Here is a 288,358-nt window from a genome sequence, read left to right as displayed (position 1 = left end):
TATAAAACTCCAGAAGAAAATATAGGGAAATATCTTCAGGATCTTTTGTCAGGCAATGAGTTTTTACATTTTACACCAAAGTTTATATACTATTATATAATAGTATAATCATAAAAGTAAAAGAGATTAATGAAATTTCATCAAAATTAAAAACTTGTGCATCAAAGGAGTTTATTAACAAAGTAAAAAGACAACCTACAGAATGGGAGAAAATATTTGAGAACCATGTATTTCACAAGGAATTACTATCCAGAATATATAAAGAACACCTACAACTCAACAGTAAAAAGGAAAAATGATTAAAATATGGGGATAATACTTGAAGAGACATTTCTCCAAAGAAGATAAGAAAATGAACAGAGAATACATGAAAAGATGTCAACATCATTAGCCATCAGAGAAATTCAAATCAAAACCACAATGAATAAATCTATCATTGTAGGTATCCATTGTTTTTTCCATCTTTTCTAGTTTGTCCTTCACTTCCATAAGTTCTGTGATTTGTTTTTTCAGATTTTCTATTGCTTCTTTTTGTTCAGCCCATGTCTTCTTCATGTCCTCCCTCAATTTATCGATTTCGTTTTTGAAGAGGTTTTCCATTTCTGTTCGTATATTCAGCATTAGTTGTCTCAGCTCCTGTATCTCATTTGAACTATTGGTTTGTTCCTTTGACTGGGCCATATTTTCAATTTTCTGAGCGTGATCCGTTATCTTCTGCTGGCGTCTGGGCATTTAATCAGATTTCCCTGGGTGTTGGACCCAACAGGTTGAAAGATTTTTCTGTGAAATCTCTGGGTTCTGTTTTTCTTATCCTGCCCAGTATGTGGCGGTCGTGGCACTCGTCTGTCTGTGGGTCCCACCAGTAAAAGGATATGCAAAAGAATGAAAGAAGACCTGTATCTCATACCCTATACAAAAGTTAACTCAAAATGGATCAAAGATCTAAACATTAGGTCTAAGACCATAAAACAGTTAGAGGAAAATGTAGGGAGATATCTTATGAAACTTACAATTGGAGGCGGTTTTATGGACCTTAAACCTAAAGCAAGAGCACTGAAGAAGGAAATAAATAAATGGGAGCTCCTCAAAATTAAACACTTTTGTGCGTCAAAGAACTTCATCAAGAAAGTAGAAAGACAGCCTACACAATGGGAGACAATATTTGGAAACGACATATCAGATAAAGGTCTAGTATCCAGAATTTATAAAGAGATTGTCCAACTCAACAACAAAAAGACAGCCAACCCAATTACAAAATGGGAAAAAGACTTGAACAGACACCTCTCAGAAGAGGAAATACAAATGGCCAAAAGGCACATGAAGAAATGCTCAATGTCCCTGGCCATTAGAGAAATGCAAATCAAAACCACAATGAGATATCATCTCACACCCACCAGAATGGCCATTATCAACAAAACAGAAAATGACAAGTGCTGGAGAGGATGTGGAGAAAGAGGCACACTTATCCACTGTTGGTGGGAATGTCAAATGGTGCAACCACTGTGGAAGGCAGTTTGGCGGTTCCTCAAAAAGCTGAATATAGAATTACCATATGACCCAGCAATACCATTGCTGGGTATCTACTCAAAGGACTTAAGGGCAAAGACACAAACGGACATTTGCACACCAATGTTTATAGCAGCGTTATTTACAATTGCAAAGAGATGGAAACAGCCAAAATGTCCATCAACAGACGAGTGGCTAAACAAACTGTGGTATATACATATGATGGAATATTATGCAGCTTTAAGACAGAATAAACTTATGAAGCATGTAATAACATGGATGGATCTAGAGAACATTATGCTGAGTGAGTCTAGCCAAAAACTAAAGGACAAATACTGTATGGTCCCACTGATGTGAACGGACATTCGAGAATAAACTTGGAATGTGTCATTTGGTAACAGAGTCCAGCAGGAGTTAGAAACAGGGTAAGATAATCGGTAGTTGGAGCTGAAGGGATACAGACTGTGCAACAGGACTAGATACAAAAACTCAAAAATGGGCAGCACAATAATACCTAATTGTAAAGTAATCATGTTAAAACACTGAATGAAGCTGCATCTGAGCTATAGGTTTTTTGTTGTTTTTTTTTGTCTGTCTGTTTGTTTGTCTTTTTTTCTTTTTCCTTTTCTTTTTTTTTACTATTATTATTATTTTTATTTTTTCTCTACATTAACATTCTATATCTTTTTCTGTTTTTTGCTAATTCTTTTCCTAAATCGATGCAAATGTACTAAGAAATGATGATCATGCATCTATGTGATGATGTTAAGAATTACTGATTGCATATGTAGAATGGAATGATTTCTAAATGTTGTGTTAATTTCTTTTTTCTTTAATTAATAAAAAAAAACCCACATGAGATCCCATTTAGCACCCAGTAGAATGTCTACTATTTTCAAAAAAAAAAAAAAAAAAAAGGAAAATAACAAGGTTGGAGAAGATGTGGAGAAACAGCAAACTTAGTACATTGTTAGTGGGCATGCACTAACAGCCACTGTGGAAAATAATTTGGTGATTTCTTAGAAGATTAAGTATAGAATTACCATCTGACCCTGCAATCCCACTTCTAGGTATCAGCCCGAAAGAATGGTAAAAATAAACTCAAATAGATCTTTGCACACCAGTATTCTAGCAGTATTATTCACAACTAGAAAAAAAAAAAAGGTGGGAATAATGCAAGAGTCCATCAACAGATGAAGGATAAACAAAATATGATCTACACATACAATGAAAAATTATTTGGCCATAAAAAAGAATGAAGTTGTTCTGATGCATGCTACAACATGGACGAACCCTGAGAACATCATGAGTGAAATAAGTCAGAAGCAAAAAGATAAATATTGTGTGAGCTCACTGGAGAGGTGGGAATGGGGAGTTAATGTTTCATTGGTATGAAGTACTTGTGTGGGGTGGTGGAAAAATGTTGGTAATGGATGATGTGATGAAGGCACAACTTCGTGATTATAATTAACACCTCTGAAATGTATATGTGAAAGTGGATAAAGTGAGAAATTTTAGGTTGTATATGAGTTACCAGGAAAATAAAACTCATAGAACTGTACCATGCAAAGAGCGAACCCTAATGTAAACTATGGGCTATAGTTATTAGTGTAATCATAATAATAATGTTTCATCAAGTGCATCAAAGGTACCACACTAATACAAAACGTCATTAGTAATAGGTAAAATTATATGTATGATGGAGGGTACATGGGAACTCTATACTTTGTGTATGATTTTTCTATAAATCTACAACTGCTGTAGTTTAACAAAAAAAAAAAAAAAAGCTTTGCAAAAACAATGACATTTTCACTCTATGGCTTATCCAGGCCCAGGTATAGCTCTTTTAAAATGTAACCCTGGTTAAATTGACATACAACTCAATGTTTCAGGCATCAGAAAAAACAAACATGGATGTGATAGAATGTTCTTCATGGAACTCATTATTTGAAATATATCTTTTAGTCTATTTTCCAAAAGAACAATGGAATCATATTTGAGTATTTTCAAGAAAAGAAAAACGCATTAATGTTGTATGAGGTTAACTAGATGTCAACTAAGTCTTATTAACAATCTAAAGTGTTAAAACTATCTAAAGTGTTAAAACTTTTTTATGAAAATTAAAAATAAAATTTATTTACACATTTTTAAAAAAGCAAAAAAAAAAAATGTAACCCTGGTTAAATTCTGCCAACTAAGCTCCATTCCTCAGCTGAGCTGGCACAACCCACAGTCAGAGCATTTGTGGAAGCTGGTGGTGGGCAGTGGAGTAAAGGTAAGCAGAGGATGGAGAGACTGGGAAGGCTGGGCTGGAAAAGACAAGGATGGGGTTAAGAGAGGGTGAAAGAGAAGCTATGGTTAAGGCCAGCACCATGAGTACAGAATGTAACATTTTAAGGCTTGGTTATTCTATGCAGAAACAATGAAACAGATTTGGAGACCGTAATGATATTAGTCAGTGTTTTTAATGGGAAAATAATAATTTAAGATACACTGGACTTTATTTCTAGGATGGGGGCCAGGGCCGAGTCCATTTGGACACACTGAAAATTGCTTGCCTGTCACATCTCCTGCCTGGGCACACGTGGCCTGCGGTGGCTGCAACAGGCAGTGGACAGAGAAGTGGTGAACCCACACCTAGGGACGTTGGCCACAGAATGGGGTCTAGATGGGCAACATGCCAGGCAGCACAACAACCTGGAGTCACTCTAGATTGATATGCTTGAACTTCAGTATTTATTCAGTGGAGGTAGTGGAGGAGTGTTTTATTTTTTTAAGCTCCATTTGGGGTACCGTCTACTTCTCTGGTTACTTGTAATAACCTTATTTAACTAGCAAGAGATTTCCATGTTTTCCTGTGATGTTTTAACACCTCTGAGCAATTGCCCAGCAGGCCAGCCCCTTAATTGGGCTCCTCTGAGTGATATTCCCTTTTGAGGTAGTGCCAGAGAGCAAATTGGCAAACCAGATAAGACACACCCCCTAATTTTTTTTTTTCATGGGTAGATGCCAGGAGTCAAACCCAGGTCTCTGGCATGGCAGGCAAGAATTCTGCTTCTGAGCCACTGTTGCACTGCCCCACACACCCTAATTTTAATCCATCCCTCCTCTTCTCCACTTGGACGTTCATCAGGACTTTGATGCCCATTCATGACTGACACTTCTAACAATACCAAGTGTTGGATTCACACCCTATATTTCAAATGATTTATTTTGGGAAAGGACTGATGAGCAGTGAAGAAAACTTCATAATTGGAGAGAAATCTTTCCAACAGACATGTCTATTAAATTAGACAATTCTCATGAGAACACTGGAGACATTCATTATTCAACTAAGGATGCGATAAGAAAGAATTTTCCTGATGAAGCATTCCACCTCTGGGACCTTTTTTTAGCATATCCATTGTTTTTATTCTGCTCTTCAGCCTTTCTGCTGGACCTTTACTCTCTCAGATATTCTGTGTATGTTCATATGTATGCATATGTGTGTGCATGAGTGCACACATGCATAGATGTGTGTATGTGCATGTATGGATGCACAGGTCTTGTGTGTTTGTGCATGTGTGTATGTGTTTTTTAATTGAAGTTTGCAGAACTAATGCTTTTCTAGAGCACTTCATTATTACATTTTCTGAGATTGTACAAAAGTTAATTCATATGACAGAGTTTCCATTTCAAGGCTAAATAAGCTTTAGAGAATGAAAAAGAAATTACACACACACATCCAGGTGTTTACATCTGGTCAAAACTACTGAATTTGTATAAAACTATTGCCAAGAAAAGCATTTTTGGGAATAGGAAAAGATGGAAGCATAGTGAGGTGTGGAACTTAGTTCATTCTCCAGAGCAGCTGGTATATAGCCAGGAATTACACAGAACAACTGCTAGAGGAACATCATTTACCAGACTTACAAGGTACACCAGGCTGGACCAGGTGAAATGGCTGAGATCCCACAGAGAACTGTAAGTCCCCCAAGCCATGGCAGCTAGAACCTCTTCCCCCATGGATATAGCAGGCTGGTTCCCCAAGGAGAAAGGAAATGAACTTTACTAGTGGCAAGAGCTTAGCTGAACCAAACTCCAACTGTGGAATTAATTAACAAATTCTAACTACTGAAAACAAGCCTCCAGCACAGATAAACTTGAAATAAGCACTAAAGGAACCAAGAGTTTTTGCCCTGACAGAGAGAGGCAGGGCTGGTGGGGGGAGAAAAAGAGGCTTTTTGAGTTGGACAGCACAAAATACTGGAAAAGGGCTGGACTCCAAGTAAAGGGGCATATAGAGCCTCAAGATACAAACAGCCACATAGCAACTCAAGCTTTTAATTAACAAACCCAAGGGGCAGGGGTCAGGCACTCAAAAGGAGGTGTTTTTTTTTTTTGCTTTTTTTTCCTGCTTCTTAGCAGCTCATCAGATACAACTACAAGCACTCTCAGGCTCCAACACTGTCCCAGGAAAGGGCAGAATTAAGACTTGTCAGAGAGAAAAAGTAACTAGACGGATGAAAGGGGTAATTCCCTAAGGGGCATATCTTCCACCAAGAAAAAGGAGGTGGAGCCCAGCTCAAGTGGAATCCTTCCCTCAAAGAATTCAGGCCCCAGAAGCTAGAAAACAAAATCAATCAAACCCATCCTACTCCTTCACCTCTGTCTCAACCACATCCCTAGCAGGGAGACTCTGCTGAAATTAATGACACCACATCACTTTACTGGTGGGAAGCCATGGGCAGACAAGTGCCACATGCTGGGCAAGATAGGAAAAGCACAAAAGCTTCATAGGAAAGTCTGACAATCTGCAAGGTCTCACCCTCAGGGAAAATTGATGCTGTCTACTCTCTTCTCCAGAGATGTGGGCCTGTCTGGTCTGGGAAAATCTGACTGGGGTCTATAATATCTGAGGAAACACTCTTCCCAAAAAATAGGTCCATATATGCAGGGCAAGAAACAGAAAAGCAAGAACTGAAAAATTCTGATCAGTTAAATAGAATCTTTACTAGAGTCTAGAATAAAATGAACAGAATGTAAAAGACTAGATAGAGAACGAAGCCATCCAGCAAGAAAACCATAAGTAAAAGAGTGAAAACAACCTCCAGAATAAAATAATTAAGTAAATCAAGTGCCCAGATGTGAGAGAAAATGAGTAACGCTAGGAAAACCAAAGATACCAGCCCAGTTTAAGGAACAAACCAACACTTCAAATGAGATACAGGAGTTGAAATAACTAATTCAAGATATTCAAACAGACATGTGAAATCTCATTAAAAATCATATCAATGAGTGAAGGGAGAGCATAAAGAATACATTGGGTGAATATAAAGAAGAATTTGAAGGTTTGGTAAAATAAATTACAGAACTTATGGTAATGAAAGTCCTAATAGAAGAGATGAAAAAACAATGGAAACCTACAATTGATTTGAAAAGGCACAAGAAATAATTAGTGAACTAGAGGACTGGGCATGTGAAATCCAATATACTAAAGAAAATATAGGGAAAAGAGTGGAGAAAGATGAGCAGGATCTCAAAGAATTGAATGACAACATGAAGCACACAAATATACATGTTGTGGGTGTCCCAGAAAGAGAAAAGAGGGGGGATAGAGGAAAAAGAATAATGGAGGAAATAATCACTGGAACTTTCCCTTCTCTTATGAAAGACATAAAGTTACAAATCCAAGAAGTGCAGCACTTCTTGGTGAGTAAATGATCTCAAGGCAAATGAGTAAAGTGAGTAAATGATCTCAAGTCAAATGATCTCAAGCCAAGTTACTCAAGTGAGTAAATGATCTCAAGGCAAATGAAAATGAAAACACAACATATCAAAATAGAATAGATCCAAATAGACACACTACAAGACATTTAATAATCAGATTGTCAGATGTCAAAGACAAAGAGAGAATTTTGAATGCAGCATGAAAAAAAGCAATCCATCAAAGAGACACTTGATAATACTATGTGTGAATTTCTCTGCAGAAATCATGAAGGTAAGAAGGCAGGGGTGTGATATATTTAAGATTCTGAAAGAGAAAACTTCCAACAAATAACTCTATATGCAACAAAATTGTCCTTCAAAAATAAGGTGGGGATTAAAATATTTTCAGACAAGCAATCACTGAGAGAATTTGTGACTAAGAGACTGGCTCTACAAGAAATACTAAAGGGAGCACCACTGGCAGATAGAAAGAGAGAGAGAGGTCTGGAGAAGAATGTAGAAATGAGAAATAGACTAATGGTTAAAAAAAAAAAAAGAATTAGATACAACATACAAAATCCAAAAGACAAAATGATAGGAGAAACTACTGCCTTTACAGTAATAATATTAAATAGTAATGGATTAAACTCCTTAGTCAAAAGACACAGACTGGCAGAATGGATTAAAAACAAGACCCATCTACATGCTGTCTACAGGAGACTCACTTTAGACCCAATGACAAAAATAGGTTGAAAATGAAAGGTTGGGAAAAGATATTTTCATTCAAACAATAACCAGAAAAGATCAGGGGTATCTATACTAATATCTGACAAATTAGACTTCAAATGTAAAACAATTAAAAGAGACAAAGAAAAACAGTATGTATTAATAAAAGGAACAATTCAACAAGAAGATATAATAATAATAAATATTTATGCACCAGGACAGGGTTCTTCAAAATACATGAAGCAAACATTGACAACACTGAAAAGAGAAGTAGACACCTCTACCATAATAATTGGAGACTTCAGCTTCCTGTTTTCATGACTGGTTAGAACTTCTAGACAGAAAATAAATAAGGAAACAGAGATTTTGAATAATATGATAAATGAGCTAATTTAACAGACATTTACAGAACATTACACCCTACAACAGCAGGATACACACTTTTCTCAAGTGCTCATGGATCATTCTCAAGGATAGACCAAACGCTGGGTCACAAAGAAAGTATCAATAAATTTAAGAAGATTGAAATTATACAAAATACTTTCTCAGACCATAATGGAATGAAGTTGGAAATCAGTAGCAGGCAGAGGGCCAGAAAATTCACAAATATATGGAGGCTGAACAAAACACTCTTAAACAACCAGTGGGTCAAGGAAGGAATTACAAGAGAAATCAGTAAATGATCTCAAGGCAAATGAAAATGAAAACACAACATATAAAAATTTATTGCCTGCAGCAAAGGCAGTGCTGAGAAGGAAATTTATTGCCTTAAATATCTATATTAAAAATAAGAAAGGGCAAAAATCAAGGAATTTGCTTTTCATTTGGAAAAACTAGAGAAAGAACAGCAACCTAACCCCAAATAAATCAAAAGAAAAGAAATTACTAAGATCAGAGCAGAAATAAATGAAATTGAGAATATGAAAACTATTGAGAAAATCAACAAAACCAGAAGTTGGTTCTTTGAGAAAATCAACACCATCAATAGACACTTAGACTGACAAAAAGGAGAGAGAGGATGCAAATAGATAAAATCAGAAATCAAAGAGGAGACATAACCACTGACCTCGCAGAAACAAAGAAGGTAATGAGAGGATACTATGAGCAACTATATGCTAATAAACTACACAACATAGATGAAGTAGACAACTTCCTAGAAAGGCATGAAAAACCAACATTGACTTGAGAAGAAATAAATGACCTCAACAAACCAATCACAAGTAAAGAGATTGAGTCAGTTATCAAGAAGCTCCCCCCACCAAAACAAAATTCCAGGACCAGATGGCTTCACATGTGAACTCACCAAGCATTCAAGAAGGAATTACTACCAATCCTGCTCAAACTCTTCAAAAAAAATTGAAGGAGAGGGAAAGCTACCTAACTCATTCCATGAAGCCAACATCACCCTAGTACCAAAGCCAGGCAAAGATACTACAAGCAAAGAAAATCACAGACCAATTTCCTTAATGAATACAGATGCAAAATTCCTCAACAAAATGCTTACCAAAAAATAATAATAAATAATAAATAATAAAAATGCTTTCAAAATGAATCCAGCAGCATAATGGAAGAATTATACACCATGACCAAGTGGGATTTATTTCAAGTATACAAGATGGGTTCAATTCAAGAAAATCAACTAATGTAATACACTATATCAATAAGTCAAAGTGGAAAAACCACATGATCATCTTGATTGATGAAGAAAAGGCATTTGACAAAATTCAACATCCTTTCTTAATAAAAACATTTCAAAAGATAGGAATAGAAGGGAACTTCCTCAACATGATAAAGAGAATATACGAAAAACCCACAGCTAACATTGTCCTCAAAGGGAAAAGACTGAAATTTTTCTGCTATGATCAGGAACAAGACAAGGATGCCCACTGTCAACATTGTGTTAGAATTTCTAGCCAGAGCAATTAGACAAGAAAAAAATAAAATAAAAAGCAGCCAACTTGGAAAGGAAGGAGTGAAACGCTCATTGTTTGCAGATGACATGATACCATATGTCAAAAATCCTGAAAAATCTATGGCAAAGCTACTAGAGCTATTAAATGAGTACAGCAAAGTGTCAGGGTACCAGATCAACACCCAAAAATCAGCAGTGTTTCTATACATCATTGATGAGCAATCTGAAGAGGAAATCAATTTTTAAAATCCCATTTACAATAGCAACCAAAAGAATCAGACATTTAGGAATAAATTTAACTAAGGATATAAAAACTATACATAGAAAGCTACAAGAAATTGTTAAAAGAAATCATGGAATATTTAAGTAAATGGAAGGCATACCATGTTCATGGATTTTAATACTAAATATAGTTAAAGTGTTGTGCTGGTTTGAAAAGGTTTATGTACCCTAGAAAAGCCACGTTTTAATCCTAGCCAGCCTTGTAGGAGCAACAGTTTCTTCTAATTCCTATTTATTACTATATGTTGGAAATTTTAATTAGCTTATCTCCATGGAAATGTGGCTCAATCAGTCATTAAATTTGATAGGTTGAGACATTCTCCACGCATTCTAGGTGGTCCTTGATTGGTTTTACTAGAATCCTTTAAAAGAAGAAGCACTTTGGGAAAAGCTGGAGAATGACAAGAGAGAAAGCCAGGAAATTCACAGAGAGCAGAGAAGAACAATAGCCACAAGAAAGCCACAACAGAGAACACCACAGCACCATGAAGTAGAGAGTCCACCAGTCAGCGACTTTTGGAGATAAAGAAGGAAAATGCCTCCTGAAGAATTGGAGAGGAAGCTAGTAGATGACACTGTGTTGGCCATGTGCCCTTCCAACCAAGAGAGAAACCCTGATCATGTTTACCATGTGCCTTCCCACTTGAGAGAGAAACCCTGAACTTTATTGGCTTTCTTGAATCAAGGTATCTTTCCCTGGATGCCTTAGATTAGACATTTATATAGAGTTGCTTTACTTGGGGCATTTTCTTGGTCATAGAATTGTAAATTGGCAAGTTAATATTAGATTCTCCTTTTAAAACCCATTCCATTTCTGGTATATTGCATTCCAGTAGATAACAAACTAGAACAGATGTCAACTCTACCCAAATTGATTTATGGATTCAATGCAATACTAATTAAAATACCAACAACTTACTTTGCAGAAATAGAAAAAACAAATAATCAGGGAGGGGAGTGCCAAGATGGCAGGTTAGCAAGGTGTGAGATTTAGTTTGTCCTCCAGAACAGCTACTAAATAGCCAGGAACAGTACAGAACAACTCCTGGGGCCACATCAGTGACTGGACACACAGTGTACCCCAGTCTGGACCAGCTGGACCGGCTGCGAGTCCCCCGAGAACCGTGAGTTCCCCAAGCCATGGCACCCAGTGCCCCTCCCCCAGAGGCTGTTCTCCAGAGGGAAAAGGAAAGAGAGTTTACCAGCAGCAGGGGCTGAGCAAAACTAAGCTGCAATTGTGGAATTAATTCACAAATTCTGACTACTAAAAATAGGCCCCCAGCTCAGTTGAACCTGGCCAAAGCAGATGTTGCTGATTTTTGCCCAGGCACCGAAGGGGTAGGGCTGATGGAGACAGAAAAAAAGAAACAGAGTTTTTTGGGATCAGATAGCACATAATGGACTGGGCCCTGAAAGAAAGGAGGGGGCACATAGGATCTGAAGGTACACAAAGCAATATACCAACTTATGTTCTTGATTGGCAAACCTGAGGAATGAGGGTCCTGCTCTGAGAAGGATTTTTCCCTTTCTTTTTTTTTTTTTGTGGCTGTGTTTCTACAAAGGCTAGGCTGCCTTTGGACACAGCGGCAGGGCTTCTCAGGCTGCAACTGCCCAGGCATAGGCAGAAACAAGCTTGTTGGAGAGTTTGTCTGGAGCCTGTGCCTTCCCCAGGAGAGGAGTGGGGCCCAGATTGGGTGGATTTGTTCCTTCATGGAATTCAGACCCCAGGGTTTGGAAATTTGAAGCAATTAAAGCCAGCCTACAACCTCCCTTCTGTCTCCACTACGCCCCCAGCAGGGAGAGTCTGCTGAAGTTAAAGGTATCACATCATCTTATGTTGGTGGGACCCACAGGCAGACAAGTGCCATGTACTGAGCAGGATAGGAAAAACAGAGAGTCGAGAGACTTCACAGGAAAATCTTTCCACCTGCTGAACCTCACCCCCAGGGTAAACGGACACAGGTGACTCTTTCCTCCTGACAGGAGGCCAGTTTGGTCTGGGAAAACTGGCTTGGGTCTATAATACCTAAGTAGACCCTCCTAAGGGTGGGGGAGAAAATGCACCATACAGGCAGGGTAAGAAACAAGAAAACAAGAATTGAAAAATTCTGCTCCATTAAACAAAACTAAGCTAGTGGTCCAGAATACGCTGAACTGAATGTCAAAGAACAGATAGACAACAAAGTAATCCAGCAAGAAAATCCTAGGTAAAAGAATTGAAAACAATCTCCAGAATAAACTAATTAAGGTAATTAAATGCCTAGACGCCAGCAAAAAATAACAAATCACACTAGGAAAATTGAAGGTACGGCCCAGTCAAAGGAACAAACCAACAATTCAAATGAGATACAGGAGTTGAAACAATTAATTCAGAATGTTTGAACAGATACGGAAAACCTCATCAAAAGTCAAATCAGTGAATTGAAGGAGGATATAAAGAAGGCAAGAAATGAACAAAAAAGAAGGAATCAAAAGTCTGAAAAGAATCACAGAACTTATGGGAATGAAAGGCACAGTAGAAGAGATGAAAAAAACAATGGAAACCTACAATGTCAGATTTCAAGAGGCAGAAGATAGGATTAGTGAGCTGGAGGACAGAACATCTGAAATCTGACAAGCAAAAGAAAATATAGGGAAAATATGAGCAGGGACTCAGGGAATTGAATGACAACATGAAGCACATGAATAAACATGCTGTGGGTGTCCCAGGAGGAGAAGAGAAGGGAAAAGGAGGAGAAAAAATAATAGAGGAAATTATTATTGAAAATTTCCCAACTCTTATGAAAGACTTAAAATTACAGATCCAAGAAGTATAGCATACCCCAAAGAGAACAGATGCAAATAGATGGCTTCCATGACACTTACTAATCAGAATGTCAGATGTCAAAGAGAAAGAGAGAATCTTGAAAGCAGCAAGAGAAAAGCAATCCATCACATACAAGGGAAGCCCAATAAGACTATGTGTAGATTTCTCAGCAGAAACTATGGAGGTGAGAAGACAGTGGGATGAAATATTTAAATTACTAAAAGAGAAAAACTGCCAACCAAGAATTCTATATCCAGCAAAATTGTCCCTCAAAAGTGAAGGAGAAATTAAAACGTTTTCAGACAAAAAATCACTGAGAGAATTTGTGACCTAGAGACAAGCTCTGCAAGAAATACTAAAGGGAGCACTAGAAACAGATGTGAAAAGACAGGGGAGAGAGGTGTGGAGAATAGTGTGGAAATGAAGACTATCAATAAAGGTAAAAAAGAAGAAAAATTAGATATGACATATAAAATCCAAAAGGAAAAATGGTAGAAGAAAGTACTACTCACACAGTAATAACACTAAATGTGAATGGATTAAACTTCCCAATCAAAAGACATAAACTGGCAGAATGGATTTAAAAACAGGACCCATACATATGCTGTCTATAGGAAACACATCTTAGACCCAAGGATAAACATAGGATGAAAGTGAAAGGTTGGGAAAAGATATTTCATGCAAGTAACAATCAGAAAAGAACAGGATTAGCTATACTAATATCCAACAAATTAGACTTCAAATTTAAAACAGTTAAAACAGACAAAGAAAGACACTGTGTATTAATAAAAGGAACAATTCAACAAGAAGACATAACAATCATAAATATCTATGCACCAAGCCAGAATGGTCCAAAATACATGAGGCAAACACTGACAAGAGAAATAGACACATTTACCATAATATTTGGAGACTTCAGTTCCCCACTCTCATTAACAGACAGAACATCTAGACACAGGATCAATAAACAAACAGAGAACTTAAACAATACAATAAATGAGTTAGACTTAATAGACATTTATAGGACATTACACCCCACAACAGCAGGATACACCTTTTTCTCAAGTGCTCATGGATCATTCTCAAGGATAGACGATATGCTGGGTCACAAAGCAAGTCTCAATAAATATAAAAAGATTGAAATCATACAAAAAACTTTTTACAAGAGAAATCAGTAAGTATCTCGAGGCAAATGAAAATGAAAACACAATGTATCAAAATGTATGGGATGCAGCAAAGGCAGTGCTAAGAGGGAAATTTATCGCCTTAAATGCCTATATCAAAAAAGAAGAAAGGGCAAAAATCGAGGATTAACTATCCATTTGGAAGAACTAGAGAAAGAACAGCTAACTAACCCCAAAGCAAGCAAAAGGAAAGAAATAATGAAGATTAGAGCAGAAATAAATGAAATATGGGACTCAGTAAACCAATCAAGACCCACCCAAATAGGTTGAGACATGTTGCCACCTAATCCAGTTTAACAACCACGCTTGACTAAATCGCATCATCCAGGGAGATGATCTGATTACAGTTTCAAACATACAGTATTGAATAGGGATTATTCTACCTTTATGAAATGGGATTTTGATTAAAACATGGCTTTTCTAGGGGGCATACTTCCTTTCAAACCAGCAAAAATCCCTTAGCGAGGTGGACAAAAAGAAAAGAGAGGATGCAAATAAATAAAATCAGAAACAGAAGAGGAGACATAACCACTGACCTCACAGAAATAAAGGAAGTAATGAGAGGATACTATGAACAACTTTATGCTAATAAACTCGACAATGTAGATGAAATGGACAACTTCCTAGAAAGGCATGAACAACCAATGTTGACTCAAGAAGACGTAGAAGACCTCAACAAACCAATCACAAGTAAAGAAATTGAATCAGTCATTAAGAAGCTCCCAAAAAGAAAGCCCAGGACCAGACAGCTTCACATATGAATTCTGCCAAACATTCCAGAAAGAATTACTACCAATCCTGCTCAAACTCTTCAAAAAAATTGAAGAGGAGAGAAAGCTACCTAACTCATTCCACAAAGCCAACATCACCCTCATACCAAAGCCAGACTAAGATGTTACAGAAAAGAAAACTATAGACCAATCTCTCTAATGAATATAGATGCAAATATCCTCAACAAAATTCTAACAAATCAAATCCAGCAATGCATTAAAAGAATTATACTAAGTAGGATTCATCCCAGGTATGCAAGGCTGGTTCAACATAAGAAAATCAATTAATGTAATACACCATATCAACAAATCAAAGCAGAAAAACCACAGGATCATCTTGATTGATGCAGAAAAGGCATTTGACAAAATTCAACATCCTTTCCTGTTGAAAACACTTCAAAGGATAGGAATAGAAGGGAGCTTCCTCAAAATGATAAAGGGAATATATGAAAAACCCACAGCTAGCATCATCCTCAATGGAGAAAAACTGAAAACTTTCCCCCTAAGATCAGGAACAAGACAAGAATGACCACTATCACCACTTTTATTCAACATTGTGTTGGAAGTTTCAGCCAGAGCAATTAGACAAGAAAAAGAAATACAAGGCATCAAAATTGGAAAGGAAGAAGTAAAACTATCACTGTTTGCAGATGATATGATACTATATGTCAAAAACCCTGAAAAATCCACAGCAAAACTACTAGAGCTAATAAATAAGTACAGCAAAGTGGCAGGTTATAAGATCAACACTCAAAAATCTGTAGTGTTTCTATAAATTAGTAATGAACAATATAAGGGGGAAATTAAGAAAAAAATCCCATTTACAATTGCAACCAAAAGGATAAAATATTTAGGAATAAATTTAAATAAGGAGACAAAAGACCTATACAAAGAAAACTACAAGAAATTGTTAAAAGAAATCACAGAAGACCTAAATAAATGGAAAGACATACCATGTTCATGGAATGGATGACTAAATGTATTTAAGGTGTCAATTTTGCCTAAATTGATTTACAGATTCAATGCAATACCAATTAAAATCCGAAAAACTTACTTTTCAGAACTAGAAAACCCAATAACCAAATTTATATGGAAAGACAGTGTGCCCCGAATAGCTAACAATATCCTGAGAAAAAAAAATGAAGCCAGAGGTCTCACACTACCTGACTTTAAGGCATATTATGAAGCTACAGTGGTCAAAACAGCATGGTACTGGCATAAAGATAGATATACTGACCAATGGAATAGAATAAAATGTTCAGATATTAACCCTCTTATCTATGGACAATTGCAATGATAAAGCAATCAAGCCAACTCACCTGGGACAGAACAGTCTCTTCAATAAAGGGTGCCTGAAGAACTGGATATCCACATGCAAAAGAATGAAACAGGATCCATATTTCACACCTTACACAAAAATTAACTCAAAATGGATCAAAGACCTAAACATTAGATCTAATACCATAAAACTGTTAGAAGAAAATGTAGGGAGATATCTTATAAATCTTATAATAGGAGGTGGTTTCCTAGACCTTACACCTAAAACATGAGCATTGAAGAAAGAGAGAAAGAAATGGGAACTCCTCAAAATTAAACACTTTTGTACATCAAAGAACTTCATTAAGAAAGTAAAAAGACAGCCTACACAATGGGAGACAATATTTAGAAATGATATATCAGATAAAGGTATAATATGCAGAATATATAAAGAGATTGTTCAACTCAACAAAAAGACAGACAACCCAATTACAAAATGGGCAAGACTTGAACAGACACTTCTCAGAAGAGGAAATACAAGTGGCCAAAAGGCACATGAAAAGATGCTCAACTTCCCTGGCTATTAGGGAAATGTAAATCAAAACCACAATGAGATATTATCTAATACCCAGCAGAATGGCCATTATCAATAAAGCAGAAAATGACAAGTGCTGAAGAGGATCTGTAGAAGGAGGCACACTTATCCACTGTTGGCAGGAATGTTATATGGTATAACAGCTGTGGAAGGCAGTTTGGCGGTTCCTCAAGACACTAAATATAGAATTGCCATATGGCCTGGCAATACCATTGTTAGATATCTACTCAGAGGACATGAGGGCAAGGACACAAACAGACATTTGCTCACCAATGTTTATAGCAGCATTATTTACAATTGCAAAGAGATGGAAACAGTCAAAATGTCCATCAACAGATGAGTGACTAAACAAACTGTAGTATATACATAAGATGGAATATTATGTATCCATAAGACAGAATAAAGTTATGAAGTATGTAACAACATGGATGGAACTTAAGGACATTATGTTGCGTGAGATTAGCCAGAAACAAAAGGACAAACACTGTATGGTCTCACTAATATGAACTGACATTAGTGAATAAACTTGGAGAATTTCATTGGTAACAGAGATCATCAGGAGATAGAAATAGGGTAAGATATTGGGTAATTAGAGCTGAAGGGATACAGATTGTGCTACAGGACTGATTGTAAAAACTCAGAAATGGATAGCATAATACTACCTAACTGTAATACAATTATGTCAAAACACTGAATGAAGCTGAATGTGAGAATTATAGAGGGAGGAGGGCTGCAGGCACAATGAAATCAGAAAGAAAGATAGATGATAAAGATTGAGATGTATAATCTAGGAATGCCTAGAGTGTATGATAGTAACTAAATGTACAAATTAAAAAATGTTTTTGCATGAGGAAGAACATAGGAATGTCAATACTGCAGGGTATTGAAAATAGTAATTAATATTTCAAAATTTTAACTTATGTGTGAAACTAAAGCAAAAATGTTTATTTGGTACAAAATTTGTAGTTTGACTAGTGCATTTTCTAATATAACTTATGTAGACAGCTTAATTGAACACCATAAGTGCATGGAACCTTGAGTAGGGCATGAATTTTGTTTGTTTGTCCTGAGTGATGCCCCGATAAATCCCAGAGTGATTTAAACAGTAAATAAAAAAGTATTTGCAAAGTCCCCTTGGGGGAATGGTGAGAAAGTGGGAAAATTCAACTTCCCCAAGTTGAATTCTTGATATTCTCACAAGCAGTGGGGACAACCAAAGCAACAGGCTGAACCCCCAATCTTGGGTTTGTTCATATGAAACTTAACCCCACAAAGGATACGTCAAGCCTACTTAAAATTAGGCTTAAGAATCACTTCCAAGAGAAACTCTTTTGTTGCTCAGATGTGGCCTCTCTTTCCAGCCAACACAACAAGCAAACTCACTGCATTCCCCCTGTCTACGTGGGACATAACTCCCACGGGTGTGGATATTCCTGGCAACGTGGGACAGAAATCCTAGAATGAGCTGAGATTCAGCATCAAGGGATTGAGAAAACCTTCTCAACTAAAAGGGGGAAGACTGAAATGAAACAAAGTGTCAATGGCTGAGAGATTCCAAACAGAGTCAAGAGGTTATCCTGGAGGTCATTCTTCTGCATTAAATAGATACCACCTTGTTAGTCAAGATGTAATGGAGAGATTGGAAGGAACTGCCTGAAAATGTAGAGCTGTGTTCCAGCAGCCATGTTTCTTGAAGATGATTGTATAATGATATAGCTTTCACAATGTGACTGTGTGATTGTGAAAACCTTGTGTCTGATGCTCCTTTTATCTACCTTATCAACAGACAAGTAAAAGAAATGAATAAAAATAAATAATAGGGGAAAATGTTAAAATAAATTTAGATTGAAATGCTAGTGATCAATGAAAGGGAGGAGTAAGGGGTATGGTATGTATTAATTTTTTTCTATTGTCTTTTTATTTCTTTTTCTGAATTGATGCAAATGTTCTAAGAAATGATCATGAAATGATGATGAATATACAAATATGTGATGATATTATGAATTACTGATTATATATGTGGAACTGAATGATCATAATAAAAAACATTTCAAAAAAATAACCAAATTTATTTGGAAGGGCAGTGTGCCCCAAAGAGCTAAAAATATCTTGAGAAAGAAAAATAATGTGGAAAGTGTGACAATACCTGACTTTAAAGCATGTTACAAAGCTACAGTAGTCAAAAGAGCATGGTACTGGCTTAAAGATAGATATACTGGCCAATGGAATCAAATGGAGTATTCATAAACAGACCCTCTTATCTGGGACAATTGATCTGTGATAAGGCGGTCAAGCCAACCCACCTGGGACAGAGCAGCTTCAATAAATGTTTGGAGAACTGGATATCATATGTAAAAGAATGAAAAAGAATCCATAGCACACACCTTATACAAAAATTAACTCAAAATGAATCAAAGAACTAAACATTACAGTTAAGACCATAAAACTGTTAGAGGAAAATATAGGGAAATATCTTATACATCTCATAATAAGAGGTGGTTTCCTAGCCCTTACACCCGAAGCATGAACATTGAAAAAAGAAACAGATAAATGGAATCTCCTCAAAATTATACACATTTGTGCTCCAAAGAACTTTGTCAAGAAAGTAAAAATACAGCCTATGCAATGGGAGACGATATTTGAAAACCATATATAGTTGAGGGTTTAGTATCCAGAGTATATACAGAAATTCTTCAACTCAACAACAAAAAGACAACCCAATTAAAATATAGGCAAAAGACATGAACAGACATTTTCCAGAAGAAGAAATACAAATGACTAAAAGGCATATGAAAAGAAGCTCAACTTAAATGGCTATCAATGAAATGCAAATCAAAACCACAATGAGATATCATCTCACACCCACTAGAATGGCCATTATGAAAAAAATACAGAAAATGACAAGTGCAGGAAAAGATGTGGAAAAAGAGGCACACTTATCCACTGTTGGTGGGAATGTAAAATAGTACAACCACTCTAGAAGGCAGTTTGGCAGTTTCTGAGGAAGCTAAGTATAGAATTGTCATATGATCCTAGCAATTCCATTACTAGGTATATATTAAGAAGGAATGAAGGCAAAGATACAAATGGACATTTTAACACCAATGTTTATGGCAGCATTACCGACTGCCAAGAGATGAAAAGAGCCCAAATGCCCATCCAAGGACGAGTGGGTAAACAAGCTCTGGCATATACATACAATGGAATACTACACAGCTGTAAGAGAATAAAGTCCTGAAGCATGTAACAACATGGATAAACCTTCAAGACATTATGCTGAGTGAAATTAGACAGAAACAAAGAGACAAATACTCTATGTTCTCATTAACATGAACTAATATTAATGAGTGAACTTTGAGATTTAAAATTAAAAACATAGGTTATCTAGGAGATATAAATAGGGAAAGGAACGGGCATTTAGTTCTAAAGGAAGCAGATTGTGCAACAGGTCTGACTGTAAAAATTCAGAAATGGATAGCACAATACTACCTGATGGTAGTACAATAATGTAAGTACACTGAATAAAGCTGAATGTGAGTATGGTTGTGGGGGAATGGCTGAGGGCATGCATCAAACCAAAAGAAAAAATAGAGCATAAGGACTGAGATGGCATAACTTAGGAAAGCCTAGAGTGGACAAGGATGCTCATTAAATGTACAAATATAGAAATGTTTTTGTTTGAAGGAGAACAAATGAATGAAAACATTGTGAGGGGTTGAAAATGGATGGTATACAGGAAAAGTACAATCAATGCAAGCTAAGGTCTATAGTAATTTGCACAGAGAATAAAATAGTATTTGCAAAGTCCCCTTGGGGGACTGAGGAGAAAAGAGGAAATATTCAACTTCTGCATCTAGGGAATTCTTGGTATTCTCACAAGCAGTGGGGACAGCCAATTCAATAGGCTGAGCCCTCAGTCTTGAGGCTATCCAGTATGAAGCTTATTCCTGAAAAGGAGACGTTAAACCTACTGATAATTATGCCTAAGAGTCACCCCCCAGAAAACCTCCTTTGTTGCTCAGGTGTGGCCTCTCTCTCTAAGCCATCTTGGCAGGTGAACTCACTACCCTCCCCCCTATGTGGGACATGACTCCCAGGGGTGCAAATCTCCCTGGCAATGTGGAACCTGACTCCTGGTAATGAGCCAGGACCTGGAATCATGGGAATGAGAAAGACTTCTTGACCAAAAGGGAGAAGAGAGAAATGAGAAGAAACAAAGTTTCAGTGGCTGAGAGATTTCAGAGTTAAGGGGTCATCCTGGAGGTTATTCTTACACATTGCATAGATATCCCTTTTTAGTTTATGTTGTATTGGAGTGGTTGGGGAGAAGTTCCTGAAACTGTTGAACTGTGTTCAGTGGTCTTGATTCTTAAAGAAGACTGTATAACTATATGGCTTTTACAATGTGACTGTGTGATTGTGAAAGCCTTGGGTCTGATGTCCCTTTTATCCAGGGTATGGACAGATGAGTTAAAAAAAAAAAAAGGATAAATAAATAACAGGGGCAATAAAGGGTAAAAATTGGGTAGATTGAAACACTGTGCATCAATGAGAGGAAGGGGTGAAGGGTATGGGACATATGAGTTCATTTCTTCTTTTTATTTCTTTTTTGGAGTGATGCAAATGTTCTAAAAACGATCATGGTGAAAATGCACTACCATGTGATGATACTGTGAACCACTGATTGTATAATATGGTTGGACTGTATGTGTATGGATAGTTATCAATAAAAATATTAAAACAAATAAAAAGCATTGTTGAAACAGAACATAAAGACCCAGGAGGTAGAGAGAAAAAACTTTAATTTAGAAAATGTTCAATGTCTAGACCTCTTCTGTAATTCATAATAATTTGAGTCATTCTGTGCTTCTCTGCAGAATAGCAAAACTAAATCGGTATTTCATCCTGGGACTGAAATATATATATAATTAATAAACTTTAATTCTTTTCCCTTCCTCTCCCTCAAAAACTAAATTACCCGACTTTCAAAACATGCCTGCATCTAGCTTCGTTAAAGGTTGCCTTTGTATTTTCTTTTGGTGGAAGACTGATGGTTTAGTCCAAGATGCCACTCAAAGTCTAGAGGTTAAAAGGTCTCCATTTATTTATCTTGGGTGCTCATATTAACCGGTTAAATGGTTGAATAGCAGTCAGTGACTGAGAAAAACAGATATTTGAGACTTAAAACATTTGGTCCTTGAAAAATTAAAGAAGTTCCTTGGTGGAGTTTATTTTTCACTAATTACTGGCCAAGCATAAGAAGTTGTATATTTTTCTAACTTTCAAAATAACAAATCACTCAATGGTATAGACATTGTGGCCAAGTAGTTAGTAGAAATTGCTCTGCAGAACTGCCAAAAAACGGTGTTTCAAGGACACTTTATTTCCTAATTACTGACATGATAAGGGCATCAAACTCTGACCCATTACCCCACCCACCCACTTACCCACCTCCTCACTCCACCATGTAATAGAAAAACTAAACCAAAGTATAGTTCAGCGTTGATGGTGGCAAGTTATGGTGGCTCTGTGGATGAGGAAGAGGCTTCTACACTTTAATGAAGGCAGAAACCACCCTTTCAAAGCACATTCACCTCCCAGCATGGGTCACCTTCTCAACTTCCTCACATTTGTCAGTGACACCACCAGTCTCTCAAGGAACAGATCAGTCATCAGTGGCCCCTCTCTGGCCTACAACTCCTATATGGAATCTGTGACTGAGCCCTGTCATCTCTACTCAGCAGATCTCAGCACCTCTCCAATTTCCCCCTTCTTTGCCACAGGCAAGTTTTTTGTTTTGTTTTGTTTAAGTCCAACCAAGTGCAAGATAATATACTTGCTAGGAATATTTTCCCCAGTATCACCTCCTTATCACTAGCATTCAGTACTTCCCACCAAATTTATACTCTGCCCTAGCTTGTGACAAGATCTGTGACAGGCCTGTGGAACTCTTCCTCCAGTCCAATTCACACATCTCTGCCAAGCAAATCTCCCCCACATTCCATCACCACCCCCACCCTGCTCAGAGGCCCTGAGTCAAACCCATAAACCCTCCTGTCAAATCCACTGGCAAACTTGTGCCCATTACATAACCTCTCTGTGCTTCAGTTTCTTCATCTGTAAAGTGGGAATAATTATGTCATCAGCATCATTGGGTAGTTATGGAGATTAAATGAATTAATCCAAGAAATAATTTGAATATCAGACCTAGGAACTTAGATAATAACAATCATAGTCTTATGATAGTTTAAATTTATTGAGCACTTTCTATGGCTCCTGTGTGCTGAGAGCTTTGCATGTATTATCTGGAAACACTATTACTATCCTTGGATATAGATGCAGAATCTGGCCAGTACAATATGAGTGCTAAATTGACAATATATAATATTAGCTTTTCCTGGGGATGAGGAATATTAGTTGGTTGGAAAAGGAGATAACTCTGGTCAACAATCTTGAATGATAAGTAGGAATGTGTCAAAAGGACAAAACAGGTATGTCATTCTAGGAAAAGGAATATTATATTAAAAGGCATAAGGTGGGAAATAGCCCAACGCATTGAAAAAAGCATTATGAAAATAACATAAAGGTAAGAAAATAACACAAGGAGAGAAGAGATTGGAGAAGAATTCAGGGTCTGTGTGGCAGATAATAAGCCAAGCCATATGCAGGGCTGCAGAGGGGCTGTGGGCCCAGCCAGGCAGGCCAGCAGGGATATGACATGCTGAGTTGTCCTGAGTGCTCGGGACATCTTCCAGAAGGAGCTGCAGGCCAAAGCAAGGTTAATACTCCAAATCAAATTGACAGTATAAACAAGAGGGGGATACAGGTAAGGAGCCAAACAAAAGAGGTGAGGACAGAAGAAGTAGGAAGGGGAGGAAGCTTGAAGGAACTGGTGGAGAACAGAACTTAAAAACATTCCAGACCTCCTCCTCCAAACTGCCCTGAGGTCTCAGATGCCCTACCTAACCCTATCACACCTGTCTGGAATACTAGTCAGGTGTCTACCCAGAGGAAATGCCCCCAACACCAAGAGCCCAGAGACAACTGGAGCAGAGCTGGTCAGGGGCATGTTCTAGTATGACCTTAAAAGATTATTCAGATGTTCATTCTCTCTCCTCTCTCTGGAGCTTTGTCAAGCCACTTCACAAGACACGTTCCTCTGCCCCTAGGAGCCAAGGAGAGATTTTTCTCTTTGACCAAAGATCAGTCGAAGATTTTAGAGGGGAAGAGAAAATGTGGTCCTTCTTGCATGCATTATAGCAGAATTTCTCCCCCTCGGCACTACTGACATTTTGAGCTGGATAACTGCAGTTGTGGGGTGCTATCCTATGCCCCATAGGATACTCAGCTGCATCCTAGGCCTCTATTGTACTAGATGCTAGAAGTAAACCGCCAGGAATGACAAAATGTCTCCAGACTTTGCAAAATGTGCCCTTGGGGATAAAATCTGTCCTGGTTAAAAACCACTGTATTACAGCATTATAGGAAACTAGTCATAAACATTCAACATTTATAAAAACTGGTCCGGACTCCTGCCTCTTAAGAAAACAGAATCATACCTTAAAAGTGAGCTAAGGCAGGATTTTCCCATGATATACTTGCCCCATAAACACCCGAGTATATTTTCTTCCCTCATGCAAATAGTATATACAAGCTCTGTTACTGCACTCCTCATAATTTCAAGCTGATCATAACCAAGATTATACTCTTCCAGAAATGTAGCTATTTCCAAATTTCCACAAGCAAAAAAGTCACTGTCACCTTCAAAACTGGAAAAGCCATCACGGGATAGTCACATCCACACTGTGCCCAATGGAAGAAATGTCAGAATCGTGGTCTCTGGTGGCAGAGCAGATGTGCGGATGAGGAGCACAGAAGCCAGGAGATTGCTCTGAAATGTTGCTTCTTCGGAAAAATAACAGAGACAAATGATTGCTCCATCCTTATATTTCAATAGTTTTGTTCCTGGATCTTGAAATAGAAGAGGGGGGAAATACTTCTATCAACACTTTTGCTTTATTCCAAAGATAACCAATTTTAACTAGAAAGCAAATGCCATTAATAGTTATAGCCACACACCAGCATCTGGCTACCAAGCAATCTATCACCACAGGCTGAACAGCTCTGGTTCCTTCCAACCCTGGAGTTTTTTGATTCTGCTTTGCTCACCAGCACAGAAGATTGAAGGGAAAATAATGCCACTTTTTACTACCCTCAATTAAGTCTGAGGAGGAGAATATGCCCTTCCTCCAACTAATGTCCTCTTGGACACATGGACCATAATTTGGAGAAGGATTCCATCTCTTGTCCCAACCTTCTTCTATCTTACAAGAGCAATTAAATCATCTCCACATGTTCTTGGTGAGGTAGAGGGTGGAAGGAATCATCTGCATAATTCAAACATTGCCTAAAATAGGTAAATAAGGCCATAATTAGCTGGAAGGTCTAAATCATCTCAATATTTTCCGTGATTTTCTCCTTTCTTTTGGATATACTTAGTGATATTCTTTGTGCAGTTAATTATTATAAAATAACCATCATTATTTTTATTAGGTGTCAGGCACTGGTTTGTTCGCATGGGTTATCTCATTCTGTTTCCTTCCAGACAGGTCTCATTGGCTCCATCTTTTGAAAATCTTCTCCACAACAAAGACAATCTGAAAATAAATTTTGTTTTTTCCTCTAAATATTTATATAGCCTTTTCCATTGGAGGCATCTAACTTATACAAATTCCACTTTTCTGTCTACTTATTTTTCACACCATTACACTTGAAGCTCCAGTACACCTTATCATTTCAATTCCCTTTCTTTCTTGACCTACAGTTTTCTGTTTTGAGAAAATATGGGCCTCTCTTCCCAAGACAACCCAGCACAGATCATGAGTACTTTGGGGTTTCTGCTCTTCGCAGAGTCTCAATGCTCAGCGCCAGGCAATTACCTTCTTTCCTGGGGCCTTTCTCCATAAAACCAGTAGAGGTGATGTCTGATAAAGAAAGCCTACACCATCCTTATCTCTCCCGGGACATTTCTGGAAATGGCACTGTTACAACAGGAAATGACAAACAGATGCCCCTCAACCTTCGGCGCCCCCAAGGTGATAGATCACAAGGTCAACACGTGGCCTATTCATGTGGGTAGGAGCCAAAGCCCAGGCTTTTTAATTACAGGGGTCTTATTGACAGCTGCCTTTGATTAGTCACAAATTCTTTTCAAATCAAGTTGAACTTTTGTTGTTGTTATTGTTCCTATCACACCTGGAGACTTGCAGGAGAAAAAGCAAATTATTAAAAGTGTCAGGTAAAAACAAAATATCGTTTATTATTAAATGACTATAAGTGGCTGCATTTATATCTAAAAATAATGAGACATCCAGGGACCCTCCGGTCGAAAGCTGAGGTAGAACTCAAGGCTACATTATAAACATTTATTCTGATCTTGAATGCCAGACTTCAAAACTGAGTTTCTCCTCCATTTTTACCTTTCAAATTTTATTATAAGGACAGCAAGGCAAATAGCACCACACTTCTTTTTCTGTTTTTTCTTTTGGTGAGGAAGATACCTTGGTGAGAAACATGAACCCGTAATGGGCAAAAACTGGCTGGTAACAAATATACCAGAACTTGTACCACTAAATGAATGCTGCCTCCTTCTAAAGAGTTATCCTGGGAGACATTTGGGGTTTGAATGATGTCACGTAAAGACACATTCAAGTCTTAATCTGTATTTCTGTGGGTGTGAACCCATTTGTAAATAGGACCTTGGAAGATGTTATCATTTGTTAAGGTGTGGGCTCACTGAACCACCTATCCAAATTGAATCAGGGTGGGCCTTCATCCATATGACTGGAGGCCTTATATGGAAGAGGAAATTCAGACACAGAGAGTCAAAAAAAAGCCAGAAGAGGAGATCAAGGAAATAGATTGCCATGTGTGTCGGTTTGAATTTGTGGACCTTAGAAAAGCCATGTCCTTTAATCCTCATTCAATATTGCTGGGTCAGGAGTTTTTTGATTATCCATGGAGATGTGACCCACCCAATTGTGCATGGTAACTTTTGATTAGATGGGTTCCATGGAGGAGTGTCTCCACCCATTCATGGTGGGGTTGCTTATTGCAGTCGTTTAAGAGGGAAAGATTTTGGAAACAGCTACCATGCCACAAAAGCCAGGAGAGTCCTTGCAGCCTGAGACCTTTGGAAATGAAGAAGGAAAACGCCCCCAGGGGAGCTTCATGAAACAAGAAGCCTGGAGAGAAAGCTAGCAGAAGGCACCATGTTTGCCATGTGCCCTTCCAGTTGAGAGAGAAACCCTGAACATCATGAGCCTTCTTGAACCAAAGTATCTTTCCCTGAATGCTTTAGATTGGACATTCCTATAACTTTGCTTTAATTTGGACATTTTCATGGCCTTAAAACATGTAAACTTGCAACTTAATAAATTCCCCCTTTTAAAAGCCATTCCACTTCTGGTATATCACATTCTGGCAGTTAGCAAACTGAAACACCATGTGATGGAATGATGGAGGCAGAGATGAAGGCCAAGAAACCCCAAAGATAATAGTAAGCCAACACCAGAATGCCACAGATTCTGGGAGAATGCATGGCCTTTTGAGATATTCATTTTGGACTTCTAGCCTCTAAACTGTGAGCCAATACATTCCTGTTGCTTAACCCAAACTATTGTGTGGTATTTGTCATAGCAGCCCTGACAAACGATAGAAGCCAAATGCTTATTTCAGCAATGTTAGAACTTGACTCAAAATATCTTTGCACTTCTCTTTGAAGAATGCCTTTAGAGTCAGTTTCTGAACCAGCCATACATGAAAAGCAGGGACAGCACTCCATATTCATACCTCAGTCTTTGGACCAAAAATACCATTGTCCTATTGGTTGTGTATTATACATTCATTGTAAACCAGTGTTTTTCAATTGGGAGCAATTTTGTCCCCAAAGGGATATTTGGCAATGTCTAGAGTCATTGTAGGTTACCACACTTCGGGAGGGGAGTGCTACTAGCATCTAGTGGATAGAAGCCAGGGATGTTGATGAATATCTTACAATGCCAGGACAGCCCCAAAACAAAGAATTACCCAGCCCAAGGTGTCAATAGTGCTATGGTTGAGAAATCCTGCTCCAGAATAAACTCCAAGTGACTTCAAGATGCTGAATAATTCCTCAGAAAATTGAGATGTTATTAGAAGGAATATCCTGAGGCTTATGAGAATAATTCCAACAGTTAACAACACTTTGAACAAGACGACATAACTAAAATAATTTGGTTCCCCCAAAGGGAAATGTTGAAAAGAAACCACCCATTTGGATCTCTCTGGTTGCTCTACTGGTTACCAAACAAAGTCACATGTGTTCAGGGATACCCTACCTGAGATGCTGTAAATATATCATCTTCCAGACTACTAGTTTTCAGCTTTCTTTCTTTTTAAAGCTGTTAAATATTTTCTCTAAATGAAATTTTAGTTATATGTAACCCAATATGTTTTAAAAGAAAAATTTTGCAGAACTGCTCTGCTTGCAGAAATGGTAGATGGGTGGGTCTGGAACCTTCTTTGTTCAGGGCCACCCTTAGTCATTGCCACTCCACCCTCCCCCTAAGACTGCACAAGCATACCTTAAAAACCACTGCCCCAGTGGCTGAGCTGTGAAAAGAGCAGAACTGTGTGGATCATGTGACCTTGCATGCTTGCAGGCTTGTGAGCCACTTCATGACAACTTATTCCAAAGCATCGATCCCAAAATAAAGTCCTTTGGGATTCTTTCTGTCATGTAGATTTACCTACTAGGTTCTGTAAAACAAAAGCATTGCCTTTCCTTGATGACTTTCTATCTAACTAATTAGAAAACCACTTATGTGAATGCTATATCAGTATAATTTATAAATGGTGGAAGTAACCACCAAGCAGGTGATGATATTTTTGAAGACATCTATCATTTCGGTATGCCTCAGGCATTTCTCTGCCCTCCTGACACCCATCTTCAGTGTGCTGAAAATAATGCCATGCTTATAAAGCAAAAATTAGAAACTGTTATTCTTATTTTCCATTTGGAACCCAGGAAAATACAATGGCTTAAGGCCAAGATTGCATTCTACACTCCTAATTGTATGGGATGCTCATCATTCTTACACATTGCCAAAAGCTGCATCAGCTGAAATGATATATCCAAAATTGTAAAAACTGTTTGGATTAAAATTCTAAAAAACATCAATAAGGAAATGCCTAGAGAGAAACATCCCTGATGGAAGGCCAGCAGAGAACACCTGAACTAGGCACCATTTAGTTGGGAAGTTCTTAAAGATTATTATTTTCCACTTGAAACAAAGGCCCCAACTCTGCCTATGGTAGCCAGCCTCCAAGATCGTACCCAATGACCCCAGCTACTTCTAGTCCCCTCCCACATTGCCCCAGGGCTGGTCTATAAGACCAAGAGCATACAGCACAGGTGATGGTATGTTTTCTCAGAAAGTCAGGTACCATGTTGGGAGCCACCCTGGGGAGAGGCCCACATGGCAAGAGTCTAAGGGAAGCCTTCAGCCAACAACATTAAGTGAGATACTGAGGCCTTCAGTCTAACAGCCTTCAAGGAACTTATATGTGAACTAGAAAAGGAACCTCCTTCAATCGAGCCCTCAGATGAGACTACAGCCCTAGACAACAGCTTGACTGTTCATGAGACACCCGAAGCCAACTAAGACATTTCTGTACTTGTGAACCTCAGAAACTGTGAGAAAGAGTAAGTGTTTGTTACTTTAAACTGCTAAAAGTGGGAGTAATTCATTATTTAGCAATTGATAGCTAATTCATTATTTAACCAAAGCCTCAGGCCAAAGAGGATTGATCATGCAGGAAGAGATTGGCTGACTTGATTTAAAGATGGGGCCAAAGGAAGGGGAGGGTTTGGGGAGTTCCACCCATGATGATAAATAGGAGGGCAAAAATCCAGTTGAGAATTCAATTACCATTTCAGAAAGCAGTTAGGGAAGGGCAGCGGGAGACATCCACTCGAGAACTCTGTAATCTTCTAGAACTAGCTTGTTATTTTTGTAATCTCCTATTTCCATAGAGTGGCCAACACACAAAACAAAAAGGGCTTTGGACTTCTCAGACACAGCAAATAAGGACTGAGCTGAGAAAATAGAGTCTTACTCTATGGTCAGGTTTTGAGTGGTGGAAGAACCCCAAAATAAAGGAGCAGCTTAAGGCTCTGGGACCATGTGCAGGCAATAAAAGGAGAAAATATGAAAGCAATATAAGCCTCAAATGGGGCCTGAAAAACTGAAAGCTTAGCTCACTAATTCATTGCTTCAACAAACTTTAGTTGAGCATCTACAAAATCCTAGACACTTGCTAGTCACTGTAATATCTGCAGACAGCACAATAAATATTCAGATTAAGGTATTCACCAGATGCCATAGAAAGCTAGCAAGGAGACATTAAAATCATAATGGAAGAGGGTCAGAAAAGACTTTTCAGAGTAATTGGAATGTGAGATAAGTTTTGATGAATTAGGTAACTAGAGGAAAAGCAGGAGGAAATCATTCCTGGCAAAATGTAACATGCACAAAGTCTCAGAAGCGTTAAACTGCATGACATATTGGGAGACCAATAGATGATTTAGTATAGTTGGAGGGAAGAATACATCCAGGAGTGTCATGGAAGATGGGGACAAAGTGGTCACTGGAAAAAACTCATGAAAGTATTTATGAATGAAATTATTATTTTAACTTGGAAACTGAAATCTATGGCTAACCAATGAAAAGTCTTAAGCAAGGATGCATTCAATCATTCAACAAATAGTAGCAGACCATCTATCCTGGGCAAAGCATTGTGCTGGGCTGGTACTGGACATATAACAGTGGACAGGACAGAAGGAGTCTCTGCCCTCTTGTTGCACTTATGGTTCCAAAGAAAATAAAGCACTAACTAATGTTTTAGGGAGTTCCATTGAACAAGCATGGAGATTGGGGTGGGCAAGGAAAAGGGATAGGATTTGGGGGTGAAGGTGGTGGGAGATGAAGCCTTTTCTAAATATATTTCCAAAGCAATCCTCATATTCCATTCTCCCCACTGGCACCATCCTGCCTTCGTATCAGTGTTTATATCCAAGCAAGGATCTTCTAAAGCTGTCCCTCTAAGCTCCTTTTCTCTTTTCTACATAGAAAGGACTCACTAACTGTCAGAATTGAGAGTGAGATCTTGGAGACCATCTGCTTTGATCCATGTATGTTATAAACATGGAAACTGAAGCCCAGAGACGTGAAGGGGCCCCTCCAAGGTCACAAGTAGGATTACAGCTGAGCGGCTGGACCTCGCATCTCCTGAGCTCCGTTCCGGTGCTCTTTCCACCACATCACACTAATGCCATCATCCTCTGACTGCTATGGTCCAGTAGCCTGCAAGAGCAGCACATTAAAAAAAGAAGAAGAAGAAGAAAAAAAGAAAAACCCAGATCGTGGCAGAGATTTTTAGCCTCGCTGAAACGACAATGGCTTCAATCGGCAGCCGTCCAGTTCTCTGCTAAGGCTGCTTCCCTCTACTCAATTAGGCAGAGCACTCGAGGAAGATCAGGCTGAGAAATTCTCTGGGGTCTCATTTGTTAATTGGAGCCACTGTCAGATTTTCTACAGTATGATGAATGATCAAAGATTTCTTCTCCCTTTCTTTATCACCCTCTTATTTCAAGATAGCATTAGGGAAAATTACAAGTAGGAAATGGTACAATCTATTTTAAAATGGAAATAAAACAGTCAAAAGGGAACAGATATGCCTAATCACTTAGATATTTGCAAAGTTTGATGCCAAGGAAGGTACATTTTTCAAGGGGGGAAGAAAATCTCACTTTGGACAACTCTGTCCAACCATGCGAGCTCCGTGTTTCCTGGTCTGGTCTAACTGTGATTCAATTCCCTGCTGCTTAATGTACATGCAGCGTCTGAGGTCCTGTGGGCCCTGGCTGCATCAGTGACCAGCAAATTAATAGCCTATGTCTATATTGACATTTGTGTTCTCAACTTAATGGTTAGTTTATTTAATGAATAGCTTCCATCCATATTAAGAGGGTAGGATGTCAAAAGTTTATTGGACTGGGCAATATGATAAACAGATTGGTTTTTCTTTCTTCTTTCATTCCCAGAGTTAATTGCATTGCATTCATTCCATCAGTTCCTATTTTATGATGTCCTGCTATGTGAGTGCCTAGCCTCAGAGGAGGTCGGGGGTCTCTAGCTGAAAGGCACTGCCCCTAACCAAAAAGAGCTCAAGCTCTGTGGGTGAGTAGTTATTCTACTCACAGTTACCTCATAGTAAGAGGAGTACCCTGAAACTCTCTGAGCCAAATGAAGATGGTTAAAGAAAGTAACCATTAAGCCAAGGACAGAAATATCAACCCAAGCACAAATTTACAAATTTGCTGAATGTTGATAGACATTAAGGTATCATATATCCTACAGCACCAGGGCATTATGATAGTGGGACAAAACATCTATCCAACATGGATAGAACAAGAATAGCCCATCCCATATAATAGATGCCACAAAGTTCTATCCAACAACAACCCAAAATTGGGTGAAATTTTCCAATTACTAATGGCAAAGTCTCTCTTCCCTCATTCTCTGTGCTGACAAGCACTGTCTCAGCTTCTTATAGCCCTGGTTGCTTTCTGCCTTTCACCACAGCTATTTGTAGGTATATCTCTCTTCCTCCAATGTAAGTTCTTGAGGGTTCTGAGTGTCTGGTTTGGTTATGTTGACCCCCCCCCCCCAATTAATGTTTGAAATGAAATTCCAAAATGGGAGATGTGTTTCTTGTCCTGGATATCTTCCTCTCCCCTTACTTAAGGCCATAAATGTATAGAGAAGTAGCTAAAAGCACAGATCCTGGGACCCAGCAGCCTGTGTTTGGATCCTTGGTGGCACTTACTAGCTGTATGACGTTGGGACAAGTTATTTATTCACTCCATGCACTAAGTTTCTCACGTAAAAAAAATGGGGATAGAAATAATACTTCTTAGCATTGCTGTGTGTTCTAAACATATTAAAATATAGAAAAGCATTTAGGGGAAAAAACTACACTGAGAGTGTATATATCTCGCCACATTTGTCCTACCCAGAGAAGAGAATGTCCCTGGAAAGCTGCCTCCTATTATAGGCGGATTTGTCATTTCCAGAAAGTTGCCCAATTTGGAGACTGAGCAGCCTTGAAGATGAGCTTCAGTCCCATGCTTTAAAAGATTTTCCCTTAAATTTTTTGTATAAAAGAGAAATATAACAAATATTAAGCATTTGCTACATAGTGCAGTGATTTAAACCTTAAAATAATGGCAATTAAAAGACAACTGGCAGCTTCAACAATATTTTGAGTCTCTTCTTTAGTCTGCTTTTAAGTATGTATTTCATGAGGAAACTCTGAGTCCTGTGGAAGTAGAAACCAAGTCGTTTTATCTTGGACTTCACATCACCTAACACCACACCAGACACATAGTGGGTGTTCAATAAAAGTTTCATAAATGAATGAATAGCCATTTTATGTTTTATTGTGCCTTGACATAAATAAAGCTATGGATTGTATTTAAATATTCTGAATATGTATGTCTAATTGTTCTCCATTATATATGTCTTTATAGGAAAAAAAGTTCTCAAGAAGGACCATAATGGAAGTTGTGAACAGAGCTGGCTGTATTTCTAGGTCTAAACATAACTAGAATAGGAAGCAGCTTTCCCAGAAATTTTTGCCCCTGTGTACGACACAGAGCTGTAAATTTTATTTTCTTATTTCCTGCAATGATCTCAGACCTGAAATTATAAATTGTGTACCTCATATTTGTATTAGCTATTTCTTATCCAATCCAATACTGGAAATTAAAAATAAAATGCATCAGGGGAGGAAGCCTAATCTCATTTATAATGACTTAGCCACAGGATCAAGCAACACAATTTACAGTGGACTTACCCTCCCCTTATATCTAAGACACTCCTTGCTCCCTCACATCTTTACCTGTAGGCTAGAAAATTTCCTTTTCACCCTTTCCTGTAGACCCTGTAGGGGGCTAAAGAGCAAACCTCATGAGGCAATTCATCTCTACACAAGTAACAAAAACTAATCCAAATCTTGCTTACTTTCTGTTTCAATTCTATGTCTTCTTTGCTGTTAGCTTTTGACAATCCAATCTCTAAATGTGACTATCAATTAAATAAAAATCTCTTGTATACAGATTGGGTCAAGTGGGTTCCCAAGATGAATTAATTTATGGGAAGGGAAATTTGGAAAGAATTCTAAGTGGCAAAACGATAATCACAGTTTAAGCATGATACAGGGTTTTAGTAGGTTTAAAGTAGCATGGTTTATAGTTTCTTCCTACTTCCTAAGTTTTTAGAAATAAGAGAAAAATTTAGCAAGAAACAGAAGAAGAAAAGTTAACTTTGGGTCATTTTAGTTGACCTAAAAGGCTATCCTTTTACCTAGAGTGAGAGGGAAAGTTCCTTACTCAAAAGTGTGTTAATAAAAGAGATTTTGTGAGTAGAAGGAAACCGAAAACAAAGTCTTTCTGCAGGTCTAATATCAAGACCATGTTTTGCTAAGAACACTCATACACAAAAATACATGAAAGACTTCTGCTTGTATTTTCTGTGAAGTTAAATTTTTTGAGTTTGTATTGCATTTTTTAAGTAAATAAATTATATGTTTGTCCAATGGTTTTAGCTCAGGAACTCATGCTAACATCATCACGAAACTCCTTTCAATGCTAGACCACTCAGAACATGTGTAACTCGGTCGCCACCTGATGCCAGCATACCGAAATTGTAGGGACAGATCTTCAAACCAAGATGACTTTAAACCAAGATACAACTTGAAATTAGCATTACAAAGAAAACTTAATAATTTCACAGAGAACTCACCTTTGACATTAATGCAAATGAAATAAATAATGACCTAAACAGCTAAAAAAAAAAAAAAAAAAAAGCATAAAGGGGCAAATTTTTCCAGTCTTAATAATATTACCAATATAAAGTTTCTATACAAGTTCACTTCATTGTATGCTGTTACAGTGTAAAACTGTGTGCTTTTTTCTCTCCTTTGGCAGAAGTATTTTTTTGGATTTGAAGAATCCTTTAAACGCTGGTTTAAACTATTATGGTGGTCAGGTTTCTGGTGAAGCTGCTTTAAGAAAGTGAATCAAAATAATAATGAATTAAGACAGAATTTTCGTTTCTCTCATGTTAAAAAAACAGGACATAAATATTTGATAATATTAAGTAATTATTGTTAATTTTCTTAAGTGTGATAATTATATATTAGTGCTTATGTTGTTTGTTTTTTAAGTCCTTAAATTTTAGAGATGAGGGAGATGGGGCTGGTCGGGTAACTAGGCTGCAATGGTCATTTCATAATCAGAGTTATCTCTTTGCTCAGTCTCCTGGTCTAAGATAGCCCACATTCTACCACCATCACCTCCTATCTCAGATTGCAAAAATGAAGCACGGGAGGAAGGGAGGCCACATTCTTTTCCTTTAAGGGCTTGACCTAAAAGCTGTACAGACCACTTCCAACCACTTTCCTTTGCCCAAGGTTTTAGTCGCATGGTCCCATCTAGATGCAAGATAGTCTGGGAAATATAGACTTTAAGCAGGTCATCCATGGAGCCAACAAGCATTTCTATTACCATGCAATTTTAGTGCAAATATAAAAGAAAACGGGTAGCCTCAACATTATTTTGAGTGTCTCCTTTAGTCTATACCACAGTCCTTAAAATATGAACAGCTTTGAGAAAGACTAAACAATTGCTTGAGAGTAAAGGAGGCTAAAGTGACATGAAAACTGAAAGCAACACATGGTCAGTAATTTATTTTGCTGTAAAGAACATTAATATGACAACTGGCAAATTCTGAGTAAGATGTGTTGTATTGTGTTGATGTTAATTTCCTTATTTCGTTCATTGGATTGGAGTTCTGCAAGGAAATACTTTTATTTTCAAGAGAAATACACTGAAAAGTTCATAGGTAAAGAGGCATCAGTTCTGCAGCTTTGCAGTCAAAAAAATAGAAAAAAGAGAAAACCAAAGTAGTAAAATATTAATGTTTGGGGAATCTAGATGGGAGGTATCTGGGAAGACTTTGTACTACTCTTGCAACTTTGCTGTAAGTCTGAAATTGTGTCAGAATTAGAAGTTCGAAACAGTACTCCTTTATTTCCTATTCAAGTTAATTCATTTAATTTTTAATGTGGTTCATTTACAGTTAATCCATTATATCACACTTCGCTTGAACTCACAATTCAGGAAATTTAGTAGACTGAGTTTCTACATTTGATTTAATTCCCCACATATTACAATGAACAGAGTTACAATGGAGAAATCCATTTGCAGCAAGTACAAATGGTGAGAAGAGGCCCCTACCTAAGCTCCTATACAGTTCCATACTAGGTCACCAGGGATACAGGGCTGAAGGCAGCAAGGACACGCAGGAGCAGGTGCAGAGACTCTGCCCCAGCATTTCCCTGGACCTGTTTCCTCTGTGACCCTCTCTGGACAGGCAGCTTCCTGCCAGAGTTGAGAGATAATCCAGATTCTTGCCTATTTACACTCAGGCTTACATCATCATGACACAACCCCTCTTCGAACTTCCATTTAGGGAATCCCTATGAACTTCAGGTCCTTCTACTTCTTAAACTAAATTCAGGGTCAGCAAAACCTTTTCCTTGTCAGAGCAGACAAGGCCATGTTGGTGCCCAGGTGGCCCTGAGCAACACCTTCCACATACGATGTCACAGAAAGTCAATCTCCCCACATACACCCTCTCCAAATAACAACAATACTGACATTCTGCTCCACAAGCCTTGCATAGGGTCTATCGTGAGCAATCTAACCTGCAGATACTTCCCTTAATAGTGACATCTACCATCCGCATTACATGTAGAGAGCTTCACCCAAAAAGAAACATACAACAAACTCTAGGGTCCCAACAGTCAGCACCTGTGGTCCTTGTCCAGAATCAGTTATGTTTCCATTTCGTTTTAAGCACTGAGCTGCCACTTAGACCCTTTATCATCTGGCCTTGGATTCACACTGAGGGCAGGATTCTTACACCTCTCCTCCAAACTCCTCTCTCACCCCCGTGGTTTTAATGGTGTTTCTTAGTCCTTCCCAAAGGGGACAATGAATGCATGGAGACCCTGCCCCACATGTGAGCTGCCTCAGCTCTAAAGGAAGTTTTAAGCTGTGTTATGCCACAGTGACTTGAAAGCACCAGAGTGAATCTCCTCCCCAGCAGCACACTAGGCTTGGGCAGCAAGAATCAGTTCCTTTGCTGAAATTCAATCCTAAACCATACCCTCGGGGGGGGGGGGGGGTAGAGGGGAGCCAGCCCTTAGGGAAGCAGGGGCGGGGGGGCCCTTCTTCCCCTTTGGGCCCATTTGTGCTCATAGGAAAACGTGAACTTATTAACTGTTTTCAATATACACAGCTGATTATAACGCCCTGGGTTTGCCAGGAAATATTTACACCTTTCTCCCTTTGGATTTGAAGATTTGAAAAGCATGGAATTCCAAACATGTACACAGTCTCCCACAAATTGGTATTTTATTGATAGAGATGTTGAGATTCTTTAAACGTTGGTTTATTCAGTTGTTTGCTTGGTTGGTTGGCTATTAATTGGGAAATGCTTCACAGGAGTGAGTAAAAGAGTATTTCTTCCTCAGTTGTCTACTGAAAGTGCCATGCAGTTAGAGAGGTTTAAACAATATTCAACATCATAGCAGACCTGTAATCTATAAAACGGCAACCATCTTGAAAGAACAAGGGAAATTTTGCATGTTCTAACCCTGAAGGCAGACAATTTCTACTGGTTTAAAATCCTATAGCTCTGTTCTAATTGAATTTGTGATTTGTACAATGCCTTATTATAACAGCTACAGCAGAAGCAGTGACTTAGCTTCCACTTGCCTTTCTCTAGCCAGGGGCTCAGAAGCCAACACTCAAAGGCTGGCCACTGTTTTAACTAAATAGACCATTTCAAGCTGTTCTGATCATAAGCTACCACACCACAGGGGCTGTGGCAATTTCCTTGCCCTTAGACTTTGCCTTTGGATCTGTCACTGGCCCCTTTCCTTGTGACCACTGATTAAAGGAAAATAAAATTGCCTAGTGAAAGGCACATGTTCCATTCCCTGCCCTTGGTGCTCTAAGCTCTGTAGGACTCTCTTGGAACCACCACTGAGCAAATTTCTTCCCTCCACCATCAATCTGTGGAAAGGAGAAGGAAAGTTGCAGAAACGCTTGCAAGTAAACAGCCTCTGAAATCAGTGAAGACAGAGAATTAGGAATTCTCACTCCTAATTCCTTTTCTCTCCCTCACAGAAAGCTGCCGATAACCCTGGCATGATTCTAACACCTATTGTCTATGACTCTCTCTCTACTTTTAACAGGGCAAAATGTACACATTCCCAGAACCCCCACAGGGAAGGTGCACTTGGAGATGCCACATTCAGTCTCTTTAACACACTTCTGTTGAGATAGACATCATCTGATTCAAGTGGAGAATTCTCCAGAAGACTGTAGTTTGCACAGCCTTCAGCTAAGTGGTTTTCACAGCTACCCAGGAAACTGACATATTGGGTGTGGAAAGACCAGTCTGCACACAGTCATCTCTATACCACTGAGCTTCCATTTATTCCTCCTATGGTCACACAGTTGACACCTCAAGCAAGGAGGACAGCAGCGCGGCTAGCAACCTAAGATGGCAATGGAGCAGCTGAGGAATCAATCCACACTTGCATGGTTTAATATTGGCTCACTGTTTATCAAGATAGCTTGGCAATTAATCCCAAGAACTCTGGTTGGAATCCAGACTCTGCCACTTATTAGACTGTGAGCTTGGCAAATTGAACATCAATTTGCTCATCTGTAAAAGGAAACTACTTCATATGAAAATTCAGTGAGTTCATTCACACAGAGTATTTAGAACAGTGCCTGGCACTTAGTAAACGCTCAATGAATATCAACTATGGCTAACATATGACATATAAACCAATTTAATAAATTTAACTATTATTATTCATTTTGTCCATGCCCATCAGGACCGGACAGAACCTCAACAAAGTGCAATTACTTTGGATACTACCTGGGCCAAATTTCTAATGCCATCCCAAATGGAACAAAGACATAGATCAATAAAGAGCTAGAAAAGTTATCATTCAAAATGCCAGTCTTGAACCTCTGATGTTCACCCTCTAGGGGCCCTAAAGCAATAGCAGGGGCATTAACACCCATCCCTACCCATCTTATTCTTCTAAATTTTTACCTTTTCCACACTGATTTTTTTTTTAATACCCATATAGGCCTTAGGGCTTAGAGTTTCATTAGTTATACTACGTGGCATTATATACCCAGTTATACACTGGGCTGACATTTCTGATCCCTGAACAGTGTATGATATGATATGATCTTACAGAGCTGTGCTGCTCACAACTCACCTGTTAATTTGGTTCTCTTTATGCTACATAGGTTGAAAAGAGTCCATGCAAAATACACCAAGAGGAAATTCTTCAGATGTGATAAGTTGATTCTGAAAGCATCAATATGTCTTGAAAATATTTTGAAAAAAAAATTTGCAAGGTAAACTTAAAGTTGCTTTTGATTTTTTGAAAAAATAGCTATTATTTCATCTCATGTTTTCCTACATTGTGAAGTAATGATGCCAGAACTGGAAAAACTGGCTTTTTAGTGGCATGTCTAACCTTGACTTATCATGTGACCTTGTACATGTGAATTTCAGGATTCCTATCTATTTAAAATAAGGTAAAAAAAAAAAAAATACCTGAGCCTATCTTATTGGTGTTATGAGGGATACCCCAGAAAGCATTTTGATAATCGTGAAATATTTTACAAACATAAAGTCATAATTGTTATTTATGATGTACCATAGCAGCCCTGCAAAGGGAGAGCAGAGAAAGCTTCTATCTAGCAAGGAATCAAAGCCTGGAATCCTAGCTCCAAATCTGCTGCAAACCAACCCTGTAACCTTAGACAGTAACTTCCGCTTTCTGACCCTCACTTTTCTCATCTGTAAAATGATGGTTTTGGTCTAAATGAGCTCCAGGCTCCCTCCCAGCTCAACATTATATCAGTCCATGTAAAACAAAGAAAAGACAAAGGTTAATCAAAGTAAATGGATATGTGAAAAACAAAAAGGCAAATTAAAAAAAAAAAAAAGTACTAATAAATCAAATGCAAAAAGCCAGTAGTGACTGTAAAGGACTAGCCTTGGCAGACAAGGTTTTATTTATCATTCATGACACTCCTTTTCCCAAACCCAGACATGTCTCCATAGAAGGCTTTGCATTAAAAACAAATAGTTTTAGCAATACTTTGTCCTAAGGAGGAGTTGTTAAGACAAGTCACTTACAGATAGGAAATTCTCATTGCAAATAGAACAATTATAGGATACTGTCTGTGGCCCCATGTTTACACGTATCTATGTGTGCAAGTATCTATGTGTGCACACACTCACACACACATATGCAATTTACTGATAAGCCAACTCTAGTGAAGGTGGATGGACTTGGCTGCCTTCTTGTATGGGAAGCAATGCCTCTACCAATATTCGTTTGCATAAAATTTTAAAGTCTCTTTGAATAGATTGAGATACTGAGAGGATCAAATTAATTGCAGAAAGTGAATGGCTATTTAGTAACCAAGAATGTAGGTCACCTGACCTGGTTATAACTTGTGGTTTATATTGATACTTTCTTGACCTTGACGTTAGAATCTATCGTAAGGACCCAATATCTTATCTATAGGCATCCTTCTAAACTCAGGTGTTTTTCTAGCAGTGTTTGCTTTCCTTAGGTAATTCCTGAGACTGCTCTGCACAAAGTCATTGTGTCAAACTCTTTCTTGTACCAAATCTGCTGATTGAGGTTGACAGATATTAGTTTTTATATATATAAGCACATTCTTTGTCTCATATATACCAGTCATTTGCTCACAATTCTCTGTTTAAATTTCTGTCTTATTGAACCGTAAACATAAATTCAACCTTTAGCTTGTTATTTTAAGAGTAATTGTAACAATTAACCCATAACTGTTTTCATCACCCACATAATTATTAAATAATAACTTGTGTGTTCATTAACATAATAATTTTCATTAATTGCATTTTATCTCACAAAGAGATTAACCTGTGGCAATCAGGCAGAAGGTGCAGGATATAAGCAGAATCTGAGAATCTCTCTGGAGCTTGCCAGGAAATTTTTCAAAAAAATTGTGCTTTAGAAGGTGAGGGTAGCGAGTTGGGGATAGGGGAGCTGCAGTGTCTAGGCAGTGACAGTTATAAATTAGAGCAATAAATGTACAAAAAGAAGTTAATAAGTGTCTGAAAAAAAAGGATTTAAGGAAATAACACATACAAACAAAGGAAGTTAGGAATGATCATAAAATCAAGTTTTCAGTGTTCAGAATGAAAGAAAATTCTCTCCCTCTCAGCCACTAATGTCCTGAGATCCAAGTAAAATTGGTTTGCTAATCACTCCCTGGTACTGGTACCATGTACTCTGAGATTACACTAGCAACCACTTATCATTTGTGAATTCACTCTTAACTATTTTCCCACCCACCTACATCTGCATCCATCTCTTATCTTAACTTCCTATTCACCCTGCCACAATCCCCAGTTGTCTACAAAATTTCTCTCCTGTCTTTACAATCAGATGTCTGTCTCCTGGGCTTCTGGTCTTGCATCAATAACACACATTAGTTTGTTGCTCTATCCCTTTGATGATTGGATTGTACTTTCTACTTGCACCATACTCCCCTGTTTCTCAAGCTGAAACCAAGATGTAATATTTAAGATGCCCGAATCTCTTATGAAGATGCATATTCATGTGCTCTGAAAGATTGGAAGCTTGAGATAAAATAACCCCCCCATGATCACCAGCACCGCCACAACTACTCAAAAGATGTCCATGGTTCCTCGGGGCACACAGAATAACTTCCAAACTTCAAAGCCCATCTTTCAGAGCTCTCTATAGTTTGTTCCAAAGCTATCTCGTCTCCATTTAACCCGGTGGACAATGTTTCTCCTGAAAGGTTTGATGTCAGTGGACTAAACTGACATCATGCTATTTTTATTATAATTTTTTTAATTCTAGAAGTTCTATTTCATTATTTCCCAAATCTTTTGATCATTTTCAATGGTCTATTGCTCCTTACTCCTTACTTGTTTATTTCTTTCAATTTATAAAACATGATTATCTTCTACTCTGTATCCAATAGTCCAATTTTTTGAAGTCTCCATTGCTTGTTCTGACTCAACCCTATGGTATCTTAGTTCCTCATGGGTTTTGTTATCTGCATATTAGCAAACTTGAATTTTTTATGTGAGAATTACATGAAGCTTGGATTGAGGGATTTATTCCTTCAGAGAGAATATGCATGTGCTTCCTCTAGGTACCTGGGGGCACCACCAACTTGAAACTAGCTAAATACTTGTGGTTTTTAGACCTTACACATTGTGTCAATACAGGCTCCAAATCTGCATTAGGGCTACTTTGTGTTATTAGTCATCAGAGGAGAATTTTTCCCTCGTCCTGAACCACAGCCTGAGATGGCATGGTTCTTTATTGCCAAAAAGGTGGGCCTTTCTGTCTAGGTCACCCTCTCACTAAGAATACTGCTCTCCAGGAGGAGTGCCGCTGGTATTGCATGGGTTTTGCAATCCAACTCCCCACCTCATTTTAGCCCAAAACTTTGTCTTCTATTCCCCAGAAAGGTCACCAAGGATGAGAAGATTCCCTTAGGGTAGCTGCCAGCTTCAGTGCATTCTCAGCTAACTGGGTTTGTTCTTCCACCCTGTTGGATGCCTCAGAAAATTCCCCTTACTTTCTTTCCAGCTTAACCATGCATTTAAAGAGCAACTTGTTTCTATTTCATACAGCAATTTTAGATGTTTTGTAGCAAGATTTCAGAATGTCTAATTCCCATTATTGCAATAAATGGAAGACCTGCAATTTATAATTTCTTTTGACACTCTTTCTTGCCCTTAGAACCTTGACATAACTAGTAATACCATAATTTTGCTGCTGAGATAAATAACAATAACAATTCCAGGCATTGCATTTCAGTAATACCTTAGAACAAAGGAAATCTGATTCCCATTTCAGTGCTCTAGACCAGGGTCACAAACTTACTCTGTAAAGAGTCAATTAGTAAATATTTTGGGCTAGTAGGCCAGACTGACTCTGTCAAAACTACTCAATTCCTCTGCTGTAGCCCAAAAGCAGCCACAGACAATATGCAAACCCATGGGCACAGCTGTGTTCCAATAAAACTTTATTTTTGGACATTTTGAAATTTGAATTTCATATAATTCTCAAATGTCATTAAAATATTATTCTTTTTCCAAACCATCTGAAGATGTAAGAAAAAAAGTTCAACACATGGTTTATACAAAAATAAGCAGCAGCAGACAAGATTTGGCACATGGACTTTAGTTTGCCAACCCCTTTGCTCTAGACCAAAAGTTTTCAAAGATTGGGTGGCAGCGCACATCATAATCAACTGTTTAACTTTTTCAAAGCAGCTATGCTCAGGCACACCAGAAACTTGCCGTGTTGGTTTGCTAAAGCTGCCGGAATGCAAAATACCACAAAGGGGTAGGCTTTTTCAAAGGGGATTTATTAGGTTGCAAATTTATAGTTCTAAGGCCATAAAAATGTCCAAACTAAGGCATGAACAAGAGGATACTTCCACTGAAGAAAAGCTGATGAAATCTGGGGTTCCTCTGACACATGGGAAGGCACATGGTGATGTTTGCTGGCCTGTCTCCCCTAGATTGGTTTCAGAATGGCTCTTCAGCGCCTGTGGGTCCTTCTGGCTTCTCCTGGGGTGTTTTCTTTCTCTTTTAGCTTCTCTCAGCTCTGGTATCTCTCCAAAATGTCTCTCCCTTAAAGGACTCCAGCAAGTGGATTAAGACCCACTTTGAATGGGCAGGTTCACATCTCCATGGAAAAACTTAATCAAAAGGTCCCACCCAATAATAGGTCTGCCCCAACCAGATGAACATGGATTTTGGGGGCTACATAACAGATTCAAACTAGCACACCTACTGAATGAAAACATCTAAGCAGAGACCAAGGTAATACATATTTCTTAGGTTCCTTAGGTGATTCTGATAAGGACCCCCAATTCAGATAGGTACACTACATTTGGCTCTTTCTTGACTTTCACAAGGCTCCCCACATAACATGCCCTACTGTCAATGTGTGGGTTTGAATCTGTGGGGTAACCCTGAAAAACCATGTTCTTTAATCCTCACTCAACATTGCTGTGCGAGAGCTTTATGATTATTTCCATGGAGATATGACCCATCCAATTGTGGGTGGTAACTTTTGATTAGATAGTTTCCATGGATATTTTTCTCCACCCATTCAAGGTGGGGTTGCTTACTTGGGTGCTTTAAGAGGGAACCATTCTGGAAAGAGCCACCAGAGCCACCAGAATCCAAATAGCCAGAGACCTTTGGCGATGAAAAAGGAAAACACCCCTGGGGAAGCTTCATGAAATAAGAAGCTGGGAGAGAAAGCTAACAGATTTCACCATGTGAACTTCCAGCTGAGAGAGAAACCCTGAAGTTCATCGGCCTTTCTTGAGTGAAGGTAACCACTTGTTGCTGCATTAATTTGAACATTTTCATAGACTTGTCTTAATTTGGACATTTTCATGGCCTTAGACTTATAAACTTTCAACTTAATAAATTCTCCTTTTTAAAAGCTGTTCTATTTCTGATATACTGCATTCTGGCATCTTGCAAACTAGAACATTCAACAATTATCCCATTCCTTTGACTTTAAAGTCACATAATTGCCTGATCAAAAGAACCTACTATAGGTTATATATAAATACATAAATAAAGGCCACTGATCCCAATAGCTTTTGGCATCCTTCTTACGAAAAAAAAATACCTAAAGCCAGAAATTTTAAAAAAATAATAATGTATAATAAAGAAAGCATCACAAATCAAAAGGAATGGAATTCAGTTAGCACAATAGGTTTGCAGCTTGGGAACAAAAACTATTTATATCCATATCTGATACCATACACCAAAATAAATACCAGATGCACTAAAGAATAAACTGTTAAAAGACTAAATTATAGAAGGAAGCTAAAAAACAATGGAACTGAATATCTGTTAAACCTCTAGAGTGAAGAAGAATTTCAAAACTTAAAAGCTTAGAAGATGCCACAAGGAAAACCTATAGAGATTTAACTGCATAAAAAATGCAAACCTCTGTATATAACAAAATAAAGTAACCAAAAGAAAGAGGTAAACTAAGAAATGTTAAGGAAATAATGAAAGATTTACAAATAGTTAACCAAACATGGAAAATAGTCTGACTAGTAATCGAAGGAAGGTAACCTATGTCAAAATACCATTTGTGATCTATCAAATTAGCAGGAGTTTTTCAAATCTGTATAAAAGAAACATGCTGACTATAGTGCAGTGAAACACACTTTCATACATTGCATATATGCAGTCTGAAATGGCAGGAAAAAACCCACAAATTTTAGATTAAGATTTCAAGTCAAACTTCTCTTACTAGCTCTGTAACCTCTTCAAAAAACTGGAAACAATCTATAGGCCTAAAAAAAGAGGGCTGGTTAAGAAAACTATAATACATTCACCTAACAGATTATGAGGCCATTAAACATTATGTTTATAAATACCATAAAATAACTTGGATAAATGTTATGATACATTAGGTAAAAAAGGCAGGATATAAAATTGTTTCAAAAACGTGGTTGCAATTATGTAAAACTGAAATAAACCTACTCATAAGGGAGAAGTGTTGAAAATAAATACACAAAGAAGTTAGCAATGTTTGTGTGGGTGGTGTATACTGGTGATTTTTCTTTCAGATTCCGTTTAGTAAGACTACATTACATTTACAACAAAAAATACTTTTTTAAAAAGGAAAAATGGTTGCTTGAAAATTGAAATGTAGCAAACCAGTCTGCAGGAAATGGTCAAATTTCAGAACCATATTCTGAGACCTTTTTGTAAAAATCCTGATCAACATGAATGGTTCATGTGAAAAAATTCCAGCACACAAAGCAGAGAATTAAGCCTTAACTCTGCCCTGTGTTTTCTTTACACTGGTTTTATCATCAAGACTATAAAGCAAATAGCTACTCTTCTCACTGATAACTAAGTGAAGCCTAATTGTGTGGTTTTAGTCTCAATTAGAAGAGTTGAAAATATGTGAGCCCTTTTAACGTTATCACAGAAAAATAGGAGTAAATGAACAGCATTCGATCAGGAACTGTTCAAGCTTTCCTTAGCTTTCTGGGAATAGATCTTAAGCACTTCAGATACATTTGTGACACTTAAATTTACCCTTCTGCTTTGTCTGACCTTGATAGAATTTCCCTATTTGTTAAAGGACATTTGAATTTCAAGACAATACGCAATTCTTTCAATGACAATGGCAGGCAATTTAAGCATCCAACCAGCATCTGCTGGGAGCCTTTTGTCTTCAGTCAAGCCCCAAAGAAAGTGTTCTATTTCACAGCAATTTCTATGAGAAATTGCGGAATCATAGACAAGCTCTCCCCCAGATGATCCTTGCACCCTCTTCTCCACCCCCACTTTTCCTTCTGTGCATTCAAACCTGTCTGGTAGAATGTAATGGAATCATCTACTCTAAATGGTGAGCAGCATTTTCAATAGGAACATGCGGTTTGGTTTCCTGGTTCCTGCTGCCATTGCCAGAACACACAGGGCTGGTAATGTCTGCCCTCGAGGAGAATTTTTTTCTCCAGGTGGCCAAGTAAAGATGGAAAGTGCCTTCCAGTGCAGACTGATAAACACCACGTTACAAATCTCATGTGGAGTCACAGCCAACCCTTCCCGGAGACCCATTTTTAGGAGCTTTGCAAAGTGACGGACCATCCGTTACAACTGGGCATTTATGCCTTCAAAACGCTCATTTTTTCTTATGAGACAATAAAATGCTTCCTGCAGCAACAGCAGGTGAGCACAGAAAGCATCTTAAATATCTGACCTGAAGTGCTAAAGATGCTTAATAATCTTTAAAGTTACCAACAATATTGTTTCCTCCCTGTTACCAGGATGTTGTAAAATGTCCTAATTAGTCTTTATGATAATGCTGACACCTCCACAGCACATAAAAAGGACTTTTAATTTTTTAAAGGACAACTCTGGTTGGTTTGATTTTTATCTCTAATTGGCCTATAATGTCTATTCCTCTGGTACTCCAGACAGGCAAACATTAATTTAACAAGAAACACATACAGCATGGTAGACCAGAGAATCGAATGCAGAAAAGAAGGTTCCCAGATTCTGGACACATAATTGGCTCCATTCTCTCTTACTACCTGGAACGTGCTAAACGAGTTTCTCCCCTGCTCAAGGGGGAAGTGAGAGTTTCTGAGACAGCTGACTCCTGAGGACCTTCTAATGCCCCCAGCCAAGTCTCTGTTGTGGCACAACCAGGACTGAGCAAGCCCCAGAAACCTGCCCAGACAAGAGTTCCCAGAAGAAACACCGCAAGAGACTTCAAATGGTGATCCCAGCCAAGAAACTGAGGGCAGGAGATCATAGGTCAGCCCCTGGCTCTGCAGCACGAGCTATGTGGTCTTAGGCAAGTCACACCCTCTCTGGGCCTGCTTCCTCGTCTATTAAATGAAACATTCGGATTAGATCATCTCCAAAATCCTTTCCAGCTTTCACATCCCAAGATTTACTAGTGGTCACATCTCTGTCAGTAGCATGGACGATGATTTTAGGTTTGTTGCCAGCCAGTAATGCTGAGACTGGCTCAGGCCACTGAGAACCATCAGCTCTTCCTGCAATATTCAATCCAACACTAAACACTTGGTCCCAGCCTACTTTCCCACCACATTCAGGACATGCTAAGCCAGCCCAGAGCAGAAGCCAAGGGAGGTTGGGTATGCTACAGGATTAAGGATCAATCCTTTCTGCCTCTGTCTAAAGAAATATATTTTTGATTTAGGGAATTTAAGTTGAATATGATTAATTATCTTGCTTCCAAGGTGGGAGGCTACAAACGTGGTTCCCCCTGAGCCCAGCATGCATCACCTTTGCACTACAGAAGAGGAAAAACTTTTTCTGTGCACTGAAAACTGCTTTTCAAGTCATTCCTCTGGCTGTATCTCTGGGTAGATATGAGTTCAGGGGGGTGTCAAGTATTCATTACTCTGTTGGGCTGCAAAGGAGACGTGGGGGGAACACCACATATTGACCGCAGATGATTCCAGTTGCTGATTAATGAAGTCTCACTGGCTGGCCCATTTCCACCCACCCCTTACAAGTCCCATTCTCCTCACCGAGCTGCTGGCAAGGAATTGAATAACATTGCTGCTGAAAAGCTTTTTCCTTCCAAAACCAAGAAAACCATGACGATCTTTTATTTATGTTTCAAATACTTCAATTTAGAGTAATGCATGTAATGGCACTGCCGCCCCAGGCCACCATCTCTCGTACTGGCGGCATTGCAGGTCATCCAGAGCACCTCAGCAGCAAATCCAAGGGGGGCGGGAACAAGCCCACAGAAGTTGTTGTCTTACCCACTGGCTACTAGAAATGAAACACACTCCTCAAGTTGGATGTTCTGCTATTGAGAGAGTGGTTCTCTGGCCGGTCTCATTGAGACTCTGCTAAATCAATCATGCTGTTAAATGCATTAACACCACCCACATACATATTTTTTAACTCCAGCACTGTGACGTCTGAAACAAAACACAAATAAAATAAAGAAACTTCAAGCCAAATGTTCACACAAACCTCAGCTAGGTCTCCACTCAACTTTTCATCTTTCCTACTCCTTTGATATTCTCCCTCTCATTCTGTTAACCCAAACTCTAATTAATTACAGGGTAGGAGGAAAGAAGGAATCTGCATCAGAGCAGTGGGCAAGGTTAAAATTTTGGTTGGTACAATTTTGGAATTTTGGTAGCTTTTGGACAATCAAGCTTCATCTTTTCCTCCTGAAAGTTGGTATTTTTTTTCTTTTCCAGGCCATCTGGTACCCATCAATCCTAACTGGAAATTCACTTCCTTTTGCTCTGCATAGGGTTGGATCTAATCGTATTTTAAAATGCAATTTAGGATATGGTTGGTTCAACTTGCCCTCAGCCACAAGACTTGGAGAGAAATCATATTTCTTTTGCAGAAATGCTGATGTCTTAAAGAAGTGGTATCATTACATGCGTCCATGAAAATACATCAAATTATGAGCTATTTGTGGGGAACTCTTAAATTGTGAAAGACCAATTTGAATAGCCACCATCTACTATCCTATTCATTCATCATGGAAGGGGGTTGCAAAGAATGAAATGTTCAGTTTACCTAATGGTTCAGGATGGGGGCATGCTTTCTCTTGGTAGATAGGGACTTTAGACACTCAGAGATCTGGAGTTAATTACCAACTTCACTACTTAGTGTTTGATCTTAGCCAAGTCTCTGTGCCTCAATTTCCTCATTCATAAAATGGGAATAATGCCTTATAGGATTATTGTGAGAGTTGGAAAAAAACTAAATAAATTTAGATACATAAAATGGACTTAGTCCCTTCCCACAGGCACTAACGTGTACATTCGTGCCCATAACAACCCCCCACTCCGTGCACACATGCACCCCCACTCCTTGCACCATATACAAACACATATCTGCACCCTGCACCCCTACGACCTGCACACGCATGCCCCACACCCCCAATTCACATCACGCCCCCCATGTCCTGCACACATGCACACCCCCTACCCATGCCCCCTCACCCCAACACCCCCGAGACCTGTGCAGACATGCACCTGTACCCCAACTCCACTCCCCAATTTCCATTACCCCTGTGCTCCACACATGCACCCATGCCCTCTGTCACCACAATTATTCAACATTGTACTACAAGTTTCAGCTAGAGCAATCAGGTAGGAAAAAGAAAAGAAGGCATCCAAATTAGAAATGAAAATGTAAAACTTCCATTATTTGCAGGTGACATGATACTATATTTGGAAAATACTGAGAAATCTATGACAAAACTTCTTGAGCTAATAAACAAATTCAGCAGAGTGGTGGGATATAAGATTAATGTGCAAAAATCAGTAGGGTTTCTATACACAAGCGATGAAATGAGACAAGAAAAAAAATACATTCAAAATAGCAACAAAAAGAATCAAGTATCTAGGAATAAACTTTAGTAGGGATGTAACAGACCTATACACAGAAAACAACACAACATTGCTAAAAGAAATTTTAAAAAAAGATCTAAATAGGTGCACAGACATGCCCTGTTCATGGATAGGAGGATTAAATATAGTTAAAGATGTCAATTCTACCCAAATTGATCTACAGATTCAACGTAATGCCAATCAAAATTCCAACAACCTATTTCGAAGACTTGGAAAAGCTAGTTATCAAATTCATCTGGAAGGGAAATATTCCTCGAATAGCTAAAAATATCCTAAAAAAAAAAAAAAAGAATGAAGTAGGAGGATTAACACTTCCTGATTTTAAAGCTTATTCTAAAGCCACAGAGATCAAAATGGTATGGCACTGGCACAAAGATAGAACTATTGACCAATAGTTCTCAAATCGAGTTCTCAAATCGAGAGTGCAAATAGAAATAAATCTACAGTCAACTATTCTTTGATAAGTTCCCTGAATCCACTGAATTGGGACAAAATAGACTTTTCAGTAAATGAGCATGGGAACACTGGATATTAATAGCCAAAAGAATGAAAGAGGATGCTTACCTTATACCATATACAAAAATTAACTCAAAGTGAATCAAACACCTGAATATAAGAACCAGTACCATAAAACTCCTAGAAGAAAATACAGCAAAACATCTTCAAGACCTAGTAATAGAAGGTAGCTTCCTAAACTTTACACCCAAAGCACAAGCAATGAAAGAAAAAGTAGATAAATGGGAATTCCTAAAATCAAATGCTTTTGTGCCTCAAAAGACTGTCAAAAAGGTAAAGAGGCAACCAAGTCAATGGGAGAAAATATTGGATAAAGGTTTGATATTCGATGTACATAAAAAAAAACCTACAACCCAACAACAAAAATAAACAGCCCAATTACTAAATGGTCTAAAGATATGACTAGACATTTTTGCAAAGAGCAAATTACAGATGGATAAAACGTTTATGAAGAGATGCTCATTTTATCAAGACTACAATAAGATACCACCTCTCACCCATAAAAATGGCTGCTATTAAACAAACAGCAAACTACAAATGTTGGTTTGAAAGTGTTATGTACCCTAGAAAAGCCAGGTTTTAATCCTGATCCAATCTTCTGGGAGCAATCATTTCTTTTAGTCATGATTCAACAATGTAGGTTGAAAACTATTGATTAGATTACCACCACATGGAGATGTGACACACCCAATTGTAGATGTGATCTTTTGATTAAATGGAGATGTGACTCCACCCATTCCAGGTGGGTCTTGATTAGTTTTCTAGAATCCTTTAAAGGAAACATTTTGGAGAGAGGCATAAACAACAGAAGCCTCAGAGCCAACAGAGAGAGCAGATGTAGATGTTTGGAGATCTGTTGTTTCAGGGAGCAGAAAAAGATGTTTGGAGATGCTTGGAACCCAGCAAACATCGCCATGATATGTTAAGCAAGCCAGAGCTATGAGAGAGACAAAGGAAACCAAGAGATGACAGCCAGCCCTGGAAAAGCAAAGTGGGTAGCCATCACAGGATCAGAGACAGAAAGCAACGAGCCGAGGAGCAAGGGACCAGCAGATTTCAGCTATGTGACTTCCCAACTGACAGAGATGTTCCTGATACATCAGCCTTCCTTGAATTAAGGTATCTTTCCTTGGATGCCTTAGTTCGGACAATTTTATAAGCTTAGAACCTCCAGTTCTGGTATATCGCATTCTGGCAGTTTGAAAGCTAACACAGAGGAGATGTTGAGAAACTGGACCCTTAGGCACTGCTGGTGGGAATGTATAATGATACAGCTGCTATGGAAGACAACTTGGCAGTTCCTTAGAAAACTACATAAAGAGTTACCCTATGACCCAGCAATACCACTATTTGGTATATACCCATAAGAGCTGAAAGCAGTGACACAAACAGAAATTTGCACACCAATGTTCATAGCAATACTATTCACAGTTGCCAATTATTTCACTTTTATGACCTTGGTAAAAGTAAACTCCTTTGGTGCCTCTACTCCTTCACATGTGGCATCTTTGGCTGGCAGGACCAGGGTTGGCCATGGATCTCCATACTGGTACCCTGCCTAAGAGTACCCTGGGCTCTAACCCTCTTCTTACCAATCCAGACCCCTTAGTTGGAAACATTGCTAGCGGATTTTATTTTCAGACAACAGGTGGTTATGAACATGACTGTGTCTTCAAATACAAGCACGCATATCTAACAATTTCACTAGGATCTTATTTAGTACTACTAGAGTTTATCTGATAGATGGGTTAGTTCTGCAGTGTTAGAATCTGAAAATCATATGATACCTTTGGAACACAAAGTCCTCTAGGAACTCTCAGAGTTTGCCATGTGAATGACATCCTCTTCTGTCAGCCCATGACTGGACCTGACTGTCACATCTGCCTTCTTGGGAAGTTGCATCATCAGAGCCTGCTGACCCAGTGAATCATGAGAGTGACTCACCATCAGCAGGTTCAGGAAGGAGGCCTGCTGTACAGCTGGAAATGAAGTAGGGTTGGCTGGAAAACAACCTTGCCTATAAAGACAAGGTAGAGGGATCCCAGGGTTTTTCCCAAGAAGCTGATAAACACACAACTGAAATGAAATGACTGTGATTGTAGGTGCCCCCATCCCCAAGAGCAGCCACTGGCCATGTGTGATTATTTCCTCAATTGCCCTGATGGACCCTTTGTCCCCGGGGAAGGAAGAGGCTGATTGAGAAACTCCTTTTTTTTTCAGAAATCCCATGTTTAGTTAAGGTTGAGTGCTGTATATCTTACCTTCCTTCTCCACTCCCTACTTAATAACTCTGATGTCCTTCTAGAAAAAAAAAAAAAAAGAAAGAAAGTTCCACTGGCACTATCTTCAGTGACACAGATCTTGCAATAGGAAGACAGAAGTCAAGGCAGGGGTTTGGGATGCTGGTGAGCAGGTGACTTTTCTTAAGCACAGATCGCCTGTGCTGCAGAGCTATCACAGACCCAAATCAAGTGGCAAAACACTTATAAAAACTGAAAAATTCACAGTGTCATCCCATCCCTATGATGCCTGCTTCCACTTTCTGTTTTAAATTTATATTAAAGAATATACAATATATACATATATTTTAAGGAAGGGGCTTGTGTAATTATGGGAGCTGCCAAGACCAAAATCTATAGGGCAGGCTGGAAATCTCCACAAAAGTTAACCTTGGAGTCTTGAATCTGAAATCTGTACGGGAGGCCAACAAGCTGGAAAACCAAACAAATGTTGACATGCTACTCTTGAGGCAGAATTTTTTCTTCATTGGAAAACCTCAATTTTTGCCTTTAAGGTCTTCAGTTGGTGGGATGAGACCCACCTACATTGTTGAGGGCTATCACCTTTATTTAAAGTCAACTGACTGTAGATGCTAATCACATCTACAAAATACCTTCATGGTGACATCTAGTCTAGCATTTAACCCAAAACTGGCACTATAGCCTAGTCAAGTTGGCATAAGAAATTAACCATAGCCTGCCCATGCTAAAAGAAAAAAAAATTAACCATCACACTTCCCAGCAGCAACACCCAATGATGAATGTTTTCCGTTTTGGATGCTATTATACTTAGAATCCTTCTCCCAAACTGTTTACAAGTGTAAACCATGAAGTCTCCACCTGAACAATAGTAACCAATAAAATCACTGATTTTATGGTGCAAGCTTTCATATAAACCAAATTTAATTGTATATAAAAAGAGTAAAATACATTTATTTTATTGACCACAGCTCTTTTTTTTAAATGTGGCCTTATTTTTTGGATTTGTTTAAAAATTCTTTCCAAATTATCCAGAATTATGATTACTTCAGAGTCAAAACCTCCCTGGGATTGATTTGGACTCCAAGCCAAATAAAAAACTGTAATGCTTTTCCCACCAGCTGGGGATGTATCAACGTAGGAAATTGTAATTTTCCTCTTTTACAGCTTAATTCTGTTATATCTTCTCTCAATTTTCAGTTGTGGTTCCTTATAATCTTACTGTCCTTCTGTATATCTTAAAAGAAAGGGAGAGAGTGTGTTGTGTCAGAAGTCTCTACCAAGTTTTGTGGAGATTTTTCAATCGGAAGGATATTTTTCAGTTTTACTCATCTCTCTTTCATCCCCAAGCCTTGCTCACCCATTTTTATTTCTTTTCTATCTAGGCTCCTTTTAAAAGCGTCTTGCATACAATAGTACTGCTTTTGGCAAAGGGTAAGCAATCTTCAACTTTTAAACATGCACAGTAAGAATTATGCCCTGAAAGAGATCTTGGGTACTTATCCAACCTATTTCTCCCCTTCTTCTATCCTATCAGAACCCAAATTTGTTTAGATATCTACCCCAATCCCATGTGATGCAAGAGAGGGGGACTCTACCCCATTTCAGGAGTAGAGCCTGATTTGTTCTGTCCAGTCATAGTAATCCTATTCTCTTTGCCAAGTATTAGTCTACCAATGGGCATCTGATCCAATTCTGGCCAATGAGACACAAGAGGAAGTCTAGTTGGAGCTTCGTTTCACTTCTAAGAAAAGAACACTGGAAGAGGCAGACTCTCTTTTTCCCTTGGGATATTCCCATAACCTGCTTTTTGTTTTGTTTTGCTTTGTTTTTTTTTTCTTTTTTCCATATCCTGTTTTGATATCTAGATCTGGTACACTCATCTTGCTAAGAACATGGAGATGAAATCAACTTAGAGAGGATGACAGAGCCAGAAAAATTATAGAGAAATGAAACTAAGATGCTGATGAACTAAATCTGGAGCCTACCTCACCTCTAGACTCTTCTTAGCAAAATAGTAAACTGTCTTATTGTTTAGTCCAGATCTAATGGGGATTTTTCTGTTACTTGCAGCCAAAGACATCCTAATAGATGCAAGATTCCAAAAGACAATAGAAAAGCTTAGCAAATGAATAAAGTTTTAAAACACAGTTTTAACTTGGTTACATAACTCTCTTCCTTATGTGTCCTAACACACAGATTGATTGTTGTCAACATTGTCTAAAATATCATAGGAAAATGCATAGGTATAATTGCTTGGTTTGCATTAAACTTTTACCATTGAAATTCTACCAAATGTTTGAAGGTTTAAGTAGAATATTCTATGAAACTGGCCTGTCTATAAATTGTAAAATCCGGGGTGAATTTTTTGCCTAAGAAAACTAGCATAGCTTGAAGTCCCAGAACCTTAAAATGTCTCAAGAGATAAATACAGAGGCTACAGTAATGATTTCCAAGGGAAGTTGACCATGAGGCTGAAATATCTCATGTTCAAGGCCAGGAGGTTAGTGATGAATAACTATATGAAAGTCACAGAATATGAAGGGAAAAGTGTCATTTTGTTGGGGTACAAGGTTCATGGAAAAACACTCGATGGAACGAGGAACTGGATTCAATGACAGCCATGTTTCCTAGAGCTATATATATTTCTGCTTGTGATTCATACCTGACCCTTTGAGAAAACCACCTGAATCCTAGGAAGCACTAGCACCAACCACATATACAATCCCACTAACAATATCTAGCATTTGTGTAGAATTGATGGTTTTCAAAATAATTTCACTTTTATTAGCTCCCTTGGTCCTCCCCATATTGCCATGAGATAAGAATGATTATTCCCATTTTCTTGATAAGTAAACTGAGAAAAAGAGATATTAAATAAATTGCCCCAGGTCATACTACTTAAGAGCTGAGAACCAAGGTCTTCTATCTCCAAGTTCAAAGTTTCCACTTCACTGTGCTCTATAATCAAGCTGGACTTCCTCTCCTTCTCCATTCCTGTAGGCTGTAATAAATTTGAAGTTGTGCTACTTATCAGCAGCAAATGGTATGAAATAAGAATCTTTGAATTCAAATATAAACATGAATATTTGAAAATTGCTAATTTGGGCCAAATGTTGGGCTCAAAATGATTGCCAAGCTTTTTTGTGTGCACAAACTCCTTTAAAACATTTGTTCTCGTATAACATTTAGCTTAAGATGTGATTCACAATACATGTATAGAGTTTCCCATGTACAATGTTTTCCAGCTTCTAATTCACTTTGGACCATCAAAAGAGAACATAAAATAACTCCAGAGCTCTAGACTTTTGCAATTACCTTGTGGAGAGGGAAAGGGAAGAGTGGGAAGAGTTTTTACAACTGAGAAAATCCAGATTTCTTATTAGTCATGGTCTAAAAATGACAACCCCCTGCCTATCCAGCAGGCCTCCCTCTGCTCCGCACCCACCCCACCCCCCACCCTAGCAAGCTGCAGCTGGCAGAAGCCTGCTGCAGACCACATTTTTTTCTGCCTGGCTGTCCATCTACAGGAATTGATCAAGGAACTCATTTTTGCACAAGCTGGACTGGTCCCCATGGCCTCAGGGGCAGAGTGCCACCCAGGAGGACTGGAATGAAGCACACAAGAGAGTTCTCAGCTGAACTTTAGCCTCCAGCCTTGGCACCAGGCCACTCCTGTACCCACCAAGAAGTGGAGCCAGCCCCAAGGCCCCTCCACATAAGAACCCAAGGGTAACCTTATCTAGGTTGCCCTGAATACTCCCCCACACTTCCCACCCACAGCAGCCTTTGCTTTTCCAACTTGACCACAGTTGGGAGAGTTTGGTGAATGAAGTGAGAAAGGTTATTCTCCGATCAGAACTGGCAAGAATGGATCTGCCACAGCTTAGAGCTCATAAGTATGTGGTTTCTGAGACACAGCAAGGGGTCCTTGCTCCCAGATGTATTTCCCCAAAAACTCTTCAACTGCCTGCATATAATAGAGTAAATCCTTATAAAAGATAAAACTCAAAAAAGGCAGCCCAGGATATCTTTGGCTGTGTTATCCCTCTTCCTCTATCTCCCTTTCTTTTTCTCTAAGTTCTTCATAGTGGGGCCCCCATGTTACAAACTGTACTTTCTTCACAAGAAAGTTCAGTCCACATCTTCTCTACATCTCCCAACTCTGCTCCTCTAGTCCCAAAACCATCATATTTTCATTTTCTCTTAGGCATACAATAATGATTGCTCACAAATTTAAACCCCCAACTGAGGTCTAGGCCCCAGATGCAAATATCTCAGAGTAACATGGTTAAAACCTTTTTAGACACTTTTCCCAGGGGGACAGATACATTCCAGCCAATCATAGGTCTAGGCTTTAGCTACATGCATATGTACCCAAGAATTGGTTCGTTTGTTTTGTTTTTCACTTCTGTGGTATCTTAAATTGAGTCCCTTGGAAATAGACTCTGAAATGGAAAGTTGCCCACTGAAGGTTTTTGTTTTTTTTTTAGGTTCTCGAGCTTTTCTTTTTTTTTTTTTTTCCACTGAAGGTTTTTGAGGGGGCACTCACAGTATGTAGTGAAGTGAGGAAGGCAGCATTTGGCAGATGGGGCAGCTGACCCTCAATGCAATTACAACAGAGGTTTCAGACAATCTGATGGGGAACTCTGATGCTTAGGGACCCTTAAGCGTTGTCCCATTTGAGCCAAAGGGTCAGGTCTTTGTACTCCTTTATCAGCCAGTAATTGGTCTTAGGTTGTCCCTGGTAGGAGAATGCGTAAAATTTGGGTGAGATAGTTTTCTGTAGCTGAGAGCTTGTCCCATAAATGATAAATGGAATATCCATGAACCATTAGCAGCCAATATTCCCAGCATAGGAATGAATGCTTTGGTTCCAAAAAAGAAAACTGGTTAGAACACAAAGTATCCATTACAGTCTACCCCTTACACACTCAGATTCTCTTGTGTGATTTTTTGTATAGTAAGTCTGTCCATCCACAAAGTGAATCAGGGACCACTCATTGGCCATAGACATAAGCTGCAGAAGCACTGTTACAGCAATGGTGGACATCAAGAAATCTTGGAACCTATTCATGCTATTGATCCTAGTACCTCCACTTTCCTTTCCTATACACACCTCTTTGTGGCCAGGTGTCCCAGCAGAACCTAAGCCAGGAGACCCAATCTGCTTCTTTCTATACTAGTGGGGGTCATGAGCCAGAAAACCTATTAGTTTAATGTTATTGGGTTCTTGTTTGTACCCACAGGCTAGTTAAGACTGGGCAGGTCTGGAGTACTTTGGCATAAATTTGAACCAATACTGTTCCCAAGGGTATTTTCATTTTTGCTTAATGTCTAATTATTAATGAAAGTTCCTTCCTCACTGAAATGAAACAGGATACCAGGAGGGCCTAGGGAAGGTCATCTTTAGATCTCAGGACATTTTGCAGAGCCTACTGGATCATATCCTTATAAACTTAGATAACAACCAGCAGATTTGATATCAAGAGGCCTACTGGTCATCATTGTCCGTTAATTAGGCATTTGACCCTGTCCTAGTTTGCTAGCTGCCAGACTGAAATATACCAGAAATGGAATGGCTTTTAAAAAGGGGAATTTAATAAGTTGCTAGTTTACAGTGCTAAAGTCAAGAAAATGTCCAATTAAAACAAGTCTATAGAAATGTCCAATCTAAGGCATCCAAGGAAATATACCTTGGTTCAAGAAGGCCGATGAAGTTCAGGGTTTCTCTCTCAAGTGGAAGGGCACATGGAGAGCACAGTCAGAGTTTTTCTCTCATCTGAAAAGGCACATGGTAAACACGATCAGAGTTCCTCTCTCATCTGGAAGGGCATATGGGAAACACAGCGTCATCTGCTAGCTTCTTCTCCTGGCTTCCTGTTTCATGAAGCTCCCCAGGAGGCATTTTCCTTCATCTTCAAAGGTCACTAACTGGTGGACTCTGTTTCTCGTGGCTATGTTATTCTCTGCTCTCAGAAATCTCTCTCATTCTCCAAAATGTTTCCTCTTTTATAGGACTTCAGAAACTAATCAATACCCACACAAATGGGTGGAGACACACCTCCCTTAATCCAGTTTATCAACCACTCTTGATTGGATTACATCTCTAGGGAGATTATCTAATTACATACAGTATTGAATAAGGATTATTCTCCCTTTATGAAATGGGATTTTGATTAAAACATGGCTTTTCAAGGTTACGTACATCCTTTCAAACCAACACAGACCTTCTTAGCAAGTCACTTAATCTTTCTTGGGTTTAGCCTCCATATGTGTAAAATGAGGGTTAACATGAATGTGATAGAAAGAGTCTTAGACTGGGTCTGGGCATAATCCTGGGTCAGTCAATTTCTTGCCTGGTCTTGGGCAGGTACTTCATCATTCTATAAATGATGACATTCACTCATCTATAAAATGATGACACCCTCTCACATTCCTTCCAGTTCAGTCAATATTCTTTGCATTTATGTCCCCAACCTTAAAGCAGGTGGGCTTATTTCTTCCTAAAACTGGAGTTGATTTTTATGCTGTCAACTTTCTTATGGAAAGTTTCAGGTGTAAAGAGAATCAGCTTGTAAAACAGATGACTGAGCATTTCTCAAAATAAACATTTGCCAAAACTAAGTTAGAGAGGAAATTGCCTCGAGTTATGAGCTTGAAATGCAGCATTAAAACTCTTAATGGACTTGGAGATTCATTTAGAGATTTAGTATGTATTAATATTCCCACTGATTCTATTTTCCACTCCAAATTCAATGCAAACACTATTTTTACCAGCATCTATATTACATTCATTGAATGGCATGAAGACATTTTGTAAAATTACATAGAAATGTCCTCAAGTTGCTTTTAGAAATCACTATTTTTATTCTGTAGAGTTAATTAAACCTGCCACTATATATCTAATTTATGTAAAGTGCAAATACAGCAAGTTACTAAACAAAAGTATATTTGGTGCATAATAGTAAAAATGACTCCTTATAATGTTATGAAATATAGGCTACCAAATGATCTTTCTAACCTAAATGTAATAGCCAAATTTTATTTATAGTTGCATATTTATATATATTTAAATCTATGTGGGCCAATAAATCTGGTGGAATGCAGTAATTTTCCCTGCCAGTATTGGCAGATAAAGTTATTTAAGTCAATATTTTGATCATTTAAGTGTTAATAACCAGTTCTTGAATATATTAACAATGATCCATTTCACGACACATTATTATCTGGATCAATTTGTCTATCCTCTCTTCATATAGATCTAACTGGCTCAACTATCATTTTCAAGCATAAAGTACTATTAGTACACATTACTTTTTAGTACTTCTTCCCTTAAATATTGATTTTTAATTTTTTCTCAAACAGAATGTGTGCTCTCATTTAGTGCTACCAGAACACACACACAAGGACACACACACACACACACTCATACATCTGAGTGGGAGACATCACTTTATATGTGATTTCCCTAGTAATATAGAAGGTATTATGTATGAAAATCAACATTTTTAAATTATCTTTTTCTCAAGGAACAGACGCTGACTCAGGCTTGCTCAAAAAAAGAGGGGAAGAAAAGGAAGGATCCTGGGTTATAATCCAAAATCAAAAAGAGAATTGAATAACAGGGAGTCAGAAAGCAAAGAGGCCATGACACTTTCTGTTTCTCAGCAGGAAATAAACAGTTGACATGTATTGAGTTTGGTACACATACTGTTGTATCTGGCACTTCCTATATATAAGTGTTATCTTATTTAGTCCTCAAAACAACATCACAAGGTCATGTTTAGTTTCCCAGCTGCTAAAACAAACATTATGCAATGAATTGGCTTTAACAATGAAAATTTATTGGCTCACAGTTTTGAGGTTCTGAGAAATCCAAAATCAAGGTATCAGCAAGGTGAGGCTTTCTCCCCAAAGACTGTGACATTCTGGGATTGGTTGTTGGCAATCCTTGGTTCTTAGCTTTTCAGTCAAATGACAATACATATGGTGGCATCTTTTTTTCTCCTCCAGTTCCATTGACAGCTTCTGGCTGCTCTCTATGCTTCCTCTCCTTCTGATTTATATTCTGTTTATAAAGGACTCCAATAATCCAGATTAAAGACCTGACTGATTCAGCTGGGCCACACTTAACTGAAGTAACCTCATCAAAATATCTTATTTACAAGGAATTCATATCCGCAGGAATGGGTTTAGATTAAAAACATGTTTCTCTAGAGTATATACCTCCAAGTCACCACAGGTAGGTAGCATTATCTCTGGTTTAAAGGTAAGGAACCTGAGGAAAGAGAAATTAAGTGACTTGCCCAAAAGTCACAGAGCTAATGAGGGGTAAAGCCAAGATTTCAAGCCACTCCTTGCTATCTTCTTTCTAAAGGATGGTCATAAGACAACTCAGCTTCTCAATACCTGCTCTCTATGTGTCACTATTCCAAACTTGGCATTCGTGGGAGGGAGACTTGCTTTCTGCTGGTCAGTGGGGCAGGGCCATGCTGTACAAACATCACCAGTGGGGACATTCCCATATATCCCAGTTCCAAGCCAGAGAAAGAGAAATCCTTGTAGCCCAGAATCCCAACCAAAGAGTATTTATTGTCACTGCCATGAGAAAGCCACTGAGTCTCATCCCAGAAGATTGGGGTCCTAGTCCTTGCAATGGTACTAATTATGTGAACTTGGCAAAGCTTAGTCAATCAAGGCTTTAATTACTTCACTTATAAAACTAAACACTGGGATTAGACTTATCCTCTTTGTTCCACTTCTAAGATTATATTGTTTAATAAAAGCACAGGTTCATCCTCAGCTGTGTTATACTACTTCAGCTGCCAGGCCCTTCAGAAATATAAGTTACAGTTTCTTTTACCCCAGAGCAGTCTTCCAAAGTCTTTGTAAAACCAGTCACAATAGTCTCTCACCTTTGAAGACACTCCCATGCCTTCTTCTTTCATACATCATTGAGGCCAGAAGTGCAGTGCCAGGATTCTATAGCTCTGGGCACTCTTCAAAAGCCCCCATGTGCTCATTTCTAGCATGTCACTGAGCCTCCTTATTCCAAACAGGAGATGTTCTAGCAGGATTCTGGCCTGAACACCATAAAACAAATATTTCATTGCTTTTTCATCTTTAGCTGGTAACCCCCAAATAACTCTTGAAACCAATCTCTCATTGGCCCTTTTTCTAATTGTATCAGCAGGAGAATGGTAGAAGTTCAAAGGAGCAAGCACTTAAAGGAAGTTGGAGGGTTTTAATGACCCTATGTGCTGGTAAAATATTAAAGGTTGTTGATTTTAGACTTGAACACCTGAGTGAAAATATTAGCCCTAATTCACAATCTTTTTTAGCCCAATGAACCAATTAAGTTACCAAATATAAATCCACCCCAAATATGCAGAAATCCTCATTACCCATTAAAGATTTTTTTTTAAGTTTTAGTCAATTCAAATGTAAAAATTTTTACAGATTGTGGTAAATTTGATTATTGTTCAGTAACTATTCACTCCACCCCTTCACTTCAAGAGTTATATGTCCCCACCCACTGATGCAGGGGTTGGCCATGAGAATTTCTGTCACCTCATAGTTTATAGAAAATGTTTCTCCACCTTCTTGACTTTGGGTTCAGCTGCATGACTTGCTTTCCCAATGGCATCTTAGTGGATATTATTCAAGTAGAGGCTTATGATGTGCTTAGATGGCTGGACTTGTCCTCTTAGACTTCCAACACTGCCAGGGAAAACAGACCACTGGTCGTAGAAGAATGAGAGACCCTGGAGCCAAACCCAGAGATCCCAGACTAGCTCAGCTCAATTCCATGGCCCATACACATGGGAGTAATAATTAAATGCTTTATGTCCTAAGTATTTATTACGGCTGCCTATTTTATAGGGATACAGTTGTAATCATAACAGCTAATTCTAGTATTTAATTCATTAAGTTAGCTGTGCATATATATTTTAAGACACATTATACAAAGCAATACATTAACACAGTGCTTCTTCCATTATCACACTTCATGAAACAGTCATATTGAAATTTTCCCAACAATTTGGACATCCATATCTTTCATGTCAGTAAATTCATCTTATACAGTGTTTTCGTTTCCTTGACTGCTCAAGCAAATACCATGCAATGGTTTGGCTTAAACAATGGGAATTTATTTGTTTACAGTTTTGAGGCTAAAAGAAAGTCTAAATTGAGACGTCACCAGGGTAATGTTTTCTTCCCTAAGATTGGCATTCTGGGGCTGGCTGCTGCGGATTCTTGGTCATGGCCTTCTCTGTCACATGACAATGTACATGATGGCCTCCCCTGGCCTCGTTTTTCTCTACCAGTTTCCACTGACTTTCAGCTTCTGGCTGCTTCCTCTGTGTCTTTTTCTCTATCTTGTCTGAATTTCATTCTACTTATAAAGCACTCTGGTAATAAGGTTAAGATCCGAGGAAATAGTAAAGGAAGAGTCTTCTTGTTGGGAGTGAAATGACTGATCACAGCCCTTTTCTTTTATGAGATGTGGTATCTGTTGTAGATTAACATCTATTTCCAATATTTTTGGAAACTTGTAGTTTATGTGAAAAAAAATGGCCATTCTGTTAATTTTAATGCATAAGCTATGAGTGTTATGAGATTCCATTCATCCTGTTGTAACTGTTTTAGTAGTTTTTTTATGATTTAACTATTTAACTATTTATGATTTAATGATTTAACTATTTTTATCTTTAAAAATGTATTATACCAGTAAGGAATGTTACATGTAGAAAAATTACAAAATACACATAAGTGATTTGAAAAGAAAAATGAAAATCAACAAGTACACAGGGACCAGGGGGTGAGGGGACTTGCAAATTATTGCTTGATGGGTGCAGAGTTTCTACTTGAGGTGATGAAAATGTTTGGTAGATGAATGCTGGTGATTGTAGCACGATATTATGAATGTAATTAATACCAATGGATTGTACCCTTGAAAATAATTAAAATGGAAAATTTTGAGTTCTATAAATGTTACTACAATAAAAAGTTATTTAAAAAAAGATTAAGATCCATTCTGATTGAGATGGGTCACCCCTTAACTAAAGCAACCTCATCAAAAGGTCTTACTTATAATGGGTTCACACTCACAGGAATGGATTAAATTTAAGAACATGTTTGTCTTCTGTACATACAGCTCTAAACCACCACACACAGTTTCCCAGAGTGTACCAACTTCAGGTACATCTAAATTGTGTAAAAAATTGAACTGTTACATTTGGTGCTGGGAATTTCATCCCAATCCACAAACACCCATTCTCATAAAAGTCAGACATAAAAGTATTACACAAAAGTATTGTGTAACTTTTTAACTCATTATTCCCATAATTTTTACTGAATTATTACCATAACATTATTGCTTTTTCAAGTGATCTTTAAAGGACTGGCTTATCATTACATTCAATGCTTGTGATTTTGAGGCTGTAACTTCATGATTAATTATAAATTGTGTTAATTTTTTGCCTTATTTATTTTTCTTCTACCCATTGAGTTAGATAACTAGCTATCATTAATCAAAGTCATGGCAAGATAATGTGTCTTCCCTAAACTGTTCCCTACCAATCAGTGACATAATCTTTCTCCAGTTACCAGAAATGACTTTACCATGAGGTAAACAAAGCTCTGTTGAGGGCCCCTCACAATGGTCCATCTGGTCAACCATTTTATAAAATTAGCTACAGTAAAATACTTCAACCACAATGTGTTAAGAACACCATTTCTGTCATCTCTAACTTACTCTGCATCATGCTTTCCCCTTGTGCCAGGCAGCACTGAAGTGGCCACAGGCATTTTTGAGACCTAGTTAAGAAGTGCATTTAATTTTAATTCAGTGGGATACAAGTGGCTCACAGTCACTTATGAATATAGTAAAGTTACTGTTAACCATCATATTGTGGGAATATGTGGTTAGGTTGAATTATGTACCCCAATGAAAAATGGTTTTAATTTTAATCCATTTATAAATAGAACCTTTTTGAAGATATTATTTTTAGTTAAGGTGTGGCCATACTGAATGGGGGTGGGTCTTAATCCTTATTGCTGGAAGGCTTATAAAGAGAGGAAACCAGACGCCAAGAGTCAGAGAAAGCCACACAGGAGGCAGAAGCTAGAAGACAACAGAAAATGAAAGAACAAACACAGGAAGGAGAAAGCGCCATGTGACAGACGGCAGAGATAGAAGCTGAGGACTCCCAAGGATTGTGGTAAGCCAGCACCAGAGCTCCACACCAGGGAGAAAGCATGGTCTTGCCAACACCTTGACTTGGACTTCTGGCCTCTGAAACCATGAGCCGATACATTCTTGCTGACTAAGCCAAATCAGTTGGTGGTGTTTGTGATCACAACACTGGCAAACTAAGACAGGATGGCTTTTAGGAACACTCCTGACTGCCCACTTTGCCAACTTGCCTGACATCACAACCAGGGCCAGAGGTCATAGGAAGATCCACATGTCCCATGGCACCCGGTGTGGCAAGTGTGGTTATTGGAGGGGAAACATAATTTGAAATGTGTGAAGCCAGTCTGTACAAAATCCTTCCAGTCATCAGAGATTTTAAATTGTTTGAGTGGAAGATTTGGTTCTCATTAATGCCTAATAAGAACAGAAGTTCATTCTGATTGAGGAAATATATTCAATAATGCAGCATATACAATTATAAATGCACCATTGATTTTTTTTCCTTTTTGATGGAAAACATGTGAAATAAATTTATCAGAATTCCTGAATCTACTGAGGAAAATCCATAGCAATACCACAAACTGAATACATTATCTGTAACAGCTCAATTACAGATGAAACTCGCCAGTAGTTTTCTCAAATTTGACAGCCAACCTGAATGTAAATGACATTACCAAGAACAAATTATAAAGTTCAAAGGAACTCTTCTAAACTATTTATAGTTTTTTTTGAAATGCCAACAATCTGAATTATCTTTATATTCTCATTATGAAAAATATATTATAAAATCATTGTTATAGGAAGATGTACATTATTTTGTCTGGATTTTGCAGTACTTGTGATATGCATCAAGTTTTAAATAGATTATTTTCTTATTCTAAATAAATACTCACCTTTGAACAAATTTTGTATTCTTTTCTCTTAAAGACGGCCCCTTGAAAATATATTTCTTAAAGGTTTATTAAATTCAGGCTGATAATCATAATGTGGTTTGAGTCTGACAGAACTGAACGTAGCTCTCTGCTCCAGCTATCCACTGGAGCCCTTGAAAAGGCATGCTGTGCTGGGTGTATCCTAGACATGCTCCAGCAGCCCCAGCTCTCCTTTCCTTATTTCTCCTGTGCATCCCAGATGCAGTGGTTTCGCCATGGGAGTGTCTAAAACAGAGAGGCCGAAGAAAAGGGGGAAAGCAGCATTTATTAAGCCAATACTGCCAGGGCTCAAATCCTGGCTCCTGAACTAACTAGCTGCACAGTCTTGGGTAACTACATAATCTCTGGGGAAGATTATAACACCTTGGTCATGAGGCCATCTATTAAATAAATTAATTCATATAGTGTGTTAGATCAATATCTAGCACATGACTGATAACGTCTCAATAAATTCTAGCTCCTATTATTTTGTCACAGTTGTTATTTCCACCCACCAGATCCTGGATTGGGTGCTTTACCTCATTTAGCTGTTGTAACCAGCCTTATCATTCTCATTTTGCAAAAGACAAAATGAGTTTCATAGAGCTTCAAAATGTGCTCAAAATCATATCACATAGCTCATAGAAATTAAATAGAAGGAAAATCTAAACCCATGAACATCTGACTTCACCCCACCTCTTTCCATTATACTAGGGACCTCAAAAATTGATTTTGCCCTCACTTCACATAAATGAAAAGAAATAGATTATACCAGGGATAAAAAAAAATTGTCATAAATTGCCATGTGTAAAATAATAATGGGTGGTTGCCTTGTGGAGGACTGGGTTGGTTTATTTCATTGATTTAAATAAACAGAAAATCAGAAAGACTGAAGAAAATTGAAATATATGCAATACTTGTTATTACATACCCTTTACAAATCTAGAGTCATTGGATTTAGAAACATAAAAGCCCATTATATGTGGATTGATTTGCTCTTGAAATTAGTCTGCTATATTAAATTTAAAATATTTTTATTCAGACAATCCTGACAAATTTTCCAATTGTGCTACTTTTACGCTGTTTTTCATCCTGGCTACAAATGGAGCTACAAGCTGCTGAACTTTAAGGGATCCAGCATCGCTTCAGTTTTATACCAATTTATAAGGAGGAAAACTGTTGAGAACAGAAGAATGCAACCACATTATAATAAAACAAAGAGGTATTGTGCTTTCTGGGTTTGCTTTTCTTTACAATGAGGGGTAGGGACAAAAAGCACTAGTTTTCAGAAAAGAAATTAAAAAGAAAAGCGAAACCCTCATTTCTCCTTCCTGGCTCCCCAGTGGATTGAGCAGAACGTCTGTCACATAGAACACAATAATGTGGTGAGTTTCATTTCCTGATGATTTCTAGAAATTTGTGCTTTTAGTGATTTTTTTAAAAATGTGTTTTTATCATAGTCACAGAATTCTGAAATGCTTACCAGTTCTTCGAGTCCTTACTAATAAATGACACCCTCATAGCAATATGTTACCCCTCCAGTAAGAAGCTTTACAAATCTAAAAACCTGGGCCAGGAAGACACTCCTGGTACCCTACAGGGCAGCGTCCTGTCCCCAAGTGAGTTTCCCTCGGCCCACACAGAGTACTAAAAGCTTCTTGAATTTGTTGCCAAGAATAAAATCGGAAAACTTCACAGTCAAGTATGAAATTCTGTCTTTCTTTTAAAAAACAGAACACCTGGCAATCCTGGACCCACCTTCCCCCATATCAGCAAATCAGCTGGTACCATGGGGCAGGCGCCCCACGTAGCCCACAATCCACACCCACCACTCCTCCAGCATACCCTGACAGCAAATCCAAGCATTAGCTGCCTCGTCATTATCTTTGAAATCTTGTAGTTCTTACAGCAAAGTAGCAGTTCCCAATACTCTGGTTCAAGACCCCTTCATACTCTTAAAAATTATTAAATATCCCAAAGGGCTTCTGTTTATGTGTATCATTTCTTTTTATATCTATAGCTATTTACCATATTATAAATTACCAAGATAAATGTGACAAGCTATGCATTAAACATAACATTACTACATATTATAATATACAAAATATTTACCATATTAAAATTTGAACTTGAAAAACGTTAAAATGTAAACACATTTCATATCAACATTTTAATGAGAAATATGTATTTTCCAGTGCAACAACAACAAAATAATAAGAATAACATTGTTTCGTATTTTTGCAAACCCCTCTAGTGTCTGACAATATAATCAGCTGAATTCTCATAATGGCTTCTATAGTCAATCTGTTTTGAGATGTCATTTTGGTTGAAATGCATGCAGAAAAGCTATCCTTACACAGATACTTAGTTGGAAAAAGAAGTATTTTAATAGCTCTTTCAGATAATTGTGGATTTTCTTTGATACGGCACTAAAACTCAACAAGTGGTAGTTTATTAAAGGTTAGTTGCAATGTGGAATCCGAAGTTATATCATTGAATTCACCATGCCCTTACATTAAAATCCATTTGACTGTCTGGTACTTTAAATGAATTTTTTTATCCATGCATAATTTTACAACATCACACATTGGCCATTTGGAAAATATTGACTCACTGGGTAATATAGATCTTTCAATTGTTAACACATTTCATTGTATAACAGCAAAAACTCCCATCTAGTAATATGCACTGAACTCATGAGAAAAATTTTTAAGTATTAGGGCACTGACAAGCATATGCTAATTGATACAAGTTTTCCTAAATTCTAATTTTTACTTAAAGCTCCAACTTCAAGCTTGCAATGGCAACAAATTCTGACAGTCTTTTTCCTTGAAGTAACAGATGAACTTCATTCATTTTTCAGCTTCAGACAGTCTGAAAATCCTGAGGTTTGTAAGTGGGATTAAATGGCAATGTTTTAAAAAATATACATGTGCATGATTTGTCTCCAGTGATAGCAGTAAATATGAAAGAGAGAAATTGAAGACAGTGGTAAAGGGTGCCAATAATAGAGATTAATATTGTGATTTCTTTGTATGCCGTAATAAAAATAATAATGATGATGGTTGTAACCGTTTATTTATTGATCAATATTTATACAGCAGACACAATTCTAGGTTTCTGGGAATGAAGTGATAAGAAGCACAGAACTCCCAAGTTCCAGTCCCTGTTCTAAACTTTTATTTATACATTATTTCATTTGGTTATTTTAACAACTTTGTGAAGGTAAGCATTATTATCACCACTTTATTACACGAAGAAATGAAGGCTCAGAGGAGTTCATTATTTTTTCCAAGATCACATCACTAATGGGCAGGAGTCAAAACTCAATCTTGGGTCTATCTGTTTCCAAAACTACAGCTATGTCAAGTCAAGCTCAGCACTGAAAGTCTGGGTGGGTACCATTGGACTTTGCAGGCACAAAACAATTCTGACTCCATCTTTTACTACTTGGAAGACTAATTAATTGGGCTGGGAGAGAGCAGAGGTAGTGAGCAAAGGTAGAGGGGGAACTGGCATCCAAACTAGGACATTAAGGGAGAACGCAAAGTGCCCTGGTTCCAGAATCTCCTCCCTGAAGTGCCAGTTAGGCTAGAAAATTCTTGTTTCTAACACAAATTTCCCCTGGGAATGTTAAGTCATTTTTCTCAGTAGTTCTCTTTCCTGTGAAATATTAAATCATATTCATGCCTAGCTCAAGTAGCTGTACCAAAGTAACGCAGGTGCTCTGATCAGGGCAGTAAAAGAATGGAGGAAAGAATTGCAACACTGGCTGTTTGGGAAAGATGATCACGAAGGAAAACTACGGTAATGCTAGACGTTTTTATCTTCTGTCTTACTGAACCTTCTCAATACCATGCAAGGTAGGTTTGCTTAGCTCTCTTTGACATATAAGGACATTGAAGATGAGGGAGAATCAGGGACCTGTTAAGGTTGAGGCACTGAAACCCACCCAGGTCTATGGGTTGCAAAGCCCACACTCTCTCCTCCAGGCCAAGGTGGGTAAATGGTGACTCACAGTCCACATCCAGCCAGCAGGCTGCTTTCATAAATAAAATTTTATTGGAACACAGCCACACCGATTCAGTTACACGTTGTCTACGCCTGCTTTCATACCACAACGGGTCTTACGAAATTGCAGCAGAGACCATATAGCTTGCAAAACAGAAAATATCTGCTACCTAACCCTTTGCAGAAAAGTTTGAGGACCTCTAATCTAGAGTGGTTCTCTCAGCAGTTGCACTGTTTTCTCAAATTAAGTTTGCTCAGGCTCCCCAGCATACAAAGTAGATAAAAAGCCACTGCATTTCTAAGTCCAAAGTTACAGGACATTCACTTATTGGAAATTCTATCAATAAGATTTTTGAAAGATAGTTTTGAGTAAAAAAAAATTTTTAAATCAGAAGTTTTTAGAGTGTAGTTGCAATCTCATACCGGCGCTGGTGTACAATTTATATTCTGGTTTAGCTGTTATTAGGATATCTTAAACCAATGCAGAAGCTAGAAGAGGAAGGAGTGCTACTAGTACTTGCTTTCCAAGTTAAATCCCCAACAGTATCACCATTTCTACTCTTTGCCATAAAATTCAGAAACACAGAAGGTGAACAGGTAGTGAACATATATTAAATGAAAAGATAACAGAGACAGTAACATGACATAGTTACACAGTCACTTACTATTGCACAATACAATTTCAACTCAATAAGTATCATTGCTTGCTCATGGTGTACTTGGCCCTGATTGAGCTCTAACCATACAGTATGAATAAAATTCAGAAACCCCTGCCCCAGGGAACTTACAACCTAGTAACACATGCAAATGTGAAGGAGATTTGCCTGAGACCTAACTGAGCAAGGAGCACACATGCTACAATCATATACTTGCGTCCACAATATTATGCAAACAAAAACCTGCACACCCAAAAGATGGCAGCAGGAAAGTAGGCAATAGAGAAATGGTGGATGGGAAGACACACACCAAAGATGAGAAAAGGAGATGAGAAGGCACAAGACACATGCTTTTAATTTAACATTTTTTTTCCTTGGACCTCTTATGTAGTACACCCTTCTGGATTATTCTTGTTCATTATTTCATTTAATCTTCCTAACAGTCTTCTGAAGTAGGAATTATGTTAGCCATTTAATGAACAGGAAACTGAAACTCAGGTCACTAATAAATTGAGGGGGCAGAACTCACAGCACATGATTTTTACTCTAAAACCTAGATGTTTTCCCCTTATTATATATCACACTGCCACCAGGGTTTTAGGATGCATAGACTTAAGTTTAGATAACAGGAGCAATTTGGAAGGTTATACACCTCAGCGTGAACTAATTTAGGAAAGTTACTCAGAATAAACTAATTCAATACGCCATCCACTTTTTAAAAAATTTTTTACAAGGGAAGGCATCAGGATTCGAACCCAGGTCTCCAGCATGGCAGGCGAAAATTCTGCCACTGAGCCACCATCACACTGCCCACCGCTCAGTTTTGACTCTCCAGTAAACTGAGCTACTCATCCCTCTTTATTTTAGAAATGAATGAAGGAGAGAAAGAGGACAGAAAGAGAGGCTTTGTTCTTTCATTCGCCCAAACGACAAGGGTTTAGCAAAGGACAAGCAGGCTTAACACATAAAAGTTTAACATTTTTAATGGACAATTCTTTTCTAGTTTCTAAGTACCTACTTTTGCTTTGGTTCACCTATGCAAACATCTGCAAGGGGGAGGATTAGAACTTGTCCCTGAAGGGTTGCAAAGAGATACACAAAATAATTTTCAACTTCTGACATTCAAAAGAGATATTATGCAGCAAGCTATCATGTGAGTGATGCCCATCCTTGGATCTGCTTCTAACGTAACAAAGGCTAATTCAGGAAGGCCCAATTCATTGCATTCTCTTGCAGTATAGTCATCATCTTTGGTTGTATATGTTGTGCTCTGCACACAGGTGATGCATGTGATAGGTGACATTCGCATCATGGACCTCATGATCTCATTTTAACTATCTCGTTAGAAATCAAGTGTCTTGTTACAGTGTAATCATTGTATGATAATTTTCTAACAGATAGGAAATAAAGCATCTTAATGGAGGGCCACTTTTTTCTAATTTTCACAAAAGTGTTATATGAGCTAGCAGCATCCCTATGTAGATAAATGTAGAGAAAATTCCTTTTCTGCCTATGCTACTGGGGCTTTGTATTAGTTAGCTCTTGATGCAAAAATGCTGCATAACAAACAGCTCCAAACATTTCAGTAACTAACAACGGCAGGGTCACTGTTGCAGATCACTGAGGGAAAAAAAACACATGTATTTTTCATGGGTCTGCACATTGGCTGTGTTCTACTGGACCCAAATAGATTCAGATCAGTGTACCATCAAAACTACAGGTCAGATTTAGTTCTGCTATATGTGTCATTCATTCTGAGACCCAGCTACTTGAAGTATGTTCTTCTTATGACAGACAGCAGAGGCTTAAGAATTCAAGCCAAACTACACATACGCATTTAAAACTGCTGCTTAGTTAAACCACACAAGTGCATTTAAAATCTCTGCTCAAGTTACATTTAGTCTGGAGTGGTAATTATTATTTCTGGATTGTGAGGGGCTGTTTTATATATGTATAACTTGGTATTTTGAGATAAGAATTAAGTCAATCAGGTTAAGATTAAGGTAATTCAGAATAGAGAGGTGAGAAAAACATCCCCTGTATATTAGCACTTCACCTACACTTTGAGACAAAGGAAGAAAGGTTTATTTTGTCCAGAACCTAAATTTTCTATAGTACTTAATCTAATGCAACCTGTCTGGGTAGATCATTTAAACAATCCAAACACAGGGAGCACAGACTAAGAATGAAGGCCTTTAATTCTTAATAGCATAATGTAATGCCTGGGTGCATCCCAGAGTGCATTAAACGGATCATCAAAAAAGTATCGGCAGGGCAGTGCAGTGGTGGCTCAGTGGCATAATTCTCACCTGCCATGCCAGAGACCTGGGTTTGATTCCTGGAGGCTGCCCATGTGGGAAAAAAAAAAAAGTATTGGCAAAGACCCTTAAGGGATGGGAGAAAAAAATATAGAACTACTGAACTTTACCACAGGGGAAACCCTGGATACTGTGTCAAACATTAGGGACACCCAAATCAATAGGCCAAACCCTTGATCTTGAGGCTTGCTCTTGTGAAGCTTATGTATGTAGTAGAGAAGTTTAGTCTACCTATCGGTATGCCTAAGAGTCATCTTTAGAGGATCTCTTTTGTTGTTCAGATGTGACCTCACTCTCTGTAAGTCAAACTTTGCCTGTGAATTCATTGCCCTTCTTTCTACATGGGACATGACATCCAAGGATGAAAGTCTCCCAAACAGCATGGGAGATGTCTTTCAGGGATGAGCCTGGCCTTGGCACCGTGCGATCAACAATGCCATCCTAACCAAAAGGGGGAAAAGAAGTGTAACAAATAAGGTATCAGTGGCTGAGAGAGTTCAAATAGATTTGAGGGGCTACTCTGGAGGTCACTTTTATGGAAGCTTCAGATAGCTATTGCTACCTTGCATAACTTGCCAAACCCCAACCAAAACCATTTCTGGCAATCCTAAAGAATACCTAGAGCATTATATAAGATTCTACAAAGGTTCCATGCACTAGGGTAACATTTCAGAAAATTACGACCTCCAGATAGGTCTCTGGACCAGATAAGTCCTAAATATAGAGGGGTCAGCCTCTCCAGAACATCAACTAGTTCATTCCCCTATCCCACCTTATCAATAGCCTCTTCCAACATGATAAAGTTAGAATGGATATAGCCTAAATATCCCTAAACAATGAGAGAAAGATCCAAGGTGATTGTGGAGACATACAGAGAAGTTTGGGTTTAACAAATGAGTATGACTGCTTAATCATCATTTGATATTTCTTGTAGTCTCCAGTACCTTAGAGCAGCTAGAAGTAAAAAGCTAAAATTGTGGAATTGTAACCCAAACCAAACTCTGAAATCTGTTCTACAACTAATTGCTGCAATGTACTTTGAAATTTATTGCTTTTTTGTATTTATGTTATCTTTCACAAAAAAGAGAAGTATAACGGAAGATAAGATTTAACAAATGAATGTGACTGCTTAATCATGTACATTAATATTTCTTTTGGTCTCCAGTGTCTTGGAGCAGCAAGGAAAAAAAAAAAAAAAAAGAAGTGTGGAACTGTAACCCATACTAAACTTTAAAATCTGTTCTGTAACTTTAAAAAAATAACTCTGCTCATGTCACATCCTCTCACCTTCCACTGACCGAAGAATCAAATCCAAGTACATCAAAGGGATAGGAAAGTACGATCTTTCCATTGAGGTGGGGAAGCTTACTAGTGATACAAACTTCCATAGACCTTCTCTTTCACACTCTGGTAGTAGAAAGCTATGTTGTAGGGAAAGCCCACCACTATTACTGTTCAGAGAATATTACAAGGAAGGTGGAGTGAGAGTTAAATTTTCCAACCTTATTACAGAGCTAAAACTCCAGTTCTCACATATCTCTTGCCTCAAAGGATTTTTCTTCACCTCATACTACTTTGTTTGCTTTGTAAATCTCTCTCTTTCCCTTTGAAATATCTCCATTAGGTACCACACAAAATTAAGCATAGAAGGTGAAATACCAATCAATACCTAAGCAACTGTAGCTAGGGAGATTATTTTATACAGATCTGGAGGTAAGATCATATTATTTTATACAGATCTGGAGGTAAGATCATATAGTTCATATTTTCATCCAGTGGAACAGCCCTTTTTCAGCTGACAAATGTCTTACTGACCCAAGCTGGACTGGACTATACTTAAGGTCACATGTTAATCTCTAAACCAGGATTTAGCAGGACAACAGTCATAAGCCAAGATTGTCCTGCACAAATCAAACTATATGCCTACCTGCATCAGTGCAGAAACATCTGTTGGCAAGTAACAGAAAACTCAACTAGCAATGGCTTAAATTTTAAATATATCAATTATTTACTTAACAGGAAATCTGGAAGTGGACACCTGCAATGTTTTATCGAGTGATTCAACAATATCAGGGCTCTGAGTTGGTGTCTCTGTGATTCTCTTCTTTTCCACTTCAATGTCACAGATGACTTTCCCTTTGTTGGTAAGAAGAAAGTCTTTCCTAGAAGCCCACTGGCACACTTCCCTTTACATTTCACTGGCCAGAAAAATGGGGAAGTTGAGAAAGCAAATACCTGATGAATAGAAACAAGACTACCCTGTCAGATTTAGATTTTCATAAATTATGCTCAAGAAATGGGTCCACTGTTTCCTTGAACAAAATCTGAATTATGTTAGGAGGGAATAACGGGAAATGGCTATTGAGTAGGTCCTTACACAGTCTACCACACGGAGTCCTGAATATTAGAGCTGTTGGTGGCATTGCTTTCCATAATTAGAGAAGCTTCTAAGGAAAACTGCCCTGTGCTCTGTCTCTGTGAATACAGAGCAACTTTGAGCAACCATGTTCTGAACCCAACAACCCTTTTCCCTGGACAAGCTCATTGGACCGGAGAGGGTGACTTACACAATGGCAAGACATCCATTAACTGGCCAGTGACCTCTAATATGGCCTGACCCAAAATTCTCTGTCTAAATAAGAAAAATTATTATCAGGTAAGACAGTCAGGCTCTGACTTTCAGGAATTCAAACTGAAAAGTATAGAAAGTATCATCCAGGTGTTAGTAGGAAAACTGAAGTGCTCATGAGAAAATAGCTAAATTATGTAATGACACTTTTTCATTTTCTTATTGGGTTCTTTTAAACAACAGAAGTTTATAATTGTGATGAAATCAGTTTACCAATGTTGTCTTTTGTGGCTTATGCTTTTGCTATTCCCATCTAAGAAATCCTTGCCAACCCCAACATGAAAAAGATTTTCTCCCATATTTTCTTCTAATAGTTTTATAGTTTTAGATTTTACATTTGGCTCTATATTTCAGTTTGAGTTAATTTTTTGGATGGCATGTGGAAAGGGTCAAAGTTCACTTGTCTCAGCAAATACCCAATTGTACTAGCACCATTTGTTGAAGACTTTCCTTTCCCTATTGAATTACCTAACATTAAAGTAAAAACTCAATTGCCATGTATATATGGATCGTTTCTGGGCTATCTACTTTTCCCACTGATATGTCTATTTTTATATCAATACCACATTGACTTTATTAATGTACTTTGTAAGTAAGTTTTGAAATCAGGTAATGTAGGTTCTTCATCTTTGCTCTTCTTTTAAAAATCGTTTTGCCTATACTAGATCATTTGCATATCTATATAAATTTTAGAGCCAGTTTGTCAATTTCTACAAAAAAGTCTTCTGGGATTTTTACTGGGCAAATTGAATTTATAGATCAGTTTGGGGAAAATCGACATGTTAATATTGAATCTTCCATAACAATCTCCCTATGTTTCCCCCTATATATTTTTTTCTTTTATAATTTCCAGTATACAGGTGAGACAGATTTACCATATTTCATTACATAGTTCCTATTTTGATGCTACTGTAAATTGAACTGTTCTTTAATTTCAATTTCCTTTTGTTCTTTGTTGACTTAAAGGCAAAAGTTTTTTATATTGGTCACATATCTTGTTACTTTATAGATTCCATAGAATTTTCTGTGTAAATGATTGTCACCTATGAAGAAAGACAGTTTTACTTCTTCCTTTCCAATCTATATACATTTTGTTTTTTTATTTTATTGCCTAGTTATGCGTTAGCTAAGATATCCAGTATAATACTTAATAGAAATGGTGAGAATGGATATTCTTCTATTGTTTTTTTGGAGAGAAAGCATTCAGATTTTTCATGATTAAGTGCCATGTTAGTTATAGGTTGTTTGTAGATGTCTTTTGTCAGGTCAAGGAAATTTTATTCCACTCCTTGTTTGCTGAGAGGTTTTATCATGAATGGATGCAAATTTTGTCAAATATTTTTTTTTTAATTTGTTGAGATGATCATGTGGTTTTTCCTATTTAGTTTAATGTGGTAAATTACATTGCCAGAGTTTCAAAAATTAAATCAACCTTGAATTCCTGGGATAAACCCCACTTGGTCATGAAAATTTGTCCTTTTTATATCTTAATGGGTTTATTTGTTAATTTTTTTCTAAGAATTTTTGTGCCTGTGTTCCTTAGGAATACAATACAAAACTATTAGTCCATAGCTTTCATTTTTTGCATCATTTTGGTATTATGGTACTTCTGGCCTCATGAAATGAGTTGAGAAGTTTTTCCACCCTGTCTTTTTTCAAATGGGTTTGTTTAGGATTGGTATTATTTCTTTCTTAAATATTTAGTAGAATTCACTGATGAAGCTATCTGAGCCTGAATTTTTCCTTATGGGAAGGTTTTTAACTTCAAATTCAATTTCTACGGAAGATATAAGGCTATTCAGAGATTTTATTTCTTAATTATCTTTTATAGTTTGACTCTTTCAAGAAAGTTATCTGTTTCATCTAAGTTGCCATATTTACTTTAATGCCTGTAGGACAAGTATTGACTATTCATTATATTGAAAGTTTATGTCCCTTTTACTTGTTCAGTTTAGTTCATTTTACTGAACTTCTAAGGACCAGCTTTTGCTTTCTTTGATTTTCTCTGTCATTTGTCCATTTTATATTTTGCTGATTTCTACTCTTAAAACTTCATTTTTTCTTTCTTCTACTTACTTTAATTATAATTATCTTTTCTTTTTCTAGCATCTTAAGTTGAAACTTAGATCACCAATTTTTAACTTCTTTTCTAATATTAACCCTTAAAGACATAAATTTCTAAGAACTGCTTTATTTGCATTCTACAAATTTTGATATGTTGTGCTTTTTCCCTTTTCTGTTTTATTTACTAATATGCCCAAGACTTAGCACTGTGTCTAGCCAAAATAGGTACATGTGCAAAAAGTGGTTCGTTACCATAGCATACTTTAGTTAGACTGCTATACTTAGAAAAGCCTTCTTGCAAGTTTGGCCCTTGGTTAATGTCAATTTGGGGAGACTGTACAAACAATGTGGTTTATGCTTGTACTGGTTTGAAATTATTGTGTACCCCAGAAAGCCACGTTCTTTAACCCTGATTCAGTATTGCTGGGTGGGATCTTTTGATTAAGTTGTTTCTGTAGAGATATGACCCACCAAATTGTGGGTGGTACCTTTTGATTGGGTAGTTTCCATGGAGATATGTCTCCACCCATTCAAGGTGAGTCTGCTTAGTGGAGTCCTTTAAGAGGGAACTATTTTTGGAGAAAGCAGCAGAGCCCCCACAGCCAGAGACCTTTGCAGATGGAGAAAGAAAATGTCCCCAGGGAAGCCATTTGAAGAAGCCCAGAGAGAAAACTAGCAGACTTCACCATGTGCCTTCCCAGCTGACAGAGGTGTTCCGGACCCATCAGCCTTTCTTTCCATCCTCCTCCTTTTTTTATTTTATTTATTTTTACTGTGAAAAATAGGATATACACAAAAAAGCAATAAATTTCAAAGCATACACAACAATTAGTTGTAGAATACATTTCAGAGTTTGGTATAGGCTACAATTCCACAATTTTAGGTTTTTCCTTCTAGCTGCTCCAAGACACTGGAGACTTACAGAAATATCAATACAATGATTCAGCAATCATACTAATTTGTTAAACCCTACCTTCTCTGTATAATTCCACCTTCTCCTTTGATCTTTCTCCCAATCTTTAGGGTTATTTGGCCTATGTCCATTGTAATTTTTTCATGTTGGAAGGGCTGCTGATAATATGGGATAGGAGTATGGAGCCAACGCCATCAGCCTTTCTTGAATCAAGGTATCTTTTCCTGGATGCCTTAGTGTTTGGACATTTTTATAGCCTTAGAACTATAAACTTGTAACTTAATAAATTCCCCTTTTAAAAATCATTCCATTTCTGGTATATTGCAATCTGGCAGCTTTAACAAACTAAATCAATGCTGAACGTATTATTCACTTCTGAGACAGTAGAATTTGGTACCTCTTAGTCAGAAGTTATCTACATGACCAGTTCACAATAAAATCCTTGGGTGCTAAGTCTCTAATGAGCTTCCCTGATAGTTAACATGGAACACATATTGTAACAACTTTTTATTGGAATGATTTAGCATGTCCTGTGTTTCCCACTTCCATTGGGAAAGGGCTCTTGGAATTTTGCTCCAGATTTCTTCCAGACTTTGCCTCATGCACCTGTTTCCTTTGCAGATTTTGTTCTCTGCTCTCATTTGTCATCTATGACCCATATCATCTGTGCCCCATGTTATCCTATGCTAGAATGCCCATTTTCTTACTTCTTGCTCTTCAAATGAAATGGAATTATCTTTAATGCTTCACATTCAAACTGCCAAGTAGATTTCTCATCATGCATGATACCATCTAATAACCCTGCTCCAAGGATATCTCTGCCCAGAAAACTGTGCTTCACGCCAGCCACAGATGAAAATAATTAAGGTAATTTAGCATGAGAGACAGATGTTGGTTAGGCCCAATTGTGCCTGACATGGCATGAAGCACTCTGGGCATTCCCTAAATGGACTAATGTGGGTGGGTCTCTACCAAAAGGCACAACTCTATCCAAACATCTTGCTCCATGGGCCAGGGAAGTCAGCTACAGCAGAAAAATGATAGTGGATGGGGATTGAGCAAGAGCAGGAGACTCCCTAAGGCCCAAGCACAATGCTTAATCCAATACAACTCTCACCAATATAATACCCTCTAGGTACAAGTTCCCTCACTCTTGACCCTGTAAATTGAAAATCATCATTTTAGATGTTTATAGTGGACTTGCCACTCTTCTAAGGTCACAGTGTGGTTCTGATGATGGTGGATGCACTCTCCAAAATGACAAACTCCTCCTCCTATAGTTCCCTCCATCTGCTTCTACTCAGTAACTGAGTACCATCCTCCCTGCCTAAAACTCACAGGCCCTTCTTAGACTCACCTAAATTATAGCAGCAAATGACCGTGATGACTTTTGCCCCAAATTACACCATTAACGCACAGTCACCTTATCTTCCACCACTTCCTGCCATTTCCTGTCCACCTACACCTTTGTTTTCTTCACACTTCCTCAGCCCAGCCTCTAACCCAAAACAGGAAGCTGAAGAAGGCACAAGGGTTATCACAGACATCTCTTCCAGCTCCAATACCTAGAGAACATGTAAAGGATATAGCTAAGAAAGGAAGTCAAAGAAATAGGGCTCCGAATATATCTCCATTCTTTCACTGAGTAAAATGCCGCCCCCCTACCCCGTACCAGCCCATAGTGTGTAGACGGTCTGGAGGATGGTGGGTGGGGGACAGACCCTCCAGATCTTGCACATTTAATCCAGCCAGAAATGCCCACATGCTGTGTACCTGTAGGACCATAAATCTGTGCTGTCAACACCCCAACAGAGCTCATGGTAGTCATCCTGGAACTGACTCACCCTCATCCCTTTTCAATCTGTTGTTTGTCTGGTTCCTGAACCTTGGTGCTGTCTCCCATTTTTTGTCCTGTTGTCTTGGCAGATGAATGTACTCTCCTGGTCTCTCAACACACTGTCAAGACACTGGTTTCGTCTGGCTCACCAGCTCTCATGTTTTCTACTTTTGGTTCAAAATCTCCACCCAGCTCCAGTCACATCTTCTAGGGCCTGTATGAGGATAAGGGTGGGGATTCACAGAGGTTGGACCTTTTTATCCTCAGTCCATGGCCCATATGAGGCACTCATACATGATTGTTGAATAACTGAGTAACGAATGCAGGGGACTAAGCCTGTGACCTTGACCCCATAAGCAATTGTCTTACCAAGACATCTGGCCCATAGCAAGCTATTTCTGAATGAGACTGTAAAGTACTAGCGAAAAGTGATACCCAGTGGAAGACCAGCCAGACTGAACTACTTAAGGAAACAAAGCATCTTTGAGAAATGAAATTAATTAACTGCTTCCAAAGGGAGCAGAAAACAGGAGGTTGGGAGGGGGTGGGAAATTTTATATAAATTTCCAAAAGACAAGGGACTTGAAAGTAAACTAAGGGAATTTCAAGCTCTAAATTAAAAATGCCTTCCAACATCATGGCTTAGTTGGAGTGCAATAGACACTCAAAATTGGAATTTGGTTATGTACAAAGGAAAGCTCTGAAAGGGAAAAACAATAAATTAAATGCATAAATCGAGAGTCTTTGGGCTTTTTAGAAGTTACGACACAGTATTCTCTGAGGGTGATTTTAGACTAGAACTTGACAGGGTGATATCGTGAACATAAAAGTGAGCTTTTGTCAATCAGAAGGCACTTCTGCAGAAATAAGTTTCAAGAGACTAACCGAAGGGAATTTCAAATATCTAGTTTACATTCTTTGTGTCTTCAGACTCATTTCTTTGGGGTTTAAGAAACCATAGCATTTTGAGATCTTGAAACAGCCGTATAAAACACTGCTTAGTATGACTCTCACGGTATGTGATGCTTCCAGGTATGGACATTTTATTTCAGTCTTTCCTTCTACCAAATGCCATTGCCCACCAGCCCCCATCCATCAATCCTTGCAATATTTGCCAGCTTCTTAAGGGCTAAGGAATGGTAGCTATAACTTATATGCCCACCACGAGCCCCAGGAATAAATAAGAAGGGACAGAGGCCATGCCAGTGGAGGAAGAGGACCTGAGGCTAGGATGTACCCCAGGAAAGAAAAAGTCTGGCAGATCCCCCAGAGAAGTGGTCCTCCACCCAAGAAAGTGTTTTCTGCTGCCAGTATCTGAGCTGAAAGAGGATTCTCTTAAAATTAATAATTTCTATTTATCAAGCACTGCATGAGGGACTTTAAATACCTGATCATGATGATAGCTCAATCAGATGGCTATCGCCATCTGATCCCAATAGCATTTAGATCCTTCAGTATCCAGAATTTTGGCAGTCAATGCATCAGAACAACATCAGTCTCCTTGGTTTGTGGGCTGTGAGTGTGTGTGTTTTCTCTGTCTCTGTGGTTGTCTAATCATGTGCGTGTGTGTGCATGCCCGTGCATATGTGAATGCTCTTTCTACACTTCTCTCTCTCTCTGTGTGTCTATGTGTGGTGTGTTTCTTTCTATGTTTCTTTGTCTCTCTCTTTGACTGTAAATCCCCCAGTTTTTCTGAGGCTATGTCTTCGTCTATGCATTTTGCTGTGTCTTTGTATATATGTGTTTGTGTATGTATTCTTCTAAGTTTCTCCACTTCCTCTCTCTTTCTCTCTGCCTTCCACTCGCTCTGAATCTCTTTCTCGTTCTTTTTCCGTTTCCTTTCTATTTTGTTTCTTTCTGGATCTGATTCAAATAAAAATAATTTTATTAAAAGAAAAAGAAAAACTAAAAAATTATCTACTGTGCTATTTAGAATATTAATTAGGAAACAAAACTGAATTATGGATTTACTAAAGAAAAATTCATTTGCAACAAAAATAATTAATATTGGCGTGGTTCTATTAAAATGTTTGTATTCACAACGTCCTTGGAGTAAAAATGGCAAGGTCAAAATATTCTGGATCCTAAAAACCATGAGACCATAGGCATATGGTCCTGCCTGGTCCATTTTAACAGGCCCCTGTCCCTCCTCCTGGACTATGACTAGCTCCAAGCACATCCTAACATCAGGAATCAACCCCACCATGCCCTTTTCCGACTGGCCTCAGGACATTCCAAGCCCCAAGGCTGGTAGCTCTACAAAAAGCAAAATCATTTTGATCAGAGCACTAGATGGCACTGCCCAGGCTAGGACAGTAGCTAAGAGGCAGTCGCTCTCTTCTGTTTTCCTTCTTAGGGTTGAAAGTCTACAGAGAAAGAGAATCAGCCCTTAGGCTGTTTGCTCTCCTTAGTACTTTTTGGAACACCCTTCAACCCCCCCCCCCCCCCCCATTTACTATGACCCCTGTTTTTCCAGGCTCTCTTCTCCCAGAAAATAGCAACTTAATTCTATACTCATGGACACACATACACTCATGCACACATACACTGCAGTACGTTCTTCTGGAATTTTTATCTTGCCTGTGGTGGCTAATAATTGTTAACACTTATTGAGCACTTACTATGTGCCTGACACTGTTTTAAACACCTAGCATATTTATTTCAATTACTCTCACAACATCCTATGATGGTACTATTATTATCACTGTACTCTAAATGAGGAAACTGAGGCACCAAGAACTTAACTTACTCAGGTTCATATTAGCAAGGGGAAAAGCTGAGACTCCAACTCCACAATAAAACTGTAAATCAAAACGCCACATGGCCTGTACCTAACTGTTCATAATTAGCAGACATTAGTACCGAAAGCTGTGTCCTCTTTATTCTCTAATGAGCTCCCAGGACCCCATATATCACCAAGTTCTCTTGGGATCAAGCGGTTTTAGTATGCTGAGCAGCAAAGAAAATCTGGGATCATTTTGAGGAGAACTAACTTCACGGTATTAGGACAGGGAAACATTAGATTTCCCCCTTTTCATTTAGAGAATAATCATGAAATTTTCCTCCTTTCTATCCCACTGAATACAAGTTTATTTTTATGAAACCAGAAAAGAACATAGCTCCAGCTGGAAGTTTCTCACAAAGCCGTGTAACATGAAAGGTAGAGTAATAAATACATAAAGCAGTTACTTTTTTTTTTATCTGTGAAGAGCTGGTTTCATATGATTCCTTCATAAAAGTGAAAAATAAGACATTGTGTTTATGTGGAGCATACATTTGTCGGTGTCACAAAAAAAAAGAGGTGCGTGTGTGCCTACAGGATGGCCTCAATCCTTCGCTGTTTGCATTTGGTCTGGCCCAGCTGCTCTGTAATTGTGAAAAACATGCCTTTTAAGCACCTGAAGTATAGACCAAGTGGCCAATTTAGGTTCAAAGCATGTGTTATCTGTCCTAAACAAGAGTCCAAACCCATACTTTTCACTCAGCTAAAGAAAAGGAACACTGGGAATTTACTAAACAGGACAATTGATGGTACCTGGCTTTGTGTCAAGTAAAAGCCAGTCTCTGCATTGAAAAGTCCTGACCTTGAAAAGCTGGTTAAAATGGATGATGCGCAGTCTGCTGGCTGGAGAGCCAGGCGGGAAGTAGGTCAGCGAAGTTATAGGCTGGTTGCTGTCACGCCCAGCCTGCGCCTGTGCAGCTCAGAGGGGGGAGAAACGTTCTCAGACAGAATAAAGATGCTGTGTGTGGTTCCGGGCAGCGTGTCTTATTGACAGACCCATCACCGCCCGAATGAGATTGTCCCGGGGAGGTTGTCAGTCCCTGCCACATCCAAGAGGCTATTTTCTACTCCTTTAATTAATTATGGGGTTACCTTGGTTTGCTTTGTTTTGTTTTTTTCAACCACAGAAACAGACTTTGTCCCCTCTTCCCTGGACCTCGCCACACTGTCACCTCTTACAGGCTACCTGCCAGGCCCTTCATTCACAGCCCTGGCCGGCTGAAAGACAGGAGCGGCTCAGGAAAAGCCAGATCTCAAAGGGACTTTTGATGAAGGGCAGGGAGCTCTCTGTGCTGGAAGACAATCCCTGAACCATTCCCTCCCAGGCACCCACCACACCTGCCTTAAAAGGAGCTAAAATGCTTTGCCCAGCGAATCAGCATCTGAGATTAGACTGCCTGGTTTTCAACCCTCTGGGCTCACTTTTTAACTACCTATGTGACCTTGGGCACATACCCTAACCTTTCTATATCTCAATTTCTGCATCTGCAAGATGGGGATAATGACTGCACTTACCCCACGCATTGATCAGTCCCAGGAAGAATGGACAGTGCACGCAATTTAAGATAAATACAAGGAGAGTTTGATAAAAATAAATATTTATAAAGCGGCAGGTAGATGTAGCAAAACCACAAGGGAGAGTACCCCAAGGCCAGCAACAGTGGGTGCCATCACCACACCTAGGCATAAAGGGGCAACGGGACAAAGTCAGGTAAGTACACCAGAGAAAGTGGGAGCTCTGGGAAATAGGCTCCAGAGAGGAGCTGTGACCTTCCATTGAAGGAAACAGCCAAATGGCAGCAACCTCACAGGAAGGAGCCCCATGAACAAATGCACTCACCTCATCCCTCTCTCTCCCTCACAACCCCCTGCTGATGCTTCCCATTGGCTGAAACAAAGAAGCCAGAGAGCAAGGGAGCCTCTCAATCCAGTCCATGTGGGTCTGCATTTGGGGCCCAGAGCAGGGTGGAAAAGATGTTGAAATCGCAGTGGCAAATGGAAAACATGGAGCACGAAGAATTTGATGACAAATACAGTAAAGTGCTAGAACATACATCTGTAATACAAATTACTAGTCAGTGTTGCTGTAAAGATGAGGTATCCTGGAGAAGGAAAAGCACTGACTGGGATGGACCTCCAAGCCTCACCTTCTCCTGCCTCTGAAGTTTCTGCCCCAGGGAAGACAACAAAATCAGCTCAAGAACCCAATCATCATAACCCCATCATTAACCCTCAGACCAAGTTCCTTCCCCCACTCTGACCTTAGTTTCTTCATCTGTTAAATTAGGGCCTTAGGGGATTAGATGCGTTTAGGCCTTTTCCAATCTAATGTGCTGTGATTCAACGATTATAAGGAATGTAAAGCAATTTAAGTCCGGTCATTACCAACTGCATTTGTTCTTGGACACAAGATGAATTGCATGGCTTGGGCAATGTGGTGGGAATTGGAGGTAGTCTGCCAATAAAATCTGATGCTTCATGCAGCCGTTGTTCCTTCTCATCCTACACCCAGGTCCCCTTGGTCACACAGCTTCACACTCCTTTTGTCCCTCTTTCCTTCCTCAGTCTGTGTGAAAAGAAGCAAAATCCCAAAGCAGGATGAAACTCACTTATGCTCCTCAGGGCTTCAGGACCCACCCCCCTTGGTGCTTCTCACATACTCTCAGCACCCACCCACCCAGTCTCCAAAGCAAAATTTGCCAAAAGATATTTTTAATAACACATTTATATCAAAAACATAGAACAGCCACAATCAGGTGGTTTTAGCTCCAGTAGGGTCTGGCCCACCAGACAGGCCTCTTGGACTCTACTGCAGCGGAAGCCCCTCGGTGGAAGCCAACGGCTCTGAAGAGCATGACTTCAAGACCCCTGACCCTCACCATTCCCCAGATGTTCCTTGCAAAGCTCTGGGTCCCTTTCCTGGTCCCACCTTCCTGTGTACTAAACCAGAGGTTCTAGCAGATTTTGTAGCCTTAGTAATAACAATGGATCTTACCATTGTAAAGCGCTTAACTGATTATGATACCCTTTCAAATACACATTATCTTACTCCATCCCCAGACAAACACACATTATCTTACTCCATCCTCAGAGTAAGCTTATGCTTCCCCATATTCACACAAAAGTGAGCAACTCAGCCAGGCCTGGAACTCCATTTTTTTTGGAATCCCAGTCCACTATCCCCACACCAACAGCTACCGAAAGACCAGAAGCTACAGACCTGCAGATTTGGCTGGGTTGGCATAAATGATATATATTTTTTTTATTTGTTGCCAAGATCTTCTTTTTTTCCTGACACTCCCTAAAATCATCTTCTCAGTTCACTTGTGCATTTTCTGCCCAAAAGCAAAGACTTGCTCCCTTCTTTTGCAAGGCATGCCTAACCCGATGTCTGACACTCAAAATACACCCAGTACTTATTTACTGAAGGACCGAATTCCAACCTCCCATTCTTTTGGTCTAGGTTTCCCCTAACTGGGTTTCAACACTCCCAAATCTAAAAATAACCAACTTTTGACTCAGTAGCTGGCGAATGTCCAGGTTACTTTTAGCTTCTTCTGAGGTTAAGAAGGAAAAGCGGGCCAGACCTAGATATGACAAACTGACAACCTCCTTTCTTCACAAATGCTTAAGCCCCACAGGGAACGAATATTGAAAAAAGGCTGCGTCTACTTGTCATTTTCCGCAAAAATCCCAAGACTTACCAGGCTATGACTTCTAGACGTCTGTGATTTTTTTTCCCAGTAGACAGTGAGCTCTGAAGGAGCAACAGCTTTATCTTACTCATCTTTATTTCCCTAGGAATTAGAAGTGTGCCTGGATCACACAAGACTCCAAATAGCTGCTTGATGAATGTTTGTGATTGGTAAGCAATTTTAGGCTGAGCACCACAGTATGGAATTGCAGAAGTTTAGAACTAGTAGGTGACTTCAGTGATGATCTAAAATTGTCCTGCCCCGTATGTTAGCCATTAGCTGTATGTGGCTATTTACATGTAAATTCACATTACTTAAAATTAAATAAAATCAGGGGGTGGGTAGTTCAGTGGTAGAATTCTCAACTGCCTTGTGGGAGTCCAGGATTCAATTCCCGGCCCATGCATTTCCCAAAACAAACAAACAAAAGAAACCGACAAAAACAAACAAACAAAAGATTCAACAAATGGTGCTGCAATCACGGGATACTCAAATGGAAAAAGAATGAAATGTGACTTCCGCCATATAGTACACAAAGATAAATAAAACTAATAAAATTTGAGTTCCTTAGCCATATTAGCCGTTTTTCAAGTGGCTAGTGGGTGCCATATTGGATGGCAGAGACACAGAACATTTTGCTCATTACAGAAAGTAATAGGCAGCTCTGAGATTCTTGTCTCAGAGAAACAAGCATTTTCCCCAAGGCACACAGAGAATACCAAGAGTCTAAGTTTCTCTATTATTGTTCAGTGTCTTTTAACTATTACACTGAACTCACAAACCATGAAGGACTGACACATATGAGCCACAGAATGTCCTCCATCACTGTGGTAAATCTTACCACACATCCTGGGGACTAAATGCTAAACCCAAGAAGCCCACAAAAAGCTGGAGGCCAAGAGATCTGAAGCATGCCCAAATGCGGGTTGCCTTTTTTTTCCTTAAAGCTTTTCAAAATTTTCATTTCAATGTTGGAGGTTAATGCTCAAGATGGACAGTCTTTTTGAAGCAGTCTTTTTTATTTTAATTTCTTAAAGTCCTCATTTGAACTCTACGTTTTGTTTATATTATACCCAGCCCACAATTTGTCTTTTTTTCCAGGTAACTTGATCCTTGAAAATGTGCTGAATCCATTCATGCATACTGCTTTTAATTAAACAGCAACTTCTTTCAACTTGGTCTTGTAGGATTTGACATTGTCTTTTCTAAATGCATGTGTCTTTTCCAGGAATTACATCAAATCAAGTTCTCAAAATGTATTTCTTTTCTTAATCTTTAAATAGCTCAGAATGAATTTTGGCAAAATCTCAAGAAAATCATTAAAAGGGAAGAAGTCAGCTCTACCTATCCATCTCCAAGCTAAGGGCCAGGCTGTACATTCTACATGTCATGACCTGCACACACAGACTTCGGGGCGTTCAACACCCAGCTAAGACCGATGAACCCTGGGGTGTGGATTTCACACTTAAAAGTCTCTGCATCTTATCATGGAAATAGGTCATTTGCACCTGTGTTTTTATTAAAGCAACTTGTGAGAAGCAGGCTTCAAAGGCAGAAGCATTGGCTGTGGATGGTCAGAGCTTCTAGTGGAATCATTTGCCACCAGTGGCTACCAACACCTTGTGGCAACTCAGGCCCCAGGAACTAGAGTGGTCAACAATGGGCCTGGATGCTGGGGAGGGGTGTGGGGAGAGGAGGGTGGCAGAGACTGAGAGGTTCTTGAGTTCCCAAATGATCCAATTATCATGTGATCCAAATGATCCAGAGAAGACTTCAGGCTGCAGAGGAGACCCTTCAGATGGGCAAATGGAACAGGGAGAGAGTATTTGGGAAAATTCCACTGATGATCACATTTTTCTTTCTGGTATGTCTCTTAGGGTTTCTGAAGACTTCATTATCTTCAAAAGTAAAATTCTTTAAATTACTGAAGGAAGGTGCTTATTGAAACCTGTAGTTCTCCATCCCTTGGCAGGCTTTGATTTGAAACATTCAAAACACCTCCAACAGCCTCTTCTTCCCTGAAGACAGGGGCTTTAATATTAAAAAAAAAGAAGAAGAAGAAGAAGTAGAAAGAAGAAAAACCAGGTCTCCTTACACCAGCCAGCTCCCTCCTCTTAAAGAAAATGTTACATAAAAATTAAGGTATTAGAGCCAAAGTACAGTGGCAACATATAAAATATAAGGCCTGTTCTTTGTTCCTAATGAACAAAGAAACACGATTCCCATAACTTGGAGCCATGTGTGTACACATTTCAGAGGGAGGCCTGGAGTTGCAATCTAGGCCAACTGCTTTACTCTAAAAATGAGGAAACTGAGGCTCAAAGAGGTTAAAGAATTTTAACAGCTAACAGGTGGCTGAGCTGAGGCTAGGGGCCAGGGCTCCAGAGTCCTGATGTCTTTGTACAGTAGGAAAAAATCATTCTGTTATTTACAATAAGGAGAGGACTATGTAAAGGTGGGGGATTAACCCACACTCCTTTCCCTCCCCAGTTCAGCTGTGGGTATTACAGTCAGGGTCAGCTCTAGGCAAAAATAAAAGCAAATTGGAGAAGCATCACAAAGAAATTTACTGGAAAGAGCACCATCTCACGAGCTCTTTATATTATATGATTGATGGAAATCAAAGCCATGCTACCCCCCAATCACTGGGTATGAAAAAAACAGTCCCGCATATACAGACACCCTCAAACGACATGGTACTGTGATGTGGAAGCAATTAGGACTCCAGAGGATCTTGCAGGATTGTTGTCTTTTTTGAATTGCCTTTAGTACTGAAGAGTTTGTTGAATGGTTTCGGGGTGCACCCAGTTTGGGTGTGCTTTGGCTTCCCACACCCACACCTGAGGAGGAGGAAGAGCACCTTCAAGCCACTGGAGCACCTGCTTGCACACACACAGAACCAGGTACACCTGAGAATTCACCTTTCCCCAGAGGCACTTGACCAAAGACAGGGTCAAAGGTAAGCAAGCCCAGCTCTCTTGGGCAAACCTGAGTGCAATTTATACCTCAGAATGCCCATATTGATCAAGGTGAAGCCACCCTTGGGGGACTTCTGCCCGAGAGTGAACCCTCATTTGCCTTCATCCCCTTCCCTGACCTGGGAGCAGTAAGTCTCTTGCAGGCAAATCCTCCTCTCAGCATCTACTTCTAGGGAACCCAACCTAAGGCATAGACTTTCTCTTATCCTTCTAGCAGCTGGCATAGAAAGATATGCCTGGGGTGCTTTTTGTTTGGGAAGAAGTGCTGCTCTAGGTGCCAGCTCTTCTCCAAAGACTTAAGCACACACTTTCCCTCTTCTGCTTCTTTGGAGTGTTTTTCCATCCAGGCTTATTAGAAAAGTACGATAATCGACCAGTATTGTCTGCCATGGGTAGGAAGGAGCCAGAAGAGGATGGATTAATCCAGAGGTAAAGTATTTGCTATCTCTGACTAGAGGAGGAGGTCCAGGGATAAAGGGTCTGTTTTCAGTCTAGGGTTTAAGCCAGCCTCTGGCTTAGCCCAAAGGAGTCCAGATGGCTCTTTGCAGTCCAGCTCAATGAGACTCCCTAAGTTTATTATCCAACTGATAGCATATTTGGAGTGTTCCCTCTGCAGAAGCCCCTTGGAAATGATGAAAATGGTAGGCAGCTGATGGAAGTATGGCATGTGGAGTTCCTAGGCCCAACTCATTATGAATACTAAGTATTGGATTAAGCGATGTAGAGAATGGGGATGGAAGGTCACAGGAAAGCTATGGTGGTGCAGACAAACTCTGATGGCATCAATTCAGTTTAAAATTGGGTGATCCTGAAGGTGTTCTGTGTTGTACAAATGATGAGGCCATTGGCAGCTTAGAGAAGGTTTGAAAATCAAGCCAATAGGTAGTTAGAAAAGCTAAAATCAGGGGATTTTGAAAAGAATAGTCCTTTAGGCAAGCTAGTATTGGGAGTTGGAAATAGAGTCCAAGTCCTGGAAGTCAAAGCCATGGGGCAAGCTATCAGAATGACCCTAGAGGCTTTCTCACACAAGTTTCTTTTTTTCTATATTTTTATTGAAGTATAATAGATACACTGTGAAGTGCACACATCTTTAGTATACAGATTGGTGAATTTTTACAAATGCGACATTCCTATCACCCCAGAAATCTCCTCCCATGACTCTTCCTTGTCCATCCCCCTTCCCCAGAGGTAACCACAATTCTGACTTCTATACCCATAGACTTGCCTGTTTTCAAACTTCGTAGAAATAGAATCCTAAAGCATACATTCTTTTGTATGTTGTTTCTTTTGCTGCTCATCACTTCTATGAAATTCATCCATGTTGGTGTGTATCTATGTTGTTCATTCTTTTTGGGTGCCATATTTCATTCCATTGTATGAGTATATCACAATTTATTCATCCATTTGAGTTGTTTCTATTATTTTGCTGTTATGAATGAAGCTGTTATGAACATTCTGACTCTTGTTCATATGTTTTGTTGGACATCTACAGTCACTTCCCTTGGTTAAAGACCTTGGAGTAGAATGTTTGGGTCATAAGAGAGGCATATGTTTACCTCTAGAAGATCCTGTGAAGTGATTTTCTAAAGTGTTTGTTTCCATGTTACACTCCTACCAACTATGAATGAAAATTCTACTTGACTCACATCCTTGTCAACTCTAAGTATTACCCATCTGTTTAATTTTACCATTCTAGTAAGTGGGTAGTAGTATTTCATTATTGTTTTCATTTGCATCCCTTGCCTGGGACTATTTCAAGTCAAGAACTGACCTAGGTGCCCAAAAATGGCCATTTCTCCATGGCATCTTTATATATACATATTTTCTTTTATTGAGATTTCTCCATGGCATCTTTATATATACATATTTTCTTTTATTGAGATATCTTCACACACCATACAATTCATCCAAAGTACACACACAAGGCTCAATATCGTCAGATAATTGTGTATTCATCACCATGATCATTTTTAGAATATTTGCATCACTCCAGAGAAAGAAATAAAAAGAAAAAATCCATACATCCCATACCCTTTACCCCTCCCTCTCATTGACTACTAGTAATCTGCCCAACTTTGTTTTTACTCATCCCCCTATTAGTTATTTTTTGCCCTTATTTTTTTATTCATCTATCCATTCCCTAGATAAAGGGTGCATCAGACACAAGGTTTTCATAATCACACAGTCACACAGTAAAAGCTATATAGTTATACAATCATCTTCAAAAATCAAGGCTACTGGAACACAATTCAACAGTTTCAGGTACTTCCCTCTAGCCACTCCAATACACCATAAACTAAAAAGGTTTATCTATATAATGGGTAAGGATAACCTCCAGGATAACCTTTCGACTCTGTTTGAAATCTCTCAGCCACTGACACTTTATTTCGCCTCACTTCTCTCTGCCCCATTTTGATCAAGAACGCTTTCTCATTCCTATGGTGCTGGATCCTGGCTCACCCCCGGGAGTCATATCCCATGTTGCCCTGGGAGTCATGTCCCACTTAGGGGGGAGGGCAGTGAATTCACATGCTGAGCTGGCTTAGAGAGAGAGGCCACATCTGAGCAACAAAAGAGGTTCTCTGGGGGTGATTCTTAGGCATAGTTTTAAGCAGGCTTAGCTTCTCCTTTGCAGGAATAGTTTCATAGGGGAGAGCCCCAAGATCAAGGGCTCAGCCTATTGAATTGGTTGTCCCCAATGCTTGTGAAAATAGCAGGAATTCCCCAGATGGGGATGTTGAATATTTCCTCCTTTCTCGCCCATCCCCCAAAGGAACATTGCAAATACTTTTTTACTCTTTGCCCAAATTACTTTTGGAAGTATCAGGGCATCACATTAACCTTTACAAAAAAAAAAGATCTCACTCCCTATTCAAAATTCCATGTAATTATAGTGTTCAAATAAACTGACCATACAAGTTTAATTAGATAATGCACTACCCAAAATATAAATTTTGCACCAAATAAACATCTCTTCCTTGGTCTCACACAGGAATTGAATTTTTAAAATATAGACCATATTATCCTTAACTCTATATTCTGATTTATCTTAGTCCTATCCAGATCAGCTTCATTCATATCTCTACTTGAAGTCTGTTCACTAAAAAGTAATGCTGACTTACATACCTTCAGAGCTCTAACTCTGGGTCTCAGGTGTCATACAAATACCTCAAGTTCCAGAGAATAACCAAGTAATACACAAATAGCTCAGCACCTCAGAATTCAGAAATAACAGTTGCAAGTCCAGAACAGATATGACTGCTGTAAGAGCTTACCAGTCTAAGAACCTTTACAATAGGCCCCAACCTGATAACTCATGCTTTTGACTTCAATTCTCTGAGTTTGTATATTATAGTTAGTCCATATGAGTAAGGCATGATAATATTTGTCTTTTTGTTTCTGACATTTCATTCAACAAACTGTCCTCAAGTTTCATTCACCTAGTTGCATGCCTCACAACTTCATTCCTTCTTGCAGTTGCTCAATAGTCCATTGTGTGTATACACCACAGATCCCTCCTCTAGTCTTTAATTGATGTACCTGTATGAATACACCACAGTTCCTCCTTCTGTTCCTCTGTCCATGTACTCTTAGGTCTCCATGGCATCTCATAGGTGCCACTTTGTCCCTGGCACACAAAGTCTCTCAGGTCACATGGTCTGCTCACACTTACAGTCAGCACTGGACATGAGAGACAGATGAAGTCTGCAATACGCAGATTTTATCGTGGACCTTAAGGGAAATGATGGCCATCGGACTCTAACATGTCACTGACCTCAGCAGGCACTGCCTGCTCCAGTCTCCTCCTCTGAGTTAGAACTTCACATATTGCTTCAGAGCAAACTTTGGCCAACCATGCTTCTCACCCAGAGAAGCAGAGAAAGCCAAAATACCAAGTAAGCTTAGAGAAGGAAGGCCCTGAAGACAGAATGAAACAGAAATCAACACCCAGAGTGTACAGTATGCAGATCTATGTAAAACATATATAAAAGCCAGAATGCACGAATTCAAGCAATAATGGTCTCCAGCTGTTACACATGACTGTCTCCATTCCTGAGAACACTGGAGCGCAGCGGAACCAGCAGGCAGCATGGCTCTGCAAGGAGGGTAGGGGCTTTCTCTTTCTTTTAATCTGAGAGCATGGGTTCACTGAGTCCCTAGGGATCCATAAAATATGAGGTCTGTTGTTTTTTAACTGGTTGTCCATTTTTGTTTGAATTAAATGAGGCATGGCTGCTTCTGGTAGATTCTTAGCTTGGGAGTCCAATGGGAGGAGGATGTTACTGCCCACATCATCTGCCGTGGGTGTGGAAAAGGCAGTGGTGGCTCTCCAAGGAGGGCTTCTGGGATAGTAATGTGAATATTTGACTCTGAATCAGGAGCCTGGTTTATGGCTTTAACAGCCACTTATCTCACAAACTCAGGCAAATAGCTTCCCCTCCGTGAGCCTCAACTTCCCCAGCTGTAGCAGGATGTGGCTGCACTAGGATCACCTCTAAGTTCTCTTCTAGGACTAGATAGAGTTCTTGGGGCCTGAGATTCTAGGTAAGACCCCTTTGACCTAAATGTAAGTCAGTGTGAGTCACTCTTCTAAGATACAAATAAATCCATTCTTATGCAGAGCAATTGGAGCTAAGCCGGTTCCTGCCACTCGTCCAAGATGATAGAAAACCCGTCCCAGATTCTCTACTGTGTAATTGAGCTTTAAGACGCAAGTGCTTCTCTGCAGTATAATAATACATGGCTGGCTGATTTATTAAGCATCTGACTTAGAAGTGCACTGTTCCATGGTGCCCTGTAGTTCAGGCAGCGCTCCATGAAAAACACTTGTGGTGTTCAGATCCTGTTACATCCCACAATTTCCAACTTCCCGGACACTTTGTGGCAGCCTTGGCCTCCCTTTCATTCGGTTCAGAAGCCTGGCTACCCCCGCCGGGATCACACGTCTTTGCTTGGCCAGTTCTCTCCAGTCTGTGGCGCCCCCTATGGGCACTGGGATTTTCTCAGCCTCTCCGGCTCTGCAAATTGGGCTCTAAGGTGAGTTCACCACCATGGCACTGTATGTTAGGAAACTTTAACCGACAGTGCCAGGCAGAAGACAAATACTGAGGGTTACGTGTTGAGGTGAGCACCCCCGACCTGCCCCCTTGCCTAGTCTATTTTTCTCCGTAGCATTTCTCTTCACCTGCCATGTTTATTTTTATTTTTGCTGCTTTTGTTGTCCTCCTTCCTCAACCAGACTAAGTTCAGTGATAGTTCTTCACGGACTTCCAGCACCTAGAGGATTGCTTAAGGAGGCACTCGATGACATTTGCTGAAAGAATCATTCATTCGTTCAATAAACAAATATGTCAGGTGATGACAAGGGCTCTGGTACAAAAGAAAGCAGGTCAGAGAGGATAAAGGATGCCAGGAAAATAAGGAGGATGGCTATTTCAGATAGGATGGAGTTCTAGTTTGCAAGCTGCCAGAATGTGATATGCCAGAGCTAGAACAGCTTTTAAAAGGGGGAATTTAATAAGTCACAAGTTTACAGTTCTAAGGAAGTGAAAGTGTCCAAATTAAAGCACCAACAAGAGGTTACCTTCACTCAAGAAAAGCCGATGGGTCTGGAATACTGACGTCAGCTGGGAAATCACATGGTTGGCATCTGCTGGTCCCGTGTTCCTGGGCTCTGTTGCTTTCAACCTCTTGTCCTGTGGAAGTACCTCACTTTGCTTCTCCAGGGCTGGATTTATCTCTTGGATTCCCTTGGCTCTCTCCAGGTTCTGGCTTGCTTAACATCTCATGGCAATGTTGCCTCAGTTCCACGCATCTCCAAACATCCATGCCTCTGTGTTCTCCAAGTGCTGGCTTCTATGTCAGCTCTGCTCTGAAGTTTCTGTTGGCTCTGTCATTTCTGAATCTCTCCAAAATGTTTCCTCTTTTAAAGGATTCCAGTAAACTAATCAATTGCTCCTGGAATGAGTGGAGTCACACCTCCATCTATCAAAAGTCACACCCACAATCTTGGTGTCACACCTCTGTGGAGATAATCTAATCAAGTTTCCAACCTATAGTACTGAATCAGGATTGAAAGAAGTAGCTGCTCTCACAAGAGTGGATAAGGATCAAAACATGACTTTTGGAGGGTAAATAACACTTCCAAACCAGCGTAGGCGGCCAAGGTGGGCTTTCTGGTAATAATATTTAAGCAGAATCTTGAAGGAAATGAGATGCACAAGACATTGGAGAAGAAAGGTCAGGGCAGACAGCAGCCAGTTTCTATGAGATCATGGCGCTGAAGCAGCAAGAATGAAGGAGAAGAACAGAAGGAGATAAGGGCTGAGAGTTATCTGGAGCAAATCACCAATTCCAGAGGTCTGCAGGCAATGTCACCTGGGCTGAATCCAGCTAGTGACTTGTTTTTGTAAATAAAGATTTATGGGAACACAACCATACCCATTCATTTGCCTATTGTTGGTGGCAACACTACAGCAATACAATGGCAGAGCTGAGTGGTTACCACAGAGACCTATGGCCCACAAAGCCGAAAACATTTACTATCTGGCTCTTTAAAGAGAAAGTATGCAGACCCCTGCCCTAGATCATTAGAGGGCTCTGTAAGGACTTGGGCTTTTCTCTGGGGAATACAAGAAGCCACTAGAGGCTTTGAGCAGTGGAGCAACATGATCCGATGTACCACTTAGGAGAATCAAGGTGGCTGCTGAGAAAGAATAAATTGTGGTGGCGGAAGCAGAGAAATCAATTAGGAGGTGAGATATGAGGATGGTTTGGACCAGAAATGTAATCAGATTAGAAGATACACACAGTCTAGCACTTGTCATAACATAGGCTGAGCCAGATGTGTTTTGCCCTGATAGATTTTGGTCCTGAGCCTCTCTGGGTTTATGTTGGGGGAAGTGGAGAGTAGTCGGAAAAAAAAGCTATTTTTCCCAAAATAGGAGAGAAACCACGGTGATGATGTTAAAGGTTGCAATGAGCTAATACCCTTTTCCAGTGATCACCTTTTGACTACATATTCTGGGCTTGGGCTGGGGTCCAGGCAAGACCTTGGCTCACTTCTTGCTAATGGAAGACACCTGTGCAGGTCGTCTTCTCTTCTAGCTTGGCTGGTTTACCTGGATAAGGCAGACACTCAGATGGTTTTGGGGGAGGGAATATGGAGATCAGAAGGGTGCAGACAGCCAGTCCTTGGGAGGAAAGGTTGTTGGCTAAAAACTCAGGCTGTCTTTTAAATGAGATGTGTTTTCACTTCTGTCCTTAAGGTTATTTTAACCAAGCTCAATGATGGAGTCCGATAGGTCCCAATGAGAATGGAAATAAAAGAGAACCTCATGTTAACTCAACCAGTATGATCTCATGTTAACTAATTGCATCTATAAAGGCCCTATTTCCAGATAAGCTCACTTTTTGGGGTTCTGGGTGGGAATGAATGGGGGTAGAGGAAACAATACCATTCAAGTCACTATGGAAGCCAAAATCTTCAACAAAGAGTGGGAGAAGAACTGACAAAACAACTGGGAGACCACAATCCCATGGCAGTCCAAGGCCAAAGACGACCAAAGGCCGAGAGGCCAGGACTGGCGGATCTGGAAGGGTGCCCTCCCAGCATAAAGTGGCTATACTCTAGCAATGCCAAGTCACCGCAAGACACAATTAACTCCAGTGGACTTCAGTGCTAGATTGATCCTCTCTTCCTCCGCAAAATCCAGGTTTGTGGGGCTGGTGGAGAGCCAAGGAAGTTCTGATGGATGATTAGGACTCATGGAAGTGAAAAGAGAATTTTCTCATTCCTTGCTGGACCCTTCTATCTCAGCACTCCTCATAACACCACTGACAGTGAAGCATTGGCAAGCTCAGGCTACGGCAAAGAACAACACACAACAAGGTTCATGAAATGAAAAAAATTATGGAATCTGAAGACTAGAAGGGATCTGGGAGGTCAGCTGGCATTCTAGGAGAACAGGAGACAAGTCACCTACCCTTTCTAAACCCATTTATTCATCAGTAAAATTCGTAAATAGTCCCTATTGAACTCATAGATTTAAGTTGTAAGATTTAACTAAACTATGAGAAGAAGGAATTGATTATTTAACATCATCCCCAGCCAATGTAGAACAGGTCCCCTCTCAGAGACTGGAGAATGGGAAGGAATTGGGAAGAGGGTAGGGTAGATGGCCTCCACAAGCTCCCAGTTGGCCACAGAATCATTGTGGCAACTGCAGTCATCAGCCTACCTCCTCCATCATCACAGGGTATTCCTTAGGCTAGCAGGCTCTGTGCACCTCCAAGTAGTCCAATGTGTAGTGTCAGGGAGCAGAAAATGTCGGGGATCCTCTTAAGACAGGGAAATGCCCTAGTGCATCCTGAAGGGTTGGTTTAGTTGGATCTCATCTGGGCCCTTGGGAGACATGGGAGGAGATGGCATATGGCTCATGAAAGACACAAGAGGGAAAGAGGATAAAGACTGAGACAATATAACTTAGGAATGCCTAGAGTGGACAATGATGGTGATTAAATGTTTAAATAAAAAAAATTTTTTGCATGAGAGAGAATAAATGAATGTCAACATTGCAAGGTATTGAAAATGGATGGTACACAGGAAAAAGTACAATCAATGCAAGCTAGGATCTATAGTCAATAGTAACATTGTAATATGCTTTCATTCAATGTAATAAAGGCATTATGCCAAAACTTTGTCAACAGGTAGAGGACATGGGGGAGGGGTATGGATTCTTTGTGGAAGAAAAGGAAATGTCTATATAGATGATGGTAGTGAAGGCATGTCTATATATTTAGGTTGGATGCTGTGATGTGTGAATAAAACTATTTAAAAGTGAACATAGAGAAACAAGTGCTAGAGAAGATGCAGAGAAAGAGCCGTACCTATTCACTGTCAGTAGGGAAACTGAGACGTGCAGCCCCTTGGAGGGCTGTGGTTCCACAGGAGGTTAAGGGAGGGATTGCATATGATCCTGAAACCCCACTGCTCAGTATATATCTGGAGGAACTGGGTATGGGGACAATGAACATTGCACTGGTTCACAATGAATGGAAGTGGCCTAAGGGTACAATCACTGAGGAATGGAAGGGGGAATATGGTGTATACCTACAACAGATACTGAGTGGCCGCAAGAAGGAATGAAGTTGTGAGGCTTGTAACTAGGTAAGTGAACCTTAAGGATTGTACGTTGAATGAAATGTCAGAAACAAAAAGGCAAATATTATCATGCCTCACTCACATAGACTAAGTATAATACAAAAACTCAGTGAACTTAAGTTGACAGCATGGGTTATCAGGTTGGAGTCTATTGTAAAGGTTCCTAGATTGTAAGCTCTTACAGCAATCACATATATTCAGGAGTTATAACTGTTATTTCTACATTCTGAAAGACTAAGCTGTTTGTATATAACCTAGACGTTCCCAGAAACTTCGGGTATTTATGTGACTAACACCTGAGACTCGGAATTGGCTCTCTGAAGCTACGAAAGTCAGCAGTACCCAATACAGAAATTGTTTAAATAAAGTTGAAAAAGGGATCAGACTTTGACTAGAGATATGAAGGAAGCTGATCTGGATAGGACTGAGGTAGATCAAAATACAGGGTAAAAGATCATATCATCCATATTTTAAAACTTCAACTTCTGTGTGAGACCAAAGAGAAATATGTTTATTTGGTGCAAAATATGTATTTTGGGTAGTGCATTAGCTAATTTAATTTGTATGGTCAGTTTAGTTTAACACCATAAGTACATGGAATTTTGAATAAAGTGGGAGATTTTGTTGGTTTGTCCAGGATAGTGTGATGCTCCAATATACCAGAGTAATTTGGGCAGTAAATAAAGAAGTATTTGCAAAGCCCTCTTGGGAGACTGGGGTGAAAGGAGGAAATGTCAACTTCCCCATTTGGAGAATTTCTCATAATAAACTGAGCCTATGATCTTGGGGTTCACCCCTATGAAACTTATTCCTGCAAAGGACAGCCTAAGCCCAGAGAGCCCAGAGAACCTCTTTTGTTGTGGCCTCTCTAAGCCAACGAGACAGGTGTACTCACTGCCCTCCCCTCTATGTGGGACCTGACCCCAGGTGTGTAAATCTCCCTGGCAACATGGGACAGAACTCCCAGGATGAGTGGGGATCCGGCATCATGGGATTGAGAAAACCTTCTTGGCTAAAATGGGGAACAGAGAAATGAGACAAAATACAATTTCAGTAGCTGAGAGATTTCAAACAGGGTTGAGAGGTTATCCTGGAGGTTATTCTTATGCATTATATAGATATCCCACTTTAGTTTATGGTATATTGAAGTAGCTGGAAGAAAGTACCTGAAACTGTTGAACTGTGCTACAGTAGCCTTGATTCTTAAAGACGATCCTATAAAGATATAATTTTCACAATGTGACTGTGTGATAGTGAAAACCTTGTGTCTGATACTCCTTTTATCCAGGGCATAAACAGAGGAGTAAAAAAAATATGGATAAAAAATAAATGAATAACAGAGGGGTAAGGGGTAAAATAAATTGGGTAGATTGCAATACTAGTGGTCAATGAGAGGGACAGGTGAGAGATATGGGAAGTATGAGTTTTTTCTTTTTTCTTTTTATTTCTTTTTCTGGAGTGATGAAAATGTTCTTAAAAATGATCATGGTGATGCACACACAACTATGTGACGATATTGTGAGCCATTGATAGTACACCATGTATGGACTGTAGATGTGGGAAGATTTGTCAATAAAAATATTTTTTAAAAAAAGACAGCCTGCAGAGCAACAAGCAAGCTCAGGGTCCCTGACTCCAGCCCTCACACCAACTACTTACCAGTATCTGAGTCCCTGATGGCCCTGGAGTTACCAGTGTCTGCTGAGCTCTCCACTCCTTACAGAATATATTTAAGGCACTCATCACAGTGCTTCTGGAGCATGTGATAAGGGCTCCATAAATGCCTACTCTGTTAAATGAGGGGATGAGGGCCTGAAAGAAATGATCAATGAATGAATGAATAAATAAATGCCAAAGTTCCAAATCTTTTTGGTTGATTTCTACAAACCTAGACTAACGTCTTTGTCATCAAAATGATGCTTTGCCATCAGAGCTCAAGGCGGAAAGGCCTAAGGGACAGGTGGTACCTGGGAGAGAACCAACCTGTTTCCTTCTCCATAATCTGCAACATGGTAGTGGCAATGACTTCTTAATTTACTTCATGGAATATTTGAGAAGGCCAATGAGAATGGGCCTGAACATGCTTTAAATGTAATGGAATTTGCAGAAGTAATTGACCATTGCAATGACCTGAAGTCATTAGAAGCTTCCACTGGCCCATTTGAGGTCAAAGGGGAGAACAATGTGTGCTGAGGTTGAGGCCATGGAGCTTTGCTTCTTTGTGCCAGCAAGGCCTTGAACTGTGCAGTGCCTGTTCACAAGTGTTGCTCTCCAGAGCCTCCATCTCTCCATGCTGAAGATGGGACTAGAGTAGTAACAGATGAAGTAGGAACTCAACAGCAGCAGAGAAAGCAGCTAACATTTAATAAGCGTTTACTATGTGCATGGCTCCATGTTAAATGCTCTCAGTATCTCATTAAGTCTCCAAAGCATCTAAGTGTAGTAATTAGAGCATTGTTGAATAAATACTCACTCCTTCTCTCCATAACAGGAATATCCATCTCACCCTATAGACATGGGGCTTGGCCATGTGACATGCTCTGGCCAGTTGCATGAGGACGGAAGTGATGGTGTGCGAGTTCTAAGCCTAAGGAGCACTGCAGGTTCCCACTCACCAATCTGCAAGCTTCAGAACTCCACCATGAGGAGTACATGCTCTGGGTAGTCCCTGACCTCCAGCCTGGGCCCCAGAATAACACACCTAGAGCAAACTCACAGCCTAGACCCAAGCCTGGCTCCTCTGCTACCTGCAGCAGCATTGCCTCAGTTGACCTGCAACCCTGTGGGCAAGAAATAGATGCTTGTTGTTGTGTGTCCTTGAGATTTTTGTGGGTGTTTATTATGCAGCAATAGTAGGTACTATTAAAAATTAACTATATTGATGAAGGCTCAGAGAAGCCAAGTAACCTACCCAAGGTGAGTCAGCATATAGATGCAGAATTAGGGCAGAACCCAGACCTTCCACAAATTGGGGCCGGGTTCTGAATCATTTAATTATCCATCCTACTTGCTGTCTGAGGAAGTGTGCGTCAAGCTGTGTGAAGAGAATAGCCAGGACAATGAAGGTAAACAAGAAGTTTCTGAGCCTGGTCAGAGAAATGCAGAGTGTGAACGCAGAGAGAAACCCCCTGATCTTTTCATTGCAAGGCTTGAACCACACATTCCATGGGTCCTGCCCCCACCAGCTCTCACTCTCTAAATCTGGTTCCTAAGCTTTCAGGGGGTTCCACACGAGCCTCCTAAAGCCAGAGGGCAAAAACAGAGCTCCCCTGCCACCCCTGAACTCCACCCCCACAGAATATTCTGCCTACATTCTAAAGTAGACAGAACTATTTCAAGAGGCCCCAGTGGACTCCCAATCTTCAGCCTAGAGTGGTAAGTAATTACCTGAACATTCTGAAACACCTCTTTAAAAAGTATATCAGGAAAAGAGATGATCCAATCAAACCACATCTCTGGTTTGGGGGAGTATGTATGTCCTTACTCAGAATGACTTCCTGTTTAAAAAAGATGCTTTAAATTCACAAAAATGTTTCCTGCTCTCCCGCCCCTTAATTTATTTGAAGGTACATAGTTCTTGTCCTAAAGGGCACTAGGCTATCATCATCTCTGTCAAAATTTCCTTTTTTCTCTCAGCAATGGAAAAGTAATGAAGAAATGAACAAAACAGTTGTTCATTAAATGCAATTCCCCAAAAGTGCATGGGAACCCAGGGAATCCATCCGACAAGTCTCCCAGAACACCAATAAAGCCTTAACCCACAGAGTGAACTGAACAGAGGAGAAGAGCTTTAAGAGCTCAGTCTAACATGTGCACAAGGAATACCCAGGCTCTCTACACCGCTGGGCTCTCCCTTCCTGCCCTGGCTCATATTTCCTTCCAGTTCCAGAGAACTGGGCTCCTGAAAACTCCAATGTATCACCCAAGGATTGAGTTTGGCTACATGAAACAGAAAGCCCAATGAACAGTGATGTGGATAAAAGGGGGATTATTTTTCCTCATGAAAGAAGAAGTCCAGAGGTAGAAAATTCCTGGCATTGGTTTTGTGACATACTACAACAGGGTCCAGGTATTAGCAATTTCTCTTGGCCTTTCCTGGTTGGTCGAAAATGGCTACTCCAGCTCCAGGAAGGAAAAGAATGGGTCCAGAGGAGGGAAGAATGATTCCTGTATTTTAAAAGTAAAATTTCCCAGATATCCCCGGCAGACTTCTACTTACAGTTCGTAAGTCGGAGCTGTGTCACATGACTACCTACCTGCAGGGAGGCTGGGAAACATAGCTTCCTAGATGAGCGCATTGCTGGCCCCAACAAATTAGTACTCTGTTGTTAAGGAAGAATGGATGAAAGGCTATGGTGGGACAGCTGGCAGTCACTGACAAACTCACCAACCAGATTGTCAGATTAGTTTGTCCTGTTCAGATCCAGATATGGTTCTGACTTCACTGATCCCACATGTTAATCATCACCTCTTTTTCTTCTTCACTTTAAGTCATTCTTCTCAAATATTAAAGATTTTTGGGTGGATAAAACACAATTAATGCAATGCTTTTGATTTGAACATCCAACTCTGCTGTTGTCTTGGAAATCAGAAGGAAACAACGCCTTGAGATTTTCCTTCTGAGATGACAACAGTTGTTTTTAAATGTAAACGACTTTCATGTCTTGAGTAGGCCATTCTCGAATGAGAGCAACAAAAATAAATGTCTAAGTATATGACCCTCACATCTGTTCGAAAAAGGTGATCAGACAAATTGGGGTCCTCACAGTAAGGGATTTTTCTGGCTTATCTGGAGGAGGTTTTCAAATGCCAAGCAAATCACCTTGGGCCACTGCCCTGAATCCACATTAATACTGTGATATAGCAGGATAAGGATTTAAAAATGCAAATGACTATAAATGGATTATGACTAATGCAACCAAGAAAAGGAGGTGCTGTTCTGTCCATTAAAAGAGCAGAATGTAGTGATTTGCTGAGCGCCTACATCACTTAGTCCAGTGTAGGAAATCCAGCACCAAGATCACAATATAGTTGAATAAGAATGAAGAGAATGTGAACCCTTGAAATATATGTCTTCACTCCTGTAGGATGGTTTCTGACAGAGCAATAGATGTTGGCCACTCCCTGTCTTAGTTTAACCCAGCTGCTAAAGCAAATACCATATAATGGTTTGGGCTAAACAAGAGGAATTTATTAGCTCACCATTTTGAGGCTAGTATTCAAAAATTGAGGCATCAGCAAGGCGATGCTTTCTCCCTGAAGACTGTGGCATTCTGGGGCTGGCTTCCAGCGATCTTGGGTCCTTGGTTTTTCCACCACAGTAATATCATCTCCTTTCTCTTCTGGGTTCCATTGACTTCCAGCTTCTTGTTCCTTCCCATGGCTTTCTCTCTATGGCCTTCTCTGTACGACTTCCAGTAACAGGATGAAGATCCATCTTGGTTCAGTTGGCCGCACCCTAGCTAAAAAAGCATCTTCAAGAGGTCTGATCAACAATAGGTTCTTCAGAGAGAAACTCAGAGTGCACATCTTTGTCAATGGCATAGAAATAGAGTGAGATTAAGAATATATTTACTTTCCAGGCATACATAATTCAACCTACCACATGCCCCAAGTGAAATGAATTTATATGGCATTCTTCGCTGAATGTAAACTGTCCCACAAAGACTGAATTTCTACATTCATTATGAACTCTAGAAAGACTCTACCTGATAGACTGCTTTTCTGCCCATGGTCTGTGATAAAGCCACCCAAAGGTGTTTTGATGGTCTGAGATAGAATTGCCCAAAGGGATTGTGATGATCTGAGATAGACCATGGTTTGTGTTAGGGCCTTCCAAAGGGAATGTGATGAGCCTTCTGCCTCCTTTTTTTGGTAGGGAAAAAAAAAACAAGACCCAGCTGCATTTCCATCATCTATACACACTCAGCTCCCAGTTAGCCATGAAGACCTTATCTGTCTGTAGGAGATTGAAGGGGTTGGTTTTTGTTTTTTGAAACCCTGACCTTCCTATTCTGTCTATGACTTCATCAACTGCTCATATTATTTCGAGTGTAATGTACATGGAACATTATCCAAGAAAACAATGATAAGAAGATAATTTAAAATGTATACATCTAAAGTTCTATAAGAAATTTTTTAATTCATTGGTTATCTTTATCTCTGTTCCCTCTCATGAGCACTTGAAGATAAAGTAAGATGATGATGCACTAACTTCCTAAAATCTTACACATCACTTTTATATGCTTAAATGTACCATTCCTGAAGAAGGCAGCAAGAGGCTCTGGAGAGAAACTCAGACAGCACATCTTTGTCAATAGTATAACTATGGGGCCCTAAAAAATCACTTCGCCTCATTTCTCAAATCTTAATGTTGGGGCTTAGACCAGATTAGTGTTTCCTGAAGTATGAGCTGTGTAGCATTAGTTGTGGACATGGCAGTTGTATTTAAATTCAACTCTAAAGGATTGTATTGAAAACTTTCATGCTATGAATTGCGTGGCACAAAGATTATTGAGTCAATAAAAATTCTTAATTTGGGGGTTGTGTAAGTTAAAACACCTAAAATTGAGAAGCACAAAACAAGAATCACTTTTTAGTGCTCTCAGATCTTTGGGTCTTCTGGGTGGTTCTGCTGACCTTGGCCTGGTTCAGTTGACCAGGACTGAGCACGCTATTGCAAGTGGGGGCTAGCTAGCAGACTGCCTCGTCATAACTGGTCTATGATGGCCTCAATCAACGCACTGTTTGGTCAGCTGTTGACCTGGATGATTGGGTAACTGGGTCATGTGTCTCATCAACCAGAAGGCTCACCTGGACTTGTTTACACAGCAGTAAAAAGCTCAAGAACAGCAAGAGGGGGAAAACCCCAATGTGTAAGCACTTTTCAAGTCATTGCTATGATCACATTTGCTATTGACTCATTGACCAAAGCATGTCACATGGCCAAGTCCAGGCTCAGTGTAGGAAGGGACTATCCAAGGGCAAGTATACAGGGAGGTGTAAACAAATTGAATACATCAATCCATCACAGGCTTAATATGTCTAAGCTTTCTCCAGCACTTGCTAATCTCCTTTTTTAGCAAATGAAAAGCTAACAGGTTCATTTCAGGTTCATAGAGTCAGCATCTAGCTAGAATTCAACAACTTTATTTTGAGCATATTTTGTGGTTATCTTCTATTCATATCATGTGGTAATGGTTTTTTCACTTTTAATAACAATACAAAGTTTCCTTTTAAAACAAATTTACTTACGTTTTTCAAGTGAATCTGCTGCAAGAAAATAAGCGAATAACACAGCACACATTGCAAAATCATGACACAAAATGACGGAAATTTGGGAAACACTGAACCAGTTGATGTCCAAGTTTCCAGTACCTGTCCAACAGCCATGAAAGTGGGAAACTAGCCATGTCACCAGAAACATGGCAGAATTATGAGAGATACAGGTCATCAGTCATGAAAATAGTGCCCCCGGTATTAAAGGACTTGGCTTTTCACAGAGCTGGCAAGAATGACTTGGATAGTAAAAATTAATCTGTTGATAAAAGTTCTAATCAGGCTGTATAGCTGGCCATGGAGCACACACTCTCCTCCAATCCCACATTGACCCACGGCAGTATTGGCATGCTGGTAGGCTCAGTCATGAAGCTCAATGTAATAGCATAAACACATTCTCTGGGCCCTTCATGCTCACCATGCTGGTCAACCATACAGTTAGTCCTGAGAGTACCATCATCTAAAGAATCTCTGGAAATTATCTTGGCAGCAGCCTTTGCAGGTCTGTTTGCAAATTATATAAGAAAATCAATTTTTTTACTTTACATGTCTTAGTCTTTTATCCCATTTGACCACCCACTTTACTCATAGTATTGGTTCTAGGTGATGTTTGTTGATTTTTAAAAAGCAGAAAGTTTTATCACTACTGGACATATTCAAAAGAATAAGCCTCAGATTCTCAATACACCCCCACACATCAAGTTACAGAAAAGTTTGATCCATGATATTTGTGATAATGTAGAAATAACATAGAGACTTTCAAGGTTACGATTTGGAAGGGAAAACATAATTTGGATAATTTCATGCACATATATGCTTAAACAAAACCAGTTCATTTTCATGTCCATTCACAAATATTGGCCTTGGCTCAGACATACAAATGCACCCATCCATATGCCCACACTTTTATTCTACTCAAAGAGGTCTGTCTTTTTGTTTCCCAGATGTTCAGATACTGGAGAAATCTAAGAGCTGAGGCATCTGACCCCAATCAAAGGAGTAAAAGAGAAACTAGAATTCAAATTTTCAGAACTCAAAGCACCATCTATGATGTGGTCTAATTAGATATGTCCTAATACCATATTCTCCATTCACACAGCAGAGGTAATGACACATGTTGCACAGATAACTTTAAAATACACGTCCTATGAAGCCAGTTCATAAATCCCACATACACACTCTTCTAGTTTGCAAGCTGCCAGAATGCAATATACCAGAAACAGAACAGCTTTTAAAAAGAGGAATTTATTAAGTTGCAAGTTTACAGTTCTAAGGCCATGAAAATGTCCAAATTAAGGCACCAATAAGAGATTACCTTCACTCAAGAAAGACCGATGAAGTTGGGGTTTCTCTCTCAGCTGGAAGGACACATGGAAAAGTCTGCTAGCTTTCTCTCTCAGCTTCTTGTTTCGTGACGCTCCCTTGGGGGCGGTTTCCTTCTTCATCTCCAAAGATCTCTGGCTGTATGGTCTCTGTTGATTCTAGTGGCTCTCTAGCTTTTTCCAAAATGGTTCCCTCTAAAAGGGCCCCAGTAAGCAACCCCACTTGAATGGGTGGAGACACATCTCCATGGAAACCATCTAATCAAAAGTTACCCCCACAATTGGGTGGGGGTCACATCTCCATGGAAGCAATAAAAAAGATACCACCCAGCAATATTGAATGAGGATTAAAGAACATGGCTTTTCTGGGGTACACAACAGATTCAAACCAGCAAACACACTCAGTTCCCACTTCCTGCCAATGTGTCTCCCTCAATGTGCAAATTCATGGATAATCATCAGCTCCCCCTCTTCCATGTATACTCAAGAGTTGCTCTTGGAGTGTACACTGTGAATTTAATAGAGCCAGTGATTTTTCCCATTCTATGTAGCAATAAAAATCTAAGCCAAATACTAGCTGCTATTTAGACCTATGACATTAAAATAGTAACTACTATTTACTTTAGCATGCAATCCTAAGCAAAGATGAGAAAATAAAATAGTTGATGTCTTTCATGTCAAGTCAACAAAGTGCCAAGATAACCTAAAATTCACAGATCTAGACCCAATACAATCTAATTGAAATAAATGTTAGGTCTGGGAGGTGATTTTACTCTACATACAAGCTAATAAGTTAGTTACTATTTCATGGCAGAAGACATGAGACTCCTGGGTCAAAGCCTGGAACTTTATTACTCAAGACCCAGCAGGAAGCATGAGTATCATCATGTCTGTTGGTTCCCAGAGTACAGTTGGAGTGATACCATGGGCACTGGTGGATGCTGTGAATACAGGGAGTTTCCATCACACATGAGAAACACTGAGCTTAGAGAACAGGCTGTGTTATACTCAGCAGTAAGGAAGTCTATGACTTGTCCCAGAGAGACTTGACATCAGTCTTCAAGTCTGATCACTATGATCACCATCCTGAAAAATGTCCCAGGTAAAGAACAGGCCATGGCAGATTACTTCTCTCAATAACGAGTAGTCCTTGACTGTTAAAGGAGCTTGCTAATTGCAGAAAGGACAAGCCTGTGGCAGGTATATTCAACCTGAAACATAATTTCCCATTTACCTATCTCTATGAGGAATCTAAACCCAGCAGAGTATGTCCATGTGTGTGTGTGTGTGTGTGTATGAGTGTGTGGTATGATCTTACCTTGCCCAGATGTATTTCTGAAAAGCCGCTGGCAAACCATATCTGTAAACCAATTCAAATTTTAAATATTCTAGAAAAGAACCCCACTAGTGAATCATTTTATAATGGAAATACTCATCCCCTAAATCATCTGTTTGTAAATTTGTGGGCTTATAAATATTAAAGTTTCTCAAAGAAAGCCATAACCAATACTGATCCAGCCCTGCCACTTCTAATGAGTTGTGGTGAATTATAGAAAGCAAACATTTCAAGCGTGTCTGATTTGACCACACCCACATAAACAGTCATTGACCAAGTGGATCCCATCCAAATTTTAAAACTACATCTGTTTTCTTCTTTAAAACATCCCATAAATATTTTTATATGTCTCAAATCCTGGTCAAGCCAGATGCTGCTGCTTTGGATGCATGATCTTTTTTGCCAGATTCAAAATAGGGCTACTAAAGCATATCCCTACAAGCAATCTTCTACTACTTTTCTCAGGCACAAATTAGCAAGACTGTAGTTAAAGACATGCAGAATTTATGTTCTATTTCAAACTCTTTTTCTTATATAGTTTCAATCAAGATTTCTTTTCCCCAACTCCCCAAGTTGTTCCCTCACTGATAGGAATTTGAAAATTCCATATACTGTTGCTCAAAGCAATGCAGCAAATCTATAGAACTTTCAGGAAGAAAAATATCATCTTTCCCTTTGCTAGATTACGTTTCTTAAATATATGAACCAAAGTCAACAGCGGTGAAGCCAGGCCAAAGTGACATAAAATATGATTTCTCTATCATGCAAGAGAAATAACAGTACTAACAATAACAAAGAGAATTTGTAGTACCTGCCAGTGCTTCTTAATAGTCTTCCAGGAATCCATAGCACAGAGCTAAGAACCTGGAAGGAACAAAATAAATTTTGTTGAAATATGAATATACCCTATTTGATATAACCTAATACAGGTCTTATATTGGCATAACACTCTCTGAGCTATAATATATTTTCACATACGCTTTCATTAGATGCTTACCACAACCTTGTAAGGAAGAGTAGATAAAATACTTGGGTTAAAAACAAGTAGAGATATGATTTGAGAGGGGGCCAAGATGGCGGCTTAGCAATGTGTGTGTTTTAGTTCATCCTCCAGAACAACTGCTAAATAACCAGAAACAGTACAGAACAGCTCCCGGAGCCATGTCAGTGACCGGACACACAGCATACCCCAGTCGGGACCAGCCGGACCGGCTGCAAGCTCCCCCAAAACTGTGAGTTCCCCAAGCCGCGGTGGCCAGCGCCTGGTGCCCCTCCCTCTCAGGCAGCTTCCCAGAAGGAAAGAAAAGACACTCTAAACCTGGTCAAGGCAGAGGTCTCTCATTGGGCTCACAGAAAAAGAGGAAAGGGGAGGAAACGGAGGCTTTAGTGGCTGTGTCTCTACGGAGACTTGGCAGCCTCTGGATTCAGCAGCTGGACTTCTCAGGCTGCAACTGCCCCAGGCATAGGCAAAAACTGGCTGCTTTCAGGGCTGTCTCCCACCTGTGCCTTCCCCAGGAGAGGGGTGAAGCCCAACTCAGGTGGAATCCCTCCCTCAAGGAATTCAGACCCCAGAGCTTGGCAATTTGAAGCCATTAAAACCAGCCTACAACCTCTCCTCCATCTCCATCACACCCCCAGCAGGGAGAGTCTTCCAAAGTTAAAAGTGCTGCAACATCTTTTGCTGGTGCAACCCGCAGGCTGACGCGCCACATACTGGGCAGGATAAGAAAAACAGAGCCCAGAGACTTCACAGGAAAGTCTTTTAAACTTCTGGGTCTCACCCTCAGGGAAAACTGATGCAGGTGACTCCTTGCCCTGATAGGAGGCCAGTTTAGTCCGGGAAAACCAGGCTGGAGTTTATAATACCTACGTAGATCCTCCTAACAGTGGGGAGGGAAAAGGCACCATACAAGCAGGGCAAGAAAAAAGAAAACAAGAACTGAAAAATTATCCTCTGTTAAACAAAACCTAAGCTAGAGGTCCAGAAAAAGCTGAACTGAAGGTCAAAGAACAGATTGACAACAAATTCATCTAGCAAGAAAACCCTAGGTAAGAGAAGTGAAAGCAATCACCAGAATAAACTAATTAAGGTAATTAAATGTCTAGATACCAGCAAAAAATAACAAATAACACCAGGAAAATTGAAGATATGGCCCAGTCAAAGGAGCAAACCAATAGTTCAAATGAGATAGACGAGCTGAAACAACTAATTCAGAATATATGAACAGACATAGAAAACCTCATCAAAAACCAAATCAATGAATTGAGGGAGGATATGAAGAAGGCAAGGAATGAACAAAAAGAAGAAATGGAAAGTCTGAAAAAACAAATCACGGAACTTATGGGGATGAAAGATACAGTAGAAGAGATGAAAAAAAAACAATAGAAACCTACAATGATAGATTTCAAGAGACAGAGGTTAGAATTAGTGAACTGGAGGGCAGAACATCTGAACTCCAACAAGATACAAAAACTATAGGGAAAAAAGTGGAAAAATATGAGCAGGGACTCGGGGAATTGAATAATAATATGAAGCGCACAAATATATGTGTTGTGGGAGTCTCGGAAGGAGAAGAGAAGGGAAAAGGAGGAGAAATGCTAATGGAAGATATTATCACTGAAAATTTCCCAACTCTTATGAGAGACCTAAAATTACAGATCCAAGAAGTGCAGCATACCCCAAAGAGAATAGATCCAAATAGACGTTCTCCAAGACACTTACTAGTCAGAATGTCAGAGGTCAAAGAGAAAGAGAGGATCTTGAAAGCAGCAAGAGAAAAGAATCCATCACATACAAGGGAAACCCAATAAGACTATGTAGATTTCCCAACAGAAACCATGGAGGCAAGTAGACAGTGGGATGATATATTTAAATTACTAAAAGAGAAAAACTGCCAACCAAGAATTCTATACCCAGCAAAACTCTCCTTCAAAAATGAGGGAGAAATTAAAACATTTTCAGACAAAAAGTCACTGAGAGAATTTGTGACCAAGAGACCAGCTCTGCAAGAAATACTAAAGGGGGCACTAGAGACAGATAAGAAAAGACAGAAGAGAGAGGTGTGGAAAAGAGTGTAGAAAGAAGGAAAATTAGATATGACATACAAAATACAAAGGCAAAATGGTACAGGAAAGTACTAACCAAACAGTAATAACACTAAATGTTAATGGATTGAACTCCCCAATCAAAAGACATAGACTGGCAGAATGGATTAAAAAACAGGATCCTTCTATATGCTGAGAGTCACAAATTCTCTCAGTGACTTTTTGTCTGAAAATGTTTTAATTTCTCCCTCATTTTTGAAGGAGAGTTTTGCTGGGTATAGAATTCTTGGTTGGCAGTTTTTCTCTTTTAGTAATTTAAATATATCATCCCACTGTCTACAGGAAACACATCTTAGACCCAAAGATAAACATAGGTTGAAAGTGAAAGGTTGGGAAAAGATATTTCGTGCAAATAACAACCATAAAAGAGCAGGGGTAGCAATACTAATATCCAACAAATTAGACTTCAAATGTAAAACAGTTAAAAGAGACAAAGAAGGATACTATCTACTAATAAAAGGAACAATTGAACATGAAGACATAACAATCACAAATATTTATGCACCAAGCCAGAATGCCCCAAAATACATGAGGCAAACACTGCAAACACTGAAAAGGGAAATAGACACATCTACCATAAAGTTGGAGACTTCAATTCCCCACTCTCATAAATGGACAGAACATCTAGACAGAGGATCAATAAAGAAACAGAGAACTTGAATAGCACAATAAATGAGCTAGACTTAACAGACATTTATAGGACATTACATCCCACAACAGCAGGATACACCTTTTTCTCAACTGTTCATGGATCATTCTCAAAGATAGACCATATGCTGGGTCACAAAGCAAGTCTCAACAAATTTAAAAAGATTGAAATCATACAAAACACTTTCTCAGATCATAAGGGAATGAAGTTGGAAATCAATAATAGGCAAAGCACCTGAAAATTCACAAATATGTGGAGGCTCAACAACACACTCTTAAACAACCAGTGGGTCAAGGAAGAAATTACAAGAGAAATCAGTAAATATCTCGAGGCAAATGAAAATGAAAACACAACATATCTAAACTTATGAGATGCAGCAAAGGCAGTGCTAAGAGGGAAATCTATTGCCCTAAATGCCTGTATCAAAAAAGAAGAAAGGGCAAAAATCGAGGAATTAACTGTCCACTTGGAAGAACTGGAGAAAGAACAGCAAACTAACCCCAAAGCAAGCAAAAGGAAAGAAATAACAAAGATTAGAGCAGAAATAAATGAAATTGAAAACATGGAAGGAGATGGAAACAGCCAAAATGTCCATCAACAGATGAGTGGCTAAACAAACTATGGTATATACATATGATGGAATATTATGCAACTTTAAGACAGCATAAGCTTATGAAGTATGTAACAACATGGATGGACCTCGAGAACATTATGCTGAGTGAGACTAGCCAAAAACTAAAAGACAAATACTGTATGGTCTCATTGATATGAACTGACATTAGTGAATAAACTTGGAATATTTTGTTCGTAACAGTGACCATCAGGAGATAGAAATAGGGTAAGATATTTGGTAATTGGAGCTGAAGGGATACAGGCTGTGCAACACGACTGGATACAAAAACTCAGAAACGGACAGCACAATACTACCTAACTGTAATATAATTATGTTAAAACACTGAATGAAGCTGCATGTGAGAATGATAGAGGGAGGAGGGCTGGGGCCATATTGAAATCAGAAAGAAAGACAGATGTTAAAGATTGAGATGGTATAATCTAGGAATGCCTAGAGTGTATAATAATAGTGAAATGTACAAGGTACAATTTTTAAAATGTTTTTGCATGAGGAAGAACAAAGGAATGTCATTATTGCAGGGTACTGAAAATATATGGTAATTAGTATTTTAAAATGTCACCTTCCGTGTGAGACTAAAACAAAAAATGTTTATTTGGTAGAAAATTAATATTTTGACTAGTGCATTTCCTAATATAACTTATGTAGATAGTTTGATTGAACACCATAAGTACTTGGAATCTTAGGTAGGACATGAGATTTTGCTGGTTTGTCCAGAGTGATGCCCCGATGAATCCCAGAGTGATTTGATCAGTGAGTGGAAAAGTATCTACAAAGCCCTCTTCAGGAAGTGGTGAGAACGGGGAGAAATTCAACATCCCCAAGTTGAATTCTTGATATTCTCACAAACAGTGTGGACAACCAAAGCTATAGGCAGAGCCCCCAGTCTTGGGGTTTGTTCATATGAAACTTAACCCCACAAAGGATAGGTCAAGCCTACTTAAAATTAGGCCTAAAAGTCACCCCCAATCAAGATGGCAGCTTAGTAATGTACGCGCGTCTTAGTTCCTCCTCCAGAGCAACTACTAGGTGAACAGAAACAGTGCAGAACAGCTCCCGGGGCCACGGCAGGGAATGGACACACAGCGTACCCCAGTCTGGACTGGCTAGACTGACTGCGAGACTCTGCGACGGTGAGATCCCCGAGCGGTGCGCACTTCCCCGAGCTGCGGCAGCTGGCGGCTGGAGCTCCTCCCTCCCTCCCTCCCGGGCCGGCTGAGAGTCTCGGAGAGGCAAGTTTCCCAAGCCACGGCGGCCGGTGCCCCTCTTTTGTGGGCGGCTTCCTGGACCGGCTACGAGTCTCGGATTAGAGGGCTACCCAAGCCACGGAGGCCGGTGACCGGTGCCCCTCCACCGCGGGCGGCTTCCTGGTCCGGTGGCAAGTTCCCCGGGCTGCAGCGACCGGCGACTGGCACCCCTCCAGGGAAAGGAGGGAATTTCCAACAGTGGCAGGGACTGGGTCCAACCAAACACCAATAGGGGCATTAATAAAGGAGCCACAGGGTCCCCTCAAGCCGCGGCGGCTGGCACCCCCACCACGCGCGGTCCCTGGACCAACTGAGAGAATTGGATCAGAAATCCCCAGGCCGCGGAGAATGGTGACCAGGGGGGATCCCTTCCAAACACGTGAGACAAACGTGTGCCACGAGCGCCACCTACTGGGCAGGATAAGAAAAACAGAACCCAGAGATTTCACAGAAAAATCTTCTAACCTGTTGGGTCCAACACCCAGGGAAATCTGACTAAATGCCCAGACGCCAGCAGAAGATAACGGTTCATGCTCAGAAGATTGAAAATATGGCCCAGTCAAAGGAACAAGCCAATAGTTCAAATGAGATACAGGAGCTGAGACAACTAATGCTGAATATACGAACAGAAATGGAAAACCTCTTCAAAAACGAAATCAATAAACTGAGGGAGGACATGAAGAAGACATGGGCTGAACATAAAGAAGAAATAGAAAAACTGAAAAAACAAATCACAGAACTTATGGAAGTAAAGGATAAAGTAGAAAAGATGGAAAAAACAATGGATACCTACAATGATAGATTTAAAGAGACAGAAGATAGAATTAGTGATTGGGAGGATGGAACATCTGAATTCCAAAAAGAAACAGAAACTATCAGGAAAAGAATGGAAAAATTTGAACAGGGTATCAGGGAACTCAAGGACAATATGAACCGCACAAATATACGTGTTGTGGGTGTCCCAGAAGGAGAAGAGAAGGGAAAAGGAGGAGAAAAACTAATGGAAGAAATTATCACTGAAAATTTCCCAACTCTTATGAAAGACCTAAAATTACAGATCCAAGAAGTGCAGCGCACCCCAAAGAGATTAGACCCAAATAGGCATTCTCCAAGACACTTACTAGTTAGAATGTCAGAGATCAAAGAGAAAGAGAGGATCTTGAAAGCAGCAAGAGAAAAACAATCCATCACATACAAGGGAAACCCAATAAGACTATGTGTAGATTTCTCAGCAGAAACCATGGAAGCTAGAAGACAGTGGGATGATATATTTAAATTACTAAAAGAGAAAAACTGCCAACCAAGACTCCTATATCCAGCAAAATTGTCCTTCAAAAATGAGGGAGAAATTAAAACATTCTCAGACAAAAAGTCACTGAGAGAATTTGTGACCAAGAGACCAGCTCTGCAAGAAATACTAAAGGGAGCACTAGAGTCAGATACAAAAAGACAGAAGAGAGAGGTATGGAGTAAAGTGTAGAAAGAAGGAAAATCAGATATGATATATATAATACAAAAGCCAAAATGGTAGAGGAAAATATTATCCAAACAGTAATAATACTAAAAGTTAATGGACTGAATTCCCCAATCAAAAGATAGATTGGCAGAATGGATTAAAAAACAGGATCCTTCTATATGCTGTCTACAGAAAACACATCTTAGACCCAAAGATAAACATAGGTTGAAAGTGAAAGGTTGGGAAGGATATTTCATGCAAATAACCAGAAAAGAGCAGGAGTGGCTATACTAATATCCAACAAATTAGACTTCAAATGTAAAACAGTTAAAAGAGACAAAGAAGGACACTATATACTAATAAAAGGAACAATTAAACAAGAAGACATAACAATCATAAATATTTACGCACCGAATCAGAATGCCCCAAAATACGTGAGGAATACACTGCAAACACTGAAAAGGGAAATAGACTCATATACCATAATAGTTGGAGACTTCAATTCACCACTCTCATCAATGGACAGAACATCTAGACAGAGGATCAATAAAGAAATAGAGAATCTGAATATTACTATAAATGAGCTAGACTTAACAGACATTTATAGGACATTACATCCCACAACAGCAGGATACACCTTTTTCTCAAGTGCTCATGGATCATTCTCAAAGATAGACCATATGCTGGGTCACAAAGCAAGTCTTAAAAAATTTAAAAAGATTGAAATCATACACAACACTTTCTCGGATCATAAAGGAATGAAGTTGGAAATCAATAATAGGCCAAGTGTCAGAAAATTCACAAATACATGGAGGCTCAACAACACACTCTTAAACAACGAGTGGGTCAAAGAAGAAATTGCAAGAGAAATTAGCAAATACCTCGAGGTGAATGAAAATGAAAACACAACATATCAAAACTTATGGGACGCAGCAAAAGCAGTGCTAAGAGGGAAATTTATTGCCCTAAATGCCTATATCAGAAAAGAAGAAAAGGCAAAAATGCAGGTATTAACTGTCCACTTGGAAGAACTGGAGAAATAACAGCAAACTAACCCCAAAGCAAGCAAAAGGAAAGAAATAACAAAGATTAGAGCAGAAATAAATGAAATTGAAAACATGAAACCAATAGAGAAAATCAATAAGACCAGAAGTTGATTCTATGAGAAAATCAATAAGATTGATGGGCCCTTAGCAAGATTGACAAAAAGAAGAAGAGAGAGGATGCAAATAAGTAAGATCAGAAATGGAAGAGGAGACATAACTACTGACCTCACAGAAATAAAGGAGGTAATAACAGGATACTATGAACAACTTTACACTAATAAATACAACAATTTAGATGAAATGGACGGGTTCCTGGAAAGACATGAACAACCAATTTTGACTCAAGAAGACATAGATGACCTCAACAAACCAATCACAAGTAAAGAAATTGAATTATTCATTCAAAACCTTCCTAAAAAGAAAAGTCCAGGACCAGACGGCTTCACATGTGAATTCTATCAAACATTCCAGAAAGAATTAGTACCAACTCTCCTCAAACTCTTCAAAAAAATCGAAGTGGAGGGAAAACTACCTAATTCATTCTATGAAGCCAACATCACCCTCATACCAAAACCAGGCAAAGATATTACAAAAAAAGAAAACTATACACCAATCTCTCTAATGAATACAGATGCAAAAATCCTCAATAAAATCCTAGCAAATCGTATTCAACAACACATTAAAAGAATTATACATCATGACCAAGTAGGATTCATCCCAGGTATGCAAGGATGGTACAACATAAGAAAATCAATTAATGTAATACACCATATCAACAAATCAAAGCAGAAAAATCACATGATCATCTCAATTGATGCAGAGAAGGCATTTGACAAGATTCAACATCCTTTCCTGTTGAAAACACTTCAAAAGATAGGAATACAAGGGAACTTCCTTAAAATGATACAGGGAATATATGAAAAACCCACAGCTAATATCATCCTCAATGGGGAAAAATTGAAAACTTTCCCCCTAAGATCAGGAACAAGACAAGGATGTCCACTATCACCACTATTATTCAACATTGTGTTGGAGGTTCTAGCCAGAGCAATTAGACAAGAAAAAGAAATACAAGGCATCAAAATTGGAAAGGAAGAAGTAAAACTATCACTGTTTGCAGACGATATGATACTATACGTGGAAAACCTGGAAATATCCACAACAAAACTACTAGAGCTAATAAACGAGTTCAGCAAAGTAGCAGGTTACAAGATCAACATTCAAAAATCTGTAGCATTTCTATACACTAGTAATGAACAAGCTGAGGGGGAAATCAAGAAACAAATCCCATTTACAATTGCAACTGAAAGAATGAAATACCTAGGAATAAATTTAACTAAAGAGACAAAAAACCTATATAAAGAAAACTACAAGAAACTGTTTAAAGAAATCACAGAAGACCTAAATAGATGGAAGGGCATACCGTGTTCATGGATTGGAAGACTAAATATAGTTAAGATGTCAATCCTACCTAAATTGATTTATAGATTCAATGCAATACCAATCAAAATCCCAACAACTTATTTTTCAGAATTAGAAAAACCAATAAGCAAATTTATCTGGAAGGGCAGGGTGCCCCAAATTGCTAAAAACATCTTGAGGAGAAAAAACGAAGCTGGAGGTCTCGCACTGCCTGACTTTAAGGCATATTATGAAGCCACAGTGGTCAAAACAGCATGGTATTGGCATAAAGATAGATATATTGATGAATGGAATCGAATAGAGTGCTCAGATATAGACCCTCTCATCTATGGACATTTGATCTTTGATAAGGCAGTCAAGCCAACTCACCTGGGACAGAGCAGTCTCTTCAATAAATGGTGCCTAGAGAACTGGATATCCATATGCAAAAGAATGAAAGAAGACCCATCTCTCACACCCTATACAAAAGTTAACTCAAAATGGGTCAAAGATCTAAACATTAGGTCTAAGACCATAAAACAGTTAGAGGAAAATGTAGGGAGATATCTTATGAAACTTACAATTGGAGGCGGTTTTATGGACCTTAAACCTAAAGCAAGAGCACTGAAGAAGGAAATAAATAAATGGGAACTCCTCAAAATTAAACCCTTTTGTGCATCAAAGAACTTCATCAAGAAAGTAGAAAGACAGACTACACAATGGGAGACAATATTTGGAAATGACATATCAGATAAAGGTCTAGTATCCAGAATTTATAAAGAGATTGTTCAACTCAACAACAAAAAGACAGACAACCCAATTACAAAATGGGAAAAAGACTTGAACAGACACCTATCAGAAGAGGAAATACAAATGGCCAAAAGGCACATGAAGAGATGCTCAATGTCCCTGGCCATTAGAGAAATGCAAATCAAAACCACAATGAGATATCATCTCACACCCACCACAATGGCCATTATCAACAAAACAGAAAATGACAAGTGCTGGAGAGGATGTGGAGAAAGAGGCACACTTATCCACTGTTGGTGGGAATGTCAAATGGTGCAACCACTGTGGAAGGCAGTTTGGCGGTTCCTCAAAAAGCTGAATATAGAATTGCCATATGACTCAGCAATACCATTGCTGGGAATCTACTCAAAGGAATTAAGGGCAAAAAACTCAAACGGACATTTGCACACCAATGTTTATAGCAGCATTATTTACAATTGCAAAGAGATGGAAATAGCCAAAATGTCCATCAACAGACGAGTGGCTAATCAAACTGTGGTATATGCATACAATGGAATATTATGCAGCTTTAAGACAAGATAAACTTATGAAGCATGTAATAACATGGATGGACCTCGAGAACATTATGCTGAGTGAGTCTAGCCAAAAACTAAAAGACAAATACTGTATGGTCCCACTGATGTGAACCGACATTCGAGAATAAAGTTGGAATATGTCATTGGTAACAGAGTCCAGCAGGAGTTAGAAACAGGGTAAGATAATGGGTAATTGGAGCTGAAGAGATACAGACTGTGCAACAGGACTAGATACAAAAACTCAAAAATGGACAGCACAATAATACCTAATTGTAAATAATCATGTTAAAACACTGAATGAAGCTGCATCTGAGCTATAGGTTTTTGTTTTGTTTTGTTTTGTTTTTTTACTATTATTATTACTTTTATTTTTTTCTCTATATTAACATTCTATATCTTTTTCTGTTGTGTTGCTAGTTCTTCTAAACCAATGCAAGTGTACTAAGAAACGATGATCATGCATCTATGTGATGAGGTTAAGAATTACTGATTGCATATGTAGAATGGTATGATTTCTAAATGTTGGGTTAATTTCTTTTTTTCCGTTAATTAATAAAAAAAAAAAGTCACCCCCAAGAGAGCCTCTTTTGTTTCTCAGATGTGGCCCCTCTCTCCAGCCAACACAACGAGCAGTCTCACCACCCTACTCCTCTCTATGTGGGACATGACTCCCAGGGGTGTGGACCTTCCTGGCAACGTGGGACTGAGATCTTGGAATGAGCGGAGACTCAGCATAAAGGGATTGAGAAAACCTTCTAACCCAAAAGAGGGAAGAGGGAAATGAGACAAAATGTCAATTGCTGAGAGATTCCAAACAGAATCAAGAGGTTATCCTGGAGGTTGTTCTTATGCATCAAGTAGATATCATCTTGTTATTCACAATGTAATGGAGAGGCTGGAGGGAACTGCCTGAAAATGTAGAGGTGTGTTCCAGTAACCATGTTTCTTGAGGACGATTGAATAATGATACAGCTGTAACAATGTTAACTGTGTGATTGTGAAAACCTTGTGTCTGATGCTCCTTTTATTTACCTTGTCAACAGACGAGTAGAACATATAGAATAAAAATAAATAATAGGGAGAAGAAATGTTAAAATAAATTTAGTTTGAAATGCTAGTGATCAATGAAGGCAAGGGGTAAGGGGTATGATAGGTATAATTTTTTTTTTTTTTTACTTTCCTGTGTTCGTTTCATTTCTTTTTCTATTGTCTTGTTTCTTTTTCTGAATTAATGCAAATATTCTAAGAAATGATGAATATGCAACTAGGTGATGATATTGTGAATTACTGATTATGTTTTATTTTGTTTCTTATTTTTTTAATTAATAAATAAATTTAAAAAAAAAAAACAAGTAGAAAAATTGATTTGCTCCCATGTTACCTGCTATGGGTTGATTTATATCCCCCAAAAAGATATGTTCAAGTCCTGCTCCCCAGTCCCATGAATGCCACCTTAATGAGATACAGAGTCTTCGGAGCTATGATTATTTCAAATGAAGCCACGCTGGGTTAAGGTGAGTCCTAATCCAATATGACTGATGTCCCAAGAAGTAGAGTTTGGAAATGTGGACACACAGCAAACCGACACCAGCAAAAGGCTATGTGAAGATGAATAAGGCAGAGATTGGAGTGATGCAGCTACAAACCAAGGATGTCAGGGATTGCCAGCAAACTCCAGAAGATAGAAGAGGCAAAGAAGGATCTCCCCTATAAGTTCCAGATGGAGCACAGCCCTGGTAACATCTAAATCTCCCAAACTGTGAGACAATAATCGTTGTTTTAAGTCACTCCATGTGTGCTACTTGGTTATGGTGGCCCTGGGAAACTAAGCCTCTATCCTTACTCCCTGTTATTAGTTCCCTTTGCTGCTGTAAGAAATTACCATAAACCTAGTGGCTTAAAACAATGTACCTTTATTCTCTTCCAGTTCTGGAAGCGAGAAAAAGTCCAACATGAGCGTTTAGGGGCTAAAATCAAGGTGTCAGTAAGGCTGGCTTTTCTGGAGGCTCCAGGGGAGAATCTGTTCCTTGCCTCTTTGAACTTGTAGAAGCTGCTGATTTCTGTGGCTGCACCAATCCCATCTCTGCTTCCGTCCTCACATCTCTTCTGACTCTGACTCTCCTGCCTCCTCCGTTTACTTATAAAGACCCTTGTGATTCCATCCTCTCCACCAGATAATCTAGGATCATTGCCCCATCTCAAAATCTTACCTTAAACACATCTGCAAAGTCCCTTTCGCCATGTAAGGTACCATCGTCACAGGTTCCTAGTTAGGACATGGACACCTTGGGGGACCATTGTTTAGCCAGCTACACTCCCCTTTAGGTTTTCCCAGCATCAGTGTACACAAGAGAAGATGCTGCCCACTCAGCATGTGAACCTTGTGTTCACACAGACTGTGATATCCCCTCCCTCTCCCAACTCCTTCCTACAGGGGGCCCCACCTCCACAGAATAAAGGACCTCAGGTCAGTATTTTCTCAATTCCACCCCACTAACCTCAGCCAGTAAGAAACAGAAATGAAAATAACTCCTATAGCTTAGGAAACCCTCTCAATGCTGGCCCTGTTTTCCTCTGAGTTATTTTTAAAGTTACACAAATTCTTCTCAAAGGCATATTGGAAACTCACTTTGAGTTTCTTATCTATGCAGAACGCAGACAATTGTATTATACCTAAGAGAATTAATGTGATTTAATTATATTATATTTGGTGGTAGTTTAATATCAAACTTCTTTTGTCCAAGAAATTATTTCTTGGTGAAGTTAAGCTCAGTTATTATGCTCATTCTTTATTCATTAAACTCATTAAGATCAGTAGGAATTGCTTATAAATAACGATACTATTGATTCGAAACATCACAGATAAATGAGGATATTCGAAGAATACGAGAGCATAATGCTTCTTAGTTATATTCTTGGGAATTCATACATTGGGAATGTATGTGTAGCATATTTTTCCAAGAATGGATAGACACAGTATTTAAACAGTCTCTCCCCTTACAAAGAGAAGACAGACAATAAATGGACTACTGTCTTACTTGGGGTTTGCTTAGTTAAAAGGGCTGAAGTCCAGGCTACCAGATGTGGTTGTATAGCGTGTTCACTGCACAATGACACCCATCAAAGAGGGATTTGGGACTGAAATCTGGCCCATGCTCTCCTTCCAAGCCATGCATCTGGAATAGGGATGAAAAAAATAAGAAAATCTTTCTCTAACTCATACAAAGGCACCATATGCCAGCGAGTCACAACCTCACCTAGAGGAGGTGCTTTATACTGCTTTGCAGAGACATCCTATGAACCCACATGGACTAGCTTAAGCATAAAAGGGAAATTTGTTACACGGTTACAGATACACTTCTCGGAACCTACGAGCAATAGGTGAAGTGGATTCATTTGGGACTAGAACAAAAAATAGAACCCTTTCAGGAGAGAGTGTCAATAACTAAATAAATCAACAGTTATTGAGCTCCAAGGGCACATTTGCACATGTAGTCTCCACTACAACCTTAGATCTCCTTTAACAGACACATAGCCCCAGTCTCTGAGAGGTTAAGGAGGTTGCCAATGGTCACCCAACTGGTAAGCTGAAGAAAGAACATTCAAATCTGGGTGTGTCTGTCTCCATTGTCCTTGTGCTGTCCACTGTTCCACAGAACTACTCTCCTCCTCAACATATGGTTGGTGTTCTTAGAGCTTGTCACTGATATTCCTTTCTCTTCCTTCTAGATATGCCCTTGAAGTTAAGCATGCATGTTTGATTTGCTCTAATGAAATATGAGAAATGACATGTCACTTCCAGTTGGAAGGCAGTAAGAGCCAGTGTGTGATTTGCCTTTGTGCTCGCTCCATGGTGACCAGAGACATTCTAGATGATGGTGGCTCTATCAGCTGCATCCCTGCGACAGAACACTGTGGAGCACAGTCCTCAGCCAGCCTACAATGGATCTGTAATTTGCAGCTTATTTGAAAAATATGCTTTGGTGAACTTAAGTCATTGAGATTTGGGGTTGCTTGTTACTGCAGCATAACCTGGTCCAGCCTAACCAGTGCAGCTATCAAGCTCTCTTCTCTATGTGAGCAGCCAGTAAATCTCCTTGCTCTGTGAGCCACATCGATTCTTCTCTTCTCCCACCTGCCCAAATCCTACCCATCTTTCATAAGCCAGCTAAAATCCCAACTGCCCAAGAAGTTTTCCTTATACTTCCCCAGCTGACATTATCTTTACCCTTCATAATCGTGATCATCATACTCACTGCCAACATCATATAAATTAGAATTCAACCACATTGCACAGAACACATTATATCCCAATGTATGCTGTTTTAAATTGCTTCTTTCTTTTGAAGACATGTCTTCACTCACCAGCTAAATTATCAGCCATCAGTGAACATAAATCATGTTATCTATTTCTGCATGCCTCCAGCATTGTGGCCAGAACATTGGCAAATTCAGTGATGAGACCCAATAAATAGTTATGACATCAAAGCAACCCATAAATGGGACATTGAGGAGAGAAGACAGGAGGACAAGATAAGGGAGCAGCAAGTTTAACCCTTCCTTGCCCCATTATATCTGAGCAATTTGAGCAGTAGAACATTACTCCATTTGGAGGAAGGAAAGAGTTAAATTTTAGTGGAATGTATCCCAAGACAGCTAACATCTTTGGAGGTTATATTTTTCATTAATATAAAAGAGTTAATTATACAACTTTGAAATTCTATTCACGCCACATCTTCTTTTAGGGTTAAATCATGCATGATCCATTTATATTCAAGCAGCAGACCTGACAGTATCTTGTTCTGTAAGGCTGTCTCATGCACCTGCCCTAAAGAACCATGGGGCTTGAGGAAGCTGTTCTCATGGTAGAACATTTGGCTGAGGTGACCTACACTGCAAAATCCTTTATATAACCAAAGGCAAAGCATAAATATTTTATAGCATAGAGTTCATGAAAACACATTTTCATTTCTGTAATGTGCTAGCTCAGGACATTCCACTGGAGGAGCAGGCCTTGTCTGAAGGATTCAACAGCTCCAATTTGCCATAGCTCATTAGAATGCCCCAGAGAATGAGCACAACAAATAATTCTAGATCCCTGCTGCTCGTAGGCTAGTTAGTAGGGACTGACCACACAAAAGCAAACCTTCCACCTTATGAAAAAGTCTCCTTGTGTGTGCAAAGCATGTTGAACAAGGAATCTGGCTACATCAGCTGGAAGGGGCCTCAGGGAAGCCTTTTTCTGCAGATGAGAAAGGGAGGCCCAGAGAGATGAGGTGACTTACCCAAAGCAGCACAGCAAGTTGGGAAGTGAGGTTTAAACTTTCTGTTCCCTGTTTCTGTCATAACCACAAAATAGAAGCCTGCAGGTGAAATGAGAACAGCAAGCACATCCATTGATTAGACTAACATTACCTCTTTGAAGTAAAGTATCACGCCACCATTAAGGCTTTTCAGCATTTAGTGCCGTGTGTACATAGCTGCGAATAACTTCAAATTTCTCATTATATATGTTTCCATAAATACCAAGCCTCACTAGAATCTATCTCTTGGCAGCCATATGTTAGCATCTCCTACCATTAGTTTCTCAATGAAAAAATTGTTTCCTAGTAAGTACTCAGTAGTGATGAAATAAAGGCTGCAAATTCAGTTTTCACACCATTTTTTTCTTCTTCACTGATCTCCCACTTGGTTCAAAACTGGTTTATACCCACCTAGATCTCTTGAGTAAAGACGTCGCTAGACTGTGTAATTAAATTCTAAAATAAATAGCAAGTTGTCAATGCAAAATTGACCTTTTTATTCAGAGAGTCTTTCAAAAACTCAACAGAACAAATAGAAAATTCTTAGTTGTGAGCTGCTGGTGGGACCAACAATGGCTTTGTAAATCCCTTCACCAAGCCAAAGTATGCAAGGAAAAAAAGGATTCGCTTTTTCACTTACTATTGGACGTTTTTTTTATACTTCCTCACCAAGGACTATAGATTTCAGAAAATCACTATATAACCCTGTTTTTAAATGCCCCTTTCACATGTAGTTTGAATTATTCAGAGTAGAGAGAAATGGGCAACCCCTTTAGAGGGAAGTCTAGGCAGAGGCACATGGAAAGAAAAGCTGAAATCACCAAGCATCTCAGCAATACTACTGCAGACACTGGGAGGGGTGATCAAGTGAGAAACAACATAGCCGCCTGAGAAACCCTAATTCCAAAAAAAATAAGTCAAGCATCTGGCTGGAGAAATTATCAAGCTAGTAATCACCCGTCCAAGGCAGCTTGAGAGCTGCCCACTAAAAGACTATAAAGGCACTGAAAACACCAAAACTCCCATCAGCAAAAACAAAGCAGAGGGCAAAGTAATTCCAGAATCTAGAAACAGTCTCCACTGTGTGTGAAACTAAACTGATGAGGGGAACACACCCAAATGTCACCTTGCGCCATAAGCAGGATCTACCTCTGTGAAATGAGAGACGTTAGTGATTAGAAGGGAGGGGTTGCCTGGAAAGGTACAGGATTAACACTTCATATCTTCCCCCTATTCATAAATCAAGGGTCTGTATCACTCAGAAAGCTGAGTGAGTGCAGCTCCTTCATGGGGACACAATGTGGCTTTCTTACAATTTTTTATGTGTCCACTGTAAGTTAAATTGTGTCCGCTAAAAAGACAGGTTCTAACCCCTGATACCTCTGAGTGGGACTGTGATAGTCAGGTTCATGTGTCAACTTGGCCAGGTGGTAGTGCCCAGTTGTTTGTTCGGGCAAGCACTGGCCTGTTGCTGTGAAGACATATCATGGACTTAAATCATGACCACCATGTTAGCTGCATCCATAACTGACTGCATTTGCTAAGGGAAGTGTCTTCTGCAATGAGTGACGCTCAATCTAATCACCAGAAGGCTTTTAAGAAGGATTCAGAAGAGACTATCATTCTTCCTGCTTCAACCAGTCAGCCTCTCCTGAGAGTTCGTTGAGGACCTTCATTGGAGCTGCCAGCTGGCAGCCTGCCCTACAGATCTTGGACTCTTATATCCCAGCAGTTGCATGAGACACTTTCATAAATTTTATATTTACAGGTATCTCCTGCTGATTCTGTTTCTCTAGAGAGCCCTAGCTAATACAGAGAACTTATCTGGAAATGGGGCCTTTTCATTAAAATGAGGTCATATTGGATTAAGGTGGCCAGAGAGATCCAAGCGAAGACAGCATGTTAACAGAGGCAGAGATTGGAACCATTCAGCCTGAGTCACCAAAAGCCAAGAAGAAGCAAGGCAGGATCCTCTCCTTGAGCCTTCATAGAAAGCATGGCCCTGCTGACTGATTTTGATTGTCTAGCCTCCAGAACTGAGAGAGGATGGATTTCTGTCCTGGTAAACCCCTTGGTTTGTGGTACTTTGTTATGGCAGCCCTAGGAGGCTAATGAAATCCCCTTCTGATATGGCAACTTTCTGTATCCCCTTCAGATAAGAAAAGAGACAAACCTGTGTTACGTGGTACCCTGGAAGTGCAGTCTTCACGGCGCTTTGGGGGAAGAAAGAGACGAGAGGAGCCCACATGGTGCCTTCTGGGAACTGTCATCTTATTCATGCGCTCTATTGTTGAAAAGCATCAGAGAGCAGGCCCTGACCTCAGAGAACTTACTGGAACTTGAGTTGCCTACTAGCTTCAGGGATTTGCACTCAGAGTTCTTCCCCTCAGCATGCCTCCACTCTGAAGAAATGAGGACCACTCACCCTCTGGCTGATGGACAGAGAAAATAGCAGGAAATCAACTGTCATTTGGCAAATTCTGAGTCTGTATAGCTCTTACCTTACTCAAAAAGGAAGGAAAATAACACAGGATCTATGAGAAAATGCAGCCAGCCAGAAGGAAGGGGATAGCATCGTGAATGCCAACAGTATTCTGAAACTATCTTACACAATACTGAAAATATTTTACTTCAGAATATAGAAGAACAGGAAAGGTGAAATTCAAGAGGTTATAAGACAATGCCTGTGTGTTAGAAGGCATGCAAAATGCTAATAACAGAATGATCTGAAGGAAAGACATGTGAGGTCATGAAAACTTGCAGGGTACAATATTGGCAGTGAAAATACATTCACAATAATAGCGATAAAGAGCAGAAATAGTAAAATCAAAAAAGTCAGATCAGTGAATCTCAGAATTAACTTGAGATGCTTTCTCAGAATACAGTGGACAAAATATGAAAACAATGTGAGAAAAGATAGAAGGAAAAAAATGGAAGCGTGAAAATAAAGAAGGAAAAACAAAGATATGGGTAATTAGTGTTTCTAAAGAAGACACCAGAATAAAACAAAAGTAATGATAAAAGCTAAAGAGAAAATATCTTAAGCTGAAGAAAAATAGTCATACTATATTTAGTTTGAAGAATTTATCATGAACCAGAAATTTTTAAAAATTGATGAAAAGATTTCACCTAGATTAATTTTTGGCAATTTTTTAAAATGTGAATAAAGAAAACAATTTGTCTTTGATCTGTAAATGCAATATAAAGTTATTATCAGAGGCCAAAATTCTATATTGCCCATCTTTCTTTCTTCAAAAAAAAAAGCCACTCGACATAAAGCAACCAATGAAGAAATTAAACAAAATTAAGACTTTAAGAATAAAGTCAGATATAACAGAACTGGTGATTGATACATACTAAAATAAGCAAGCCATATAGAGATAAACCTAAGTAACTAGAGTAAATCTAGCTATAAATTCAAATGAAACTGCCAAAATTTATTCTCAAATGTAAAAATCATAGAATATGGAAAAAAAAGCATTGGATTACAATTGTCAAGACTTAAACCCCAGCTCATATAAACAAAGTTGGGAAATAGAAGCAAGAGAACGCAAAATTTTGCTAAATTTCTAATCTGACTAACAAGTGGTTCAAAGGTGGTGGTTTGAATCAGTTTTTATAATTAGAAAAATACAGGTTAAAGAATGTTTATGGAAACCAAAATTATTCACCAATACAACACAACAGAGTATATATTCCTGAAAAAGATAAAATGATTGAAGTTTAACATTCAGCATGAATAGTAAGAAATCCAAATTTCCATCCATAGGATAATAATTAAGGAGATTATTATTATTATTATTATATTACATTATATAAAACCTAGCCATTAAAAATCACATCTTAGAATATTTTGTCTAAAGAGGAAGTAAGAGGAAAATTTTCAAAAAGTTTTCACCCTGTGATCTCAATTTTGAAAACATAATATTTTATATATTATGTAATTTAGGGCATAGAATAAATACAACCATGGTGGGAGGAAAATCTCAAGGATACATACCAACAGGTTAATAGTGATGGAAAGTTATAGGTGATTTTAATTTCCTTCCATTTCCTTTTCAGTATATAGGTAGATTTTGTGCCAAAAAACACTTAAAACAAATGAGGAGACCATAAATATAAGATAATATCATGTTATATATTAGGGATCAGCTGATTTTTTCTGTAAAAAGCCAGAGAGTAACTTTAGGCTTTGCAAAAATCACACAGTTTCTGTGGCAATTGCTCCACTCTATCATGTATAATACATAAATGAATATGACTGTGACCTAATGAAACTTTATTTACAAAAACAGGGAGAGTGCTAGATTGGAGGCCACAATTTGCCAACCCCTACTATATATCAGTATCTGACACTGAATCTATAAAAATTATTTAACCATATTATTTTTCTGTTTTCTGCAATTGTCAGAGGCATCTGGCATGTGTGTAGGTCAGTGCTGTCCAATGGAGCTTTCTCATTTATCCAACAGTGCTGAATTAGCTCCTGCTACATGCAGGCACTCTGCTGGGTTCTGGGAAAACAGTGATGAACAATCAGACAGGGTCCCCACCCTCATGTTTAACTACAAAAATGGCTATATATGCTAAAATATGCATGCAATAAGATGGAAGAAACATAAGTGAGCTAGCCAAATATATGATGCTTATAGGAGAAATAAGTTAAATATGGGAATAAATTTAAAAAATAAAAGGATGAAGAGGGGTCCAATTATAATAGAGAATGGTGAGATCTGTGTAACTTGAGAGGGTCTAGTGGAATTCAGATGTAAATTTTTAACCCTCCATCGGCCAAGCAAAACCTACCTGCAGACAAGAGTCAGTCACAGGGTGACCACAGGGTAACCTAACTCTCACCTTATTTAGAATCCAGAGGAGAAATTTTCCTCTATCCTGAATGACTGGCCTGTTTTGCCAGATGTTTTAACAGACATACTTGATTTAACGGATGTATATTTTTTATCTTACAGAAACTGTGAATCACTTCTTAAGTATAATTCACCTTATACTTAAAATTAAGTACAACAAAAAAAAGGAAAAATTAAAATTAGGTATAAAATGAATGCAAAGACTAAAAGAGGATAGTACAATGAGTTTTATAAATATATAAATATTTTTTATATATTTATATATTTTATATATTTTATATAAATATATAAATATATAAATATACCCATGCAACCACCACTCCAGTCAAGATTTAGAGCAGGAATCAGAAAACTATGGATTGCAGGCCAAATCTGGCCCACCACCTGTTTTTGTCAGGCCTGCAAGCTAAGAATGGTTTTTATATTTTTTGCATGGTTAAAAAAAATATCAAAAGTAGAACATACTTCATGAAACATGAAATGTATATGAAATTCAAATTTCAATGTGCACAAAGTTTTATTGGAACAGTCATATTCATTCATTTACATGTTGCCTCTGGTTGCTTTAGGACTACAATAGCAGAGGTGAGTGGTTACAGCAGAGATTGTTTGACCCACAAAGCCTAAAGTATTTACTATCTGAAAGCTCTGATTTAGAATATTACCATTATACCAGAAAATTTTCTTTGCAGAAAATTCCATATACCTACCTAGACAACCACTGACCTGATTTCTATCATTGTAGACTGGATTTATCTGTTCAAAAACTTCATATAAGTGAAATCATATCGTGTATATCCTTTACAGTCTGGATTCTTTCATTAAAAAGTCTGTTAAATGCACCCATGCTGCTGCATGCATCAGCAATTTGTTCATTTTTATTGCTGAGTAGTATTCCATCTTATGAATATACCACAATCTGTATATCCTGTGTTGACAGACAGTTAAGCTGTTTCCAGTTTTTAGCTATTAGGAATAAAGTTGCTATTACCATTCATGCACAAGTCTTTCGTGTAGAGGTTTCTCATGATAAATTCCTAGTAGTGGAATTGCTGGGTCATGGTGTAGGTATATGTCTAACTTCATAAGCAACAGCCAAAATTCTTACCAGCAATTCATGAGAGTTCTAGTTGCACCATAATCACATGAGCAGTTGGCATTGTCAGTCTTAAATTCAAACCAATCCAGTTGGTCTGAAATGATATCTCATTGTGATTTTAATTTGCAATGCCCTAATGTCTAATGAGGTTGAGCATCTTTCCATATGCTTATAAGCTCACGTGCATATTTTGTGAAATGGTCTAAAACTGTGACATTTATAACTACTTCTGTTTCCTACTTGCTCTACTTTGAGGTTCCAAGCTAAATTATCTAAATATAATAACAGTATAGGATAAAGTTTGGCGTTTTCATTTCTTCTATCACTTATTTTCCCTTTTCTGCCACTTTTCTTTCATCTATTTGATTTTTATCCTGCATTTGTCTACTTTTTTAGCATTACTCAAATCCTGTTCTGGAATGAGGCAGGTGAGAACTAAGGGGAGTGCCTGTTAAGTGCCAGGAACTATGCTAGACACTGGGAATACAGAAAAGAAGATCCCTATTCTCAGGAACCAAAGAAGCTGGTGATTATTATAGAAGGCAACAAATATAGTGACACAGTTAAGGAGAAGGCCAGCAGGGAACATGGGAGGTAGAGGGACAGTGAACTTCCTAGAGAAAATGCCTCTTGAGAAAATTAGCCTCACTAATGGAGATATATTAAAGTTGATTAAAGAATAAGTCATGGTATTTTCCATCAGGGTCAGGCTTTCTACATCTCAGGAGTGCAATGGAGATGAACAATCATGAAGGATCCTGACTTGGCATGTTTTCCAATCCAGCCTTTCCAGGGGAAGCCCCTAAACAATATAATGCCCCAAACTTCACAGAGGAAATGACAGAACCCTGTAACTGAGGCCAAGTGGAAGCCAGGATTAAGTTCTGCATTCCCTGTGAGAATGACCAGCTGCATATTCCCCAGACCTGTTACTAAAATTACTTCCAATCCTGGAAATGTGGTCAGGTGCAGGTGATGCAAGGAGAACCTGGAGAAGCCACAGCAGCCATTGTAATACTGAAAGTTAAAAAGGCACTGCAAGCTGAAGAATGAGACATTCATGTTGAATGCAGAAACCCAGAAAATGGGCATCCACTGCACAACCATTAAGGAAGAAAACATGGAATGTATTGTTGCATTTATATCTTATGCTGCTATTGGCTTCATCATTAAGGAGAGCTTGCATCTGAGGGAAACCTAATAATGAAGCAAAAGTTGCACAATTTCTACCTGAATTCCAAGATAATAAGTATTACAATGTGATCCAAGAAGACTGGCTCACATTTCATGCCTAATAACTTCACATTTCAGCATGAACAGGTGTGTTAAAACCAGGTAACTTTATTACATATATAGGGATTTCATAATTAAATAGGAATATTTCCATGCAAATAAATTCATAGGTTGAAAGTTTTTAAAAACGAAATAGGTTCCTACTCACCTACAAGAGTTTGGGAGGTGATGGAAAATTCAGAATGAGCCACGATTGTTATATGGCTACCTGGGAAACATATGTCACAGTAAACTCACTTGTCCTCCCAGGCTCTGGACTAGGCTTACCTTACCTGAAGAAGATGTTCATTCTGGGGCCACATATTTTTAAGAGGGAAAAATGGAGAGTTAACATGATGATATGATTAATAGTCATTGACTTTTTTTGAAGTGCTTACTAAATACCACACTAAGCACAATGCAACCGAAAATAATCCTAGGCTTTAGAACTTTGCAAAAATTAGAGATGGGTCCCTTTTCTGCAAGGAGAGGGTATTACTTAACCATTGCAATATAAAAAATCATTACAGAATTTAGCAACTCAGATCAACAAACGTTTATCAACTCATGCTGTTTCTATGGGTCAGGAAGTTGGGAGCGGCTTGCCTGGGTGGTTCTAACTCAAGTTTGTTCATAAGGTTGAGAAAACTTTGTCAACCAGAGCATCTTTAAAGAGCCTCCTTTTAAGATGGTGCACTCACTTCACTCATAGCAAGAGACCTGTTCTTGCTGCTTGAGTCTCCCCAGAAGGTTGCTTGAGCATCCTTACAGCACAGTCAGGAATTTCCTCAAGAGTTAGTGATCTTATCAATGTTCATAGTAGCATTATTCACAATTGCCGAAAGGTGGAAGCAATCCAAGAGTCTATCAACTAAAGAATGAATAAATAAAATGTGGTCCATCCATACAATGGAATATTATTTGGTGAAAAATGGAATGAAGTTCTAATACATGTTGCAACATGGATGAACCTCGAAGACATCATATTGAGTGAAATAAGACAGCCACAAAAGGACAAATATTGTATGATTTCACTGACAGGAAATAATTAAAATAGGCGAATTCATAGAGTCATAATCTAGATTAGCATTTGCCAGGACTGGGTTGGGGGTAAGGAATGGGAAGTCAATCCTTAAACTGTATGAAATTTCTACTGTGGTTGCTTGTAAATTTTTGGTAACTGATAATGGTGAAAGTGGCAAAATACTGCAAATGTCATTAACAGCACTGAATTATATATGTGAATGTAGTTAAAAAGGGGAATTTTCCGTAGTATGTATGTTACTAGAATAAAAATTAGAAGAAAAACGGGATGGTACAACTCAATGACTCTTATTGTAAATTATGGTCTACAGTTAATAGCACAATTATAAAAATGTTCTTTCATGAATTATAACATATTACCTCACTAATGTAAGGTGCTAATAATAAGGTGGCATATGAGAACTGTTTTATATATTTTATGCATGATATTTATGTAAACCTATAACTTCTCTAACAATAAATTTATTACTATTTTTTAGTAAAAAATAAAAATAAGTCATGATGCCCAGAAAAAGAAGGGGCATATGATGGAGTGGGGTGAGGGGGTGAAGCATGGAGGTACAAGGGAGAATGTCCCAGACAGAAGGAATATCAAATGCAAAAGTGCATGATGCATCCTTGTAGCTCCCAGAGTTTAGCACAACTGGAGCATAAGGTGGAAAAAGTTGGGGAAGTGAAGGGCAGGTCACACGACACCTTCAAAAATCCCACTGGCCAAAGAAAGCTATGTGGCCAAACTCAAAGTGGAGAAACATCACTGATCTTCAGAAGCAAGAACTGCAAACTAGCCAAGGAGGTCAAAGAATTGAAGGCATTAATGTAATCTGCCACAGCAGCATTCCATGGGCGAAATAATGAGTGCCTAAAGGAAAAGTTGGGAGAACAGATCAGACAACCTGGATTTCTGAACTATATTTGGATATGAAAGGTAGCCTGACTGATGTGGTTTCCTACTTCAGAAACAGTTCAAGGAAATATGACAACAGCACAGAGTATGTGACTGTCCCAGAAACCCATCTCTAAATAGCTACAAATCGGATAACTACCAACCACAAGATAACAGTCGAACTGGAGCCTCATTGAACAAACCAAAATCCTCTATGTGATGGCAGATATCATATGGGTCTTTAGATTGGATTTTCATATGTACAGCTAAAGCAGATATTCTTCCTCAAAAATCCTTGTCAGCAGTCATTCTGTTGCCCATTTATCATCAGGCATGTGATTATAACCATGGAATAATTAAACTGCAACTGGCACTAATGCAATTGCATTGTTAAAAATCATTCCTGAGCACCACACTTATCCCAGTACTAGTTAACTGCTATGCTAATATCTTGGCACATGTGACTAATAATGGAATGAATTATAACTATGTTTGGATCACATTACATTGCTTCAAGTGTATCATAATATTTTATAGCTTAATGGAGAATCTGGATTCTGACAATACAGAAAAAATAAATCTCAGCCAATCATCGTCCATTTAAAAAAAATCTACTTTCAGCAGCCGACAAAGTTTTAACCATCAATAACAATTACCCCAAACCCTTTCTGACATAATAGGTAGATATTTAATATCAAGAACACAAAATACAGCCTCGCTAATGGAGATATATTAAGATATTGATTAGTTATGCAAGAAAGTTTATGTTTATTCCATTCCCACTACTAATTATGAGCAGGCTATTGACTACTCCTTGAACCACATCTTTTAGTCCATTTCCCTTTCTCGGCCCAAGAGTACACTTGGCTGGCAGATACTCAGAACAAACAGACATTCCTAGAAAACGTGAACCATATGTGCAATCCAGGGTAGCAAGCGTTTACCAAATGCTGACTAGGTACTTGTTACTGGGGGGTGCCAGGACTACAGAGCTAAAAGCATGGACCCATTGCTCAAGATGCTTACAGTCCAGTGGGGGAGACAGACAAACCTGCAGAACATATAACAGGGCAAGATGAGCTGGGGACATGCCGAGAGGCAGCCAAGCAGGTGGGGAATTGGACAGGCAACTAATGACTATAACAGATGGCAGGGCTTTGGGAGGAAGCAGGGGAGCTGGAGCATGGCCTCCAAAAGAAATGCCTTTTCAACATGTTCCTTAAGTTATCATGTAGACATGACGGTTGCTAGAACTCTAAGGGGAAAAAAAATGTTAAAGGAAGTAGTGTGAAAGCAAGACCTGGAGACATGTACAGAGACAGCCAGAAATTGGAACTGGCCCAGCTGGTTCCCTCACCCAACCATCGGGCAGCCTGCTGTGGGGCCATGTCCAGTCAGATCCCCACAATGGCTTTTAGGGCCCAGCAACAAAGATTGGTCTCCCAAAGGAAGCGCGAGTGTTCCAGGGTTTGAAGAGGGGAGATCTCAAGACAAAGGGTAGAGAAAGTCAGCAGGAATTCAGAAAAGGCCCCATAGAGATGTGGCATTTAACATGATGCAAGAAACAAATGTATTTCTTGATGTTTCAATCACTACCAATGATTTTGAAGAATTTTCTATCTCTCTGTTGGAAACTCTCCTGTCTAGGACTAAAGGAGGTGGTTGGCTCCTGTTCCTAAACTGGTCATGGACGCTTGCTTCCTGCATGTGGGGTGCAAAGATCTCAAAGAGTCTTAATAAGAAGGGAAAAGCCAAAGCTACCACTTTCTGGCCCCAAGTGTCCCACAAACAGCCACCCAGGGCTCAGTGTATTTCTATATCTCTATGGGCAGCAGCAAAGTACAAGGAAAAGTTGCCACCCCTTCTCTGAGAAGTCTTCTAAGAATGAAGCTCGTTTGCAATGCAAAGCAACATAAAGAGAACATTCTTTTAGTGTTGAAGACATGTGTCAATTCCCCAGGCAATGGGAAATGGCAAAGACTGATGTTATGGTGTTATTTTTTAAGGCATATGAAAAAGTGAAAGATTCCCATTTTTTCACACAGAGGTAAATGGAGTAAGAGAAAGAAGACTCTTTTTTTTTTTTTTTTTAAGAGAGAGGGAGGAAGGGAAGGAAAGACAGAGAGAAGGAAGGAAGGATGGGAGGAAGAAAGGGAAACATCTTTAAACATTTTCTTGTTCTATTGTATTTTGTTTGCTCGTTTGTTCTCTACATGGGCTGGGGCCGGGAATCGAACCGAGGCCCTCCGGCATGGCAGGCAAGCACCCTGCCCGCTGAGCCACCGCGGCCCGCCCCAAGAAGACTCTTTTTAACTCTGATCTGTTTTCTTGTGCGACACTGCTTTGAATGCTAATGCCTGTAGGCTATAAAGGAATTCAGGTGAGAGACTTTCCTTCATTCTAAATTTAAAAACAACAGAACTAGACCTCAAGGCTATTTCTGCCTTGAAACTCCTCCCTGAACATAGTGTTTCACAATTACAATACAATGTTTAACAAAGAATTGTTTTCTTTCAATCTGTAGCAAAAATGAACTGAAGACACTCTGCCAGTCACTCGTGGTGTCAAAGTTGCTGCAAAGTAAATAAGAGAGCATTAAGGGTATAGTATTATTTCCTTCTCAGAGCCAATCAACATGAAGCGTATATATTACAGTGTGTATAAAACCTTGTTTCTGCCTTACTACAGGGCTACTCGAACATGCCCTGATGCTGGACAGACCCAGGAGTTCTCAGGGAAATTGAAACCTCAACCAAGGGCTAGCATCATGACAGTTCTTGACTCAATTGCAGGAAAGAATTCAAGGATTAATCAGCATGTAAAAGAATCTAAAGACTAGCCAGTGTATACAGCTCAAAACTTTAATGCATATTAAAGGTACACGCTCTAAGGGAGATGAGCTTGGGAGTTCTTCAAAGGAGAAGCAGTCTGAGGTTGGGATCCTTGCGTTATAAGGACTTGGAGGCACTCTTCTTCCTCTGGCTAAGTTAATAAGGGATTGACGAGCTGAACTTTTCATTGGTTCTTTCTAGGTGCCGACCTGAATGACAGCTGGCGGAGGGGGGGGGCGTGGGTCAATGCATGGAGGGGGAGGCTAGGTGCCTAAAGGAACTTTTTGCAATGGATCTTAGGGTCACTTCCCCCTACTCCTTCCCTATCTATTCTGTCTCAGCCCTACACACAGAACATGATGCCAATTAGAAAATGGCAACAAAAGTCCTAAAGCTCACAAGCGCCCCATGACTACATCTACCTAAAATTGTTATAACTCAAGGCAAATGGTCATACACTTTGGCACTGCTGTCCCTAATGACATTCTCACCTAAAGGATCATCCACACCTTCTAATTTTTGTCCACAACCTTGGGGTGTTTGTCTTCTTCAACTAGCTGGTGAGCTCCTGAGAGCTGGGGATGCATTCCATTCATCTTTCTATCTTCAGCTCCTCTTACAAGACCTGCCTATGGGTTGGCAACCAGTATGTTCTTATTAACAAATGATATAGAATCTAATGCCCGGGAAGTTTATTATTTGTTCAAATCATACAACTAATTAGTAACAGAATCGGCCCAAGTCTCCCAGTACCCAGCCCCACTATGTTTCCTTTTTAATGCATAGAAAGGAGTTAAATATTATTAATAGTGGCTCCCATTTACTCAGTACTTGTACCATTCATATATTATTAATTGAATCTAACAGACTTAGAATATGGGTAGTACCCATGTGGCATATGGCAAGCCAAAGACCCCTGTTGTCCAAAGTTATAGAGTTAGTAAATTGCCAAGCTGTTAGGTGGACTTAATCTTGCCTGGCCCCCTAACCCATGTTTTTTTCCACTTCAGGATCACCAACTCCCAGATCAGCAAAAATCACAATCATTTGCAGGCATGAGTCTTGCATGGCATGAGACTTTGATATGACCCAATAAATTGTTGACACAGTTTTTAGGGGGTGAAGATCTGTTTCCTCTTGGTGAGAATTTTATGAAAAAATCAGAATCAAAAAAGGAGGGAGAGGAAAACAGGAGGTTGGAGAAGTCATATTCCTATGTTAAAATAATATTAAGGCACTCCCAGAATCGCCTTTGGTACACAGCCTTTGGTACACAAACACCGAAAGGCACACTCTGCCTGCATTTGGGTGAACCAAAGGTGTGTGGGAGCATTTGTCTGCTGTGTTCTTTAGTCCTGTGAGATTAGTAACTCAAGGAGTCATAAAAATAGGTAAACAAACTTTCAAAAGGCTGGACCTACGTTTTCCTCTCAAAAGCCAACAAGGAGCTCCTGCTAAGAGATTGTCACAAACATACAAAGAATCGTGTTACTGCCACAGGAGCCTTTTACCTACAGCTTGGAAATGTGATCTTTTCTGTTCAAATGTGCTTGAAATTCGCTGGGACTGGAAAATAGATTATTCTCTCCTTATAAAGGAGACTGCTCTGTGGAAAAAACAGGTTTTATCTTGGCTGATTTCAACTCTCCTTATGTCAGATTGGACCCAAATAATGTGTCCAGTCTGATTCTCTCTATCTTATCTAGACAGCTGGGATTATGTGGGCTTTTTTGTACTTTAAGTTCAAGGATGCCAAAAGCTGGTCTTGAGGTTCAAGCTCCATAAGCAAGAATAGAACTACAGTCAAATCCAAAGTCGTACTGACTCAGAGGCCAGGGACTATTTGAGAAAAACGAAACCATAGGGATGCTCTGATCTAGTCTCTTCATCTTGCAGGTGAGAAAACTGAGGCCAGGAAAGAAGTGACTACTGCCTTATGAACCATGCAAGAAAAGGGGTTGCACTACATCAGAATCTTGAGATCACCAAGCTGCAATCCGGCAGACTTGTTAATTTTTGCTTGTTTTAAACTGGACTTAGTTGCAAACATTTAAAAATTAGACGGTTCCACATAAATATTCAGAATTCCATTGTCCTTTGAAAAATAGAAGGTCCAGTAATACTGGGCCCACATTCCTTCAAGGATCCATCCGGTAGCTGCCCCTTTAGACAGACAGGGTCTCTCCAGTTTTGTCTGGCCACTGCCAAACCCCATTTCATTAATCTACCATACCAGCCAGGTTCTTGAGGCCACTGTTTCCCAAACTTGGCTATACACTGTAACCAACAGGATCTTTCCAAAAATGCCCCAAGCCCAGGCTCCACCCCAGAAAATGGAATCAAAATCTCTGAAAGGTGTGGCCCAGGCATGGGTAATTTTTAAAAGCTCCCCAGGTGATTCCCAGTGTGCATGCAGAACTGAAGATACCTGTGCAGGGTTCTGCCTCTCAGGCTTGACGACACATTGCTATCTCGCGGGGGCATTTAAAACTGCTGATGTTGCCACCTAGAGGTTCTGACTTAACTGGTGTGGAGAGTGGCTGAGCATTGGGTTGTTTTAAAGTTTGCTGGTGATTGAATATATAGCAAAAATTGAGAACCACTATTGCAGGCATTTGAGCTTATTTCCCTACTACAGACATACTCCATTTGCTCTGCCTTTACCCTACCTCCCCGACAAATTAATACATAACTACCTAATTATATGAGCTATATCTGTGTGTGTGTAAATGTGTGCATATATGTATGTGTGTGTATGTTAGTTCTGTGAGATTAGTAACTTAAGGGGCTCATAAAATGAATAAACAAAGCCCAACATTTCTCCCCCACCACAGCACAAAATCTGCCCTTTAAAATAAGGATGATGATAATAGCAATAATGAGAGGAATGATAAAGAAATTTTGTTTCCTTCTTCTACAATTTCCAGTTTCAAAATTTGAGTATTACCTTCTGTGCTGGTTCGAAAGGAAATATACCCCCTAGAAAATCCATGTTTTAACCAAAATCCCATTTCATAAAGGTAGAATAATCCCTGTTCAATACTGTATGTTTGAAACTGTGATTGGCTCATCTCCCTACACACACACACACACACACACACACACACACATACACACACATTCCACCAGCCACCTTACTCTCCATGGTTAACTCCAAATTCACCCATAGACCCAAGATAAACCATCACTGAGACCCAGAAAACAGTTTCCACATTAGAGTTCTAATAATAAATGACTTCAGTCATTGTAGCCTTTTTGGAGTTGGGAGCCAAAACTGCTAGGTCTTGAGCACTTCTTTCCTCTGTGCACATTTCTTCATTATCTCACTTAAGTCCTCGCAGCCCCTCTAGCAGGGAGGCGCTGTCATCCCCATTTCAGATGAGGTAAGTGTGAAGACCTACCCGGTGACCACTTTGAAGGGAACAGCATTCCTTTGAATTTAGAAGTTTGGAGTTTTTCTTAAAATCAGCCATAATCTTTTACAATCACACCTTGTATGTTCCCAAAATGTTCTGTTAAATAGGATTTCTGTAATGTGATTCTTATTTTAAGAGCCCTCAGGGAATTTGGTATTTTCAGGGAACACTTCAGAGAACCTTTTTATAAATCAAATAACCCTTTAGTACTGTGGACACGACCTCGCAATGTAGCTGTTCTGTGAGTTAGGAGTTTTGCAGAGTTGGTTTCCTCACAGCAAACTGAATCAGCTTCTAATGCATTTTCCAAAGAACATGTGTATAAACCAGTGAAGATTTAGGAAAACAAGCGTTCTGGGTAGAAGTAAAAAGCTTCCAAAATCTGCCCTTTAAAATAAGGATGATGATAATAATAATGATGAGAGGAATGATAAAGAAATTTTGTTTCCTTCTTCTACAATTTCCAGTTTCAAAATTTGAGTATTACCTTCCTCTTAGAAGAATGTCAGAACCTGATAGGATTTAAGGCCACATCTCTCCATCTTTAAATGGCCTTTCTGTATTCAATTTTCTGTCATTGTGGCAGATTGGCCAACTGTCTGCTCACGGCTGGGGTGATTTGGTTGGCTAAAGTAATGGCATGGAGCATCTCAAACTCAATTCATTGCTCTGTTCTCCACTATTAATAATACAGAATAAGTCTAAATGAGCCGAAAATGGTCTAGCTGGTAGCATCATAGGCAGAGAAATACAGGAAAAGAATTTTAGAACAGAATGTTCCTTAAAAGAGAACTGAAAAGTAATTTATTCTACAAATTAGCAACCAGCTGCAGCTATTACAGCCTCAGGCCCTGACAGAGATAACCTCCCAGGAACTACTGGTAAAAGAATAGGATGGAAGACAGAATAAACCTCTGCTACTGGGATAAACCTTGGGAGAAGTCGAAATGAAAAGCAGTAGCAGTCTTCATTCAGAGGCTGATTCCTAAATGTTCAGAATTCAAAATTTCACAGATGATGGTTAACTTCCCCGGACAACCTACAATGTTTACTTAACACACAATGTGCCCAAATCACTTTGTCCTTCAGGGTAGGCATCAAATAGTCAGGAACTGTCTGGAGCAACTGTTTGGGGGCTCTGGAGAGTAGAAGAAACTATACACCATCCAGGCAAGAGCAGAAGGAAGAGTCTGCTAACCTGCGGTGAGGAGCTGTGAGTAAAACACTCCACGCTGTGCAGGCTGGTGCCCATCCCTCACCCATGGTAGGCCACCCTGGGATCCAATCCCTGACTGGAAACAAAAGTCTTCTTCCCCAAGAAAGGTGTAAGGAGTGGGGACACAGATAAGCACTGAATGCGGCTTTTAAATAGTGAAGGCAGAACTGTACCTCCAACTCTAAGGGCAGGTACAGTTCAACCAACCCAGGACAAAACCCAGCCTCCAGCATGCTTCAACCTTGCCCCTGATAGGGATGGAATTAGGGGTGATTTAGAGACCCTGTGCCTTCTCCGGGAAGTGGGGAACATTTGGTTGAAGGACAGTTTTCTTCCAAGAACAGGGGGAAGCACAGCTGAGCACCAACCATGGCTTTTGATTAGAAAATATGGAATGCTGGGTCTCTGCTCTGAGGGCAGCCATAGCTCCAATCCTCCCAGGACAAAAGCTGCCAGTAGACTGTTTCAATCCCACTGCTGACAGGGGTGGAGCTCAGGGGATTTAGAAGCACAGTGCTTTCTTAGAGCTGCAGGGACCAGTTTGCTGAAGGGCAGCTCTTCCCCAAGAAAGGGGGGGAAGTGGCATGGCCCAGCACTGCCTGCAGCTTTTGATTAGTGAATTCAGATCACTGGTTCCCAGCTCTGTGCTAGGGTTTCAATCTGACCCAGACAAAAGCAACTGGCTGTGCATGTTTCAACCACACCCCTGACAAAGGCAGAGTCAGTTGAGACTTAAAGGCACAGTACCACCTTAGCATTGTGGTGAATAGTTTTCTGAAAATCACCATTTACTGGGCAAACTAGGAAAGCACAGATTCAGGGAGCTGTCAGAGAAAAGTTTGGCATCTTTCTGGGTCTCCTCCCCAGGGCACTTTGGAACCCAACTATGCCCCCTTTGTGGGTCCTTGGCCCTCTTTTGACTGGGAAATAATGACTTGGGAAAATCTTCCCAGAATTTGCCCTCCAGGCAAAAGCAGCTAGAGACAATGAAAGAAGTGTTAAAAAAAAAAAAAAAATAGACAGAGATACAAATCAAAAACAAATGGGACAGATCAACATTCCCAGAGAAGGAACAGGAGATGGAAGCTATCTCCTGGGGGTGAAAAAAAATGCATAAATAGTATAATCTCAAAAATTGTACCATACGAGCAGGGCAAGAATCAGATGAATAAGAGCTGAAAAAAATCTGAGAAAACCCAAGCTATTCTAAAGGTCTATAATAAGTTGAACCAAGTGTCAAAGAAGTGCCTTAACACAAAGCCAATCAACAAGAAAACCCTAGGCAAGAGAGAGGAACTGACCTCCAGAGTAAACTCATCAAGATAATCAGGTGCCTAGACACCAGCAAAAATTATAAGCCATATTAAGAAACATGAATGCATGGCCCAAAGGTATAAATTAAAACCCAAGAGAAATCACAGAATTTGTAATAGCTAAAAGATATTCAAGCAAATCTCCTAAATCAATTTGAGGGTATGAAGTAAAATATAGCCAAAAAAATAAATAAATAAAGGTTATTAAAAGGATACAGCTAAGAAGACACTATGCAAGCACAAAGAAGAATTTGAATACATAAAGAAACATAACATAAATTGTTATGAAAAAGAAGAGAGTAAAATACACTAAAGATATACAGTAGTAGATTTGAGCAGGCAGAAGAAACAATCGGTGATCTAGAATATAGGACAGTTGAAATCTTACAGACAAAAGAACAAATAGAGATAATAATAAAGAAAATTGAGCAGGGTCTCACAGATTTGAATGACAGCACAAAGTGCTCAAACATTCATATCCTGGGTGCCCCAGAAGGAAAAGAGAAAGAAAAAAAAAGGGCAGAAAGAATATTTGAGGAAATAAGGCTGAAAATTTCCCAACTTTATGAAGGACATCAATATATCTATTCAAGAAGCACAACATACTCCAAACAGAATCAATCCAAATAGACCTACTCTGATTCACATATGATCAGAATATCAAATTCCAAAGATAAGGAAAGAATCCTGAAAGCAGCAAGAGAAAAGTAATTCATCACATACAAGGGAAAAGCACTAAGGCTAAGTGCTGATTTCTCATCAGAAACCATAGTGGTGAGAAAGCAGTGGTATAATATATTTACGATACTGATAGAGAAAAGCTACCAGTCAAAAATGCTTTATCTGGCAAAACTGTCCTTCTAAAAATGAGGGAAAGCTTAAAACATCCTCAGGTAAGAGAAACTGAGAGTTCATCCACAAGAGATCTGCCCTACAAGAAGTACTAAATGGAGTTCTGCAGGCTGAAAAGAAAAGACAGGATAGAGAGGTTTGGAGGAGAGTTTAGATATGAAGATTATCAGCAATGGTAACTAAAAAAGAAAAAAGAAACAAAAATAAGATATGACATATAAAAACCAAAAGAGAAAATGGTTGAAAAAAGTACTGCCTATACAGTAATATCATTGAATGCTAATTGATTATACTCTCCAATCAAAAGACACAGATTGGCAGAATGGATAAAAAGTACAATCCATGTATATACTGTTTATGAGATACTCACCTTAAACCCAAGGACAGAACTAGATTGAAAGTGAAAGGTTGGAAAAAGATATTCCATGCAAATAGTAAAGAAAAACATGGCTATACTAATATCTGACATAAACTTTAAATGTAAAACTGCTATAAGAGACATAGTATATTAAATATCAAATAAAATGGCAATTCACCAAAAGAAAATAGCAATCATAAATATTCATGCACCTAACCAGGATGCCCCAGAATACATTAGACAAACAATAGCAAAATTGAAGGGCAACATTGACATCTCTACAATAATAATGGAGACGTCAATACACCGCTCCCATCAATAGATAGAACATATAGACAGAGGACCAATAAGGAAACAGAGAACTTGAATAATATTAAAAATGAACTAGACCTAACAGATATACAGAACATTGCACTCCAAAATAGCAGAATATACATTCCTCGCAAGTGCTCATGGATTATACTCCAGGATATGCCACATGTTGGGTCACAAAACAAGTCTCAATAAATTAAAAATTATTGAAATTATACAAAGCACTCTCTCTAACCATATGGAATGAAGCTGAAAATCAATAACAGGTGGAGAAGCAGAAAATGCACAAATATATGGAGGTTAAACAAGACATTCTTAAATGCAATTCTGAACAAAATTCCAACAGCCTACTTTGCAGAAATGTAAAAACCAATCATCAAATTTATTTAAAGGGTAAGGTAGCTTAACAGCTAAAAAATAACTTGAAAAAGAAGAAATAAGTTAGGGGCTCACACGTCTTGACTTTAAAGCATATGACAAAGCTATTGTTACCAAAACAACATGGTATTGGCATAAGGATAGATATATTGACCAATAGAATAGAATTGAGAGTTCCAAAATAGACCATCACATCTATGGTCAGTTGATTTTTGACAAGACTCCCAAGTCCACTCAACTGAGACAGAACAGTCTCTTCAGAGTTGCAAGAACTTGATATCCATATCCAAAAGAATCAAAGATGACTCCTACCTCACACCTTATAAAAAAAAGTAACTCAGAATGGATCAAAAACTTAAATATTAGAGCCAGGACCATAAAACTCCTAGAAGAAAATGTAGGGAGGCATCTTCAAGATCTTTGGTAAGCAATGGTTTCTCAGATTTTGCACCCAAAGCACAAGCTACGAAAGAAAAAATAGATAAATGGAACCACCTAAAAATTGAATACTTTTGTGCTTCAAAGGACTTTGTCAGGAAAGTGAAAAGTCAGTCTACTTAATGGAAGAAAATATTTAGAAACCACACATCCAATAAGGGTTTATTTTCTACAGTATATATAAAGAAATTCTACAACTCAACAATAAAAGACAACCCAAATTTTTAATCTGCAAAAGACTTGAACAGAAATTTTTCTGAAGGGGAAATTCAAATGGCTAAGAAAGCACATAAAAGGATGCTCTACATCACTAGTTATTAGGAAATAAAAATCCGAACACCAATGAGATATTTGCATTTCCAAAGAAGAAATGCAAATGGCTAAAAAGCCCATGAAAAGATGCTCAACATCGATAACTATTAGGGAAATGCAATCAAAACCACAATGAGATATCATTTCACACCTACTAGAATGGCCACTATTAAAAAAAAAAAAAAGCAGTCCCTGACCATGTGAAAAAAAAAAAGAAACAGAAAACTGCAAGTGTTGGAGAGTATGTGGAGAAATAAGAGCATTCATTTACTGCTAGGGGGAATGGAAAATGGTGCAGCTGCTGTGGAAGACAGTTTGGCATTTCCTCAGGAAGTTAAGCATAGAATTACCATATGATCTGGCAATCCTGTAACTAGGTATATATCCAGAAGAACCGAAAGCAGGGGCACAAAACAGACATTTTTACACTGATCATTATTCACAATTGCCAAAAGATGGAAGCAACTCTAGTGTCTATCGGCTGATGAATGGATAAACAAAATATGTTATATACATAAGATGGAATACTATTCAGCAGTAAGAAGGAATGAAGTCCTGTTGCATGAAAAAGCATGGATGAACCGTGAGGACATATTGCTGAGTAAAATAAGGCAGACACTAAAGGACAAATATTGCATGATCTCTCTCATATAATCAGTTTATAATAAGCAAACTCATAGGGTTAAAATACAGAATATAGGTTACCAGGAGATAAAGGGTCGAGAATGGAAAGCTGATGCTTAATTTTTGCAGAATTTTGTTTGTTTCTTTGTTAAAGCAGCAGTAGGACTCTCATGCATAGATAAGTGGCTGTTTACAACACAATTCTTTCAACTTTTCTCTACATTTGGAAATTTTTAGAATAAAATGTTGAAGTTGGAAGGAAAAAAACACCTTCAACTGACTGACAGTAAGATGCAAGCCAATTGAACTGTTTTACACTAATATCTGATTGGCTAACCATCTCTCAATTCTCCCTAGTTATTTAAAAGTTTTAAGCATGTCCCTTATTATTCATTAGAATTCATGTTTGCCCTGATTTATAAAATTACTATCCATAGGGGATAAAAGAGAAGTAAAATTTTCCAGTTAATGTGGAAGAAATTAATGTTTTTATTTAAGGAATCCACCCTAAGGGAAAGTCAGTTTGACCTGGTCGCTCTCCTGGATCCTATTCCCTGATTTGGTAGACTTTTTCATGTCTTCCTCTACTTCTGAACTCATAGGTTCAGCAGAATATTGAAGATTTGTTCTCTTTGTTGTTGAGTTTATTGCCCCTCTCCTACCCCAATATGAACCTAGAAAGGGAAGAAGAAAATAGTACAGGGGTAGGGAAAGCCAGCAATTGTTTGAGTGATTGGATCAACAATTTGTTGTATAGATTGCTATTAAATTGAGTACTTAGGAATCATGGTCCAACTGTGTAGGGGAAAACCACTTTCCTCTTTGCCCAGAGGATTATGGGGCTCTTTGAAATGCCAATCACCTACATATGGAAATTAATCTTCATTATATCATTCTAAATGTGCAAACTTCTTTTGAAAAGAGCAGCAAAAAATTCATACTAAATAGGAAACAGAAAGCAGGTAAACCTTAATTTGATTTTTAAATTTGTGGCCCCAAAATGGCAAACAAAAACTTAAACTAAAATTTTAAACCAAGTTTACAGCCCAAGCCATGGATGAAAATAGAAATCATAGCCATGCATAGAAGAACTCATACATACTTTCCACAGAGCTGTGTTCTCAGGAAGGGAGTGATCTGATTTCTCCAAATCTGTTTTTCAAGCAAAATGAATAAAATATCTCAAATATTTTATCCTAAGTGCCAAATATGGCAGATGGCATTTGCATGAAGATTATATAACCACATTGAAACCCAACATAAAGTTCTAAGAATATACACCGTGAAAATACATCTACATCATGCTCTCATTAATCAGAATGGCTCTCCTACAGGGAAGAGAGAAATGCAATCAGGGAAGAATTCTCTCTCTCCAACTCAAGAGTGAAACTGAAATCAAGAGTTCAAGTACTTTCTCGTTATTACAAATACTCCGAATCCAGTGATTTGGACCCAACATAGTCAGTGAATCTGAGAAGGGTCCACTTCTTAGGGTCTTGTGCATTATTTTCATGAAACACCCAAATTTTCAGTTCAATCTAATTTGTTTTGAGGACTAGTTGTATATTTAGCCATCACATTATGTTCCAGTTAGTGTTGGGCTTTCGTATTATTTCCATATCTCTTTTTTGATATGGAAAATTTATGAACATGAAGTTATCAAGTTCTAAGATGAGGTCATGCTGTCTTATAGAACAAGGGGGAAAGTCTTCTTCCCTCAACAAGCCACGAGCTCTTCTTTCCAGACAAGACCCAAGCTTCATCCCACTGCACCTAACAAAAGTAGCACATGTAGTAACTCTCCAAATACAAGTTTTACTGACAAATTCTTTTTTGTTAAATTAACTTTTTTAAGCTATAATTTACATACAATAAAATTCACCAATTTTAAAGGTACAATTAGGTAAGTTTTAACAAATATTTACAACTGTTTAACCACCACCACAATCAATACACAGAACATTTCCATCACCCTAACTTTATTCTGCTCCTTTGCAATAAATCCCATCTCCCCACTTACTGACCTCAGAAAATCACTGACATCTATCACTATTGTTTTACCTTTGTCTAGAATTTCAGATAAATTGAATCATATATATGTAGCTTTTCTTCCACTAATCATAATGCATTTGAGATTTACCTATGTTGCATGTATCAATGGCTCTTTATTTATATTTTTGAATAGTATTCTATTGTATAGATATTCAATAGTTGTTGTTTCCAGTTCTGAGATGTATGAATAAAGCTGCTATAAATATGCAAGCACAAGTCTTTGTATGGACATATGTTTTCCTTTCTCTTGAATAAACTCTTATAAGTGGAATTTCTGGGTCATATGTAAGTGTATATTTGAATTTATAAGAGATTGCCAAACTTTTTTCCAAAGTGGTTGAAATATTTTGCATTCCCACCAACAGTTTATAGAGTTCTATTTCCTCCATGCCCCTATCAATTCTTGAAATGGTCAGTCTTTTTAATTTAGCTGTCCTGGAGGTTGTGTAGTGTTATCTCATTGTGCTATTTAAATTTGCATTTCCTAAAGACTAATGACATTGAGGACCTCTTTATGTGTTCGATGGAGTAATTCGTACCACTAGATTTTGTGTGGTATATTTCTAATAACAGCATTCGAAGAATCAAACATTTTCTCCCTATACATAGCTACTTGTAAATCCAGAGCTATGCAAGTCTGGAATGAGTGTCTAAAGATAAGATCCACATCCAGAAAAGATACATTCCTGAAAAGAAATACACAGAAAAAAACTTTCAAAATAAAGCTTAATAGTTGAAAGCCAGATTAATTATGTTTTTTCTTCCTTAAGCAGGGGTGGAGGGAGAAAAGAAAAACTCTCATCTCACAAATGGAAAGATCTGGAAACGATAAAGCTGTTCCTTCTCTAACAACATTCTTTGCTAGACAGAGCATATCACACAGCATATCACTAGCTAGTGGGTTCTGAAGGCTTCAGAACACTAAATTTGCCTCTCAAAAGAACTAAATGTTAAGCTACGCCGCACATGTTGTTAGTTTCTTACAGTATTCAATTTTCTCTTCATTTTATTATTTTTAGGTGGGATTCAAAACACCCACTAGGGATATATTTTTTATGAGAGAGAATGTTGTTTTGGTAGAAAATGTGCTCAACTTCTAATCATTTGTCAAGATTTTTGTCATATAAGATTTAGCTTTCCATCTACTTAAAGAACAGAAAATTACTCATACTGAGGCTATCAAAGAATGTCATTCTTTTACTTGGGATAAAATAAAATCAGACTATACAATTATCTTCATCATCACTAACAACCCTAAATGAAGTTCTAAGGAACTTATCTCCATGACCTTTTTTCACTAGAAACTGGCTTAGACCCTGAGGGAATCTCTCCTCCCAATTTTTCATCTTCACTTCAAATGTTTCAGATAGATGTTGTCCAACCTTTAAGTTGGAGAACTAAGCACAATAAATTGGATTTTTCTCAAAAGCAAAAAGTAATTTATATAGTAACTTTATTTCTTTCATCAGAAAAGAGCAAAAGGAAAAAAGACATAAGGCAAAAATCTATCTACAATTGAAGTACAATAATTTAATTATCCTTCTGTAAATTTGATCTTCATTTATATGTGGTTAGAGATTTGGAATTTAGTAGGCCAGCCCACATTTTGATTCTCTGGACATAAAAGTATGAGCATGATGAAATGAATGAGGTTTGCCTTTCAGGGGCACTGGGATGGATCATTCCTCTCTTATAAACCAAGGGCGATGGTCATTACATCTGTATGAATCCAGATTTTTATTTCCAGTTTTAGAATAAGGGGAAGATTCCATTTTCATATTCAATATTTGGTTTATTTCTTTGACAAGCATAATTTCCAACATAAGCTGTGCCACTTTAAATCCAAATATATGTTAAATTCCTAAAATTTAGCCAAAAAAAAAAAAAAAGCAGAGACTGGCTATCAAATGAGAACATAGGCAACCTTACCCACTTATATGTTGATTATTCCAACTAGAACTGAGTTCCCAAAGACATTTTGCTTGGCATCGATCAACCATCCTTTGGTGGAAATTAAATGAGCTGCAAAAGTCAGAAAAAACAATATCACAATTATGATTTGCCCCATTCTATGTTTTTTCCACGGAAGTCTTTTGTCACAATTCATTTCTATATCCAGCCCTAAGATCTTTCAATTCCCAATTAATTGCCCGCTCTGCCATTCCCAGATACTCTGGCCCTTGCCCCCACATCCTAGCAGATTTAGTCCATTCTCAAGCCAAACTTCGTGATCTTCATCTCTGCAGTCATAGGAAGAAGGAAAATATAGGCTGATCCATTTCGTTGATGGACCCTGTTGTGACTAAAAGGCTTGGTCTTCTTGACGCTAAGTTCACAATGTACTGAGCAATATGAGAAAATCTGGAAACAGCATTCCTGCAGCTACAAGTACCATCTTAAACTGCATTTTGCTTTTTAAAAAAAATCACCACACATGATAATTATTTAAAGTATGTTTTAGGTCTGTTTTCTCAATATTGTGTATTTTATAAGTGCAAAGTGTGGTTATTTCCTTTAGCAATGAGTCCACCTGTGGAGACAGGATGGAGGTGGGTAAGAAACTTCCCTCTACCCCACTCTCCATGTATCTAGACTCACCACCCTAGAGGGCTGCAGAAACAGAGCCCAAGAAGGGTCATAGCCTGAGGCATGCCGAAAGTGGACCAGCACCCTAGAATTCCCCAGTTCATGTGTGCCAGTGATAACCTTCTCCCTCCACTTCCTCTTTCAACAGTTACAGTTGGGTTGTGATCATGCCACTTGGAAGAACTCTTACATCAAGTTCTGCCAATAAACAAACCCTAGAGGCCTCACAAAGCTCAGACCTTCTCCCATTTGGTCAGAAATTGCTCACTGTGGAGTCCCAAGGGAGAGGATTTCTGGGGTCCCCCACACCTACTTCCGACTGCCAAGTGAGACTATCAGGTAGAAATAATTTAAAGGAGAAAGAGATTAACAGCTTAGTATATGACATTTCCATCAAACCTGCTCATTTTCAGCTCTCTAGAGCTTATACTGTTACATCATTCATGAGCATCTTCCTCCATTTTGGTTCAATCTAAGTACGTATGTTTCCCATAAGCTTAAGAATGAAGTGAGAGGATTAGAGAAGGTTGGGGAATGTTAGAGTCATGGATTCTTAGAGCTAGAGTGACCTAAAAGGTCCTTCAATCCAAACATTTTGTTTTATAAATCATAACATTGAGACGTGTGGTTTACCCAAAATTACATATATAACCCAGTGGTCTAAATTGTTTTAATGCACTCTCCTCCCTTTAACTTCCTAAATATATAGCTATAAATTACCAGATCAATAACAAGGTAATATCTGTCGAGTGCTTTTCATAGATTATTTCATTGAAACCTCACAATAATGCTACAAGGTGGGTACTGTTATTATTACCATTTTACAGCAGCACATTTAAGCAACTGGCCAGGGGTCGCATAGCTAGTGAATGGAAGGGCATATACACTTAACCCTATGTTATACACTCACTGACACTTGGTACTCCTTTTGTGACCCTAAGCACTTCCTGAATCATCACTACATAAATTATCTCTAGGATCCTTTTAGGTCATATATTGTCAAATGAATGAGGATAACCTATTCCTCCAAAATGCCAGAAAGCAGATTGTAGCTGCCTTTCCATGAGTAGGATCTGATCGACTAATTGTTTCGGTCTCCTTACTCCAAACGAGCTGGATTGTTTAAAGAGAGGCCAAGTTCACTTGACACAACCTTAGAAAACAACCCCCTGTTTGGTATTTAAAAGGGCTTCTCAATACTTTCTGCATACATTTACAAGGCTTCCAAAATATATTCTACCCTATCGCTTCCTTGTAGGCACAGGTATCTTACTCTGCTTTTGAAAGCCTATCACCAACCCATTCACTCAGCTGACAGCATCCCAGAGCCTGGCTCACATGCGCCAGCAACGCCCAGGGTCTGTGGAAATCCAGAGCAGAATTTCCACTTACTTGTAGACCAACTCCTCCCCATGCACATAGAGAAAGAAGGCATAAAGACTTTATTGGAGGAAGTCTGGTCTGAGATATTCTAAAATGTATAAAATAGGGACAGAAGGATTTCAGATAAGTCCTGCCCCCTCCTTCAACAGCCACACTCTCCATCTGAGAGCAAGAAATTACTGGGTAAAAAGTTGTTCTCCCAGAGGCAGTGTAGAGTAGTGGTTACAGAATAGGGGTTCTATCAGATATTGGATCTTATATTTCCCAGCTTAGAGATCTTGGAAACGTTGTTGACCACTCTAAGCCTCAGTTTCCCCACTGTTTAAAGGAAAATGCAATAGCGGGTCTGGTATGGAGATTAAGGAGATAATATATCATAAGAATCTAGCTCAGTGCCTGGCACATAGTAATACAAGTTAGCTGTCATTATTGCTGTTTTGTTATATTAACTCCACCTCTGCCCAGTGGAGAGATCATTTCTCTTCAATTTCATTCTAGGAAAGGAAAGAAGTAAGAGATGAGGTGGAAAGGGAGGGGAAAGAATTAGGCAGAAAATTTTAATGCTGGTGGATCCCAAAGCCAGGAAAATCCAAGGAATGATTCTAAGTCTGGGCATGAATAGAGAATCTAGCCAATTATACCTACTTCCCGGCACTTTTCAAGTACATATTTATAGTGCATGTTTAGGTGTTTATGCTGTATATATAATTAGCTATTTTTCTTCAGCATATCTGGTAATTATTTTATCAAGTGCACATCTGTTTTAATTAGGCATGTATGCACTTTACTATACTGTAAAATGTCAAACACACTGTAAAATAGCTCAGAGTACATTAACACATAAAAACAAAAATTCATTTGACATATCACAAACAGCTGCAAGAAGCTCATAGACCCAACCAGCTGCTACTCTACAACTTCAAGCCAACGGCTGCTCCATCCAGTCCTTCAGAGATTACTCCCAAGCTGAGCTGCAGTTTCTGTTTTCAGTTCTTTTGCCATACCTTGGTTGTCAGATACGGTGTGTGACGAAGCATGCATAGCCTGTCTGGAACCGTGCATGCCACTCTGTCCTCCACTTGCCAAGCTGGAGAATCTCAGTGCAGATGATAAGAACAAATTCTCAAAGGAGCTTCAAGCTGCCATTTAGTATGCTCCTCATTGTACAGATTTGGACACTGAGAACAAGAGAAAGGAACTAAGCTATGAACAAACTGGGATCAAATAATATCTGGTGATCTTAACCAGAGCAATAAGGAAAGAAAAACCAGGCATAAATCGTGGGAATAAAAAAGTAGAGCTGTTTTTACATGCAGACCTGATTATATATGTAGAAAATTCTAAGGAATCTACCCCCAAAAACCTACTAAATCTAATAGGTGAATTTAACAAGGTTGCAACATACAAGGCCAATATTAACATTGATTGTATTTCCATAAACTAGCAACAAATGTTTGGAAAACTAAATTTTAAAAAAAACCTATAATAGCATCAAGAACATACAGTAGTTAGGAATAAATTTAAGAAAAAATGAGCAAAACCTCTATACCAAAAACTATAAAAAATTGCAGAGAAAAGTTAGAGGAGAAATAAATAAATGGAAAAATATAGCATATTCATGGATTAGAAGACTCAATATTGTTAAGATACCAGTTCCCCAAACTGAGCTATAGATTTAATGACCAATCAAAATCCTGGTAGGATTTATTATACTACCTGTTTTCAAAAACTTACATTAACTGTTTTCTTGATTACTGTAGAAATCAAGCATGGTAGTTGGATAAAAACAAGCATATCAATCATCAAAACAGAATAAAAGCCAAAATATATAGAGTTAATTGAGTTTTGGAGAAAGTATCCAGGTAATTCAGTGGGAAAAGAAAAGTCTTTTTACCAAATGGCACTAGAAGAACTAGATATCTACATGAAAAAAATAAAAAGAACTTCAACATCTACTTGACATAATATACAAAACTTAAGTTCAAGATGGATCATAGATTTTAACCAAAAAACAAGCTAGAATTATAAAATTTCTAGAAGAAAACATAAGAAAATATCTTTATGACCTTGGTATAGCAAAACATTTCTTAGGCAAGACATAGAAAGCACTAACCATACAGGAAAACACTGATACATTGTACTGCATGAAAATATATAAAGTTGTAGAATGCATAAAACTAATCTATAAGGATAAAAGTTAGAACAATAGTTGCCTGTGGAAGATGATGGGTACTGACTGGGAAGAGTTTTCTGGAATGATAGAAATGTCCTATACTTTAATAGGATTGCCAGTTACATGGATATATCATTTATAAAAATTCAACAAACTTTACACTTAATATACGTGGTTTTCATAGTATATAAATTTTACCTGAATTTTAAAAAGGGGGATAAGTAAATAAATAAATAAATAAATAAATAAATAAATAGCAAGTGCTACAGGGACTTACTTTCACTAAATACACAATAATTACTACTTGCTGCCCTCCCTTGACTCATTTCTTCATGCCCTTTCCAGTGTTCTGTCACTTCTCAGATAAACTACTTGTATTCAAATTCCTGTCTCAGGCTTTGCTTCTGGGGAAACTCAATCTGAGACAGTGGTACTGCCATTGACTGGGATTTGAAAACAGGTCTTTCTGATTCCAGATCTTTATATAGCATACTGCCTTTGACACACACTTACAGTGATAGATTTTATCACACCATTTCCGTTTCTGACAGATTAAGTCATCAAAAAAAAAAAGCGAATGTATATTTTGAGTTCATGAAGTTAAATTGTAAATATGTTCATATAGAGAGATCTTCTCTACCTTAAAGAGAATACATCTTATTTTTAAGTATTGTATTGAAAAAGTTCTTAATACAGCCTCCAAATTAGAAATTTTTTAGGCCACATTCTCTGAACATAACACAACAAAACAAAAAATTAATAACAAACGTTTTGCTAAAAAAAGAAACTTTCAAACACTTGGAAATTAAAAATGCAAAAGATAATCTGTGTGTGCGTATAAAATCAAAATAATGGGATAGGACTAAAGCTGTACTTTCATACAATATGTAACCTCAAATATTGTGCACTATTTTAAAAGAAAGTAAGATAAAGTTAAAGAGAATATAGAGAGAGAGGAACACTCATTCACCACTGGTGGGAATGAAAATGGTGCAGCTGCTGAGGAAGGCACTTTGGTGGTTCCTCGGGAAGCTAAGTATAAAATTGCCATATGATCCAGCAATCCCACTGCTAGGTATATACCCAGAAGAACTGAAAGCAGAGAGTGAGGAGATACTTGCACACAATGTTCATATCAGAATTGCTCCTTGTTTCCAAAAGACGGAAGTGACCCAAATGTGGTATATACATATAATGGAATATTATTCTGTAAAAAGGAATGAAGTCCTCATACATGCAAAAGCATGGATGAATCTCAAGTGAAATAAGCAGACAAAAAGAACAAATATTTTATGATCTCACTGATATGAAATAATTAGAATAAGCAATTCACAAAGTTAGAATCTAGAATACAGGTTACCAGGGTCTGGGTTGGGGGTAGAAAATGGGATGTTGATGCTTAATTTGTATAGAATTTCTATTTAGATTGATTACAAAGTTTTGAAAATGGATGGTGGTGATGGTACCACAATATTAAGAGTGCAATTTAAAGCACTGAATCATATACATGAATCTGGTTAAAAGGTGGGATATATGTTACTACAATAAAAATTACAAGATAAAGCATAGGACTGTACAACACAATAAACCCTGTTGTAAATGATGGACTATAGTTAATAGCACAAGCATAAAATCGTTCTTTCCTGGATTATAACAAATATACCACAGTAATGCAAGGTATTAATTATAAGATAGTGTGTGGGGAAAAGATACACCTGTGTCAACTATGGTCTATAGATAACAGTACAATTTTAATATTTTACATCACTTGTTACAAAGGTACCACACTAATGCAAAGTGTCCACAGTAGGGGAATATATGAGAATGTTGTGTTTTTACATGATTTTTCCATAACTATAGAAGTTGTATAAAACTGCAACTTCTATAATTAAAAAAAAATTTTAAAGGAACTAAGAAAAAATAAGATGTAACTCAAGCAAGGGAAGGAGGTAATGAAGAAAAATAAACACATAAATGAGTTAAATCATAGTAAAACAGAATTTATAGATGATTTCAAGAATCAGTTCTTTGAAAATTTAATAAAACAGAAAATCTCTCTATAAGCTAATCAATAAAAACAGAAAGAAAAATCATAAATAAATACATTTGGAAAATGAAGCAATAGAAGAATGGATACAAAGAAGACCTTTAAATTATAAGTACAACATTCACCAGGATGTGTAAAGTTCAATGAAATGGAAAATTTTGAACAGGAGCAGGAGTTGGTGGGGAATAACAAATCAACTCATGAAGAAGTAAGTTTATTTTTAATTATTCCCCAATAAAAATTCTGGAACCATGTAATTTTATAAATGAGTTATTAGAAATCTTCAAAGTACAGACAGTTCCCCTTCTATATAAACTGCTGTATTTTACAGAAAAAAAAAAGGAATTCTGACTAATTTATTTTGCAAAGTTGTCTTAATTGTGATACCAAACACTGACAAAACAACTCCTGTGCAAAGATATACATACACCCATACACACAGACAATTAGAGGTGTGCAGGAAAGAGGGAGCATGGCAAGCCTCACTGCTTATCCTTGGAAAAGCCTTCCTACTAGGTTGACCCTTGACTGGTGTCTGGAAACAGATTTGGGGAGGATTCCCACCAGGCCCCCTAACTGATAAAGTGATTCCTTGTGCAGAGACTGTTTATGCAAACAATATCATTCATCCTGAACAACTGCTTTCCTTCTGGGAGTCTGGAATTTTAATATATGCCAAGCAAAGACTGCATACAAGACCAGCCCCCAGTAAAACTGGCATACGGTCTCTCAGAGCTTCCCTGAGAGAGCTTTGCACACATGTTGTCACAACTTGTTGCCAGGGAAATTAAGCATGCCCTGTGTGACTCCTCCAGGAGAGAACCCTTGAAAGCTGATGCCTGGCTTCTCTGGGACTTTGTTCCCTGCCCCCATCCATGCTTTTCCCCTTTGCTGATTTTGCTCTATCCTTTTGCTGTAATAAATCACAGGCATGAGTAGACACGTGCTGAACCCAGCGAGCCCTCTGGACAAATGAACAAACCCGAGTTGGTCTTGGGATCCCCAACACAATAGGCTACAGTCCTTAGATATAGATATTAAAAATCCTAACTAAGACACTATGAACACTATAATACTAATATTCCAAAGTCAAGTTTTAGTTCAGCAATATAAGTATTAACAATCTAGAAATAGAATAGCTCATACCAATAAAGTTTTTAAAAATGACATTAAAAGAGGCTGAAAAGGCATTCAGTAAAATTTAATAATAAATCCAAATAATAAAATAACATTTAAATAATATTGAAAAATAAAAATAAAAGGATACTTTATTTAGAGGGGCCTTTATCTTCAACATAATGCAGAATATTTCTCTTATACCTTCACCATCTTCATTCAAAGTATCCAAAATATCATTCTAGAATCCTCATTAAAATCAAGACCAAAACAAGAATCTGTGCCATTACTACTACTTTTAATATTTTCTAGAAATACTTCATGATGCAATTAAATCAGAACAAAATAAGAGGTATTAGCATTTAACAAGAAGGGAATACTTGCACACATGGAAAACTCAAGAGTTTGACAAATTATCTTATACTAACAAAAATTTTTAGGAAATTACCTTTCCTTTGTACCACATCAGTGGTTAAAAATACAGAACAGTAACTTATGTGCAAAATTTACACAATATCTAGAAATAAATTATGGAAGAAACATGAGTGATCCCTAAGAAATGAATTCAAAATTCTGTTGAATATATTAAAAAGTCAAGAGTATTTCTTGAACAGGAGTAGTGAATAGTATTATGCTACCAATTCTTAAGTTAATTTATGGTTTTAATATAATATTAAGCAAAATTCCAATGAGCATTTTAATTTTTTTACCTTGAGAATTTTTGACTTTTGAGTATAATCAAGAACATTTTTATGAAGCAAAACTAGCTCTGCCATGTTTTAAGACAATTAATAAAACAACACGCATTCAATCAGTGTAATACTGGTATAAGAATTGACAAGGCAAGTCAATGAAACACAATGTATAGCTTCAAGCAAAACACTAACATATATGTAAAATTTCAGTACCTAACAAAAGATGCATCACAAATCAATAGAGAAATGAAGGTGTTCAGTCAATATAGCTACGACAATTAGCCATTTAAAGGGAAAAATCAATTTAAAGCCTCATCTCACACATTTCAAAGCAATTTCCAGATAGATTAAAAAGTCAAATATAAGAAATTAAATGGTTAAATCAAAACTAGAAAAATACATGGATGACTATATAGCTCATCTCTCACTATCTAAAAGCCACAAGAAGCAGAGTGTCCATCAGCCAGAGCTTTGGAGATGAAGAAGGAAAACACCTCCCAGGGAGCTTCATGAAACAGGAAGCCAGGAGAGAAGGCTAGAAGATGATGCCATGTTGGCCATGTGCTCTTCCAACTGAGAGAGAAGCCCTGACTGTATTCACCATGTGCCTTCTCACTTGAGAGAGAAACCTTGAACTTCATTAGCCTTCCTGAACCAAGGCACCTTTCCCCGGATGCCTTAGATTGGACATTTCTATAGACTTGTTTTAATTGGGACATTTTCTTAGCCTTAGAACTGTAAACTAGCAACTCATTAAATTCCCTTTTTAAAAGCCAAAAACAAACAAACAAACAAAAACAGCACAAGCATGCTTTCTGTGGGAAGTCCTTTGATCCAGACACAAAATATGGAGCTTTTGGTTAAGAGGGCCTTGACAGGAACACACCTACCCAGTGCTGGTGCACACAGCCCTCTTGGAGGGGCCCCATCACCTACCCTTGGTTGCTGCCTCCTTGCTAACCCCTCACCACCTCCTGGAACTCAATCCAACTTTCAGCCACTGGGTGCTGCTGGGGAGAGAGGAGAAAGTTGCTGAAAAAGACTGTTGGGCCCACCCTGAGACTGAGAACTATGAAGAACTGCAGATCTGACCCTCAGCTCCAAGGGTGGCCCACGTTCCAGGAAAGAGAACAGCAATATTTTCCTCTTTCTGACCCATCAGGGTTTGCTGGCCAGAGTTCAACTAATGGCTCTTACAGGTACCTCAGTGATTCATAAATGGATTTTTTCTCTTGTTTTTACGTATGCTTGCATGTGTACGCACACACCCCATACCTATACACAGACTCTCTTTGTAACATGGACCAAGAAAATAAGCTAAATGTCTTAACACTAACATTTACCTGTGAGGGTGTCCTCATGTTACATTATTCAGTCGCAGTGTAGAAATAATGGTAAATTTTTCCAGACATTGCCTTTGAAATAGGACCTTTACAATGCCACCTGATGTTAATTGGTAAGGAAGAAGATCATTCAGTAATAAAACATTTAATAGAATGCTTAATGATTAAAATTTTTTATAAGGACTTTCTTTTTATAGAGTCAGATACAAGGTGATTTAAAAATTTTAAACATCAGGTCATCCAGTCCTCCCAGAGGTGCAAGATGATTCCTACTCACTAAGTCTTATTCAGCTAACGGACCTTCCGTGGCATCCCTTGGAAGACAGTTGCATGGTTTTACAGGTTATATTTATCCTGATAATAGTGTTAAGAGAGCCAACCCCAAAGAAAGGCTTAATCGCCAGGATTGAAACTATCCCACTGCACAAAGTGAACTGGTGAACTGGGGCAATTACCTGAATAATTTCATCTCACCTTTCCTTCCTCTTCTTATCCAAGAAAAACCTCAGTTCAAACCAAATATGTTTGCTTGTTTTTGCTTTTGCTTTTGACATTTGCTTAATTATCCAGATAAATACATTCTCTACCACCCTACCTGGGGAAGGGCAAAGGATCCAGCAACATTTTCCTATCTTTACCAGCTACAGGGTAAAAAAAACATTCTGCAGTCCTGCACCCAAGCAATGTGACACATTTTTTGTCAGTTTTCTTTTTCCCAGTGGGTTAAATTTAACCAATACTTTGTTAGCAAAGGTCTAGTTGTTCCCCAGAGGAAAATTACAAGAGTGAAGATATAACCTCTGCCATGCCACATGTGAGCTTAAAAGGATAGATTTCTAGGTCTAGCCACTGTTTTGAAATTAAGGTTTTTAAAACGAATAGGTTTGTTGCTATGGATTTAAGGCATAGAAGAGCCTACTCTCACTTATAGTTCTCAAAAATAACAGCAAGCAGGAATGTTTCCATCCTATTACAGCTCTACAAAAGGATTAAAATTAAAAAAAAAAACAAAAAAAACCTCCCTGTTGGACTAAAATGAAACAATGATGACCGTAAATGCTGGCAATATTAACTTTGCATTATTGAAATTCATGCACTCACTTCATTGCCAAAACATCCTCCAGAATAAAACAGACATAATCAGCATCTTGAAAACAATAGTGAAGGGCTGCTTGGCCATCACTCTGTCAATTTCATCCTGACGGCTCACCAGGTATATTTTAGCCAGTTCTAAAATCTACCTTCCCATTCTATCCTCCCTTTAAAGGAAAAGCCTCGCAGAGGACCTTGGTGTATTAAGATAGACTTTGTTAAACAACTTAATCCATCTCTGCCTGCCTAGCGTGGCCTAAGGAGTCCCAATTAATCAATAAGCCTTTATTGACTGCAGTTCTATGCATAAGAGTCCTGAGCCAGGTACTGTAAAGTCTTCAAGGATCTCGTTAGGGAAATGGAGCACACTGCCTGCAGTGAGGCTTTCCTGACACTATGAATTAGTACATGGGGAGCAGGAAGTAACATTTGTTGAGGGCTCCTTGGCACCAGCACTGTGCTAGATTCCTTTTACACATTATCATCTCATTTAATCCCATTGTGGAGGTGAGAGTTTATGTCAGTTAGGGCTCTGGCTGTTTAAACGAACAAGCAAGAAAGCAGAAAATCTGTCTCAGACGTTGTGTAAGGATCAGATTCAGCTGTGAGTGAAAAAAAAATAATGGTTTAAATACGATAGTTCAAACTAGGAAAAAAAATTAAATATTATAGTTATTTCTCACTTACAGAAAAATAATAGTCCAAAATTGGAATGGTATTCCTGGATGACCCCAGTGTGATCCATTCCTAAGGTTTCCTTATAGTCCAAGACGGCTGCTGAAACTCCAACCATGAAGTCTGTATTCCCCTGTCTTGACTCTATTCCCAGAAAGTCTCTCCCCTCCCAGTTGTAGGATGGCTGCAGCTTCCCCATAGCCTTCCCTTCCCTTTGCTTCAAATCCAGTAGAAAAGAACAAGAGACTCTTTCCTAGAAGCACTAGCACCATTATATTTGGGTCTCATTGATCCTGATGGGGTCACATACCCATGGTTGTGGCCACGGGAATGTGGTGACCTGATTGCCTTGGACCTGGGCACCTACCCAACCTTGGGCTAAGAGTGTGGCTGGGGCATGCTTCCAGAGGGAAATTTTATTTAACGTTTTACTAGAAGAAGGAAAAATGGAGGCTGTACGGTACAAACCACAATGCCCCCCAAGTATTATGCACATATTTCAGATAATGCCACTGAGGATCAGAAAGGTTAAACTACAAAGGCCCAGGTATCCACACAAATGGTAGTGTTGGACTTTAAATTCTGCCTGCTGGACAGCCAGGCGCTTTTTCTTCCCACTGTACTTCCTTAATAGGTTGAAAGCCAAGAGATATCACTATGGGATGGGTCAAGGTAGGAAGTCTTCCTGGAAAAGGTAAGTTAATGAAGGATGGGTAAGACTTAATTGCCAGGGCAACCAAAGTGAAAGCATCACAGGCAAGGACATTGCCTTTGCTAGGTGAACCCAAGCCTGATGGTCACCTGGAGAATTATTATCCTGACAAGTTGCCATGGCAAGCTCAGGAATCGGCCACTGCTACCAAGTTATGCTCCCCAAGTTTCTTGGATCATTAATAAACATTCCATGGTGGCATGGGGGCAGGGTGGAGGGGCGTGTTTCAGAGCCAAAAGGTTGTAGGGAAACAGCTACCCATTCACCTTGGTGAGTCACAGTAAACATCAGAAAATATAGGTTCTGACAAGTCCTGACAGAAGAAAGCTATTTCGTTTGGCTTAACCAATGCTTCCCAAGTAACTTTTGTTCATTTCCCAAAGTTTTGTTGGCTGTTGATTAGTCATCTGGTTTTTGAACATCTGTTAACATTCTTACTATTCTGAGAAAGCACTGCTCTTCGGAATGTGCCTCAGGAAATTCTAGTTTAATCCAAAATTTTATTCTCCAGATGAGGAAAGTAAAGTTCTCCAACATTATCATTTAACACTTGGGTTTTCACCGGGTGGCAGTGGAAAGGGTCATCTAAACAGGGGTTCAGTTCTTGGATTTCCAAGAATGGTGTGCACTAGCATGCATACATCCAGACACACCTGTAGTTCAATTACTCATCCAGGATCATTTAGTCCATGTTGGGCTAGAACCTGTTTCTGTATCCTCCATTTCATCTCAACGGGTTTTAGTAAATACATTAATCAGTCAATCAAGAAACATTTATTGAGTGTTTACTATGTTCTCAGAAGTCTTCCAGACCCATGGGGCTCACAAAGCAACTGGAAATCAATCTGACGATCATGCATTTAATATTTACTATGTGTGAAGCCCTATATTAAATATTGTGAGAGATCCAAAGTTAAGCCAGCCATTGATCCTTTCTCTCAGATTTAAAGAAGTATGAAAGATAGGTACTCATATAAATACAACGAGAGGGAAAATATGATCAGAAAGGGAAATTCTTTTGTTTTGTTTTTTTTAACAAAAAAAGAGGTGTTTGAGCTGGGCCTTGAAGTTTCAGATCCAATTGCATTAGCAACTAGGTGGATGGGAGGGCTTTTCTCTCTGCAGGTGAAAAAAGTGAAGTTATAAAAGCTATAGGGCTCCTGATTTTGCAGCTGAATGCAGGAAAGCCTGTAGTGTGGGTTCTTAACCTGAGCTGCAAATTGAAATCACCTGGGGAGATTTTTAAAAACAAATGTCTGAGGTTCCAGCCCTAACCAACTGAATCAAAATCACGGGGATTGGGGCTTTAGGATTGTGTTTTCTCTTTAATGCTTCCCCTTTGGTATGGTTGGGGCTGAAAGCTGCTGGCCTCAGGCTATTGCAGCAGATCAGGTGTTGGGAATGGAAGGCCAAGGCAAGGTGGGATAGATGGAAACCAAGAGGAAGAGTCAGACCAGAGGAATATGGTATCAAGATTACTAATGAGAAAGTAGATACAGGGAATAGCAGAGAACATCAAAGGGAACTTCAAGAAAAAATTATAAATGTCTAGAATTGCCATTGTGGAAGGTGTGCTGGGTAAAAAAAAAAAAAAGGCAAATGTGAAGGAGAAGGGTGGAGAGGTGAACATGGGTGAGGTCCCACGAGCCTTTCTGAACCAACCTTTTGGGAAGCATATACTCCAGAGATTTAGTCCTTGGTTCCCCAGCTCATTTTTTAAAGCAATTTACAGGTCATAATTGTGCAGGAAATTCACCACCACTCCTCTGCAACATTTTCTAATCCCAGTTGAGCATTCCTGCAGACCTTGAAATAATAACTACAAGGGAAGCTAACAGGTAGTGTTTACTGTGTGCAAGGGCTGCGCTAAGATGTTCACTATATTATCTCATCGAATCCTCATGACAATCTTACAAAACCAGCTCAGTTGTTATCCTTCTTTTACAGATGAGGAAACTGAGGCATAAAGAAATTAAGAAGAATGCCCAAGGCTTCACATCTTGGGAGCAGTAGGTTAAAGTGTAGTAAATTGATCAGATGAGTGTATTTTCCTTTATATGTACTCTATTTGAGGCGCAATTCTGGTTGGTGGAATTTTTACTGAATTTCCACCAGTGGCAGAGACAGAGCTGGGCAAGATCCTAGTTCGGTCAGAGGAAGTGCAGAACTGATGAAAGGCAAACAGGGACACCCCCCCCACACACACAAGGGTTCTAAACAGAGTCATAGGTATGATTTCATTTAATTCTCACATCAAGCCTATGAGAAAACTGAAGTTTAGAGAAGTAAAGAATCCTGCCAAGCCCTAGAGGTAAAAAGAGTTTGTGGGGGATTAGAATTCAAATTTGTCTGAATCTAAAACATCCATATTTTAAAATTATAACTCTGGACTGTCACCCACTGTATCTGGGTCTAATCTAAAACCCTAAGTTAATGGGCAATTGTTGACCAACAGTGGGGCTTCCCCCAGACACAGTCTCCAGCCCCTACTCTCCTAGCTGCCCAGCCCAAGAGGCAAGAACCCTGGCTCTGGCTCCTGCTCCATGAGAAGCCTCCTAAAAAGGCCATTAAGTAGCTTTAGTTGGCCATTCTCAACCTTCTCGGCCTTGTGGAATACGGGATCAGGAACAAAAGCACGAGAAAATTACAAGGCAGTAGGTTGTCGTGATTAGAATTCTGCAACATCCACGCACTAAGGAGTAACTGACTTGCTTTGTTATCTGGGAGCAGAAAGCAGGAGGTGGCACCCTCCAGATGCTCCACCACTCCTGGGTTCAGCTGCATGCAGGTTGACTTGGGGCCAGCCAGGGAGGGTCTGGCTTGTCACCAGCTGCTTCTGTCAAGCCACCTGGTGGCCAGAGCAGGGTTTGACCAGAGCCCAATTAGAAGTGGAAAAATAACCATCTCATCTCACCATTGCATCATACACGGGACCCCTCTGCCAAAGAGGATGGTGCAAGTAAGCTGCAGGGAAAGTGACTGCTCCTTGCTGGTTACAACTGCATTTGCAAGACAGTTCATTGAATACACCAACCGGAAATGTCAGAAAAATCTAGTCCCTCATTTGCTGCTCAAAGTATGATGCCCAGCCCAGCAGCCACAGCGTGGGGGGACCCAGTTAGAAATGTAGGCTCTCGGTCCCTACCCCAGACCTACGGAATCAGAATCTGCATATTCACAAAATCCTCAGGGGACTGTTTGTACATTGCAGTTCGAGAAGTGCTGATTTAGAGCTCCCCTCCTGTTTTACAGAGGAGGGAATGACTCTAAAGAGGTCAAGCATTCCAGTAGCCATGTTTCTTGAAGGTGATTAATGATACAGCTTTCCCAAAGTGACGGTGCGATTGTGAAAATCTTGTGTCTGATGCTCCTTTTATCTACGGTATGGACAGATGAGTAAATAGTATGGATCAAAAATAAATAAATAAATAGGGGAAACAAATGTTAAAATAAATTGAGTAGATTGAAAGAAAAAAAAAAAAAGAGGTCAAGGGGCTTTCCCCCAAGGCTCCAGAGCTGGCTAAGGTAGAACTCAGATAACCATTCTGACTCACAGTCTCCCTTCCCTCAGTCATTTACACTTTACAGCAGCTATGTGACAGGGGCAGGGCAGAAATATCATCCCCAGTTTACTTATGAGGAAACTGAGTCACAGAGATATCAAGTTACTTGCCCAGAGATAGGAATTTGCAGGGCTGGACTCAAGCCAAGGTTTCCCACCTCATTTTGTCCCATATCACGGGGCAGGGGTCAGCAGACTTTCTCCATCAAAGGCCAGATCGTAAAAATTTCAGGCTTAAAATCTCCATCACAACTATTCAACTCTGCCACTGTAGCCCAAAAGCAGCCATAGCCAATAAATGAATGGGTGTGATTGGGTTCCAATAAAACTTTTGATTTATAAAAACAGGCAGTGGACCAGAGTTGGCCCTGGTCTGCAGTTTAGCAACCTCTGTATCATATTGCCCAATTCGTGAGAAGGCAGCTGCTGTGCCAGCCTTCTTTTCCTGTTGCAGAGTCATTGAAAGGAAGAAGGAATTGAGGGGGACTTTGGTCCAGTGAAAGCCCCACCCAGAATCTCACATAGCAAAGGATGTTTGTCTGGGGGTGATTCTGGCCCAGACAAACCAAAAAGGGTTCCAAGCAAAACAAAGGATCCATCTCCAGGGGTGTTGCCTATGGTTGCACAGGATAAGCCCTGAGGGGCTCCAGTGGGTCTAACCCCCACCTACTATCTGCTCACCAGGCTGAGGCCCTGGCTTTAGATGCATCATTGGAGAGAGCAGTGCCCTTTGCTAATGGGTCCATAGACAGAGGACCCTCCTAGAAGGTGGGCCTTTTCCATTCTGCTTGAAGGAGCCAAACCCTGGTAACCCCATATCCCACCACAGGCTGAGCTCCTGCTCCCGAAACCCACTCCTGCAGCAACTACTCAGTGAACACACTTGTGTTGCAGAAAGAGTACAGGAGACAAAAGGAAAGAAACTCCAGTAAGCAATGCCTGATTCAGGAAACAAAGCTGGGGACGATCCTCTAATGTTTGCATTCATTAATGTTCCCGTCAATTTTAAACACTGGGGTAGAATTTCCAGACTTTGCAGATCATTTAAAAGCTTAAGAGATTATCAAACCAGTCATTTAAAATGACATTTTCACTGTGCAAATATTTTTCTATTAAATAGCATGCATGGCACAGGCCACAATCAGCCTTGGCAGGGTTACAGGGCCTTCCTCCATTGCAAACCCCACTGTTTCCTCATAAAGCTGTCAAGTCCCCGCTTAATGAAACATATATAAATGCAATGATGTTAGCCATGTCACAGCAAGCTAATTCATTTTGGCTTTTTCCTGTTGAGCGACCCTATTAAAGCTTTTATCAATGTATCCTCTTAGGATCACCCTCAGCGGGTCGGCCATTGGCCCAAGGAGATGAAATCCAAGAAAGTGTTTAATTTCCAAATAGGCCAAACATTTTAAATAAATAAATAACCAACAGACCTGGTCTGAGGGTTATGTTAACATGCACAAGGCAGACTATTAAGATTTTATTAGGAAAGAGATACTATAAGATGAATAAACAGCTCTGCTCTCTTCCCTAGTTCCTACGACCTACTCTAGCTGCTAACTTCAGTTCTTGGGCGGTAGGGTGGGTCAGGGCTTAGCAAAACCTTTTTCAAGCTCCACTTCCAGATTGTTTTCAAAAAGTGTGTGGTTCTTCCAGCTCTACCCTCCTCGATGTACTCTGGGTTTGCTCACAAAGGCTGAGAAGAATAAAAAGAGGACTTTTGTTGTAGTTTCTCCCTTGCAATCCATTAAGATAAAAAATGATTTAGACAGAAAATGTAGAAGCCTTCCCAGGCCCCAGAAACCTCCGGAATTCAAACCCTTCCAGGCAACAATTGGTGAGGACTGGCAAAATGAACAACCACATAGAATTCACAAAGCCAGGGAGGATTATTCACCACGTACATTAGAGGTACCTGGACTGCAGCCATCTGAAAAAGTCTTGTCTCCTTTTTAAGGGAAAATAAAACAAAAATTTTCAGGAAAACAACCTTTTCCAGGGACTTTTTTTTGCCATAAAATTACTTCCCTGGGCATGCTTTCCTGAGGAAAATTCACAAGTTGGCCCAAATGACTGTATGTCACTATTTGTAGCCACAGAGCTCTGCTTACATCAACAGTGAGCTATAATTACTGAACTCCTTGGGACTAATCTTTATGATACCACCCATGATTAGGCTTTGGCACTCTGAGTCCCAGGAGGAAATATTCTTCGGGAATCTAAAAACCTGGATGTTCCTGAGGGCAGAGGGAAGGTTCTAATCTCTTCTGCCACCTTTTCCCACCAACCCTCCTTCCAAACACCACCCCAGACACACACACACACACACACACACACACACACACACACACACACCAATGCCATGTGCTGTACATGATTCTTGACTTAGATTAGGTGACACATTGGCATTGTGGCATCTTGGCAGGAATGCTGTGGACCACAGGGCTATAAGGAAATAAATACCTGCTCAAACTTCTTCTCTGGGACATGACTCCCAGAGTGCATCATTTGGGAGAAAAAAACACTATTATTTTTATTTTGGGGAATAAAAATGCATATTGAAGTTTCTAGAAAGTCCTGCAATAAAACTACCTGTTAATTTCATTGAACCTAGCATTCAGCAATCTGATGTGACTACGCAAACCTTTTTCCCAGGAACATTCACAACTGAAGAATGCAGTCTTAGAAACTCTAATAGAACATTGGTTAACCACAAGCTACCACAAAAAAAGAATCACTGATTCCACTAAGTCTGTAATCCTAAAATAGTATATTTTCCCATCAGCATGGAAGCATCTAAGAAAGGGAGAGCCATATTTGTTTATAAAAATTCTGGTTTTTTAAAAAACAAAACAAAACAACCCAGCCTCCCTCTGCACACCGTTCACTAAAGCCAATGCCACATGGTGTGTGCAGCTGTGGGCCCCGGACACAAAGGCATTTGTGCACAGAACTTCCAGTCCCATCAAGGAGAGAAGAAAATTCATTGCTTGGAAAAACCTAACTGCACTCTGCCAACACCAATAGTAGTTGTGCCTCCATAACAGACTTGGTGCCCGTGCCAGAAACCACTCTTCATTCCCCCATTTAATTCTGCCTTCCCTGATCCATGAAGATGGGGGAAAGATTATCTTGATTGGAATTAGACAACCACCTGCAGCTAAGATCTTTAGCTGTTATTAGTGTTCTGTTTAAGCCCTTTCAGAACAAGCACATTGAAAAAGACAGTGGACTTTTGAAGTTGCCCAATACTATCTCAAGTGATTTTCTCAAGTTAACAACCTCCATACCAGTCAACTGTGCTGGCGGGGAAAGGTGCTAATCTCCTTCCCGGGGTCCTGGTCAGGAATTAAAGAGTCTGGGATAAATTACAGAAGCAATCTCTGCCAAGAACCGTCTTCTCCTTGATCTTGCCCCATGTTTCCTTAAGGTACTTTTATTTTTGACACAATGTTCAGGTGCTTTTCCAACATCTCCTTCCTAAATTCTTCCAATAATTGGCCTTGTAGATGTACAAATTCCAGTTTGGAGAAATGCCTCTACACATTTCCTACTTGAAATGATTTCTATCGAGTTCTCCAATATTGCTTTCCATCGGCGAACGCAAACAGTTCCCCTTCATTTTAAAAATCTCAACACACTAACCTCCAACATTCACTACACTTGTACCAATAATCCCATTACAGCTTATAAAGGAGCTTCATAGACAAATTCTTCATTGACTTTCACATGGCATTATCACCATAATTTGGGAACAAGCCCTTCAAGTGCTCATTATCCAGCCAATGGAGCAGGGAGCCAACTTTGGTTCCACTTTTCTGAATCATTAGCTGTAAGAACTCAATCAAGTTTGAGTTGTTCTCCGTGATGAAGGACAAACTTACCTCCAGCAGCCCAAGGCAGAGATCACGAGCAAAACTTCTAAGATTCAGAAGAGCTCCCTAATTCCTTGTAATGCTTAGGACAATGGGTGGATGACCCCGGAGAACAGTCTTCAATCCCTCCAACTTTGTTCCCCCTTCTCCTGCTACCATAGCTGAGGCCAGTTCCACCAATATCTATTTTGTGCTGCTTTTGGCAGAGAGAGAGGATGAAAAGGGATTGGTTAGTCTGTTTTCATTTAATTTTTTTTGCTTTTACTGGGTACTCATCTCCTCCACTGTTCACACTTCTCTTTCTGCAGGTGAAAGTAGCGCTTAATGTTAGAAGAGTTGAAACAATGGAAGAGCTCAAAGAAAAGACTTCTAAAATGAGAAGCAAATCCACAGTGATTCAAATCCTGGCTTTGCCACTAAAGTAACTCTTGGACGAGTTACTTAACTTCTCTGAGCCTTAATTTCCTTATCTGTAGTATGGAGATAATAATAATAGTATCCACTTCAGAAGGTCATTGTGAGCCTCAAAGGAGAGAATACACTGTTTTAGCACCTAATAAGCACTAGCTAGTATTTTATTATCATTTTTCTTATCCGAATCACCAGAAAGATAAAAATAAAAATAAATAAGCAATGTATTCTCCGTAGCACAATAGCACCCAGCCTGAGGGCTGCTGTCAGCTGTCCTACAGCACTCCTTGGTCCCTTCTTTCTCATACAGAATATCCAGTTACTAGAAAATCTACAAAAAGTGAAGGCTACTGTCTGCAAAATAGTAATAATATATTGGTAAATTTAAAAGAGCTAGAAAAGAAATCTGCATTCACCTTGCTAAAGGCTTAAAGGCAGGGAAACACACATTTACTGTATCTCTCCTAAGCACCTCTTTGATCCTTGCTACAACTGTGGGTGGAAGGTACCACCATCTTTGTTTCACAAATGTCCCAGTCACACCTCAGCCAGGAAACAACATGTCCAAGATTCTATTGCCTGGAAAGTGGCAGAAGGGGGACACAAACTGAAATCTAACCAACTCCCAAATCTGTCCCCTTCTACCACACTTCCACCAAACATATCAAAAAGAGGAAACTTAGCCAATGAAAATGGGAGCTTTTTTAATCTGTTGCTGAGAGAACACAACTATCAGGTGATCCAAGAGACAGACCTTTCCATATTGTTTTTATGCTAACTGGCAGTTCCCTAGCCCCCTACTCTATACCCCAATGTCATTAAATTAGAAATCAGGGCACCTTTCAGGAATAGGAAGGAGGGAAATCCAGCCCAAGCTGCCTCCATGGCAAGTTCCATAGGGTAGATAGACATACCTTCATCTGCTGAATCTGCATCTAGTGGTATTTCAGAAGCTTTTAAAACATGAAAGAGCCCCGCTTTGATCCTCAAAAACCAAGACAGTAGTAGTAATGAAGGCAAAGGCTGAGAAACAGCCAGCGTGGGATTTTTTGTTGGGTTTTTTTGTACTTTTGTTATTGTTGTTGTTGCCCGCAATTTGCCGACAAGGGGGCCTGCTTGCTATGCCTCTGAAAACGCTGGGAAAACCTCACTAAATTAATGTGCAGATGCCCAAGCATCCCCAGGGAAGGCTTCTGGAAACCTACTGCAGCTCCTTCGGAGCCAGGACTCACAGGAAAGTGAGCAATGCGATCTGCCCATCTGTCTTCACTGCAGGATTCTGACTTGCCTCACTCTGGCTACTCACCAGTGATCAGACAACAAAAGCCAGGGCAAGCCAGTGGACAGGCAGATCTGTAGCTGCTCCCAAAGGGAGCAGGTGCTGGAAGCTGCTTGCGCAGTCCCTCCATCGCTGAGGGCAGCAGGGAGGGCTTAGCCCCCAGAACTCAGCAGTTCTGACCGGTTTTAAGACATGCAGCCTCACCCTATTCCTGCTCTGTTTCTTCATCAGTAAACAGGGTAGTGACAGCTACCACAGGGGCTATCGCGAGGATTAGAGGAAGTAAACACACAGGACTCTGAAAGCCACAATAATTGCTGGCATTTAGCAGCTCCATGAGTTAGATTCCATTCTTATCATTTTTACAGATAAGGAAATGGAGGAAAGGGGGCCACATACCTGGCTCAAGGTCACACAGACAGCAAGTGTCAAAGAGGGAACAGAACCCAGGCTGTCCTGCTGTAGAGCGCCTGTGTGTTGTTGATAACTCTGCTACAAATATGGTATCCTTCCTGCCAAGCTTTCTTTGTACCACTCTCACCATCGACATTCATCCATCCCACTGATGTAGGACACAAAGATGAAACGGACATGGTTTCTTCCCTACCAGGGAGAAGAGTGCAGGAGGCAAGTGGTCTTGATGAAATGTGCTACATGCGATATAGTGATGAGCAGAGCTACAGGTCCATCCCAGGTCCCAAGCACCTTCCTTATAGAACATTCCTTATAATGTTTTGGGGCTCACAGTATGTCAAGTTCTACTGTAACTACATCCTTTCACTTCATGCTCACCCAATTCCACAAGGAGGACACTATCATTCGACTCATTTTACTGATGAGATGAGACCCAGAGAGGATGTACTGACTCACTGAGGTTACATGATCAGCAAGTGGTAGCACCAGGAGGCCCAAAGAGGTGGGCTGACTCTGCATGTGTGCTACAACCCATAATGTTATACTGCCTCCCACCTGTAACTGCAACAGTCTGTTCTGCATGCCTTCCTGTGTTCTGATCCCCTAAATGACCACTGGAGGCATAGAGTGGGAGCTGTTATTTGGCTTGGACAAATAAGCCCCCTGAGTCAAGCCCAAGGTCAGAAAGTGGGTTTGCCATAGCTAGTACTACCACCTGGTCTTGTGTCTCCAACACACATTGGGCCTCTCTGACAACAATGGCCCATGGCAAGAAGGTCTCCCTGCGGGTAGCAAAGGGGGAAGCTGACAGCTATAAAGATGGCCACCTGGCCAAGTGGGCAGCAGCCTCAGACACACTCCCCAGGGGAGCACGGCCAGGCCCTTTGAAGTCAGAGGTGCAAAATTTCTCAGTTACTAGCACTCTGGCAGTGTCCTTGAGAACCAACAGTCATTAATTAGCAAAGGACCAGGATAAACAGTCACAGAGGACAGCAGTGGCCAGTTTCTGGGCCTATGGTGTAGACTTAATTCTCCTGTCCATGTCTACTGAAAGTCAGAGACAAGAAAGAATCTTCCAAGGGGCCCTCAAGGAATGTGCAGTCTCATTGAGGAAACCCTGAGCCTTCCAGCAATAACTGAAGGTAATTAAGTGCCAAAATGAGCATTGTACCCCAACAATGAGCATGGCAGAGGTTCTGAGACAGGAGGAAGACCCACGGTGATGCCTGGGGAAGCTGTCCTGAGACAACGTGGTGATTGTGCCATGCCCAGAAACACAGTGTGGAATGCAGTACAGAAATTTTAGCAGGCCCCCCTCTGAACTCCCCCGATAGGACTCCTTGTTTTATTAACAAAGCAGCTGGTGTTTCTGCTACAAATCTCCTTGCAATGTCTCCTTTCATATCTTCTGTCCCAGATTGTGCCTCAGACACTGTCTGGTCAAGGAGCAAGGTGTGCTGCTCCCATAAACCCAGACAAGTTCCACAAACACTTAAATTCTGTGCCCTGGAAGCCAGTATCAGGCCCCAGCTCAGGTGTATATTTGTAGACCAGGTGCCCCCAATGATCAGAAATACAGGACTTTGCCACACAAGGGCCTGGCACTTTTTCCTCCTGTTTCAGATTAACATGAGCAGTTCTCAAGGCATACCTCATGTTAAATAGCAAAAGAATACTGAGTCTACCTTATAGCCAATAAAATGTAAGACTCCTTCCAAACTCAGCCTCTTTCTCTACCCAGTTTAATTTTTTGATGGACAAACCTTCTTAAAGGAGCAGACAAAAGAGATGCTAAGTCGTCCCTATTAGGGACTGAGAGTAAAGAACTACAAGAGGAAGCTCAGGTAATTGGCTTCCCTTTTGGAGCACAGCAACCTCATTTAGAGCCTTGCTGGTCTAAATTCTGGAGCTGGAGTGTGAGCTTGATTTGTGGCTGGGAAAACTTAGCCCAGCTCCTAACAACAGTCCAGCCCTCCCTTTGTTCACCAGGCCAAGATGCAGGACATAGAGCCCTTGTGTCCTGCTGCAAGTCTCGTCTACTGCAGTTTGTAGGAGGGACATAAAGGGAGTATTCCCCCAAAAAAGCTTAGGTCACAGGAGAAGAGACAAGATTTATAGAGTATTTCCAACAGCTCCATTGGTGTCAATGGGGGAAAGAATGCACATGTCCAGTGGCAAATTGCAGTTGTTTTTCCTCCTGAAAGGATACATGAGATAGCAAGCCATCACTGGACACTGTGTCAGGATCAGTAACAATGAATAATTCCTGCTTCTTTCACTATATTTTCTTAGACATCAGCTGTTCACATACTTAAATTGTATATTTATGCTCAGAATACTCCAACCCTGGCAATGCAACTTGGTGGAAAGTCGTATTTTAAGGAATTTATCAAAACACTCCCAGGGCATCCACATATTTCTGCATAACTTTTATCACGGGGCGGGGTGGGGGGGGGACAAGCATGTGAGGTGTTGTCTTAATTCATTAGCAACCTGACAAACTGAACAGAATGAGTTAAGTTAAAATGTGAGCCGCAGAATAAAGCAAAGCATTTCATTGCATTCCCTGAGGTTGAACTTTGAGAAAGGGGTAGTCTCTGAGTCCTGCATACCCAACCATCTACTTTCTCAGACACACTGAGGACACCGCACCTCAGAGGCCCACATCTGGGAATGGGAACTCTGGATTTCTGAAGATACATTGATAATTAAGGCAGATCCGTCCCGTCAAGAAGTTCTCAGTTCACTGGTCCAATGCTGGGTAATGGAAGTGACCAGCAACCACAAGACCACTGACCTTGAGCATTATCAAGGCATACTTTGGGCAATAATTTAACCGAATTAAGAGCAGTTAAAAATGGTGGGATGAGTCAGAGGTGTCCCAAGTTATACCTCACTAATTTGTCCACTTTCCTGATTTCTGTGCAGAAAATTATGTGAAGGTCTTAGAAGAAACGGGAGTCAGAAAAACCATGTCCTTTTCTCTCAAAGCCAGCATAGTCTAAAACACACGCAAGGAAAAGCCTCCCAAAGGGCACTAGACTATTTCTCTCCCATGAGGAAGCAGCCATTGAGCTGTTCTCTGAGTGCCTGTTTAGCCCCATATCTTGTTATTTAGTCCCACAGAAGCTCCATGAGGTCTGCACCATTGTCACACGACCTTATTTTGGAAATGAGGAAGCTGAGGCTGAGCTATGCTAAGTAATTGCTAAGTTTACTCCCTAGAAGCCATAGAGCCTAGGGTATACCTGATCCCAAGGTCAGTGCAGCCTCAGACTGTGACACATAGCAAAGTGTCAGTCACCTATTAAAGGGCTTTGAAAAATGAGAAATGCAAATAAAATACGGGGACCAGAACCAGAGAGTTATTTTCATCGGTTGTAAGCTGACTCATTTTCAGAGCTTCCCTTTTGGCAATGCTCTGTTTAACATTGTGTCACTGATAATAGATGTTAACCAAACTATGCGAGAAACCAGATGTGGCTTTAGTAGCAGCTCTACATTTATCAAGTGCACAAAAGTTGTCCAATGAGCACTGCCCATTAAAGCCTCCATCTTATGGAGAGCTTGGTTGGGTGGAATGAGGCTACCCAACATAGGTTCTAATCTCTGCCCCACCACTACCTGGCACTGAACCAATAAACTGAGCACTTCTTGAGGGGCAGGACCTGTGTTAATTATCAATGTATATTCAGGGCTTAGCAGGGTAGCCAGCACATAGTAGACTTTCAATACATGTTTGCTTATTGGATGAATGAGTGAATGAGTGAATAAACAGAGAGATTCTGTTTATATAACAGCAATTATTGTGGAATGGAAAATACTGGTCTAGGATTCTGAAGACCTGTGTCCAAATTCTGGCTTTTTAATTAACCAACAAATTATCTCTCTGCAGTCAATGAACTTTCTTTCTGTGTACCTTCATTTTAAAAATGAGGTAAAAAAATACCTACTCTATCATATTGGAATGTTATATCAAATGAAGCAATATTTGCAAATGAGTTTGGTTTAAATTCATTCAGATATTATACTATTTTATTATATAGAGTCAAAAACCTACAGTGTTTATTTTTAAAAATAAAAACAATTGAAAAATTGTTTAAATCTGTGGCTCAGAGAGAGAAGTGTAAAGAACCTGGACCTCTTGCTTGCTTATTGATGACTTACTAGCTGAGTTCAAGAGTCCCCTGGCCAAAACTGCCTGATCTTCTTTAGGCTAAACTCATGTGGCCTAAAGAAGACTCATGTTAGCTTCACCAGGTGGCCACTAACCTTTTGCAATATTTTGGGGTGCACTACAGAAGTAGGGTCTGGCCTAACACCGCTCTTGTGTAACTGTTTCTATCTTTTGAAGGTACTTTGGGCTGTTGAGCAGAGAGTGTTTTCCAGAATACTGGGAATACAGTCTAAGGCCAGCCATCCAGTTCTTCTATGATATTCAGGAGAGTCCACAATCTGGTCCCAGTTTCTCCCTTCAGTCCACCACGCCCTGGTGGAGCATAGGTTGACCTCTCTGCTATCCTCTGATATGCTTCATGCAGGCCAACCTTTGTGACTCCAGCCACGCCATTCTTTTCCTTTTCTTCCCCACCCACCTTGGTGCCCAGACCTCTACCTCTCCATCCAAATTCTATACATCCTCAAAAAAGAGCTCATCCCACCTTTGCCAAGACATTGTCCCTGACAGCCAGGCCATCCACTGGGTTTGCACACCCCTGGCTCAGCGTGTTCTATGGGTCACCTTCTCTTGAGCATATCATAGGCCTTTGAGCTGCCTGAGAATAGGATCTGTCTCTCACACATCTTTATAGCCTACCTTATTTTTAGTGCCAGAGACCTTGATTGATTTGGGAAGTACATTAAAAAGGACACCTACGTTCTACTCAGATTCAACAAGTTCTGTCAACCTAATGAAGCCAAACTTGGCTAGCCATTTCTCAGAGAACACAACCCTGTTTTCCAGCTGTGGTTTACTAGCCCCAACTTGTTGAAGGGAGCTTGCCTTCCTATTGCCACAAAACCCTACACCAAAATGCGTCCAAACTCCTTTCCCTGGCTCTCCACAAACTCTGTCACTGCCAAGCTGGCCTACTCATCAACCTTACTTTCTAACACACACACACATACACAGTGTGTATATTAAATTGCACTCTATTTGTGTTGTGGTCCCTAACAGTCTCTAGAGTCATATCCTATGTGAAGTTAACTTAGGAAATTCAATGGCACAGCCCTGCATACCTAGATAGAGAGATGCCCACAAATTAAACAGCACTGACCCCTTTGCCAACCATCCCATGCCATGAGTCTGGATCCCAGTGAGCATGGCATTGGGAAGGTGAACCTACCCATCCCCCAGCAGATCTTAGAGGGTGCCTTGGATGGTTCAAGCATCTCATCACACTGAACGTCTATCTAGTGTTTAAAGAGAAGCATTTTTCATACCATGTGACCCTAATAGTAAGCCACCTACCTCATCTGGTGCTGAGTCCAAGAAGCAATAAAGAGGGGAAATTATGACAATAAGTCATTTTCACTTAAGCCCTGTGTACCAGGTGATTCTTAGGTATTGCTTCCCCACTTTTCTCCTCCGTCCATACATTGTTTCACCTGGATTGTCCTTTCCCACCTCTCTCTAAGTTCCCCTCATCTTTCAGTGCCAAATTCAAATGTAGTCTTCTCCAATAGGCTTTCTTTCATTCCCCAAGTAAATATTCCTGTCTCCTAATTCCCATTAAAACCTCTCTTTTGGCAATTGATTATAATTACCTTATTTCATGGGTGTTTTGATAAACCTTTACCTACTACTTAAACCTGAACTCCAAGGCACTTGAAAACAGAAATCATGTCTTGTAAGCTCTCCCTTCCAAATTTTTGAGAAATAAATGAGAAAATGTAAAAGCCCCCATGATGCCTGACACATAGTATGTGTTCAATAAATGTGTCCCCTTTATACATCTTTATGTCCCCCAGAGCACCTTGCAAAGTCCCTGAATCTTGTAGCTGCCTAATAAATGCTTGTTGAACACATGGATTAATGCACACAAACTGCTCTCTTAAAGTCAGGGAGTACAATTCAGAGGTTTGCTGAATTTTCCTTCCTCAACTACTGAATTTGTAGGCCTATAAAGATCATTTCTGTTGCATGCCTCTGGAGCTAAAAGCAATATCGTGATGCTGGAGGCACATGGCAGAAGGCTGACGACATCTCCCGGTAGTCGGGCCAGAAGCATTCCAACACCATAATAATCCAAGACCTCAAGAGCCAGCTGGGCAGAATCAGGCAGCCCTCCAACCGACCTTTAAACTAGTTATCCAATTTAGTCCCTGTAAAGAAACAGTGTGCAATTAATCCTTATTTTTGAGCTCATCTCATGCATTTGATATTCTTCTGTGAATTTCTAGTATTTTCATGTTCCTACAACACAGTAGGACCACACTGTACATATCATCACTTCTCTTAGCCAATTGAAATCCCCAGGGGATAACTCCAACAAGCATAGCAGGAAGTTTTCATATAATTGGCAACTCATGATGCTATAAGTTATTAGAAGCTTAACAAATTCTAGATGTTTCTGAGAGGAAGTAGCAGAGGGCAGATATAAAAAGACTCCTTCCTTCATCCCAACTCTTAACATCATGGGATTGGTGCATCCCTCTTGAAAGAGAGTATCAGAGTCAAAAAAAAAAAAATCCATAGATTAGCTGGTCACTCCGAAGCCTTTCAGCTAAATCTTTGGATGGAGAAGGCTTGCCCTCAGCATTGGGTTACCACTGTTTACATTTACAGAAAGAAAGGCCAGCCCAGAGCCCAGGACCCCCCTGGCAGAGCCCTGATTTCACACACATTTTCCCCAGATTCCTATTGGCTTGGCTGGAAACCACATATTAAAGCCCACCAATCTTTCCACTTGAGCCTGATGAAAGCTTCAACAGAAACAGCTGCACTTCACATGTGGTTTAAGTTAATATCTTATCCTGGCTGTTTAACTCTAGCTGGCTGGGCTGCTTTTTTAATATTCACAATCCTCTTTTGTTTCACATTAAGAATATGTCTTTCATTACTCGCCAGAGCAGAGGAACACAGTGAGGCTGGTAGCACTCCATTTTTGAAATATCTGAAATAATTGTTTGTATTATGTGTTGTTCAAGAAACACTCTATGGTAGATATCACAGAAGCATATGAAAGTGTTAAACAGCCCCAATACAAGCATTGCTGAACTAAAGTGGAATGTTTTCGTATTAAAAAAAGTAAAGTCACATACTGATGGCTCAGATTGAGTTCCTAAATCCCAGAGCTCATTTAGTCAAGCAACATGATCAGTTCTTTGGCTTGTAGCCTTCGGTGGCTCCCAGGACCATCCCTTCCCTTCGGTGTGTAGGAAGGTTTAATCAATATGTGGTTAATTGCACACACAGGCACACTGCACACATAGGTACATGCATACACACACACACATGTGCACATATACACACTTTCCATCTATACTGGACATGATTAACTTTCAGGTTCGTAGAAATCAATGCAGTTCTGAATTTCCCCTGCAAAATGGACATCAGTCTCCAGAGGTTTTGCTGTAGCATTTCCTCCTGGCAGGGTGTGATGTCACCTAAGGACAACTCTTCTAAGTGATGTCATATGTTATACAATGGTGAGCATGAGATGCTGGGAATATTTGACTTTGATTGAACACTTGTCTGAAAAAGATAAAGACTGGGAAGACTCAAACAGGCCCCTGTTGTACTTATTAATAATTAAAGATTTGACAGCATCTGTTAATGTTTCATTCCTAATTTTGAATATTAACAGTTAGTGAGACTTTTAGTATGTGCTGTGCACTGTTGTACTTGTAATCTAATATAAGGTCACAACAACCTAATGAAAGAGGTACTATTATCCTTCCTATCATACAGAAGAATCTAAAGCACAGAGGAATTAAGTACCTTGCCACAATGATGTGGTTAGTAAGTTACTATGGCAGAGATTGCTAACTAACCCCAAAGTCTGTTTTCCCATTCTTCCGCAATCACAGAAACAGAGAAAACAGAGTTGTATTGATTACTACTGGCTGGGTTTATGGCTACCCAGAATAAAGATGGAGTGAGTAAAGATACTTAAGCAGAACTCCGAAATGGGCCCCAAGATTCCCGCCTCCTGGAGGCACGCCCTGCATCATCCTCTGCTCTTGAATATGGATCTGTGAATATGATGGCATGGTTGATCCCTTGATCATGTCACATACGTTATGTGGCAATATGGAAAGGGACTTACAGGTGTTATTAAAGTCCCCACACTGTTAGAACTAAATGAGATTGTGCTGGTTAAGTCGGTCAAAGCAAAGAAGACAGAAGTGCTCAGATCTCTTGAGGGGCGGGGGTTTATAGCAAGGATACCCAGGAAAATGAGGTGTCACAAAAAGTTGCCCCATCAACTCCACATTCCCATTCTGAGACCCAGATTCCCACGGAGACCCAGATTTGTCACCTGGCATCTTAGATGGCACAAAGCACAAATGATCTTCCAGTTTCTTTAGTACTTATAACTTTGAGGAGATCATTTGATTTGGTCATATTTCCACCATCCCAGTGAGTACCTTGACTAATCAGACTTCTCCCGCAGGTACCCTGAGTCCATCATGTTCCTTGTGTCTACTGTAGACATGACTGCCTGTGGCTTTGACACACCACTCTGTCCAAACAGCTGTAGCCATAATAACAAGGTTGATTTTCCTTAGACATATGACCTGAGCCAAACAGGATATGCAGGAAACAAGTGATCTCAGTTGTCTTACCTGATGGAGGCAATGTGTGCTCAAAGCAGCCATTAGAACTGGGACATGGCTGGTCTTTCATTTTATGGAAGAAGACTCCAGAAAGGGACTTTCCCAAATAGCCTGAGCCAAGACTCAAGGCTGGTCTGCATCCCTTCCCACCCAGCAGTCCCTGTGGTCACGGCTTATCTGCTTCTAGAAGCATCCCTTTAGTCACCTGAACTAAACCCATGTTATCTCCAATATAGCACTTCGTCTTCCATTTACTTGTAATAACAGTTTTCAGATTCTGCCACTTCCTGCAGAGTATCATTCCAGAACTCAACCAGACACACACTGCATCACACAAAATGAAGGGCAGAATTGAGGCAGTTATCATTTTTATATCATTTCTTATTTGAATTCCTTGCTAACTCCAAGTTCCTACTTTACATGAAGTTATTTCCATGTAAATCTGACCCTGGTTTATTTGGTTCTCAAAACTCAAAATAACCCACAGAAAATAACATGTAAAATAACACAGAAAGCCTTCCAGGTTTGCCCAGCCTCAGTAATAAAGCTCCTCATCAAATCTAACTTAAATGTTTCTTGAAACAACTTCAGTCCTTCTGTGCTCTCCTCTGGAAATGCAGAACAGCCAGTGTGCAGAGGGGGGATGTATTATAGTGGAATAGGTACACAGATCCTGAAATGAAAGTTTTCTACTTCTCCAGAATGTCTAGATGATTGCTTTATGAAGTTGTACATGGCTCTACTGCCACTCACGTAGTTAAAAAAAAAAAAATTAAATAAACACATAAAGGGAAAACAGCAGTGCTTTAAGGGATTTCATTTCACTTGATGCCTGTATTCATTTGTTGGGGGCCACAAGGAGGTATTATATTATGCAGGGTCTCTGGAAACACTTGAAGTTCAGAAAGACTGGCTACCTCCATCCAAGCTTCTAGATAGACATAGTGAGGGAGTAGAAGCAAAACACTGACCTTATATTCTTTCACATCACACTGGGGCAAAAGGCTTGCCCACTCCAAGTCCAGCCTCTCCTGGACTCTGTGACTGAAAGGCTGACCCACCCACACGGCATTGAGAGGTTCTCAGCCCTCTGGCCTCTGAGTGCAATTGGGCCAACAGACAACAAGGATGGGAAATCAGAGTGAGGAAGGGAAGCAAATATGTATTGCCCAGCTTCTCCTCTGTCAGGTCACCATAGAGGTCTTAGCTCTTATTTTAGTTTGCTAGCTGATAGAATGTGATATACCAGAAACAGAACGGCTTTTAAAAGGGGGAATTTATTAAGTTACTAATAAACAGTTCTAAGGCCATGAAAATGTCCAGCACCAACAAACGGTTACCTTCACTCAAGAAAGGCCAATGAAGTTCAGGGTCTCTGTTTACTGGAAAAGCACATGGAAAACATAGTGATGTCTGCTAGCTCTCTCTCCAGGCCTCTTGCTTCATGAAGCTAGAGGGACATATTCCTTCTTCATCTCCAAAGGTCTCTGGTGGCATGGCTCTTTCAAAAGTGCTTGCTTCTTTTAAAGGATGCCAGCAAACTAATTAAGACCCACCTGGAATGGGTGGAGTTACTTCTATTCAAAGGTTAATACCTACAATTGGGTGAGTCACATCTCTGCAGAGATAATCTAATCAAGTTTTCAACATACAGTGCTGAATAGGGTTTAAAAGAAATGTTGCTCCCACAAGATAAGATCAGGATTAAAGCATGGCTTTTCTAGGGTACATAAGCCTTTCAAACCAGCACAGCTCCTGACAGGGGGCTGGCCATCTCTGGGTGGGGTAACCTCACCCTCCCCTCACAGATACTGGAGCACAGGTGATAGCAAAGCCCTCCATGACCAACCCCCAAGAACCAGGACCCATCGTTGTCTCCCTAACCCCCTCCTGGCTCCATCATAAATCACTCTTTCATTATACTCTTCTCAGTGTGTCGTAATTTGAGGGTGCTGGGATCTTGACTGACACAAGTGCCCCCAGAACGTGGAAACAATTATAGATTTGGCGTGGTACTCAAATCTGCAATTCCTTTGTCTGACCCTATCTTGGCATGCTGGGGCTACTGTAACTAAGTACCTCAGATGTCTTGGCTTAAACAACAGAAATTTATCATCTCACCATTCTAGAGATTATAAAGTCAGTCAAGATGTGGGCAAAGCCATGCTTCTTCTTGAATACCTCTCCCCTGGCTTCTGGTGGGTATCTGGCAATGCATGCCTGCCCTTGGCTCATGGAAGCATGGCTTGATCTCTGCCTCCATCACATGGCCGTCTCTTTCTTCGTCTCTCTCTTATTGGCCATGTCCAAGTTCCTTCTGCTTATAAGGACATCAGTCACATTGGATTTAGGGCCCACCCTAGTCCAGTTTGGCTTCATCTCAACTGATATTTTCAAAGACTATGCCTCCAAGTGGCTTCACAGTAACAGGACCAGCGTTAGGATTTAAACATGTCTTCTTGAGGACGCAATTCAATCCCCAACAAACCCCAGTCTCCCTTTCATTGTCTCCCACAATGCTCGTTTGCTTCAAAATGCACCTGAAACTCCACACACAAAAAGCCCCGTTCCTCGGCCACACCAGTGGCTTTCCACCCACAGCATGTTCATACCCACACCTTTCTCTCTTCCCTCAGGAATGGCCCAATTGACGGTAACAGTAACAATTTTTTAAAACCTAAAAACTAAATAAAATCCAGGAACCACCATACAGTAAGGCTTGGCCATTTCACCATCCCCCTTATTTCTGTTCTGGAACCATCCATCTTCCATCTCATTGGCCAGTCACATCAATGAACCAGACTGTTTTTGTTTTTGTTGTTGTTCATGATATGAGCATAATCATATTTGTAGCCATTAGAATCAGTATTTAGGAAGGTATGGACAGCTGTCAGAGTGATGGCTTCACTTTGTTTTCACAGTATTTGCTCAAGAATATTAGAGTAGGAGGGAGGGCCAAGATGGCAGCTTAGCAAGGTGTGGGATTTAGTTCGTCCTCCAGAGCAGCTCATAAATAGCCAGGAACAGTACAGAACAACTGCTGGGGCCACGTCACTGACCAGACACACATTGTACCCCAGTCTGGACCAACTGGACCAGTTGCAAGTCCACCCAGAACCATGAGTTCCCCAAACCGTGGCAGCTGGTGCCCCTCCCCTACATGCTACTTCCCAGAGGGGAAAGGAAAGAGACTTTACCAGCAGCAGGGGCTGAGCGCAACCAAACTCCAATTCTGGAATTAATTAACAAACTCTGACTACTAAAAATAGGCCCCCAGCTCAGCTGAACCTCAAGTAAAAGTGGAGGTCGCTGGTTTTTGCCCCGGTGCACAGGGGGCAGGGCTAATGGAAGAAGAAAAAAAACAAAAACAGAGGGTTTTTTGGATTTGAAAAGGTCTGGGCCCTGAAGGAAAGGAGGGGTCACATAGGATCTGGAGATACACAGAGCAACATACAAATTTAAGCTCTTGATTGGCAAACTTGAGGAATGGGACTCCTGCTCTGAAAAGGATTTTTCACTTTTGTTTTGGCAGCTCTGTTTCTATGGCTTCAATGCTCTTTGGATACAGCTGCAAAGCTTCTTGGGCTCCACTGCCCCAGGCATAGGCAGTATTAGGCTTGTTTAAGTGTTTGTCTGGAGCCTGTGCCTTCCCCAGGAGAGGGGTGGGGCCCAGCTCAGCTGGAATCCCTCCCTCAAGGAGTTCAGACCCAAAGGTCTAGAAAAGTGAAGCAATTAAAACCAGACTACAACCTCTCCTCTTTCTCGACCATGCCCCCAGCATGGAGAGTCTGCTGAAGTTAAAGGTACCGCATGATCTTATGCTGGTGGGACCTGCAGGCAGACAAGCACCACATACTGGGCAGGATAAGAAAAATAGAGTCCAGAGACTTTACAGGAAAGTCTTTCAACCTGCTGGGTCTCACCCTCAGGGAAAATGGACACAGGTGACTCTTCCCTCCTGACAGGAGGCCAGTTTGGTATGGGAAAATCTGGCTGGCATCTATAATACCTAAGTAGACCTTCCTAAGGGGGGATTGGGGGGGAAGGCATCATACAGGCAGGGCAAGAAACAAGAACTGAAAAATTCTGATCTGGTAAACAAAACCTAAGCTAGAGGTCCACAATAAGCTGAACTGAATGTCAAAGAACAGATAGACAACAAAGTCATCCAACAAGAAAATTCTAGGTAAAAAAGAAAAAGAATCTGCAGAATAAACTAAATAAGGTAATTAAATGCCTAGACACAAGCAAAAAATGACGACTTATACTAAGAAAATTAAAGATATGGCCCAGTCAAAGGAACAAATCAACAATTCAAATGAGATACAGGAGTGGAAACAATTAATTCAGAATGTTCAAACAGACATGGAAAGCATCATCAAAAATCAAATCAGTGAATTGAGGGAGGATATAAAGAATGCAAGGAATGAACAAAAAGAAGAAATGGAAAGTTTGAAAAAACAAATCACAGAATTTGTGGGAATAAGTTAGAAGTAGAAGAGACGAAAAAACAATGGAAACCTACAATGTCAGATTTCATGAGGCAGAAGATAGGATTAGTGAACTGGAGGATAGGACATCTGAAATTTGACAAGCAAAAGAAAATATAGGGAAAAGAATGAAAAAATGTGAGAGGGACTCAGAGAATTGAATGACAACATGAAGTGCACAAATATACATGTTGTGGGTGTCCCAGAGAAGAGAAGGGAAAAGGAGGAGAAATTATCACTGAAAATTTCCCAACTCTTATGAAAGACTTAAAATTACAGATCCAAGAAGTGAAGCATACCTCAAACAGAATTGATCCAAATAGACATACTCCAAGACACTTACTAATCAGAATGTCAGATGTCAAAGAAAAGAGAGAATCTTGAAAGCAGCAAGAGAAAAGCAATCCATCACATACAAGGGAAGCCCAATAAGACTACACATAGATTTCTCAGAAGAAACCATGGAGGTGAGAAGACGGTGGGATGATACATATATGTATTTTTTTTTCTTTTTTCTTTTTTTTTTTTTTTTTTTTTTAGCATGGGCAGGCACCAGGAATCAAACCCAGGACTCAGACATGGCAGGCAAGAACTCTGCCACTGAGCCACCATGGCCCACCCTGGAATAATATATTTAAATTACTAAAAGAGAAAAACTACCAACCAAGAATTCTATATCCAGCAAAATTGTCCTTCAAAAATGAGGGGGAAATTAAAACAATTCCAGACAAAAAATCACTGAGAGAATTTGTGACCAAGAGACCAGCTCTTCAAGAAATACTAAAGGGAGCACTAGAGAAAGATATGAAAAGACAGGAGAGAGAGGTGTGGAGAAGAGTGTAGAAATGAAGACTATCAGTAAAGGTAAAAAGAAGGAAAATCAGATATGACATATAAAATCCAAAAGGCAAAATGGTAGAAGAAAGTACTGCCCATATAGTAATAACACTAAATGTTAATGGATTAAACTCCACAACCAAAAGACATAGACTGGTGGGATGGATTGAAAAACAGGATCCATCTATATGCTGTCTACAGGAAATGCATCTAGGACCCAAGGATAAAAATAGATTGAAAGTGAAAGGTTGATATTTCATGCAAATAACAATCAGAAAAGAGCAGGTGCAGCTATACTAATAGTCAACAAATTAGACTTCAAATGTAAAACAATTACCAGAGACAATGAAGGACACTATGTATTAATAAAAGGAAAAATTCAACAAGAAGACATAACAATCATAAATATTTATGCACTGAGCCAGAATTCTCCAAAATACATGAGGCAAACTGAAAAGAGAAATAGACTCATCTACCATAATAGTTGGAGACTTCAGAGTTCCCTGCTCTCATTAAGGGACAGAACATCTAGACAGAAGATCAATAAAGAAACAGAGAATTTGAATAATGCAATAAATGAGCTAGACTTAACAGACATTTATAGAACATTACACCCCACAACAGCAGAATATACCTTTTCTCAAGTGCTCATGGATCATTCTCAAGGATAGACCATATGCTGGGTCACAAAGTAAGTCTCAACAAATTTAAAAAGATTGAAATCATACAAAACACTTTCTTAGATCATAAAAGAATGAAGTTGGAAATCAATAATAGGCAGAGTGCCAGAAAATTCACAAATATATGGACACTCAACAGCACACTCTTAAACAACCAGTGAGTTAAGGAAGAAATTACAAGAGAAATCAGTAAATATTTCAAGGCAAATGAAAATGAAAACATGACATATCAAAATTTATGGAATGCAGCAAAGGCAGTGCTGAGAGGGAAATTTATTGCCCTAAATGCCTATATCAAAAAAGAAAGAGCAAAAATCGAGGAATTAACTGTCTACTTGGAAGAACTAGAGAAAGAACAGCCAACTAATCCCAAAGCAAGCAAAAGGAAAGAAATAACAAAGATTACAGCAGAAATAAATGAAACTGAGAACATGAAAACAATTGAGAAAATCAACAAAACCAGAAGTTGGTTCTATGAGAAAATCAAAAAGATTGATGGACCCTTAGTGAGTTTGACAAAAAGAGGAAGACAGAGGATGCAAATAAATAAAATCAGAAATTAAGGAAGTAATGAGAGAATACTATGAACAACTTTATGCTAATAAACTCAACAATGTAGATGAAATGGACAACTTCCTAGAAAGGTATGAACAACCAACATTGACTGGAGAAAAAATAGACAACCTCTACAAACCAATCACAAGTAAAGAAATTGAATCAGTCATTAAGAAGCTCTCCAAAAAGAAAAGTCCAGGACCATATGGCTTCACATGTGAATTCTACCAAACATTCCAGAAAGAATCAGTAACAATCCTGCTCAAACTCTTCAAAATAAATGAAGAGGAGGGAAAGCTACCTAACTCATTCTAAGAAGCCAACACCACCCTCATATCAAAGCCAGACAAAGATATTACAAAAAAAGAAAACTACAGACCAATCTCTCTGATGAATATAGATGCAAAAATCCTCAACAAAATTCTTGCAAATTGAATCCAGCAGCGTATGAAAAGAATTATGCACCATGACCAAGTAGGATTCATCCCAGGCATGCAAGGCTGGTTCAACATAAGAAAATCAATTAATGTAATACACCGTATCAGCAAATCAAAGCAGAAAAACCACATGATCATTTTGATTGATACAGAAAAGGCATTTGACAAAATTCAACATCCTTTCCTGTTGAAAACACTTCAAAGGATAGGAATAGAAGGGAACTTCCTCAACATGATAAAAGAAATATATGAAAAACCCACAGCTAACATCATCCTCAATGGAGAAAAACTGAAAACTTTCCCCCTAAGATCAGGAACAAGACAAGAATGTCCACTATCACCATTGTTATTCAACATTATGTTGGAAGTTCTAGCCAGAGCAATTAGACAAGAAAAAGAAATACAAGGTATCAAAATTGGAAAGGAAGAAGTAAAACTCTCACTGTTTGCAAATGATATGATACTATAGGTCAAAAACCCCAAAAAATCCACAGCAAAACTATTAGAGCTAATAAATGAGTACAGCAAAGTGGCAGGTTGCAAGATCAACACTCAAAACTCTGTAGTGTTTCTATACACTAGTAATGAACAATCTGAGGGGAAAGTCATGAAAAAAATTCCATTTACAATTAAAACCAAAAGAATAAAATATTTAGGAATAAATATAACTAAATAGACAAAAGACCTATACAGAGAAAACTATAAGAAATTCTTAAAAGAAATCACAGAAGACCTAAATAAATGGGAGGGCATATTGTGTTCGTGGATTGGAAGACTAAATATAGTTAAGATGTCAATTCTACCCAAATTGGTTTACAGATTCAATGCAATACCAATTAAAATCCCAAAAAATTAATTTTCAGAACTAGAAAAACCAATAACCAAATTTATCTGGAAGGGCAGGGTGCCCCAAATAGCTTAAAGTATCCTGAGAAAGATATGAAGTTGGAGGTCTCACACTACCTAACTTTAAGGTGTATTACAAAGCCACAGTGGTCAAACAGCATGGTACTGACATAAAGATAGATATACTGATCAATGGAATCTAACAGAGTGTTCAGATATAGACCATCTCATCTATGGATAATTGCTCTTTGATAAGGCAGTCAAGCCAACTGACCTGGGACAGAACAGTCTCTTCAATAAATGGTGCCTAGAGAACTGGATATCTACATGCAAAAGAATGAAACAGGGTCCATATCTGACACCTTACACAAAAATTAACTCAAAATGGATCAAAGACCTAAACATTAGATCTAAGACAATAAAACTGTTAGAAGAAAATGTAAGGAGAAATCTTATAAATCTTATAATAGGAGACAGTTTCCTAGACCTTACATCCAAAACATGAGCATAGAAGAAAGAAAGAAAGAAATGGGAACTCCTCAAAATTAAACACTTTTGTGCATCAAAGAACTTCATCAAGAAAGTAAAAAGACAGCCTACACAATGGGAAACAATATTTGAAAATGATATATAAGATAAAGGTCTAGTATTCAGAATATATAAAGAGATTGTTCAACTCAACAACAGAAAGACAGACAACCCAATTACAAAATGGACAAAAGACTTGAACAGACACTTCTCAGAAGAGGAAATACAAATGGTCAAAAGGCATAAGAAAAGATGCTCAACTTCCCTGGCTATTAGGGAAATGCAAATCAAAACCATAATGAGATATTATCTCACACCCACCAGAATGGCCATTATCAATAAAACATAAAACAACAAGTACTGGAGAAGATGTGGAGAAAGAGGCACACTTATCCACTGTTGGTGGAAATGTCGAATGGCACAACTGCTGTGGAAGGCAGTTTGGTGGTTCCTCAGGAAGCTAAGTATAAAATTGCCATTTGACCTGGCAATACCATTGCTAGGTATCTACTCAGAGGACATGAGGTCAAAGACACAAACGGACATTTGCACACCAATGTTTATAGCAGGATTATTTACAATTGCCAAGAGATGGAAACAGCTCAAATGTCCATCAACAGAAGAGTGGCTAAACAAGCTGTGGTATATACATATGAGGTAATATTATGCAGCTATAAGAAAGAATAAAGTCATGAAGTATATAACAAGATGGATGGACCTTAAGAATATTATGCTGAGTGAGATTAGCCAGAAACAAAAGGACAAATACTGTATGGTCTCACTGATAGGAACTAACATTAATGAATGAATTTGGATAATTTCAGTTAAGAACAGAGGTCATCAGGAGATAGAAATAGGGTGGATATTGGGTAATTGGAACTAAAGGGATACAGATTGTGCAATGGGACTGATTGTAAAGACTCAGAAATGGATAGCACAATATTACCTAACTGCAGTACAATAATGTTAGAACACTGAAGGAAGCTGAATATGAGAATGATAGAGGGAGGAGCCCTGGGGGCACAAATGAAATCAGAAGGAAAGATATATGATAAAGACTGAGATGGTATAATCTAGGAATGCCTAGAGTGAATAATGACAGTGATTAAATGTACAGATTTTTAAATGTTTTGCATGAGGAAGAACAAAGGAATGTCAATAATGCACAGTGTTGTAAATAGATGGCAATTAATATTTTTAAATTTTAACTTATGTATGAGACTAAACCAAAAAATATTTATTTGGTACAAAATATATATTTTGACTAGTGCATTTCCTAATATAACTTATGTGGACAGCTTAACTGAACACCATAAGTACAGGGAACCTTAAGTAAGGCATGAGAATTTGTAGGTTTGTCCAGAGTGATGTCTCAATAAATCCCAGAAGTATTTGAACAGTGAATAAAAAGTATTTGCAAAGTCCCCTTGGGGGAATGGTGAGAAAGGGGGAAAATTCGACTTCCCCAAGTAGAGAATTCTTGATATTCTCACAAGCAGTGGGGACGACAAAAGCAATAGGCTGAATCTTGGGGTTTGTTCATACAAAACTTAACCCCGCAAAGGATAGGCTAAGCCTACTTAAAATTAGGCCTAAGAGTCACCCCCAAGAGAACCTGTTTTGTTGCTCAGATGTGGCCTCTCTCTCTCAGCCAACACGACAAGCAAACTCACTGTCCTCCCCCTCTCTACGTGGGACATGACTCCCAGGGGTGTGGACCTTCCTAGCAACGTGGGACAGAAATCCTAGAATGAACTGGGACTCAACACCAAGGGATTGAGATAAACTTCTCAACCAAAAGGGGGAAGACAGAAATGAGACAAAATAAAGTGTCAATGGCTGAGAGATTCCAAACAGAGCCTAGAGGTTATCCTGGGGATTATTCTTATGCATTAAATAGATATCATCTTTTTAGTTTAGGCATAACAGAGAGGCTGTAGGAAACTGCCTGAAAATGTAGAGCTGTGTTCCAGTAGCCATGTTTCTTGAAGATGATTGTATAATGATATAGCTTTCACAATGTGACTGCGTGATTGTGAAAACCTTGTGTCTGATGCTGCTTTTATCTATCTTATGGGCAGATGAGTACAACATATGGATTAAAAATAAATAAATAATTTGGGGAACAAATGTCAAAATAAATTTAGTAGATTGAAGTGCTAGTAGTGCTCAATGAAGGGGGGTAAGGGGTATGGTATGTATGCATTTTTTTCTGTTTTCTTTTTATTTCTTTTTCTGAATTGATACAAATGTTCTAAGAAATTATCATGATGGTGAATATACAACTATGTGATAAAAAAAGAATGTTCATATTGTATGTTGATTCATTTGAAAAAAAGAGTATTAGAGCAAATAAGATGTTTCTGTTCTATGTGTTGTTTTTAAATTTTTAAAGAATCTTCAAAAGTTTTGCTTTAAAACATAAACACCATAGACAAAAGTGAAGAATGATATCGTTTTCAGTAAAAATCGAGCTTACTTCTTTTTTATTTCCTGGATTGTGTTAAAAATGGAAATGCACATTTTTCAGCCTGCCACTGTGTCTACCACAGAAATAATGAAAAGCAATGAAAAATGGAAATGAGCAACATGACAAAACCAGTCCCCCTGAGGGTTCAGCTAAAAAGCAAAAAGGAACAAACAGAACCGAGGCTGTGGCAGTACCTACAATTAGCATAATCAACATCAATGAGGTGTCAGAATATCTGAATTTAATGAGCCCTGGGTCAGCCACCCAGGTAATAGCCGCGTGGTCCAAGTACACAAAAAGGACTCACAAAAGGAAGGCTAGTGCTCAGACAATGGATTCTGAGATTCTAAAAAGGAAAGAGAGAAAGCAAAATAGGGAGCCAAGCAAATAGCAAATTGTTCATATATGCTTTCAAATAGTATAGGTAATTGGGAATTGGAAAATTAACATGCGTTCCCACACTGGGCTAGCCCTGAGAAAGCAGGTGTATTTGCCATAAAAGAAGGGTAAGAAAGAGTTGTTCCCTTCCCTCCTCCCTCTCAGCAATTATCAGACTGACACCCCCACCAGCATCCCGTCCTGTGGAAGATGCCCACACAGCCCAGCTCTCTGCAGAGGACTAATTTTAGATGTAATTGCTAATAATGACATAAGTCTAACTGTGCAAACCCATCCCTGCAAGGGAGGCTGACCCTGACCCGAGGAGTTCTGGTTCATTAAAGGTGGATCTTAAACACCCATGCAAATTTGGGATATCATTTCATACAGCTGGGTTTATCTTCATATGACAAAAATACTGTGTTTCTTACCAGTTAAATAGCAACCTTTTCTGGGGCTAGGGACTAGGCATTATGTTCGTCCCTTGGGCTTCTCCATGCCGCTACATTTGGCAACCGGAGAAACATAGATTTAAAATGCCAAACCTTTCAGAATGGTTGTATGTCAGTAGAAGACTCTTGAAGCTGAAAAAAACTGGAAGATTCAAAGGAATGATTCTCTAAGGGTGAATGGGTTGATATTTTTGAAAAAAGGATTTTTTTCACCTGCTCTTCTCCACCTCCCAAGGCAAGGTGGCCCCCAGTCTGACCCAGGTCATAAACTAGCCTGCTAGAAATGAATTTCCTTCTTTTGAGCTCAGGATTGGCAAGTAATGAGGTATTCTTCTACACACAGGGGAAGGCTGGTGCCTCCCTTAGGCCCTCTTGCAACCTTCCCTGAACCTCTCTGAGGCCCGGTACCAAGGTACCAAGACCAAAGCTGCCATCAGCTTCACCCCTGCACCACAGAATCTTCTCTTTGTGACACAACCATCTCCTCCATTTTGGTTTGAGGCTATGTGTTTTGCCTCAACAAGACTAATCAACACAATCAACTAATCAACACAGATTTGGCATCTGGCCAGCAGGACACTTTTGTTGGAAGCAGAGACCATCTTTTCATCTGCAGCCCTTGCAGCTCAGTGTGGGCAGACAGCCCTTATGCCAACTGATCTGTTCACACCCTCATTCTAGCATCTTCCTTCAGTCAGGGAGACCTCAACCTATACCCACCCATACATCCTTGTGTCCATCCATCTCTGCATTTACTCCCCTTAGGGGGTAGTTAAAAAAAAAGGGGGGGTAGGAGGGCCATGTTATGGAGTCACAGATGAGTCCAGAAGTTTTAGCTTAAGCCCCAAGAAATGGTGATATCATAAAATAGATTCCTTCTACCCTTCACCCCCCAGAATGAAAACTAAAACTCAACTTTTAGGGTTGATTAACAGCAAATAGACTAAGATTGATTTCCCACCCCAACTGTCTTCTCCAAACATGGGCAGGAACAGGCTGTCCAGAAAAAATTTAATTAGCTTTCATGTTTGGTCAGCACAAATAGGAGCTCAAGAAATGTGGCTTTATGAAAGCTTAGTCCTGACCACAAGGGTCCCCTCCCAGGACCCTTTCTAGCACTGTCACAGGATCTTCTATAGGGTCAACACCCTCCCTTCCATCTCAGCAAAGCCCTGATTCAGTCACCTCCAGGAGAGAAGGCCACCAGAGATGGCTGCACCAGGCCAGGTTGTGTCTTCACCCTTTTCTTTGGCAAGGCTTTTTACCACTATATGACTTCAGGCTCCAGAATTAATTCCTTAAAGAATTTTCATCATCCCTTTCCCTCAGGTCAGTGAAAGGCACATGTGAGACTTGCCACAAGGTCTCAGATAGGAACTTTGCTTCTTCATCCACATAAAATTGTATACATCATCACTGGCTTAGTTTGGTTTTGGCTTTTTTCTTTGAATGTTTAAGGGCTTGATGTTAAATGCGAACATTGAAATATACTGTCTTAACATTATTACATTTTTTAATGTATCAGAATCCCCAAAACTGGATTCAACTCCTCTTCTGAAGAACCCTATTTTTTTTTTTTACTAAACCTACAAAGAGATCCAGGTTTGCCATGCTCACAGCTGCACAGACCTGGCTGGTTGGAGGTTATAGGTAAATATCTATTGATTCACCTCTGGGTGACAACCGAGTTCCCATTATTTCTTGGCTCACATACCAACAGGCATGTTCTTTCTCCATTGATTCATTCTAACATTCACAATCCTAAATGACCTCTCCTCTTGTAAGAGTTCGAGAATTCGAGAGTTTTGCCACGCAAAGGAAGACTCCAAGAGACGTTCTCTCATGCAACACGCAAGGGGTTTATTTACCACACATGCGTGGGGCTCACTGAACACGCAGGAACAGAGAGCCCCGAACCTGGGTTTTGGGAAGCCTTTTGAGGGCCAGGATAAGGGTGTGGGGTTTGAGGGTTGAACATTAGTTACAGGTTCTGCTTTATGCAGGAAGTAGATAACGAACATTTTGCAAGAAGCAGATAACAAACATTTTTCGCGCATGAGTCATGGGAGCTGCTTCTTGCAAGAAGCAGCTGTCTCGTGCAAAACTCCCTTACTCAACCTTCTCAGTTGCATTCTTAGATAAACTTTCTCTGGCAGTTACAACCTTGCATAACCAAGGCAGCAGAAAACCTTGCATAACAAAGGTAGCAGATAACCGCCCCTGGGAAGTCCCGGGTTGTTTTAGCCTGATGGGGCCCATAACTCTTTTCTTTATAAAATCCTTCTTTACATAAGTTAGCTACTGTTAAGTTTTATAAAATCCTTCTTTACATTCCCCACTCCTTTTTGTACAAATCTCTAATCTTAGAGATTTTCTGGGTTATTTAATACTGAGTACTGTTGTCTGATGAGCATTAATTTGACATTTCCAATCTGCCTTTGTAAAAACTGTATAATTCTATTTAGAATATATGATCCTATAGTTATTATTAAAAGTAACACAATTAAAGGCCCGGCAAGAGCAGATAATAGCGTTGTCAACCAGGGGGACTTAGTAAACCAAGATTCAAACCACCCCTGTTGCGCCTCTCGTTCTTTTTGTCTTTCATGAAGGCGCTCTCTGAGTTTTGTCATGGACTCTTTAACAACACCAGAGTGATCCGCATAGAAACAGCACTGTTCTTTTAAAGCTGCACATAGTCCCCCCTCTTTAAGGAAAAGTAAGTCAAGTCCTCGCCTATTTTGCAGAACTACTTCTGAAAGGGAGGTTAGAGAGTTCTGAAGGGCTGAGACAGATCTCTCTATTTCGTTTAAGTCTTGATCTATCGCGGCCTGTAATTGACTGGTTTGTTGATTGCTATGTACAATGGCAGCAGTCCCTGTGCCTATACCGGCAGCAGCGGTTAACCCCATAAGAGCTGCCAGGGTTATTGAGATTGGTTCCCTTCTGTATCTGGTTTGGCTTAATAGTATAGTTTTTAATTCTGTCCCTGAATGATAGAGAATTCGGGGGTATATAGAAACCAACACACACTAGTTGACAGAGTTGTTAAAAACCTTTGTAGATACACAAGGGGTAATTCCAGTGTTACATGCCCACTTTAAACCTGGGGGAGGTTGAAGAAATTTATCATTATCTTGGGTTTGATTAATGGTGGCACATAAGATTTTAACGTGGGGAGGAGGGTTACCTATACAAGTTCCTTGTCCCGTAACCTCAGACAGGGTGAGTTTATGGTCGCTGTCCCAGTCGCAAGACGTAATAGTGTCCTGGGCTGTTACAGTAACTTTTTCCCTGATTGGATGCAGGACATAGGTAGATGGGGGTCAGGTCGCAACAGGGCTCATTCCCCAGAGTGGTAAGATTACAAGGGGTCCCTAGAAAAGAAGGCTCCCCTGCTCCCTCCCAAGTTTTTATAGTCTTCCCATCATCCCATCTGGTTATTGTCCATTTCCAAGGCTTATGCGGGTTAGAATAGGGTTCCCCTAGGGGAAGGAGGAGAAGGAGTAGTAACCCTACGAACCCGCAGCTTGAGAGGATTGTCAGTCCTTTCCAGTTTCCATTGGGACTCAGAGGGCGAAGGCGCAGGTTTGAGATGAGACGCATGGATCCAGGATGCGATGCCATCGACCTTGACTGCGGTGGGGGTGGTCAAGAGTACCTGATACGGTCTTTTCCAGCGAGGTTCAAGAGTCTGTACCTGGTGGCGGCGGACGTAGATGAAGTCTCCCACCTGATATTGATGTGGAATTCTGTTATCTCCTGGCTGGAAGGAGGTGGAGAGCTGCCGCCACAGGAACTGCTGGGCTTTTCCCAAGGCTCGCAGCCTGTCAAGCAAGGGGGTTTGGAGGGAACTATTAATCTCTAGAATGGAGGATATGTCTTTGACTGGAGGTGGCGCTCCATACAAGATTTCATAAGGGGTTAGATTACACATGAGAGCAGAGGGGGTATTCCGGGCCCTGAACAGGGCATAAGGCAGGAGCATGGTCCAATCCTTCAAGCCAGTCTCTAGAGCTAATTTGGTTAGGGTCTCTTTAATTGTCCTTTTCATTCTTTCTACCTGTCCTGAGCTTTGGGGTCTGTATGCGCAATGCAATTTCCAATCAATCCCCAATATCTTGGCCACACCCTGACTTACCTGGGCTACAAATGCGGGTCCATTATCTGACCCTATTAACTTTGGTAGACCGAACTGGGGAAAAATTTTTCCATAATCTTCTTGACTACGACCTGGGCCGTTTCTCTCTTAGTTGGGTAGGCTTTAACCCATCCTGAAAAGGTGTCTATAAAAACTAGTAAGTATTTAAGTCCATATTTTGCAGGTTTAATTTCAGTAAAGTCGACTTCCCAGAACTGCCCAGGTCGAGTTCCCCTTAGTCTTTTTCTATTAGGAGCTTTGGTGGGGTAGGCGTTTATAATCTGACATGCCTGATATTCTCTGGCTATGCGATCTGCCAGTTCTTTCTTTTTTTTTTTGAGGCTGCCAGAGGGTACAATTCCCTCTGGTTTTGCAGGAGCTGCTGTAGTTTCCCTGTCCCCAGGTGAGTGAGCTGGTGGACCTGCTGTATGTAAGCTAGGGCTTCCGACTCTCCTTGGGGTGTAACCTCAGATAGTGTCTCAGGGGGTTGTTGGTTTCCTTTGGTTATTAGGACCAAGTTTATAGGGTCCCTTAATGCTACCGCTTTTGCTTCTTTATCTGCTCGCCTATTACCCATGGTTACTGGTTCTGAGCCTCTTTGGTGGCTAGCACAGTGGACAGTGGCTACTTCTTTGTTTCAGCCCTGGCGGCCATGTTGCATGTTTCCGGCATTGCTGAGGGTAGATTTTATACATGCTATTTTAATTGTCCCCAACATTTCCTCCCTTTGTTTTTTTTTTTAAAGGATGGAGGAAGAATGCTGATCCAGCATTCTTTTGGCATTAACCTTTGCTGGGGGAAGTAGAGGCCTCATCCCCCAGGTTGTTTGTGGCTCTGTTTTTCTGGGGAGCGGAATTTTTGCAGAGTGAACCTCTATGCAAGATGAGGCATACTTCTCAAGGAGCTCGAAAATGGCCTTTAATTGTTTTGGCCCTCCTTTGCAGTGCTTTGCCTTGCACCCAGCGGTACCAATCATAGCATAAGCTAGAAGCATATTTTCGAGTTGTATGCTGCTCCCGTAGGAGTGGGGATTCTTACCCGAGAGGGTGGGTAGCAGTCAGATATTTTGGTTTCATACCTTGGTTAGCGAGATGAAGCCGGTGATAATGCACTTGAATGGGCCTGCTTAGGGCAGAATTAATTTGGTCCTTAATTAGCTGTATTATTCTTTTTTCTCTTACTATTTTTTTTTCTATCTCTCTTTCTCTCCTTTGTTCTTTTTCCTCCTCTGTTTCTCTCTTATAAAACACTTTTTTTTGGCTTCTTTGACTAAATCTCACAAGGCTAGGTCCTGCAACCCATCTAAACGCTGCAGCTTGCGTCTAATGTCTGGAGCTGATTGGCCGATAAAGGCCATGGCCACTGAGGCTCTTTGATCCTCTGATTGAGGGTCAAAGGGAGTATACCTACGGTATGCTTCCATTAGTTTTTTTTTTTTTTTAAAAGACTGAGGGCGATTCGTCCGCTCCCTGAATAACCTCTCTTACCTTGGCCAAATTGGTGGGCCGGCGTGCGGCTGCTCGGAGACCCGCTACTAGAGTCTGGCGATAGATGGACAGATGCTCCCTACCTTCAGAAGTGTTCGGGTCCCAATTAGGGTGGCGCAGCAGGAACCGATCGTCGATGACATGCTGGAGTTGGGTGGGTGTCCCGTCTTGTCCAGGAACTTGCTTCCTGGCTTCCAGTAGGATCCGATCTCGCTCCTCCGTGGTGAAGGGAGTCCCCAGGAGTTGTTGACAGTCATCCCAAGTGGGCTGGTGAGAGAACATAAGGGACTCCACCAATCCAGTCAGCCTAGTGGGAGCCTCGGAAAAAGGAGGGTTATTATTTTTCCAGTTATATAAGTCAGAGGAGGAAAAAGGGCCAGTATTGCAGAGAGGGCATTTCTCCTCCGTGTCTATCATCCATTGGAGGCCCATACGGTCTGAGGGGGAGAGTGACCACCACATCAGATGGGCTTTGTGCTCATCTGCTTCGTGTAATATGTGCCGGTCCTGGTTCATCTGGGATCATCTGTTGGTGAACCTGAATGTAAGAGGGCGGAGAGAGAGAACTAGAGGAGGGAGAAGGTGAGCTAAGAGAAGGGGGGTCCTGTACCGGAGCTGAAGGGTAGGGAGGAGGGGAAGAAGGACCTGTGTCGAAGAGGAGTAGATCCGATTGGGATTCTGGTAAGACTGCAGGAGGCAAAGAAGGATAGAGTTTTGGAGCTTGAGAAGGACCCGGCACCTTGATTGGGAGTACAGAGGGAGAGTCACGTTGACCAAGAGGAGTAAGAAACGGCTTTACCCATGGAGGTGGGTTTTCACACAGGTCCTACCACACCATGATGTAGGGCTGCTGGTCCGGGTGGCCATACGGGTCAGGGCAGAAGACGACTGACTTGACGGCCCAAATCAAGGGTAGATGAAAAGCTCCTTCACGAGGCCATTCCATGTTAAAGGAGGGCCACTCAGCCGAGCAGAAGGTCTGCCATTTGCCTTTTTTACAATAAGAGATAGATTCTGACCTCTTTCCCTGACCTCAGACCAGTGTCTTAAGGTCAGAGAAAGTGGAGTCGACGTTCCCTGACCCATCTTTGGTAAAACAAAAACAATTCCTAACACACGAATACAGACAGACACACACAGAGCCGGCACACCATGTTTACACAGTTTCAGACACAGCTCAGACTGGCCTGATGACTTTGATCGAGTCTCCCCCCGTCAGAAGGGAAACAGAATCAGAGTCGGCCCTGTAGGAAGCCTCCAGGCGTCCCCGGAGGTCCCCCAATCCCGAGGCGTCCCTCGGGAGAGTGACCTGCAACCCCGGACACGTCTGTCGGTTGCGGTCGGGGAGTGCTCACGCGACTCTCCGACAGTCACTGCCAGTCTGACAGACTAAGCGATCGCACCTCAGACAAAAAGGCCTCACTTACCCCGAGAGAAAGAGCTGTTGGAGCCTCCCCTTACGAAGAGCCGATCTCGCTGGGGCCTCCAAATGTAAGAGTTCGAGAATTCGAGAGTTTTGCCACGCAAAGGAAGACTCCAAGAGACGTTCTCTCATGCAACACGCAAGGGGTTTATTTACCACACATGCGTGGGGCTCACTGAACACGCAGGAACAGAGAGCCCCGAACCTGGGTTTTGGGAAGCCTTTTGAGGGCCAGGATAAGGGTGTGGGGTTTGAGGGTTGAACATTAGTTACAGGTTCTGCTTTATGCAGGAAGTAGATAACGAACATTTTGCAAGAAGCAGATAACAAACATTTTTCGCGCATGAGTCATGGGAGCTGCTTCTTGCAAGAAGCAGCTGTCTCGTGCAAAACTCCCTTACTCAACCTTCTCAGTTGCATTCTTAGATAAACTTTCTCTGGCAGTTACAACCTTGCATAACCAAGGCAGCAGAAAACCTTGCATAACAAAGGTAGCAGATAACCGCCCCTGGGAAGTCCCGGGTTGTTTTAGCCTGATGGGGCCCATAACTCTTTTCTTTATAAAATCCTTCTTTACATAAGTTAGCTACTGTTAAGTTTTATAAAATCCTTCTTTACACTCTTCTTAGTGAAAGGCTACTTACACTACTCACCGCCCCCCATCCTAAGCTCCACTAACCTTCTCCCACCTTCCCATGTGACAGTTTTCACCTCTGACCATGCAAAGTTGCCATGCCGAAACTGCGAATTTTCAAGTATGCCATCATTACAAGGATGAAAAACATGTAAAAAGCCAATACAGCAGAGTATACCCCACATTTAAGTACTGTCCACTTTTCAGATACAGGGTAAATTTAAAGACTATCTGTCATACCTGAAAAGGAGATTTTTGCCTACCAGTCCACAAATCCTTCCCGACTTACCATGTGTGATAGCTTATCTCCAAAGACAGCCACCATCAGTTCCTTTCTTTTCCCCATCAAGAAGTGAAATCTATTTCACCACCTCCTGGAAAAACTCAATCAATAGAATAGGGTGAAAGTGCCACAACACCAGTTCTGGACAGGGCCTTTAAAAGGACTGGCAGTTACTGCTTTTTCCCTCCTGGAGCCCTGAGCCACCATATAAGAAGACCAGGTTATGCTGTTAGAAAGAGAGATCACTTGGGGACATCACTAAAAGGCTGAACATGAGATCCAGAACCCAACTTGGTTCTTCCAACTTCTATGCTTTCACCTAATTCCTCCACCCTTTTCTCATGAGGCCCAAAACATCCTGGAGCAGAAATGAGCCTGTCAAATTTCTGATCCACTGAAGCATGAAAAATGATAAAGCAGTTGCTATCTTAACTGACTATGTTATGGGATGGTTTATATTATAGCAATGGGTAACTAGAACACCAAGAAAGAATCCATTTCAATGAAATATTTCAGTTTCTGGGTTAGGAATTGCATTTGTATGCAAATAACAAAGACAGAGAATCATTTGCTTAAATATATTGTTCTATTTTCTCTCCTATAACAAGAAGATGAGGCCTCCTGGCATTACTTTGATGACTGAGAGGCCACGTCTCTGCAATCCTCTTGGTCTTTCCCTTGTGCCACCAGGATGGCTGCCCAGGTTCATATGTCCCATTACTTTTCTAGCTATGTGGCCTTGAGCAAGTTACCTATCCTCTCTGAGCCTCAGTTTCCTGGTGTGTAGACATGGATAAACTAATAGTATCTACCAGCATAGGTTTAATATAAGGAGCAAATAAGATAACACACCTAGAATACTTAGCACACTGCCTGGAAACCAGTAAGCATTAAATGTTGGAGATTATGATATGCAAAACAGTTTTACCAAATCCCCTTGTGAGTTTTGCAAACACAGAAATAAATGTAAATCAGCAAAGCACAACCCCTCCCTTCTCCTTTCTTTGCAATTTTAATGACACCAACTTCCATGTTCTGGAAAACTCAAGATATTTGTCTTTACAAGTCCCTCTTCAGAAATGACCTGCTCTAGACCTCCAGCTGCTACAGGTGAGCTTGAAAATCAAACCACTCATCTTCAATATGGACTTATCTGAAAAGATATCTGCAAATTTCTACTAACTACATTGAAGGACCCCATAATTAATCCAATCCAGTCATTATCACATCTCTACTAAACATATCATTAAACAGCTGAAACAGTGCTTTCAGTTTTTTCACAACTCATTCCAACAAAGAATTTATGTACCTAATAACCAAATCAGATTATCTATGCAGTAACCCTATCAATTACACCATAGTTAGCACTTACAATTACCCCAAAAATAAACCTACAGTATTTTTTCAGTTTGACAGAAAAGAATAGAAAGACCATAAAATATATTCCATAATAAAAAAAAATTCTAATAGTTATTCTTAACAATAACAGTTGGTATTGTTCTAATTTACTAGGTGCAGGCACCATGCTAAATGCTTAATAACACTATGAGAGATTTGCTATTGTTATGTCCATTTTGCAGATGGAGAAGATGAAGATCTAAGAGGTTACATTAGTTAGGTTAGGTCAGTTCCTAAGCAACAGAACCAGGACTCAAAGATCCATGTCTGCTCTGACTCCAGAGCAAAAGGCCTTGAAAAGCAAGCACATGAGGATGCTATGCCTTCTCTTTAAAGCAGAAGAGAAGACCCTGTCCAGACCCTGAAACTTTGGAGAGAAAGCATAGTAGGTGCAGGAACAATTTGTTTTGAAGTCACACAAACTTGAATTTGGATTCACTCGGTCACTTAGTCTTTGAGACTTGTGTGACTTCAGTCAAATTGTTAAATTTTCTGAGCCTCAGCTTCCCCATCTCCTGGGCCAAGACGAGGATCGAATAAGCGGACATGCTCACAAGTGCTCAACCCAATCCCTACCTCAACACTGGCCCTCAATAAGCTTCCTGCCCCTCATTTCCTTTCCTCTTACTGTCCAATCCTCATACTCTCTGTCTCTATTTCCTGGGACTGCCATAAAAAAGAACCATGACTGGATGGCTTCAAACAACAGAAAACGTCTCCCAGTTCTGAAGGCTAGAAGTTTCAGGTCTAGCCATGCTCCATAGGACACCTGTGAAAGAGAATTCTTCCTTACCCCTCCTAGCTTTTGATGTTTGCAGACAATTCTTGGCCTTCCTTGACTTTGTAGAAGCATCACTCTGCCTCTGGTATCTTCACCTATCCTTCTCCCTACTATCTATGTCCAGTTCTCCCCTTCTTATAAGGGCACCAGTCCTATTATATTAGGGCCCACCCTAATCCGTTTGGCCTCAACCGACCTAATCATATATTCAAAGAGCCTATTTCTGAATAGGGTCACATTCATGGTACCAGGGGTTAGACTTGAACATGGCTTTTGAATGGCACCATCCAACACATAACACTCTCCTTCAACGAAAATCAGAAATGAAAGCAAGTTTTATTACCAGTTTAGACCTTGGTCAGGTTCTAAAAATACATAGTCAGTTCTCAAAAACTTGTTGAATTAATGATTTTCTAATACAATACATTACATTTCTTCTAAACAGTGCCCTAATAGGAGCTCTCATTTTATTAGAAATTGATGTCTTATGGCAGATTCAGTCCTGTCTGGTATCTGGGTGCTTCCAGCTCAGAGCCACATTAGTCACAGAGCCAGGCCCAGTCCCCCTGGCCCTGCACTGTGAGTCTAGACCCAGGAAGGAGTCAGCAGCCCAGGAGGAGACTGGGGATAAGAATAGGAGCTACAATCACCCAACTCAGGAAAAAAAAACACTTAAAATGAACATTTGTCATCCTTTTGAGCCATTCAAGACTTTTGAATACCCTTGCTATATTTGGGGAATTTCCCACCTTATGAGTTTCCATCATCACTGCAGAAGTCAGATACTTACTGAGTTAGCTTATTAGCAAAATGGCCACAATAATCTTCTTTTCTCCATTTGCCTGTGTCTTTGCAAGGTGACTTTGCTGTTCCTCCTGCCAAAAGACAAGAGCTTATTTCCCTGCCCCTGAGTCCCAGTCCCTCAGGAGAGGCTGCAGCTTCTACTGTCACCACAGAACCCATCATCACCATGTGAGGAAGCCTTGATTATTCTCTTTCAGGAAGAAAGACCATGTGGAAAGAAAGGCCCAGCCAGCAGGGGAACCAACCAAAATGCAATTCAGAATTATGTCTCCAAAAGATAAGAGCTTGAAGCACCTATCCTCTGCCTTCCAACCCAACTGTTGAAGATTGCACTTTGCAACCTTTTCCACACTTCCTGGCTGCCCGATATGAGAACTGAGCAAACTTTGCAGCTTCAGGAGAAGCCCTGGGTCAGAAAAGAGGATAAAAGCAGTGGGCACTTGAAATGGGATGCAATTGTGAGCACGGCAGCCAGCCACAAGAGCTGCAGCTGACATCAGAGGTGGTCCAAGGGGATGTGGTGTGGGCACAGAAAGTGTTTGCTATGCTATTCAACAGCTAGTCATGTGCTGGTAAATGTTTAACAGCTGGCTCTCCAGGGTAAAGATGGGGCAGGGTCTCTGAATTGTAGTGTTTGTCAATTTCCATGGTGTTAATACTCTAACCATGGTTGATCGCAAGCTACCATCGTGATACCAACCAGCTCATAAAAGCTCCTAAAAATTTAGCAATCAGCTCTCAGGAGCTGGTATGAGCCAGCTCCAATCCACTAATGCTTTAAACCTTTTAATAAACTCCTTTTCTTCTTAAGTGAACTTAAAAGTAAAACCCAACCAACTAAAATGAATGGCAAGAGGGAAGCTTACACAGGTTAGGAATCAGGAATTGGACAAAAACCAATGGTCTGGCATCACAGATATACCTTCTAGCCTCTTTTCTCTGACCAAGATGACACTAAGCCTTCCCTATCTCTCAGGGCACAGTCCTGATCTTCCCAGATCCACTCCCAGGGAGGATATTTGAAGTCCAGGCAGGATATTTGAAAGAAAGGACCAAACAAACATCAATAGAAATCTCTTCCAATGGACTATTTTCAGTGTCAGGAAATTCTTCTTTCCCTGAAAACCAAATACCGCATGCAGCAGTTTAAATGTTTTCTGCCAGTTTTATTCTTATGGAGTCAGAACAGTTATCCACAACCTTCTGTAGAGTAACCTTTCAGATACCTGAAGCCTTTTCTTCTCCAGAGGAAATAGTCCAAGTTAGGTTGGCCTTTTGTCAGAAATTCTATTTTCTGATGCTTAAGCCTTCCCTGGGGCTTTCTTTCTAACCTTGTCCAAGTTCTCCATGTCCTTATTAGCTGTAGAAGCCTGACCTGCATGCAGGCTTCTTGACTGCAGAGAAAAAGGGGAGGAAAGGGGGCCCCTTAAGGCCTGCACATCCCCATTCATTTACAGATCCCATCTTCACAGATTCTCCTTCCAATCTGGTGAATAACCAATACCAGGTAAGAAGGCAACTGTGGGAAGAGAAGTTACCATTCTCATAGGGTCCATCTCCCCTTTAGATGGAGCTGGTCTCCAGATCCAGAGGCTCCTTTCCTATTCCTCCCCACTGGAAGTCCTTGCTTTCACAGCCTGCCCTACCACCACTAAGACTCACCCCAAGTCCCACCTACATCCCACACGGGAAGGCTGGGACATCTTTAATGTTCCAAAAGGCACACCCTAGTGAGAGAATTTCATCAAGCTTGGAAGGGACATTAAGCTCAAGAACAGGGCACAAATATCTAAGGCATTTTTACTTAGCTCCCTTTCACTAATTCCCATGCACCCAAATTCAAGCTCGCATGATGGTCTAAAGCAGTGCTATCCAATAGAAATATAATAAGAGTGCAGATCTGAGCCACATGTATAATTTTATATTTTCTGATAGTCACATTTTAAAAAGGAGAAAAAAGTAAAATACATCTTAATAACATTTTATTTAGCCCAGTATATCTAAAATATTATCATTTCAACGTGGGCTCAGTATCTTAAAATTACTGAGATACTGTACATTCTTTTTTTCATGCCAAGTCCTCAAAATCCAGTATGTATTTTTTTTTTAAGTACAGCACATCTCAGTTCAGACTAGCCACACTCCAAGTGTTAGGGTCACCAAATTAGATGACGATGGTTTAACCACTGATTCCCCAAGCATGGTCCCTGGATAAGGAGCAGCAGCATGTAAAATTTCAGGCCCCATCCAAGATCTCCTGAATCAGAAACTCTGAGATACAGCCCACCAATCTGTTTTCACAAATTGAGTGTGAGGCACACTCAAGTTTAAGAACCACTGGTCTCCTAGCCTGCCAGGCAGGAGACCCAGGTTTGATTCCTGGCACATACACAAAAACAAACACAAAAAACAAAATATTCAAAAAAAGGTGCTGCAATAACAGGATGTCCACATGGAAAAGAATGAAATGTGACACCCACCATACAGTATTCAAAAACAAAAAAAACCACTGGTCTGATTGCTGCCACATCACAAATGCTTAATCCGCTTTTACTCATACTATCACCAATGTGGAATAGAGGATATGAATCTTTAAGAAACAAAATCTCCGGTTTTTCCTGTTACTAACAAGCCTAAAATAAATTTAAACCCCATGAGATTTGTGCTTTATTTTTATTTTTGTGCCAATTAAATGAGTTTTCTATTGGCTTCTTTCTCTTTTACAAGTGATCCATTTTACCCTTCCTTTTCCTTTGCTTTTGGATTTGATTCCTTCCTCTTCTTGTTCTTTTATAGTAACCACAACCACACTTACTTTTACACACTTGCCAGATTTAACAAGTAAAATACAGGATGTGGAGCTCAATTTGAATTTCATGTAAACAACAAATAGCGTTTTAGTATAAGTACATGCATTATTTCCCAAATATTGCAGGGGGCATACTTATGCTAAAAAGTATCTGGCAAATGTTAAATGAGATATACTTAAAATAACTGGCAAATATTGCGTGAGACATACTTAAATATTTTAAAACTATTCATTGTGTATCTGAAATTCAAATTGAACTGTGCATCTTGCATTTTATCTACCAAACTTATTCATAACCCCCCTGCATCCCTCAAATTCCAAATTCCTCCAGTGACCAGCCCAGAGGGACCTCCTAGGTCAGCACAGGAGCCAGCTACAAAGGAACAGCTTGCACTCAGAGGCCCACAGGCCTGTAGTTTCATTCCCCAACAACTTGACTATAGAAAAAATAATTCTGGATAAAACCAGCTGCCCAAATATATGACTGGGCTTTTCAAGGATGGGTCCTCGGCTTCCTGCGAGTGCCAGCTGCCTCTCAGGATCAAGCTCTTACTTCAAAAAATAATAATAAAATCAAACAAAGAGAATACTGTCAATCAGCCTTACACAAATGCACCCACTTAGCTCAAGGCTCAAATTGGGCCTCCCAATTTGTGCTATTGAAAAGGAAATTGGCCTCACTAGCTTCAAAACAGCCCCAAAGTGGGGAAATTAATACAGAAGACGCCAAGTCATAATGAAATCTGGCAAGCGCAGTGGGTTGTGTGGCATCATCCAATTACAGCTAACATAGACACTGCCCAGAGGGAGAAAGCTGTCTGGACACCAAGCAAAATTAGGGCCCGCCATAGTCATTACCAATGGAGAAAGGAAATTTGTTAGGATGTTGCAAAAATTGGAGAGTTCGACAAATGCAAATACCCCAACAAATGCACAGGACCACTATACCCACATAATTTCAAAACAAATGTTCTCAAGATACACCAGCCTATGAGCTCCTCCTGTGAACAAAGCCTCTTTAAAGCCAGACCTTCTTGTCTTCTTTCAGGCCACCTCCACCCACATACCCCTTGTTCGTGAATGAATGAATGCCTGGAAGAGATTTGCTCTCCCTATCCTGGGCTTATTTCTTTCTCTTCGTCAGCCTAGTGGACTCTCAGGAGCCTCCACTCTTTCAGATGGAGCCAGGAAACATCAGGAAGGCCTCAAGCTCTCCTGGTTTCAGCATGAAACCAATGACACTGCTTTATTTCTCCCTGCAATCTCTTCTCTGCTTGGGGGAGCATAATAACAGACTACAAATGAGTAAATGAAGCCTGATTGTTTCAGTATGTAGTTTTCTTCTTGGAGTTATCTTTCAGGTGAGTGGTGAAGATTCCAACCCAATATTAAGATAAAAGTGATTAAAGGCAGAACAATTGGCTTGATTTTTAAAGGAATAGCATACTTAGTGATGCAGAAATAAGGGTTAAATACCAATGGAATGAAAATGAGACATTTATACCATATGTCTCATTTCCAGAGGCCAACAGAAAATAAAATAAAACTATGTAGAATGGAAATGGGTATCACATAGATGATGTGACCAAAAGGAAGAAAACTTTTATTTTTATAAGCAGAGTACATTTTGAGCCAGAAACTTAGGAAGAAAACAGAATTCCTCTTACAGAGAAAACTTTTCTTTGGCTAAGGAAAAAAGTGTCAAAAGATTTGATTTAGGTTTTCACAAAAAAGGGGGTAAATTTTTCTACCCAGGAAAGTAAACAGAATTGGGGAGTTTATTGGTGATGAAATCTGGGATACCTAAAAAAATAGAAAATGGTAGACAAAGAGAGGGATTTTATTTCAGTAAGAGAGTCTAGAAACTTAAGGAAGTAAGTTAGAGAGAAATTCCCATGATGAAAAAGGTCAAGAAATTTTGGGACAGGAATGTGTAACCATCGATAAAATGTTTCTAGTTCTACGCTATGATTCTAAACCTTTAGTAATATCTGGCATATTCAAGAGCCTTGCATTGGAGGAACTTTGTGAAAAGGGAAGGGAGCTGCATTCTACTTTAAAGATGATGTGGAGCAGAAAAAAGAGAGAGAGAGAGAGGAGGCAAGACATGCAAGAAAGCAAGAATTCATCACAAATAGAAAGTCAGAGGGGGAGTCCCCCGGAACAATAAGCCGCCTAGGAATCTGCAGAAATACTGGGTAAAGCTGCAGACCTCCAGCAGTTCCTTGAATCAGTGTTTTTACATTCAGGAAAAGCTAATCCCCCAAACTAGTGATAGCTGATTTAAATGAGCAGAACTGAAGCCACTAAATATTGAAAGAAAAGAGGGAGAGGGGAGGAAGGGTGTAAGGCAGGGAGAAAGAGAAAGGAAGAGGGGGAAAGGAAGGAGGGAGGGAAGGAAGAGAGGGAAGGAGGGAAGAAGGAAGTGGAGAGAGGGAAGGAGGGAGAGAGAGAAAGAGAAAGACACACAGAGTCAGATGACTAACATTTTCTCTGGCATCAGTTTGGTCTTGAAAGATTGTTCAAGTTGGACGTCATGGATGAGGCTAGTAATAATGCGATTGATATAGAGTTAAGTCAGAAGTAAAACAAAGACAGCTGATCTTTAACAACCCATAGCATATTTTCTCAACTTCTTCTACAGCAGGAAAAAGAGCCCCATGAACCTCTGGAGTTTCCTCCTCGACACAGACCCAGTATCTCCACTTCCCCAGCTCTTCCCTGATTATGACCATCAGAAAATGACTAAAAACTAAATCAGTTCCTTCTCTACCTGCCACCATACAAAAGACTGGCACTGCCCACTGCATAGCTTTAATCACCAAAACAAACTGCCTGTCATAATTTTACTAGACAAAAAAATGTGTTTGTCATGGTTGCTTTAACTTTTTTCATTTATGAAATGTTAATTCTCTTTGAAGCCTCTTTATTTATATCCACAGAGTACTTTAATAATATGGAACCTGACAAGTATCATTTTCAATGTATAACTTTATGATGTTTAACTGCAAAAAAAAAAAAAAAAGATATGTGAAGGAAGGAAGGAAAAGGTAGAAAAAAGAGGTGAAAGAGGAGAGGAGTGGAGGGAGAAAGATAAGGGAGATAAAGAAAAGCAAGAGAGAAAGAGTAAAAGAAGGGGGGAGCAAAGCGAGAAAAATGAGAGCAGCTTGAGAGTTGGTATCAATTCTCCCATAAAAGAGTAGCGGACAGAATGTAGCCAGCCGGAGACAACAGAAGACACTAGTTTATCAATATGGTTATTTGCTCTGAAGTCTTGTGAACACCTAGATCCTAGACAAGTCCATATTTACATGCAAATATAACATGAACATACGGATATTTAGGGTTGACAATGCCTTTGGGAAGGAAAACCCAGGGTTTTATGAACCTGTTTTTGTGTTCAGCCATTTGATCAAGGATATAAGATTAAGGTTCTGGCAGATTTCACTCATCTTTACAATGACCCTGAGAAGAAAAGGAAACCCATAATCTTCACATAATCTGAGCTCATGCTGGCGCTTGTGTAGAAAATAAGAGATCTTGCCCAATAAACATGACCCTAACTATAGAGCACATTGCCTTAACCACAAGATTACCCTGTTCATCATAGTTTGGATGGAGGGAAGATGTTACTGTGTGTTTGTGTGTGTTTTAAAACACTGAACAATTTCACAAAAAACTTATCTTCTACCTAAGATTGCTCCAGAGAGCTATGCGGTACATCAAGGTGCTTCACTCAGTAGATGACTTCATGACCTTCACAAATGAAAGCACCTGACTAGTCCATGGACAGGTAGGAATTTTGAGCCAAGAGTGCTCCAACTCTGAAACCTGGGGAACTATGCTCGGAAAACAGCTAACAGCTAAGGTGGCTAAAGCCAAAATTGGTTCTTTCATAACAGTCTCTCCAAACTTGATAAGATCAGGTAGAGAGGTATAAAGTGTGGTAAGTCCTATTCCTGATGCCACTCTTTTCAGCAATGATGATCTAATTAACGAGACTTGCCACCTCTTCATCTGTTTCTTCAAGTTTGTATCTGCTGCCATTCATTTCTGCTAAAAGCTGTGGGCTAAAAATGGGTTTGTTGTTCCTCATTAAAATAGAAAGTATGTAAGATGGAAAACTTGAGTATGAGTACATACTCAAGCTATCTGATTGTTGAGGTACAAGGTCCTGTGGAAAGAAATGTGTATTAGCTAGAGTTCTCCAGAGAAACAGAATCAGCAGGAGATATCTGTAAATATAAAATTTGTAAAAGTGGCTCACATAATCATGGAGATGTAGAGTCCAAGGTCTGTAGAGCAGGCCACAAGCTGACAGCCCCAATGAAGTTCCTCAATGAATGCTCAGGAGAGGTTGGCTGGGCAACTGCAGGGATGGAAGACTCCCAGATCTGTAAGGCAGACCACAAGCTGGCAGCGCCAATGAAAGTCCTCAACAAACTCTGAGGAGAGGCTAGCTGGCTGAAGCAGGAAGATGATTATCTCTTCTGAGTCCTCCTTAAAAGCCTTCCAGTGATTAGATTAAGCATCACTCATTGCTGAAGACACTCCCCTTAATCAGCTGTGAATGCCACCAAAGTGGTCATGATTTAAGTCCATGAAATGTCCTCATAGCAACAGACAGGCCAGCACTTGCCCAACCAGACCACCAGGCATCACCACCTGGCCAAGTTGACACATGAACCTGACCATGACAAAATGTTTTCTAGGTGACCACACAAATTGTTTTAGATGGCTAAAGCTGAAAAAATGCAATATACTAGAAATGGGTCAGCTTTTGCAATGGGAACTTGGTAACTTAAAAGTTTGTAGTTCTAGGGTAAGAGTAGAAGGCTATGTTTGTGGAGTGGCACCAACAGGAGTGTGAGTATGCATGGGCATATCCCACAGTTCTCTAGGGGATGCTTATTCTTGCTTATTTGAGAGAGGGCAAGGTGAGAGTTAGAAAGCCATCCACACACCTGACCCTGTTCTGGATGAGATGAGAACAGACTGGCTTCTCCCATTCAGTGCATTGTGCCTGTAGTACACCCCTGGAGGAGCCCTGGAGCCGGCCCAGGTGGGGTACACAATCTTTTGTAATTGCATATGGCTGTCAGGTATTTCTTTCACTTGTTTACTGAAATATCTGGCATGCTTTTGTTTATCTAATTTTGGATTCAGTTATAAGATGGTAGGGGTAGCGAATATATGACAGATGTAATCCCTGGTGCTGCAGTGGACCTTACTTCTCTTTTGGACAAGATAATACTGTGATTCCTTCCCTTCCTCTAATGTTTTTTTCTCTTTTTTTCCCCCAAGTCTCTTACATACCCTTCCTTTCTACCCTCCCCTACAACTATCATACCCACAGTCTTCTCTGTTTGTGTGTGGCTGTTACAAAATTTCACTTTTTCAAAACTGAAACCAGGTAATTGCTCAAACAAGGGGAGATTTTTTTTTAATGCTGAGTACTCAGCAGAGTACTTTTCTTTTTGTTGTGTCCCCCACAAACCCATCAGTCTGGGACAGCATTGGGAGTGGAAATCATGCTGCCTGGGATGTTGGTTTCTTTGTATATTGTGTAAAATGTATGTAAACGTCTCTCTGTTTGGGCTGGGGTTTGCATTCTCCCCTTGGTTAACAAGAGAGGCCAGCAGGCAGGCGGCCCTCACCCTGCGTGGCTCGTGCAGAGACCCCCGCCACCCTATGTGAGCAGGGTACGGTCAAAACCAGATCTCTGATGGGGGGGGCGGCGGGCATGAGGTGGGGTGGCACAAGGCCCAACTCTTAGAAGAGAAGACGTATCATTTCTTTCTCAAGTGGAGTGTTTACACCTTGCTGTAACATTTGAACTTTCACAAGAGATATAATAATTTTGATAATTATTTTTGATATTTTGATAATTTTTGATAATTAAAAAGTTTTTTAACCATTAAAAAAAAAGTTTGCAGTTCGAAGGCCGTGAAAATGTCCAAATCAAGGCATCAGCAGATGCTTTCTCCCTGAAGACCTGTTCCCTGTGATCCTCAGCTCCTTTGTCAAATGGCTAGGCACAAAGCCCTTCTCTCCTGGGTTTTGTAGCTTTCAGCTTCTGACTACTGTTCTCTCAGCTTCTCTGGCTTTTCCCTCTCAGCTTCTCTGGGCCTTTTTTCTGTGTCTTTTCTCTGTCTTTTATCCTCTTAGAAAGGACTTCTGTAGGATAATTAAGACCCACCCTGAATGAGGTGGGTCACATCTCAATTTCAGCTAAGATCCTACTCACAGTGGGTCCACACCAAAGGGAATGGACAAGCTTTAAGAACACGATCTTTTCTGGGGTACAACCAGCTTCAACAAATTATTCCTAGTTCTTAGCCCATGGAGAAGAAAGTCGTCAAGTGTTACATGACATCATTCCAAACATCTTGGGAGACTAAAAGCTGCAAGAACATAGTTTCTGTCCTCAGAGACTTTAAAGTCAAGTTGAGAAGACAAGAAAATTCAAACGTTAAGAGTTAATTAAATGACATCACCAACTTAATAAGACAAGAACAAGAGTTATATCATGAAGCAATGCACTTTTAATTTACAGATTAATAGCATGGCTAACATCTGAAGAGACCGTAGAGATAACTTCAAGCTGTGGCAGAAGTGAAAACGTTCATGAAGGAGGTATGACTCAAGGTAGACCTTAAAATTTGCATCAGGTTTGGATAATAGTGAGAGCTTACGATGTGCCAGGCAACATGCAATGGGCTTTAAATCCAATATCTCATTTAATAGTCACCAAAACCTGCAGTCACCATTTTGCAAAAGAGGAAACTAAGGTCTAATTAAGTGAAATAACACTGCCCAGGGTCAGGATTCGAACCTAAGCCTAGCTCTAAAACCCACATCACCATAGCACATTGCATGGCCATTTGCTGTCCAGTAAAGATTTAAGCAAAAACACAGAGATGGAAATACATAGTAGCCAGGGCACACCGATTATACTGGCCTAGCATGGGTGAGAGGTCAGCTGGAGCCCTTAAGATTAAGATTTCTGGAGGACAGAGTGATTCAGATGAATGGGTAGGTGGAGTGGGCCTCACTATATTCACAAAATTATAAACAGTGGCTCTTATCGTGGAAGAAAATTATGGAGGACTTAACTGTTAAAATATTTCTACTTCCTGTTTTCTTTGTGATTCAGTAGTACTGAATTCCTATTAAAGAAAAACACCAGAACACTAGCTCAGGATAATCTACATATGATTTGCATTCATTTACATATACAGGTCATGAGCACCCTCCCTTATATGATGTTAATTAATTGACTAGCACAAGCTCCAACAATTCCCCCTACCCTGCCTCCTCTGCCTGCTGCCCACCCAAAGTGCAGGTGTTTCAGTCCAGGGGGAATCAGGCCATTTCTGGCAGTAAGCAGTTGAGGGGAGCTGCTTCCGTGCCAGCTCTGAGGTGCCAGAGAAGGCTTGCCCCACCTTGTCGGAAAGAGTGACAGTAAGCACTGCCCCCCACGAACCCTGCCCGCCCTCCCTTCAGCTCACAGGCAGAGAGGAGGAGTCCAGAAGCCCTTGGACTTTAAATAACAATTTGGGAGAAGAAGAGATTGGGGGAGAAAAGTCAACCTGGGATTACCTGCAGAGAAGAAAGAAAAGCTAAAGATAAACAAGAAAATAAAAAAAGCAAAGACAGACTAGAATTTTGGGTAAGACTTTCAATAACTTTTCATTCTCTTTTGTCTTAAGGCAGTGAAAACCTAGGGGACTTTAAACCCCACAATTTCATCATGAACTGACAATACCCCTTACTCAGGAGGAAACTAAATGCCCCAGAGGAAGAACAGTCCCCCGGCCAGCAGAGACACCCTACCAGTTTCCAGATGCCTTGGGAGAAGTCTCTGCCAAGCCACAGAAAACTCTACCAAAAATCTCTTCCCTGCCCTGTGCCCCAATCTCGTACACAACCCCATCCAGCAGCACGTCCTTCATGCCTATTTTCCAGAACCGGCAGAAACCTGGATCCTCAGTTCCTAGAAAGCCCAGGTAGCAGTACCCCTGTGCGTGGTGTCTGCCGAGCTGCATATAGAACCGCTCCTTTTCCCACCTAAGCTGCCTCCCCAACTCGGCTTTTATTTGGAGACATGAGAATGACTTTGGTAAAAGTGTTACCTCTTCCTTGAACTCAAAAAATGGATAGTGAAATAATTTTAGGCAATACTGAATTTTAGCCAATGGGGGTGGCAAGGTGGGGGGCAGGAGAACCTTCCTCTCCACCCCCAAATCACACCACACCTGCTCATAAGGCTGATCTTGAAGGCAAATCAGCATTAATTGTATTAAATATGTTACATTCTAAGAGGAAAATATTTGTCCAGGAATCCACATGCCTGAGTCCCAAAGAATTCGTAGAAGAATTCGTGGAACAGATATTTCTGAGGAATCAGAAGTATTTGTTTTTTAACATGTTTGTGTCAGTGAGTGTGTATTTTTGGATCCCTGAGAAAAAATTCAAGTAGATCCATGGTGTCAGGCAATGAGTCGACAGGATGGCCATTATTAAAAATCACTGAAGAACTAATAAAGCCAGAAGAGAACAATAAAAACACAATTTCTTCCTTAAAAATAAATAATAAGTACAATCATTTCCATGTACCATTATCATTTATTACCTAATTAATATACCACAAAATAATAATCAGGCATATTAGTAAGTGCCAGATTAACTTTTAACATTATCTATTGCAACCCTAAAATGTTTATGTAAATGCAATGGGACAAAATCATCATTAATATTCTTAGCCTTTCTCTTCCACCTACCACAAAAGAATATTCTAGCTTCCTTAACTCATTTCCTTCCCCTTCTCTCCCTTTGAGAAGGGCTCTCTCATTGCCAGGTTTGTTCTGTGGAGCTTTCGTGAAGCAGAATTGGGGGGAAAATGGCAAGGGAAAGAAGGAATAGAGGTACCAGGGCTAGCCCTGAAGGGAATGATTTTTCAGAAAGGGTACAGGAAAATCACTCTGGACCATCAAGGGGATATGAGCAAACTGATCAGGTAGAAAAGGCAAGTTTTTAGAAGTATTCTTGTGGATTTTGTATCCAATTCACAATGCTTTAAAAAAAAACTCTCAAGAATTTGAAGTATTGTAATATTACCTTTTGGCTCCTGGGCTGTTTCTTTGACTGCAACTTTGAAACTGGACCACTCGAGCTCACATCTTCAATAGTCACATTTGCTCGTCCTTGCTAGCTTCTACCCAAAACTTTAAAAGCAACTGCAAGAGAAATTGCTCTATAATAGCTGGAATCCCTATCTCCAGCCCCTACTTCCCTCAACCAAGAGCTTTGCAGTGCTACTTTCTTCCCCATATAAATATTGGGTTGAATATTGGATTTGCATATGTTAAACAAAATAAAATGACCGTCTGCATTGGGCCTTGCCAGGAGGGACTCCTTTTCAAGAAGGGCTTTTCCAGAAGAGAAAAACAACAAACCTACTGGGTTTTTCTGAGAAAATGGAATGCAATACCTGGTGGTAAAACTAATTTCAGTCCAGTAAAGATAGGTTATCAAAATGGGCAAGCATATCATACTGATCAATGAATATCTGCTCCCCACTTTTCTAAGACCCCCCCCCCATGTAAAATGGAAACACCATCAGCCAATTAGAACACTTCCTCACTTGCTTCTGCCTTCAACTCTCTGACCTCCGTGAGAGTCCCCTCTCTACTCCCTAGGCAGAGCTCCCTTCTGCTTTCGGAGAGGGATGTTGCCCTTTTATGAATCACTCAACAAAGCTGTGGAGTCCTAAGTTGCATGAAAAGTTTTTCTACTAACAACCTATAAGTTAATGAGAATCAATCAATGCTCCCAGGGTGAATTGATTTTCACCTTCACTCCTGACGTGATTGTAAAGATTAAATAAAATAATGCAAAGTGCTTATAAACTCTAAAGACCCATACAAATGTGACATCTCTGGCAATTGATCTTAGAGGGAAAATTGCAAAATGAAGTGAAGGCCTGAAACAATGACCGTTCTAATTCAGACTTCCATCAAAACTTCAAGATAATAGAAGCAAATGTATTCTGTCTAGGTGGACCCCTGGGGTCCTATTTCTTCTAAATCTGGAAAGAAACCTAACTCAAGCCCTATCCCACATATGGAAAGATTTTTGGCTGTTCCCAGGGGTCTCATTCCATCCTAGTGGTCACCTCTCACTCAGATTTCCTGTTCCTGGTGGTCTCTCAAACTACACCATGTGTGCCCTCTGAGCTCACTCTCTTCTTTCTGTCCTGTACCAGGCTGAATGCAGGATGCAGAACCTTTCCGCTATGTCTCCAAAGCGCCATCATGCCAAAGCTGTTCAGTATTGCAAACAGACTTTTACTAAAGTTTTGGGATTTTAGAGGGTGTTGTATCACAGCACCACAAACAACTTAACATTAGAGCTCTTTGGCCACTTCTACCCCAGAATCTCCCTCACTGGCTGACTATCATCCTTAGCTTCCTTCCCTCTGTCCCCACCAAATGACTTCCATCTTTGCATCATTTCCCTCCTCTTGGCCTCTTTTCTATGCCCTCTCATTTGTATTATGCAGAGTAATTCTTCTCTCTCTCATCTCATTTTCCAGAGTTGGGGGAAGGGAGGAAGCTTTATCTTTCACACCAAAAATGCCCATTAGGATAGTTTCCTAAAAAAAAACCCACCTCCCTGATAATGTGAAATATACCACTGACTTAGTGTATTAGTTTGGAAGCTGCCCAAATGTGATACACCAGAATTGGAACGGCTCTTATAAAGGGAATTTAATAAGTTACAAATTTATAGTTCTAAGCCTCTGAAAATGTCCCAACTAAGGCATCCAGGGAAAGATACCTTAATGCAAGAAAGGCCAATGTGTCTGGAACACCTCTGTCTGTTGGGAAGGCATGCTGGACCCTTGCTGGTCCCTCGCTCCTGGGCTCTGTTGCTTTCAGCCTCTGTTCCTGTGGGGGTTCCTCATTTTGGTTCTCCAGGTCTAGCTTTCATCTCTTGGCTTCCCTTGACTCTTCCCCAGGTTCTGGCTTGCTTCATATCTCATGGTTACACTGCTGGGCTCCAGGCATCTCCAAACATCTGTGTCTCTATCTGCAAGTGTTGGCATCTGTGTCAGCTCTTCTCTGAAGGTTCCATCAGCTCTGTCATTTGTCTTTTCTGGCTCTCTTGAAAATGTTTCATCTTTTAAAGGATTCCAGGAAACTAATCAAGACCCACCTAGAATGGGCAGAGTCACATTTCCATCTAATCAAAAGGTCATACCCACAATTGGGTGTGTCACATCTCTGTGAAGATAATCTAATCAAAAGTTTCCAACATTCATTGTTGAATCAGGATTAAAAGAAACAGCTGCCTCCACAAGACTGAATCATGATTAAAACATGGCTTTTCTGGGATACATAATATTTTCAAACCAGCGCACCTAGTATGTATGTCAAACCACTTGCAATGGTTCTTGTTTTCAATAGAGATTTTTTGCCTTCCTGCTCTGTATGTATGTGCTGGTGAAGAAGATTGAAGGTCTTGAGATTTTCTTAAATTATCCAGATAATTCATCCACTTTGTCTTTGATCTTACATGGCTAGAGAAAACCTGAGTGTGCTTAGACTTTCCTGCCATTTTCCCCATCTGTGTAATGAGAGGACAACTGGTGCCTTTATTAGAAAATCCAGCAAAATACCTGATGGCTGAAATGTGCAAATTGAAGTTATTATGATGGTCAATTAATGCCTTGGTAGAGGTATACTCCATGCCCATTGTGCTGGTTTGAAACTGTTTTGTACCTCCAGAAAAGCCCTGTTATTTTAACCCAATCTTGAGGGGACAGATCTACTGTTGGGTGGGACGTTTTGATTAAATTGTTTCCATAGAGATGTGATCTGCTCAATTCAAGGTGGGTCTTAATCCTTTCCTAGAGCCCTTTATGAGAGAGAACAAGAAACATTAAAAGAAGGAAACACCCCAAGAAAAACAAGAAGAACCCACAGGAGCTAAGAGAACTACTTTGAAACCAACCCAGAAGAGAAGGGCCAGCAGACATCATCATGTAGCTCTCCATATAACAGAGAAATTTCAGACATAATCAGCCTTTCTTGAGTGAAGGTATCCTCTTGTTGATGCCTTAATTTGGACACTTTCATGGCCTTTGAACTGCAAATTTGTAATCTAATGAATTCGCTTTGTAAAAGCCAATCCATTTCTGGTATATTGCATTCCAACAACATTAGCATACTAAAACACTCATCTTAGCATCCCTCAGCTGAGAAAGCAACTAGGAGGGAATAAATGTGGATCAGCCACAAGATCCAGCTGAATACCTGTTTCTTGACAATTAACTACAAATGTCAGGACATATGATTCTTGGCTTGGATTTTTAAATAATTACCAAGAATCATTGGCAGGGTTGGAGGTAGGGATTGACAGAGGGCATATCTGAGTTCAAATCCACACATTGCTTCTTCTTAGTACTACTACTACATCTAGATATCACTTCAAATCATTTCTGTAGCAAGTTGGAAGATAGAAAGAGAGATGGGTGGATGGGTAGGTGGACAGATGGATCGAAAGATGTATGGATGGCATTTATCAGAAAAAGGAAGATAATGATGACCACTCTGCCTATTTTCAGGGCTTACTCAACATATAAAGGAGTTTGTTGTTCTTGTGGGTTGGAGTTTAGATTTGCTAAAGCTGCCAGAATGCAATATACCAAAAATGGGTTGGCTTTTATAATGGGGTCATATTAGCTTACAAATTTACAGTTCTAAGGCTGTGAAAATATCTAACATTAACAGGACAATACCTGGACTCTTAAGACAGGCTGCTGGCATCTGGGACACCTCTGTCACATGGAACGCACATGGCTGGCATCTGCTGGTCCTTCACTCCCAGGTTCAGCTTCTGGTCATACTGACTTCCTCTCTGAGCTTCTGCAGGGTATTTTATCTATGAGCTTCTCTTAATTTCATCTCTCTACTTCTGTGTCTGGTTTACCCTCTTGTAAAGGACTCCAGTAAGGAGAGTAAGACCCATCTTGAATGGGGTCAGTCACACCTCAACTAAATTAACCAAATCAAAATGTCCCATCTACAATAGGTCTGCACCCACAAGAATGGATCAAAAGAACATGACCTTTTCTGGGGTACATAACAGCTTCAAACCACCACAGCTGAGTAATTGTTTTCCCTCTACAACCAGAAAAGATACTAATATTGAGTTTTTCTGGACATGCAGATGCTGATGCATTTCTAAAGGGCCATTACCAAAGGAAGCTCTGTATTTGCAGATGACACCTCTTTGGAACAAGACCAAAAAAAGGACAGCAAACAAGTTTCCTCCCCAATTTTTCTGCTTATTTCGCCCCCACCAACCACACTCCTGTATCCCACATTTACCCATCAATCTTTTCCCACCTTGTCTTATTCTGCCCTACAGCATACTTGTTAAAGGGGCTGTGGCCACTCCAGCTATATCCTTTAAGGATGATAACACTGTGGCCAAAGCTTCATTAATCAAGCTTGGTCTGAGCTGCTTTCATAACTGCTACATTAACAAGTCCCACTAAGAAGAGGCCTCTAGAGCTATTTGCATTGCACTGGGTGAATACTAATGAAGATGAAGTCCAGAAGAGTAGTTTTTGAACCTGCTACCATGTAAAGGGGCCCAACTTTCACTGTCATAAATAAACAAACATACAACAGATTACTGTATAAAACATAAACTAGAAGGAGCAAAGCTTCAGAGGAGGGAAAAGGGAAAGAGACTCCTGCACAATACAAAGGCCTCCCATTGTACAGATAAAAGAATTGCTTTTATTAAGGCAAAGATAATTATTCCTATTTTAGAGACAGGAAACTAGGCCTCAAAATAGTTAAAAGACTTATCAAGGCCTTACTCCTTAGTGACAAAGCTTTGCTCCCTCTAGCATGCTGGCCTGCCAGCCACAAAGCTGAGGCCCAGTCAAGGTCCAGTTGGCTATTAATTCAACTACTTTAGGAAATTAAGGTAGGGTAAAAGAGTAAAAGACAAGGGTAAGAGACTAGAAGAAAGTGGGAATGCTGAGACTTGAGACAAGTTGGATGCCTTCAAAATGTGAGCTCCAGGAACAGAAAAGTGCACAACTTTCTGATGAATTGGTGAAAAGATAAAATAACCCCACTGCTTGCTCCAGCTACTTCGCAATGATATCATCTGAAAAAGTAGAGCTAGAATAACTGTAGATCCCAAAGACATTTCTGGACAAGTTGGAGTGGGAGATAAAAGACCCCATAAGGGCAGCATTAAGGAATGGGAAATGAGTCTCCTTTCCTTCCCCAGCTATAATTCAGGAATCTGGGCTAGAGGAAGAGTTCTGGGTCCCTCTCAGTTCCAGCACTCAGGGTCCACCAGGGGAACATTCATGAGCAGCCTATTCCAATATCTCGTATTTCCTAAAGAAACCCCACCCCTCACTATTTCTACCCCAAAGAAGAAGAAATCCAGAAAAAAAAGTATCACTGCTTATTGCACCTAAGTTAGATGTGACTACAAAATTCCAAATCTTTCTCACTGAAAAGTCTGTTGTCCTTAAATTTTTCTAGTCAAACATGAACACCCCTGATTTGTTTTAGGTACATGGTTTAATTCTCCAAATAGAGAATTCTACAGATGTTTACACAACCCACGCCCCCAAAAACCTCAGCCAAGGGAACTCCTCTCCCATCCCAGGAAGAAAGACTAATGTTGACTAGTTAACTGTGATTCCATTCACTTGGCAGTGATCCTTTTAGGCCTAGGCATATGATGAATCCTGGCCCATAAGTATAAGAAGACCATCATGGGCCACTGGGAAATTTTGCCATATTCTTAAAAAGGAACACATGCCAGGGACTTTGCTCTTTCCTACATTTGGATATGGGCAATGTTTTGAGCTGAAGCAGTCACACTGAAATTTATCACATACAAAAATCTAAGAGGATCATGAAGAAGCCAAAAGGAGCCTGACATCCCCTAGCCATTGAATCCACCAACTCTGGAACCATCTGGTGCTGGTCTTCTTGTTATGTAAGAAAATAAATTTTTTATTGTTTAAGCCATTTTTATTTTGATGTTCTGATGCTTGTAAACAAAAGCATCCTGATATACCCGTGTGCTCCTTTGGAACAGAATCCAGTTTTGTTTGGGTAACCTATACCCCTGCATGAACTAAACAATTGGTGATAGTCCCCATTCCTTGCAGAGAATAGTCTAAGGTGTGAATGTGACCCATATCTGCCGATGAAATGGCAGGAGAGGTCTCCTAGGGGCTTCTAGGAAAAGTTTCTTGTTTCAAAAAAACAAGTACAGGGCAAGATATTTTTCTTTCCCTGCTGGATATTCTCATGCTTATACATCTCATACATGGAACTGCCATGGCCATTTTGCAGCCATGAGAGGCACAGGTCTGAGAACCAAGTTAGTGTGCTGAGGTTGGTGGAGCTGAAAACTGGAGAGCCCCTAGGTACTTGATGGCGTGGTTAAGCTGCTGACTTTGCTGTGGACTGCCCAACCTCAGGGCCTTTGTTATGGGAGATAATATCCTTACTGTTAAAGGGATTTTACATTGAGTTTTCTATTATGTAGCCATGTCATAATGAGCTTTGCATCCTAGAGTTTAAGAATGGATTACTTAGTTATTATCTATTCAGCCACTTGCCTTCCAAGTGCTCTCTTGAGTAGTAGACAAAGGGGTGGCACACCAGCTAGAATAAAAGGAATTTGCAGGCATTCACATCCTATCATATCTAGGCCACACGAGTAGTGAGTGGCCATTAGGGATGTATCATTAATACTTGTAGCAATTACAAATCACTATGGTGCTTGTGAGTTCTTATTTTATTATGACTTCTGCTTTATTTTTAATTTAATGATTGCTAAATTTTTTATAAGAAAGAAGGAAGGCAAGGATAGATTAAGAAGGCCTGTAAAATGCATTACATCTTTAAAGGATGGATTTGATTACTTACATGCTTGTAAAATGCTTTCATGCATACCGAGTCACCTCACAAAGCCTCCAAAAAAAGAAAGAAGAAAGGAAATGGTTGTAGTGCTGTTTACTTTGTTTTCCTGCAAAATGGTTGAATTTTGTAAAAGATCTGGACCCATACTACCAGTGAAATGGGAGGGGAGGTCTGTTAGGGACTTCCGTGAAGTTTCTTGCTTCCAAAAAAAACAGGATACAGGACCAGAGATTTGTAGGGGTGTATATTACATACAAGCATCATCTATGTTACATGTCGAGGTAGAACATGGCAGAGGACCACTGTCCCAGCCTGGAGTCCAAGCACCATTCTGACCTTGACTGCTACTCACTGACCTCTAGCTGGAAGCAGTTGGTGCTTCTTGTGCAAAGACAAAGTTGGGGAAATTATAATTTTAAATAATAAATTTAATTACAAAAGATTTAATAGCTGCCAATTATAATTTTAATTTACAAAAGATTTAGTGGCTGCCATTGAACAAATACTGTTATGCCAGATATATATGATCAACTTAGCAAAAAAACTCATCTTGTGATCCTCTATCTTCTTTTGCAAATAGAGAAATGCACATTTGCATCTGCACAAACAAGTTTGATTATCATTTGGACTAAACCAACTGATATGGTTTGGACCTGCAGAGGTTTTCAGTCAATCTCCAGGTCATAAAGGAGGCTCTAATGCAGAAAAAAAAGATTTATGTAATCTCTGTCTTAGAAGACAAAGAGGTCACTCTTTTGAGAGACAATATAGTAGAGCAACTGTCTAAAACCAAAAGACCCAAGTTGTAGTTCTGATTCCACCAGTCTGCTACCTGTCTTGGGCAAATCAATTTCCGTCTCTGGATCTCACTGTCCAGTCTAAAAAGAAAAGGATTTGCAAATAAATTAAATTGTGTCTCCTCTAAAGAAATGTGCTAGTCCTAATCTTCAGTATCTGTGAATATGACTTTATTAGAAATAGGGCCTTTGCAGATGTAATCAAGTTAAGGATCTAGAGATGAGATGATCCTAGATTTAGGGTGGCTCCTAAATCTAACTGGTTTCCTTATAAGAGAGAGTAGAGGGATATTTGAGTTATGGATACAGAGATCCACAGGGAGGGTCATATCAAGACAGAGGCAGAGGCTGGAGTGATGCATTCACAAGCCAAGGAACACCAAGGATAGAGCACAGCCACCAGAAGTAGGAAAGAGGGAAGGAACGAATGCTTCCTCAGGGCTTCCAGAAGGAACCAACCCTGCCAAAACTTTGACTTTGTACTTCAGACTTCCAGAACTGAGAGAGGATATATTTCAGCTGTTTTAAACAACTTAGCTTGCGGTAGTCTGTTACAGCAGCTCTAGGAAACTATATAGATTTTTCACTTCAGAGATTTCACATGGAAGCATCAGTTTGGTGAGAGTCAGCTCCCTTCATTGTGTGATTTTGAGTGGGGTTGTAGGGAAAGTAAATTCACATCTGAGTGCTCTTGCCTTGATCAGACTGAGGAATCTTGAATTCTTTTTCTGTCCTTTTTATGATCTGATGAGGCATTAAAACACTTTTAGAAAGGTTGCTTTGAACATTTTTCCAAGTTACTAAAATTAAAAGCAATGTAAGGGTGGGCCATGGAGTTAAAATCTGGAAGGGGTTAGGTGGGACAGAAAGGAAGGGAGACAAGGGGAGACACAAAATAAACAAGTAAAGAAATAATTACAAATTATGGTGAGTTCTGTAAAGAAAATTGTGCAGGGTCAGATAATGATAATGGGGAATCTGGGACATGGGAGGGCCTCTCCATGAATGTGGTATTTAAGCCTGTAATATTTAAAGCCTGAAGATGGAAAGTAGTTAGCCAGGCAAGAAAAAGGGAGAAGCATTCTAGGCACAGGGAACCACAGGTACAATCCCAGCGTGGAAGAAAGAAGCCAGTGTGTCTGAAGACCTGAAAGGGAGGTGGTGTGATTAAAGCATAACATGCAAGGAAAGAAATATGCGAGACAACCCTGGAGAGGTAGTCAGGGAGAGGTTTTGCAGAACCTTGAAGGTCATCATAAAGGTTTTGCGTTTTATTGAAAGGGCAATGAGCATTGAAAAGATATAGGCTATTTGTGTTGTGTTTTTTTTTTTTTTCTTTTTTAAGTACTCAAGTAGGAGGTAAAGTACGGATTAGAAAGAAACAGGGGTGAGTGTGGGAAGATCATTTGGAGGCTCTGACTATAATTCAGGACAGAAATGACCAAGCTTGGAAAAGGTGGTGACATTGCAGATGAAGGGAAGCGGAAGGACTGAGAGGCATCTCCACTAAGAAGCAGCTTGAAAGGTTGACTTCAGTCCCACTGTGTATTCGTTCAAGAGGCCATCAGGCTGCCCTTCTACATGAAATCACCAAAGAGAGAGGTCTGAGCAGTTAGCCCTTGGCATCGTTTCATCCAAATAGGCAGGGAAGGAAAGGAAGTTTTGAACATGCCAACTACTATACACATGGAATATGAACTTGGATTCACTCTGGAATTTCAGAGTACACCCAAATTATTGCCTCTGTATGTTGAGATTCTTGTCCCATTTAGAGACTGGGCTTAGCAGTTACCCAATTGGCCAGGGAAACTTAATCAGCATTAAAAGGAAAAACAGAGTAAAGTTGTTCTGCCAGAGCATTTGAAGAAGGACCACCAAATTAGCATCAGGAATGGGGAAAACAGAGGATAGGAGGAATAGTTGCAGAAATAGGGGACTTAACCTAAAATAAGAATCCTCCATAGACACCTGACAAGGGCCTTCAAGTGTTTGAAGATCTCTCAGATAGAAGACAGGTTATTTTGTGTAGCCACCCAGTGCCAACCTTGGATCATTGTTAGAAGTGCAAGAGCCAATGAAATGAAGAGGAGCTTTCAAAACCAGTAGAGCAGAAAGGGTGCGATGGGCTGCCTTATGGTGAATTCCTGATCTCTAAAGGTGTTTAGGCAGAAAAGGGAAGGCCGCCTACCAGGAATTTCATAGAAGGATTCATGTATCTGGTATGGACTGGATGGTCCCTAAGGGTCTGTTAATCCTCCTTTTAACTGCTGTGCATGTTTACAGTCACAGGGGACCACAGGTTGGAAGAGGATCCACTCCTCTGAAACATTCCCCAGCCTTTCAAAAGAAGACAGTTCAAGACCAAATTCTTTCCTCTCCCGAGCATTGTGCCAGCTGATGCTGCAGACCTTATAGTAAACAAAGTTTTTGCCAAAGACCTTGGCAATATTTTGGTCTCTCAGTCATCTCTTTCAACTGGTTCCACCACTGAGTGGAATCACAGCCCTCCCAGGTGTCTGTACAACCTTGCCATGGGAGGAACCACATCAAAATTTTGCCGTGGTACCAGGCCTCTCCCCGCACAATGCTAAGTTGGATCATGCTCCTGGTGCACAGGCAATGCATCATTAAACATCACAACAGGATGTGAGCAAAACATCAGGGGCCTTCCAGGATCAAAGAAGCACAACACAGTTGAAAAGCAGCCCTTTAACAAGGGGGTGGGAGCAGGAAGTTGCCCTTTGTTAAACAGCAGCCCTAATAACTTCTCCCTGCTACCCTCATCAAGGCTCCCTAATTATGCCACAAATGCCTGCACCTCACATTCAAGGCCCCCTCAGTGTCTGGGTCCCCTACTGTCAACCTTGCAGACTTTGAGGTTATAAAAACAAGAGGAGTCTGCTGCTGGAAAGCTGGTTTTGTACACCAGGCCTCCTGACTTTGGACATACAAGCAAACTCTCATTATATTTTAGCAGTGAAATTGGGGCCTGCACGGGCGGTGGGGGGGGGGGGGGGGGGGGTTGAAGAGCCACAGTCCTTCCCCAAATGAATCCCTGCTTATTTTATCTTCTTTCAGTCCTTGTGGGACCATTCACTGGTATTTAAGATTAATTCCATTTCCAAACAGAGAGCTAAAGAGACCCAAACTGTATTTCAGCAGTGGATAGAAGGGATGTCCAGTTTTTCAGCTCAGCTTGTATTAAGACTGGAACTAATGGGATTTCTGGCAGACTCATGGGTGCACAGTGGTCCCCAAAGGCAACCAGAATGGCCAGACTGGTGATATCACATCCCCAAAGACCTTCCTTTTCCAAGTCCCAACAATATACCCACTGTCTGAACTACACGTTTTGATACTTAATCAAACACATTGCCCTGAAGTTGTCTATTCTGCATGCATCTCTCTTTCCCCAACTTAATTGAAAGCAACTGCCCTACCTCTGAACTATATAACAACCAAGCAAGGCGTCTGTGGTCCCATTCACAGGTGAGAAAACTGAACTCAAAAGTATCAACTTTTGCAAGACTATAACACATTTAAGAGGCAGAATAAGTCAAAACATGTTTATCATAAGCAGTAATAAACTGAAGTGTGTCTTAGTTTTCCAGGGATGTTATAACAAGTACCATAGATTTGTTGGCTTAAACAACAGGGATTTATCATCTCAGTTTTGGAGGCCAGTCAGCAGGCCATTCTTTCTTCAAAGTTTGTACCATGGTGAAGCATGTAGATGGTGGCTTGCTGGCAATCCATTACTCAATTTCTGCTTCCATACGTGGTGCTCTGTCTCCTTCTGCCTTCTACTACTATAATTACTGGGTCCAAATTTCCTTTGCTTATAAGGACTCCGGTCATATTGGATTAAGACCCAACCAGATTCATTTCAACTTCATCTTAATAGGATCTTCCAAGATCCTATTTACAAATTAGTTCACATCCACAGAACCAGAAGATAAGACTTGAACATGTTTTTGTGAGGGACATGGTTCAATCTGTAACTCAGTATCAGGCTGTCTCTTCCCTTCCTACTTGCCAAAAAGTGGCTTCAAACACCAATTTTTAGGATCCATAGGTGGTTATGCAAAGAGCGACTAATAAATTAATGGATGGAAGGATGGATGGTTGGGAAGAAGGGAGAAAATATGCACTGCCATTTTCCAGATCATTCATTAATTACCATTTTAAGATGTGAATTCATAGCCTCCTAAGTGGGTTGTGCTGTTGCCTTTGATCACATCTGCCATAGCTGAACCTTAATTCAGAAGAGCCCTTGGCTTAAGATTAATTTCTGTCACAAGAATCTTTTCTCCCTAGTACTGCATACTGCGGAAACTCATGAATATTCCAGCATCATAAATCTGAACTCTGGCCTTTAGAAAAGACACATGAAAAAGCTCCCTGGATAGATTTTTTTTTATTATTTAACTATTACATGGCCTTTTTATTTGGGTCTCTTGTAGTCCATTGCCAACAAATATAACTGCCAATCAATGTTTACCCTCTAGATTCTGGGGTGGGCCCTAGAAGGGACAGTATGTATAGTGGACACCACCCATTGTGGTCAGAAAAATCTGAATTTGAAACCTCACTCTGCCACTTTCTAGCTGTGTGCCTTTGGACAGAATACATGACAACCTCTCTGAACCTCAGTTTCCCACTCTGTAAATTAGTAATACTCCCTCGTACTGCTGTTGTGAAAGTTTAAGAAAAGACTGTGTGTGGTACCCGGCCCGCAGCAATCTGCTCAATAAACAGCTGCCAATGGCTATAGTCACTATGCTATTCCTAGTGGTACAGCTTGTTCCTCAGGACTCACAGTGACTAAAGTGTGTGTTCATCTACAAAACATATACTCCAAGCACAAGCACTTTATACTGAAAAATAGATGCACCCATAAACATTTGCACACTAATGTCAACCAGCTAGCAAGCCTGAATTTTTCAAGAAAATGTTAAATAAATGCATAGATGAAGAGACTCATCCGCATTTGGTCTCTGGTCCAAATAGTTCCGATTTGCAGAGCCTTTATCAGGAAGACAAAACACAGTTGTGAAAGTTGCAATTTACTTCTACTTAGGAAAAGGTAGGCTAGTCCCACCCTCTATTATCTTTCCTTGCAACGAGGCAACCAACTCCACCATGCAAGAAGGTAGGGAAGATATAGCCAAACACAACAGGTTGTTCTTGCTCGTGATAAAGTTTTGACCTATTCTGCCTCTTAAAAGTGCTGTAATATTGAAGAAATTACTTAATATTCCAAAGGTTCCATTTTCTCACCCATTAAATGGGACCATTTTCTTTGTGTCAGCAACTGTCCTAGCTTTGAAATATGCAAGTATATTTGTTGATGTGTTGTCGGGCCCATGTGGCTGAAGACACATTTGGTGGCATTATATAGAGTTTGTAACAATATTTGAACATATGTTAAAACTCCTTCTTTGGGGTAAAGCCCTGGGTACACTGGGTGGGGACTGTAAAGATGAAGAAGCAAGAATATAGAACCACTTGAAGTTGCTTGTTGTGTTTGAAAGTTTGCTGTTAGGCAATCACAAAAGCTCCCCAGTATGTGGTCCATTTGGGAACAATAAAAGTACTTAAGGGGCCAAACCTGCTCCAAGAAGAGTGTTTTTAGTTTCTCCTTTGAAGCCCACATTAGATTGTTGGCACGGGAACTAAAGGCTTTCTCGATCTGGAGCTATGTTTTATCTTAAAATGTAAATTCCTCATGCAAACACACAGATAGCTCTAACACATTGGTAGGGCCCAATTACATCGGCCCAGATACTGTATCCTCACAGGGCTCTAGGAGATCCTTCTCTCTGCTGACTCTGACAAGGAAAGAATGAGAAGTACCCCCTTGGAGCCCTGGCTGCCTCCTTAACTCATGATGGACAGCACCACCTCCAGCTATGTTAAATGACTATTTAACCCAAATTCCCTTCAAACGTAAGAAATCCTTTCAACTGTCTCCCAGACTGGTGGTTCGATATTCTCTAAATAAACTTTTTCATTGAAAGGGATCTCACTTCTCTGCAACCAAGACCATTCTGTTGTTGGACAACTCTGATTGGAGAAATACTATTATGGTGAGCTGGAATCTGCCTCTATATAATTTATTTGTATTAATCTTACTTCTTCCCTCTGGAATCTCTAAGGGCAAGTTAAGTAATATCTTAGAAGAGCAAATGATACCACAAACCCAAATTCTTTAAAGTATAAAAAACAAGTTGCAAATTCCATATAGCTCTCTATCTCTCCTTTTCTACCTCTCCATTCTTAGAATAATACTTATTAGTTTCCTTTCCTTCCTCCCTTCCTCCCATCCATTCTTTTTTAATTCCTTCCTTTCTTCACCAAAATGCCATTGGGCAGGCCCAAATGAGTGGGCCTGGTTTTGACGGGCCCAAGCTAGTTTCAGGGCCGACACACGAACATGTTAGGAGGCAGCAGGGCCAAGAGGCTGCCTACAGGCCAAGAGGCTGCCTACACAGGGGGACACTGAGATAATGGGAGCCAGGTTTCTCACAATCAGAAAAAGGCAGTACAAATATGGAAAAGGAGAAACCTAGACTGTGCCCTAGTGGCATTAGATTTTAATCAGAAGCACCAATGTGAACTCGTGTTTTGCAATATGTAGAAATAAATATAGACTTTAATGTGTGTAGATATATGTGTAACTGTGTATAATTTCCTAACTCTGTTCAATGTTAGGACCTGAGAGCCATGACATCCCGCTAGCAATGAGCACACCCATAGCACAGGTCTTTATTTCTAAATATTATTCTCTGCCAAAAAGAACTAGGGCTTCTTAAAGAAATGCCTGGATCCAGGGCTAGGAAGTAGATGAGCCCAAAACATCTTGTGCTGCTAAGAAGTGAGGAAACATTACAAGAGTGATGGAGTCATGTCAAAAAGATACAGGAGAAAGTTTGAAGAGCATCCCTGGAAAATCTGGAAAAAGCAGAGTATCAAAATTAATTACAATGGTAACAGATTATAACCACTGGATAAAATAGGAACCTATGAATCCACACAGATAAAATTCTTTTTTTTAATGAATAAATAAACAGCAAGAAGAGAAATTCACTCTTCGGCAACCACCATAATAACAATTAATTCAGGCAAGAAACATCAAGAAATATTACAACTAGTGGATAAAAGGAATGGGATTTTACACAGTGTCAAAGAACCTCTCCACAAACATTTATTAAATTTAAAAAGGGAAAATAGATAAATTTACAGTGGAAAAAACTGTAGACGCCATAGTAATCAAGTGATCAAAGTTATCACCACCAGTAATAGGCCAACATCATGTACCACTCACTAAGTTTCAATTAAAAGAACACAGCATCTAAGATATTCTGCCCAAAAATACATAGTCTGGGTCTAATGTAGAGGAATCAATAAATGAACCAAAATTGAAGAATCTCCTATAAAATACCTGGCCTATACATTCCAAAAATGTCAATATCATGCAAGTTAAAGAAAGATGGAGCAATTGTTCCAAGTTTAAAGAGTCTGGGGAGACATAATAACTGAGTGCTGTATGTGATCCTGGATTGGATCCATTGCTATAAAAACTAGAACAGGGACATGGGCAAAACTTGAGTGAGATCTCAAGATACAAAGTATACAGGAGTTCTCTGTACTATTTTTACAAATTTCTGTATGTTTACACTACTTTAAAAAAAATTTTAAAATTCATATACACAATAATCTAGCAGTTTTGAATTTTCCCTTAAGAAAATTCTAACTAATGATATCTAATTCCATCAATATGGTTTCCACCCACTTCCATCCCCTGCTTTCTGTAACTTGAAGCTTTGAACTTGGTTAAAATGCAAGTCTTCCTGGGAAGGGTGATACTTTAAGCAAACACTCATTTTTTTCTTTGTTAATTTTTATTTACAAACATTTCTTATGGATAAGCAAAAACTCCCCCTTCCCCCATCCCTCTATCCCCTGATCTACTTTTTGTTTCTATGAATTAACTATTCCTAGATATCTCATATAAGTGATGTCATACAATATTTGTCCTCATGTGGCTTGTTTGTTTCACTTAGCATAATGTTTTCAAGGCTCCTCCATGCTGCAGCATGGCTCAGAACTTCTTATGGCCAAATAATATTCCACTATGTGTCTACTGCATTTTGTATATCCATTCATTTGTTGCTGGACATTTGCATTGTTTCCAGCTTGTGGCTATTGTGAATAATACTGCTATGAACATTGCTGTTCAAGTATCTGTTTGAGACACTGTTTTCATTTTCTTTGGCTATAAACCTAGGAATGGATTGCCATGTCATGCAGTGGGGTGGTTTGGAGCTGTGCTTGTCCCAGAAAAAATATGTGCTTAAACTTAATCCATTCCTGTGTGTGTGAACCCACTGCAAATAGGATCTTTTGATGAGGCTACTTCAGTTATGATATGGCCCAACTTGATCAAAATGGGTCTTAATCATATTACTGGAGTCCTTTATAAGAAGAATAAAATTTAGAAAGAGAGAGAAAGCCACAGGAAGCAAGAAGCTATAGACAAACAGAATCTGGAAGATAAAGAAAAGACCAAGAGAGGCTGCCATGTGCATTGCCATGTGACAGAGGAGCCCAGGGCCAAGGATGACAGGCAGCCAGCCCCAGAGCGCCAGTCTTTGGGAAGAACATATCACCTTAATGGTGCCTTGATTCGGACTTTTTCTTAGCCTCAATACCGCGAGTCATTAAATTCCCATTGTTTAAGCCAACCCATTGCATATTTGCTTAAGCAGTCAAAAAAACTAAAATGTGATAATTCTCTATTTGATTTTTAAAGAAACTCCCACAGTGGTTGCACCACCTTGTATTTCCACCAACAACATACTATTCCAATTTCTCCACATCCTCCCCAACATTTGTTATTTTTTTTTATAATAACCATCTTTATGGGTGTGAAGTGGCATCTGATTGTGGCTTTGGTTTGCATTTCCCTAGTGACTAATGATGTTGAGCTTCTTAGTGAACACTCATTTTCAATAGCATTTTCCAAAGTGATTTTCAGCATATTGGATCCATGAGATATTTGATAATCAACACTAAGGAAAAGGAGATTTTAAGGTTAAAGAGCTTTGAAAAACATTTGCAAGTTACACAAAGCTTATTTACTAAAGAACTCCTTGGAGCTTTTACTAAATTGATGTGTGTTATAAATTGGCTTGCCAGGAAATATAATTTGGAGTTATTTGACCATCAAAACATAGGTTCCAAAACAGCACATTTTGGTAAACACTGGCTGACAGATTCCAATCAGTGGGCAATAAAACATTGACTGTTTGGGCTCTGGCTTAAGATGTCCTGAGTTCAAATTCTGCCTGCCCCACTTAATAACTGTGTATCCTTGGCAAGTCAATTGTCAATTAAACTCTCCATGCCTCAGTTTTCTCACCTCTAAAATGGAGATAAGAAGAGTTCTTACCTAGTATTATGGAGATGACTAAACATGATAATAAAGATAAAAATTTTAGCTCAGTACTTGGCACATATAAGGGCACATACCTAGACAGGGTCAGACAACTCCATCCTTCACCGAAACCAGGCTCCCTACTTTCCCCAGGGAAGAATAGAGTATAAGAAAACATTCTCTGACACCCCCAACCCCCCCCCCACACACACACACACTTAGCAAACAGTGCCTACTTTCCTCTCTACCTGCCTCTGGCCCCTTGGCTATTCCTTCCTGTGCTCTGCTGTAGGGAAGGAGGAAGAAAGGATTGGAGAGGGTGGCTGCTTGCCAAATGGGGTGACCTGATCCGTACCCTAATGCCCCAGCATCAGCATGGAGGAGCTGACTCCACAGGGCTGTCAGCTTGCCACAGACAGGCTTCACAAGTGCTTCAGAAAATGAAAAGCATTATTAAACCTTCAAGTTCAGAACAGATGTGTCCAGACATAAATATTCAAAAGATCCCATCTGTTAGGTAAATCGTCTTTCGATGTAGTAACATAGGGGCCATACATTAGTGAAAACCCATAGTTATGAGAGCCCAGGAGCATTGGAAATCCTGGAAGCAGATGCTCTTAGTACTAAAAATAAAAGAAGTCTGAGTAAGAAAGAAAACTCAAGGAAGACTATGACAGTGGAGAATGTCACTGCTATGTCAATCAGGCCTCAACCCTACGATATTTGATACAACCCTAAGGAAGGCATGGACAGGGACATGAAAAAAAATCAAACAGCCTCCTACCCCGCCCTTAAGCCAAATTTTGAGTTTGAGGTTCTCCCTAGACTGATACAGTATCATTCCCCTCTCCCACTTTAGGAAGGCACTTTCTTACACTCTGGGCCTGGTTCTCCTCACCTAAAAAATTAGATTACTGAGCACCCACTTTGCACAGCACTGTACACAATAATAAAGAGCTTATGCTCACATTGTCAGGCACTATTCTCAACACTTTACATTCAGTGACTCCTTTCATCTTCCCAGCAACCCTCTACTATTATTCTTATTTTACAGATGAAGAAACTGAAGCACAGAAAGAAGGATGATTTGTCTAGCTGTTCAGTGTTGGGGCCAGGATTCAAACTCAGACAGATTTCTCCCCAGGCTGAGTGTATCTCCACACTGCTACAAAAAGCAGAACTGCTATCTGCCAGAAAGGAGCTCATGTTCTAATGTAGAAATCTAAAAGGACACATTCGAAGACTGAGGAAAACATGTAAGCAAAGGCTAAGGACTCCTGCACACAGAGTGAAATGTGGTGCTTCTATAATAGGGAGACAGGTATGAACAGATCCAGTCCCAGAGTCCTCAACGATGAGCTCCCGGATGGGTTTTCCTGCTGCGTCTACTCCTCCATTCTAATATGAAATAGTCAGCTGGTCTACCCACTTTGTCCTGCATATGCAGCTTCTCATGGCCCCTCTGTGCCCTTTGCTCACTGCACCTGCTTGCAATGCCAACCCCTCCTCCTTGTCTGACCTGTTGTCCCAAACCAACAGAAAAGTTTCGTCCTTTTCCAAGTCTTGAAGCTCCCACCACCAAGCTCTCTCCCTCCTCTGAAGTCCTCCAGCACCTACCACATGCCAACTCTTTTAACATGTTTCCAGGCTTGTGCAGTTGATTAACTTGTAGGCTATTCACTGATAGGGACCATGTCTTAAATACCTCTAAGATATCCAAATACACACTCACACACTCACACACACACACACACACACCTATGTTGCAGCTACATTGAGCTTCTCACCCTCTTTTTAATAGCTTCATAATAATAATTTCTGTTTGGACCAAAGAAATATTTTCAATGTAAAGTATAATTTTCCAGCTGAAACAGATTTAAGTCACAAGAAAAAGGGGGGCGATAGAGGTATTGTCTTAAGTAACTGAGGCATTCAGGGGTGATGAAAACCCTCAGGTTAGTCCGGGTGGATGCAAATGCTCAAACAGAGTCTGTTTCCTTCTAGGAGGTGCTCAGATACCGTAGCAAGGTGCCCACAAGCCGCTTCAAGCTTACAACCTACCAATTTAGTAAGCCCCAGCAGAGCCAGGGGTTCTCGCTCTACTGAGCAGGCAAACATCATAACCTTGACAACCATCAAACTGATAGCCACTAACTAAATCCATTTTTCAAGTGCTTAGTACATACTCAGGATTAAGCTAACACTACTTACCATGTAAGATTAAAATATATAATATATTTAAAGCATTGCACCCAGGCTGAGTACAGAGTAGGTACTTAGTAAATGTAACTATCATTAGCAATTAGGTAGGTTGTGTTATTATCTCCACTACACAAAAGGGGAAATTTGGCTGAAAGAGATTAAGTCATTTGTCTCAGGTCACATAGCTCTGAAGAGCCAGAGACCTAAGTCCTCAAAGGCTTTCTGAAATCTGTTCCCTTCCAGGTCCAACTGGGAAGCTAATTATGACTCGGCTCATGCTTCAGATGGAGTAAATAGCATCATTCCATTGCATTTTGTACACCCCTCAACAACAACCCTAAAACTCCATATTATAACCACTACGTTGTCTCCATTCTAAGATGCGTGTTTTTTTCACATTCCACAGTTTCTGAAAGGAAGGCTCAGCTTACAATGTGTATAATTAAATTAGTAGTGTTTCTTTGATTCCCAAAAGCTGTTTTTAAATCACTATTGCATCCTACAATTAATCAGTCTTCTAGTCAAAGAAATGCTATTTGTTTATTGGTTTAGACTAGACTACGAACCCCTGGCACAGTAGCTCATTCTGTGTCCTAAATAACTCAGCACAAAGTCTTTTACATGTGTGTTGATTTACCCAAGTAGTGTGAATCAAGAAGAGATGTGTCCCTAACATTCATTCAACAAATATTTATGGAGCACCTACTATGTGACAGACATTTCATAGGCACTAGGGATATCATGTCAAACAAGCCTGGCAAGGTCCCTGCTCACATATCTTAAGTTTTAATAGGGAAAGACATGATTCTGCAGGGCAAGAGCAGAGCTTTGCCCCAAAGCTAGCAACTTGTGCCACTGTGTTGCTCCAGAGCAAAGATGAGAAGCCAGGAGGTTGCAGAAGATGAGGGCAGTGAAATGTGAGTTTGCAAAGGTCTTGACACACATGCTGAGGAGTTTAGATTAAAGGTAGGAGGCAAATGGGAGCACCTGCCGATTTCTGAATGGACGAGTCACAAAATCAAAATAGCACTCTGAGAAAATTAGCCTAGCTGTTGGGTAGAGAATGTACCGAGAGGGGAGAGGCTGCAGGTGGAAATGCCTGCTAGGAAGAAGGCTGCTGCAGAAATCAGCATGTGAGGTATGATCAGAGCCTGGACTAGGCAGGAGATATGGCAATGTCAATGGCTCGAGAAGGTCAGATCCCAAGGAAAGAATTGCCAGTCCATTCTGGGAGAGAGGCAGACAAAAAGAGGAAACAGTCTATGGTGACTCCAAGGTTGAATTTTCGGGAGGCCAGGATGCCTGTGGACAAGAGAAAGGGCACGATGCTTAGGAAGCCAAGTTTAGGTGCCCTTGGGCGACCCAGTCAAAAAGAGAAGGTGAAGGTCAAGATTAGAGAGAAAGAAAGTTAACCATATTCACTAAGCCTTAGACACCAGGGCACATATGCCCAGAAACAAGTGAAACCCTTCTCCACTCTGGTCCTGGAAAGACAGCTCCAGATCCCCTTCCTGATTCAGAGGAACAAGAATAAAGTCACCACTTACATCTCTGTCTTAACTTGAGTCAGTAATTAGATAGAAGATCCAGGCTAGGAAACAACTAATTGACATAACCTTGAGCCAATGTTGAAGCAAGATAATCAGCAAAGATTCATTAAGCAGCAAATTAAAAGGCACAACAGAGCCAAGAACTCAGCCTCCAGATCTTCATATGAAGTTTATCATCACTATTTTGTTGCATTCTCCGGAACACTCAATAAAAGTCTTGGGTGTTCACTAGAATTTTAGTCAAGCTTTACCTTATTTTATGGGGGATTTTCATCTATGTTTAATTTGGTGATTCTCAGGACATATGGCCCTAGGTGTTTAAAGGCAGAGGATTGAGGAGAAAATGAACACAACGTCCATGGAGGGTATAGTGAGTGCTCACTAAATGTTGACTCCCAGAGATGTGTTTGATTCTATTGGAAATTTAAAAGAGGAGAGAGATACCCAAGCACTGGTACCTACTCTCAAAGACATACACACAAAGGTAACAACCTTTAAGAGACATAGACACATATTCAGCACTGATTTTAAAAACTGAAACAAAGACCTGCATCTCTACTCTTCTGCTTTTGTAAGGAAGACTAGTCAGTCCTGCTAAATCCTTTATTTGATCCAGCTACTGATTGGAATTGGCATGTTCCAGGGTTATTTACATTTCAGGATTCCCCAGCATTTGAGACCAGACAGATCTCACCTTCCCTTCTCTCTTTTGATGGCCCCACATTTCTTGCCAAGTTTCCTCTGGATTCCAGGAAACTAAAAAGAGGTGGCTTGTCAAGAGCTGAGTAAAATTTAAAAGTAGGCACTTAAAAGAGTCGACATCTTGGTGTCTGCCTAGTAATGGGAATAGGGGGCATGGAGGAAAAGCTCTCTTGCAGTTCAGCTTTGCACGGCAACTTCAGAGCCACCCAAACCTTCGAGGTCCTCTATTCCAACCTCTGCTGAGTTCCTGTGTCACCCTTGTGCATTCTCCTCCCCAAAGTGGTCACCCAGCCTCTGCTTGAACATTGCCTGAGACAAGAAGCCTTTTCGACTTCCAAAAGGCTGCTCATTGGTGATGGTTCTGTCTGGCTTTCACTTTGGTTTCCCACACTGCTCAAACTTCTCTTAATCACGTTCCTGGGAGGAAACTAATTAGTCCGAGCCCCCTCTGCTGCTTTCCCACAAAAAGTAGAGACTCCAACCATTTTATAGGGGATGTGACTAGACCAGTGGGCACCTGTTTTTCTTTACACTGTTTTAAAATGGGGAAGCATAGGGTGCTTATGTTTTAGCCAGGCTGCAAATGCTGTCAGCAGGCTAGGTGTAGGAATTTGCCTCTGGCTTTTGGATAAATGGCAATGTGCATTAAGTTTCAGGAATGGCCTTTACTGTGCACCTAGATGGCTTTTGGTGAAGACCCGTGGAGTTATAGGAACGCTCATGAAACATAAACCTGCCCATGACATCTGAGATTGACAGCACCAAAAGTCTAGCCAAGAGGAAAACGAAAATGTTGGGCCACAAAGAGGCTCTGCAAGTCTCATGCTGCCTCAATCAGACCCTTAAGGAGAAAAACAACAAAGGCCATGTCCACACAGAGCACAGACACACCCACCAGGAAGCTGGCTGCTGAAATGAGCCCCTGCTGCTCCCCACATCCCCCACTTACTAGGAGGACTTTAACCAGCTCCCTTGCAAGCAGCAGCCAGCAGCCCTGACTCACACCCTTCCCCCATCAGAGCAGGCCCACAGACCCAGAGACTTCAAAGACTCATGAAGCAGAGATCAGAACAGTAGGATTGCCTTCATGCTGCTCAAACTTGGAAGGTCATGGCTTTTGAAGAATTGCTTTGGGAGTAGAGAGATGATCCTATTTTGCCATAGGTAAATTCCAGCACCTCCTGGGCAACCACTTTGTTCCTAACCTGGATCTCATGAGCAAAGATAGAGTGGTCAGGAGATTCCCATAAGCCAGACCTGGAAGTAACCCCGTAGGGCAGCTTCTTGTTTTGTAGGTGAGGCCCAGAATGGGTTGCCCGGGCCTCAGTCAGCCAGGGGCAGAGCCAGAAGGACTGAGCCTTAAGTCTGGGCAGCTTTCCTGCACTAGGCTGCATAACTCATCTACAAATACCCCTAATGCTCTTTATAGTCCTCTCACATCTATTAGTTCTTTGAGGTTAAGGGCTGAGAATCAAACTTGCCCTGTCTTCCCCACAATGTCCAACCCAATGCTCAGTGTTGCTCAGAGCTCAGTAAATACTTTCCAAAAGAGGGAATCAGTGCAACAGGCTCAGGAAGGACACAGAGCAAGCATTAGTGCCCTCAAACTCCTTACCGAGGGGGGGGAAGTTCACAGACATGCCTCCAGAGTTGGCCAGAGGTAAGGGGTCCATTTTATTTTTTAGATCAATCCTCCTTTTACACTCCTGGGACACCATTAGAGAAGACAAAACATACATATTCTCCTGCACTCTCATTAGCTCCTAAGGCCCCTTGCAATCCTAGAATGCAAGAACTCTATGGCTTCTCATACCCAGACCTCCCTGAGCACCTACAGCCTCTTCTGCTCAGACAAGTCCACATCTCAAACCCAACAGCTTTCCCAACTGGTGTTTCTCCACTCTTCCCATTTACTGCATGAAGGCAGAATTCCCCACCTCACCCTTGATGCCCCTTCCTCTTCCCATCCTTCCAAGTATTACCTGGTGCCCTTTTCACACAAAAACATTTGGGGGGTGACATAAAAGAAGCAACGAGTTAGTTTATGTATAGTTGTCCAGATGGCTGCAATCTGCTTGGTCATGGAACCATCTTCAGAAATAATAATAATATTCCCTGAATGGATCAGCCAAAAAAGAGCCAGCTTAGGGCTGCAAATGACCCCCACACAGAGAGGCAAACCTGTGAGTCTGATTCTTCGGGGAACTGGGTTTAAGTAGGCAGGTTTCCTACTTCATTTTTATTTACACTTTCATTCCAAAATGCATGAACCTGTTTCCTCTCTGAAGGCTGTTTCTGTTCTCCTGCCTGCCTGGAGGCCTATCAGCCCCAACCCCGATCTGTTTTTAACACCCTCTTCGGTCCCTATTAAGCAGGTTGTGAGTGTTTTTACTATCAAGTCCCACCACCCCATGGACAAGATAAAGGCCACACACACAGAGCCATGTGCATCTAACTTTATTGCCTGGCTAGTTTTGGAGAAAATGGAAAATGTTCAACCCACTTGGTTCTTAAATTAAGAATAGAGAATGTGAAACTTTATATTCAATGAATAGAGACCTCTTCTAGCAGTCATTTCAGATAGGCAACATACATCTTGCTTTCTAATTTGACTCATTCCTCTTTATTCCCTCCATTCCAATTTCCTCAAATATTACTCTCAGGCCTGTATTTTGGTGAGATACCACAATTCATTTTTTTTTTTTTTGAGTCAGGATGTAAAAACTTCATAAATAAATGCAATTAATATCACAAATAATAAGAAAGTACTGCATTGTTATAATATGGTCAGTGAAAGGAAAGATGAAAGAGAAGGGGGAAAAGGGAGCTAGGAAAAGATAGAAAAATAAAGAGCAAAGGAGGAAGGGAAAAGGGAGAAATGTCAAAATGGTAGGGACCACAACTTAGTAACCTCTGCCTCCCTCATGACTAACACAGGAACGCATGTATGCCATTACACACCCACACACATATACATACACACTGTTTTCTAGGGTTGCCATAAAAATACCACTGCTGAGTGGCTTAAAACAACATAAATTTATTCTTTCACAGTTCTGTGATCCACAAGTTTAGAAGCAAGTTGTCGACAGAGTCATGCTCCCTCCTAAGGCTTCCTCAATTGCCACCTCCTAGTTTCTGATGGTACCAGATAATCCAACGCATTTCTTGACTTATAGCTAAATTGTTCCAATATCTGCCTCTGTCTTTACATGGTCTTTTCCCCTATCTGTCTCCTCTGCATCTCTCCAAGTCTTCTCCTCTTCTTATAAGGACACCAGACATTGGATTTAGCACCCACTTTAATCCAGTATGACTTCATTTAACTAATTATAGCTGCAAAGACCTTATTTCCAAATAAGGTCACATTCTAAGGTTCCAGATGGACATAAATTGGACTGGGGGGAGCTATTTAACTATAAACATACACCTTCCCACGGAATAAAATCTTCCCCCTTGCCAACTGATGCCCTGTATCTACAATAAGAATTGCTATGAATTATCGAATGTCTACTGTGTAAGAGCACCTTGTATTTATTATTTGTAGTCCTCACAACAGCTCTATGAAGCACAATTTTTTCTTATGAAAAATTTGAGCTCAGAGAAATCATGTAAATTCTGAAGCTACATTGGAGTGAACCCGAGTTGTTTTTGCCAGTCCAGCATCATATCCCCTTCTGTGGTAGCAAAACCTCACTGTCCCTTTGGGAAACAAGCTCTCCTGACCAATCAGCAAGTTATATCCTCTGGCCACAATATTGATTAAGGACTGAACTCATGATCCAGCCAAAGCCTATGAGATTTCATCCAATTCTGAGAATTTGGTTGCCAATAATAGAAGAGGAGTTTTTTTTCCACTGAGCCTGAAAGTGAAGTAGCAGAAGAAGAAAGAGTTAAGAGGTAGGAGGACAGAGAAAGAATGAGAGGCCAGTCCTCACAATATCACTTCAGCCTTTAGATACAGCTCTGACTAGGTTTCTCAGTTATGGAAGCCAATAGATTCTCACCTCCCTTTTTATTTTTTCCAGCCAGTTTGAATTCTTTGTCTTGTAACTCAAAGAGCTCTGACTAATATTCCTTATGTACAAGTAGCTGATTCAATCCTAGATGGATCTGACCCCAAAGTATGTGCTCTTCTTCTCCCACCATACAGTTTTCATAAAGCACAGTGGCTCTGGCAGGGCCACCATGCTGCTCTCATTTCCTTATCTGGGAAGTCCACACTCCAAGCTGCTTCCTCCAACAGAAGTCCACGTTAATAAATCCAAAGTGCTAGTTATGAAGTCTTCTTTCCAATATTGTTTGATATTATGATTCCAAACTCCACATGTCTCTACAGTAAGATGGTCTTAACTTCAAGCCTTACTCATTGTCCCTTTCATCTACCCTTCACCTTTTCCTTTCACTCTTCCTGATGGCACTTACTTACTTCCTCATTCAAGCAATTTCCCCATCTTAGAGTCAAAGCTTTTTCTCAATCCACTATTCATTTTCTTGCAATGCCTGCTAATTGCCTTCTCTCCAGCTTTTCAAAGATCTCTTGAAATTCCAGTTTTGTACAAGGTATTTCTAAAAAGGCTAGGTGGTGTCTGGTTATCTCCATCACTCAATTTCAGAGGTAATAAGGTGGGACACTCCAGAGAGCACTCCCAGTACATATGACCCACATCTGGTTTACCCTGTGCTGCCAGAGCTCCCATCATACCTGTCACCGAGAACTGTAATTTTTCATATACCTATCTTCCAAGGTGAACTGTGGGCACCTTGAGACTAAGGACCATATCTTATGAATTTTTCTATTTCTAACACCTGACACATAACAAGACCCTTTAATGTTTGTTGAGTGAACAAATGAATGAATGAATGAATATAAACATTTCTTTATATGGATAAATTGCTGTTACAAGTTCCAAGAAATACATTTGGACTTGTTGCTACCCGAGAATAGTTTTGTATCAAATACCGCTTGAAAGAAATGAAATACCAGTTAGGGGTTTAAAAGCTCTAATAGGGTGCATGGGTAGTTCAGTGGTAGAATGCTCACCTTCCACACAGGAGACCTGGGTTCGATTCCCAGACCATGCACCCCCCCCCCAAAAAAAAAAATAAAGCTATAATAACCCAATGGAAAAATTTGAAAAGACGGTTACAGACAAAATGCATCAAAATAGAAATATAAATGACAGTAAACATGAGAAATGTTCAGCATCTCTAGAAACTAGAAAAGTATGGGTTGAAATAATGATATGATCTTTTACCTGTCAGATGGGTAAAAATTAAAAAGAGAAATAATATTTCATGTTGACAAGTGTATAGGAAAACAACCACTCTCATACATCGTTAGTAGAGTATAAATTGGCATAGACTTTTAGAAGGGCAATTGCACAGTATCTATTAAATTTATTAATGTATCCACATTCCTTTTGACCGAGCTATTCAAATTCTCAGAACTATCCTACTGAAAGACCAGCAAAGATTATGTACAGGAGTGATTGTTGCCACACCAGTTGAAGTAACAAAAAAAAAAAGAAATATTTTAAATGTTTGTTAAATAAAGGAACAGGTAATGAACTATGAATATTTATATTATAAAATATTAAATAACAAGTTAAAAGGATAAAACAGAGTTACACATTCAGAGAAAGCCGGCTAAGATATAGTGTTAAGCTGAAAGAAAGAGAGAAAAGTCACAGAACAATATATATAGTATGATCCCCTTTATGTGAAAAAAGAATTGACCTACATTTGTACATAAGTAAATGCAGAGCAATAATTCTGGAAGGATTCAACTGCTGATGGTGGTTACCCAGGGGAAAAGGAGGTGAAATAGAATATAAGGGGCGGGGGTTAAATGGGAGCTCGTACAGTAAGCATATGTTCACATATTACTTTTATAAGTCAGTCCTTAGAACTACTGAGCATGCTAGCTGGAAGGAACTTTAGCGTGTCCAGGGGTTTGTAAATTGGTTTCCTTAGAACCCCAGGGCTCCAAAGACACACCTAAATGTGGCAGAGACCACACGTACACCCCACTGCACACTAATTTGTGCTTCCGGGATCTCAGATTGGTATAGTCCTCAGACCCAAGCTTCTCTTGCCTTCTCTGTTTAACTAAAATTGTTCTGAGACTGCCAGACATGCAATTACCATTTGCAACTACATACATATATGAAACGGGACTTTCTCATTGATGTACATTCAAAATAATGCACAGAATTAAATTTGATACTTAAGCATGGATGGCAAATGTTACCCATAAACCTGATTTTCAGATGTTTAGGTTCACCAAAATAGCCCCATTGTCCTCCGCGACTGAATTTATAATAAGCAAATTTGAAAAATGAATTCATGCTAATAAAATTTTATTTCTTTTATTTTGAAGTCTACGTATATGACTTTTTAGATTTCTTAGATTTCCAGAGAAAAAATATTTGGAAACCACCGCTCCGATGCAACCTGCTCATTTTTCAGATGACAAAACTGAGCAGAAGTAAAGATGAATGATTCTCCACAGTCCATTGGTCAGAGCCAAGCAGCTCCACCCTGAGCCAGAGCTCAGACAATACGTGCCCAGTAATGACCTTTCTTTTCCCCTCAGAACACCTTCTTTACCTTCACATTATCTCCTCTAATGTCACAGCGATCCAGTAGATAAGGCTTGTTTCTGTCTGCAGGATAAATGAGGCCTTGAGATGATAAATAATTTGCTCAGTAGGTAGAGTAGTTCCAAAAGGAGACCGCTTTCCACCATATCACTGGTGGGGAAGTGAGATGACTTGTCCCTAGTGCAGATTATAAACGCCTTGAAGGCAGAAACTTTATCTAACATCATCATCTTTACAAAGTGGCTAATAGTACATTGATCATACAAGGACATATGGTCGCTAATTAAATCTCCCTTCCATAGAAATCTATCCATTGCCTACTTTAGGTCTAACCTGCATTAGCTGCAATGGACATATTTAAAAACAAGATACCACCATCATTATAAAAATGTACTTGAGTGCTGCTCAAGTCAGGGTTCTTGGCTGCACAGAATATAAATGCATTTGGTTTAAAACTAGACAAGGATCCCATTGGAAGAATGTCAGTTTGGAGGAATTGCCAGGAAGACCAGAAAGCTCACTTCAAAAACAAGAGAGGCACCAACAGAGGCCAGGCAGGCAGAATCACATCTGAAATCATGCTACAGCAAAACTCCAGCAGCAGATTATGCCACCATTAGTCCTCCCAACAATGTGCTTGCTGCTGTTGCTGGTTCTAAACTGACCTCTGTTTTACTGCTTCTCCCTTCAGATTCTAAGTCCCGGACACAAGCCTCTGATGGGCCCAGTGTAGGGAACATGCCCAAGCACTAACTGCCAAGAAGCTGAGAAAGGAGATTCCTTCCCCACTCTGGCTTCCACTGTGGGCTGTGAAGCATGCCTCCCTTGGACTCTTAGTTCTCTATTGCTTGTAACAAATTACCCCAAATTTAGCAGTCTAAAGCAACAACGACCATTTACTATCTCACACAGTTTCTAGGAATTGGAATCTGAGCGCAGCTTAGATGAGTAGTTCTGGTTCTGAGTCTCTCATGAGGAAGCAATCAAGATGGCACCCAAGGCTGTGATCATCAGAAAGCTCAACCATCGCTGGAGGATGCACTTCCAAGTGGCTCCATCCCACAGCTGGCTATTGGTGCCTCAGTTTCTCACTGTGTGGACCTCTTCAAAAAGCTGCTTAAGTTATCCTCACCACATGCCAGCTGGCTTCTCCCAGAGCAAGTGATGTGGAAGAGAACAAATAACTCACACTGCCTCTTAGGAACTGGCCTCAAAATCACACACCATCATATCTGTTGTATTCTGTTGGTCACAAAGACCAACCTTAATGCTGCATGGAAGGGGTTTACACATGCACATGAATAAAAGAGACTGGGGTCATTGGTGGCCATCGTGGAGGCTGACTACTATCTTGAGTTGCCCCAAAACAAGGAAAGGAGTTAAGACACTGGGCTAGCCCATAAAAGTTCATCTCCACTGCAAATACTTCCTAGGCACAAAGCCTGCCTCCTAGGTGGTTGGCGCTTTGACAGAAAAAAAATACTAATAACATATAAAAATAATATTTTCTTAGTTTAATACAAATAAGTGTCAGATTGTATGTGCCCTGGTTGACATCATTCATTACTTTGAGTTACACTATAAGAAATGGAGAGAGAAGGACATTGAAGAAAGTGCCACAATTCTATGTGGAGTTGGCCCTAGAAATAACTGTTTTCACATAGAAAGCTGAGATTCAATAGAAAAAAATAAATGTTTCAATTTCCTGTATGTTCCTAGGTGTTCTTTGTTCCCCTGGCAGCAATAACCCCTGTAATGTGGGTAATACATGGACCTGCTGTGAGCTTCCTAATCTTCAGATCCAAGCTCATTAGAAGCCACTGCTTTCAAGACCGACTTTCCTATATCTGATTGCAAATTAAAGGGCACAAGGATACTTGAAAAGCTGGCCAGGACCAAGGTACAAACTTATAAAGCTTATTCGCCTTCCTTTCTCCAAATCACTTTCTCCTTCGGCATTAAACCACCCAACCCAGACCTCTTTTGGGCTTGACCACCCAGTATAGCTTGTGACCTTTCTATTCCTCCTTTCCAGTCAGAAGTTTCCAGCCCAGAATTTTCCTTTTATTCTTTTTATTCAAGAATAAGATTGCCTCCACATATTTCCAGAAGAGTCGGGGGAAAAACAGCACCTTCATATCTGTTTTCCTATTCAAGATAATCAAAGTCATTCTCACAATCCTAAGCCAAGCACCTAAGAGAGAATGGAGTCAATTTTAAATATTGCGGGGTGGTGGGGGAGTCTCGGGTACCTGGTGAATCAGAATCCATGACATTCTTAGCCTACTTTAATCAAGAAACAAAACTATCTTTATAAATTTCCCAGCAAACAAATGTGCATGTGACAAGAGCTGTAATCAATAAGTAACTTGATAAAGTGGATAAAAATTGACCCAGGAGGGGAATGCAACATCCCATTAAGCAAATTCAACCCAGACCACTTTCAATCAACCATACCAAACTGCAAAACACAGAGACCGAATTCTCGTGGGAGAAGCTAGATCAATATTTTAAAGCCCAAACTCCTCAACTTTCTCCTAACAACAAACAGGGGGGAAAAAAGACTTCTAAATTTAAAAACAGAGAAAAGGTTGGGGGGAAGCAGGAGAGGGGCAAGAAATACATAAGTTGTAAGTTACATACAACTCCCAAGGAATAAATCTGTCTTTCTTGAACTAGACAAATGCTTAAATCCAGCCTAGCCACAAATGATCTTTCATGAATACCAAAAGAAGAGAAAGAAATATTCAGGTCACAAATTCATCTGATTGAAAGTCAGGAACTAAGTGAAGCCTGCAAAAGTTTGATTTCTTTTCCATTAATATTGGGGGAGGAAAGAAAGTACTGAAAGATGCAGAGGAAAGGGAAGCATTGCCGCCTGCAATTTTTTTTTCAGATTGCATGAATACCATCATATAAATATTTTCGTTTGCGAGTGAAGTGTGATTCTGTGTAAAAGAGTTCTCATGAATAAACACCATGCATTCAAAGCAGACCTCCATTGGAATTCCAGGGGTGTTTCTGCCGCCCTACCTGAGCACTGGTCCCTTCTTACCTATCCACAATAGCCAATCAAAAAAGCAATTCTCAAAATTACAGTCTGCCGAGAGAGGATATCAAAGGGCTGGTTTTTGCAGCATTCGGGTTGGAATCTAACATATGGGGGGGGCCACCAAATGTCTACTCATATAAGGTTCAGACAAAGAGATTAAAAGAAACTGTGTCAGGGTTATAGCCAGGATAACCTATCTGACAGCCATTTCTATTCCACCCTGACCCCCAATTAAGAGTAATTACCTAATCAAAACTATTTCCAGTCTTTCCATTTGCAACTCAATTTATTGTGGACTTTTGAAGAGCCTAGTATGTGTTGAGCTCTGGAGAGGTTACAGGAAAAAGAATGCCAAAGCGGGTCACGCCGTCAAATTGTTCCGAACTGTCCAGCATCTGGGTGAACTACTAGAGGGTCCCTTATAGGTGGGGGGAGCCAGTGGGGAGATCTGCCAGCAAGTGGACACTGATGTTCACAGCTCAGGCGTTTGTGAGTGTGGCTGAGTGGAAATAGCAAAGGCTTAGGTCATAGAAGCAAGGGTCCAAGTCCCTTGTGCCAATGAACTTGGACAAGGTACTTAATTTGAGGCTCAGTTTTTCCCCAACTGTAAAATGGGGACAACACCTATGTCTCAGGGATGTGGTAAAGCTTAAACAAGAAAGTACATGTAAACTGCTAGGAAAGTACCTGAAGTCAAGTGGATGCTGGGTAAATGTCAGCTTTTCACCCTCATCTCATGAAGAACATCTTTGTCAGAGGTTGGCACAGAGGAAACATGAGCTCTGGTCAACCCCCCTCCCCACTATCGTTCTGTTAGAAGAGCACCTGGACATAGCAAGAAAGATGACCCCTCCCCACCCCCAGCAGGCCCTGTCAGCTCGCCTGTACCCGCTGCAGAGCTGACTAAGAAAAGACTCTCTGTGGAGCAGGGAGAAATTGGATCCAATGCCGAGAAAGATGATTGAGGTGTTTCAGAAATTGTAAAGGTAATGGAAATAGACATTTCCCCCGGCCAACCCTCCTCCTTTGTGAGTGAACCAGATAGACTGCCAATTCTCGGAGGTGGGGAGGGTCTCTGCAAGGCGTACCTCCCTCACCCGGACCCTCTGGCACCTACTGGCAAAGATCTGCACTGGGCTTTTGTTGTTTGGTTTTTTGTTTTTTGGCATGGGCAGGCTTCGAAAATCGAACCTGGGTTTCCCATGCAGCAGGCGGGAATTCTACCACAGAGCTATCCTTGTGGCGCCCTGCGCTGGGCATTTTGATGCACACAAGGAGAGCCCCCACCTGGCCCCTCCCACCAAGGAGTGTCGATTTAGACAGGGAGAGAAGACTACAAATGTTCGTATTTGTCTAGTTGCTGACTCCATGAACTGGCTTATTCTCATTATTTTCCATCAGTGAGCTCATATAATATTCATCCTTCTGAATCTGGCTTATTTCACTCAATGTGATGTTTCAGGGTCACCACGACCTGAGCTGAGGGTGGAGAATGGGGAGGTAATGCTTCAACTGTACAGGGTTTCTATTTGGGATGACAGAAAAAGTTTGGGTAATGGATGGTGGTGATGGAATAGCACAATATTGTGAACAAAATTAGCATTACTGAATTATATGTTTGAATGTGGTTAAAGGGGAAATTTTAAGTTGTATATATGTTGCAAGAATTAAATTTAAGAAACGAAAACAAAACAGCACTATACAACATAAACAGTGAACTCTATTTAATAGTAAAATTTTAATATGTTCTTCCATCAATGTCAGAAAGTTGCCATGCTAATGCAAGGCGGTAATAATGGAGAGGGGAGATATATGGGAACTGTGTATTTTCTACGTGAATTTTCTGTAAACGGACAACTTCACTAATTTTTTTTAAGGAAACATTATATGTCAATTAGAATATCTGCCATGACCACTCTCCATCTAGGGTGAGCCCTTAGCCTGCCCCCACTATGTAGCTTCCACTCCTTGTGAGCTCCCTGCATCTCTAGCCATAGCAGACATAGCCAAAAACACATGAACAAAGGAGCCAATGTCTAGGTCTGCCAGGCACGTGTGATGTGGCCCAGATATAAGAACATTCTCTGAGCCCACCTGATACTTCTGAGCAGTTTTCACTGGAAATGCGAAGAGATGGAGCCCTTAGCAGTGGGAACTAAAGCTGAAACATTTCAATGATGGACGCTGCACAAGTTAAAGTTATGAGAAAATAAAAAGTATGAGTCAGAAGAAGTTTTGAGGCAGAAAAAAAATTAGTGTAGGATGGAACTGACACGTTCTAGGCAGGAAAAGAATGGCACACGAACTGAGTGATTTGTGAAAGGTTTGGTAAAAAGACTGTGTTCAAAGTTGGGGGCAGGGTTTAGGGAAAGTAACCAAGGGTGGTGCAGGGACCTGTGAGCTAGCAGATGCAGGGAACGACGATCACCCCTAGGCCTGAGAGACCAGGGAGGGAGAAGTCACCAGAACCGGGAGAGGGCAGCAGAATGAAAAGAGCTGCCTGGTAGGAACTGTGGCCTCGGACAGAGGGACATAGCCAGCCTACGGCAGGAAAGCGGCCAGAGAAACAAGCCCCTTATCCTCCCCCTCCTCCCCCTGCCCTGCTCCCACTGATCAAACCAAACCAGAGCAAGAGGGCAAACCATTCAAACCCTAAAGGGAAAGTTTCCCACTTAGAGCTGCACTTTGCCCAGGAGATATCAAAACTGAATTTGTGTTGTATCACCACTGGTTCTGACCAGCTAATATGGATAAACGACTGTGAACTTGGAGTGATTCTGGTAGGCCAAGGGCCTCTCTGGACTCTTACTGCAGACTCTTTCCTGACCAATGAACAGTGAAACTTTTTTTACTAATTGGATGCAGACCTATCAGGCATGCTAATTTTCAATCCTTAATTAGCATAACGTGAAATCCATCCTCTTCCTAAGTCTTTAATAAACTGGATTTATTCACTGGTTTTCCAGAGAAGCAGAACCAACAGGATTTATTGCAAGGAATTGGTTCCTGTAATAGTGGGGGCTGGCAAGTCTGAATTCACAGAGCAGGCCTGAGGCTGGAAACCCCAGGAAGTGGAGGGTATAGTCTTTAGGCAGAGTTCCTTCTGATCCTTGGAACCCTCAGTTCTTGCTGTTATGACCCCCAACCGATTGGATGAGGCCCACCCACACCAGAAGGGGTGTCTTCTTTACCGAAGGTGAACTGATTCTAGATGCTAATCCCATCTACCAAATTCCTCCACAGCAACAACTAAGCCAGTATTTGACCAAGCAAATGGACACCAAAACCCAGTCAAATTGACACATAAAATTAACTGTCACAACTGGTGTGTATTTTCTTGCACAGAAAGTTAATAAATTCAATTCCTATGTTTTAGCTCTGCTGACCTTTGTTTTATATATGTCAGCCTCCCGGGGCACAGAGCAGGGTAGAGGAGAATGAAAGGTGAATCTGAAGTTGCAAATGAAGCTATTCAGAGTGGATGATAGGGAAACAGGTCAGTAAAGAGAGCAGGGAATAGCCGAGTCCCTGAAATGATGGAACATAGAGCAAAGTTCACAAACTCTTGTGTTGCTCAAAGCTACCTTCAGGCTCCAGGTTCAATCTCCAATTCTTGCTCTTCTTGAGGCCTGGCTCTTTGGCTCTGCTTGGATTCCCAAGTACATCCCCTTAGGTACCAAGATGTCCCTGAAACACAGGGTCACCACAACTGTCTCTCTTGAGTTTCTCCTTCCCCACTGTGGTCTTTTCTTCACTCCTCCCAAGGAATCAGTGGATCACCGTTTGAGGGGTTCAGTGCCTGTTTCTCTGGGCTATAGGCCATTCACCATTTGAGATGCCATCTCCTGAAGTCACCAAGGCGATGGGGTGGGGTAACCTCCCTACTCCCTTTAGGGAGACTGAAACACTCTGTCCTTTCAGTCTCCTTAAAACCTCCTCAACAGGCTGGGCAGGTATACCAGAAGTTCTTTATTGAGGGGTTGGGACCATTTGCAAAAGAGAATTAGAACATAGGAGAGAACCAGTTAGAGTTCTTAATAACTTAATCCTTCCTCAGCATAATATCCAAAAAGATATGCAGAGCAGTTTCTTCCCTGCTCCATCTTGGGATCCAAACTGAAGAGGAATGGAACCTTATCTTTTAATGGCTGCCCCTTGATTACTCTGGTAGATCATTCTAGAAAGGTCAGGATTAAATTCTGTTGTTGTCCAGCCAGGGAGAGGGACAGAGAATGGAGAGGGTGAAGTCAGTCTCCTCCAGTTACAGTCACAATGAGATCCAGAGTACACGGGAAGACCAGAGGAAATTTGGCTGTTGCATACTAATCCCAAACTAAAACTCCAAATCCCAAGGAGGGAGAAATCGCTGTGGGCTAGAAGGGTCTGGTCCAAAGGCTCCTCTAAATATGCCATTTTAAATCACCCAGCAGCATCCCAGCAGCAAGCAGGGGGGAGAAGCAGTAACATGAGTGTAGTTGACTCGAGAATAAGGGGCAAGGAGGAGTTAATTTAAGTAGACATATGCACTATTTAATCTGCAATTGGAAATGCTACAGCCAAAACATGTGGAAAGCAGCTCCATGAGCAATATTTTCAAGTTTTCATCAAAGAAACTCTGCTGCCTGCCTCTCTTGAGCTCATTTCCCAGGAGAGGAGAAAGTAAAAACATTCAAGGATGCCCTCTGTGCCCTTGATTACTCCGTGTGTGTGTGTGTGTGTGTGTGTGTGTGCATGCGTGTGCATGTGTGTGTGTGTGCATGCGTGTGTGCGTGCGTGTGTGTGCGTGTGCGTGTGTGTGTGTGTGTGTGTGTGCTGGGGTGCTTAGAGGGGGGAAGAAAGGAGCAGGGAGAAGTGAGAATGACTTCAAAGAAAACAGCCCCAAAAGAGAATGCATCCAAACCATATTAAAAGAAATGAAGGCTGGAGGGGACATGGGCAGTGGGGTGAGCTGTGCAACCTGCTCCTTGGGTGAACTTCTTAAGGAAATAACGAACCCTGTCACAGCAACAATATACCCTCTCCAAGGCTGACTCCAGCTAAAGCTGACCATAGGGAGGGCCTAACACACAGGTAAAATAAGCATTCATCAAGGGGCCACAAGGGGACCCAGCTGATCTCCTAAATTTTACCTCCTTCCCTAATCTGCCACAATGGCCCAACTCCCCACCAGGAATTGCCACCACCAAGAAATGCATCTATCCACTAATGATCTTGTCTGCTCCAATGCAAATATCATTCCTAAAAATCTAGATTGGTGGTTCACAAACTTCAGCCTGAACCCTCTGAGGGGTTTGGTGAATCACAGAGTGCCGGGCCTCACCCCCAAAGTTTTGGCTTAGTAGATCTGGGGTGAGGTCCAAGTACTTGCGTTTCTCCAAATTGTGGGATGAGACAGATGCAGTTTAGACAGGAGAGGAGGGCAGGGCAAATGACCCAAAGACCCATAACAAAAAGTTCCTTTTGGCCAGCACTCACCTACCTAGCACCCCCACACACACACACATCCTTCCCCACCACACACACACATATACCTAGCCTTCACTCAGGTTGGCACCTGAAAAGAACCAATGAAAAGTACAGCTCATCAACCCCTATTAGCATAGCCTGAGGAGGGAGGACCCTTCAAATCCTTAAATGCAAAGATCCTGACCTCAACTTCGAGCATGTATCTTCACTACACTTTACAGTTTAGAGCGATACACACTGACCAGTGTTTGAATTCTTTGGCTGCACTCACTGACAGGTCCTCAAGTTCCTCACTGCAGCTGAGTTTCCTGCAGCTGAGTCAAGAACCTTCAAGACATGAGCCCCTCGTCAGTCTAGACTTCTCCAAGAACTCCTGGGGCTCTACAGCATTCAGAAGAGAATCCAGGGGCTCTAAGGCATCCAACCTAGAACTTCTGGGGTTCACCAGCATTGAGCTAGTAAACTATTTGGCTGTACACACTGACTAGTCCTTGAATTCTTTCCTGAGACTGAGTTAAGAACCCTCACAGCATCAGCCCTTGGTTGAAGTCTTGATTTCTCCAGAACTCCCAGGGCTGTCCGGCTCCACAGGTTTCATCAAATTGGCTTCTGTCATTTGTCAGGGATCAGGGTTTTGACGGGATAAGACAGTTTCGATAGTGGGAGCCAGAAAAACTCAAATGTCAGTAGGTGCACTGTCCCACTCACAGACCCAGCCTGTCACAGCAAATTCCAGGGGTGCAGGGGAAGGTGACGGGAATCAGAGGGGCTCTCCTCCTCTTCTCTAGCAGGAAGGCACACAGCTAGCCTTCCAGAGCACAAGGGTAGCCTGTGGGTGCTGTCTGAAGACTCTGACCTGGCAGAAGGATGCCAGCAGGTATGGAGGGAACCCACAGCAGGGGACCAGGGCCGCTCGTTCCTTCTCGTTTATGTTTACCATTCACGTCCAAAGCTGTTCCTCCAGCCTCAGCCATGTTTACCCCAACGCTGAAACCAGGGCCTCTGCAAGCAACGTGCAGACATCTGTTTTCCCTTTGCATGTTTCTCATTCGGATTCCTCCCTCCCCGCTCATGTCTTTCTCTATCACGATGCAGTTTCCCAGAAATTGAATTCTGACCAGCTCCAGGAAAATCCAAACGGCCCACTCGCTTTAAACAACAATTGAAAATCTCCCGGCTTGATTCTCCCACTTTGAAACCGAGAGCACATGTTCTTCGGAGTTGGAAACAAAAGGGCCACCCCCTCCCCTGCCGCCACACAATTCTGCAGGATTGTTTAGGAATTGCAATTAGAAGGGACTCTTCACATTTAAAAAATGGATTTCTAAATAGTCATGATTTTTTTTGTGTTTTGTTTTTTTTTTTTAAGGAAGAATAGCTTTCCAAGATTCCTTTAGTTACTCCCTTTTATGTTAAGGGATTTTATGGGTCAGGCCAGGAGCAAGGATGGTACATTCAAAGATCAGGAATAAATCAGCTGCCCAGTGAAAGATGTTCATCATGGCTCGATACCTATACCAAGAAGGCAGCCCTGCTCTAGGCACTGATGCTAAATACATAATGCAAAAGAATGTGTCACCATAGAGCAGTGGAATGGCCTAGTACCAAGGGGCAGGTAAACCTACTCCTGCTTCAACCGGTGGCTCTTGGGACCCAATCTTATTTAGGGGAAGCTTTTTAAGGAGAACCTTAAATCTTTCAGCCCAAACCCCTTAACCCTGTTCTCCACCTTATACATAGAGTCCCTCTGGGACTAACTGGCCTGCTGGCTCCTGCTTGAGCACTTGCTGGCATCTCTCTTGGCAGAGATCCCCTGACCCACACAGGACCAGCAAAACTCAGCCCACCTTTCCCCCGGAACATGCACAAAGCAGCTATCTGGCCCCGTCTCAGCAAAGCGCCGGCCATCACGAGATGGGTTCAAATAACATAATCACTGTTCTGTGCCTTTCTTAGCATTTACAGCAACACCTTGTCAGATTTCTTCAAACCCATAAATACTCTGTCATGCAGGTCCCCCTCTCTAAGCCGAGATGGAGGAGCTCAGCCTTCTGCCTTCAGGTTTCAACCATTTCCACTTCTCCTCTCCTCAGTTTTATGGGAAGGGATTAGGGCTTGGATTTCCTCAGGTGCCCAGGGTTTCGTTCTCCTGCCTGTCAGTTTTTCCATCACCGGCCACATGTCTAGGCTGATAAGTGGAGCTCAAACTCTCATCCCGCCTGAGGAACGGTCCTTGTCAGTGAACTTCGGCCTCCTGGGTGTTGCCCATTATGAAGCACATCTTTCATTCTCTCAAGGATAAGCTAAAAACCTGCCCTGGAAGGATGTGGCCAAGTGTGGCTATTCACGAGGGCTAGAGAATCCCTCGGCGTGAAAAGACAATTTTTCTACAGATGGTTCTTAGCTTCTGAGTGAACAGAATAATCTGACACACTTTCGGAGAGACAAGGAAATACCTCAAAAAACAATAATTGGGGCGGGCCGCGGTGGCTCAGCGGGCAAGAGTGCTTGCCTGCCGTGCCGGAGGACCCCGGTTCGATTCCCGGCCCCAGCCCATGTAAAAAACAAACAAACAAACAAAATATAATAAAACAAGAAAATGTTTAAAAATGTTTCCCTTTCTTCCTTCCTTCCATCCTTCCTTCCTTCTCTGTCTTTCCTTCCTTTCCTCCCTCTCTCTTAAAAAAAAAAAAAAAAACAATAATTGTCCTCGAAGTGGAGATGAGGCGGTCCAAAGCAGTCACACTGGAGCATTGGTGGGTAAAATCCAGGCAGGAGTGCTGGTGGGCGTACTAAGCTACAGTAGCTTAGACCAGTGGTTCTCACAGTGTGATTCCTGGGCCAGCATCACCTGGGAACTTGTTAGAGATGCAAATTCTTGGCCCCTCCCCAGACCTGGTCATCAGAAGCTGCATTTAAAAAGCTCCCCAGGTGATTGGTAGACACTTAAAATTTTAAGTGTCTAAAATTGGTAGACACTTAAAATCATTAGTGATCGGCATGGGGCTGGCACATTGGCTGTGCATAGCTGGGGGTCTCAGTGGCCAATGGGGAGAGGGCTAGATGGATTTGCAAAGTCCTAGATCATAGTCCTGGTTCTGGTCCCAGCTGGCAATCTGGGTCAGTTACTCACCTCTATGGAAGAAAGTTACTTGCCAAAGTCCCTGGTTTTCTCATTTGCATGATGGAATTATCTGGAGAGTTTTAAAAAATACAGTTGCCCAGGTCCCACCCCCAGAAATTCTGATATATTAGGTATGGGGTGCAGCCTGGACATCAGGAATTTTTTAATCTCCCCAGGTGATTCTAACATGCAACTAATGTTGAAAACCACTGGACTAGATGGCCTTTAAGGTCTTACTACCTCTAAAACCCAATTATTTTGGTACATTCTGTGGCTTCAGATAAGTAAAAAGACTAAAGCTAAGATGATCCATAAGAATTGATTTTCTATTATATCCTTGATATAAGTGAGTTTAAAAATAATAATAATTGAAAGCTCTGATTAATTAGGCTCCAGTTAATTGAAGTCTTACTCTATTATTTTTAGTGGATGTTGTATTTCATACAATGAATTTCACAGCATGGGTTCTAGTTCTCATCAGAATCTCCACTCTTAAATTTTATTTAAGCAAGTCAATGACTTGCCTATCTATTTTTACTTTGAAGTCAACTTACGTATGTATAATGTGTGCTGGCCTCTAATACCAACTTATGATCTTTTTTCAAATCCACAGGTTCATTTAAGTTACAGGACCATATTGAAAAATAAAGATGAGCTGCTTTCAATATCCTTTCTGAACCATTGCATTGCATTGCATTCCTTCCTGTGTGAATTTCTCACTTGTTTTATTTGGGAAAAAACACTGTGGTTTTGGTTGCCATTAACTGACCTATTTAGCTTCCCCACTTTGGATAAGTTTGACTAGGTGAATCAATTTATATAGTCTCCTCTGAGTTGTCATTCTTACTGACAAGCAGAAAATTGAAATTTGCAAGCCATTAGCTAAGATGGTACATGAGATTTTGAGATTTGGTTTAAAAAAGAAAACAAATCAAATGGCCAGATTAGGGATTCTTTATAGGGTTTTACAGATTTAATAGGAACAAATGTGTCTTGGCCTCATGGGAAACTGTCTGCACAGCCATCAGTAACTGGGAAGCCCCCGTCTTGTTTGTTCTTAAACCACAGACAGTTCGGAGGATGCTCTTCTCTGAACACCTGTTTCATCTTCTCTTCCATGAAACAGCTTTCTCTGATTCCCCATGCTAATAACAGAAGATGGCGCCCCATCACTTTTGAGTTTATAACACCTGAGTTCAAGCAAATGGCCCAAATCAACATGACTCAATTACACTTCCAAATGTCCAGGAAAGAGGATGTGATGGCTGAGCTCAGATCAGGTGTCCACACCTGGTTCTGTCTGTGGTTGACGTCAAGTAGAGGGATACTGGTTGTCACTCACCATATTGGAGAGTAAAGAGTAGTGGTTGGAGAAAGGCGAGCAACAGGAACTGGGCAGACACCCCAAAGGAGTACCCTTATTTCTCACTGACATGGATTAGAGAGTTTTAGCCACAAGTTCTCCCCAAGATCCGCCATAATGTTCCTGAATTGTGCTTTTGTCCTGGCAATGAGACATCACCTCCCCATTAGCCCTCCCTTGCCAGTAGATGATCTTGTGTTCTGTATTCTGTCAAAGACTGCTAATTGACCCCAATATCTATTTCCCCTTCTCCTATAAAAGTTGGAAGTTTTAGTTGGGCACATAGCCAGCCAGAATAAAGATTCTATTTCTTAGCTCCCTTGCCTTTAAGTATGTCCATTTGACTAAGATCTGGCCAATAGGGTTTGAGTGAAAGTAGAAGTATAACTTTTGAGTTATGCTCTTAACAGTAAGGGATGCTCCCTCTCCATTCCTCCTTCCTCCATGCTGCTGCTTGGAACATGGACATGGTAGACAAGCATCTCGGACCACGAAGATGTGGGAAACACCATAGGGCTGGCAGGGCCAACTGAGACTTCTAAAAGAAGCCTGAAGCCATGATGACTTCAGAGAACAGAGCCACCAGACCAGCTCAACCTTTTCGAAGAAAGAGAAATTCAAGTCTACTTTTTTTAAAACCTTTTTTATTGTGTAGTATAACATACACAAAGCAAGTTTTCAAAACACTCTTCAAAAAGTGGTTACAGGATAGATACCAGAGTTTGTTATGGGCTACCATACAATTCTCTCATATTTTTCCTTCTAGCTGCTCCAGAATATAGGAGGCTAAAGGGCTTAAATACTTTTTTATCATCACAATCTACTTTTTTCCCTCCTTTTTTTTTTGAACAATAACAAATATACAAAAAAGCTATAAATTTCCAAGCACAGCACCACAATTAGTTGTAGAACATGTTTCAGACTTTGACATGGGTTACAATTTCACAATTTTAGGTTCTTACTTCTAGCTGCTCTAAAATACTGGAGACTAACAGAGATATTGATTTAGTGATTCAGCATTCATATTCATTAGTTAAGTCCTATCTTCTATGTATAATTCCACTATGACCTCTGATCTTTCCATACCTCTCATTAGGGTTGTTGGGCTATGGCAATTCTACATTTTTTATATTGGAAGGGTCTGTCACAAATATGGGGTAGGGAGATGGAACTATCTGATGTTCTGAAGAGGCTGGGCTAGGATTCAGGACTTATCTGGACCAGGGACCCATCTGGAGGTTGTAGGTTTCTGGCAAGTTACTCTAGTGCCTGGAACTCTTGTGGAATCTTATAAATTGCCCTCCTATTAAAAGACTAATAGTTCCATAGTCTTTCTCCCCTCCCTCAGGGGACTTTGCCGATACCTTTTGATTATCTGGTTAATTCAAGTCTACCTTTTTTAAAACCAGTTATTTCTATCTCTGTCAAACATAACAGAAACTAATGTCCTAGCTATTATTTCTTGTATAATTATAAAGTTCTAGAATTTAGAAATTACCCAGTCCAACTCCTCATAGTACAAATGAGGATTTAGTGGCCTCATTGCACACTCGGGACTAAACCTAGGTCTTCTGACCCCTCCCCACCACATTCCCAGCCCCAGGATTTTTTCTCTTATACCATATTGGTCTTTTTCACTAAGTAAATGGTGAATATTAAGCAATGAATGATCAAATTTGGATTTTAAAAACATTTTCTCTCATACAAGAAGGTAAGTGTAAGAAACAAAGGCAATCCCTTTCTTATAAAAGAGACAAAAAGTTCTAGTTCTGGGCCTGCCTACTTTTATTTCTTTGCCTCTCACACTTTGTGTCTTCACTATACATCCATTCCCTCAACGCAAGACTTGGCCTCAGGAGGGTCTGTGGGACCAGCAGGGAAACATTTCATCTCCATGGGCCTCCTATTCCTTCTTTGAAAAATAAAATTGGATAAGTCCCGTTCGGCTCCAAAATTCTTAACTTCTGTTAAGGTTGTTGGCTCTACAGCCTGATCCTCACAAAAAAGTGTGATTTCTTTTGAAACCTTTTCCCACTTTCAAAGGACAACACTAAGCCTTTTAACATGAAGGCTCCAATACTATGGATCACATGCTCCCCACTGCCCAGAACTCAAGAAAGCCCTCCTGGGATTGAGGCATGGAACATGGGGGCAGAGTGACACGAGCCAATCATGTAAGCCCCTGTTGTGCTAACCTTTTATCTGCCCTTTTCCTTTAGTTTGTTATTCTGTGGAATAAGATGGAGACAGCTGTGATTCACTGTGTCCCAGTGTGTATCTTGACAGTTGGGACCTTCAAGAGCAGAGGTGGAGAGGACAGAAGAATGAAAACTTTGCTTTTGCTATTTCCTCTTATTTTCCCTTCTGGGTATTTATGAGGATAGAGCCTGGGGAAAGCACATGTAGAATCTCCAAACACACACACACACACACATGCACACCAACACATCTGATCATATTTCACCTAAGACCAATCACTGTTGCTTTTGGAAAGACAGAACTAAATATGTGGGGAGATGAAGTCAGAAAAAAATAGAGGAAAGGGCCCCAAAGAGTTCTTCACTTAACTTGCCAATAGGAATGAAGAACAAAAAGCATAGAAGGAAAATCAAACCAGCACCTAGCACTTTACGTACAATCATTTACTTCTTGCCTTTTAAAATAATGTAAAATGAAGCCTTTAAATATTTGCTTCTTTTTCCATTTCTTTGCTGCTGAAATTCTAGACTCTTTCTGTACTTCCACTCCCTACAATGCAAGAGTTATCATAAGGCAAATGTCTCCTTAATTCTTTTGCAGGGGAACTGATTCTAAAGCACCAGGGTACTAGTTTCCGTGTCTGCTGTAACAAATCAACAGATGTTTAGTGGCTCTACCGACAGAAATGTATTGTCTCACAGTTTTGGAGGCCAGAACTCTCAAATCAGTACCAATGGGTTGAAATCAAGTTGTCCACAGGGCCATGCTCTCTTGAGAGGCTTTTCCAGCTTTTGGGGTCTGCCAGGACTCCTTGTAGGAATCCAATCTTCAAGGCCAGGATCTTCAAATCTCTCTCTGCTCTCTGTCTTCACGTGGCTTTCTTTCCTGTATGTGTCAAGTCTCCCTCTATCTCCCTCTTTTAAGGATGCATGTGACAGCATTTAGAACACACCAGAAAATCCAGACTCATACCCCCATCTCAAGATCCTTATCACATCTGCCAAGGTCCTTTCTCCATGAGGTAAAATCTGTAGATTCATTTGGGACCTTTTCCCAAGTTTACCATTTCTAGGAATTAGGACCTGTTAATTTGGGGGGCCATCACGGTAGTCTACTATGACCAGCAAAACTAGAACAGATAGTGCTCACATCACCATCACAGAGGATTTATGAAATCCTAAAAGAGAGTTCCTGAGCTGTAAAATAGAGTTGGGGAGGTAAGACCAACATTTCTTAATCTGAATTGGGGAAGATGGACAAAGAGCCCTAGGAGCCTCTGGGGCAGAAGCAGTGCCTGGACTAAGGCCTCGGTAACCACCCCTCACCCCCCACCCCATCATAGAGAGCTGCCCAGCAATGAGGAGATGTCCTGCGCAGGCCTGTCCCCAGAGTGTGTCACCTTTCCCAGTTCATTTCCTAGGCCCTGGGAACCGCCTGCATTTACCTGCTGGACCACCCACCCTGGATGAAGAAGACGGGCCTAAGTGCCCAGATGCTCTACCTCTTCTGCCTTGTGGGCTCTGCCACGGGGAACACAGGCACCATCCTAGGGCAAACTTCACTTCGCCAAGTGAAGGCTGATTTATCCTGTCCCTTTTTAGACTGTCCCCTTCACTTTCCAAAAGTGGGGCTGTCCGGCTGCACTCTGATTGGCTGAAAGCAGGAGGAAATCATCCTGGGGCACGTAACTTGTTACTTCATTTAATCCTCTCACCCACCTGACAGAGACAGATGATGATTGTGCCCATTTTATAGATTTAGAGAGGTTAAGTGACTTCCCCAAGATCACATGATCAGTCAGTGGTGACGACAGGCTTCCAAGCCAGACACAAGCTTTTCACCACGAAGTTGCAACAGCTACAGGAGTATGCGAGAGTCATCAATGAAGCAGCTCTTTGAGCCCAGTGCTCAAGTGTTTATATTTGGCTTCTGCTTCCTGAAGGTAGAGCCCTAAGAATGTTTCCTAAGAGGCTGTGAACAACTGGGCCAGTCTGAAACGTGATCCCTTCCACTGAGGAGCTGCTTTTCTTCCAACACTTTTGCCACATTCTAGTTCACATTCTGGAAAATTTGTATCAGGCTAATGAATTTCTTGCTGGGTTCCTCTGAATAATCTCCATTTTAAAAGAACATCAGTTCTGGTTCTAAGAACTTCCCATTGTTTCCAGGATCAGATTTCCTGACACATTACTGAAATGCTTTAAAGAAAAAAAAAAAGTTGAATGCATAACGTTGTCTTTTTCTCTTGCCCCATAGAATTTCTATTAAATGATCCATCATTCCCATATTTTTTACATATTCAGTCATTCCCTTTAAAAAAAAAAAAAAAGGCCAGACCTCCTTTGCAAAGGGCAGCTCAAATTTCGAAACTATGCCAGGAAAAATTTTTATGTTCACACACTAGATCAAGACTTTGATTTAATGAGTCAGTCCAAGCCAGCATTTGCACCAGCAGGAGATGGGGTTCAGGGTGGGGGAGGGAGAAGTGGGGGTATTCTCCAAGGATGGCATAGCTTCCGTCCTCACAACCTCCGCTCCAGCCTCTGGCCCCTGTTCCACCAGTTGGTGCCAATTGCAAATGGCTGTGAATTCTCATCTTTTCCATGTCAGAAATTGTCTTTAAGAAAAAAGACCACTCTATCCACTTGAGATAGCTACTTCAAGCTTCGGAGCCTAATAGGTTAAAAGAATGTCAAAGAGGCCAAAACAATCACTAGACAATGTTAATTAAACCTGAATGGAATTACTAATTAAGAATAGACCCAGGAAAACAAAACCATCTTTAGCCAAATTGAAATCTATCTGTGAATTACAAGCTGAAACCATGGCATTTAGCCTTTTAACTGCTCATATTGCAATGAGCATTTCGGCAAAACACTCAGGGAGGACAGGCAGTTCCCAGGATGCCATTGGTTGTAGCCAGACTCTCTGACTTCCCCAGGAGGGTCAACATTTTAAACTGCAAGGATAAGGTAGTAAAAGAGCCTGGACTTCATAAATTCAACCTTGACACTATTTGTGAACACCGAATTTGGAAAATCACATCATAAATAAAAACTTCACAAGCTGCCACCTTGCTTTAAACTCAGCCGTGGACCATAAAAAAATTATGAAGTGATAGCTCTCCAAAATGTTCACAGTCCCCAGGGCCAAGGGAACCTTAGCAGATCAAAAAGAATGCTGTGTCATCCCTGGGGACCTGGGCAGCCTTTTCCTGTTGCCTGGAGGAGATGCCTCCACATCCCCTATTCCTGCAGCTTTGCTCTTAAAATGGAACTAAGAAACACACACACAGAGATTCATACCCAAAGTGAAAGTGAGTGAAACCATGACCACACACTTCTAGCACTCAGAGGGTATCTTGGAGACATCACTCCTTCTCCAGCCACCCTTGAGGCAGCCGTGATGCAAAATGGGGGGGTCAGGGCAGTGGGTGTGGTGCCAGGTGTCACTGAAGGCTCGGTCAAGATGCTGCAACATGAGTTGCATCCATTCATTCTTTTAGCACAGCTTTATCAGTGTCTACTCTGTGCCAGGAAGTATTGCCTATAGCATAAAGACTTCAAATAGTCCCAAGATCAAAGCAGACTCCCCAAGCTCCCCATGTTTTTTTTTTCTCATCCCAGAAAAAAAACTCAGGGCCAGCCTTTGAGAAAGTAGTGGTAGGAACAGAGCAGCTGGGGGTATCCCTGCCTCCCTTTGCCTCCTTAGGGCTGTTTCTTCTCCTCTCTCTGTCTCTCCCTCTCTTCATGGACTCAAACTCTTTCTCTCCCCACCCCTCTAAAACCTGCTTTAAGGAGAGTGCCAGGTATCAATCACTTACCCCTGTCAGCTGTCAATCACTTACCCCTGTCTGATTGGTGTTCATTCCAGCAGAGTTCATTCCAGCAGAGCTCATGCCGAGCCCCCCTCCCCGCTGGTTCTGGGTACTCTCCCTAAGCTGACCCACCCCATCCCTGTGGACTCTGAGGGGTAGCTACAGTATACCTCAGAGCACCCTCAGCAGAGAAGCCAGCTGGAACCCGCCAGGGCTTCCCACCTGACTCAGAGTAAGAGCCAAAGCATTCGCTCAGCCCAGGAGGCCCTGCACCATCCGCCCCCTTCCCTGGCCCCTCAGACCTTGCCTCCCTGGCTCATTGTTGTCCCTGAGACTCTGCCCCCTTGCCCCTTGCCATTCCTGAGCACACCAGGCGTGTTTCTGCCTTAGGGCCTTTGCATGGACTTGTCCCTCTTCCCCCCATACCTCCTGACTTACTTTCTCACCTCCTCTACACCTTTACACAAATGCCACCTTTTCAGTGAGGCCTTCCCTGGCTATCCTGTTTTAAATGGCAACATCCCACCCCTCCCCGAACACATACGCACAGTTTCCCTATCTACCTTCCTGACTTTATTTTTCTCCACGGGAATGATCATCACCTAAAATATATGATTTAGCCATTCCTTGTGTTTATTTTCTCTGCCAGCATCCCCAGTCGTAAGCTCCTGCGGGCAGGGTGTTTGGGGGTCTTGTTCACCACTGTAGCTCCAGGTGCGTGGAATGGTGCCTGCACATAGTCAGTGCTAAGTAAGCATGCATTGAGTGAATAATCACATGATGAACGTGTTTAAAATGCAGATTCTCTTCATTATTCTATGGCCTCTTGGGATATTTCTGCAGGGGAACATGGATGGATTTTAGTGAGATGGTGGTAGGCTGGATTGGACTACAAATTTGTCCTCTCCTGCTGAATCTTTTTATTGCCACATCTCTTCTTCCTTTGTGTAATTGGAAAGGGTTAGTAGGAAGGGGAGAGGCTGGCGATGGGGTACTAAAGCATCACTGTGGCCAATTACAGGAGCACCACAACATTATGTGATTTAAAGGACAAAAGGAATCCCTGTCCCCAAAATAGAATCTTTCTTTGCTCCTTTTGACTTGTTGTCATGGGTCCAGTTGGCTCCCAGAGACAACGGAGTCTACTTTTCTCCTTGTATTGGAAGGCATACATCATTCCAGTTTATCAATCCTAGAGGAAATAAAGGGCTTCCCTTCCCAGTGTCCACATATAAAGCCTCAGAGAAGCATTCTGATTGGCCCAGTTGGATTATCACTGTGCCAAACATTTGTGATTAGGTTTGGGGTATGGGTCTTGTGTCCCAGCCATGGTGAGGAGCTGAGGCAGTGTCTCCAGAACCACTTGATACAGGGAAGCAACAGAACTCCTTTGTAAGGTGGGCCATTGTAATTCTGAAAAAGGAGAGAAAAGATGATGGGGAGATAAAACCAATGGACAACCACTCCAGAAAGGCCACATCCAGCTGAACTTGTAGTGACAAAGAGGGCTCCCCACATTAACAATTATTGGTTCTTAGAGTCCTGAAGCCAACTCAAGGCTTTCACTCTTCCCTTCACTTTCCACACATAAAGCCTGAAGTCCTGACTTGGAATTGCCCTGAGAACTCGAGGAAAATATAAAAACATCTGTATATCACGTCATAGCATCTTCATATACTTTATCTCACTTGATTCATCCAACTACGCTGGCAATATGGGTGATAATATTTACCACTTACAGTGAGGAAACAAGTTCAGAGAGCTCAAAAATGTTAAGCTCAAAGTCGTAGGATAAACAGCAGGAGGCAAACTCACATTCAGGTCTTCTGTCTCCACATTTGTGCTCTTTGCATTAAGTTATGTTTTTTTACTCATCCCAGAAACTTCTTAAAAGTGTGTTCTTTGTATTTTGCCTATTTGAAGTTATGGGCATATGCCAAAAGTAAGCGTCTTGCTATCCCAGAATTTGGGAAATCAAGGGTAGGATCTACAGATCAAGAAAATAAAATCTTGTTTACACTTACAACAGAAAACTCTTTGATGAATTTATGGGGACCCCGGTGTGGCATTGGTGCCATTCAATTTTCTCCAGAAGTCCAAATTATAGCGTTATGCCTCCATACTTTTTGCTTTTGTTCATTCTAAAAATCAGTGTGCCGTTCCTGAAGAACTCTTATGCACCTATCTGCAAGTCGTTATGAATTCAAATCAGATGGCAGTCTTGGGATCCAGCTGTTGCTTCTCAAGCTCACAAAAATCTCCACAAACCCCCCAGAGTGCTAAATTACTACCTCAGTCCTCCTCGCTTAACCTCAAACTGGGTCACCCTCCAATCAAGAAAAAATTAATGACTAGCAACATATTTTTCTTTTCCTCTTAATTAGAGTAATTCCACCCTGGTGGTAACCCTCACACTGAAACTATGCTAATTACAAAGTTTTAATTCAGAGAGAAGCAACAAGCGAGTGAGAGCAACTGGTCCACACTGCTCCTGGTTAACCGCTGGTGGGGAGTTCAGGCCAGTGGCCCATTTACCCAGAAGCTAATGGGACTTCAGCCTCAGGGCCCCTCACAGCATGAGCCCTTTTCAATGGGCATATTTTCGTAAATTTTTCAAAAATAAGACATGTTGTAACCAAAATTGGTTAAATTGAATCACTCTTTCCATTCAGGTTTTTCCTTGACTGTACTTCCCTACCTAATGGGTGGCTTTGGAGTAGCTGCTAGCATTTTGGAATCCAGTTAAGGGGCAGTTTGGGGTTCATTTAGTTTGGTTTAAGAGGGCTAGCTGTATATAATTTGCAGTTACCTCCATGTATAGGTAAGTTAGTGCTGGAACTCGAGGAAAATATAAAAACGTCTGTATATCACATCATAGCATCTTCATATACTATGGAGAAAGGGCTTTCCCGAGACTCCTACTACTCCACACACAGCTCACTCCCCCACGCCACAAAGGCTAAAGGCCAGAGGTCATGCTGCATTAGCTTGCCCCGTTTTGGGCTAAGTGCCTAACCTCTCTGAGCCTTAAGTTCTCATCTTTAAATTGAGGATAATAATGGCGCCTCTCCTGAAGGTTAACACGACTTCTTCAATTAGATTCCTATCTATTATTAATGCCAGCATTACTTACCCTGGGTCAAGCACTGTGTTATTCGCTTAACATACATTATCTCAATTAATTCCAGGCTTAGGGAGATAAAATAATTTATTGAAGGTCACATAGCTGGTAAATTGAGCAACCAAGAGATGAATGGGAGCAGTCTTTCAGCCACTATGCTCCATCTAGACCCCACCTGGATGTTCAATAGTATCATCTGTGGCTAACATTTATGTGAACTGAGTCAAGCCAAAGCTGAGCACTTGCTCAAAGTTGATATCAACCAAGGTCAAGCAAGGGGACATGCAGGACAGACAGAAAGTTCTAGGCTGTGGTTCAAGCATCATAACAGGTAGCATAAACTGCAACCAAACACTAAGCAAAACAACAACAGCAACCATGTGCCAGTGCTGTTCTAGGCAGAGTTCTTGTTACCCATGTTTAAATTAGATCATTTTATATTTAGTAAATCATCAAAGCAAGCTTGAAAATAATATTCAAAAGCTGTCAATATTTTGCCAGCCTGCCATACTCATTTATTCATGTCAGGTGTGTAAATTGCTACATCCCTTCTAGAAAGCAAATTGACACTATATATCAGGAGCCATGAAGACATTCATACCCTTTGACATATTAATCCCCGTGTGGGAAATGTATCCTAAAGAAATCTTTAAAAAGAAGCAAAAATTCCATTTACTCAAAGATGCTCACTACAGTGTCATTTACAAGATTGAAATCAGCAAGACTACAAGATGACCAGAGAGGGGAATTGATAAGCAAATGATTGCACATCACCTTGATGGATTAATGTGGGCTCATTAAAATGATCCATGGAGTCTATGTGAGAACATGGACAAGCACATCATAGTATGTGAAAAAGGACTCAGTTGCAATTACATTATTTTTGCAGCTATGGATCTGTATGGATAATGGCAGGAAACGAAGCCAAACAATTGTCTTAGTTGTGGGAGATCCTATTCTCCTTACAACTTAGAGCTTTCTTCTTATGATGATGAATGAATGTTGGGGAAGAACATACCTTAAGTAGTCAGCAGAGGTGAGAGTAGCAGCCAGAGGCTCAAAGGTCAGAGCTGGCCAAGGGCCTGGAGAATTCCAGCAAACCTGGTTTGCCAGCCACACCAGGTCTCCAGCCACTCTGCTCCCACAACCAACAACACTTTAGAACAGATCATCGCCCCCAACAGCTCTGAATTTCCATTACCTAAATTGTACTATTGCACTTAATTGCACTCCAGAAAGTTGGAGAGCCTTGTGGGGTTACTGAGAGGATCCATTCAGATATTGTTTTACTTCATTAAAGGGTATTTTTTTGGCGATGATCCAAAGACTTCCTGCAGAATCAGTGATAAAGCTCAGAGCTACCACTCCATTTATTGGGACAGAACAAGTTTAACACCTGGCACCTAAGGTTCCAGTTCTAAGTGTCCCTATGTAATTGTTCAACTGCCTCATGTACTGTTACAAAACACAAGCCCAAGAGAATTCTCTTATTGTGGGAGGTATCTTCTCTGCTTTCCTCAGGGCACCTTTCCAGGCACACTAGCTACCCACCCTCTTCAAGGCCAAGGACAAACTCCTCTAACCTTCTTTTTGAGCGGCCTTAACCAAAAACAGAAAATATTCTCCTACCAGCTACCCTTGCCTTGTACTATGGTGGGAACCAACTCTGAAGTCACCCAGGGACACGATCACCATGAACTGAATCCCCAAATCTGGAATCTCATCTCTTTTTTGGTCTCTCCCTCCCAGGATCTACAAAGCTGGTGAGAGACTGAATACAGAAATGGACAATGACCAAGACACTTTGCCCACTTTCAGTGGTAACACGACCAGGAAAGTCTGGCCAACTACCCAAAACAGTGGGTCCAGGAAGCTGACCATGACCTATAGCAAACATCCCAGGAAGTCAATCCCTGTAACAACTGACTCAAAATAGCCAAGACTTAAACAATAACTAACAGCTTTCCTAATTTTTCTCCCATCTCCACTTACAACATGGGACCAATCATAGAAAACCAAATATGCTCCCCTAACCAAAAATATAGGACACTTTGCTTCTAGTTGACCCATCTCCAGCCTTCCCATGCCCACAGCCTCCAGTCAAGACATACCTGAAATCTTCCCTTTCTTCCACTGTAAATCTTCCTCACTCCCTGCCTGCCTTTGAATCTCTGCCAAATGCAAGTGATGATGACTGACTCCCTTGCTATTGCAAGCTCTGAATTGGTTGTCTTTATTCTCGTTCAGGTGGTCTTCATTTTATGTTCACACTAATGATGGAGTGAAACCTTTGAGCAGAATGGCCTTCCCTATTTGCTGCTTCCTAACAGACTTCAGGTGTCTTTAATGACCAGCTCTACTGGGGAAACAGTAGACTATTTTTTTTTTTTGCTGGCAGAGTCGTTCAAGAAACTTTGATGTTGTGTTGGGAATTACTTTCGACAAATTCCTAGTTTGAAATCTCGCTGAACCATCCTCACAAGAACTAAACTATGTAATTCCAAAAGAAAAGACAAGAAGGAATACTCCTGAAACTGCAAAGCATTGATTTAGAGTTGATTAAACTCTCCCTAAATCTCACCTAACATTACCTGCAGTAAGAGGCTCTATGAGTCCCCAGTGGATGGACTCACAGCTGAGAAGGTGCTTAACCTGGCACACGAGGGATTTGGGTAAGCTGTGGGTTAGATAGAGGCTACTGTGATCGGGCCCTGGAACCCAGAGTCAGATTCCAAAAAGATGGTTGCTGAGTTGTCTCAAGTGGAAAAACTCTAGAAAAGTGGATGCATTTCTGTTGGATAAGCAATGCCCTTCCCTCCAGCAAATTCTATGTAAATAACCTTGATGTAGGAACGCCTCTGAAGGAAATTGACCTTCTAACAGATAAATGAAGCCTTTGAGGAATTTTCTTAAGATTTTAAATGAGCTTGGAGAGTTTGTAGAAAGTGTACCTGCCCAGCTTCATTGGATCAATGAGTGCCCATAGTGGTCCCATGGTTATGCTCGGAATTCAGGGGAAAGGCGGAAGTTCTTGCCATGGAACCAGAGTCAGCTCCATGCTCACTTGTAGGCCTGCTTCCCCTCCCTCCAAACTCTGGTCCAGGCTGAGCCCCCTCCCACTCTATCGTCATAATCCAGTGTCCTGCACAGACCTGCTGGCTCCGACATTTTTGGTCTCCTTCCTCTAGTAAAATCAAAAAGAGCCTTCAGGCTAGTACTAGGAGAAAGAGGGTGGAACAGGGCTGGGGAGACCTGGGCTTCAAGATCTCCCAGGAGAAACCTAAATGTGAGGGCAGGTGCAGTCAGTCAAAGCCCTCAGCCCCAAAACAAAGACCTTTCCCCAAGTCCTCTGGACCTGGAAATCATTTCACTTTGGACAAAACCAAGACCTCCCATCCCACCATCAGAAATAAGGCTCAGATGGTCACTATACCAGGGAAATGTAATCAAAACATGTCCTGTAAAGTGCAAACCATCTGGTTCCTTCCCCCAATCCCCAAGCCTCCCTTTCTCAAAAATGGTACTGTTTTATCCTTCAAGCTTGAGGTTAAATGTTACCCCTTAGAGAGGCCTTCCCTGTCCACTCTGTCCAAAATCAGACCCTCCTGGGAATCTCCACCAGGGCTCCTGGGCATGCCCATCATGCCCCCTCACAATCTGTGCTGGGGTCATATCTCTCCCACTCAGTGCTGACACCAGGAGGAAAGAGAACAAGTTCCTCTTGCTCACCGACACAGACCCATGCCCAGCAGAGTAGCTGGCACATAATAGGCTCTTCATGAATACTGTTAATATCATTCATTTATTCATTCATTTATTCACTAGTGAACACTCTTCCCCAGAGAAGGTGTGGACTGCGGTAGGAAGACGTAGACACGGCAGGATGCAAATGCCAAGCCTGCTCAGCTCAGTCCCCCTGGCCTCATGACACAGCTGATAAATGGCCGAGCTTGTCCACACACCAGACATCATTATGTAGCTGCGATGCTACTAGGCACATGTGATTCCTACTTATAGCATAGCCTGTGGCTAAGCAAGAATATGGCATTCTTAGCATAGGATGACCTTGTACCCAGAGTCATAAAATAAATCCCAGGTGACATGGTTTGCTAAAGGCAGTTGTTGCAACCAAATAATAAGGCTGGAGTTTCAGATGATGTGGCTGGGACCCAGGAATCTGGAAAAGCCCAGCTCAGGGATCCCCCCAACCTGTAGAATCTGCACCTGGCAAGTTGTTAACCATCATCACCATCTGAGTGTCTCTCTTGGTGGAGTCCAATGTGATATCTGCTAAGCTCAAGTAATTTACAGAAGACATATCTGTGTCCATTCTTAAAGCCAGACCTCTGTCCATCTAACCCAGAGGTACAGGAAGAAAGGAAAAAAATGTGAGAAACAAGAGCAAAGAGGCACCAATGGATTCCTGAAGAGGCTAGAAGCAAAACTGACCGAATTTGCATTGTTGCCTTGAAGGTTCCTGTATTTAACCCCTGCTGCCCTGAGAAACTATGAAACAAAAAGAAATGGGACTCCACATTCCCATCCTCACTTTGGCTTCTCAGTTCCCGTGTGCCTTGCTCTTGTCCACTAATGTGGATTAATATACAGGAAGACCAGTCTTCTGAAACGTATGTAAAACCAGTGCAACCTGGAAATGGAGGAGCAAGGTCAATAAATCAATCTGAGACAACCCTTAAGCCATGACTCAAGTTCCTTAGTCAAAATAGATGGATCTGCAGTGACCCTTCCCACCCAGAGGACATACGTGTTAAATCAGCCAAACATAAACAGGCTACCTGATGCAGAGACAGTTAGAACACAATAATAATCATGCCGCCAATGTGAGAACTATCACAAATAAATCTTATAGCACATGAAGTTTGGACCCATAGAATATTAAAACCCAGCAGGTTTCCTGAAGTATACTTACTTGTGCACTTGTTTATACCAAACTGAACATGAATTCTGGTTGGGCGATAATCTCTTTGAGTCCCTAAATCCCATTTTTGGTTTTCAATCTCAGACAATGACGAAAGAAAACTAAATTACTCAACTTTGAACCACACACATTTTGGCATCTTCAGCTAACTGAAGACTTGAGATGGGATTCTCTTTTGTCTTCCTCCAAATCTCCAAGGTATGTGAAAGCTTTCTGGGTGATAAACTAAAAATGGCACAAATTCCATACAGCACAACTTAGTGGGGTCTTAGCCAAGAAATTTCAACAGTAACGTCAGACTCTATTAAAGAGCATCGGGATTTCTTTTCTTTTTTTTTTCTTCTTATTTTCTTTTCTCTAATGTGGAATTAGGCAACATTTCTCAGGCAGATCTAACCAACTGCAAATAAAAGGCATTTCAAATCTTAGTAGAGCTGCTTTTTTTAACCAATGATGCAAATAACAGCAGTCAATAAATTTAATCCATTAACATAAGAGCCCACCAAGCCTCAAACATTTCTGAAATGTTGCAAAACATAAGAGAACATCTAAGAAAAAGCACAAGGGGACCAATGAGGCACTTCTAGGGAGATTTGTTGAGAAATAGTTATTTGCATGCTCTTCACCCAAACCTCAAGACAAAACACTTGCAGCAAAGTCAAGTAACATTTTATTACCTGAGACTTTGGCCCTAAATTACATGTGTGGAGTGCACCAATCTCCACACTGGTCCTAAGTAACCTCCTATCAAGGCAACATAAAGCTGGTTCTCTCTATCTCCCCTAAAGCCCTGAAATCAAATGTGCTTGTGTTCTATGACTGCTATAACAAATACCACAAATTTAGTAGTAAAACAAGAAATATTTATTCTCTTATAGTTCTGGAGACCAGAAGTCCAAAATCAGTCAACTGAGCTAAAGTCAAGGTGCCAGCAGGGCCAGGCTCCCTCTGGAGGTCTAGGGGACAGGAGGGGATTATTTTCCTTGCCTTTTCTACCTACTGGAGCTTGCACAGCTTAGCTCAGGGCCCCTTCCTTCCATCTTCAAAGCCCTCAGCATAGAATCTTGCTTCAGTGTCACATTGCCACCTTTTATGTCAAATCTTTCTCTGCCTCCCTCTTAAGAGGACATTTATGATTGCATATAGGGCCCACCTGGATAATTCAGGATATTCTCCCCATCTCAAGATCCTAAATTCAATCAGACCTGCAAAGTCTCTGCCTGTAAGTAACATTCAGAGGTTCCAGAGATGAGGACCTGGGTACCTTTTGGAGCCATTAATCAGCCTACCACACTGAGGCTTGTGTTTTAACTTACTGATACAAGGGTTTACAGGAGCAATCTTATGAGCCCATCATGCATAACACATTACCTCATAACTACATGGTCTAAACAACCATTTTATTTTGTTCATGACTTTCTAGTGGAACATACTAGAAGAATGGTTCTTGCATAGAGCCCCTTATGCGGGGTCAATCAGCTGGTGGCTGGAGCTGGGGTCATTTGAAGGCCCAAATAGGCTGAACACCCAAGATGACATACGTGCATGGCTGGCAGTTGATGCTGGTTGTCAACTGAGCCCAGCTGGGGCCGTTGCCTAGACCAAACATCTGCATGTGGCTTCTCCATGTGGTTTGGACTTCTCACTGCCTGGCAGCTGGGTTCTGAGAGGGAATTTCCCAAGAGCAAGCATTCCAAGAACAAAAGCAGAAGCTACAACTTCTTCTGATCTAAGCTCTGAAGGCATTCAATATCAATTCCACTGCATTCTATTGTTTCCAAGCAGGTCACTGAAGCCACTAAGATTCAAGAGGAAAGGAATTTGTTCCACCTCTTAATGGGAGGAGCCTTCAAGAGTTTGCAGCAAGCTCTTAAATCCACCAGATGACATCAGAACTGTCCCAGTGCTGAAGCACAGCTGGCCTATACTCAGGCATTGCCACTCTTCCCACACAGGCCATGTTGTCTAGCAATCTCCTAGCTATTCTCTTGAAAACAAAGCAATAGTTCCTTTCCTTTATAACCCAATCACCTGTACCCTTAAGCCCCTCCCTGCACCCAGCTCAAGGATGGGTGAGTGTACAGGTGTGAAAACTTTTTACTGCACAAAAGCAACCAGCCAAAGGGTACAGCCTTGCCTGCTCATGCACCTTGCTCAGGGCTGCAGCTGGTTAAAAGCACAAACTTCTTTATCCTTCTCCAGTGCCTAAGACATTGCTAGGTAGAAATCGTCCCACCCAGGTCTGTCATTTACTTTGTCTGGGTGTCTTCGAACTAGTTATTTAATCTTCTGAGCCTTCATCTCTTCTTCTGTAAAATAAGGTAATAACGGTACCCTTAATAGGCTGTTATGAGGATTGGCTAGATAATTCTTGTAAATAATAGTAGAGGTAAATTAAAGAGATGCAACAAACATACCATAAAATGTATAATGCCTCAAACACAAAATAGTTTTTGTTCATGTTATAGACCTAGTAGCAGGAAACTGGTTGGCATTGGCCTTGCTCCACTTGGTGATTTGGGGACCCAGACTCATTGCATCTCTGGCTCTGGGGCCATGTCATCATTGGTACCCAGCCAGCCTGCAGATGAGAGAGAAATACCAGTAGATTCACACTCATTCTTTTAAAGGCCTCAGCCTGGATGTGATGCACAACATATCTCTTCCCCTTCTTTGCTGCAAGAGTCTGGGAAATGTAATTAAGCCAAGTGCCTGGTCTAGCAGAAGCAGAGATTGGATTCTAATGGAGAACTTGCATTCTCTGCCCCAGTGCTCAATAAATGCTAAGTTATTGCTGTCATTGTTGTTACTTCTGTTGGGCACCTAGTAGATATTTGTTTGTTATTTGGTTGATCCAGTAAAAACGGAGAGGAATTCAGATAGAATATGGATGTGACAGGGTAGAAACAAAAAGGAATAAGAATGGAGATGAATTTTTTTAAAAAAGCACCGTGTACACTGTCAGAAGGAGCAGCTCCTACCCACTACATCAGGAAATACCACAGCCACACTCTTCCTGGGAATTTTCACCAGGAAAACCTAAATATATACATAAACTAAGTGTAGTCGATTGAAAAGACATGTTCTTAGTCTTAATCTGCGTTCCTGTAGGTGTGAATCCATTTTAAAATAGAACCCTTTGAAGATGCAATATCAGTTAAGGTATAGACTTGTTTGTGAACAGAATCTTCTAAGATCCTACTTAGGGGTGGTCAAACTCAATCATGGTGGCCTTAATCCATATTACTGGAGACTTTATGAAAAAGAAAAAAAAAACAGAAGTTAGAGAAAGCCACAGGAGGAAACCAAGATCATCATCATGTCACAGGAGGCAGAGATGCAAGACAAGTAACCCCAGCAATTGTAGCAAGCCAGCACCAAACACTACAGACTTCAGGGAGAATGAACAGCCTTGCTGATGCATTGATTTGGAACTTCTGACCTCTAAAATCCATGAGACAATGCATTCTTGTTGTTTAAGCCAACCCATTATATGGTATTTGTCATAGCAGCCCTGGCAAACTAAGATATTAAGTGTATCAAGAGCCACAGCCCCCAGACGGTTTGAGAGTCTCCTTGTCTTATCACATTCAGAGGGCAGAAAAATCCTCTCTTGCCTTAAGCTCCAAAACTGTTTGAAGTGTTCAATCTGAACTAATTTGCATTCTCAGCTTTGAGTGGGTTAAGGGCCAGAGGAAAAAGTCTGCCACTCTAACTACATTCAAAGAGGGTGCTAAATTCTCGTTGATGGTAATTAGCATCCAGCTTCTTTACTCTGCCCATACAGTATTTTCAAACCAATTGTTCAGCATTTGTGATTCTGCTGGGATTGATTTAATAGTCTAATATGAAGTCTCAGCCCTTCTGTACAGGTTAATTACATGTGGTCTTATACATTCTAATTTAAAATACTGCCTTTGCAATTATCATCAGCACTAAAACAGAGCACTAGTAATGAAGCTGGGCTCAAATTTTTTCCAGAAGTAATGAATTGAAAAACCGAAATGACTTTTAATCTCTTTGGCACTTACCATTTCAATTTCTCTTCTCTTCTGCAGAAAATATAAATCAGGGTCTCCTCCTTATTTCAGATTGTTGGGGAAACAGGCAAGATTGCCTTCAGCAAAGCAGAAACTTTGGTTTTTTTTTTTTTAATGTGGGCAGGCACCGGGAATCGAACCCGGGTCCTCGGGCATGGCAGGCAAGCACTCTTACCTGCTGAGCCACTGTGGCCCACCCAGAACCTTTGGTTTTGAAACAACTAAAACTTGAATGTTTGGGTTTTGACCAGCCAAATGGGCCACCTTTCACTACCCAAATCTCCCAGATATGTATGTATTTATATGTGAATTTATTTATGTATTTGATGTATATGATGTTTGCTATGTGGCAGGTATTGTTCTAGAACTTTATGAATATTAACAATCATAGGGTACTCTATTAGTTACCCATGCCACAAAACATTACTCCAAAACTGTATCCACTTAAAACAATGTCTATGAACTCACCATTTCTATGAATCAGAAATCTAGGAGCAGCTCAGCTGGGTGGGCCTAGTTCAGAGACTCTCATGGAGAAGCAGTCAGGCCAGGACTGCTTTCATGTGGGGCTGAAGGAACCACTTCCAAATAATTGGCATGGCTGCTGGCAGGGCTTACCCCTCACAACACGGCCTTCTCCATAGGCTGCCTAATGTCCTTGCCACATGGCATCTGAATTCCCCTAGAGCTAGTGATCCAAAAGAGAGAAGGAAAGAGGCAGAGACAGAGAGAGAGAGATGCAGAGAGGAAATGAAATTGAAGCCCCCATATCTTTTATGACCTAATATTGGAAGTAACATGCCATCATTTCTTTTGTGTTCTCCTGGTCACACAAAACAACTCTGGTAGTGAGAGAGGGGAGTACACAGCATCTAAATACCAGGAACTGGGCCAGCTACAATAAGGAGGCATTATTATTATTCCCAGTTTACAGATGAGGAATTTGAGGCATGGATAGGTGAAGTAACTTGCCCAAGTTCACTGTTAATAAATGGCAAAGCCAAGATTTTAATCTGGTCATTCCAAAAGCCAAGCTCTCAACAAGGACCTCACTGCTATAAAGGAGTCCACTCATTTACTTTAACATGTGATTCAAAAGCAGCCTCTAGAGTTGATTCTAAATTAATAGCTGTTGGGAAACTTTGCTGAAGATAAAAGGTCTAAACTCATCAACATCATCAAAAAGCATTCCTTAGTGTCCCCTGGCCTGTACCAGGTAAAGTAAAATACTCTCATTTCCTAGGAATTTCTCACTTTCTTGAAAAATCAATCTAACAGTCCACAGCATCACTAGATTCTTTCAAAGTATTGTACCTCACACCATACTACTAACTTCTTTCTTCCTGCTCAAACCGCTGAGGAGACAAGACCTCTCCATCACTGCTGGCTCCATGTAATGAATGCTGCTGGGGCTAAAAGCCCTTTGGCCATCAGCCCATCCCTGATGTGCAGGGACCCAAGACCAGTTTCTGCAGGCTCCCCCATTTGCAGCTGCAGTCCCAGATGCACTCCTGTTCATCTCTGACTCATGGGAGATCCCACTGGTCACAGGCCTGGATCCTGAGAAGGATTAAGTATCACAGAATCTTTCATGGGATTGTGAAAAAGATTTTGCTAGCCAATATTCTAGGCATGTCACACAGATTATTTCCATTTAATGCTCCAATACCCTATAAATACAATAATGACAATATTAATAATAGTTCCTAGTTAGGAGATGACTGTGGGTGGCTGTGGTGGTTGTGGTGGTTGCAGCAGCCAGGACGTCAACCAAGAAGTTCTGAGTCAGTGATGGAGATTGGATTTGTCCTGACAAGAAGTATGGAAATGTAAACTTTGCTAGAAGAACCAGCTGTAATTGATGTGGTCGAGAAAAAACAACTGAGGCCAAGATGATGAAAGCTGGAGGCACTGAAATAGGAAAGACACTTGCAGAAGAGAGCCAAGGCTATTTAGTGCTAATGACTGGCTATGCAAACCCTGCAGTAATGTGAATTGGGCCAGAAGATCAGAATGTAAGATGTGCCATACTCCAAAGTAGGCTAAGTTGGAAGAAAGAACAGGATATGGTTTTAAAGAAAGAGAAAATGTTGGATATATAGAAAGAGAAGAATCTGATGGTGAATATGATGAGTTTTGATGTAAAAAGAAAAAATACAGAGGGATTTGGTTGGTCCCAAATCCACTTTAAAGGAAGTTGAGGATAAAGAATTGGAGGGAGAAGAAGAGGATGAGGATGAAGGTCTTTCTAAACATAAAGTAGATGAGGATGAGGATGAAGATGATGCTGAGCTCTCAAAATATATTGATACCAGTGGAGAAGAAATTAGTTACAAAAAGAAATTCAATGGACAAAGTCTTTCGAAGTCCCAGTCTTCACATCCGTGATCTTCATCCTGCTCATCCTCTCCCTCAAGTTCACGGTTTAGGTCCAGGTCCCACTCAAGGCGTTCTTCCAGTTCGTTGTCAAGATCTTGGTCCAGTTCCAGAAAATGTTCGAGATCTCATGAGTCAAAATCAAGATCCAGTTCTAGGTCCCACAGGGGCTCTTCCTCATCGTGAAAAAAGATCATTTTCAAGTTCATCATCTTCTCCTGAGAGGAATAGAAAGAGTTGTTGTAGATCTTCTTCACCTGGTGATGGCAAAAAAAAAAAAAAAAAAAAAAAAAAAAAGATAAACAAGATCGCAGTCACCCAAAAGAGAGGTGTTAGTGAAAATACAAAACAACCCTGAGCCCAAGGCCAACCCCTAGGGAACGCCACTACTTTATCCAGGGACCACAGGTCATCTTCTGGATGATCTCATACTGGTTCCTGTCCAATCCAAGAAAGAAATAATGTATTAAAATTTACATCTTAAAAAAATATATTCAGTACGGTGCATGAAGCATATTTTTTTTTAAAGTTGGGTCTTACTTGGTCAGAAATGCTAAGTCTACTAGTAGAGGAACATGCTTTTCATTGGTTTTCAGAGCAATACGGCTGCGTTTATTTGTGAAATTAAAAGTAAATAGCATTTTAAACCATAATGTCCCAAATTGCATTCATTATTTTAAAACATTTATTTCCTTTATGTAAAACCATCTCCGCCATAACAAAGTATTTTATTTCCTCCTAACTTGAATTCTGCTTTTTATTCCAAAATATGTCCTGTCTTTTGACTTAACACAGGATTGTCAAAACTTGCTTGAACTTTGGACATGGAGAGAAGGGCTATGATAAACTAGTTGGGAATAAGCTATTTATGCTAACCTGGGAAAAGAAGTCAACCTGTTTAGATCAACTTATGTCAAAGCGACTCTCATATCAGAAAGATTTCAACAAAGCTGTAAAACAGCAAACTGAAACTGCTTTATTTTGAAAGTCCCTATGGTTAAGGTGCCTTAGAATTATTGACTCTTTATTCCGTTTTACTTTTTGAACTACCGTATCTAATGTAAAAGACTATTTAAAATCGTAGAAGGAGAAAGATGTTACTCATTTCTCTTTTACTGAAATGGGGCTAAAAGGAAACTTAACCTAACAGTTTGTCTCTTCTCTATTGATATGGCTGGCTGCTAAGAAAACCATCTTACTTTGAATTGTTTCGTTGTCTTAATATTTTAAGATGCTTTGGGAGCTATCCTTTAAAAATCTGGTTATCATATATAAGAGGTTAGAAAAGGCCAAATCATAGTTGTTAATGAGAAGCAAATTGAAGAGAACTTCTGAAGTATATTTCTCTTGGGATGAAAAGCCAACAGAGACATGGCGGATTTAAGTGAACACTGACCTTGAGATATTTCACTTTAAACATTTTGCATAAAATTTTCTCCTGAAGTGCAAATGAATGCTTGTTTCTACATGATACAAACACAAATCATCACCGTTCCCATTCACTTGAAATTAGCGATGGCTTAAAATACTTTTTGGAATTTGTTTTTTATCTCAAAATTAAATTCTGGCCACTTAAACTCCAAAAATAAAGAAAGAAAGAATTCATAGCTAGGAGAGATGGCCAGCCTACTATATGCCAGGCTCTATTCTAAGGGCTTTATTGACGTTAATTCATTTTGTCCTCACACAAGCCTGGGAGGTAAATTCTATCATTCGTCTCCATATTATAAGTAAAGAATCTGAAGCTCAGGAAGCTTAAACAAATGCAGAGCATGGATCCCAACCTGGATCTGTTTTTCTTCAAAGACCATCTTCTTTCTACCTGTATGTGGAGGAGGAAGTTGAAGGGCTGGGGTGGGGTCACCCTCCATTTTGAGGCATAACAGCTGTGCGCTGCCCTGGTTATCAGGTTTCCTTCCACCTACACAGGTACCCATCCTCTCACAGCCAAATGGTTCATCCAGGGATTTTTCTTAACAAAGACAATTGCCTTCCTAAAAGTCTTCTTTGGCCAGGTGCTATAATTGTTTTTGTAACTCTTCTCCACTGGCAATCCAATAGTGAAGTGAAGGAGGCCCAAATAAAGAAACATAACAGGGATCAGCAAACTTTCCTGATGGGCCAGATAGGAAATATTTTAGGCTTTGCCTATGGGCCATATGATCTTCACATCGCAAGTGCTCAGCTGTGCCAGCAAAAGCGGCCACAGAAATACATAAATGAACTTGTGTGGGTGTGTTGCAATAAAACTTTATTTATGGAAGCAGAAGTTGAAATGTCAAATAATTTCCTCACATCATGAAATATTCTTTTGATTTTTTTCCCAACTACTTCACAACGTAAAATCCATTCTTAGCTCTCTTACCATACAAAAACCAACAAGGAGCCATGCATGGCTTTAGTCTGCCAATTTCCCACAGAGGAAGTCAAACTTTCCCAGTGAGTTCAGGAACTTGAATTCTATCAAGTCAACAAAAAGCCAATTCTGGAGCAATGTACCTTGTGAATATGAATGCATAGAGATAAAATCAGATGGAGAAAGTAATCTCTCGCTTTTCACAGCCTTCCTGAAAGACTGACCAGGGAAAAGTCCATGTGGTGTGCACTCAACAAACCCTGCCTTGGTTACAGAGAGTTCAGTTTCCACTTTCTGTTAGATAAGAAATACACTGTAGCAGCCTCTGTGCCATGTCCTATCTCCTGTGTCTCCCCACAACCCCCACAGACCCAGGGGCCATCTACTCCAATCCAGAGCAAGATCCCTGAGATCTAGCAAGGATTTTCCTTTTCCATTTTGTGGATTCTTTTATGTGAAAAGTCCAACAAGAATAGAAAACTCAAATCACCCAAATATTTAATAAAGCATCTTAATTTAAAAGACTAAAGTTATATGAAATTGGATTTTTGCTGGAAAATCCTGAACAAAGAGCCAGAATATGGTAGGTTTTCAATACATATTTTAAAAAAAACAAATGGAAGGAAGGAAGGAAGGGAGAAGAATACACTATTTCCTATCAGGCTTTAGATGAATGTCTTTGGAGCCCAAAAGATAATTTTTCTCTTCCCTAATGTACTTCAATCATTTATTTAAAGAGAGCTGCCATCTAATAAAGTAACTAAAGTTGATGATTTGCTCTATATGATTTTTGAGTAATGAGCTGTTTTCCAGAGATTTCATCTTCACTTTCTAGTCGACTACCTTTTCTAACAATAAGGAATATTACTTATATTTATGTGTATGTCTAGGAAGAAACCATCTAGGATTTTAAGAATGTCAAGATTGTGTTCAATCTTTTCAACCTATACATTAAATTACCCCCCAAAGGTATGACAAGATAAGCAGGCTTCCTATAATACACAGTACAAGTTCCTGTGACAATGGGACCAACCCTACCAGACACTGGAATTTGGAGGGCAGGGACTGTCTTATTCATTTTGGTAGCCTGGGGACCTGGCACTAGAAGACATTTGATGTTTGCTGAATAAATGAAAAGCAAATGAGGGAAACCTTTCACCTTAAGAGAATTAAAACCTGTTTTCTAACAAAGCGATAATACTTAAACAAGGCGGGTGTTCCTGGGAGATAAGAGACACCCAGGAGAATCACACTGCTGAACACAAAGTGAGAGTTGCCAAATGTCAGAGATAGCAAAACCCAGGGGATATTTCCGTGCTTGGAAGAAATATTCCCTGTAAGAGATGGCTTGATGATACCCCAACTAGATTCACCTGCTCGCCTAAAAATGCAAAAATGAGATCTTAAATTTCCCCAGGCTTAAATGGGGTTGAGTTAGAATCAACATTTTCCAGGAAAGGGGAGAGGGGCAAGCAGCCTCAAAACACTTCCCTCAGAGGTATGCAAAGGGGCAATGGCAAATGCAGTGTGATGTCATAGAGCTATGCCTGGGATTCATACCAAAGTTGGAGCTACTTTCAAAGTTGTGTCATTACTTAACAAAGAAAATCAACCAGGCCACTAACAGGAAAAAAATAATTATAATTACTGAGCATGTGTCCAGGTTGTTCCTCCAGCTAATAATCAAGTGTTTGCAGCCATAATGATCTGATGTTCTTGTAACCTTCTGACTTTGTCTGAGGCTCAATCAATTGCCACCAAATAAAAACAGGTCAAAAATGTTGGAGTCATTAGGTTCTCTGTTTAGAAACTAGTGTGATTTCCCAGCCGGGGCACCTTTAGGGCAGAAAGGAGGCTTTCATATTAAGGAGAAGATGCACTACCCATGAGTGAAGTTGGTTATCTGAACACCAGCATGAATCATTGCCTGGCAAAAGTCAGTCAAGCCATCTTGGCAGATGGGATGACGCCCAGGTGAAGTCCAGGGAATCCCCACATAGACTGGCTATCACTCTAGTCTCCTCTGGGATCCAGCTTTGGGAAGAGGGAAGCAAATAGGGGCTGTTGCTTTTTATATTATACACTTCAATACAGACTTTTTTTTACTAGAACAAGTTGCATTTGTACAATTTTCTTTTATAAAGGCATATGTCTATGCCAATTTCTAGTGGCATGATCCAAGACAAATTATTTTGTTTTCTCATGCACCCTAACTCCAGGATAGTTATAAGATAGAGCTGAGACCGGCCAGCTGATCTCCAAATCAATTTCCTCTTCTTCCTGGGCTCACAGCCAGACTGTACTTTCCAGCATCCTCTGCTCAGGTGCGGTCATGTGACTGAGTTCTAACCAATAAAATGTGAGTGGAAGTGGCATAGACCACTTCCAGACCTGGCCCACTTGTGATCCTCCATGCTCTTTCCCCTACACCAGCTTGTTGAGGACAAGCCCAGGGACCTTGGAAGCCATGTTTTGATGACGGCAGAGTTACAAGATTTGCGAATCCTGGATTCCTGATGACTCCCTGGAAGACAGCCTACCAATGTGAACACTTATTTCAGACATCATGTGATAAGTCCCTAAGATTTTATGGTTTATCTATTATAGTAGTTAGCATTCCCTTAAAGTAGACTATGTATATATATTTTGCAATAATCTGTATATATGCAGAGGTTGTACCCTCAGATGGTGACTATTGTCATTACGTCCCCCTGGCAAAAATGGATTTACTGAAGCTTAGGATTCCAGGCACGTCACTTCTATAGACCTCCTCCAAAGACCTGTTCTTAATTTTGCACTTATAATTTTGTATTTGTTGAGTCACCCTTTAAAGAGGGTCTCCAAAATTATATATGCTTCAGATTCCATAAAACTTGGATCCACCCCACACTCTTATCCATGTCTTTATTACCTCCTCCCTGGACTATTGCAATCACCTCCAACTGGTCTTCCTTCCTCTAAACTGTTCTATACATCACTGCCAAACTAAGTTAAGCTTCCTGAAGTTCACATCATCTAATTGCTCAAAAACCTTCAGTATTTTATCATTTTGTGCTTATTCTAAAAGCATTTATTGAGCACCTGTACCATGCTAGGGGCTTGGACTACAATAATGCGCAAAGTGAGTATTACTCTTAAGATTACAACCAGGCAGAGGAATGGATTAGTCAACTATTGCTCAAAGATGCCACATAACAAACAGCCCCAAAATTTCAGTAGCTATAATAGCATTTATTTTTCTCATTCACAGATCTTTGGATTGGCTAAGGTGATACTTCTTCAACCACAAGTCTTGTTTGGATCTGCTCTGCTCCACATTTCTTTCTTTTGGGGTCATCCAGGGCAAGCTGTTTGTACAGCATATGGCAAAAGGACAAGAGGACTGGGTGGAAATAAGAAATACTTCTTAAGGGCCAAACTTAGAGTTGGCATGCTTGCACTTTCACTTGCATGTCTTTGGCCAAAGCAGGTCACATGGCCAAGCACAATATCAGTGGGGTGGGGGAAAAACAGTCCCCTGATCTTGACCAAAGTAGGAAAGGAAGCAAGAACTGTGAACAAAATGAAATAACCCACCACTGGGAGGTAATGATGATATAATATAATAATTGCTAAAATGGAAGAATATGGTAACAATAAAATCTAAAAGCATCTGACATTCAACCCCTCCAAAATCTGACCCCTGATAACCTGTTTCTACTGTTCTCAGCTTTATTGTAAAACAGCACTGAGCCCTGTCCCTCAAAGGTATGCAAAAGGGCTTTGGCAAATGGGTGTGATTTCATAGAGATATGCCTGGTATTCCTAAAACCTGCTTCTTTCTATGGATACACTAAGTTCTCATCCAGTGTGAGCCAAAACCCATCTGTGTGATCCTGGGAAAATCACTCTCTCTCTCTCAGGGTCTATAATCCGATTTTTGAAGATAAGGAAACAGACTCTAATGTCTCGAAGATTCTTTGACCCCGTTTCTTCTCTCTACAATGTGTGTTCAATAGACCATTAGTCCCAAGAGATGCCATGAAAGTAAATGGTTCCATAAGCAAATACACTTGGAAAATGCTGCAGACAATATCCCTTCCCTAAAATCGTAAAGGTCATGAAGAGTCCTGCAATAAAAAAAAAGAAAAACCTATTTTACTTCAATTGTTTCCCAGATGTACTTCTCTTTCTGCCCCTTTCTTAGAACTTCATTTAACCCCTAGCAACATTGGCCCAGAACCAATGAACTAAGGTCCTTGGCATATACTGTAGAGTTAGATTTTTTTTTTAATGTCCTTGTCCTGTTTCTTCAGAGAGATTCCAGCACCTAAAGGACACAGTGTTCTGTGAATTCTCACGTCTAATTCAGAAAGTCCCACAGACTGTGACGCATTTTCCTCTGGCAGGCCTCACATGGCCACAGCCCACCAATCTGCCCTCTTCCCTGAAAGCACCGCGGATGGGGCAATAAGCACCCAACTCGACACACCCCATTTGGTGCTGATCTATTGGCTCGTGGGCACTCCATGCACTCATTCCCCATGCTAATGCCTGTGATTCTTCAGAAGTTATGCCTCTCCTTTTGGGGGATTCTCTCCAGAGTCTGCAATGATATTTTAAAAATATCTTTGGTTAACAGCATATTTTGTCCCCCGTGGGAAAGATTTGAGTTTTGGAAACAATAAAAGTCTTTTAGAGCCAAGTTTGGTGAATCACTTGTGCGATGAAGCTGAGAAATACTGTTCTGCATCAAAAATAGAGAATACAGTTCACCACATCTTTCAGTCAGGCTGGTCCTCATCTGGCTCCCAGGTCTCTGGAACAAGAATAGTCATTCAAAATGAGATCTCCTATGCATTCCAGAATCTCCATATGCCATATGCTATGTGTACTGTGGCTCCCTTGAATGGCAAACTATTATGTCCACTGGTTTGCTTTGTTCCTTTATTTGTCCCCTTGTCTGCACAGAGGTACATAACCCAGTGTTTCTTGCATTGTGTGTTCTCACGAGGCCATTCATGTTTCTGTTGCCAGCTATTGTTCTCAATCCTGAAGACTAACCCCAAATGGCACATTCACATCTTTAATTGCGCTAAAGCCATCCTAACACCTCCAGTTCTTCCCCTTTTTCTCTGCATGAAATCACGCTGCCTCTCTCTGGCTTTGATCCCACAGTAAGGACTGTTTTGTTTTTTTAACAGCATTCCTTTTATTCAGTAGTCAGCTTGCGCTTTTCTTTCCATCAAATAGCATTTAATTGCTTTAACACTACTTTTTCAAGGAGGCAGAGGCGTGTTCTTTGAAGACCCAAATTATCCTCAAAGCTGGTCTATGTGCGTTGCTGAAATTGGTGCTGACTTTTAATAACCAGAACATGAAACAAAAGAGAAAAGGTTTATACCACTGTGGTGGCTTGGATCCATGGACCCCAGAAAAATATGTTCTTAAATTTAACTCATTCTTATGGGTGTGAACTGTGGTAAACAGGACCTTTTGATGAGGTGACTTCAGTTAAGGGGAGGCCCACCTCAAACAGGAGGGAGTGTAATCCTATTACTGACGGCTTTGTAGGGAAGGTAGCAGAGAGAGGGAGCAGCCAGTAGCCTGACATCAACAGAACTGGAGGAGAAAGGAGAAGCCGGGAGAGGTTGCCATGTGCATCACCATGTGACAGAAAGACCAAAGACCAAGGATCACTAGCAGCCAGGCCTGAATGCATCAGTCTTCTGGCAGAAAGCATTGCCTTGATGACGCCTTGATTTTAGACTTTTCCAAGCATCGATATCATAAGCCAGTAAATTCCCATTGTTTAAGCCAACCCATTGCATAGTATTTGCTTTAAAAGTCAGGAAACTGCAACAACCACCTTCTGTAAGAGCATTTTAACTGTGGCTACATAACCCAAGATGGTCCAGGTTACATGGGAACACAGAACTCATAGATTCTGAAACAGTTACAAACTTCTTTACCAATGGAACTCAAACAGCATCTTTCAGAATCCCAGAATAATAATCAAATAAAAGCAATGAGGGTTCTCTGGGCAGTTTAAGTCTCCAGATTGGCTTTAAGTCCTACATTGACAACAGAATATCTGAAACTCCTCTATAGCTGGTGGGTTTTGATCCATGTCCAAGAACATGGACAGTTTACTGATGAGAAAGTGAGGCCCAGTGAGATACAGCTCGTATGTGACAGAGCAGGAAAGATGACCTTCCCCTCATGGTTCCTAGTATCCCTTGAGGTCCTACACCTGGTTGTGCATCTGAAGCTCTGGGGACCTAGTTAAAAACACAAACCTGGGCTGGTAGTTCAGTGGTTAGAATGCCCACCTTTCATGCAGGAGACCCGGGTTTGATTCCCGGACTGTGCACCCCCCCCAAAAAAAAAAACACCCCACAAACCTGGAGACCCTAGCTTCTGAGAAGTCTGGTTTCATTGGTCTGGACTGAGAACTTGGAGTGAACATTTTTTAAAAGTTAGCCAAGGTAGTCTGATGGAGATCTGATGGGAGCCTCTGATCTGCACAATCCCAGTCCTTCCACACCCAGGTTCCAAAAGGCAATTGATAGTTCATGGGCTGGGGGCGAGGCACCCCAGAGAACTGCCTAGATTTGTTTGCAAAAATGAATATCACGGGCGGGCCACCGTGGCTCAGCAGGCCGAGTTCTTACCTGCCATACCAGAAATCTGTGGTCGATTCCTGGTACCTGTCCAAGCAAAAAAAAAAAAAAAGAATATCTCTAAAAAATGATAAAGTAGACTGAATAGAGACTGCTTTAATCAGGGCCAAAAATTAATTTACGGGATAAACTATTCACAGTGTACCATTCCAAGGGAAGTTGACCAATGTTTTGTGTCCTTAGGCATTTTTATAGACACAGTACCTGAACAGTAGCTTAAGATTGATCATGCCACGCCTTTTTATAAAATGTCTTTCCATGCATTATCTTTATCAGTCCACTCAACAACCCAAAATGTGGACAAGGTAAGTCTTATTTTCCTTCTTTTACACAGGATTCAGCTGAGGTTCACAGGAGAGAAATGTCATGCCAAAGCAGCACAGCTAATAAGGGGAAAGGCTAGATCTGGGATTCTGAATCTAATACTACTCCTTAATGCATTAAATAATAATCCATATTACCAGAGCTTCCTCCTCTTTTCTGCTCACTCCAACATTATCACAATTTCATTATAAAATGAAAAACTCAATAACTCTCATAGCTATTAAAAACACTATTGATGCTCACAGCCAGGACCTCATGATGTTTATTCTAATGTCCTCTTTTCCTACTACTCTATCATTGTACAGTGAAAGCCATTCAACACAATTGTATCCTTTGACTTACTGAAATCAATTTCTACTTAGGCTAGGCAATATGGTAGTAGGTCAAAACTCAAATGTGGAAAGAATAGACATCACAAATTATTCATCAACAACAATTAAAAAATCAATATTTATTTGTACTTTAAAAGGCAACCAAACTTATTCAGAGTCAAAATAAAGGGAAAATCTTCTTTAAAAATGTAAGCATCTCATCCTTGGGCTATATTCAAGAAAACCAACCAGGTTAGCACTGGACTGAGTAATTCCAAGATTTTTCCCTCATCATGATCAATTTCACATGAACCACACCGAGGATGTCACAATTTCACTATTAACACCTGCTGAAGTCATTACTCCAATCCAGGGACTTCTTATTTCATTCACATGAGCTTGCTATTATCTGCTCAATTCTTTTTAAACAAGAGAGGGACGCAAATTGCTTTGGACTGAACCTAAGAATGCCCCAGATTTTCTTTATGTAGAGTCAGCATTGCTCCTTCCCAGGAAGTTGGGAAAATTCACATGGTGTCAAAATGTTTTCCAATCAGAAGGGAGTTTTCTAGCCTCTTTAGTAAGTCCATCTAGGTACCCCCTTTCTCCTGATATTTGACTTGTATGTCTGTTGAACAGATCCCATTAAAAACAATCTTTAAGGGACTTGCCCTATCAGACATTAAAATGTCATATAAAGCTGTGATAAAGAAAATAATATAGCAGAGATTCAGGAATAAACAGACAGACTTCAATGTCCACTTTGTTTCTTTCTTAGCACAATTGTTTCTTTCTCAAGACATAAACTAAGGCTGGACAGGGGCTCTTTGCTCACCTTTGAACAGCTAAAGCTTAGGACAGGATACCTGGGTAGGCAATGAGTATTTGTTGAATGAATGACTCATAAGTTGGCACCCATCATTCAAATGGAAGGGAAAATATTCTGTGCATAAGAATGGAAGCAAAGAGGGGCTCAAAAGAGTAGCTGAGAAATACAAGGGGGAAGGATACCAGGGACAGAAGGAGAAATCAAGGGTAAAAAAATTTGCCTAATAAGAGTTTTGGGTTTGTTGTTGTTGTTTAATGGAACGTTATCCTTCTGTGTCTCACTAATCTTCAGTAAAACCACAGTTTAGCAAAAACACATGCAGATATACCACATTATCTTTGGGGAGGAAAGGGGCTGGAATTGGAAGAGTATTTTGTTTGAATTCTTAAACCAGGCACATATCATGCCTTCTGGGTGCATATCTTTGACAGGAATCCTGAGATCTATTCTGTGAAAATAATTGGAAAAATTTTAAAATATATAAAAACAATGTTTACCCAATAGTTACTTTTCTTTTTTATTTTATTTTTATTTTTTCCAAGAGTTACTTTTAACAGTGTAAAATAAGAAACAATGTTATCTATCAATGAAGGACTGGCTAAATAAAACCATACAACTAGATCCTATGTAGTCACTAAAAATAAGGTATAGATTTACATATATATTGTCATGGAAACATATCCACAAAATATAAGTGAGAAAAGCAGCTCACAGGGCAATAGTATGTGTAATGTGGGAGAATTTCTGAAAAATATGAAGATATTTGCATAGAAAAAAGCAAGGAAAAATATCAGCCATGGTTGGATCTGAAAAGTAACATTTCTCCCTACTTGACCTCTCATAGCAATTACTCGCTGGTAGAGAAACTATTTTCTTTTTACAAGAGCAGAGACATAAATACACAATAAGACATTTTGTAAAAAAAAAATCATTTCTCCTCTTTGCCTGGCCATCCAGCTTTAAACACACAGAATTTTATTTCTTCCCTCCAGCTGTGAAAGATATGCAGTGTCTATTATAAGTTGTTGGCATTAGAGGAAGATTCAAATACAGATTCAGAGTCCATTTTAAGGCCAGAAATAATTGTCCCCTTCTATCAAATACAGCATACCTAGAGATTTCCAAAGACAACACTTTAAACATTTAGATTAAATATTTGCAGGGAGAAAGTCACACCTTAGAGGAACGTAGTAACTAAGTAATTTTACTTGGGAATAACAAGTTTAGTAGAGGAAAGTTGCAGCTTCACTGAATACAAAAAAAAAG

General features: G+C 40.3%; 1 long non-coding RNA gene and 1 pseudogene across 6 annotated transcripts; one reads left to right on the top strand and one right to left on the bottom strand.

Annotated features, from left to right (window-relative positions):
- Positions 1-65,906: 65,906 nt before the first annotated feature.
- Positions 65,907-274,984, bottom strand: LOC143676568 (uncharacterized). Of its 6 annotated transcripts, none has more exons than XR_013172176.1 (7): positions 274,703-274,984; positions 153,232-153,405; positions 150,188-150,280; positions 124,970-125,047; positions 109,636-109,688; positions 108,807-108,848; positions 65,907-66,088 (listed from the first exon to the last, which is right to left on the bottom strand). It is a non-coding gene; the product is annotated as an uncharacterized LOC143676568 (long non-coding RNA). The 6 variants fall into 6 exon arrangements; XR_013172180.1 differs by lacking the exon at positions 274,703-274,984 and adding an exon at positions 214,959-215,054; XR_013172177.1 differs by lacking the exon at positions 65,907-66,088 and adding an exon at positions 108,337-108,429.
- A 778-nt stretch (positions 274,985-275,762) lies between these two features.
- Positions 275,763-279,383, top strand: LOC143675877 (uncharacterized; annotated as a pseudogene).
- Positions 279,384-288,358: the final 8,975 nt, after the last annotated feature.

This window comes from Tamandua tetradactyla, chromosome 3 (assembly GCF_023851605.1).
Source record: "Tamandua tetradactyla isolate mTamTet1 chromosome 3, mTamTet1.pri, whole genome shotgun sequence".
In the NCBI taxonomy this organism is placed as follows: domain Eukaryota; kingdom Metazoa; phylum Chordata; class Mammalia; order Pilosa; family Myrmecophagidae; genus Tamandua; species Tamandua tetradactyla.
This window is presented reverse-complemented; position numbering and strand designations above follow the sequence as displayed.